General features: G+C 51.4%; 8 protein-coding genes across 10 annotated transcripts in view; 2 read left to right on the top strand and 6 right to left on the bottom strand.

Annotated features, from left to right (window-relative positions):
• Positions 1 to 2403, bottom strand: part of ELAC1 (elaC ribonuclease Z 1) — a 7679-nt gene extending 5276 nt beyond the window's left edge. Inside the window, exons 1-2 of the mRNA XM_056513807.1 lie at positions 2113 to 2403; positions 41 to 213 (exon numbers count right to left, since the gene is read on the bottom strand). Coding sequence (XP_056369782.1) covers positions 41 to 197 — 157 coding nt within the window. The 5' untranslated portion in view covers positions 198 to 213; positions 2113 to 2403. The remainder of the gene's footprint in view (positions 1 to 40; positions 214 to 2112) is intronic.
• Positions 2404 to 3905: 1502 nt separating this feature from the next.
• Positions 3906 to 51076, bottom strand: ME2 (malic enzyme 2). Of its 2 annotated transcripts, none has more exons than XM_056513800.1 (17): positions 50938 to 51076; positions 44155 to 44301; positions 30502 to 30635; positions 29264 to 29413; positions 25445 to 25520; positions 24924 to 25085; positions 23670 to 23773; positions 23297 to 23406; positions 23105 to 23202; positions 22378 to 22491; positions 21362 to 21476; positions 20005 to 20147; positions 10873 to 10975; positions 10234 to 10304; positions 9611 to 9709; positions 8780 to 8920; positions 3906 to 5984 (listed from the first exon to the last, which is right to left on the bottom strand). In XM_056513800.1, exons 2-17 carry the CDS (start codon positions 44260 to 44262, stop codon positions 5832 to 5834), a joined length of 1881 nt encoding a protein of 626 aa, XP_056369775.1. In that variant the 5' UTR covers positions 44263 to 44301; positions 50938 to 51076; the 3' UTR covers positions 3906 to 5831. The 2 variants fall into 2 exon arrangements, with proteins under 2 accessions (XP_056369775.1, XP_056369774.1); XM_056513799.1 differs by lacking the exon at positions 50938 to 51076 and adding an exon at positions 49953 to 50036.
• Positions 51077 to 67737: 16661 nt separating this feature from the next.
• MAPK4 (mitogen-activated protein kinase 4) lies at positions 67738 to 149091 on the bottom strand. Its single transcript, XM_056513702.1, has 6 exons — positions 149029 to 149091; positions 120208 to 120911; positions 100050 to 100194; positions 94243 to 94404; positions 76006 to 76207; positions 67738 to 72261 (listed from the first exon to the last, which is right to left on the bottom strand). The coding sequence occupies exons 2-6, from the start codon at positions 120751 to 120753 to the stop codon at positions 71574 to 71576; spliced, it is 1743 nt and encodes a 580-aa protein (XP_056369677.1). The 5' UTR covers positions 120754 to 120911; positions 149029 to 149091; the 3' UTR covers positions 67738 to 71573.
• On the bottom strand, positions 140531 to 149580 carry LOC130265504 (uncharacterized). Its single transcript, XM_056514605.1, has 2 exons — positions 148657 to 149580; positions 140531 to 141526 (listed from the first exon to the last, which is right to left on the bottom strand). Exons 1-2 carry the CDS (start codon positions 149578 to 149580, stop codon positions 140531 to 140533), a joined length of 1920 nt encoding a protein of 639 aa, XP_056370580.1.
• A 23975-nt stretch (positions 149581 to 173555) lies between these two features.
• On the bottom strand, positions 173556 to 190515 carry SKA1 (spindle and kinetochore associated complex subunit 1). 2 transcript variants are annotated; one of them, XM_056514363.1, is made up of 8 exons: positions 190020 to 190512; positions 189526 to 189868; positions 188576 to 188679; positions 188160 to 188284; positions 187146 to 187237; positions 182818 to 182955; positions 178203 to 178372; positions 173556 to 173904 (listed from the first exon to the last, which is right to left on the bottom strand). In XM_056514363.1, the coding sequence occupies exons 1-8, from the start codon at positions 190087 to 190089 to the stop codon at positions 173756 to 173758; spliced, it is 1191 nt and encodes a 396-aa protein (XP_056370338.1). In that variant the 5' UTR covers positions 190090 to 190512; the 3' UTR covers positions 173556 to 173755. The 2 variants fall into 2 exon arrangements, with proteins under 2 accessions (XP_056370338.1, XP_056370337.1); XM_056514362.1 differs by having other exon boundaries at positions 189526 to 190515.
• Positions 190516 to 192250: 1735 nt separating this feature from the next.
• Positions 192251 to 210228, bottom strand: LOC130264965 (tetraspanin-36-like). Its single transcript, XM_056513664.1, has 7 exons — positions 209888 to 210228; positions 198073 to 198264; positions 196658 to 196732; positions 196086 to 196181; positions 195415 to 195567; positions 194366 to 194449; positions 192251 to 193533 (listed from the first exon to the last, which is right to left on the bottom strand). The coding sequence occupies exons 1-7, from the start codon at positions 209945 to 209947 to the stop codon at positions 193447 to 193449; spliced, it is 747 nt and encodes a 248-aa protein (XP_056369639.1). The 5' UTR covers positions 209948 to 210228; the 3' UTR covers positions 192251 to 193446.
• An 11929-nt stretch (positions 210229 to 222157) lies between these two features.
• Positions 222158 to 241821, top strand: CFAP53 (cilia and flagella associated protein 53). Its single transcript, XM_056514664.1, has 8 exons — positions 222158 to 222306; positions 223699 to 223928; positions 226091 to 226267; positions 232423 to 232726; positions 235439 to 235657; positions 236637 to 236853; positions 237288 to 237390; positions 238781 to 241821. Exons 1-8 carry the CDS (start codon positions 222196 to 222198, stop codon positions 238995 to 238997), a joined length of 1578 nt encoding a protein of 525 aa, XP_056370639.1. The 5' UTR covers positions 222158 to 222195; the 3' UTR covers positions 238998 to 241821.
• Positions 241822 to 244453: 2632 nt separating this feature from the next.
• MYO5B (myosin VB) overlaps positions 244454 to 252500 on the top strand; it is a 156309-nt gene continuing 148262 nt past the window's right edge. Inside the window, exon 1 of the mRNA XM_056514136.1 lies at positions 244454 to 244609. Within this exon, the coding sequence (XP_056370111.1) occupies positions 244583 to 244609 (27 nt within the window). The 5' untranslated portion in view covers positions 244454 to 244582. The remainder of the gene's footprint in view (positions 244610 to 252500) is intronic.

Here is a 252500-nt window from a genome sequence, read left to right as displayed (position 1 = left end):
CCTGGACTCGCACACTGCCCCTCCCCAGACCGGCACCCACCTGCCCGGAGGTGGCTCCTCATGAGCTGTGTCTGCGTGCCCTCGCCGCAGTCGAAGAGCCAGCACTGCCCTTCCCTGCGCAGCACCATGGCCGAGGCTCCGCGGGACGGCGACGGGAAGGCGGCGCCCGTGCCCAGGAAGGTGATCTCCAGAGACATCCCCGCTGCGGGGCACCTGCAGGACAGACCCGCGGCTCGGGAGGGGCTCGGCTCCCTGCGGCGGGGGTTAGGCGGGGTTCAGGAAAGGGTTTTGCCCCAGGGAACGGGCCCCGGCGCTCTCAGAGCTCCAGGAGTTTGGGCGCTGCTCCCAGGGATGCGCAGGGGATGGTCCTGGGGGATCCCTTCCAGCTCAGGATAGTCTGTGGTTTGGTGGGTTTTCACGCAGGGAAAACAACACACGTTTCTAAGTGAAGGCATCCTCCACAGTTCAGTGTGAGCACTGAATTCCCTTTCCCCGAACACATAAAAGTAAAACCTCCCTAGAGCAGGATATGACTTTCAGACAACACACTGTTTACAAGCAGAAATTTCCTTTCTATGTCGGTGGAAGATTGCAAACAGGCAGCCCGAGCACAAGGCCTTTGTGGGTTACCAGAGAAAACAGCCCTATCCAGCTGGAACAGCTCTAATCTCCAACCCCACCATTATTTATGTCCTCTGACCTGTTTAAATGCAGTTTTCCTGCATGAGCCCTCCCTCCAGGAGCCTTTTCAGAATGACTTTCCCCCAGACAGTCTCTGGTGACATTTCAGCGCCATTCCCGGATTTTGGGAGCCCAGAGGTGCAGAGGGGGAAGGGTCATTTCCCTCAGAGCAACCCCAGAGCCCACGAGAGGGGTGGCCTGAGGGCACAGGCCAGGGAACAGCTGTCTCACCCCAAATGTCTGCACCCCAGCTGCTGATGTGCTGTGATAATGTGTGGTCTGCAGGGCTGGAGAATCTCTGGACAACTGTGTCAGCAGCAGGACCTCCACACGGACTGCTCTCCTCACCTCATGGAGTGTGCTTTCTCCAGCCTCAGCCTTCCCAGAATCTGCCTTGCTTCCAGAAGAACTTAAAACTCCAGGTGCCTTAACATCCTAAGGCACCTTTCAGAATAATTTTAGAGGAGTTTCCACAACCTTCCAGTTTTTCCCTCCTGGGAGGGTGGGCAGCCCTGGCACAGCTGTGGCTGCCCCTGGATCCCTGGAGTGCCCAAGTTTGGATGGGAATTGGAGCAGCCTGGGGCAGTGCAAGGTGGCCCTGGATGGGCTCAGAGGTTCCAAACCTTTCCAGGATTCTGGAACCCCAGAAGAAAGCACTCTTTTCTCAGGTGGGCTTGCAGGTTCCTCCCAAGCACACCAAGCGCAACCTTGACCTAGGTGGCTCAGGGGGAGCGATGATTCGTGCCCACCACAAACCAAAGTGCAGAAATAAACACCTGGCAAATGCAAATATTGCATTTTTCCTTTTCCTCCGGGTAAAATCATGGAATCATAAAAGAAGTGAATGGTTTGCTGTGGGCAGGGACACTTTCCACTATCCCAGGCTGCTCCAAGGCCCGTCTAACCCGTCCTTGGACACTGAGTGGTTTGAGTGGGAAGAGACCTCAAAGTTCATCCAGTGCCACCCCTCCCATGGGCAGGGGCACCTTCCACTGTCCCAGGCTGCTCCAATTCCCATCCAGCCTGGCCTTGGGCACTGCCAGGGATGCAGGGGCAGCCACAGCTGCTCTGGGCACCCTGTGCCAGGGCCTGCCCACCCTCCCACCAGCAATTCCTTCCCAATATCCCATCCAGCCCTGCCCTCTGGCACTGGGAGCCATTGCCTGTGTCCTGTCCCTGCATGCCTTGTCCCCAGTCCCTGTGCAGCTCTCCTGGAGCCCCTTCAGGCTCGGCCGGGCCCGGCTCCCCTCAGCTCCCCTCAGCTCCCCTCAGCCGGCCCGCGCTGCCTGGCCCGGCCTGCGGGACACGCGGTGAGCCCGGGGACACTATGGGGACACGGGGATGGGCTATGGGGACACGGGGATGGGCTATGGGGACACGGGGATGGGCTATCGCGGCTATCGCGGCTATCGGGGCCCGGTCCGGCCTTACCTCCCTGCGGCGTGAGGCGGGAGCGGCGGGCGGAGCCGTGAGGGCAGAGCCCGCCCTGCGGCCCGAGCGGAGCGAAAACGCGGGGTAAACTGCTCCTCGGAACTGATTCTGTGGGAAAAGGGCGAGTGCTGGAGCTGCACTGCGTCAGGGGAGCCGCCGGGATCAATCCAGGCTGGGCATGAGCAGAGGGAGCAGCGCTGGAGAAGGAGCTGGGGGTGAGAGCTGGACCTGCCCCAGCCTGAACCCCCCTGCAGCTTTTTACAGTTCTTATTATTCTTGGTTCTTGTTAGAGTGGCTGTGACAGCACGCCAGCACCTTGCCAAATGCACTCAGCAAAACATATATATACATATACATACATACATACATATATATATATATATATATATATGTTATATATATATCAGCATATCAACAAAAATATCAGCAAAAATATCAGCATAAAATATCAGTATATCAGCAAAAATACGTTGCATTTTTCAGGGGATAAGGTACTTCACACACCTTTTTCCATTCGGTGGCCCAGCACCACAGGGGCAGGAAGATGCAGCGTTCCAGTTCCAAAATATTCTTTCCTCCTCAGCTGAGCTGCTCTGGGAGCTGGGGATGGGAGAGCAGCAGGTGTGCAGGGCTGAGTGTGCTGGGCTCCTTCCCAACCTCTGGGAGCCAGGAATGAGCCTGGCTGAGCCCCAGCGTGGGCAGAGGGCAGGGGGGATTCTCCCCTGTGCCCCTGTGCTCAGGTGAGACCCCACCTGCAGAGCTGCCTCCAGCCCTGGGCTCCAGCAGCACAAGGACGTGGAGCTGCTGCAGCCAGTGCAGAGGAGGCACGGAGATGCTGCAGGGCTGGAGCCCCTCTGCTCTGGAGCCAGGCTGGCAGAGCTGGGGGTGCTCAGCTGCACAAGAGAAGCTCCAGGGAGAGCTCAGAGCCCCTGCCAGGGCCTGAAGGGGCTCCAGGAGAGCTGCACAGGGACTGGGGACAAGGCATGCAGGGACAGGACACAGGCAATGGCTCCCAGTGCCAGAGGGCAGGGCTGGATGGGATATTGGGAAGGAATTGCTGGTGGGAGGGTGGGCAGGCCCTGGCACAGGGTGCCCAGAGCAGCTGTGGCCGCCCCTGTGGTGCCTTGGGTTTTAGCTTTTATATTGTTCAGAATCTCTGCTGCTTGGTGTGTAACTCTGGAACTTCATCTCAGGGTAAGTTCTCTTCACAGGGCAGTTGGACAAACAATCCCTTCCCAGCTGGAGAATCAAGGACACCCCTTACCCAAAATTATAAACAACATTGAAGGGGACAAGCCGGGGCTGTGACTTGATGACCTGGGACTGTGGTTGAACAATTAACCCCAGTATGTAGATGAGCCCAAACTTATAAAAGTGTAAAGACTCATGGGCAGGATCCAGCTTGGATTTGAGTTGGGTGCAGCCCTGCAGGGCTCTTGCAGTGCCCAAGGTGAATCCTTTCAACCATCACCTGTTTTATCCCTCTGGCTCTGTCCAGTCTCTGTTCCAGGTCAGCCTTTCCAGGCACCATCTGCATCCCTGGAAATGTCCCAGGCTGGGCTGGGCAGGGCTTGGAGCAGCCTGGGACAGTGGGAGGTGTCCCTGCCATGGCAGGGGTGGGATGGGTGGTCATTTAGGTTCCCTTCCAATGATTCCATGACTCTAGAGAAGATCTTCATGATCAGCACATCCAACCATTTACAAAGCCCCTTGGCAAAGGGGGTTTTTCCAACCCTGGATAGATCAAGTGTTTTTGTTTTGTTTCTCAGAATAAAAACCATCAGGTACAACTCAGGCAAAGGGAATGCATTTTACTAAGAAAATAGAAGACTAGAACACACATTTCAATAGAGTTACAACGTTATAAAGTAGGAAGAAACCCCAACCAGTTCACATTTTACACACAGTTTTAGTTTCAGCTGAGCAGTGACCCTCCCAGCACAGCCAACCCCGCAGGCATCAGGCTGGACCTGCTCCCACCGGCGCCCCAGCAGGCTTACACCGATTTGCCCAAGGTAGATATGTTTAAGGTAGCAATAAACACAGGTTATTTTGCTGCTTTGTTGACAAACCAGCCATCTTTAGTCCTAGGAGTGTTTTTATTCCCGTTAGGAAGGATGGAGACGAGTCCAAGTCAGTGGTTGGTGGAGAGCAGAGCTCAGTCCAGCGCCGGCCTCCCCTCGTGCTCGGGGCTCCTGCAGCAGCTCTGATGGCAGAACCTCCTCCCCCAGCTGCAGCCGGGGCCCGGGTGCCACCGCGGGTGTCACGGAGCCAGTGCCACCGAGTGCCACCGAGGGTGTGCCACGGAGAGCTGGGCACGGGCAGCGCGGGCGCGGCGCTGTGCCATCGGCTCTGGCCCCGCTCTCCAGAGTCTCTTGGCAGAGGGCAGGTGCACACAGCGTTAGAGGCGCCCCCAGCAGCAGCAGCAGCTGAATGGCTTTGCTCAAATTCAGCTGCCAAGCCAGCGCAGTCAGAGCTTGGCTCTGGTTTCCCCGTCCCTGGAGCGGGGCAGCAGCGTGGGTCGTGCCAGGGAGCCCAGAAACGACAGTGGGAGCGCTCCGAGGGGGACAGCAGCCCAAGCTGCTGAGCTCAGCTCAGCTCTGCACCTCTGGGGCAGGAGAGCAGCAGCTGGGACTGCCCGAGGCACCGGGTCAGCTGAACCAAAACCGGGTTGGAGCTGTACAACAGTGATCCCCACTCTCCCACAGGAACAGTCACCACGGAGGGCTGCTAATGGGAAACTGAAAGTGAACGGTTCATCTTTGCAGCTACTACAGAGGAGTGTGGCAGAGTTACTTTATCCCCGTAAAACAGCGTGCTGGAAACAACAGTACAGGAGGAAGACACGCACCGAGCACAGGAAACCTGTTACACACCACTCTGTGTGAAGCTTGGAAAACCAACACGACAGACCAGGATGCGCCACTGCCCACGAGTGGCACTGGGGCTTAAAATGATCAGACACAACGTTCTAATTGTCTCCTTCTGCATGTGCTGGGCAGAGGCTTCAGGAACACACAGACCTTTGCAACATCTTTGAACAGGAACACAGGTTTTTTATGAAGAAAGGCTGTGCTCCCTCAGGTACCTTTACTCTGCCCTAAACATTCCTACAGGTTGCTGCCTAGAGGCTCAGTCCTGCTCCTGCTGGTTTTAAGGAAGCAAGGATTGGACAAATCCTGGGAAAGACTGACCTCAGTCAAGCTCCTGATCCCCTCAGAAGGGTTCTGCACACCCCAGAGACACGGAAGACAGTCTTTTATATCATTTTGGAGGGCAAGTCACCGGGGCTGTGTGACAAGCTACAACATGGTGGTCCTTCAGGTGATGTATGTTTTAAACTTACACTATGCAACATGACAAAATGCATCCTGGTGACAGCTGTTTCCCTTTGCATACTGTCTAAGAGAGTTTTCTGTACAGATAAAGACCAGTAAATATTTTGAATAAGCCAGCAAACAGAAAAAAAAAAAAAAATCATGTTAAGTAGAATATGAAAAAGGAAACTGGTTCCTTACTAGCCAGTGAGATTAGCAGTTGTAATTCGTTCAAGGATTAACTGTACCTGAAGAAAAACTGAGCATGAATCTATGTATCTTAAAATCCTATGTATCAAAAAAAAAAAAAAAAAAAAAAATCTGGAGAAGATGAAAGAGATCTTTATGTCCTAAGGCAGAGCTAGGGACTGGTTCCCCTGCCTCTGTGGCCACTGCTAGCTCTCAGGGACATGAGATCAGTGCGTTTTGGGGTGTTTTGGTTACTCCTCTGCCCAGCTGGGCTGCTGGCAGAAGGGAGGAAGCGTGTGTCCCCAGTACTCTGGAATCCAGTGATGCACAACTCCACTGGCACAGTACAACAGGCTTCAGATAGAGCTGGGTTTTCAGAAGGCAAAAACAATTCATACATTGAATAAATAATTTTTTTTCCAATAAGATCACTAATTTAAATACGATAAAAACAAGGCATAGCAAAAATAGATGAAAAAACCACTCTTTGTAAAAACATCCTATGTGTGTGTTGGTGTCCTTTGCACATTTACTTGCAGGTGCAAGCTCCTGTCCATGTGCATCTCAGGACTCAGCAGTGAAGCACTTTGAGCCCCACCACACAACACTTTACCACAGCTTGAATACCACAGGTTTTTTTTTCCCCACATCACTCTTTTCTGTCTTTATATAATCAGTCTTCTTGCCCCACTCAGGCAGTGCCTTCCCAAAGTTTACTGTTCTTTGTATGAACAGAATTTTAGAGCCAGAGTTTAGGCTGTAGGGTCCTAGGGGGGTACTGGGGCCATTTTCCCTGCTCTGTTCTGGCCTATTCTGCATTTTCCTGTGTAACTGAGGGCAGGAGAGCAGTGCTTGCCAAGGGTAAATCCTGAGCAAGCTTTCCTTTATCTCTCTGGGTGGTGTGTGCCAGTACAGCTGCTGGCACATCTATCTATCTGTCTATTTATTTATTTTCCTGCAGCAATCTGGAACAGCGCAGCATCTCCATCTCTGCCCCTGACACAGGGCTGCTCTCGCTGCAGGGATCCCTCACAGGCTGTGACATCCCTGGCTGTCCCTGCCTGTCCCCACAGAGTGGCCAGGGCCTTGCTCTGATGGAATCGGGGGGAACCTACACTGCAGTGCCCACAGCAAGGAAAAACTCAACTGGAATTTCTGTTTGCACCCAGGAACTCAGACAAACTGCAGGTGGAGCAAGATGGAGTGACAGGCACTGCATGCTGAGAGTCCAGCACTCCCACTGGAGCAGGACCACAGCACACACCCAGCCAGACTGTGCAAACTGCTGCCTGGCAGCACGTTCTGCTCCTGCTGCTCCTGCTGCCCAAGCTCCAAGTGAGCCCACCCCCGGGTCAGCAGTGCCACAGAACATCACTCACCAGTCTCTTCGTGAGAACAAGGGGGTGCAAGGGAGAAAACAACCTGGCTTACACGAAACAGAATCTTGGAAAAAATTAAAAAATTAAATTAAATCCTTTGGTACATCCTCTTGCTAGCCCATTGCATATAATCTCCTAAAATCCCTAAAAGATTTCCATAAATTACTTGGTGTTCTACCTCTACCCGACAAAATTTATTCTGCGACAGCACGGCTTTGTTTGTAAAAGCTATTAAGTGATTAGTATTATTTTCAGGCTTCCCAAGGACAATCTGAACTAGTTCACATTTTTCCTGAGAACAGATTTCACGGAGTGATGAAAACAAAACTGCAAGCTTTGCTGCAGACTCCACATGTGTACATCTCGCTGCTCCTCAAGGGAACAGCAGCCAGTGCCCCAAGGATGTCTGGAGACATGGCCATCTTCAAACATTAAACAAAACAGAATGCCCTCTAGACTCTTGAAGTTGTCTTTAACTGCCCTTTTTTTTTCTTTTTTTTTTTTTTTTTTTTTTTTTTTTTTGTGACAAGTGGTCTCCCTTGATGTCACAGCTAATGCAGTGTGACAACAGCAGGACAATTAGAAGACTGATTATTAAAGGCAGAAATAAATCATTCTGGAGATTAGCAGTGATGAGAGAGCTATAGTTCATCATCAAACACACGTAGCTAAAATGTCATTAAATGGAATTCTTCGGTGTGGTGCCCTGCTCTGAGCTAGAAATGCAATGTCATTATTTAAATTAATTTTGGAGGGCTCTCTCATCCCTGTGGCAGATGCCATCTTCCATACAGTTTATCAGGTACTTGGGAGAAATCAGGTGAAAAAACAGGGGAATAAGGGGGGAGGAAAAAAAACAAAAAAAGGAAAAAAAAAAAAAAAAAGGAAAAAAAGGGAAAAAAAAGGAAAAAAAAGGAAAAAAGGGGGAAAAAAATGAAAAAAAAAAGGAAAAAGAAAAAGGAAAATAAAAGGAAAAAAGGGAAAAAAAGGAAAAAAAATGGAAAAAAAAGAAAAAAAAAGGAAAATAAAAGGAAAAAAAGGAAAAAAGGGAAAAAAAGGAAAAAAAAGGAAAAAAAGGGAAAAATGAAAAAAAGGAAAAAAAGAAAAAAGGAAAGCAAGGAAAAAAATGAAAAAAAAAAAGGAAAAAAAAGGAAAATAAAAGGAAAAAAAGGGAAAAAAGAAAAAAAAATGGAAAAAAAGGAAAAAAAAATAAAAAAAGGAAAAAAAGGAAAAAAAAAGGAAAAAAGGAAAAAAGGGAAAAAAAGGAAAAAAAGGGAAAAATGGGAAAAAAGGAAAAAAAGAAAAAAAGGAAAACAAGGAAAAAAATGAAAAAAAAAAGGAAAAAAAAAAGGAAAATAAAAGGAAAAAAGGGAAAAAAAGGAAAAAAATGGAAAAAAAAGGAAAAAAATAAAAAAGGAAAATAAAAGGAAAAAAAGGAAAAAAGGGAAAAAAGGAAAAAAAAAGGAAAAAAAATAAAAAAGGAAAAAAAGGAAAAAAAAAGGAAAAAAAAGAAAAAAAGGGAAAAATGGGAAAAAAGGAAAAAAAGAAAAAAATGAAAACAAGTGAAAAAAAAGAAAAAAAAAAAGGAAAAAAAAAGAAAAAAAAGAAAAAAAAAAAGGAAAAAAAAAGGGGAAAAAAAAAAAAAAGGAAAAAAAAAGGAAAAAAAGGCAACGAAGTGAGCGCGAAATAAATTAGAGGAGGCAAAGATCATGATTTAAGTTGGTCTGAGAAAGGGATCCCTGCAGAGTAGGAGGTGCTGCCGGGCAGGAGCCGTCAGTGCACCTTGGACTCGGGCCAGTCGTACACGTCCGGCATGAAGGACTCGTACTCGTAGGTCCAGACCTTGGAGCGGATGTAGCGGCTCTTGTCGGCCGGCTCGGGGTAGTGGAAGGCCATGTTGTTGGCGTACAGGAACTCCATCACCTGGGGAAACCACCACCCCGCTGTTTCTCTGGCCCCAGTTCCAGGTTTGATCTAATTTCAGGCGCCGAGATGAAGCACCCGGCAGAGGGAACGTGTTGGATCGCAGAAACCTGGGGCTGTTTGTTAAAGCTTACCACAAAGTACAGGGTGTTCAGCAGCTGAAAGTGAGGGAAATGGAGCAAGATCCAGCTGTACAAGGTCTCTTAAAGCTCCACGGTCCAATAGAGAATTAACATCTTTATTATTTATACTTTTAACCCAGTAACTAAATTCCCACTACCCTCAGTGTGACACTGACTTACCAACCAGGAACTACTGCCTGAAACCTGAAGAAGATGAACACCCAAAATCCTTGTCCTATACCTGTTACTGCACTATAAAACCTCAAATTAAAAACCCTTCACCCTGTGAAATCACACACTTCTGTTTAACTACACACCTGTGATTTTTAACTCCATCACTCAAATTTGGAAGCTTCTCCAAGGCCTCAAGTCAAAAGTGTTCTCCAGGGGGACAGCACAGAAAGCTCAGAGCTGCCAGGTTTCTGGGATCCAACAGGAATGTTTTTGTAAGCACCTCTCAAAGAGCCAGTGTTTTGTGCCCCAGCACCTCGTGTTTGAGGGTCACACTGTGCAATTCTGCGGGTTAAAACCACTTCTAGTGCACTGCAATTTTATGTTTCACACTCACCTTGACAGCAATATAAATAGAAACTTCCCTGATATTGGACAGTGGAGGATAAAGTCTTCCTTGTGCGAGCTCTTCATCTGTCAGCTGCTCTGCCAATGCCTGAGTTGGAGAAACAAACATTTTCTATTTACTGCGCCCCAAATGTGACTGATAACATGCTGGAACACCTGAGAATCAGGCTGCAGTGCTCTTAGCACCAGAGTGCTCCCAGAGCACGGGAGTGAGGCAGTCAGGATCTCAGTGTTTCAGTTTGAGGAATGAGAATCAGCAGGCTGTGACTGTAAGCATTTAGGAAAACGAGCTCTGCTGTTCTGGGGGATGACTCCCCCCAAGCAACAGAAACCCCTGGCCAGCTGCAGAACCCAGGGCAGGGCAGGGCAGGGCAGGGGGCAAACAATAATTTACACAGGGACAGACTTCCTACTTCATTGAAACTGCAATGGAACCTGATTCTTGGCACAACCTCCTTTTATCAGAATGCTCTTTTTTTTTGCCTCCTTTACCGAGGGATAAGCCAGCAGAAGCCAAGCAGGAAACCACTGTGTTTCACCAGGATCGGAGCAAAGTGCCCATCCAGCCATCCCAGCCTGTCAGAAGACACAGAATTCTGCTCCCAGAGTTACCTTGGCAGCCTCTAGGAAAACCTTGTCGCTGATGTGCCTGACGCTGCTGAGGATCACAGCCAGAGCCACGCCTGCAAGGAAACCATCCCGTCAGGGACACCCCACTCGAGAACCAGCAGCCTGCTGTGAGAAGCTGCCAGGACCAGCCTCGTCCTGAGAGCCTTCCTGCACAGCCATGGGATGGATCCCCTCCTTCCACACCCACTGCCACCACGGCTGCAGCCACTGGCCACAGCAGGTGGCTGTTAGAGGGGCTCAGGGAGGAGAGCACAGAAACATCCCCAGTGCCATTTTTCTACCCCTCTTGGCACAGCTTTAAGAACTATTAACTGAGAATTATTAACGTGACTTCAAGTGAATGTTAGCATTTATTTTCTCCTCCCCAAACAAGCAGCAAAAGCCATGGTGCAGCAGCTTCCAAAGCCTTTAAAAACACCCTTCTGTTTTCTCAGCAATATCCAGCTGGGCTTGCTCACTGTGCCCCACATCTTGATCCCACTGGTACTCAGTCACTCATTTTCCCAAGCTCTCCAACGCTGGCAACCCCCGTGTGCTGCTGCTTCGAGCAGCAAGGGAACCCCAGAAAAGGTGCAGCCAGCCCGGCCCTAGAGACTGAACTGTGACAGATTCATTCGTTACCTGGAAAAATGTAAGCGTTGTTTCCTTGGCCTGGCTTGAAGGTTCTTCCATCCTTCAGAGTCACCAGCTCGAAGGGACTGCCGCTGGCAAACAGGCAACGGCCCTGGTGAAAGGAACAATCAATGAGGAATGATCAGGAAAGGAACGAGCAGCTGTGAAGGGAACGAGGAGTCATGAAAGACATGATCAATTCTGAAAGGAACTAGGAGCTGTGAAAGGAATGATCAGCGGTGGAAGGAACGATCAGTGGTGGAAGGATTGATCAGCTGTGAAAGGAATGATCACTGGTGAAGAGAATGATCAGTCCTAAAAAGAATGATCAGTTGTGAAAGGAGTGGTCAATTGTGAAAGGAACGATCAGTTGTGAATGACATTAGGTGAAAGGAATGATCAGCTGTGAAAGGAATGATCACTATGAAAGGAATGATCAGTTCATGAAAGAAATGATCAGTGTGAAAGGAGTGGTCACTGTGAAAGGAGTGGTCACTGTGAAAGGATTGATCAGTCCTGAAAGGATCGATCAGTGAGGCACTGAGCAGGGCCAGCTGCTCCCGAGGCACGGAGGGACCTGTTTGTTTGCTCAGTCACAGAGGGATCTGTTTGCCCAGTCACAGAGGGATCTGTTTGCTCAGCCCCACAGAGGGATCTGTTTGCTCAGCCCCACAGAGGGATCTGTTTGCTCAGTCACAGAGGGATCTGTTTGCTCAGTCACAGAGGGATCTGTTTGCTCAGTCACAGAGGGATCTGTTTGCTCAGTCCCACAGAGGGATCTGTTTGCTCAGTCCCACGGAGGGATCTGTTTGCTCAGTCACAGAGGGATCTGTTTGCTCAGTCACAGAAGGATCTGTTTGCTCAGTCACAGAGGGATCTGTTTGCTCAGTCACAGAGGGATCTGTTTGCTCAGTCACAGAAGGATCTGTTTGCTCAGTCACAGAGGGATCTGTTTGCTCAGTCACAGAGGGATCTGTTTGCTCAGTCACAGAGGGATCTGTTTGCTCAGTCACAGAAGGATCTGTTTGCTCAGTCACAGAGGGATCTGTTTGCTCAGTCACAGAGGGATCTGTTTGCTCAGTCCCACAGAGGGATCTGTTTGCCCAGCCCCACAGAGGGATCTGTTTGCTCAGTCCCACGGAGGGATCTGTTTGCTCAGTCACAGAGGGATCTGTTTGCTCAGTCACAGAAGGATCTGTTTGCTCAGTCACAGAGGGATCTGTTTGCTCAGTCACAGAGGGATCTGTTTGCTCAGTCACAGAGGGATCTGTTTGCTCAGTCACAGAAGGATCTGTTTGCTCAGTCACAGAGGGATCTGTTTGCCCAGCCCCACGGAGGGATCTGTTTGCTCAGTCCCACGGAGGGATCTGTTTGCTCAGTCACAGAAGGATCTGTTTGCTCAGCCCCACGGAGGGATCTGTTTGCTCAGTCACAGAGGGATCTGTTTGCTCAGTCACAGAAGGATCTGTTTGCTCAGCCCCACGGAGGGATCTGTTTGCTCAGTCACAGAGGGATCTGTTTGCTCAGTCACAGAGGGATCTGTTTGCTCAGCCCCACGGAGGGCTCTGTTTGCTCAGTCCCACGGAGGGATCTGTTTGTTTGCTCAGCCCCACAGAGGGATCTGTTTGTTTGCTCAGCCCCACGGAGGGCTCTGTTTGCTCAGCTCCACAGAGGGATCTGTTTGTTTGCTCAGCCCCACGGAGGGCTCTGTTTGCTCAGCCCCACGGAGGGATGTTTGTTTGCTCAGCCCCACGGAGGGCTCTGTTTGCTCAGCCCCACGGCAGCAGCGCCCTGCAGGGGCTCACACCCAGCACGCAGTGCTGCTGCCAACCCTGATCAGACCCCAGGCCCAGCCCCACAGGGCCCCACGCTCACGAGTGGGCAGAGGGGAAAGGGAAGGCCTCGTCCTTCCTTCCCAGAGGGTGGGAGGAGCTGCCGTGTCAGCTGGAGAGCAGGCAGGGCAGGAGTGATGTGGTCTGCTGATCCTGCCTTCGGCACAAAACATCAAACCTTATCTGAGTGTGAACCACACCCTCCAGATAAACTACCCTCTTCTCAAGCAGTACACCCACTGAGATAAAAAAATCCTGACTTTCTTTTGAGTAACACTTAGGAGCAGAGGTTTAAAACCTTTAAGGCTTCCCAGGACTACTGTGCTTGAAAACAAATCACAAAAAAGCTGCAGGCTCTGGACAGTGTTTGAACGACAAGAGCCTTTTTGTGGAGGGAGCAAAGCAAACGGATGCAACAAAGGACAGGACCAAAAGACAAAGCACGTTAAAAGGCAGCAGAAGCCCAGAGAGCCACAGAGGCTTCTCCAGGTGCCACCTAGTGGGATAAAAAGTGAGCAGTGAGAGGCTGGTGATGGTGCCTTTGTTCCTTTGTTGCCCTGGTGTAGCCTGGGCACAGGGTGACAGCTCTGATCCCTGACAAACTCCATTAGCTACGGACAAAGAAAAAGAAGCTGCAGATTTCCACACAATAGTCACGCTCCTGGAGTCCATTTCCTAGGCAATTACTGCATCTGGAAGGGAAACCATGTTCCTACGGTCCAGCTGAGGACATCTCAGAGAACCAGAGAGAACTGTGCAGCAGCTGAACTGCAGGAAAGTTTAAAGGGGAAAAAAAATTACAGAGTATGAATAGGGACTGGAACAAAACTACACCCATTTATTTACTGACCAGTGCTTATTTGTCCAAACAACCCAGAAATACAGAAATCTGGAAATATAGAAAGTCATTAATAATCACTAAGTTGAGGTCCGGCTCCTTGGGGCTCGGCACTCAGCCATGGGCAGACAGACACTCAAAACTCAAACTCACTCAAAACTCATTTGCTGATATTCTGTTCAAAGTGCAAGCAAAAATCAGGCTGGTTCCCCCTCTAACTGCACTCCTGGCCTCCTTCAGCTAGAGACGACAGCAGTTTTTACATTTATTTATGCCAACTGCAGTCCTGGATGCACAACTAACTCCTGTTTAACTTCCATCCAAGAAACTGGAATTTATAAACTGAAACACTGCCCAGCTCACTGTTCTGGTTAGTGCAAGGTATCTGAGAGGGATTAAACCACCTTAATCTGAAATCCTTTCCAGGGCAGGGACGGAGCTGGGGAAGGGGCTGGAGCCCCAGGAGAGGCTGAGGGAGCTGGAAAGGGGCTGAGCCTGGAGAAAAGGAGGCTCAGGGGGGACCTTGTGGCTCTGCACAGCTCCCTGACAGGAGGGGACAGCCGGGGGGATTTGGGATCTTATCCCAGGGAACAGGAGGAGAGGGAACGGGCTCAGGGCCAGGGGGGCTCAGGTGGATATTGGAACATTTCTTTAGCTAAAGGTCTGTCCAGCCCTGGCCCAGCTGCTCAGGGCAGGGCTGAGTCCCCATCCCTGGAGGATTTAAAGAGTGGAGGTGGCACTTGGGGACAGGGCTCAGGGCAGATCCCTGCAGGAATTCCCTGAACTGAGCCCCTGGAACGTGGGAGAGAATTGGGGGGGCAGATGGGGACAGTGGAGTGCCACCCTCAGGTGACAGTGCCACCCTCAGGTGACAGTGCCACCCCCAGGTGACAGTGCCACCCTCAGGTGACAGTGCCACCTTCAGGTGACAGTGCCACGTTCCCCAGGTGACAGTGCCACCCCCAGGTGACAGTGGCACCCTCAGGTGACAGTGCCACCCCCAGGTGACAGTGCCACCTTCCCAGGTGACAGTGCCACCCCCAGGTGACAGTGCCACCCCCAGGTGACAGTGCCACCCTCCCAGGTGACAGTGCCACCCTCCAGGTGACAGTGCCACGTTCCCCCGGTGACAGTGCCACCTTCCCCAGGTGACAGTGCCACCCTCCCCAGGTGACAGTGCCACCCCCAGGTGACAGTGCCACCCTCCCAGGTGCCCGAGGGGGGCAGTGGCACCGAGGGGAGGGCGCAGGACCAGGGCTGTTTGCTCCTGGCTGACCCATTCACACCTGTGGGGGTGACAGGTGACAGACACAGCTGGGGTGGCTGGGGACAGAGGCCAGTCCTTCCTGGGGACACAGGGGGACAGAGGCCAGTCCTGCCTGGGGACACACGGGGACAGAGGCCAGCCCTGCCTGGGGACACACAGGGACAGAGCCCAGCCCTGCCTGGGGACACACAGGGACAGAGGCCATTCCTGCCTGGGGACACACGGGGACAGAGCCCAGCCCTGCCTGGGGACACACGGGGACAGAGCCCAGCCCTGCCTGGGGACACACAGGGGGACAGAGCCCAGCCCTGCCTGGGGACACACAGGGACAGAGCCCAGTCCTGCCTGGGGACACACGGGGACAGAGGCCAGCCCTGCCTGGGGACACACAGGGACAGAGGCCAGTCCTGCCTGGGGACACAGGGACAGAGGCCAGCCCTGCCTGGGGACACACAGGGACAGAGGCCAGCCCTGCCTGGGGACACACAGGGACAGAGGCCAGTCCTGCCTGGGGACACACAGGGACAGAGGCCAGTCCTGCCTGGGGACACACAGGGACAGAGGCCAGCCCTGCCTGGGGACACAGGGGGACAGAGGCCAGTCCTGCCTGGGGACACACAGGGACAGAGGCCAGCCCTGCCTGGGGACACAGGGACAGAGGCCAGTCCTGCCTGGGGACACACAGGGACAGAGGCCATTCCTGCCTGGGGACACACGGGGACAGAGGCCAGCCCTGCCTGGGGACACAGGGGGACAGAGGCCATTCCTGCCTGGGGACACACGGGGACAGAGGCCAGCCCTGCCTGGGGACACAGGGGGACAGAGGCCATTCCTGCCTGGGGACACACAGGGACAGAGCCCAGCCCTGCCTGGGGACACACAGGGACAGAGGCCAGCCCTGCCTGGGGACACAGGGGGACAGAGGCCATTCCTGCCTGGGGACACACGGGGACAGAGGCCATTCCTGCCTGGGGACACACGGGGACAGAGGCCAGCCCTGCCTGGGGACACACAGGGACAGAGGCCATTCCTGCCTGGGGACACACAGGGACAGAGCCCACTCCTGCCTGGGGACACACGGGGACAGAGCCCAGTCCTGCCTGGGGACACACGGGGACAGAGCCCAGCCCTGCCTGGGGACACACAGGGGGACAGAGCCCAGCCCTGCCTGGGGACACACAGGGACAGAGGCCAGCCCTGCCTGGGGACACAGGGGGACAGAGCCCAGCCCTGCCTGGGGACACACAGGGACAGAGGCCATTCCTGCCTGGGGACACACAGGGACAGAGGCCATTCCTGCCTGGGGACACACAGGGACACAGGACTGCAAGGACTGCACTCAGCCATGACCCTGCTCAGCCCCTGCTGTGAGCCCAGCAGGCTCCATAACAACACGAAATAATTAAAAGTGGCTGTGAGAAACTAGTTAATTGATCAAGGCCACGTCACAATACTGCTGCTCATTCTCTTAAAAAAGTGGTAACAAGATTCAGGCTGCTTTAGGCTTTGCAAAATGCTGCCAGTTAAAAATCTCGCCCTCTTTTGCAATCACCCCCACTCACTATTGCCAGAGGGTGAGAAATTACCTCCTCACATCATTAAATAACCTTCCTACATCACTAAGTGCACACAGGACAATTTGTGTTCTGGGGTTCAGGCACTCCCAAGCAGCCCCACTGTGGATGATACAGCTGTCCCTGGAAAAGGCAACTGGGACTTTGTGCCCTGAGACAATGAAACCTTTCATGAGAGATGCCCCCTCTCCCCAGGGAAACCCCTGTTATCATTTAGGGTTTCTATTGGTCTTTAACTTCACTAGATGGTTGGTCTTTTCTCACCTAGAATCTTAAAGTAATTGGATAATTCTCAAATTATAATTTTGCTGGTTAGGAATTCAATCCCCCTGAAATCTATAAAACCCCTTGCTGTGCTATGTAACTGGATTTTGCTGGCAGAATCCTCTGAAGAAATAAAGCTGCTTTTGGAACCTCTACTGCAATTCCCAAAGTCTCTTTACTGGCTAGCTGAGAAGCTGAATTCTGCCTTGGGGGCCCTCAGAGCTACCTGGACCAGTATCAGCCCAAAGCCAGAACCACCCTGTGGGAGCCCAGGGTGTCCCCTGGCTTCCCTGGATGCCTCCAGACCCCCTGGCAGGATCTCAGAGGCCCTGGCACAGCACCCAGGACCCCTGGACACTGGATCCAAGCCCCTGGGAAAAATTACCTTCCTTGCAGGATGAACTACAAGTCACAAAAAATAAGTAGAGTATAAATTAGATTGTTAGGAGGTAGAAAAGTGAATTTTTAGAGATGTTTATATTAGGGGGTTTGAAGCCAAGATGGAGGATTTTGGGTTCTTCTTGTCATCCATTTCTGAGCCTGGATGGCACTTTTGGATTGGTGTGAGGGAAAACTGGACAGGGTAATGTCAGGGTCATGTATTGGGAAGTAATTTTAGACATTAGGTATGTAATTTAAAGTAAAAAAGGTAAGACCTGCCCTCTGGCAGTCAGTGTGTGCCTTGACCAGTGTGCTAGACAGAAAGAACTCCTTACATAAAAAACAACAACCAACCTTGGAAACCCCTGAAAAACAGATTCTGCATTTTGTTTGGAGCTCGGGCTGGGAAGAACACGGACTCTAAACTACCAGGTGTCCTGCTGAGAGGGACCTGAGGCATGGAGAGACCCCCGGGGCAGGCACAGCCCGGCTCAGGCAGGCACAGCCCGGCCCGGGCAGGCACAGCCCGGCTCAGGCAGGCACAGCCCGGCTCAGGCAGGCACAGCCCGGCCCAGGCAGGCACAGCCCAGCCCAGGCAGGCACAGCCCGGCCCAGGCAGGCACAGCCCAGCTCAGGCAGGCACAGCCCAGCCCAGGCAGGCACAGCCCAGCCCAGGCAGGCACAGCCCGGCTCAGGCAGGCACAGCCCAGCTCAGGCAGGCACAGCCCGGCTCAGGCAGGCACAGCCCGGCTCAGGCAGGCAGAGCCCGGCTCGGGCAGGCACAGCCCAGCCCGGGCAGGCACAGCCCGGCTCAGGCAGGCACAGCCCAGCCCAGGGGAGGCACAGCCCAGCTCAGGCAGGCACAGCCCGGCCCAGGCGAGGCACAGCCCAGCCCAGGCAGGCACAGCCCAGCCCAGGCAGGCACAGCCCGGCTCAGGCAGGCACAGCCCAGCTCAGGCAGGCACAGCCCGGCCCAGGCGAGGCACAGCCCAGCCCAGGCAGGCACAGCCCGGCCCAGGCAGGCACAGCCCAGCTCAGGCAGGCACAGCCCAGCCCAGGCAGGCACAGCCCAGCCCAGGCAGGCACAGCCCGGCTCAGGCAGGCACAGCCCAGCTCAGGCAGGCACAGCCCGGCTCAGGCAGGCACAGCCCGGCTCAGGCAGGCACAGCCCAGCCCAGGGGAGGCACAGCCCAGCCCAGGGAAGGCACAGCCCGGCTCGGGCAGGCACAGCCCGGCCCAGGCAGGCACAGCCCAGCCCAGGCAGGCACAGCCCAGCCCAGGCAGGCACAGCCCGGCTCAGGCAGGCACAGCCCAGCCCAGGCAGGCACAGCCCAGCCCAGGCAGGCACAGCCCAGCCCAGGCAGGCACAGCCCGGCTCAGGCAGGCACAGCCCAGCCCAGGGAGGCACAGCCCAGCCCAGGGAGGCACAGCCCAGCCCAGGGAAGGCACAGCCCGGCTCAGGGGAGGCACAGCCCAGCCCAGGCAGGCACAGCCCAGCCCAGGGAAGGCACAGCCCAGCTCAGGCAGGCACAGCCCGGCTCAGGCAGGCACAGCCCGGCTCAGGCAGGCACAGCCCGGCCCAGGCAGGCACAGCCCAGCCCAGGCAGGCACAGCCCAGCCCAGGCAGGCACAGCCCGGCCCAGGGAAGGCACAGCCCAGCCCAGGCAGGCACAGCCCAGCCCAGGGAAGGCACAGCCCAGCCCAGGGAAGGCACAGCCCAGCCCAGGGAAGGCACAGCCCGGCCCAGGCAGGCACAGCCCAGCCCAGGCAGGCACAGCCCAGCCCAGGCAGGCACAGCCCAGCCCAGGCAGGCACAGCCCAGCCCAGGGAAGGCACAGCCCAGCTCAGGCAGGCACAGCCCAGCCCAGGGGAGGCACAGCCCAGCCCAGGGAGGCACAGCCCAGCCCAGGGAAGGCACAGCCCAGCTCAGGCAGGCACAGCCCAGCCCAGGGGAGGCACAGCCCAGCCCAGGCAGGCACAGCCCAGCCCAGGCAGGCACAGCCCGGCTCAGGCAGGCACAGCCCGGCTCAGGCAGGCACAGCCCGGCTCAGGGGAGGCACAGCCCAGCCCAGGGAAGGCACAGCCCAGCCCAGGCAGGCACAGCCCAGCCCAGGCAGGCACAGCCCAGCCCAGGGAAGGCACAGCCCAGCTCAGGCAGGCACAGCCCAGCCCAGGGGAGGCACAGCCCAGCTCAGGCAGGCACAGCCCAGCCCAGGCAGGCACAGCCCAGCCCAGGGAGGCACAGCCCAGCCCAGGGAGGCACAGCCCGGCTCAGGGAAGGCACAGCCCAGCCCAGGGAAGGCACAGCCCAGCCCAGGCAGGCACAGCCCAGCCCAGGGAAGGCACAGCCCGGCTCGGGCAGGCACAGCCCGGCCCAGGGAAGGCACAGCCCGGCTCAGGGAAGGCACAGCCCGGCTCAGGGAAGGCACAGCCCAGCCCAGGCAGGCACAGCCCAGCCCAGGCAGGCACAGCCCGGCTCAGGCAGGCACAGCCCAGCCCAGGGAGGCACAGCCCAGCCCAGGGGAGGCACAGCCCGGCTCAGGCAGGCACAGCCCAGCCCAGGCAGGCACAGCCCGGCTCAGGGAAGGCACAGCCCGGCTCAGGGAAGGCACAGCCCAGCCCAGGAAGGCACAGCCCAGCCCAGGCAGGCACAGCCCAGCTCAGGCAGGCACAGCGCGGCTCAGGCAGGCACAGCCCAGCCCAGGGAAGGCACAGCCCAGCCCAGGAAGGCACAGCCCAGCTCAGGGAAGGCACAGCCCGGCTTGGGCAGGCACAGCCCGGCCCAGGCAGGCACACCCCAGCCCAGGGAAGGCACAGCCCAGCCCAGGGAAGGCACACCCCAGCCCAGGAAGGCACAGCCCAGCCCAGGAAGGCACACCCCGGCCCAGGGAAGGCACACCCCGGCCCAGGGAAGGCACAGCCCAGCTCAGGCAGGCACAGCCCGGCCGGGCAGGCACGCCCCGCAGCCGCAGCTCACACACGCACCTCGGTCAGCGTGTACGCCTCCTCGGCCGTGCACTCCGCCTTCGCCGTGGGGTTGCTCAGGGCGAAGATGATGGGTCGCTCGTTGATGGAGGCCATGGCCTGCAGCACGTCCTGGGAGAACAGGCGCCCCGCCCCGGCAACGCCTGCAGGACAGGGGAGGCACCAAGCCACGCTCAGCTGGGCTGGGACAGCACCCAGACTGCCCTGGCTGGCTCACAACCCTCACAGACACATCCACTGAGGGTGCTCCATGTGGTAACTGGTAACAAATCCGCGTTAGTCATAAAAGTGTGGGGTTTGTATAAAGCAGGATACTCGGTCTGAAATGAAGCGCGGCACTAAAGAAAGGAAAATATCTGATTAAATCTTTCTGTTTTACTGGCAGGCTGCACAACAAGGCTTCCACACAGCCCAGCAGGTTCTGCAAAATCAGGTTTGCTGCCTCCGTGTGATCAGTTGCAGCCTATCCCTGAGACCAGATTTCCTGACTCAGCCTCTATCACAGAGGTTATCTGTGGGACTGACAAACTGTCTGGAGACTCGGGTCATCCAGAGATCCCACCGACCACCACTGCTCACCTGGCACAACTATGGCACTGAAAAATAACAATTACTGATGACTGCAAGGAAACCACGCTAGAAAAGGGAGCTGCGAACCAAACTTTGGTGGAGCACGGAGTGGGCAGTGACCCCATGTAACCCCACTGCTCTGTCTGTGTAAAACAGAGCAATATAAATTTGCTGAGTATCGAGGCTCTTGTTTCTCATTTATAACACTCCAGAAGCCCACTTCACGTTATTTTTTGGTATTGTTGTGTACAAAGAACACGGTCCTGGATAAGCACTGGGAATTCCAGGTGCCCTGTGGGTGATTCACCCCAGCTGGGTGTGCACACCTGACCACACCCAAGCCCAGAGCTACAAACACACAGCACGGTGTATTTGTACAGTGGCTACAAACTCCAAGGTACTCTCCTTTTCCAAATAAATCACATGCAAAGAAAACTGCAGCCACAGCAGGAAATACCTGTGATCCTATCTGCTCTCTGCAGACAGCTGTAAATAAATACCTACAGATGTCAGTGACCTCAGAGGTGCAGCATGGAGCTGCTCCTTCCAGCTGTGCTGCTGGCAGGCTCTGACCAGAGGAGGTGACTGGGGGACAGGTTAGAAAATACCCCAACAACTCAAGTTAGGGAATTCTGTAGAAAACACCACAGTTGTGGCTGCTCTCTGTTGCAAAGGACAAAAGGCTCGGAAGGAGCATCACAGCTCAAGCAGAAAATTTACCTCACTTTTCCATCCTATTTACGTTAAAGGCAGCCAAAACCAAACTGCAGAGAAGCCACTCACTCACCAATGATGGCTGAAGGCCGAAGGACGTTCACTGCCTCCACAAATGTCTTTGGTACGTGCTCTGGAGCCTTGTGTGCAAACGGCTCCTGGTGGGAATCCACCTTGTGCTCTCGGCCCTGCACACACAACAGCACTGTTAGCAGCTGTGAGAGCTGTGCAGGGGGGCTCGGCTGTGCAGGGGGCTCGGCTGTGCAGGGGGGCTGTGCAGGGGGGCTCGGCTGTGCAGGGGGCTCGGCTGTGCAGGGGGGCTCGGCTGTGCAGGGGGCTGAGCTGTGCAGGGGGCTCGGCTGTGCAGGGGGCTCGGCTGTGCAGGGGGCTCGGCTGTGCAGGGGGCTGAGCTGTGCAGGGGCTGTGCAGGGGGGCTCGGCTGTGCAGGGGGCTCGGCTGTGCAGGGGGCTCGGCTGTGCAGGGGGCTGAGCTGTGCAGGGGCTGTGCAGGGGGGCTCGGCTGTGCAGGGGGCTCGGCTGTGCAGGGGCTGTGCAGGGGCTGTGCAGGGGGCTCGGCTGTGCAGGGGCTGTGCAGGGGGCTCGGCTGTGCAGGGGGCTCGGCTGTGCAAGGGGCTCGGCTGTGCAGGGGGGCTCAGCTGTGCAGGGGGGCTCGGCTGTGCAGGGGCTGTGCAGGGGCTGTGCAGGGGGCTCGGCTGTGCAGGGGGGCTCGGCTGTGCAGGGGGCTGAGCTGTGCAGGGGGGCTCGGCTGTGCAGGGGCTGTGCAGGGGGCTCGGCTGTGCAGGGGGCTCAGCTGTGCAGGGGGCTCGGCTGTGCAGGGCGCTCGGCTGTGCAGGGGGGCTCAGCTGTGCAGGGGGGCTCGGCTGTGCAGGGGGCTCAGCTGTGCAGGGGGCTCGGCTGTGCAGGGCGCTCGGCTGTGCAGGGGGGCTCAGCTGTGCAGGGGGGCTCGGCTGTGCACGGGGCTCGGCTGTGAGAGCAGGGGGGCTCGGCTGTGCAGGGCGCTCGGCTGTGCAGGGGCTGTGCAGGGGCACTCGGCTGTGCAGGGGGCTCGGCTGTGCAGGGGCAGCCCTACCTGAACCAGCAGGCCGTGCTTGTCGAACATCCATATCCTCCGGGACGCCTCCTCGCAGGACACGCCGCTCTCCACCATGGCCATCACTATCAGGTTGGCAATGCCCAGGGCGGCCTGCAGGAGGAGAGGGTTTGTGACAGGGCACAGAGGGGGCTGCCGGCACAGGAGCCCCACAAAAACCCCTCAGAGGTGCCCGTGTCCCCTCCCTGGCAGGAGAAAGGAGCACAGCGAGATGCAGAGCAGCCCTGGCTGATTAGTGCCACCAGGGCCTCTCCCCAGGGGAGAACTCCTCAGGTAATTAAGTTGTTTTGTCAGCACCACAGGAGCAATTGTGCTGGTGTGCCAAGAGGCACCGTGCTGCTCCTGGCACTGCTGCACCACTGACTGACTCAGGAGCTGAATCACCCTGCTGAGAAAAGCTCCCTGCACTTCTCTCTGGTGCTATAAAAATTAACAAGATGCTCTCACTACATCATAATTTTATGGTGAGTTTCCCTTCAAATACACACAAGTCCCTGATGCTTTTTTCAAGGCCAGGCAGGAAAATGAAAAATATGAGTCCCTGCAAATGTTAAACACCTTTCACACAGTCCTGCTCAAGCAGAGTCCTTCCTGCTAATGCATCTCAATGAAACCTGCCCAACAGAATTGAGAGAATTTCCTCCATGGTGAGGAAATACAAAATTTAAATACCTCCTGCTGCTCTCAGGCCCGTCAGAGGACTCACCTCTCCAGCTCCAAGGAACAGCACCTTCTGGTCTGTGAGTGGTTTGCCAGTGGCTTTCTGTGCTGCCAGCAGTCCTGCCAAGGCCACCGAGGCTGTGCCTGTGAGAGCAGAGCAAACCTGAGCACGCTGACAGGGCAGGCTGTGGCTCTGGGAGAAGTCTCTGCACGGCTGTTACAAACACAAAGGGTGTACCTTGGATATCATCATTGAAGGTACAGTACTTCTCTCTGTATTTCCTCAGGAACCGGAACGCATTGTGGTTCCCAAAGTCTTCAAACTGGATGAGAGTGTTCTGGCCATACCTACAGAGGAAGGCAAAGACCCCCGTGAGCAGACAGAGACATGGGAACAGAGCAGAGCCTGCTCACAATCTGTTCTCTCAGGAAGCAGGCTGTCCTGCCAGTGCCAGCAGAGTCTCTGCTCACAGACAACCGCCAGCAGCGTGCTCCAGGGCACTGAGGATGTCACCCCAGGGACACACACCCCCTGCCCCAGCTTCTGGGGCCCTCCTGTTCCCTGCAGGGCTGCAGGGACAGTGTGTTAGGGCTGATGAGTGCAGCACTACCTGTCTGTGATGGCTTCCATGAACTCGTCTATCAGGTCATCGTACACCTGCGAGCGATCCCTCTTCTGGTACAGCCCCATGTAGAAGGGATCTTTGAGGAGGGTCTGAAAGAGAGTAACCAGACAGCTGTGCTGGGCTGCTGTGGCACCCAGAAATGTGAATTTATTCTGTCCCCATCTGTTAACCCAGCTGGGGCAGTGCCCCTGATCTCCTGGCACACATTATCTGCTCATGGGCCACCTTTAAACCAGCTGGGCAATCATCTTTATCTTCCCACAGCCCATCCTCCCTCCAGGAGATATCTCCTGTTCATGGCCAGTGAGTCCCAGGGCATGACTGATAAAATTCCATCATCCCACTGGGAGATGCTCCAGCCAGGGGAGGAGCCAAGCCTTTCCTACCCAGATAAAAACTGACATTTTGGACACCAAGGAACCTTCTTTCCACTGGATTCCAGAGGAAAGCCAGACCTTTCCACATCATCCCTGGAGCTTCAGAGGAAACTGCACCTTCTCCAGGAGCACTGCTCCAGCTGAACCACATCTGCCCCTGCAGGAGGATGCAGCCACCATTGAATGGGACTGTGCCAACACCCTGACTGACTGACGGGTGTCAGCTTGGATTCTGACTCTGGCAGGGCTGGGATTGTTCTGTGTAATACTGCATTGCTATTTTAATTTTCCTAGTGAAGAACTGTTATTCCTAATTCCCATCTCTTTGCCTGAGAGCCCCCTAATATCAAAATTATAATAATTTGGAGGGAGGGGTTTACATTCTCAGTTTCAAAGAGAAGCTCCTGCCTTCAAACCAGGGCAGCAGGATGAATCCCCTCCCAGCACACACCCAGCACAGCCCATTTCTCACTGCAGATGCTGCACCTACACAGCAGCCCCTGCAGCAGCCTCCATCTGTAATTTCAGCTGGCACTTGGGGCTGCTGCTGGATGCTTTTAAAACTGAACAAATCAATACTGCGAACAATAAACTGCTCTAATAAATCCAATTCCCATTTCCAGCTCCTTAAAAGTCAGCTCAAAACTGACTGCCCCTTTTGCAGCGTTCCAGCATTCCAGTTACTTCCAGATGCACCCTTTCATGGACAAATTTATGGGCACTTTTATATCACTGTATAGTGGGTTCCAAACCATTTACATAAAATATCTGGATTTACCTTAAATAAAAGTGCTCAGAAATACTCTTCTTGTAGTACAGATTTTTTTTTTTTTTTTAAAGTATCTTTATAGGGGTGACTCACTGTGTTATCAGTGCCAACGTCGATGCAGACAGGCAGGCATTTATCTGGGTGTATCCCTGCACAGGCTGTGTACAAACACAGCTTTCCCACTGGAATTCCCATCCCATACACCCCCAGGTCTCCAAGACCCAATATTCTTTCTCCATCAGTGACGACGACAGCCTGATAGAAAAATAAAATTAAAAAAAAAAAAAAAAGAAAAAGCAGGTCAAATTATGCATGATTGTTGAAATTTATAAAGATCATATCAACAGCAGTTGTGGTTTTTTCCCAGGCAAAAATTGAGTCAAATGAAGAATAGATCACGAGCAATATTTTTCTCAACCCACAAACCTCCTATTTAGGATAAAACACTGAACTTCAAGATATGCATTACCTTAATTAGCTGCATTCTGCCAACACCATCAAAGAGTCAAGAATGCATTACTTAATATTTATGTTTCCATTAAACACCAGTAAATCTTCAAAAGCTCAGCTGAGATACAATAACAACTAGAAAATAAAACACACAGTGACAGTACCTTAACATCATTCTCTGGCCAGTTGTTCACAATTGACCTTATGTGGCCCCTGTCTGAGATGGAAATAAATAATCCTCTGAAAGAAAACAAAAACACAAACAAGAAATATGTCGTGGGTGAGAATTAGAAATGTCACCGTGCTAATCTAAAACTAGATGTCAAAAAGGATAATTTAAAAATCAAAGTTTGACATTCACTGACATAAATTGCTCAAAGGAGAATTTTTGTTACTATCTGGGGAATGGAGATCAGAACCCACCTGGGCCAGCCCCTCTTTAACTGGGTCACAGGGATGGAGATCAGAACCCACCTGGGCCAGCCCCTCTTTAACTGGGTCACACAGGATGGAGATCAGAACCCACCTGGGCCAGCCCCTCTTTAACTGGGGTAACACAGGATGGAGATCAGAACCCACCTGGGCCAGCCCCTCTTTAACTGGGTCACAGGATGGAGATCAGAACCCACCTGGGCCAGCCCCTCTTTAACTGGGGTAACACAGGATGGAGATCAGAACCCACCTGGGCCAGCCCCTCTTTAACTGTGTCACAGGGATGGAGATCAGAACCCACCTGGGCCAGCCCCTCTTTAACTGGGTCACACAGGGATGGAGATCAGAACCCACCTGGGCCAGCCCCTCTTTAACTGGGTCACAGGGATGGAGATCAGAACCCACCTGGGCCAGCCCCTCTTTAACTGGGTCACACAGGATGGAGATCAGAACCCACCTGGGCCAGCCCCTCTTTAACTGGGGTAACACAGGATGGAGATCAGAACCCACCTGGGCCAGCCCCTCTTTAACTGGGTCACAGGGATGGAGATCAGAACCCACCTGGGCCAGCCCCTCTTTAACTGGGTCACACAGGATGGAGATCAGAACCCACCTGGGCCAGCCCCTCTTTAACTGGGTCACACAGGATGGAGATCAGAACCCACCTGGGCCAGCCCCTCTTTAACTGGGTCACAGGGATGGAGATCAGAACCCACCTGGGCCAGCCCCTCTTTAACTGGGTCACACAGGATGGAGATCAGAACCCACCTGGGCCAGCCCCTCTTTAACTGGGTCACACAGGATGGAGATCAGAACCCACCTGGGCCAGCCCCTCTTTAACTGGGGTAACACAGGATGGAGATCAGAACCCACCTGGGCCAGCCCCTCTTTAACTGGGTCACAGGGATGGAGATCAGAACCCACCTGGGCCAGCCCCTCTTTAACTGGGTCACAGGGATGGAGATCAGAACCCACCTGGGCCAGCCCCTCTTTAACTGGGTCACAGGGATGGAGATCAGAACCCACCTGGGCCAGCCCCTCTTTAACTGGGTCACAGGGATGGAGATCAGAACCCACCTGGGCCAGCCCCTCTTTAACTGGGTCACAGGATGGAGATCAGAACCCACCTGGGCCAGCCCCTCTTTAACTGGGTCACAGGGATGGAGATCAGAACCCACCTGGGCCAGCCCCTCTTTAACTGGGTCACAGGATGGAGATCAGAACCCACCTGGGCCAGCCCCTCTTTAACTGGGTCACAGGGATGGAGATCAGAACCCACCTGGGCCAGCCCCTCTTTAACTGGGTCACACAGGATGGAGATCAGAACCCACCTGGGCCAGCCCCTCTTTAACTGGGTCACAGGATGGAGATCAGAACCCACCTGGGCCAGCCCCTCTTTAACTGGGTCACAGGATGGAGATCAGAACCCACCTGGGCCAGCCCCTCTTTAACTGGGTCACAGGGATGGAGATCAGAACCCACCTGGGCCAGCCCCTCTTTAACTGGGTCACACAGGATGGAGATCAGAACCCACCTGGGCCAGCCCCTCTTTAACTGGGTCACACAGAATGGAGATCAGAACCCACCTGGGCCAGCCCCTCTTTAACTGGGTCACACAGGATGGAGATCAGAACCCACCTGGGCCAGCCCCTCTTTAACTGGGTCACACAGGATGGAGATCAGAACCCACCTGGGCCAGCCCCTCTTTAACTGGGTCACAGGATGGAGATCAGAACCCACCTGGGCCAGCCCCTCTTTAACTGGGTCACAGGGATGGAGATCAGAACCCACCTGGGCCAGCCCCTCTTTAACTGGGTCACAGGATGGAGATCAGAACCCACCTGGGCCAGCCCCTCTTTAACTGGGTCACAGGGATGGAGATCAGAACCCACCTGGGCCAGCCCCTCTTTAACTGGGTCACAGGATGGAGATCAGAACCCACCTGGGCCAGCCCCTCTTTAACTGGGTCACAGGATGGAGATCAGAACCCACCTGGGCCAGCCCCTCTTTAACTGGGTCACAGGATGGAGATCAGAACCCACCTGGGCCAGCCCCTCTTTAACTGGGTCACACAGGTTTGGATCAGAACCCACCTGGGCCAGCCCCTCTTTAACTGGGTCACACAGGATGGAGATCAGAACCCACCTGGGCCAGCCCCTCTTTAACTGGGGTAACACAGGATGGAGATCAGAACCCACCTGGGCCAGCCCCTCTTTAACTGGGGTAACACAGGATGGAGATCAGAACCCACCTGGGCCAGCCCCTCTTTAACTGGGTCACAGGGATGGAGATCAGAACCCACCTGGGCCAGCCCCTCTTTAACTGGGTCACACAGGATGGAGATCAGAACCCACCTGGGCCAGCCCCTCTTTAACTGGGTCACAGGGATGGAGATCAGAACCCACCTGGGCCAGCCCCTCTTTAACTGGGTCACAGGGATGGAGATCAGAACCCACCTGGGCCAGCCCCTCTTTAACTGGGTCACACAGGGATGGAGATCAGAACCCACCTGGGCCAGCCCCTCTTTAACTGGGGTAACACAGGATGGAGATCAGAACCCACCTGGGCCAGCCCCTCTTTAACTGGGTCACAGGATGGAGATCAGAACCCACCTGGGCCAGCCCCTCTTTAACTGGGTCACACAGGATGGAGATCAGAACCCACCTGGGCCAGCCCCTCTTTAACTGGGTAACACAGGATGGAGATCAGAACCCACCTGGGCCAGCCCCTCTTTAACTGGGTCACAGGATGGAGATCAGAACCCACCTGGGCCAGCCCCTCTTTAACTGGGTCACACAGGATGGAGATCAGAACCCACCTGGGCCAGCCCCTCTTTAACTGGGTCACACAGGATGGAGATCAGAACCCACCTGGGCCAGCCCCTCTTTAACTGGGTCACAGGGATGGAGATCAGAACCCACCTGGGCCAGCCCCTCTTTAACTGGGTCACAGGATGGAGATCAGAACCCACCTGGGCCAGCCCCTCTTTAACTGGGGTAACACAGGATGGAGATCAGAACCCACCTGGGCCAGCCCCTCTTTAACTGGGTCACAGGGATGGAGATCAGAACCCACCTGGGCCAGCCCCTCTTTAACTGGGTCACAGAAGTCCTGAAATCCCTTTCAATCTGTCTTCCTTCCCAAATGCCCTGTCCTGACACAGATCCTCAGACCCCCAAAGGGACTGTTATAATTTGAGAAATCCTCCCTGGAATCACAGAGGTGTGATGGAATTGAGGGTGAAGCCTTGCTCTTGTGGTATTTATGTGTCCCATCTCCATGTCTGCTTTCAAATGTTTCCTGTCTCCAGTTTAAAAACCTTTTTAAACCATTTAAAACTTTTAAAACTGCTTATAATCATAAAGGTTGACCAAACCTTTACTGCCCTGACTTGGCACGAGCCTCGTGCAGCTGAATCTGAATGAAAAGGGAACAAACCAAACCTGCCAAAGGGAGGGAAACCAAACCAACCAAAGCAGAGCCCAGGCAGGAAGGCAGAGGGAATGGCAGTGGGAGCAGCCCTGCCAGAATCTCGTGTTTTTGGCCCTTACTTTGGTCTCCTGAAGATGTGTCCATACTGGGAGCAGGCCAGGCCCACGGTGGGAGTGTAGACGATGGGCATCAGCCGCTCAATGTCGTCCTGCAGCACCCTGTAGAACAGCTTCTCGTTCCTCTCCTGGATGCCCATGATGTAGATATACCTGTCATTGACCAGCACAGGGAAATGCCACTTCACTGTGCAGTTCCTGTTATTTACTCATCCCAGCCCCACTGCCCTGCACGTCAGGGCTCCAGCTCTGAAGGGAAGCTGGAAAAGAGAGAGCAGCAGGGCTGGAAAGGTGAAACAGAAATGCAGGATGGGACACACCGTGTGCTGACGAGGGAATGCACACAACCTGATTAAAAACAACCCACGGATTCACTGCAGGGAGTCCCCTTACTGCATAAACAAAATTATAGCAAAATAGTTTTTAATCCAAAAACCATGAGTGAATCCCAGCATGGACACACACAGAAAGCTCATTCTGAAGGACTCAGGTGGGTGTGTATATTAAATCCGGATTTCTGCAGATTTACCCACCAGTTTGCTGCCCCTCAACCCACCAACACAGGGATGATGGATGAGCCATTTGCCTCAGGCCACAGCAGCTGGGCTCCTGGCCAATACAGACGGCAGGACCAGCCAGTGGCATGATGCGGATGCAAGAGCCATCTTTCAGCTCTGATGAGAACAAAGGAGCTTTGATGTGCTCCAGCGAGCCCCAAACTATTCCAGCTCTCCTCCTGCCTGCAGGAGACTCGGGTATTTTTACAGGCAGAGATACATAAAGATTGAAAACAGTAACAGGGGATGCTAAAAGAACAGCACTCTAAAAATAAAACACCAGTTTTTTTTTTGCAGTTCACCAAACCAGTGGGTTAGGTAATAAAAGACACAAAAAAATTACACATTATGAGACTTAAAATTCTATTCTAGTAGTTCCTTTTCAGCAGTAACTGCTGTGTACGTTAAACATGGTTTTGGTACCTCAAATGCTCAATTTATCTTCGTTATCACACATTTTTATAGCAGGGGCTGAAAGCCACCTCCTGTGCTCTAACAGCCTGCCACTCCATCTCACAAATCACAGAAATACCTACTACAGGTTACAGGCAGGTTTGCATCCTTGTCACTGATTTTCACACGTTCCCTTTTGCTGTTTCACGACCGCGGAACATTTAAAAAAAGAAAAATAAAAAACCTTCCCAACCTTATTTAATTCAACCACAGGATGAAAGCAGCGCTTACTTTTCCAGGGGGTCGGTCATCTTTGCCAGGTTCTTGTGGAAGCGCAGGGCCTGGATGTCCTGGGTCTCTATTTTGGGAGGAAGGAGGCCCTGCAGCCCCAGCATCTGCCGCTCGTGCAGGGTGAAGGCCATGCCCTGGGAACCAGAGGGGAGCAGCAATCAGCCATTACTGCCCATTATTCCTTTTCCTGGGAGCTGTCCCACTGTGCCCTTCTTCTCTTTGGGTGTGTTTGCCTCTCCTTTTTCTTTTTTTTTTTTTTTTTTTTTTTTTTTTTTTGTGGTTTTCCTTTCCACCACAGCTCGCCCGCCTTCCCAGATTTTCATTTTCCTCTGTGGAGCTGGAGGCGCAGCTCTAAATGGATTAAAAGTGAAGTAACAGATTTTTTTTTTTTTTTTTTTTTTTTTTAATTGTTTCACGTTGGTCCCCAGGCTGGTCCTACAGTAACATGCACCCCACAGATTTTTATCTGAATTGCTCCATTTGCTGATTTATATTTTTTTTTTTTTGCAAACATTCAGTAACACTGCTCGATGCCCAAGTCACTGAACTGCCCTAATGCTTCTATTAAAATCACAGGTCAACCCAAAGTTTCAAATTCAAACATTTCACATCAACCCAACTTCATTTTCACTGAGGGACAGATCTAATCTATTTGTCTACTACCAAAAAGCCTCGTTGGTAGCAAACTGGAAGAGTTCAACTGCAAAACTTCCCATTCTTCTCTGCAGAGCAGATGGTGGATGAAAAGTTTAAATTTATTGTTATTTATATACTAATTCGAACTGCTTCTCACTTTTCAGATTCTTACTGCCAAGTAAAAATAAAAATAAAAAAACCCCCAAAATTAAAGAAAGCTTTCAAAGGTACAGAGAAGAAAAAAAATTCAGTACTTTTGCATTTGACAATAAAGGCATCAATTTGCATTAGAATACAAATATTTTCACCTCTGCTGATGTGAGAACAGACTCTTCACAGGTGTTTGTAGAACACATACACATTAACACAAATTTCTAAGAAGAGTCTGGTTGCAGTGTAATTCATCACACCTGAATGGTTTCTGAACAACACTCCTTAGAGAAAGAAATCCCATCGTTGAAATAATTACTGTTTTTACATGGTTTTCCTCTTTCCTATTTAGGTCATATTTAATACCAGTTGTTTTGACTACATTGACTAAAGCAGTCCACCTGCTTTTCTGTACTGATTGAAATACTTCAAAATTAAAACACTTATAAAATTAGACAGCAAGAAAAGAAAACAACCCAAACCCAAAAAGCTTCAGGGTTTTCCCTTCCTGCAGAAAACCCCAAGTATTTAACCCTAAATAAATTTATTTTTCTCTGTATTTGTTTTCATGTCTGCCAACAGCTCATGTAATAGATTTGATTCCAATTTTAACCTTTTACTGCTAGGACAGTAGAGCTGTTCTACAAGTAGTCAGGAGTCATTTGCAAACCACTGCTTTCCTCCCCAACCTAATTGTTATTCCACGCTATTCTTCCAATACTAAACACAAATAAATTTCAGATGACAGTTCATTCTTCAAGTTTTTAACCTTGCTGCTGTTTCTTTGGGGGTCGGTTTTTAATTTTTTATTTTTTGGTGGAGATTTTAATTTTTTTTTTTTTCTTTAGCCACTTTAGAGCGTTACTTTTTTTCAAAAAATGATCTGAATAACCCAACATTTCCACGAAGAACACAACTATGTAAAGCAAAAACCACAGAAACACACTCTGGGTGCCACAGAGGTTTTGGTACTTTGCAAAGGATCAGTTCCACTTCTGCATCCTTCAAAAGAAATAGAAATTCTCTGTGAGCAGAAATGCATGCTCCACACAAACACCTCTCAGCTACCTTTCCTTTTCCTCAACAACCCTTTTAAAACTTTTAAATGCAGTTAAATACCTTTAAAAACAGCCCTTTCCTACAGCCCCCACCTGGCTGCTGTCTGTAGTTTAATATCTTTTAGATACAGTTAAACACCTTTAAAAACAGCCCTTTCCTACAGCCCCCACCTGGCTGCTGTCTGTAGTTTAACACCTTTAAATACAGTTAAACACCTTTAAAAACAGCCCTTTCCAACAACCCCACACCCAGCTGCTATCTGTAGTTTAATATCTTTTAGATACAGTTAAACACCTTTAAAAACAGCCATTTCCAACAACCCCACACCTGGCTGCTATCTGTAGTTTAACACTTTAAATACAGCTAAACACCTTTAAAAACAGCCCTTTCCTACAGCCCACACCTGGCTGCTATCTGTAGTTTAATATATTTTTAAATACAGTTAAACACCTTTAAAAACAGCCCTTCTCCAGCTCGCAGTGATTTAGGCCTCAAGGCCGAGGACATCTGGTAAACTTTTGTAGCATGCTGACTGTTGCTTTAGACACCACAAAAACAAAAGGACGCCAAAGTATTCACAGTGTTTAGATGAAGAAGAAGGAGAAGAAGGAGAACAAAAGAAGTTTAATCTCTGTTCAGCAAGGCCGCTGCAGTTTGCGGCCTGTGCAAGGCCTTGCTCCCCTCAGCGCTGCCACAATGACATTTTATTGTACCAAAAGAAACACCTCACTATCAAAACTTACATCCTGTCACAAGCTCTGTAAAAACGATGACTACCAAATTTTTAATTTCCAGTATCAGCAAGAAAGTGAAACATGGCTTTTCCCAACTTCCCTGCACAGTGGAACCTGGGCCCCAACAACGCTCATGAACCAACTTCATTCAGTTTATTCACACTTTTCCTGTCTGTAAATACCCTGATGTTCAGTGTCTCTGCAGTTACAATAACATCCAACATGGTGAATTTTTAAGTAGAATAAAACCCACCTTTACACAGTTTATTCACACTTTTTCCTGTCTGTAAATACCCTGATGCTCAGTGTCTCTGCAGTTACAATAACACCCAACAGGATGAATTTTTAAGTAGAATAAAACCCACCTTTATTCAGTTTATTCACACTTTTCCTGTCTGTAAATACCCTGATGCTCAGTGTCTCTGCAGTTACAATAACACCCAACAGGATGAATTTTTAAGTTGAATAAAACCCACCTTTATTCAGTTTATTCACACTTTTTCCTGTCTGTAAATACCCTGATGCTCAGTGTCTCTGCAGTTACAATAACACCCAACAGGATGAATTTTTAAGTAGAACAAAGCCCCACCTTTATTCAGTTTATTCACACTTTTTCCTGTCTGTAAATACCCTGATGCTCAGTGTCTCTGCAGTTACAATAACATCCAACAGGGTGAATTTTTAAGTAGAACAAAGCCCCACCTTTATTCAGTTTATTCACACTTTTCCTGTCTGTAAACAACCTGATGCTCAGTGTCTCTGCTGTTACACTCACATCCAACAGGGTGAATTTTTAAGTAGAATAAAACCCACCTTTATTCAGTTTATTCACACTTTTCCTGTCTGTAAATAACCTGATGCTCAGTGTCTCTGCAGTTACACTCACATCCAACAGGGTGAATTTTTAAGTTGAATAAAACCCACCTTTATTCAGTTTATTCACACTTTTTCCTGTCTGTAAATCACCTGATGCTCAGTGTCTCTGCAGTTACAATAACACCCAACAGGGTGAATTTTTAAGTAGAACAAAGCCCCACCTTTACTCAGTTTATTCACACTTTTCCTGTCTGTAAACAACCTGATGTTCAGTGTCTCTGCAGTTACAATAACACCAACAGGGTGAATTTTTAAGTAGAATAAAACCCACCTTTATTCAGTTTATTCACACTTTTCCTGTCTGTAAACAACCTGATGCTCAGTGTCTCTGCAGTTACAATAACACCAACATGGTGAATTTTTAAGTAGAACAAAGCCCCACCTTTACTCAGTTTATTCACACTTTTCCTGTCTGTAAATACCCTGATGCTCAGTGTCTCTGCAGTTACAATAACACCCAACAGGGTGAATTTTTAAGTAGAATAAAACCCACCTTTATTCAGTTTATTCACACTTTTTCCTGTCTGTAAACAACCTGATGTTCAGTGTCTTTGCAGCTACACTAACACCAACATGGTGAATTTTTAAGTAGAATAAAACCCACCTTTATTCAGTTTATTCACACTTTTCCTGTCTGTAAATCACCTGATGCTCAGTGTCTCTGCAGTTACAATAACACCCAACAGGGTGAATTTTTAAGTAGAATAAAACCCACCTTTATTCAGTTTATTCACACTTTTTCCTGTCTGCAAACAACCTGATGTTCAGTGTCTCTGCAGTTACACTCACATCCAACAGGGTGAATTTTTAAGTTGAATAAAACCCACCTTTATTCAGTTTATTCACACTTTTTCCTGTCTGTAAATACCCTGATGCTCAGTGTCTCTGCAGTTACAATAACATCCAACAGGGTGAATTTTTAAGTAGAACAAAGCCCCACCTTTATTCAGTTTATTCACACTTTTCCTGTCTGTAAACAACCTGATGCTCAGTGTCTCTGCAGTTACAATAACACCAACAGGGTGAATTTTTAAGTAGAACAAAGCCCCACCTTTATTCAGTTTATTCACACTTTTCCTGTCTGTAAATACCCTGATGCTCAGTGTCTCTGCAGTTACACTCACATCCAACAGGGTGAATTTTTAAGTTGAATAAAACCCACCTTTATTCAGTTTATTCACACTTTTCCTGTCTGTAAATACCCTGATGCTCAGTGTCTCTGCAGTTACACTCACATCCAACAGGGTGAATTTTTAAGTTGAATAAAACCCACCTTTATTCAGTTTATTCACACTTTTCCTGTCTGTAAATACCCTGATGCTCAGTGTCTCTGCAGTTACAATAACACCCAACAGGATGAATTTTTAAGTAGAATAAAACCCACCTTTATTCAGTTTATTCACACTTTTTCCTGTCTGTAAACAACCTAATGCTCAGTGTCTCTGCAGTTACAATAACACCAACAGGGTGAATTTTTAAGTTGAATAAAACCCACCTTTATTCAGTTTATTCACACTTTTCCTGTCTGTAAATACCCTGATGCTCAGTGTCTCTGCAGTTACAATAACACCAACAGGGTGAATTTTTAAGTTGAATAAAACCCACCTTTATTCAGTTTATTCACACTTTTTCCTGTCTGTAAATACCCTGATGTTCAGTGTCTCTGCAGTTACAATAACACCCAACAGGGTGAATTTTTAAGTAGAATAAAACCCACCTTTATTCAGTTTATTCACACTTTTTCCTGTCTGTAAATACCCTGATGCTCAGTGTCTCTGCAGTTACAATAACATCCAACAGGGTGAATTTTTAAGTAGAACAAAGCCCCACCTTTATTCAGTTTATTCACACTTTTCCTGTCTGTAAACAACCTGATGCTCAGTGTCTCTGCTGTTACACTCACATCCAACAGGGTGAATTTTTAAGTAGAATAAAACCCACCTTTATTCAGTTTATTCACACTTTTCCTGTCTGTAAATACCCTGATGCTCAGTGTCTCTGCAGTTACAATAACACCCAACAGGGTGAATTTTTAAGTTGAATAAAACCTACCTTTATTCAGTTTATTCACACTTTTTCCTGTCTGTAAATCACCTGATGCTCAGTGTCTCTGCAGTTACAATAACACCCAACAGGGTGAATTTTTAAGTAGAACAAAGCCCCACCTTTATTCAGTTTATTCACACTTTTCCTGTCTGTAAACAACCTAATGCTCAGTGTCTCTGCAGTTACAATAACACCAACAGGGTGAATTTTTAAGTAGAATAAAACCCACCTTTATTCAGTTTATTCACACTTTTCCTGTCTGTAAACAACCTGATGCTCAGTGTCTCTGCAGTTACAATAACACCAACATGGTGAATTTTTAAGTAGAACAAAGCCCCACCTTTACTCAGTTTATTCACACTTTTCCTGTCTGTAAATACCCTGATGCTCAGTGTCTCTGCAGTTACAATAACACCCAACAGGGTGAATTTTTAAGTAGAATAAAACCCACCTTTATTCAGTTTATTCACACTTTTTCCTGTCTGTAAACAACCTGATGTTCAGTGTCTTTGCAGCTACACTAACACCAACATGGTGAATTTTTAAGTAGAATAAAACCCACCTTTATTCAGTTTATTCACACTTTTCCTGTCTGTAAATCACCTGATGCTCAGTGTCTCTGCAGTTACAATAACACCCAACAGGGTGAATTTTTAAGTAGAATAAAACCCACCTTTATTCAGTTTATTCACACTTTTTCCTGTCTGCAAACAACCTGATGTTCAGTGTCTCTGCAGTTACACTCACATCCAACAGGGTGAATTTTTAAGTTGAATAAAACCCACCTTTATTCAGTATATTCACACTTTTTCCTGTCTGTAAATACCCTGATGCTCAGTGTCTCTGCAGTTACACTCACATCCAACAGGGTGAATTTTTAAGTAGAATAAAACCCACCTTTATTCAGTTTATTCACACTTTTCCTGTCTGTAAATACCCTGATGCTCAGTGTCTCTGCAGTTACAATAACACCAACAGGGTGAATTTTTAAGTTGAATAAAACCCACCTTTATTCAGTTTATTCACACTTTTTCCTGTCTGTAAACAACCTGATGTTCAGTGTCTTTGCAGCTACACTAACACCAACATGGTGAATTTTTAAGTAGAACAAAGCCCCACCTTTATTCAGTTTATTCACACTTTTTCCTGTCTGTAAATACCCTGATGCTCAGTGTCTCTGCAGTTACACTCACATCCAACAGGGTGAATTTTTAAGTTGAATAAAACCCACCTTTACACAGTTTATTCACACTTTTTCCTGTCTGCAAACAACCTGATGCTCAGTGTCTCTGCAGTTACAATAACACCCAACAGGGTGAATTTTTAAGTGACACCAAGTACTTTCAGCTGTTGATTTATATGACAATTATATCTAAATGTATTCAAAGATGCCTTAATTTCATCTGAGGCCTAAATAAGTTTGAATAAAAGTGTGTAATGCCACGTGGTGGAAAATTCAGAATTGAAAGCTTTGGAATGCAGTAATAGGTATGAAGGACAAGATCGAATTTTTGGGGTGGAGGTTTCTTTTTTTTCACCTTCCTCTTCATGGGTCTAAGTAGCACTTTTGTAATAAATAAAAAATGTTGCAGTGCAAGTCACAAGTGGTTGATTATTAGGTTAAAAGTATTTAAGTGCTAGTCCTTAATTAGAGAGTTTAAGCTTAAGAGGCCTTGTAGAAAGAAAGTACATTGTCATTTTTTGGCTCGTTAGCTAAAAGTGCTTTATAACTCACTGTAACATAAACAATAATTAGTAAATATCCGAACCCAAACATGAATTACCATCTCTTGAGCTTTGAATCCCAATTCTAGCAAAAAAAAAAAAAAAGAAAAAAAAAGAAAAAAAAAGAAAAAAAAAGAAAAAAAAGAAAAAAAAAAAAAGAAAAAAAAAAAAAAAGAAAAAAAAATTAAAAATAGGCAGAGGAGAAGCAGCACTTGAGGGCCAATGTCCCTCTAGTTTTCCCCGGGATTAAGTGTTTAAACACTGCCACAGTCTGGGATTAAAGGACAAGTGTCCTTTCCCCAGGTGCTGCACCATGACTTTCACTCCTGTAAATCTCTTAATCTCCTCAGAGCTCACAGCAAAGTCTCCAGCCCTGCAGGGAGGAAACCCAGCACACCTCAAACCCCACAGATATTAATCAATTAACACTCACAAATCCACTGCAACAACACCCTGCTGGGAGGGGGAAGGAAAAACGCTGCTGGAGTGAAAAACTGACAGTATTTTAGTTAAAACAAACTCACACTGAACCACCAGGAGCTTTAATGCACACCCTCTGGTGCTGGGAGCTCACAGCAGCTATGGAGCTGCTATAAATACCAGCACTCACAAATTCCAGCTGCTGCTTTCCCTGGGGCAGCCTGGATGCTGCAAGCAGGATTTTTATAGCACTGCTGCAGGACTGAGGACTGCTGAGAGGTTTCCAAGCACACAAGTAGCAGTGGTGATAAATCTTCCCTGCCTGCTGTGGTCCTGCAGCTGTATGTATGACAGAATTTATATATAAATATATTTAATATATTAAATATTTTATATTTTTATGTATATTATAATGTAATGTAATATAATGCAATATAATAATAACATATTATAATAATTATAATATAAATATAACAAAATACAATATATAATAATAATATATTATTATATTATTATATCATTATATTACTATATTATTACATATTACAATATATACTATTATATACTATACTCTAATAGAATAGAATAGAATAGAATATTCCTAAAATTATATATATTTATATTTATATTTATATTTAATATTTATATTTATATTTATATTTATATCTATATTTAATTTTTATATTTATATTTATATTTATATTTATATTTATATTTATATTTATATTTATATTTATATTTATATTTATATTTATATTTATATTTATATTTATATGCTCTCATATGCAGAAAAAACCCCATCCAAAGCTCCTGACAAAAATGTACATATATTTTATATCCAAACATGCCACTGTTTAGGAAATCAGTTACTCTACTTCACAAAACATTTAAAAAATGGTTTCCTTGTAACTTCCAGTAATTGTCAGAACAGATTCAGCAGTGTAGCACGGCCTTTGAAGCAGCATCATGAACACCTTGAAAATAAAGTGTATTTTATGCTGGACTGAGGGCTGCTTCTCTTGACTTTGCTCCCACGGGCTAAGCACAAAGTTCACTGTTGCACAAGATGCCTGTACTGCACAATAATAAAGCTCATTCATAAGAATCAAAGGTGTCTTTGCTATCTCTGCCACAGATTAGGAGTTTATGAGAGCAGGGTCAGAACACGAAAATCTCTGCGGATTGCCCCTGTCCTTCACGGCCAGACTCAGCTCTGCACCTCGGCTGTGCCTGTCCCCTGTGTGGCTGACACAGCGGGGCAGGGCTGACAGAGCCCTGCTCACCTGCACCCACCCTGCACGTGAGGGGACACAGCCCCTGCAGGTGAGGGGACACCTGCCCCCGCAGCCTGGACACCTGCATCCACCCTGCAGGTGAGGGGACACAGCCCCTGCAGGTGAGGGGACACCTGCCCCCGCAGCCTGCTCACCTGCATCCATCCCTGCAGGTGAGGGGACACAGCCCCTGCAGGTGAGGGGACACCTGCTCCTGCAGCCTGCTCACCTGCATCCATCCCTGCAGGTGAGGGGACACAGCCCCTGCAGGTGAGGGGACACCTGCTCCTGCAGCCTGCTCACCTGCATCCATCCCTGCAGGTGAGGGGACACCTGCATCCACCCTGCAGGTGAGGGGACACCTGCCCCTGCAGGTGAGGGGACACCCCATCCACCCTGCAGGTGAGGGGACACCTGCCCCTGCAGGTGAGGGGACACCTGCCCCCGCAGCCTGGACACCTGCATCCACCCTGCAGGTGAGGGGACACAGCCCCTGCAGGTGAGGGGACACCTGCTCCTGCAGCCTGCTCACCTGCACCCACCCTGCAGGTGAGGGGACACAGCCCCTGCAGGTGAGGGGACACCTGCTCCTGCATCCACCCTGCAGGTGAGGGGACACCCCATCCATCCTGCAGGTGAGGGGACACCCCATCCACCCTGCAGGTGAGGGGACACCCCATCCATCCCTGCAGGTGAGGGGACACCCCATCCATCCCTGCAGGTGAGGGGACACCCCATCCATCCCTGCAGGTGAGGGGACACCCCATCCATCCTGCAGGTGAGGGGACACCTGCATCCATCCCTGCAGGTGAGGGGACACCTGCATCCATCCCTGCAGGTGAGGGGACACCCCATCCATCCCTGCAGGTGAGGGGACACCTGCATCCACCCTGCAGGTGAGGGGACACCCCATCCACCCTGCAGGTGAGGGGACACCCCATCCACCCTGCAGGTGAGGGGACACCTGCATCCATCCCTGCAGGTGAGGGGACACCCCATCCATCCCTGCAGGTGAGGGGACACCTGCATCCATCCCTGCAGGTGAGGGGACACCTGCACCCTCTGCACGGGGGAACCGGTGGGGATCACCTGCATCACCAGGTAAGTGATCACCTGCATCACTCACAGCACCTGAGCTCAGGGAAATGGGGTTTGATGCTCTCACACCTCCTGAGCTCAGGGAAATGGGGTTTGATACTCTCCCAACACCTGAGCTCAGGGAAATGGGGTTTGGTACTCTCACACCTCCCAACACCTGAGCTCAGGGAAATGGGGTTTGATGCTCTCACACCTCCTGAGCTCAGGGAAATGGGGTTTGATGCCCTCACACCTCCTGAGCTCAGGGAAATGGGGTTTGATGCTCTCACACCTCCTGAGCTCAGGGAAATGGGGTTTGGTACTCTCACACCTCCCAACACCTGAGCTCAGGGAAATGGGGTTTGATACTCTCACACCTCCTGAGCTCAGGGAAATGGGGTTTGATACTCTCCCAACACCTGAGCTCAGGTAAATGAGGTCTGACACTCTCCCACCACCTTTGTCTCCTGGTTACAGATTAAACAGCCCCATGGCCCCACGTGTCAATCCTTCTGAAACAGGCAGGTCTCACAAAACCTGCAGGTGCAAACTCCACCCAGGAATCCCTCCATGCCCAAACCAGCAGGGCAGGACACAGGGCTGTGCTGGGACTGTGTGCACAGATTCTGCCACTTCCCTGATTCTCAGGTCTTCCTTTACAACTGATCAGAAATGAAATCCACTTTTCAAGCACTGCACTTCTTAGCAAGGAGACAACCACCACGTGCACTCCCTCCCCACGTCCTGTTTATCCTGGTTTCCCCAGGATGGCACAGGGGCACTGCATATTCCATGCCCTGGCTGTCCAACCCAGCTGAGTCTAAATCTAAATTGTATTAAAATAAATGGAATCTGTCAAAACCAGCTTGCTGAGAAAGAGCAGTTCAAGGATCATCTGTTTTTATATCTTTGAGTTCATACAATCTCTCTTTACACTCTCCTTTCCTATCCCTTTTATTTTGTCCAAACAGCTTTGATTTTGGTTGGTTTTTCTTTTTTTCTGTTTGTTTTTTATTCTGAATCAGAAATACACTTGTGGGTATTTCCCACAAGCAGTGAGGTCATGTACAAGCCTGCTAAGAAAATTGTCTCTTCACAAAAAGCTAAATTTATCACAGCTCCTGGAAGTATTCTGGAAGCCACGCATGAAAATAAATTGGGCTGAAAAAGCTGTGAATGAACACAGATGAAACTGTGAGCAAAATGTAACACGTGAGAAGATGGCCACCTGTAGGAAAGATAAGACACTGGTAAAATTGCTCAGTCTGGGACTATTAACCTGCCAACAGTGAATGTTTCTTCAGCGTTTATCACAGGTTTCCTTGCACGTGTCTGCTGCCATTCCCAGGCACACACATACACACAAATATGTGCGTGTATAAACCCACTGAAGCCAAAATCTGAGAGGTGCTGTCAGTGCAGGAGGAGTTTTTGGGCACCAGGAGGAATTTCCCCTGTGCCCAGGCAGGTTTGGAGTCCCCATCCCTGGGGCTGGACGTGGCACTGAGGGTTCTGGGCTGGTGACAAGGATCAGGTGACAGCTCTGGTCTGGGTGCTCTGGGACGGATCCAGCCACAGGGATTCTGTGAATCTGTGGTAATCTAACAATCCTGAGGAGCAGAGTCAGGAAATGAGGTAATGGAACCCACTGTGAAAACACAACTGCACGCTTCTTCACAAGGAGAGACGATGCCACAGCCAAAACCACCGACTGAACTGCAGGAACTGTCACAGCTACTGAGAGTCACCAATTTCCTGGAAGCCACAGAAAGCCAACACAGACAGCACTGCAGGTCAGGCATGTCCAGGGAAGACAAGAACACAATACCCTGAAGGCAATGAGCTGCACTGGGATGCCTGTCAGGGAGCAGAAATCCCACATCACAGGGGATGAGGATGCAGAGCAGGCATGAGACAGCTCACCCTGACACTCAACACCTCAAATCTGGCCTCCACCACAAAAAACAGCAGGTGCAGGTGTGGTGAGACAGGTAAGAGTGGGCAAGAAAATAAAAATTTTGAGAGAAAAGCCTACTGCAGTGGCAAAGATCAACAGGTTAATCAGCGTGCACAAGGGTGAGGGCTGGTTCCTGCCCCTGGTGCTGTCCTTCTGCAGGTCTTGTTCCAGGGACACGTGCCTTGGGGGAGACCAAATGTTCTGCTGAGCTGACAGAGGATGTAAAAATTAAATGTAATCAGGTAAAACACGATAATCTCAATGAGCTGACAGCAGGAGATAACAGCCTTTATCTGTTTCTGTACGTAGATAATATGTATATATCTGTATCTACACACACATGAGGTGCAAGGGGTAAAGTACTCAGTGTGTTTAATAAATCATGAATGTCTTGCTGAGTATCCAAAATGCACAGAGATACTGCACCCAGCTCACAACATCCCAACAGGCATCAGCAGGAAGGACAGGTTGATACAGCACAAACTAATGCAGAATGGGGCCCCCTCTCACAAGTGTGACTTCTTGGAGGCATTAAAAAATTTTAAAAAATCAGTTTCCATTGACCAGAAGCTCCCCATTCCTTTCTACTCCTCAAGAAAAAAAAAAAGCTGCACTGTGCTCAGTCTGGCAGAGAATACCAGGGTTAAAACAAAAAAAAAAAAAGGAAGGATATTGCCACTAGAAAAACAGTAAGAAATGACCCATTGTTCTCGTTTCTGAATACAGTTGCATAATCAGCATTCAGAAAAGCTTACAGGGGTTGAAGTAATTTCCACAGGCATGTCAAAGTCTTCAGAGCTCAGAAAGTCTTGAGATAATCTGATCTTGACAAATCACACCAATTTACTCTTTTCTACTTCCCTGACACAGCAATCTCAATTTCAGTTTTGCAGCCAGCCAGTCTCTTCCTTCCACAGCCATCCTGGACTCATGCAGGATTGAGGCACCTTGCACTCTCCTGTCCAGGGGGAAAGGGAAGGGGCACAGACCCATCTCCATTGCTCAGGAAATGTCAGAGTAGATTTGTCACCTTTCACAGGTAGATTTGCCACCTCTCTTGACCACTTCAGACATCTTGGATCAGCCACCAAAAGCCCTCATCTGGTTTCCTACCAGTTTTAACTCACACATTGATGGTTCCAAGATTCCTGAAGCCATGACAACTCCAGAAGAGGTTGAGGATGGGTTCGTGGAAACAGGAACAGTTTTGTGAAGGGAACAAAATGCCACTTTCGAGTAAGTCAGCCTCAATGCATGGAATTAACATGATATCTCTACCTCCCAGCCAGCTCCCATCAAGGCTTATTTTTAGCTGCTCTTTCAGACCCTGCACAGGGATGTTCCTTAGGTGATGTGGCTCAGTTCCAGCTCTCAGTCCCCAGGGCTAGGACAGGGAGGCAAACACTTCCCGTGTTGAACTCGGAATTGCCTTTCGCCAGCCCCTCTCTGTGCTAAAGCTGTGCTTGGCTCCCTGGGTGGCAGAGGCAGTGGCCCAGCCCCAGCTGTGCACAGGGCAGCAGGATGGGGAGCAGCACTGGCATGGCACTGGCAGCAGCACCGGCACAGGAACCCGCAGCTGCTCCCTGCCCTGGCCGCGTCCCTGCAGGCGGCTCAGCCCCGGGACAAGGTCCAGGGCCGTGCCAGCCAGGTGCAGATAACACACCTGGGAAGAAGGAAGGAAGGAAGGCCAGGCACCCACCTTGTTTGTGCGAGGGTTCAGCATGAGGGGCTTGCCCTTCTCCTTGGTGTGCAGGCTGCGCCGCGCCATCGCGCCGGGCGCCGCGGCCGCGCGCAGTCGGGACAGCATCCTGCCTGCCTCCCTGCCTTCCTGCCTCTGCAGCAGCACCTGGAGAGGCAAAGGGAACGCTCAGGCACCGCACAGAGACAGCACGACCCAGCCCAGCACCCCCAGGGCGCCTGCTGCCACGGGGAAGCACAGGCAGCGTCAGACTCCTTCTCGCACCGTGAAGTGACGGCCCCAAACCGGCCAGGAGGAGGGAAAAGAGGGAAGGGCTTGGAATGCCGAGGGCACAGAGTGGAGGGAACACACAGGGACCCTGATGGGAACTGGCAGGACCTGTGGGCAGCCGGCTCTGCCTCGGTGTTGCCTTACACCATCACGGCAGGGCAGAAATGCCAGCTGCAACTTTAACTGCCCACGGCGAACCGGCTCCGGCGCAAATGCCAGCGGGACAGGACAGGGAAGGGACAGCCACAAAGTCCTCACTGAGACCCTCTGGAGCTTCCCAACAGTGAAATCTCCTGGGCTGGAAAACACGGGGGAGAAGCTGAGTCTGTCAGGGTATTAACACTGTGCTGTGACAAAACCTGGAATTAAAACGGCCAAAAACTCCACTGGACTATGGATTCCAGGCTTAGGTTTTTACAATTCCAATTTTAATTACAATTAAAACCAGAAAGATTATTTTCACAGAGAATATATCCTTTTATGTAAGGGATGTTTCCCTAAAAGAACTTCAACAGTGTTAGTACAACCCCAGTTCTAACCCTGACAGGTGTTATCAGCTCTTGATCTCACCTTACTGCAGCTATACATTCACAGGCAGGGACAGCAAGGCAGGCACAAAAACGAGACATCTTTAAGGAATGAAATGATGCATGGCTTGGATTTTTAATTTCTTCCAGATGGGAGGCAAAATTGAATTAAGGAACAGAACTTCATTATCTTAAATATTGCCTGAATACTTTAGAAGACCTTCCTATAATCAAATTTGCATGTAACCAGCTTTTAAGATGGCAGGCTGGTCTTACAAGTCACAATCTGAGTGTTTTCTTGAAAATCTTCCCAAGCATTAAAAAAACCAGCAAACATTTAATGTTTTTCATCACCAATTCCGCCTGAGTTTCTCTTCTACCCACTAGGAAATGTAGAGGGAAGCTGTTCTGCATTCAGAACCATCCCTTTCCCTCAACCTTTACTTTGTTTAGGCTGTGGATGACAAAAGCTGCTCTCAAAACCCCTGTGTTAGTTTGTTTTGGGGTAATGGAAGCCTTGCCAGCACAACAAACAAACGTTGCCTCTAACATGATTGTTCCTCCCCAAACCTGCTCGTGGTGGAGCGAGCACAGCTGGTCACCACAGGATCAGACAGGGAAATTAACTCTGTGCTGAAAAGCACATCAACTTCAGGATCACCACTTTCAGATTTAACTGGCTGTGGCTCTGGCTGCTCATTTGCAGGTCCATCTCCCTGGGCACAGAGGCCAGAAATGGTCTGTGACCCCAGTGCCACACAAACCCCACCCAGAGTCCCACCTGGATTCAACCTGTCACCAGCAAACACCTCAAAAAAGGAAACAAAAAGTAGGACAGGCGCCCCACCTCACCTCACTCTAATTAAATTCAAATTGCTTCATTGCAATTAAATGAGCATTTAAGAACCGAACGAGATTGTGGCCCAGATTCACCTTTATTTGATCAACTGACTCTGATCAACGAGGCAGAGGGAAAAGAGGGGAAGAAATGGGGGAAAGGAGGGAAAAGGGGAAAAAAAGGGGAGGGAAAGGGAGGAAGATGGGGAAAAAGGGGAGGGAAAGAGGGGAAAGAGGGGAAAAGAGGGAAAAAGAGGGAAAAAGAGGGGAAAAGAGGGGAAAAGAGGGGAAAAGAGGGGAAAAGAGGGGAAAAGAGGGGAAAAGAGGGGAAAAGAGGGGAAAAGAGGGGAAAAGAGGGGAAAAGAGGGGAAAAGAGGGGAAAAGAGGGGAAAAGAGGGGAAAAGAGGGGAAAAGAGGGGAAAAGAGGGAAAAAGAGGGAAAAAGAGGGAAAAAGAGGGAAAAAGAGGGAAAAAGAGGGAAAAAGAGGGAAAAAGAGGGAAAAAGAGGGAAAAAGAGGGAAAAAGAGGGAAAAAGAGGGAAAAAGAGGGAAAAAGAGGGAAAAAGAGGGAAAAAGAGGGAAAAAGAGGGAAAAAGAGGGAAAAAGAGGGAAAAAGAGGGAAAAAGAGGGAAAAAGAGGGAAAAAGAGGGAAAAAGAGGGAAAAAGAGGGAAAAAAGGGAAAAAAGGGAAAAAAAGGGAAAAAGAGGAGAAAAAGAGGGAAAAGAGAGGAAAAGAGGAGAAAAAGAGGGGGAAAAAGGGAAAAGAGGGGAAAAGGGGGAAAAAGGAAAAAAGGGGGGAAAAGGGGAGAAAAAGGGGGGAAAACGAGGGAAAAGAAGGGGGAAAGAGGTGGAAAAGAAGGAGGAAAGAGGAGGGAAAGGTGGGAAAAGGCGGGGGGAAGAGGGAAAAAGGGGGAAAGAGGGGGGAAAGAGGTGTGATACAACTCTTGCTTTCTTCTCTGACCGGTGGGAGAGGAGACTTGCTCCTCTCTGAGGTGTCACACCAGCACCTAAAATTATTCTGTTGGTGGCGGTGTGTCAGGCTCATAAAGGGGGAGAATCAGGTTTCATTTTCCAGCGAGCCCTCTGTTCAGATCCCAGAGACACGAGCCCAGCACAGAACCCGAGGGAGCCCTGAGCCCTCCCTGCCCTGCTCCTGCCATTGTTCCCTGCTGCTGTTTGCTCTGCCATCCTGCGCGTCTCCCACAGCTCCTTCTGTCACACGGCTCGGAAGGGCTTGTCCCCAAAGTGCGCCCCAAGGTGACCCCACGCAGCGGGAAATCCTTCCCCGTGCCTGCCCACAGCCCTCTGGGACCCACCCCAGCTCTGCTGGCCGCCTGCCCTGGCCCCTGGACTCGTGGGATGCAAAGCCTCACGTGGAGAGCACTTCATTTTTGGGGAGCTGAAAGCACAAATCTGGGGAAAGGTCCCCAAACCACAAGGGGATGAAAGGGCTGGACCCTGCTGCTGTCTGGGCAGGCTTTAAAATGGTTTGTGATGGTTTTGTAGCAGAGAGGCCAGGCTTGAGAGGGTGGTGGTTTCACCAAAAGACAAGGAGAGAGAATTCTGAGGCTGACAGAGAATCCCAGAGTGGTTTGGGTGGGAAGAGACCTCAAAGCTCATCCAGTGCCACCCCTGCCATGGCAGGGACACCTTCCACTGTCCCAGGCTGCTCCAATTCCCATCCAGCCTGGCCTTGGGCACTGCCAGGGATCCAGGGGCAGCCACAGCTGCTCTGGGCACCCTGTGCCAGGGCCTGCCCACCCTCCCACCAGCAATTCCTTCCCAATATCCCACCCAGCCCTGCCCTCTGGCACTGGGAGCCATTGCCTGTGTCCTGTCCCTGCATGCCTTGTCCCCAGTCCCTGTGCAGCTCTCCTGGAGCCCCTTCAGGCCCTGGCAGGGGCTCTGAGCTCTCACACGCACAGGGCTGAGGTTGTGCAAGGGGGAATTGGGAAGAAAGAAGCAGAACTGAATGAGGAATAAATTCCTGACCAAACTTGTGTCAGCACAACCAGGATCTCTGTTCTCCCTTGACAGTGGTGAGAACTAAACAAGACTGCACCTCTAGACTGAGTCCAGCTCATTTTGAACTTGCTGTGTCACAACTTAAGGGGATTAAATCCTTCAGCACAGCAGAGGACAGCTCCCTGCTGTGCCTTATCAGGAGGCATCTGACCAGGTCAAACTAATTACCAATACACAAGTGCCCTTATCTGGGAGCAAACGCTCCGCCGCTCCAATTATGGATTCGCTAAATGGCAAACCCTATTTTTAAGAGAAAGGTTCATCACGCTCTTATAAGGCAGAATTAGGTGGGTCAGAGAGTCGGGAAGCTCAGAGTCAATTACAGCACGGCCAGCTTCAATTACTGCCCGGGCTGCCTGACCTGTGGGCTGCCCTCAGTGCCAAGGGCTGCACAGCAGCCCGTGCTGCATGACTCTGCAGCCTGCCCTCAGCCTGCAGCGTGGGGAAACACAAATGCACTTACTGCTCCTGAAATCCTGCCTCAGTGCCTCCTCCCAGGCCTCTTGTTGTATTCAGAAACTATGTAGAGGAGGTTTTTTTATTCCACTGACAAGCTGAAATCATTAGTTCAGTGCCCCCACAGAATTACCAATCTTTCAGGCCTCAAACATTTCAAGTATTTTCTCCTTTGTCCCCACAGCAATCCCTCTGGTGAGCCTGCAGCACCTCAGGGCTGGTGTGGATGCACCATGCACTCCATTCTCCTTTTTTTTGTCAGTAATAACCAGCCCAGCCTGGCCCACCCAGGCATGACACAAACCAGGCACACACAGCCTGGCTTCATCACTTCATCAATGATAAAGCAGTCTAAAATTATTAAATTAGGCAGGCACCAGCTATAAGTGTGTCTCCCCACGAGACTTCCACCTGAAGACAGCAGCTCTCCCTGCACCCTCCAGCAGGCCAAGGAGTCACCTCCATCCCAGGAGGAAGGAGAGGAGGATGAGGGACGTGGTTCTGCACAGCAGCTCAGCACCTCTGCCTCCCTCAGCTGAGCAAAGTCAGCAGCAAACAGCAGCAAAACCATTCCAGCTTCCCTCCAGCAAGGTCCTGGGCCAGTGCTTTAAAGGACATTTCTAAGGCACCTTGAGATCTGCAGATTAAAAGAAACACTCAGGGGCAGAAATTACTAATGTAATCAGAAGTGTTTGGCAGAGGCAGGAGGGTTGTTTTGGAAGCAGATCTTTAGCATACTGGAATTGCTTTTCTTCCCTTTTATTCTGAGGCAGCCAGTTCAACGGGGAGGAAAGTCAGGTGTGAGCACTGAAGCAGAGTGAGCTCCCCACCTGAGGCTGGGAACAGGCACTGAGCAAAGCACACTCAGGTGAACTCAGGTGAGAATGATTTCAGAACACCCTCCTAAAGAGAGCATTTGTCAATTACTGCAGCTTTCAGTATTATCAGACTTCTTGCAGCACCTGCAGAAAGCAGGGCTGAATTGTTTGGTGTTGGAATCTTCAGAACTACTGGCAGCAGCTCTCACCAGACAACATCAGAGAGCTGTGTTTTCATACAAGAACGAGCCAGACCTGAATATTCTGCTTCTTAAGCACCAGAGAGTCCATTATCTTTTACTGTGGAAGCTGCAGCAGCAGTATTTTTGGCCAAGTCTGACAAGATGTATTGACATCCTTGATTTATTTTAATCCATGAAACTAGGAGGGCTACTGGTGGTGAAGGTAAGGACAAAGACCTTATCCTAGAACTCTCAGGAATACTCCAGGAGTAAGCAGAAAGACAAGAAAGTTCTCTTCTGGAGAACTGGCACACCTCCTGTGCTGGAGCTGTTCAACTCAGGAACATTTTTTGAGTATTTTTGGTTGAGAGGTGGACAAGGATGCTCCCAACAACTGCTGCACTTGTGAACGGGAGTTCCTCCTGGGAAAGAGTGAAGATTCCTCAGCACTGGGCACAGAGAAACCGAGCTGCTGGTAGCCCAGGGCTGGCCAGGTGAAGTGCAAGCCTGCCAATCTCTCACAAACCTCGGCGTGCACTGGGCTTAGGGCTTTAAAAAGAAATACCCCACCCCAGCTACAGAAGAACCTGAGGATCTGTGCATGCACCAGGAGCTAGCAGAGCTGCTTCTGCTGCGGGGAAGGTGCAGGCACAGCTCGTAAAGATGAACGCTCAATTAGTACTCACTCAACCACGCACTTTGACAGCTTCTGCCTTAATTTGCAGGAGAAAAAGCTCCAGATCTTGCCTGCACTCAAGCTGCTGACTCACAAGCCACCGCACAGGACTAGCAGAACTTTCCTCCTGTGACTGCAGCACACGGTTTGTTTTAAAACACAGGCTCAGGTTAATTTTCTACAGATCTTATTGTGTCTAATAAGGCATTAGACACTGCTGGCTGCACACTCATGGGGCCACGTTCTGCCCAGCTCTTTCGTTTGCCCACATGTGAATTACAGGTACACAGAAAACCTCCCTCTGATGTTCGCTGCTCTTTGGAATTACCAACACAAAGACACCAAATAACCGACATTTGGTGCTTTAGATCTTGCTTGGCTGCAAGACTGTCCTTTTTCACCAACCCTTTATCAACGTCTGGGGGTTTTTTTTCCTATTAACTATGGGATTCTTGCCACGACACAACACCGCGGGCTGCTCGGACAACAGCGCTCGGTCAGTATTTTCTAGCTGAGCGTGGAGCCAGCGTGTCAGCCACAGGAGCAGGCAGCCGGGAGGCCAAACCCAAACGCTGAACTCTATAAAAGTACCAGGCGGCGCTTCCTGCCTGCTCCAAGGCCGCGCCAGCTGCTCCGCTCCTTCCCAACTTTCACTCGCAGGGCCCGGGGAGGCGAGGGCGGCCCGGGCCCGCGCTGATCCGTCTGTCAGCCCCGGGGCTGCTCCCCGGCGCCGGGCGGGCTCCGGCCGCAGGGCCCAGGCTGCCGCCGCCCGCCGCAGGCCGAGCCCCGGGGCCCGGCAGCGCCGCGCTGCCCGGCGGCGCTTCCCCCGCCGCGCCGGGCCGGGCCGGGCGCTCGGAGCAGCGCGGGCGGGCTCCATCCCCTCCCCGCGCCCGGCCGGCCTCCAGCCCCTCAGGGCGCGCCGGGCTGAGAACGAGAGACAGAGGCCTGTGGTGGCGCCGCCGCTGCTGTGTAATTGTTACCAGAACGGGATCTACCTCCTCCTGCGGCTGCTGCCCGCTGAACGATGCCGGCCGAGGGCTTGTTCCGACTGAGCGAGAGCAGCGCCCGCCCGCCGGAGCTGCGTCCACCGCGGAACCCGCCACTGAATGCAGCCAACACCGAGGCGCCGGGGAGGGACACCCCGGGAGGCGGGTGCTGGCTGGGATTGGCGGCTCAAGCAGCCAATAGAAAGGAAGTAAGCTCGCATGCGACGGCGGCGGTTGGCCAATGAGCGCTTTATCCCGCCCCCGCAGAGGGGAAAGCGGGACAGGGGCGGCGGGGCGGGGTCTCACAAAGGTCAATAGGCCTGGGCGACAGCCAATCAGCGCGAGGGGGCGGGGCGAGGGGCGGGGATGGGAGTGTGAGGGAATGGGAATGGGAATGGGGATGGGGATGGGAATATAGATATGGATGGGAATGGGGATGGGAATAGGAATATGGATATGGATGGGAATGGGAATATGGAATGGGAATGGGGATGGGAATGGGAATATGGATATGGATGGGGATGGGGAATGGGGATGGGGATGAGAATGGGAATATGGATATGGATGGGAATGGGGATGGGAATAGGAATATGGATATGGATGGGAATGGGAATATGGATATGGATGGGAATGGGGATGGGAATGGGAATGGGAATATGGATGGGAATGGGGAATGGGAATGGGGATGGGGATGGGAATATAGATATGGATGGGAATGGGGATGGGAATAGGAATATGGATATGGATGGGAATGGGAATATGGATATGGATGGGAATGGGAATGGGGAATGGGAATGGGAATATGGATATGGATGGGGATGGGGAATGGGGATGAGAATGGGAATATGGATATGGATGGGGATGGGGAATGGGGCTGAGAGTGGGGATGGGAATGGGAATGGGAATATGGATATGGATGGGGATGGGGAATGGGGATGGGAATGGGAATGGGAGGGGATGGGGATGGGGAGGCAGGGGACAGGAAATGGGGAATGGGAATGGGAATGGGGATGGGGATGGGGATGGGGATAGGAGGCGATGGGAATATAGATGGGGATGGGAATGGGATTGAGGGAGGGAGAGGATGGGAAATGGGGAACGGAGATGGGGATGGGAATGGGGATGGGAATGGGGATGGGGGAGGGAGGGGACGGGAAATGGGGGATGGGAATGGGAAAGGGAATGGGAATGGGAGGGGATGGGAATATGAATGGGGATGGGGATAGGAGGGGATGGGAATATGGATGGGGATAGGAGAGGATGGGAATGGGGATGGGGATAGGAGAGGATGGGAATGGGGATGGGGATAGGAGAGGATGGGAATGGGGATAGGAGAGGATGGGAATATGGATGGGGATGGGGATAGGAGAGGATGGGAATATGGATGGAGATGGGAATGGGATTGGGGGAGGGAGGGGATGGGGAATGAGGAATGGGAATGGAGGTGGGGAAAGGGAATATGTATGGGAATATGGATGGGAATGGGGAATGTGGAATGGGGATGAGAATGAGAATGGGTATGGAGATGGGAATGGGAATGGGAATGTGAGGGGATAGGGCTGTGAGGAGCAGGATGTGTAGGGAGTGTGGGATCCACGGGCAGTGCGGGATCCACGGGCAGTGTGGGATCCACGGGCAGTGCGGGATCCACGGGCAGTGCTGGATCCACGGGCACTGTGCGTTCCACGGGCAGTGTGGGATCCACGGGCAGTGCGGGATCCACGGGCAGTGCGGGATCCACAGGGAGCTGGGATCCACGGGCAGTGCGGGATCCACGGGCAGTGCGGGTTCCACGGGCAGTGTGGGATCCACGGGCAATGCGGGATCCACGGGCAGTGTGCGATCCACGGGCAGTGCGGGATCCACGGGCAGTGTGCGATCCACGGGCAGTGCCGGATCCACGGGCAGTGCCGGATCCACGGGCAGTGCGGATCCACGGGCAGTGCGGGATCCACGGGCAGTGTGCGATCCACGGGCAGTGCCGGATCCACGGGCAGTGCCGGATCCACGGGCAGTGCGGATCCACGGGCAGTGCGGGATCCACGGGCAGTGCGGGATCCACGGGCAATGCGGGATCCACGGGCACTGCGGGATCCACGGGCAGTGTGCTATCCACGGGCAGTGCGGGATCCACAGGGAGCTGGGATCCACGGGCACTGTGGGATCCACGGGCAATGCGGGATCCACGGGCAGTGTGGGATCCACGGGCAGTGTGAGATCCACGGGCAGTGTGGGTTCCATGGGCAGTGCGGGATCCACAGGGAGCTGGGATCCACGGGGAGCTGGGATCCACGGGCAGTGCGGGTTCCACGGGCAGTGCGGGATCCACGGGCAGTGTGGGTTCCATGGGCAGTGCGGGATCCACGGGCAGTGCGGGATCCACGGGCAGTGTGAGATCCACGGGCAGTGCGGGATCCACAGGGAGCTGGGATCCACGGGCACTGTGGGATCCACGGGCAGTGTGGGTTCCATGGGCAGTGTGGGATCCACGGGCACTGCGGGATCCACGCGCGGACACGGCTGTCGCGCCGTGTGCAGCGGGCGGTGGGATCGCGGCTCGGGGTCAGTCTCCGGGCAGGCTGCGGGGAGAGGCGGAGCGGGAGGCAGGAGCAGAGGGCAGGGACATGGGTCACTGCACGCAGCGTTCCCTGGAGCGGCGTGGGAGAGCTCCCGTGGCCAGGGCCGCCTGCTGGGTGTCCTGCGTGGAGCGGGAGCGCCGGGAGCCCGCGGAGCCACAGCCCGGGGGTGAGCCTGCCCGGCTGGGACACCCGACAGGAATCCCTGCTCCCTGTGCTTACCGCACTGGTTATGGATTCCAGATCCATATGGATCCCTGCTCCCTGTGCTTACCGCACTGGTTATGGATTCCAGATCCATATGGATCCCTGCTCCCTGTGCTTACCGCACTGGTTATGGATTCCAGATCCATATGGATCCCTGCTCCCTGTGCTTACCGCACTGTTTATGGATTCCAGATCCATATGGATCCCTGCTCCCTGTGCTTACCGCACTGTTTATGGATTCCAGATCCATATGGATCCCTGCTCCCTGTGCTTACCGCACTGTTTATGGATTCCAGATCCATATGGATCCCTGCTCCCTGTGCTTACCGCACTGTTTATGGATTCCAGATCCATATGGATCCCGCACTCTGCATGGATCCCGCACTCCCCGTGGATCCCGCACTCCTTGTGGATCCAACACTCCTTGTGGATCCAACACTCCTTGCGGATCCCAAACTCCCTATGGATCCCACATTCTGTATGGGTCCCACACTCTCCATGGATCCCACACTCCCTGTGGATCCCAGATCCCTGTGCATCCCACACTCCTTATGGATCCTACACTCCCTATGGATCCCATATTCTCTATGGATCCCACACTCCCCATGGATCCCACACTCCCCGTGGATCCCACACTCCCATGGATCCCATATTCTCCATGGATCCCACACTCCCCATGGATCCCACACTCCTATGGATCCCATATTCTCCATGGATCCCACACTCCCCATGGATCCCACACTCCCATGGATCCCATATTCTCTATGGATCACACACTCCCATGGATCCCAGCTCCCTATGGATACTCTGGGTCACCAGCAGAAGGCTTGTCTGCAGTCACCGGGGCAGCCAGCACCGCAGGTCAGCACTGGAACTGCACAGAAAGAGCAGAACCAACTCTCCTCACACACTCACCCTCCTCCTCCTCCTCCTGGCCCTGGGTCCTGCTGGGTCTCACCCTCCTCACACACTCACCCTCCTCACACACTCACCCTCCTCCTCCTCCTGGCTCTAGGGTCCTGGGGGGTCTCGCCCTCCTCCTCCTCCTGGCTCTGGGTCCTGCTGGGTCTCACCCTCCTCCTCCTCCTGGCCCTGGGTCCTGGGGGGTCTCACCTGGCTGGGAGTGACCCCTGTCCCCAGCTCAGCTGCAGATGTTCGGAGAGGGAGAGCACAGGGATATGGAGCACGACAGCTCAGCCCATCCCAGCCTCCCCTCCAGCCCAAACCCAGATGTTGTCAGACTTTGGGACTGTTAATCACAGAGTTCTGGAATGGTTTGGAAAGGACCTTAAAGCTCATCAGTGAGCAGCACTTTCCACTGTCCCAGGCTGCTCCAATTCCCATCCAGCCCGGCCTTGGGCACTGCCAGGGATGCAGGGGCAGCCACAGCTGCTCTGGGCACCCTGTGCCAGGGCCAGCAATTCCTTCCCAATATCCCATCCATCCCTGCCTGCTCTCAGTTAAAACCAGAAATTTTTATTCTAACACGAACTTCTGTTAAGTAAGAATTTTAATTCCCTGCCACGGAGCACGATTTAAACAGTTTGATGTGCGAAGGAGCACGGAGCAGTTAAAAGCAGCAGAGTCACTATAGTAACAGTATCAGATATTTAAACCCACTTAATCAAACCCCCTCTCCTAATTACGATTTTGAGGAGTGTCATGGAGAGCACGTTCAGCTTTCTCCGCCTGCTCCCGGCTCTGAATCGCTCCCGAACAAAGCTGCTCCGCACCTCCAAACAAAGGAGATTGCGAAAATAACCCGCGAGGTCATGGCTAAAAATATCCCGAATGGGAGGCATTTAGCAAGGCCTGGCTGCGCACAAACTGCACGAACCGCTGGTGCCGTTAATCCGCGCGGCTGCGGAGGGGCCGGGGGATATTCCCGGGATCACCGAACGAGCAGCTGAGCCCCGCGGAGCCCGCTGAGCCGCGCTTTGTTGGGAAAGAGCGGCCGAGCCGCGATTAGTCACGGCGGGGAACAACCTGCGCCCCGCGGCTGGGGGACAGATGGCATTTACAGACATTTACAGATGGCATTTGCAGATGGCATTTACAGACATTTACAGACATCATTTACAGACAGAGCCCCAGCGGCCCCCTCTGGCTCTGCTCGCCCCCAAACCCAGGGAAGCTCCCAAAGCCTGTCCGGGATACAGGTCGCTGTGCGGAGGACAGCGCCCCGTGCCGCGGAGGGCAGCGGGGTTGTGGGATCACAGGATCCCTGGGGTTGCAAAAGTCCAGCCCTGTCCCCAGCGCTGCCCAGGCCACCGCTGACCGCTGTCCCCAGTGCCACAGCTCAGGGATGGGGACTCAGACAGTCCTTTCACGGAGAAACTCCTGCTGGTGCCCACCCTGAGCCTCCCCTGTCCCTGTTCCCTGGGATGAGATCCCAAATCCCTCCAGGGCTGCAGCTTTTCAGAGCGCGGGGTTTTTGCTCTATTTCTGTTTTTTAACACGGTCCCAGATCGAGTGAGTGAGTGTGGGTGGGTGACACTGTCCCTGCTCCTTGCTGCAGCTGTGAGCTGCTCCTGGCACCGGCCTGGGGCTCAGCCCCGGCATCGTCCCAGCGCAGCAGTGCCACTGTCACCTGGGGGTGGCGCTGTCACCTGGGGAGTGCAACTGTCACCTGGGGGTGCCACTGTCACCTGGGGAATGTGCCACTGTCACCTGAGGGTGGCACTGTCACCTGGGGAGTGGCACTGTCACCTAGGGAATGTGCCACTGTCACCTGGGGGTGCCACTGTCACCTGGAGGGTGCCACTGTCACCTGGAGGGTGGCACTGTCACCTGGGGAATGTGCCACTGTCACCTGGGGGTGGCACTGTCACCTGGGGGTGCCACTGTCACCTGGAGGGTGGCACTGTCACCTGGGGAATGTGCCACTGTCACCTGGGGGTGGCACTGTCACCTGGGGGTGCCACTGTCACCTGGGGAAGGTGGCACTGTCACCTGGAGGGTGGCACTGTCACCTGGGGGTGGCACTGTCACCTGGAGGGTGGCACTGTCACCTGAGGGTGGCACTGTCACCTGGGGAAGGTGGCACTGTCACCTGGGGAAGGTGGCACTGTCACCTGGAGGGTGGCACTGTCACCTGAGGGTGGCACTGTCACCTGGGGGTGGCACTGTCACCTGGGGAAGGTGGCACTGTCACCTGAGGGTGGCACTGTCACCTGGGGAGGGTGGCACTGTCACCTGGAGGGTGGCACTGTCACCTGAGGGTGGCACTGTCACCTGAGGGTGGCACTGTCACCTGGGGAGGGTGGCACTGTCACCTGAGGGTGGCACTGTCACCTGAGGGTGGCACTGTCACCTGGGGGTGGCACTGTCACCTGAGGGTGGCACTGTCACCTGAGGGTGGCACTCCACTGTCCCCATCTGCCCCCCAATTCTCTCCCACGTTCCTGGGGCTCAGTTCAGGGAATTCCTGCAGGGATCTGCCCTGAGCCCTGTCCCCAGGTGCCACCTCCACTCTTTAAATCCTCCAGGGATGGGGACTCAGCCCTGCCCTGAGCAGCTGGGCCAGGCATGGACAGACCTTCAGCTAAAGAAATGTTCCAATATCCACCTGAGCCCCCCTGGCCCTGAGCCCGTTCCCTCTCCTCCTGTTCCCTGGGATAAGATCCCAAATCCCCCCGGCTGTCCCCTCCTGTCAGGGAGTTGTGCAGAGCCACAAGGTCCCCCCTGAGCCTCCTTTTCTCCAGGCTCAGCCCCTTTCCAGCTCCCTCAGCCTCTCCTGGGGCTCCAGCCCCTCGGTGTCTCTGTTTCTGGGTCTCTGTGCCACGGAACAACAGCAGCAGCTGTTTGTGCTCCTCCGCCCGGCTCCCATCTCCGTATTTGGTGCTCACTCCCTCGGTTCCCGCTGGCTCTCCGGGGCTGTTGCTGCTCTGCTGTCACCAGGAGAAGAGCCCTGGGCGCTCCTGGGCTCCGCAAACCCGCCCAGCACGGCGGGAGCTGCCGCTGCTGCCCAGCGCTGCCCACTGCCCCCCGGCCACGGCTCGCCCGCTGCGGGCTGGGGGCTCGTCCGAACAGATTTGTTCTGTGCTCCCCCCACGTTCCCTGCGCACAGGGCTTATTTATTTTATTACCAGGGCTCCTTTCCAGAGGGTTTGTGCCAAATTGAAACTGCATCTCCCAAAAATCATCACTGTTTGAGGGCAGTGCTCCTAAATCACACCGGGGTGCTTTCCTAAGCCGCTCCCACCACCCTAAATCTGTGTTCTGTTTCTCTTCAGAGTTTTCCTACACTTCTGGCCATCTTCTGCTTCTCTTTTTTCTCTTTCCTGAAGAGAACTTCCTTTTTCCTCCATTTTTCTCATGATAAGCCTTAGTGATTTTAACCACTTCGTGCCTGATGAAGGCTTTTGCTCCCCGCCCTTGAGACAGTTTTGTCTCTCCTTTCTGTAGCACTTCCTGTTTTTCAAATATCTTATTTAAAGTAGCATCACCAGCAGTGCACCCTGTGTTCTTGGCTTTTTCTATCATCAGTCCCTGATGCAAACCAATAAACCTGAATAATCTCTGTTCTGGTTGCCCAGATCTGTCCTTCCATTCCTTCCGTGGTGCTCCCATAAATTCACTGATAGTGTCGCTGCGTGTGCACAGATAACAGAGAACAAATTATTATTTAAGCAGTGGCATTGGCTTCTATCTCGCCCCAATCTCAGAAGGTTTTGAGCAGGGACTAGCAGAACAAGCCATCCCTCAGAAGGAGGTTTGATAACAACAGGCCTTCTGCTCTTTATTATTATTATTTTTAAATTTAAAAAAGCAGCGTTGATCGTTCCAAGCCTGACACAGAGAGGTGACCCCGCTGACTCCTTCCATTTGCACGAGGCTGCAGCAGGAACAGGCAGTAAAGATGAGGGGTACCCCGAGGCAAGGTTTGTGAAGGAAAATAATGTCTTTTAGTGCACCAATTCCACTCAAAGATATCACTGCTCCCCACCAGCCTTGCCCTGTTCACTTCTTCAGAGCAGCAGCACAGCTAGGAGTGTTTACTCTGTTTCCCTGCTCTGCATTCAGTCCTGACTGGTAATTCCATTCTTTTTAAAGTGTTCCTGCACAAAACTTCTCGTTTAGCCTTGCTGGGCTCCAGGGTTGAGAAGTGCCAGCCCACACTGTGCTGAGTGACAAATCCCTTTGTGACCCTCATTGTGGGCTAACAGGTTTGTCCTTTGCTGCTTTTTAATCTGCACTTGGAAGTGAATTAAGTTTTACTTTCTCTCACGTTTTTCTTTCTCTTCTGGTGACCCGCAGCCTCTTTTCAGGCCAGTCTGACCTCGGGCTGTGGGTTGGTCTAATCTGCTGAGCTCCAGGGCAGCCAGGACCCCGGGGGGATTCTCACCAGGGACACGGTGACAGATCCCGGGGCGGGCTGGTGGCGGGTGGCATTCTGCCCGGACAGAAGGAAGATGTGTATGGTGGGGATGGTAAATTTGTCGAGGTAAATCATGATGAGGGACAGAAATTCTCCTGATGAAGCTGACCCAGGTAGCCCAGAGAGGTGATGGGTGTCCCGTCCCTGGAAGAATTTGGGGCTCTGAGCACCCCGGTCCAGCAGAGACCACAGCGAGCAGCTTTCACAGGGACAACAACTGCAGTAATTTTAATGTTTTATCCCCGAATAAACCTCCGTTCATCCCCTAATAAACCTCCTTTCATCTCCTGAAAAACCCTGATTTTCTGCTGGCAATCACGGCAAACCCCCTTCCTCCCAGCGCGTCTTGTACCCATTGAAACCGATAAATTGAAACATTTTTTTACAAGTGCTGCACCACCAGTCCCAGCTCCGGTGCTCACACACGGCAGGATTTCCCTGAAATACCCACCAGCATCACCCCAGGGCTCGGCGCTGCTTCATCTCCGGGGGGAGCGCAGGAGGATGCTGCGGGCTGGACCATCCCCCAGCCGGGTCAGGGCAGCAGGCTGGGCCCAAGCACAGAGCCGAGCTCAGCAGCAGGGCAGGACTGCCCTCTTCTGATGGCTCGGGAGACGCCGAGCCAGCTTTGCTCCAGACTAAAACCGCAGAATCCGCCGCGGTCCCGCTGAGCCCGGCTCGGCTGGGAGCGGGTCGGGCAGCAGGGAGGGGGTCTAACCCCACCGCAGGGTCCGGTTTAAGATCTGCACCCGGGTTTAAGGTTTGGAAATCAGCGCTGCGCGGTCTCTCCCCTCGCAGGCTGTGCGTGGTGCCGCGGTTTGTGACTGGACCTCGCAGAACCGGATCGTAATGATGAATATAATGTAGTTCGTGTAAGAATTATATAGTAGTGTAAAGAAAGCAGTATTTGTAAGAGCAAAGAAAAAAAAAAGCTAAAACCAAACTACAGACAGAAAGGGCACAGATGGCTCGATTATACCATTATAACATCCAACAAAAGCAGGACAGCCCAAATTAACAACTTAATAGACCCAGCTGCAGCAGAGATGGCTCTGTCCAGGGGGACACCCAAGCAACCCTTGATTAAAGATAATCAACGCCTTGGGAAAATTATATCTGAATGCCCGATTTCCCTAAACTAAGATCGGCAAAATACATCTCAATGCCTTCCCAAAAGCCAGGACATGTCCTCGTCAGAATTCATCGTCTCCCAGGATATGGTTTTGTCCAGCTCAAGGCAGTGAAATAAAACTACATGAATATGCTGAACGATGAGAGAAGACAAAGATCTCCGCTCCGGGCAAGGAAACCTGTATAAAAACTGAACTAACTAAAGCGGGTTTGTGAGCATTGGGGGATCTGATGCGATAGAGATCAGATCACAGTGTGCTCACCCAGTGCCGACCCCGGGCTCGGCTCTGTACCCTAGTTTTGATTGTGGCTATCGAGGACCGTCTTTCGGTCGCAAAATAAATATCGCTTATTTTAAACATATTTAATTCGGCTTGATTACGTTCTCATTTATGACAGGATCAGCTCCGTGCGCGCTCCTGTCCTGCTTTAACCAATTTCTGGGAGCAAAACCACCCGATCTCCGCAGTGAGCAGGGAGCTGATGAGCAGAGTGCTGGCAGCGGTTTGCTGCTTCTCCTGCCCTCAATCAGGGTCAGGATTGAAGCTTGAGGGACAGATTTCTTGCTCAGACTTGGTTGTTTATTAAGTCTTATCTAAGAGAGTTCTGCAGCACTTCTGCTAAAAACGAACGAAACAATAAAAACGAATCTAGCTAGGTCTTTGAAAACCTAACTACCCAATTAAAAACTAACACCTGTATTATTTATACTTTTGCCCCAATAGCCAAACTCCTGTGACCTGCAGTGCAGCACTAACTATCCAACCAAAACTCCTACCTGGAATCATGAAGAAGAAGGAACAAGAATGGACAAAGAGACAATGCCCAAAACCCTCCATCTTGCTCCCATACCTACTATTATATTTTAAAACCCCAAATTGCAAACCCTTCACCCTGTGAAATCACACACTTTTATTCAAACTGCACACCAGTGATTTTGATGCATCACTCAGATTTGGAATCCCTCTCCAAGGCCCCAACTCAGAAGCAGTGTTCTCCAGGGGGTCAGTGCCAGGTTTCTGGGGAGGAGAAGTGGTTTTTGCCATTTTTGGGGTTTTTTTTTGACCTGTCATTCCCTTTCTAGGCGGTGCTGACCCACAGAGCTCCCTCCGTGTCCTGCTCACAATCCTCTGCAGGATTTCACCCTCATGTGCTCTCCCTGGACGTGTGCTGCCAGCCAAACCCTGAAATCCAACTCCTGCTGCAGGAGAGGGCTGGCACTAAAACCTGAAACACCCAGGTGGGAAAACACCTGAGTTTGTACATCTCAGACAGAGAGGAGAGGGCAGGAATCCTTCACATCTTTTTGGGGATATTCACTTTTTTTTGGGTATTCACTTTTTTTGGGGTATTCACTTTTTTGGGGTATTCACTTTTTGGGGGATATTCACTTTTTAGGGGGTATTCGCTTTTAGGGATACTCATTTTTTTGGGATATTCACTTTTTTGGGACATTCACTTTTTTGGGGTATTCACTTTTTTTGGGATATTCACTTTTTGGGGGATATTCACTTTGTTGGGATATTCACTTTTTTTGGGTATTCACTTTTTGGGGGATAGATATTCACTTTTTCGGATATTCACTTTTTGGGGCATATTCACTTTTTTGGGCATATTCACTTTTTGGGGGATATTCACTTTTTGGGGGATATTCACTTTTTGGGATATTCACTATTTTAGGATATTCACTTTTTGGGGATATTCACTTTTTTTGGGATAGTCACTGTTTTGGGGTATTCACTTTTTTGGGCATATTCACTTTTTTGGGATATTCAAAATCAATTGTGCATTTTGTCACTCCACAGAACGCACAGATCTCTGGATTTGGGACAGTGTCAGACCTGGGGCATCTGGATTGGGAAATAAGAGCCAGTTACAGAAGCTCTTTTTTGAGGAAAGCTTTTTTCAGGAGCTCTTCTGTAGTTTAAATCACAGAGAACTTAACCCAATCAAGATTTCATCAACAATGCTGTGAAAGGAAGCCTCCAATTTTTTACAAATAGGATTTTTTCACTTTTCTGAGAGCAAGGGAATTCTTAAAATCCCAGACCTACTTAGCTTTTTTTTTTTTTTTTTTTTTTTTTTTTTTTAATTTTTTTATGGTTTTTTGTTTGGGGTTTTTTTGGTGGTTTTTTTTTTATGGTTTTTTGTTTGGGTTTTTTTTGGTGGGTTTTTTTGCTGGTTTTTTTTTTTTGTTTTTGTTTTGTTTTGTTTTGTTTTGTTTTTTGTTTTGTTTTTTGTTTTTTTTTTTTTTTGTTTTGTTTTGTTTGGTTTGGTTTGTGGGCTTTTTTTGGCAGTTTCGTTTTGGTTTTTGGTTTTTTTTCCCCTCCTGGCTGAAGCCAGAGTTGTAAACAACTATGCAGTTGTTGGCTGTTATCTATTGGTTACTGCAAATTATCATTAATCACAACAATTTTGATATAGTAGAGTTTGTAATCACTTTTAACTGCTTTTGAAATAGTTTAATTTGTCAGCTTTTTGTGGCCATCCTGGCCCCTGTCTAGCTCATATCCTCATTTATGGATGGCATTTAATTTGTGGACAGTGTGATGGATGCATATTACAGTTTTGGTTCTCACAAAATATTAAAGTGGATCTAATTTTTGTGCACCATGACGCTAACTTTTGCAGAACTATATAATATATAAAAATAATGGGAGTAGCTCAGACATATTTGTGAAACAGCTGATGTTGGTCTGAAGTGCTCGTGGAAATAGTAACCCATCAGTGTGGTCAGATAATATTTACAGAATGGGTGTGAAGAGGGCCCTTGACCCCTCAAATATCATGATTTCTGCACCCACTGGCTGGGCTAAAGAATTCACAGAACACTGGGAATTAAACTTTTTGGGGGATATTCACTTTTTTGGAATATTCACTTTTCTGGGATATTCACTATTTTGGGATATTCACTATTTTGGGGATATTCACATTTTTGGGATATTCACTCTTTGGGGATATTCACATTTTTGGGATATTCACTTTTTTGGGATATTCACTATTTTGGGATATTCACTATTTTGGGGATATTCACATTTTTGGGATATTCACTTTTTTGGGATTTTCCCTTTTTTAAGATATTCACTTTTTTGGGATATTCACTCTTTTGGGATATTCAATTTTTGGTGGATATTCACTTTTTTGGGTATTCACTTTTTGGGGTATTCACTTTTTGGGGTATTCACTTTTTTGGGGTATTCACTTTTTGGGGGATATTCACTTTTTGGGGGATATTCACTTTTTTGGGATATTCACTTTGTTGGGATATTCAATTTTTTAGGATATTCACTTTTTTGGACATTCATTTCTTTGGGATATTCATTTTTTGGGGGATATTCACTTTTTTGGGATATTCGCTTTTTTGGAGTATCACTTTTTGGGGGATATTCATTTTTTTGGGTTATTCATTTTTTTGGGTTATTCATTTTTTTTGGGGCGTTCACTTTTTTTGGGATATTAATTTTTTTTGGGATATTCATTTTTCTGGGATATTCACTTTTTTTGGGGAGTATTCACTTTTTTGGGATATTCACTTTTTTGGGATATTCACTTTTTGGTGATATTCACTTTTTTGGAGAATCACTTTTTTTCTTTTTTTGGGATATTCATTTTTCTGGGATATTCACTTTTTTTGGGGAATATTCACTTTTTTGGGATATTCATTTTTCTGGGATATTCACTTTTTTTGGGGAATATTCACTTTTTTGGGATATTCACTTTTTGGTGATATTCACTTTTTTGGAGTATCACTTTTTTTTTTTTTTTTTTTTTTTTTTTTTTGAGGGATATTCACATTTTTGGGGACATTCACTTTACACAAGCCCTTCCAAAGACCCCACCCAGTCATTGCACTCTTTCCATCTCCTGATAAACTCGTGTCAATGTGACCTGCCCATCACCCCATCCCAAACACCTGGGGACATGCAGGGCTCCAGGAGCTTCAATTTTTGATTTCTCACCTTTTGATTTCAAGTTTTGATTTCTCACCTTGAGCTCCTCATTCGCTGCTGTCTGTGAGACCAAGAGCAGCTTGCAGCACGAATTTTTGATTGTTGTTAGAAAAGATGTGCTCTTGTGTTTTAGAGCCTTGTTTTAGCAGCACCCCTGTGAGCTCAGTCCCAGCCTGGTCCTTCCCTTCTGCTGTCTCTGTCAGAGAAAACAGTGAGGGGATTTCAAAATGGGAATTTAGGTTTTTCACCTGCTCTGGTACAGCCGGATCAGTGTGGGCTGGGTCTGCAGAAAACAGCAAAATTTCCTTTTCTGTTCCAGCGCCTGCTGCCAAAATACCAACTAATCCAGCAGAGTGCTCAGCCACAGGCGTGCAGGCAAGCCTGACTTAAATTAAATTAACACTGACCTGAATCTAAGCTGGCTTAAATGACTGAAACAACCTGGCTGGAGGAAACCTGCAGGACAAAACACCTCCTGGGTTTCCTCGCAGGAGCAGGGAGCGCTCCCCACCCTGCACACACCCCGGCAGCCGAGACCCCGCTATTGTCCCCAGCAGGGGGAACAGCTTGGTGTCAAATCACCCCTGCGAACCTGGGAGCCACAGGCACCGGGAAAGGAATTCGGCAGGAGGGAGCACGGCGAGCGCAGCGGGTGGTGTCAGTGGGGCTGGTCTGTGGGGGTTTATCAGGAAAGTGGGAGCACAAGCTGGGTGAATTTCCCTGCAGAGGGCAGCCTGCCCCTGCCTAAGGCAGCTCGCAGCCCCAGGAGCGGCACAGCTCTGAAATCAAACAGTTTAGGCAGGAAATGCAGCTATGTGAGCATGTGCTGGGTTGGTGTGGATAGAAATGTGAATTTATTCTGTCCCATCTGCTGCAGCCAGCTGGGGCAGTGACCCTGATCTCCTGGCACACATTCTCTGCTCATGGGCCATCTTTAAACCAGCTGGGCAATCATCTTTATCTTCCCACAGCCCATCCTCCCTCCAGGAGATATCTCCTGTTCATGGCCACTGAGTCCCAGGGCATGACTGATAAAATTCCATCATCCCATGGGAGATGCTCCAGCCAGGGGAGGAGCCAAGCCTTTCCTACCCAGAGAAAAACTGACATTTTGGACACCAAGGCACCTTCTTTCCACTGGATTCCAGAGGAAAGCCAGACCTTTCCACATCATCCCTGGAGCTTCAGAGGAAACTGCACCTTCTCCAGGAGCACTGCTCCAGCTGAACCACATCTGCCCCTGCAGGAGGATGCAGCCACCATTGAATGGGACTGTGCCAACACCCTGACTGACTGACGGGTGTCAGCTTGGATTCTGACTCTGGCAGGGCTGGGATTGTTCTGTGTAATACTGCATTGCTAGTTTAATTTTCCTAGTAAAGAACTGTTATTTCTAATTCCCATATCTTTGCCTGAGAGCCCCTTAATTTCAAAATTATATTAATTTGGAGGAAATAATTTGGGTTTACACTCTCCATTTCCAAGAGAAGCTCCTGCCTGTACTGGCAGACACCTGTCCTTAAACCAGGACATGGGGGCTCCTCCTGGAACACTCCTGCTGGCTCTGCAGCCCTGTTCAGGCCCAGCATGGCTCAGGGATGGACAGCACACCTATTTTCCAGGGAGTATTTAATAATTTTATCCCTGTCACCCCCGTTTGGCCTGTCACACTGCTGAGCCCATGGAAACCCTGCTCCCTGCCCAGCCCTGCTCACAGCCAGGCCCTGCTGGAGCTGGGGAGGGAGCTCCAGGAGTGTGTTCAGTGTTCAGCACCTGGCTGGGTTCCACTGGCCCCCCCTCCCCTCCTGAGACCCCCGACAAACCAACAGAAACAGCCCAGGAGTTTGAAACCCCTGGTGGACACAGACACTTTGTGCAATGTTGACACACACAGCAATTAACTCAATTTTTCAGAGCTGCCTGCACTATCAAAGATGCCCTTGGGTATTTCCTCTCCAAAGCTTCATAAAAATTCACATGAACTTCCTAAAACATCTAATTTTCACATTAATGAAAGCAACCATTCAGAGACCCTTCATTTACACTTCATTCCACCACAACCCAAGGCTGGGCAGAGTAAGACCCTTCATGAAAAGGTTGTGTTCTTCAAGACAGAATATTTTTATTTTTATTTTTATTTTTATTTTTATTTTTATTTTTATTTTTATAAATAAAAACCTACTCTGAATTTAGCAATATGATTGTTACACACCAGCTCCCCTGGCACCCAGATTTCAGTTTAAAAACTGGGAAAACTTCCCAGGATGTCCCAAAGCCCCTCTCAAGAGGCAGCTGAAGTTGTATTTTTATTACTGTGCTGTTAAATCCCTAAAATCTGGTTAGCGCAGCTCTAACAGCTGCTGAGCCCGAGAACAAACAAAAATAAACTGCAGCAAAAACAGCCACATTTTTGTGACTGAGGAAGAACAATCTCTGGGGCAGCAGCAGGACCGTGTGAGGCGCCTTTCTGACGTTTAAATGAGTTTTTAAATAATCTCCTGATGGATTCCAGCCCCTGGCCAGTGGGTGGAAGCACAGATCCTTGCAGGGAGCCACCAGGAGCAGCTCCCAGAGCTTCAGGGAGGGATTTTTCCTCTCCCTCTGTTTTTCTTTAAGTAAAACCCAGACCAGCTGTTATAAATACATGTTATGGTATTGGCTTTTCACAATTATTAGGGTGTGGTGTTGAAAGGGTTTTTAATATATAATTTCTTTAGGAGTAGGATAAGCTGATAAAGTGTGCTTGTGGTGAGTGAACTGCCTGCTTGGTTGGATAACACCCAGTGAAGATGCTGCTACTGACACACCAGCTACCAGCACCGACCATCTGCAGAAATTGAAGATACAGCCCGAATTAAGACTAATAAGAAAAGTCAATTAATACCACAGCCAAGAAACATGCATGGTCTAAAAAGGTGGACTCAAGGAGTGGCCGTGCAAAACAGTTCTTGGAATATGGGAAATAGTTCGTAGAAAAGTTTGAAAATGTGTGATGGGTCTATGAATATGTAACGGGCTGATGAATCTAAGGGATGTCTCCAAAGCACCAGGTGTGCTCTGGGCTGAAAGCCAAACACCTGCTGTTATAACCTTTTGCTGTATTGTTTGTCTCTTACTGTCTTCTATTAAACCTTTTAAAATCTACCAAAAAAAAAGAATCTCATTTTTCACAAGGGTGTGCACCCATCCCAGGTCACGCCGTGTCGCCATCATCATCACTGCCCCTGTGTCCCCCTCAATTAATGCCTCCTGCAAATTTACTGAAACACCTGGTGGGTGATCTGGCACTGGAACAAAGCCCAAATTCCTCCCTACAGGCACAGCCCAAATTCCCTCCCTGCAGCCCTGAGCACCCACAGAGCCTGAACCAAAACAAAGCTGGGTGAAAAGCAGCCCAGCACCAAGCAACCCCAAAATGCAAATATTCATGTGATGCAGCACTTCATGTCCACTCTTAAAGGTCCTTTCCAACCTGAGTGACTTGCAGACGAAACCTAGACACTACCACTGGAGCAAACACCTAAAAATAAAAACCATTTATAAAATAATCACGCTGCCACGCAAGGAAGGCTCAGGCCTTTATTTCTGTAAATGAGAGACAGATCTGGCTTGTGGTCAGCTAAGCACACTCAGGTAACAAATTAAAGCCATCCCTCTTATCCCCATTCCCCAGCACGTGGCGCTGAGGTTTTAGAAGAACATTGAACCAGAGCTCACGAAGCGAGATGGAAAATCCAGAGTGGTGGCAGCTTGGAGTCAGCTTCACACTTCAGCTGTGGGCCTGCAAGACAACACTCAAAAGCAGAACTGGTTTTTTTTTTTCAATAGCCCCGCAGGCCTCTGCAGAAGAATAGCAGCCCATGGAAATGGGTTCTGGTTTCAGGGACGTGGCCACCGACCCCAGCGAGGCGAGCGCTGGCGTGGAGTGACCAGGCTGAGCTCTGGGGTCCAGCCCAGGGCAGCAAAGGGCCGTTCCCTCTGCCAGGAGAGCTTCCAGAGGGTGCTGTGGCTGTGCTGCTCCCCTCCTGTGCCTCTGAGCTCTGACCAGAGCTGCTCCATCCTTGGCTCTGAGCTCTGAGCTCTGCTCCATCCTTGGCTCTGAGCTCTGAGCTCTGCTCCATCCTTGGCTCTGAGCTCTGACCAGAGCTGCTCCATCCTGTGGCTCTGAGCTCTGACCAGAGCTGCTCCATCCTGTGGCTCTGAGCTCTGAGCTCTGCTCCATCCTTGGCTCTGAGCTCTGCTCCCATCCTTGGCTCTGAGCTCTGCTCCCCTCCTGTGGCTCTGAGCTCTGACCAGAGCTGCTCCATCCTTGGCTCAGAGCTCTGCTCCATCCTGTGGCTCTGAGCTCTGACCAGAGCTGCTCCATCCTGTGGCTCTGAGCTCTGAGCTCTGCTCCATCCTTGGCTCTGAGCTCTGAGCTCTGCTCCCATCCTGTGGCTCTGAGCTCTGAGCTCTGCTCCATCCTGTGGCTCTGAGCTCTGACCAGAGCTGCTCCATCCTTGGCTCTGAGCTCTGAGCTCTGCTCCCATCCTGTGGCTCTGAGCTCTGAGCTCTGCTCCATCCTGTGGCTCTGAGCTCTGACCAGAGCTGCTCCATCCTTGGCTCTGAGCTCTGAGCTCTGCTCCCATCCTGTGGCTCTGAGCTCTGACCAGAGCTGCTCCATCCTTGGCTCTGAGCTCTGAGCTCTGCTCCCATCCTGTGGCTCTGAGCTCTGCTCTCATCCTGTGGCTCTGAGCTCTGACCAGAGCTGCTCCATCCTGTGGCTCTGAGCTCTGAGCTCTGCTCCATCCTTGGCTCTGAGCTCTGAGCTCTGCTCCCATCCTTGGCTCTGAGCTCTGACCAGAGCTGCTCCATCCTGTGGCTCTGAGCTCTGAGCTCTGCTCCCATCCTTGGCTCTGAGCTCTGACCAGAGCTGCTCCATCCTTGGCTCTGAGCTCTGAGCTCTGCTCCCTTCCTGTGGCTCTGAGCTCTGAGCTCTGCTCCATCCTGTGGCTCTGAGCTCTGCTCCATCCTTGGCTCTGAGCTCTGAGCTCTGCTCCCATCCTTGGCTCTGAGCTCTGACCAGAGCTGCTCCATCCTTGGCTCTGAGCTCTGAGCTCTGCTCCATCCTGTGGCTCTGAGCTCTGCTCCCATCCTTGGCTCTGAGCTCTGACCAGAGCTGCTCCATCCTGTGGCTCTGAGCTCTGAGCTCTGCTCCATCCTGTGGCTCTGAGCTCTGAGCTCTGCTCCATCCTGTGGCTCTGAGCTCTGCTCCCATCCTTGGCTCTGAGCTCTGCTCCATCCTGTGGCTCTGAGCTCTGAGCTCTGCTCCATCCTTGGCTCTGAGCTCTGAGCTCTGCTCCATCCTGTAGCTCTGAGCTCTGAGCTCTGCTCCATCCTTGGCTCTGAGCTCTGAGCTCTGCTCCATCCTTGGCTCTGAGCTCTGAGCTCTGCTCCATCCTGTGGCTCTGAGCTCTGCTCCTCTCCTGTGGCTCTGAGCTCTGCTCCATCCTGTGGCTCTGAGCTCTGAGCTCTGCTCCCATCCTTGGCTCTGAGCTCTGACCAGAGCTGCTCCATCCTGTGGCTCTGAGCTCTGAGCTCTGCTCCCATCCTTGGCTCTGAGCTCTGAGCTCTGCTCCCATCCTGTGGCTCTGAGCTCTGCTCCATCCTTGGCTCTGAGCTCTGAGCTCTGCTCCCATCCTGTGGCTCTGAGCTCTGCCCCCACCACCAGTGAAAGTGCTGAGCTTTAGCTGAGGTATATCAACCATCTGCAACACAGCAGACACCAAACCTCTGTTTCTGCCCCATTTCCCCTCTCTGAACCCCTCTGGAGCACGTCCCAATGCTCAAAGCAAAGACTGGAGACCAATGGCTTTTCCTTTCTGAGCCTTGCAGGTGCCATGTCCAGCCCTGGACTTGCACCCCATCCCACCCACGCTGCTGATCAGCCACAGCAGCATTTCCATCACCCTGGTGTGAGATCTTCACAGCAAAATCACATTTCTGGGCTTGTCAAGGCCTGCTACAGCTAAACCTGCGCCTGGTCCCAGCAAGAACAGAAACCAGGGCTAGGACAGGGAACACTGCTGCTAGTTATGGGAGCCCCACGTGGGATTTCTTCACATCTCAGAGCACGGAGCGGATTGCTTGTTAGAAGGGCAGAAATAATTCACACAGGAGTAGTTAAATACGGGCCTTGCAGTACTGAACACAGCAGTTTCTCTTTTACAAAGGTGAGCAGAGCCCCTGTGCTGGGCAGCACAGCAGCAGGATGGCGAGGAGAGCAGAGACTGTCTGGTGTGGCACTATTTACACATCTTTAAAAAGCTGCCCAGCTGGATTAAATATAAGTACAGAACATTTCTCCCCTATACAAACTCTCGTTAGCTGATTAATTATTAAGGTGCTCGGAAGTGTGGATGAGAACAGAAGTTACAGTAGATCAGCCGTGTCTTCATCTATTTACACACAGTTTCCCGCTGGGAGCAAGGTGGCCAGCCAGGAGTCTGACACCACAGAAGGTGGTCTCTGTCAGAAGGGAAGCCAGCTCCACTCCAGCTCCTCCTCCAGGAGCAGAGTCCTTGCTGGCTCCGTGTGGCTGGTGGCACCTCCAGCTCCCGCCCAGCCCTCACTCCAAGCTGGGGTTTGCTGCTCTGACGGGCAGCGCTGGCAGCACCAGGGTGCCACACTGAAATGCATCACACGGCTCTCCAAAGAGAGCTCAGATCCCCGTGCATCCCCTGCTGCACCCCCTGCAGCGCCACGGAAGCTTTTGGTGTCAGAAGCCACAAACCAGCAAAATGCACTTAGCAAAAATTTTGTCTTCTCCCTGGAAAAGAAAAACAACAAACAAATCCCCAATGGCCCATACTTTGTAGGTCAAATTTCTTCCCCATTAACATTCTCAGAGAGTTATTTTTTTGTCTGATGGCCAAATTCTACCTCTAGTTCCATTCTCTGCTGGCTGATGGCTGGCATCACTTTATTCCATACCTGTACTCACACAGGTGCCTCAGAAGGGCTCAAAGTTTTGGGAACCAGCCAGGAGGGTATCTGACCACACTGAAAACGTTAATTTTGTCCTTGTCACTTCAAGCTGCTGTAGAAAAAGAAAGGAAAAGTAGTTGATCTGACTACTGTCTGTAAACCTACCACGTTCTGTCATTTTCCCCTCGAACACTGAAGCTTCAGACAGGTCCCAGAGATCGCAAGGCAAGATTGTTAAGGCAGTGTAAGGAACTCAGCACCTCGCTCGCTCCTCCCGACCCCCTCAGAAGCACTTCCAAGGCATCAAAGGGGCGTGTGGCTTGTGCTTGCCTTTCCCCAAAAAGGCATTTGGTACCGTGTGAGGAGGGGACGCTCGGCGGAGCCCTGGGCAGTGAGAGGAGGAGGAGGAGGAGGAGGAGCGGGGCTCGGGGCCCCTCACCACCGCTCCTTCTGGAACACCTCTGCCTGCACCATGTCCCCGGGGTGCTCCGAGATGCAGGCCCCGTTGATCTCGTTGAGCTTGTTGTCCGGGAGATCCTCGGGCTTGGCGCACAGCTGGAGCGCCCTGGAGATGAAGACGTCCAGGTCGAAGTCGGGGTCGGTCTCGCCGCCCACCTGGGCGGGCTCGGGGTGCAGGCGGTGGGGAGAGGAGGGCAGGCTGCTCTCCTGCACCTCGGGCAGGGAGCCGGGGCACTCCAGCCCCGCCTGCGTGCTCTTCACCCACTGGGCGATCTCCAGGAACAGGTTGGACGGCTCCTCTTCCAGCGCCAGCTCGGCGGCGGGCGCTATGGCTGCCCTTTTCCAGTGGGATAAATCCAGGATCAGCTTGGGCTCCGAGTAGTGGTGGGGCTTGCTGTCCCTCCACAGCAGCTTGTCCAGGTAGGAGGGCGACCCCACTTTGTAGTCGCAGGACCTGCCGCAGTCGGCGTCGAACACGCGGTCCATGGAGGAGTGGGACAGCTCCAGGAACCGCTCCGAGCTGCTCTGCGAGTATTTCCGCGGGTCCACCTGCGCCTCCTCGGCCGCGCCCTCCGAGCCCGCGCGGGGGTCGCGCTGCACCTCGTCCATGTCGCCGTGCCTGTCGTGCCGCCAGTCCAGGTCGGAGGACAGGCTGATGTGGTACCTGACAAGCACACTGCGGTTAGACACGGGCTGGACAGGGCTCTGCCGGCAGCAGCAGGGCCCGAACCAAAACTAACCAATTAAACCACACCAACCAAACCAAACCAGCCCAACCAACCAAACCAACCAAACCAAACCAAACCAACTAACCAAACCAACCAAACCAAACAAACCTGAAACCAAATAAACCAAACCAAACCAAACCAAACCAACCCAACCAAACCAAACTCAACCCAACCAAACCAACCAAACCAAACCAACCAACCAAACCAAACCAAACCAACCCAACCAAACCAAATAAACCAAACCAAACCAAACCAATTGACCAAACCCAACCCAACCCAACCAACCAAACCAACCCAACCAAACCAACCCAACCAAACCAACCAAACCAAACCAACCCAACCAAACCAAACCAACCCAACCAAACCAAATAAACCAAACCAAACCAAACCAATTGACCAAACCCAAACCAAACCAACCAAACCAACCAAACCAACCAAACCAAACAACCCAACCCAACCAACCAAACCAAACCAACCAAACCAAACCAAACCAACCAAACCAAACTGAACCAAACCCAACCCAACCAAACCAAACCAACTAAACCAAACCAAACACAACCCAAACCAAACCCAACCAAACCAAACCAAACCAACCCAACCCAACAAAACAAAACCAAACTCAACCAAACCAACCCAACCAAACCAAACTCAACCCAACCAAACCAACCAAACCAAACCAAACCAAACCAAACCCAACCAAACCAAACCAATCAAACCAAACCAACCCAACCAATCCCAACCCAACCCAACCAAACCAAACCCAACCCAACCCAACCCAACCAAACCAAACCAAACCAAACCAAACCAAACCAAACCAGCACTGCTGCTGCTGGCTTTGCCTCCTGCTGGCTGATTTAACACCTTGCTGGCAGCAGAGATAACCTTCCTGTGTCATAAAATGTCTTGTGTCTTAACATTTATAAAGAGCCTGAGATTCAGGAATAAAAGCCCAACAACCACTAAGTGGCCCCTTCCTTTAGACGTCCATCACCTCCCCTCCACTTGGGACTGAAATGTGATTAACACCATTAATAACCCACAGCCCACAGATGGGGGTGAGTCCTTCCTGCCTGGCGACAGGACAGCCAAAGACATGACCTTAAAGCCCAGCTGAGAGTGGACATCACCAGTTTGTCCTGATCAAGGTCAAGGGCCCAGAGCATTCTTGAAGGGTCACCTTGCTAAGTGATGGCTCCTCCAGCCAGCTGAGCTTCTTTCTTACAGTGACCTGGCAATACCCACGTGACAACACACGGCTCCCAGTGACACCTGATTTACTGGTTCCTGGCTGAGCTCCTTTAAAATGCCTTGTCACAGCTGTTGGATCCCAGAAACCTGGGAGTTTTGAGCCTTCTGACACTAACACCCTGGAGAACACTGCTTTTGAGTTGGGGCCTTGGAAAAGGCTTCCAAATTTGAGTGGTGGAGTTAAAATCATTGGTGTGTAGTTAAAATAAAAGTGTGTGATTTCACACAGTGAAGAGTTTTAAATTTGAGGCTTTTATAATATAGTAATAGGTATGGGACAACATGGAGGATTTTGGATGTTGTTTCTTTCTGTGTTGTTCTTCTTTATTCCTCATGATTTCAGTAGGAGTTTTGTGACCTGCAGGTCACAGGAGTTTGGCTATTGGGTCAAAAGTATAAATAATATGTGTGTTAGTTCTTTATTGGACTGTTTAGCTTTCAAGGACCTTGTATCCACTTTGCTCACTTTTAGCTGGTAGCTAGAAGTGCTGCAGAACTCTCTGTACTTCAGGTAAGATTTGATAAACAACCAAATCTGAACATGAGAAAATTCATCTCCTTTGTGTTCTTAATCCTGACTCTGAGTGAAGACAGAAGAAACTGCAGACAAGCCCCTAATTAAGTGGTGCAGACACCACCTTTACACCCAGGCACTGGGGCTTTCTCACTGCTCTTCAGGTGTCCCTCAAAATAATCTCTCGTCCCCCAAACACCTGGCCAGTGCTGCAGAACCCACAGCCTTGATTCAGCCCCCTCTTAGCTCCTTGTGCCACCCCAGGAAAGCCAGCTGAGGAGCAGGTGACAAGGTGACCCCCAGGAACGGAGCTGCTGCTGGGGGCTGGCAGGGGGCTGGGACTGTGGGGACACACTCAAGGTGGATATCCTGCTCCCAGCCTGGCGCTGGTTCACTCAGGCTGAGAGACTGACAGTGAAGGAACGGGCTCTCTGGGGAATTTTTTCAGTGCTGGTGAAATCCAGTGGGTCAGGAAGGCGAGGAGATTTAATTGCTACGCTAATGCTGCAGACATCCTCGGCCAGCTCGCTCCCCACAGCTGGGAGGAACTCTGAAAACTGAACCTCGTTAATTCTGAGCTGCTTATTTTGTCCTTCCTGCTCCAGTAACTGGGGTAATCCCCCAGAACGTGAGAGACCTCAGCTCAAGGCTTTGAGCTGTCCTAAACTTCCAGCATGGCTTTCAGCAAACCATTTAAACGTCAACACGTTTAAATTTAAATTTAAAAAATCCAGGATTTTTTACAAGGCCCCCAGGTCTGTGGCCTACAGGGTTTATGCAGCTTGAAAAGTGATGAATGTAGCACTCCAAACCAGGCTGTGTCCCCAAAAGGTACAACAATTACGTTATTTTGTAACCTGCACTGTAGGGACAGAGCCACAAAAACCCAAATGGAGACAACCTAGGCCATGAATAAAACCAGGAGCAGAAAGGTGCTCGGCCACTGGGGTGTGCAGGCTCAGCTTCTGGAACCCACAGTGGATTCTGGAACCCATGGAGGATTCTGGAACCCATGGAGGATTCTGGAACCCATGGTGGATCCCCTGTGGAATCCAGGTGGGTTCTGGAACCCATGGTGGATTCCCTGTGGAACCCACGGTGGATTCTGGAACCCATGGTGGATTCTGGAACCCATGGTGGATCCCCTGTGGAATCCAGGTGGATTCTGGAACCCATGGTAGATTCCCTGAGGAACCCATGGTGGATTCTGGAACCCATGGTGGATTCTGGAACCCATGGTGGATCCCCTGTGGAACCCATGGTGGATTTCCTCTGGAATCCATGGTGGATTCTGGAACTCATGGTGGATTCTGGAACCCATGGTGGATTCCCTGTGGAATGCATGGTGGATTATGGAACCCATGGTGGATTCCCTGTGGAATGCATGGTGGATTCTGGAACCCATGGTGGATTCCCTGTGGAATCCATGGTGGATTCTGGAACCCATGGTGGATTCTTGAACCCGTGGTGGATTCCCTGAGGAATCCATGGTGGATTATGGAACCCATGGTGGATTCTGGAACCCATGGTGGATTATGGAACCCATGGTGGATTCTGGAACCCATGGTGGATTATGGAACCCATGGTGGTTTCCCTGTGGAATCCATGGTGGATTCTGGAACCCATGGTGGATTCTTGAACCCGTGGTGGATTCCCTGAGGAATCCATGGTGGATTCTGGAACCCATGGTGGATTCCCTCTGGAACCCATGGTGGATTCCCTGAGGAATCCATGGTGAGGCTCTGGGAGGCTTCAGCAAGGGCTGGAGTTAGAGCACGGCACAGAGAAGGAGAACCTGTCATCCTTCAGGGGTCTGGAACGAGCGCGGTGGAATCCAGCTGAGAGCACAGGGGCTGACCTGAAGCTCACCCAAACTCTGCCTGGAGCACCCGAGGCAGGCTCTGCCCTGGCACTGTACCTGTCCCAGGTGGACATGTGGCTCTGGCTGGCCTCCATCAGCAGGATGTCGTCGATCTCGTCCTCGATGCGGAAGGGGTGCTGGGACACGGGCTCGTCCTCGGGGCACGAGTAGGGGCTCATGTAGGGGTGCTGCAGCCCCATCTCGGCCGTCAGCCGGTCCATGGGGTTGAACGTCAGGATCTTCTCCAGAAAATCGATGGCTGCCAGGCAGAGACAAGCAAGGTCACTAATTGCTCAGAAGCAGTAACAGATTCCTTGCCACGACGAGCCTCAGGGAGCTCCCGTAAAAAACCCCCCTGGATCACAGGATCACAGGATTCGGGATCACAGGATCACAGGATCACAGGGTGACAGGGTGACAGGATCACAGGGTGTCAGAATCACAGGATCACAGAATCACAGGATCTCAGGATCACAGGGTGACAGGATCACAGGGTGACAGGGTGACAGGATCACAGAGTGTCAGAATCACAGGATCACAGAATCACAGGATGACAGGATCACAGGGTGACAGGATCACAGGATCTCAGGATCAGAGGGTGACAGGGTGACAGGATCATAATAACAGAATCACAGGATCACAGAGTCACAGGATCACAGGGTCACAGGGTGACAGGGTGACAGGATCACAGGATGTCAGGATCTGAGGATCACAGGGTCACAGGGTGACAGGATCTCAGGATCAGAGAATCACTATCAGGATCACAGGAACACAGAGTCACAGGATCTCAGAGTCACAGGATGACATGATCACAATCACAGGATCACAGGGTCACAGGGTCACAGGATCACAGGATCTCAGGATCTCAGGATCTCAGGATCCCAGGATCACAGAATCACAATCACAGAACCACAGGGTCACAAGATCTTAGGATCACAGGATCACAGGGTGACAGTATCTCAGGATCACAGAATCACAATCAGGATCACAGGATCTCAGAGTCACAGGATCACAGGATCTCAGGATCTCGGGATCACAGAATCACAATCACAGAACCACAGAACCACAGGGTCACAGGATCTCAGGATCACAATCAGGATCACAGAGTCACAGGATCACAGGGTCACAGGTTCTCAGGATCACAGAGTCAGAGTTACAGGATCACAGAACCACAGGATCAGAGGGTCACAGGATCACAGGATCAGAGGATCTCAGAATCACAGAATCACAGGATCACTGAATCACGGGATCCATCACAGGATCTCATGGTCACAGGATCACAGGATCCCAGGATCATAGGATCACAGGATCACAGGATCTCAGGGTCACAGAATCACAAGATCACAGAATCACAGGATCCATCATAGGATCACAGGATCTCAGGGTCACAGGATCACAGATCACTGGGTTGGAAGAGACCCCCAAGATCATTGAGTCCAACCCAGCCCTAGAACCTCAACTAAACCACGGCCACATGCAGCCTTCTGTAGACACATCCAGGGATGGTGACTCCACCACCTCCCTGGGCAGACCATTCCAGCTCTTTATCACTCCTTCTGTAAAAAACTTTTTCCTAACGCCAAAACTAATCTTCTCTTGGTGCAGCTTCAGACTGTGTCCTCTCATTCAGTCAGCTGGTGCTTGGAGAAAGAGACAACCCCAGCTGACCACAGCCACCTTTCAGGGAGCTGTAGAGAGTGATTTGGTCACCCCTGAGTCTCTTTTCTGCTGGCTGAACAGCCCCAGCTCCCTCAGCTGTTCCCCACAGGGCTTGTGCTCCAAGCTCCTCACCAGCCTTGCCGCCGCCTCTGGATGCACTCCAGCCCCACCATGTCCTTCCTGAATTTAGGGGGCCAGAACTGGACACAGCACTGGAGGTGGGACCTCACCTGTGCCAGGAACAGGGGAAGAGTCACTGCCCAGATCCTGGTGGCCACCCCATTCCTGACACAGGCCAGGAAGGAAGACATGAGCTACAGCCCACAGCCCAGGAGCCAGGAACAGACCAGAACCAGGCACTTCTGAGATGGCAGCACTCCCCTCAGAGAGCCGAGAGCGTGCACGGCAGGAATCCTACATCCCACAGGTGTCACCTCCAGCAGAGCAGCAGGGCTGAGAGAGCATCCCACACCTGCACAGCACAGCACACCTGTGTCACACACACCCAGAGCTGTGACCCCAGCACAGCACACCTGTGTCACACACACCCAGGGCTGACCCCAGCACAGCACACCTGTGTCACACACACCCAGGGCTGTGGAACCAGCACAGCACACCTGTGTCACACACACCCAGGGCTGTGACCCCAGCACAGCACACCTGTGTCACACACACCCAGGGCTGTGGAACCAGCACAGCACACCTGTGTCACACACACCCAGAGCTGTGGAACCAGCACAGCACACCTGTGTCACACACACCCAGGGCTGTGACCCCAGCACAGCACACCTGTGTCACACACACCCAGGGCTGTGGAACCAGCACAGCACACCTGTGTCACACACACCCAGGGCTGACCCCAGCACAGCACACCTGTGTCACACACACCCAGGGCTGTGACCCCAGCACAGCACACCTGTGTCACACACACCCAGGGCTGTGGAACCATAACAGCACACCTGTGTCACACACACCCAGGGCTGTGGAACCAGCACAGCACACCTGTGTCACACACACCCAGAGCTGTGACCCCAGCACAGCACACCTGTGTCACACACACCCAGGGCTATGGAACCAGCACAGCACACCTGTGTCACACACACCCAGAGCTGTGACCCCAGCACAGCACACCTGTGTCACACACACCCAGAGCTGTGGAACCAGCACAGCACACCTGTGTCACACACACCCAGGGCTGACCCCAGCACAGCACACCTGTGTCACACACACCCAGAGCTGTGGAACCAGCACAGCACACCTGTGTCACACACACCCAGGGCTGTGGAACCAGCACAGCACACCTGTGTCACACACACCCAGAGCTGTGACCCCAGCACAGCACACCTGTGTCACACACACCCAGAGCTGTGACCCCAGCACAGCACACCTGTGTCACACACACCCAGGGCTGTGACCCCAGCACAGCACACCTGTGTCACACACACCCAGGGCTGTGGAACCAGCACAGCACACCTGTGTCACACACACCCAGAGCTGTGACCCCAGCACAGCACACCTGTGTCACACACACCCAGGGCTGACCCCAGCACAGCACACCTGTGTCACACACACCCAGAGCTGTGGAACCAGCACAGCACACCTGTGTCACACACACCCAGGGCTGACCCCAGCACAGCACACCTGTGTCACACACACCCAGAGCTGTGGAACCAGCACAGCACACCTGTGTCACACACACCCAGGGCTGTGACCCCAGCACAGCACACCTGTGTCACACACACCCAGGGCTGTGGATACAGCACAGCACACCTGTGTCACACACACCCAGGGCTGTGACCCCAGCACAGCACACCTGTGTCACACACACCCAGAGCTGTGACCCCAGCACAGCACACCTGTGTCACACACACCCAGGGCTGACCCCAGCACAGCACACCTGTGTCACACACACCCAGGGCTGTGGAACCAGCACAGCACACCTGTGTCACACACACCCAGGGCTGTGACCCCAGCACAGCACACCTGTGTCACACACACCCAGGGCTGTGGAACCAGCACAGCACACCTGTGTCACACACACCCAGAGCTGTGACCCCAGCACAGCACACCTGTGTCACACACACCCAGGGCTGTGGAACCAGCACAGCACACCTGTGTCACACACACCCAGGGCTGTGACCCCAGCACAGCACACCTGTGTCACACACACCCAGAGCTGTGACCCCAGCACAGCACACCTGTGTCACACACACCCAGAGCTGTGACCCCAGCACAGCACACCTGTGTCACACACACCCAGAGCTGTGGAACCAGCACAGCACACCTGTGTCACACACACCCAGGGCTGTGACCCCAGCACAGCACACCTGTGTCACACACACCCAGAGCGGTGGATACAGCACAGCACACCTGTGTCACACACACCCAGGGCTGTGACCCCAGCACAGCACACCTGTGTCACACACACCCAGGGCTGTGGAACCAGCACAGCACACCTGTGTCACACACACCCAGAGCTGTGACCCCAGCACAGCACACCTGTGTCACACACACCCAGGGCTGACCCCAGCACAGCACACCTGTGTCACAAACACCCAGGGCTGTGACCCCAGCACAGCACACCTGTGTCACACACACCCAGAGCTGTGACCCCAGCACAGCACACCTGTGTCACACACACCCAGAGCTGTGGAACCAGCACAGCACACCTGTGTCACACACACCCAGAGCTGTGACCCCAGCACAGCACACCTGTGTCACACACACCCAGGGCTGTGGAACCAGCACAGCACACCTGTGTCACACACACCCAGGGCTGTGGAACCAGCACAGCACACCTGTGTCACACACACCCAGGGCTGTGACCCCAGCACAGCACACCTGTGTCACACACACCCAGGGCTGTGACCCCAGCACAGCACACCTGTGTCACACACACCCAGAGCTGTGGAACCAGCACAGCACACCTGTGTCACACACACCCAGAGCTGTGACCCCAGCACAGCACACCTGTGTCACACACACCCAGGGCTGTGACCCCAGCACAGCACACCTGTGTCACACACACCCAGGGCTGTGGAACCAGCACAGCACACCTGTGTCACACACACCCAGAGCTGTGGAACCAGCACAGCACACCTGTGTCACACACACCCAGGGCTGACCCCAGCACAGCACACCTGTGTCACACACACCCAGGGCTGTGACCCCAGCACAGCACACCTGTGTCACACACACCCAGAGCTGACCCCAGCACAGCACACCTGTGTCACACACACCCAGGGCTGTGGAACCAGCACAGCACACCTCTGTCACACACACCCAGGGCTGACCCCAGCACAGCACACCTGTGTCACACACACCCAGGGCTGACCCCAGCACAGCACACCTGTGTCACACACACCCAGGGCTGTGGAACCAGCACAGCACACCTGTGTCACACACACCCAGGGCTGTGACCCCAGCACAGCACACCTGTGTCACACACACCCAGGGCTGTGGAACCAGCACAGCACACCTGTGTCACACACCCCAGAGCTGTGACCCCAGCACAGCACACCTGTGTCACACACACCCAGGGCTGTGACCCCAGCACAGCACACCTGTGTCACACACACCCAGGGCTGTGGAACCAGCACAGCACACCTGTGTCACACACACCCAGAGCTGTGACCCCAGCACAGCACACCTGTGTCACACACACCCAGAGCGGTGGATACAGAACAGCACACCTGTGTCACACACACCCAGGGCTGTGGAACCAGCACAGCACACCTGTGTCACACACACCCAGGGCTGACCCCAGCACAGCACACCTGTGTCACACACACCCAGGGCTGACCCCAGCACAGCACACCTGTGTCACACTCACCCAGGGCTGTGACCCCAGCACAGCACACCTGTGTCACACACACCCAGAGCTGTGGAACCAGCACAGCACACCTGTGTCACACACACCCAGGGCTGTGACCACAGCACAGCACACCTGTGTCACACACACCCAGGGCTGTGACCCCAGCACAGCACACCTGTGTCACACACACCCAGAGCTGTGGAACCAGCACAGCACACCTGTGTCACACACACCCAGGGCTGTGGAACCAGCACAGCACACCTGTGTCACACACACCCAGAGCTGACCCCAGCACAGCACACCTGTGTCACACACACCCAGGGCTGTGGAACCAGCACAGCACACCTGTGTCACACACACCCAGAGCTGTGGAACCAGCACAGCACACCTGTGTCACACACACCCAGAGCTGTGGAACCAGCACAGCACACCTGTGTCACACACACCCAGGGCTGTGGAACCAGCACAGCACACCTGTGTCACACACACCCAGGGCTGACCCCAGCACAGCACACCTGTGTCACACACACCCAGAGCTGTGGAACCAGCACAGCACACCTGTGTCACACACACCCAGGGCTGACCCCAGCACAGCACACCTGTGTCACACACACCCAGGGCTGTGACCCCAGCACAGCACACCTGTGTCACACACACCCAGGGCTGACCCCAGCACAGCACACCTGTGTCACACACACCCAGGGCTGTGACCCCAGCACAGCACACCTGTGTCACACACACCCAGAGCTGTGAAACCAGCACAGCACACCTGTGTCACACACACCCAGAGCTGTGACCCCAGCACAGCACACCTGTGTCACACACACCCAGAGCTGTGGAACCAGCACAGCACACCTGTGTCACACACACCCAGGGCTGTGGAACCAGCACAGCACACCTGTGTCACACACACCCAGAGCTGTGACCCCAGCACAGCACACCTGTGTCACACACACCCAGGGCTGTGACCCCAGCACAGCACACCTGTGTCACACACACCCAGGGCTGTGACCCCAGCACAGCACACCTGTGTCACACACACCCAGGGCTGTGACCCCAGCACAGCACACCTGTGTCACACACACCCAGAGCTGTGGAACCAGCACAGCACACCTGTGTCACACACACCCAGAGCTGTGGAACCAGCACAGCACACCTGTGTCACACACACCCAGAGCTGTGACCCCAGCACAGCACACCTGTGTCACACACACCCAGGGCTGTGGAACCAGCACAGCACACCTGTGTCACACACACCCAGGGCTGTGGAACCAGCACAGCACACCTGTGTCACACACACCCAGAGCTGTGGAACCAGCACAGCACACCTGTGTCACACACACCCAGAGCTGTGACCCCAGCACAGCACACCTGTGTCACACACACCCAGAGCTGTGGAACCAGCACAGCACACCTGTGTCACACACACCCAGGGCTGTGGAACCAGCACAGCACACCTGTGTCACACACACCCAGGGCTGTGGAACCAGCACAGCACACCTGTGTCACACACACCCAGAGCTGTGACCCCAGCACAGCACACCTGTGTCACACACACCCAGAGCTGTGGAACCAGCACAGCACACCTGTGTCACACACACCCAGGGCTGTGGAACCAGCACAGCACACCTGTGTCACACACACCCAGAGCTGTGACCCCAGCACAGCACACCTGTGTCACACACACCCAGGGCTGTGACCCCAGCACAGCACACCTGTGTCACACACACCCAGAGCTGTGGAACCAGCACAGCACACCTGTGTCACACACACCCAGGGCTGTGGAACCAGCACAGCACACCTGTGTCACACACACCCAGGGCTGACCCCAGCACAGCACACCTGTGTCACACACACCCAGAGCTGTGACCCCAGCACAGCACACCTGTGTCACACACACCCAGGGCTGACCCCAGCACAGCACACCTGTGTCACACACACCCAGGGCTGTGACCCCAGCACAGCACACCTGTGTCACACACACCCAGGGCTGACCCCAGCACAGCACACCTGTGTCACACACACCCAGAGCTGTGGAACCAGCACAGCACACCTGTGTCACACACACCCAGGGCTGGACCCAGCACAGCACACCTGTGTCACACACACCCAGGGCTGTGACCCCAGCACAGCACACCTGTGTCACACACACCCAGGGCTGACCCCAGCACAGCACACCTGTGTCACACACACCCAGGGCTGACCCCAGCACAGCACACCTGTGTCACACACACCCAGAGCTGTGGAACCCAGCACAGCACACCTGTGTCACACACACCCAGAGCTGTGGAACCAGCACAGCACACCTGTGTCACACACACCCAGAGCTGTGAACCCAGCACAGCACACCTGTGTCACACACACCCAGGGCTGTGGAACCAGCACAGCACACCTGTGTCACACACACCCAGGGCTGACCCCAGCACAGCACACCTGTGTCACACACACCCAGAGCTGTGACCCCAGCACAGCACACCTGTGTCACACACACCCAGGGCTGTGACCCCAGCACAGCACACCTGTGTCACACACACCCAGGGCTGTGGACCCCAGCACAGCACACCTGTGTCACACACACCCAGGGCTGTGGAACCAGCACAGCACACCTGTGTCACACACACCCAGGGCTGTGACCCCAGCACAGCACACCTGTGTCACACACACCCAGAGCTGTGACCCCAGCACAGCACACCTGTGTCACACACACCCAGGGCTGTGGAACCAGCACAGCACACCTGTGTCACACACACCCAGAGCTGTGGAACCAGCACAGCACACCTGTGTCACACACACCCAGGGCTGTGACCCCAGCACAGCACACCTGTGTCACACACACCCAGGGCTGTGAAACCAGCACAGCACACCTGTGTCACACACACCCAGGGCTGACCCCAGCACAGCACACCTGTGTCACAAACACCCAGGGCTGACCCCAGCACAGCACACCTGTGTCACACACACCCAGGGCTGTGGAACCAGCACAGCACACCTGTGTCACACACACCCAGAGCTGTGACCCCAGCACAGCACACCTGTGTCACACACACCCAGAGCTGTGGAACCAGCACAGCACACCTGTGTCACACACACCCAGAGCTGTGACCCCAGCACAGCACACCTGTGTCACACACACCCAGGGCTGTGGAAGCACCACAGCACACCTGTGTCACACACACCCAGGGCTGTGGAACCAGCACAGCACACCTGTGTCACACACACCCAGAGCTGACCCCAGCACAGCACACCTGTGTCACACACACCCAGAGCTGTGGAACCAGCACAGCACACCTGTGTCACACACACCCAGAGCTGACCCCAGCACAGCACACCTGTGTCACACACACCCAGGGCTGTGACCCCAGCACAGCACACCTGTGTCACACACACCCAGGGCTGTGGAACCAGCACAGCACACCTGTGTCACACACACCCAGAGCTGTGACCCCAGCACAGCACACCTGTGTCACACACACCCAGGGCTGACCCCAGCACAGCACACCTGTGTCACACACACCCAGGGCTGACCCCAGCACAGCACACCTGTGTCACACACACCCAGGGCTGTGACCCCAGCACAGCACACCTGTGTCACACACACCCAGGGCTGTGACCCCAGCACAGCACACCTGTGTCACACACACCCAGGGCTGACCCCAGCACAGCACACCTGTGTCACACACACCCAGGGCTGTGGAACCAGCACAGCACACCTGTGTCACACACACCCAGGGCTGTGGAACCAGCACAGCACACCTGTGTCACACACACCCAGAGCTGTGGAACCAGCACAGCACACCTGTGTCACACACACCCAGGGCTGTGACCCCAGCACAGCACACCTGTGTCACACACACCCAGGGCTGTGACCCCAGCACAGCACACCTGTGTCACACACACCCAGAGCTGTGGAACCAGCACAGCACACCTGTGTCACACACACCCAGAGCTGTGACCCCAGCACAGCACACCTGTGTCACACACACCCAGAGCTGTGACCCCAGCACAGCACACCTGTGTCACACACACCCAGGGCTGACCCCAGCACAGCACACCTGTGTCACACACACCCAGAGCTGTGACCCCAGCACAGCACACCTGTGTCACACACACCCAGGGCTGTGGAACCAGCACAGCACACCTGTGTCACACACACCCAGGGCTGTGGAACCAGCACAGCACACCTGTGTCACACACACCCAGAGCTGTGACCCCAGCACAGCACACCTGTGTCACACACACCCAGGGCTGTGACCCCAGCACAGCACACCTGTGTCACACACACCCAGGGCTGTGGAACCAGCACAGCACACCTGTGTCACACACACCCAGGGCTGTGGAACCAGCACAGCACACCTGTGTCACACACACCCAGAGCTGTGGAACCAGCACAGCACACCTGTGTCACACACACCCAGGGCTGTGGAACCAGCACAGCACACCTGTGTCACACACACCCAGGGCTGACCCCAGCACAGCACACCTGTGTCACACACACCCAGGGCTGTGACCCCAGCACAGCACACCTGTGTCACACACACCCAGGGCTGTGGAACCAGCACAGCACACCTGTGTCACACACACCCAGGGCTGTAGAACCAGCACAGCACACCTGTGTCACACACACCCAGGGCTGTGGAACCAGCACAGCACACCTGTGTCACACACACCCAGAGCTGTGACCCCAGCACAGCACACCTGTGTCACACACACCCAGGGCTGACCCCAGCACAGCACACCTGTGTCACACACACCCAGGGCTGTGGAACCAGCACAGCACACCTGTGTCACACACACCCAGGGCTGTGGAACCAGCACAGCACACCTGTGTCACACACACCCAGGGCTGTGACCCCAGCACAGCACACCTGTGTCACACACACCCAGGGCTGTGACCCCAGCACAGCACACCTGTGTCACACACACCCAGGGCTGACCCCAGCACAGCACACCTGTGTCACACACACCCAGAGCTGTGACCCCAGCACAGCACACCTGTGTCACACACACCCAGAGCTGACCCCAGCACAGCACACCTGTGTCACACACACCCAGGGCTGTGACCCCAGCACAGCACACCTGTGTCACACACACCCAGAGCTGTGACCCCAGCACAGCACACCTGTGTCACACACACCCAGAGCTGTGACCCCAGCACAGCACACCTGTGTCACACACACCCAGAGCTGTGACCCCAGCACAGCACACCTGTGTCACACACACCCAGGGCTGTGACCCCAGCACAGCACAACTGTGTCACACACACCCAGAGCTGACCCCAGCACAGCACACCTGTGTCACACACACCCAGGGCTGTGACCCCAGCACAGCACACCTGTGTCACACACACCCAGGGCTGTGACCCCAGCACAGCACACCTGTGTCACACACACCCAGGGCTGTGGAACCAGCACAGCACACCTGTGTCACACACACCCAGAGCTGTGACCCCAGCACAGCACACCTGTGTCACACACACCCAGGGCTGTGGAACCAGCACAGCACACCTGTGTCACACACACCCAGGGCTGTGACCCCAGCACAGCACACCTGTGTCACACACACCCAGGGCTGACCCCAGCACAGCACACCTGTGTCACACACACCCAGGGCTGTGACCCCAGCACAGCACACCTGTGTCACACACACCCAGGGCTGTGGAACCAGCACAGCACACCTGTGTCACACACACCCAGGGCTGTGACCCCAGCACAGCACACCTGTGTCACACACACCCAGGGCTGTGGAACCAGCACAGCACACCTGTGTCACACACACCCAGGGCTGTGGAACCAGCACAGCACACCTGTGTCACACACACCCAGAGCTGTGACCCCAGCACAGCACACCTGTGTCACACACACCCAGAGCTGACCCCAGCACAGCACACCTGTGTCACACACACCCAGGGCTGTGACCCCAGCACAGCACACCTGTGTCACACACACCCAGAGCTGTGACCCCAGCACAGCACACCTGTGTCACACACACCCAGGGCTGTGGAACCAGCACAGCACACCTGTGTCACACACACCCAGGGCTGACCCCAGCACAGCACACCTGTGTCACACACACCCAGAGCTGTGACCCCAGCACAGCACACCTGTGTCACACACACCCAGAGCTGTGACCCCAGCACAGCACACCTGTGTCACACACACCCAGGGCTGTGGAACCAGCACAGCACACCTGTGTCACACACACCCAGAGCTGTGACCCCAGCACAGCACACCTGTGTCACACACACCCAGGGCTGACCCCAGCACAGCACACCTGTGTCACACACACCCAGCGCTGTGGAACCAGCACAGCACACCTGTGTCACACACACCCAGGGCTGTGACCCCAGCACAGCACACCTGTGTCACACACACCCAGAGCTGTGACCCCAGCACAGCACACCTGTGTCACACACACCCAGGGCTGACCCCAGCACAGCACACCTGTGTCACACACACCCAGGGCTGTGGAACCAGCACAGCACACCTGTGTCACACACACCCAGAGCTGTGGAACCAGCACAGCACACCTGTGTCACACACACCCAGAGCTGTGACCCCAGCACAGCACACCTGTGTCACACACACCCAGGGCTGTGACCCCAGCACAGCACACCTGTGTCACACACACCCAGAGCTGTGACCCCAGCACAGCACACCTGTGTCACACACACCCAGGGCTGTGACCCCAGCACAGCACACCTGTGTCACACACACCCAGGGCTGTGGAACCAGCACAGCACACCTGTGTCACACACACCCAGAGCTGTGGAACCAGCACAGCACACCTGTGTCACACACACCCAGAGCTGTGGAACCAGCACAGCACACCTGTGTCACACACACCCAGGGCTGACCCCAGCACAGCACACCTGTGTCACACACACCCAGGGCTGTGGAACCAGCACAGCACACCTGTGTCACACACACCCAGAGCTGTGACCCCAGCACAGCACACCTGTGTCACACACACCCAGGGCTGACCCCAGCACAGCACACCTGTGTCACACACACCCAGAGCTGTGGAACCAGCACAGCACACCTGTGTCACACACACCCAGAGCTGTGGAACCAGCACAGCACACCTGTGTCACACACACCCAGAGCTGTGACCCCAGCACAGCACACCTGTGTCACACACACCCAGGGCTGTGGAACCAGCACAGCACACCTGTGTCACACACACCCAGAGCTGTGGAACCAGCACAGCACACCTGTGTCACACACACCCAGAGCTGTGACCCCAGCACAGCACACCTGTGTCACACACACCCAGGGCTGTGACCCCAGCACAGCACACCTGTGTCACACACACCCAGGGCTGTGGAACCAGCACAGCACACCTGTGTCACACACACCCAGGGCTGTGGAACCAGCACAGCACACCTGTGTCACACACACCCAGAGCTGTGGAACCAGCACAGCACACCTGTGTCACACACACCCAGGGCTGTGACCCCAGCACAGCACACCTGTGTCACACACACCCAGGGCTGTGACCCCAGCACAGCACACCTGTGTCACACACACCCAGAGCTGTGGAACCAGCACAGCACACCTGTGTCACACACACCCAGGGCTGTGGAACCAGCACAGCACACCTGTGTCACACACACCCAGAGCTGTGACCCCAGCACAGCACACCTGTGTCACACACACCCAGAGCTGTGACCCCAGCACAGCACACCTGTGTCACACACACCCAGAGCTGACCCCAGCACAGCACACCTGTGTCACACACACCCAGGGCTGTGACCCCAGCACAGCACACCTGTGTCACACACACCCAGGGCTGTGGAACCAGCACAGCACACCTGTGTCACACACACCCAGGGCTGACCCCAGCACAGCACACCTGTGTCACACACACCCAGGGCTGTGGAACCAGCACAGCACACCTGTGTCACACACACCCAGAGCTGTGGAACCAGCACAGCACACCTGTGTCACACACACCCAGGGCTGACCCCAGCACAGCACACCTGTGTCACACACACCCAGGGCTGACCCCAGCACAGCACACCTGTGTCACACACACCCAGGGCTGTGGAACCAGCACAGCACACCTGTGTCACACACACCCAGAGCTGTGGAACCAGCACAGCACACCTGTGTCACACACACCCAGGGCTGTGACCCCAGCACAGCACACCTGTGTCACACACACCCAGAGCTGTGACCCCAGCACAGCACACCTGTGTCACACACACCCAGGGCTGTGGAACCAGCACAGCACACCTGTGTCACACACACCCAGAGCTGTGACCCCAGCACAGCACACCTGTGTCACACACACCCAGGGCTGTGGAACCAGCACAGCACACCTGTGTCACACACACCCAGAGCTGTGACCCCAGCACAGCACACCTGTGTCACACACACCCAGGGCTGTGGAACCAGCACAGCACACCTGTGTCACACACACCCAGGGCTGTGGAACCAGCACAGCACACCTGTGTCACACACACCCAGGGCTGTGACCCCAGCACAGCACACCTGTGTCACACACACCCAGGGCTGTGGAACCAGCACAGCACACCTGTGTCACACACACCCAGGGCTGACCCCAGCACAGCACACCTGTGTCACACACACCCAGAGCTGTGACCCCAGCACAGCACACCTGTGTCATACACACCCAGGGCTGACCCCAGCACAGCACACCTGTGTCACTCACACCCAGGGCTGTGGAACCAGCACAGCACACCTGTGTCACACACACCCAGGGCTGACCCCAGCACAGCACACCTGTGTCACACACACCCAGGGCTGTGGAACCAGCACAGCACACCTGTGTCACACACACCCAGGGCTGTGACCCCAGCACAGCACACCTGTGTCACACACACCCAGGGCTGTGGAACCAGCACAGCACACCTGTGTCACACACACCCAGAGCTGTGGAACCAGCACAGCACACCTGTGTCACACACACCCAGAGCTGTGACCCCAGCACAGCACACCTGTGTCACACACACCCAGGGCTGTGACCCCAGCACAGCACACCTGTGTCACACACACCCAGAGCTGTGGAACCAGCACAGCACACCTGTGTCACACACACCCAGAGCTGTGGAACCAGCACAGCACACCTGTGTCACACACACCCAGGGCTGACCCCAGCACAGCACACCTGTGTCACACACACCCAGGGCTGTGACCCCAGCACAGCACACCTGTGTCACACACACCCAGAGCTGTGACCCCAGCACAGCACACCTGTGTCACACACACCCAGGGCTGACCCCAGCACAGCACACCTGTGTCACACACACCCAGAGCTGACCCCAGCACAGCACACCTGTGTCACACACACCCAGGGCTGTGGAACCAGCACAGCACACCTGTGTCACACACACCCAGAGCTGTGGAACCAGCACAGCACACCTGTGTCACACACACCCAGAGCTGTGACCCCAGCACAGCACACCTGTGTCACACACACCCAGAGCTGTGACCCCAGCACAGCACACCTGTGTCACACACACCCAGAGCTGACCCCAGCACAGCACACCTGTGTCACACACACCCAGGGCTGTGACCCCAGCACAGCACACCTGTGTCACACACACCCAGGGCTGTGACCCCAGCACAGCACACCTGTGTCACACACACCCAGAGCTGTGGAACCAGCACAGCACACCTGTGTCACACACACCCAGAGCTGTGACCCCAGCACAGCACACCTGTGTCACACACACCCAGGGCTGACCCCAGCACAGCACACCTGTGTCACACACACCCAGGGCTGTGACCCCAGCACAGCACACCTGTGTCACACACACCCAGGGCTGTGGAACCAGCACAGCACACCTGTGTCACACACACCCAGGGCTGTGACCCCAGCACAGCACACCTGTGTCACACACACCCAGAGCTGTGGAACCAGCACAGCACACCTGTGTCACACACACCCAGAGCTGTGACCCCAGCACAGCACACCTGTGTCACACACACCCAGGGCTGACCCCAGCACAGCACACCTGTGTCACACACACCCAGGGCTGTGACCCCAGCACAGCACACCTGTGTCACACACACCCAGGGCTGACCCCAGCACAGCACACCTGTGTCACACACACCCAGGGCTGTGGAACCAGCACAGCACACCTCTGTCACACACACCCAGGGCTGACCCCAGCACAGCACACCTGTGTCACACACACCCAGAGCTGTGACCCCAGCACAGCACACCTGTGTCACACACACCCAGGGCTGTAGAACCAGCACAGCACACCTGTGTCACACACACCCAGGGCTGACCCCAGCACAGCACACCTGTGTCACACACACCCAGAGCTGTGACCCCAGCACAGCACACCTGTGTCACACACACCCAGGGCTGACCCCAGCACAGCACACCTGTGTCACACACACCCAGGGCTGTGGAACCAGCACAGCACACCTGTGTCACACACACCCAGGGCTGTGACCCCAGCACAGCACACCTGTGTCACACACACCCAGAGCTGTGACCCCAGCACAGCACACCTGTGTCACACACACCCAGAGCTCTGGAACCAGCACAGCACACCTGTGTCACACACACCCAGAGCTGACCCCAGCACAGCACACCTGTGTCACACACACCCAGGGCTGTGACCCCAGCACAGCACACCTGTGTCACACACACCCAGGGCTGTGGAACCAGCACAGCACACCTGTGTCACACACACCCAGGGCTGTGGAACCAGCACAGCACACCTGTGTCACACCCAGGACTATGAATTTTTTTTTACTATTAATATTTGAGGAATTCTGAGTGGTTAAAAATCTTTTGGAGTGAGTCTGGTGCATCAATTTTTCTTATTATGAGAGGGCATTTAAGTGCAATTAAATCTAAACAGAGAGGGTTTGATGTGAATATTTTGATGATTCCTTTAACTGAGGTTATGTGAAAAGTTAAAATCCTGTCCTTGAAGCTGATCTTATCCATCTGATCATGGGAAAGTCTCTTTGAGTTCAGGCAATAAAAACAGGAATAAAGCCTTTCTCCAGATATGTATCCACACTGAAACCTTCAGAAACTCTCCTGTTAGAGGTGTAGTTGTGCAAACAGCACAGTTTCACGGGCTGCCCCAGTGTTAATCCCGAGCCCATTTCCAGCTGTCTCCCGTGGATCTCCTCATCCCTTGCACTAGTTAATGGAATCAATCTCTCTGTAAGGTCCCTGGAGCGTGGGGAGCAGCGCCTTACAGTGAACACTGTGCCTCCCACGGCTCAGAGCACAGCACACACAAAATATAAACACCCCCTGGGACAAGAGGTGTCTCCTCCTCTGCCCAATGAACTGTCTGTAGTTTATTCTGCACGGCATGTCTCACTTAAATCAATAAATCCTTCAATAAACCGCTCTTTCCTGCACCGTGCAGGGGAGTGCCACGTTACTGTGTCCTTTCTGTGCGCTGTGACCCTCACACAGTAACATTTGGGGGTTCCACCCAGATCAGCACCAGCCCATGGGTATGCCAGGCACCCACAATGAAGAGCAAACCTGGACATCTCCCCACAGTGTAAATGTTACTTCCCCCAAACTGGGCCCCTGGGACCTGGTTCCTTAAACAAAGAAATTCCTTAAAGCAGGCCCCCCCCCTTTTCCTTATCGAAACTTCTGTTATCTTTTAGGATTTCTATTGGTTCTTAAAGTTGTAAGGTAATTGGTCCTTTTCTTACTTAGAATTTTAAGGTTACTGGTTAGATTGTAGTTTGTGGTTTTGATTGGTTAGAAGTTCAATCCTCTAGAAAGGTATAAAAGTCCTTTGTTAAATCATGTAATTGGACTCTTGTTAGTAGAACCCTTTGAAGAAATAAAACATCTTGGGGTTGGAAAGGATCCAACCCCAAACAGCTACACCACAAGATGTGGCCAGGCCCAGTTGAAGCTCAGCAGAGCTCCATCCCCCACAGCCACCTCACGGGCTGGGGGTTTGTGAGGAGGGGGAGGCTGTGCCTGCTGTGCTGCTCAGCTGAAGCACAGCACAGGAACAAGCCCGACCTCAAAGGAACCTCTGGGCTGAGCCCTCGCTCACAGCTCGGTGGGAAGCCAGGGATGGACCCTCAAAAAGAGACTTGCAGCTCCCTCAGGAGCCACCTGAGAGCTGTGCTGGGTTGGTGTGGCCACAAATGTGAATTTATTCTGTCCCCATCTGTTAACCCAGCTGGGCAGTGACCCTGATCTCCTGGCACACATTCTCTGCTCATGGGCCATCTTTAAACCAGCTGGGCAATCATCTTTATCTTCCCACAGCCCATCCTCCCTCCAGGAGATATCTCCTGTTCATGGCCACTGAGTCCCAGGGCATGACTGATAAAATTCCATCATCCCACTGGGAGATGCTCCAGCCAGGGGAGGAGCCAAGCCTTTCCTACCCAGATAAAAACTGAGATTTGGGACACCAGAGCAGCCTTTGCCACTGGATTCCAGAGGAAAGCCAGACCTTTCCACATCATCCCTGGAGCTTCAGAGGAAACTGCACCTTCTCCAGGAGCACTGCTCCAGCTGAACCACATCTGTCCCTGCAGGAGGATGCAGCCACCATTGAATGGGACTGTGCCAACACCCTGACTGACTGACGGGTGTCAGCTTGGATTCTGACTCTGGCAGGGCTGGGATTGTTCTGTGTAATACTGCATTGCTATTTTAATTTTCCTAGTGAAGAACTGTTATTCCTAATTCCCATATCTTTGCCTGAGAGCCCCTTGATTTCAAAACTATAATAATTCGGGGGAAGGGGGTTTACACTCTCCATTTCCAAGAGAAGCTCCTGCCTGTACTGGCAGACACCTGTCCTCAGCCCAGGACACCAGGCAGTGTCAGCACGGTACCTTCGCTGTCCACCTCGGGCAGCAGCGTGCGCAGCGGCTTCCGCACCTCCCACGTGCTGTTGATGAACATGGGCATCACCTTCAGCAGCTCCTCCTTGTCCTCCTGGTGGACCACAGGGATGGTCTCCAGAATCAGCTGCATCTGCTCCAGCTCGTGGCCCCCTGGGGAAGAGGGCAGGTGAGACACACAGGTTAGACTTGGGGTGTTGTGGGCTCCAGGGTCCCCACGCCCCGTCTTTGGAGGAATGCAGGTGTGCACCCCTGCAGGAAAGGTGTTTCCTGACCAGCTCACAGGCACCAGGTCGTGGCTCTGCTGGTGACAATCCTCACAGCTGCTGTGTGACATTACATGTTTTTAATCCTTTTTTGTTCAGGATGTATTTTATCCATAAAACACAAACCTGCGCTCAGAGCTGCTCCATCAGGGAGAGGAGAGGAGAGGAGAGGAGAGGAGAGGAGAGGAGAGGAGAGGAGAGGAGAGGAGAGGAGAGGAGAGGAGAGGAGAGGAGAGGAGAGGAGAGGAGAGGAGAGGAGAGGAGAGGAGAGGAGAGGAGAGGAGAGGAGAGGAGAGGAGAGGAGAGGAGAGGAGAGGAGAGGAGAGGAGAGGAGAGGAGAGGAGAGGAGAGGAGAGGAGAGGAGAGGAGAGGAGAGGAGAGGAGAGGAGAGGAGAGGAGAGGAGAGGAGAGGAGAGGAGAGGAGAGGAGAGGGGAACCAAGCAGAGCACCTATTTAACAAGCTCTGATCCATTTCTTCAGCATCTCTCGGGCATGACAAGAACCCCGTGGTGGGGTCCAGCCTCCCGTGCCTGCAGAGAGGAGCCTGGCAGCAAACAGAGTCACACCACGGATTCTCTGTCTGCCAGGAGAGCTGCTTGGAAATGCTCTGTCCTCAGAGGCAGGACCAGCCATCAAGGGGCAGCAAAAAAAACCAAGGATTTTTGGGCTGCCAAGTCCCTGCTGTCCCAGCCATGGATTTTGGGCTGCTGCAAGGCGAGCAGTGCCCGTCTGACCCACAACAAGAAGAGCCAGCCTCACCCACGGCCAACATGCCAACAGCCACAGGGAGGGTGGGGAGGCCCTGAGCTCCCTGGGGCTCCCCTCCACAGCCCAGAGCTCCCTGTGGGTCTGCACAGAGTTTTCTGGTGAGCCCAGACAGCCCCAGGGCAATGGTGACACCCAGCTGGCCACCAGCACTGCACACATCCACTCAGACCCACGGCCTGGGAGAGGATAAAGCACAGGGAAAGCAAGGAGTACGAAGGGAGCGACGCCTTTCCCGTATCAATCCCGGGCGGATTATTTCACTTTCCTACAGAAAAACCGATTTCAGGTCACTCAGAGGTTCACAGGGGAAACGGAAGGAATCTGCCAGGAAATGAACACCTTGTTAGGCAGGCTGATTCCCAAGCTGAGATCGAAATCACAGGGTGATAAAAGTCATCTTTGTGGCTTTCCTACTCGGCAGCCAAAAGACTCCGTGCTTAGCCACACAAAGAAGCTGCTAATGCTGGAAGCCTTGAGTTGTGGCTCTCAAGAAATCCCATTCCCTTCCATTATGCCCTATTTGTGGAATTCCCAGGGACCTTTTCCTGAAGGTATTAACTCCCGGAAAGGAAAACACGAACCACAGACGGAACAAACGCAGCGTGCTGATGCTACCTGGGGAGAGAACGAGGAGCTCTGCACCACGTCTTGGGAAAGAGAACCTTCTCCAGGCTCACAGCCAAGCCCCAGGGAAGCACCCAAGCCCTGGGAGGAAGCCCTGATCCCACGGGAAAAGCGTCTCCTAGCTCTTGGTCACGGGCACAGCCCGTGGGGAACTGCAGGGTCAGTCCTTTTTTACTCCTTTTCCATTTCCTTTCCTCCTTTCTACTCTTTTTCCCCCTGCTCCCAGGGATGCTGCTTTTGTTGGAGGAGACACTGGAGGGAGCTGCAGCTGCTCGTCTAGGGACACCTGCCCTGTTTTCCGTGCTGCCCAGGGCTCTGCCAGCCACACTCCAGCCGCTGGAGAGGAGAGTTTTGGGACAGCCGGGCTTGCTGCGGCAACCAGAGCTGGAAATGAGAGTTTTGGGACAGCCGGGCTTGCTGCAGCTCCCAGAGCTGGAAATGAGAGTTTTGGGACAGCCGGGCTTGCTGCAGCTCCCAGGGCTGGAGATGAGAGTTTTGGGACAGCCGGGATTGCTGCAGCTCCTAGAGCTGGAGATGAGAGTTTTGGGACAGCCGGGCTTGCTGCAGCTCCCAGAGCTGGAAATGAGAGTTTTGGGACAGCCGGGTTTGCTGCGGCTCCCAGAGCTGGAAATGAGAGTTTTGGGACAGCCGGGTTTGCTGCAGCTCCCAGGGCTGGAAATGAGAGTTTTGGGACAGCCGGGCTTGCTGCAGCTCCCAGGGCTGGAGAGGAGAGTTTTGGGACAGCCGGGTTTGCTGCGGCTCCCAGAGCTGGAAATGAGAGTTTTGGGACAGCCGGGCTTGCTGCAGCTCCCAGAGCTGGAAATGAGAGTTTTGGGACAGCCGGGCTTGCTGCAGCTCCCAGGGCTGGAAATGAGAGTTTTGGGACAGCCGGGCTTGCTGCAGCTCCCAGGGCTGGAGATGAGAGTTTTGGGACAGCCGGGCTTGCTGCGGCTCCCAGAGCTGGAAATGAGAGTTTTGGGACAGCCGGGCTTGCTGCAGCTCCCAGAGCTGGAAATGAGAGTTTTGGGACAGCCGGGCTTGCTGCAGCTCCCAGGGCTGGAGATGAGAGTTTTGGGACAGCCGGGCTTGCTGCAGCTCCCAGGGCTGGAAATGAGAGTTTTGGGACAGCCGGGCTTGCTGCAGCTCCCAGGGCTCTGCCAGCCCCAAAACTGCTCCCAAACCTTCATAGCACCCAGGGAAGGGGCCTCGGGGTGATGGGAAGGATGAATCAGGAAAACTTTGTAAATATGATTGCCTAGCAAAAGATTTTGAGAATATGGAAACCATAAGTGGGATTGAAATGAAAGCCACCTTTGAGATACCAAACCTCAGTTACTGAATAACTAGAAGACAATAGGATGACAGCTGAAAGTAATCCCCTCTTGACAGAAAAATGTGTTCTGCTGGAGAGCAGCTCCAAAGGCCAGAGAAGACCCTGCTAGCTTGGCAAAAGGGTTCAAAGAGTCGTTTTTAGGGTTTAAAGTATAACACATTATAGTAATGTAATGACTCTTATAGGCTGCATGTAAATGCTATAGGATTTGTGTCTTTTGTTAGGTTGGTTAGTGGAAATTAGAATATTCAACTTATAAGAGGATTTATTGTATTGTGAATGGGAAAATCTCTCTCTCACTTCCTGCTCTTATTTCCCTCTCTTATTTCCCTCTCTTCCCACTCTCTTCTCTCTCAGAACTCTCACTGCCCCCCTCCCTCTGCCCTGCTCCAGCTGTGGCTGGCAGCTCCCAGCAGGGCCCTCTTCACCCACGCCCTGTGCAATAAACCACAAGTCTCCAGGCCTGGCTTATCCCTCCATCTGTCACGGCTCTCCTGACCACCGTGGCATCAAACAGTGTCCCAGGGCTGGCTCCACTTCTGCTGCACATCCCAAAACTGGTGTGGGAGGGTGGGAGCAGCGAGTGACACCTATCCTAACAGCCAGCCACCCTCATTTTCCTGTGCTGCCCGAGCCCCCTGGACAGACTGCTGGGCTAATTAAACTGATTTATGCCGAGCCATTCACCCGGGGTTTGCAGGTCTGCAGCTCCCTCTGAACCACACTGCTGCTGTTCCCTGGCTGGGGAGACTGGGGGTGAGCTCCTTCTCCCCCAAAACGGCAGCAGCAGCAGGGAATCCTTGCTGCTGTGCAGGTGTTTGTGAGTTTCAGCTGCTCTCAGGGTTTATTCCCCTCTTCTCTGGGCAGCAGCAGGTTAAAGGCACCACGGGCATCCTGCCTGCTGCCAGGCTCCCAGGAGGCCAGCAAAAAGGAGCAGGGGGCCAGAACCCCCTGTGACAATGAAATACCTTCAAAGCCACCCAAAAGGAGTTGATATTTGGAGTTTGGATCCTGCCAGCAGCTGGGGGGTGACGAGGGGATTTCACTGGGCTGGGAGGCAGAGAACGAGGGATGCTCACAGCTGAGCCCAGCCTGGCTGTGCCAAACCCCAGCTCTGATCCCCACCTGCTCTGGATGTCAGGAACCAGCCTGGGGAGGCTCCTGGGGCATCCCACCCACCCCAGCTCTGATCCCCACCTGCTCTGGATGTCAGGAACCAGCCTGGGGAGGCTCCTGGGGCATTTCACCCACTCCAGCTCTGATCCCCACCTGCTCTGGGTGTCAGGAACCAGCCTGGGGAGGCTCCTGGGGCATTTCACCCACTCCAGCTCTGATCCCCACCTGCTCTGGGTGTCAGGAACCAGCCTGGGGAGGCTCCTGGGGCATCCCACCCATCCCAGCTCTGATCCCCACCTGCTCTGGGCTCACAGGAACCAGCCTGGGGAGGCTCCTGGGGCATCTCACCCATCCCACTGTGATCCCCACCTGCTCTGGGCTCACAGGAACCAGCCTGGGGAGGCTCCTGGGGCATCTCACCCACCCCAGCTCTGATCCCCACCTGCTCTGGGCTCACAGGAACCAGCCTGGGGAGGCTCCTGGGGCATCTCACCCACCCCAGCTCTGATCCCCACCTGCTCTGGGCTCACAGGAACCAGCCTGGGGAGGCTCCTGGGGCATCCCACCCAGGCAGAGGACAGATGAATCCCATCCTGGCGCTACCTCTGCCTGTGCCTTACCATGAAATGAGCTCCAAGCTCCACCTTGGGTACCTCAGTGGTGTCAGCCAGCATCACTTACACCGTGGGATCCACAAAGAGCCAAAAAACCCCGAGATGGGGCTGAGAGAGGGGTGAAGCACAGCTTGCAAGGCCAGTAGTGCTTGGGATGGCCAGGGAAGGAGCTCAACAAGCAGCTCCTGATTTGCTGTGAGGAATAAATGACTGCAGCACCCCCAGCAGGGTCAGACAGTGCCCTGACCTGCTGGCACCTGGAGATCTCCCTGCTCCTGGAGCACTCCCCAAGGAAACAGCAGGAGCAGGCAGGTTAAATGCACAATTTCCAAAGCTGAAACCCCCAGACTGGGAAGTTTTGGTGAAACTGGGGACAAAAAGAAGGAAGGAAAGGGAGGCAGTTTTAATGATCTTTTCATAACTGTACTGACTGCTTATTTTTGAGCTTTCACAGAAGAAATGTGGGAGCTGCAAGCAGGGAGCAGCAGAGCAGCTGCAGCCAAGCCTGCAGAGATATCTGCAGAGGAAACGTCCTTCTCCATTAGTAAGGGGCCTGATTATTTATTTACACAGCTCTGCAAAGTGCTGCCCACAGAAGGCATTGAGCCTTGTCACCCAGGGAGGGACAGCCCAGGGGGAATTCTGCACACCTGGGGCAGGGAGGGGAGCAGCTCTGTCCCTCCCTGCCTCTGCCTCACAGCTTGGGAAGCACAGCTCTGCTCCTGGCACTCTACTAAATACACATTTTCTTCTCAAGAACGTCAGGGCTGAACTGCAAATGCAGCATTGATAACTCCTCTTATTGTTTTCTTCTCTTGCACTTCACCTTCACAGCTGCAATTCCTGCTTACAGGTAAATCCTAAAGCCGGTTCAAGTGCCTTCCCTCAAAGAAAATAAACAGCTCAAAGACAAAAGTCATGATTCAAATGCAGGGCACAGAGCACAAACCTCCTGGAACAGGGCACGATTATCTCCTCTACCAATACAGGGACATTCTCTCCGCCTGGAAAGGCTGGAAATTGGTTATCAAGGAAGGAGAGAGGAAAAAAGTGAATGAAGAGGAGACAGAAACCTACCAGCGAAGAGCATCCTCCCGGTGAGCATCTCGGCCAGGATGCAGCCAGCTGCCCACATGTCGATGGCTTTGGTGTAGTTGTTGGGCGACAGCAGCAGGCGGGGGGAGCGGTACCACTTGGTCACCAAGCCTTCAGAGAGGTACCCCTGCAGGAGAGAGAGAGAGAGGGGTCAGGGAGGGAGAGAGAACTCCAGTCTGAGCAGAGAGAGGGGTCAGGGAGGGAGAGAGGAGGGGAGAACTCCAGTCTGAGCACAGAGGGGTCAGGGAGGGAGAGAGGAGGGGAGAACTCCAGTCTGAGCAGAGAGAGGAGTCAGGGAGGGAGAGAGGAGGGGAGAACTCCAGTCTGAGCAGAGAGAGGGGTCAGGGAGGGAGAGAGGAGGGGAGAACTCCAGTCTGAGCAGAGAGAGGGGTCAGGGAGGGAGAGAGGAGGGGAGACCTTCAGTCTGAGCAGAGAGAGGGGTCAGGGAGGGAGAGAGGAGGGAGAGCTCCAGTCTGAGCAGAGAGAGCAATCAGGGATGGGGAGAGCAGCACAGCTCCTGCACCCTGAGCACAGGGATCAGCATGGGGAGAGCAGCAGAGCTCCTGCACCCGTCCCCGGTCTCTCCTCCCTGTGACCTGCGGGTCACACCTGCCCGGGTCATTCCAGGCCGCCTCTGTATTGCTTGGGTGTGTCCGACAAATCCCAATCCCTCCCCATTGTCCAGGGAAACGACAGGGTTAGGGATGAGCGTCAGCGCAGCGCGGCAGGAAATCCCCGTGTGGCGGTGGTGGGTGCGTGGGGAACAGAACTGCCACGGGATCCCAGCCAAGACACCGGAAAACAGGATGGGATCAGTGGGAAAGCCCTTCTGGGGAATACCTGGCTGATAGACGATGGGAAACCCTGTTACCCTGCAGGGATGGAAAACTGCTCTTCCTGCACTGAGCCTGAGCCTTCCTGGCTGCTGGAGCTCTGGCATGGGAAGGGACAGCTCCTCATCCTCACCCTGCTCACACTGAGGGTGTCACAGGCAGCTCCTCATCCTCATCCTGTGCTCACACTGAGGGTGTCACAGGCAGCTCCTCATCCTCATCCTGCTCACACTGAGGGTGTCACAGGCAGCTCCTCATCCTCATCCTGCTCACACTGAGGGTGTCACAGGCAGCTCCTCATCCTCACCCTGCTCACACTGAGGGTGTCACAGGCAGCTCCGCATCCTCACCCTGCTCACACTGAGGGTGTCACAGGCAGCTCCTCATCCTCACCCTGTGCTCACACTGAGGGTGTCACAGGCAGCTCCTCATCCTCACCCTGTGCTCACACTGAGGGTGTCACAGGCAGCTCCTCATCCTCACCCTGTGCTCACACTGAGGGTGTCACAGGCAGCTCCTCATCCTCACCCTGTGCTCACACTGAGGGTGTCACAGGCAGCTCCTCATCCTCACCCTGCTCACACTGAGGGTGTCACAGGCAGCTCCTCATCCTCACCCTGCTCACACTGAGGGTGTCACAGGCAGCTCCGCATCCTCACCCTGCTCACACTGAGGGTGTCACAGGCAGCTCCTCATCCTCACCCTGTGCTCACACTGAGGGTGTCACAGGCAGCTCCTCATCCTCAGCCTGTGCTCACACTGAGGGTGTCACAGGCAGCTCCTCATCCTCACCCTGTGCTCACACTGAGGGTGTCACAGGCAGCTCCTCATCCTCACCTGCTCACACTGAGGGTGTCACAGGCAGCTCCTCATCCTCACCCTGCTCACACTGAGGGTGTCACAGGCAGCTCCTCATCCTCACCCTGCTCACACTGAGGGTGTCACAGGCAGCTCCTCATCCTCACCCTGTGCTCACACTGAGGGTGTCACAGGCAGCTCCTCATCCTCACCCTGTGCTCACACTGAGGGTGTCACAGGCAGCTCCTCATCCTCACCTGCTCACACTGAGGGTGTCACAGGCAGCTCCTCATCCTCACCCTGTGCTCACACTGAGGGTGTCACAGGCAGCTCCTCATCCTCACCCTGCTCACACTGAGGGTGTCACAGGCAGCTCCTCATCCTCACCCTGCTCACACTGAGGGTGTCACAGGCAGCTCCTCATCCTCACCCTGTGCTCACACTGAGGGTGTCACAGGCAGCTCCTCATCCTCAGCCTGTGCTCACACTGAGGGTGTCACAGGCAGCTCCTCATCCTCACCCTGTGCTCACACTGAGGGTGTCACAGGCAGCTCCTCATCCTCACCCTGTGCTCACACTGAGGGTGTCACAGGCAGCTCCTCATCCTCATCCTGTGCTCACACTGAGGGTGTCACAGGCAGCTCCTCATCCTCACCCTGCTCACACTGAGGGTGTCACAGGCAGCTCCTCATCCTCACCCTGCTCACACTGAGGGTGTCACAGGCAGCTCCTCATCCTCACCCTGCTCACACTGAGGGTGTCACAGGCAGCTCCTCATCCTCACCCTGTGCTCACACTGAGGGTGTCACAGGCAGCTCCTCATCCTCAGCCTGTGCTCACACTGAGGGTGTCACAGGCAGCTCCTCATCCTCACCCTGTGCTCACACTGAGGGTGTCACAGGCAGCTCCTCATCCTCACCCTGTGCTCACACTGAGGGTGTCACAGGCAGCTCCTCATCCTCATCCTGTGCTCACACTGAGGGTGTCACAGGCAGCTCCTCATCCTCACCCTGCTCACACTGAGGGTGTCACAGGCAGCTCCTCATCCTCACCCTGCTCACACTGAGGGTGTCACAGGCAGCTCCTCATCCTCACCCTGCTCACACTGAGGGTGTCACAGGCAGCTCCTCATCCTCACCCTGTGCTCACACTGAGGGTGTCACAGGCAGCTCCTCATCCTCACCCTGCTCACACTGAGGGTGTCACAGACAGCTCCTCATCCTCACCCTGCTCACACTGAGGGTGTCACAGACAGCTCCTCATCCTCACCCTGCTCACACTGAGGGTGTCACAGGCAGCTCCTCATCCTCACCCTGCTCACACTGAGGGTGTCACAGGCAGCTCCTCATCCTCAGCCTGTGCTCACACTGAGGATTTAATCTGGGACCTGTGACCTCTTTCTACAGCAGAATCTCTCAGCAGCATCCATGGGACAAGGGCCAGTACCTCTCTGAATTACTGCCCTCCTGGTCCTGAGCTCACCTGGGAGACTTTTCACCAGTGCCAAACACTGGGATGTGTCCCAGCCTGGAAATAGCCCTAGCAGGTCACAACTGGGTTATAACTGCCAGGGACCCCTCACTGCTACCCTGGGGTTATTGCATTGGGATAACATTGGAATATTCATGGGAGGCCTTTCCAATATTAAATATAACTCATTAACAGGAGGTAGATTGAAGTGCAGGAGGAGCAGCAAAATAAAATTAAAATTATATAGCCGAATTGCATTTAAATGCCACGAAGCATTTGGAGAATGTCAGACTGCAATGACAGCACGACCGCAGCTCACATTAGCGCTCAGCTGAAACTCCACCCATGCTGATTTAGCTCCACAGACTGCCTTGAGCTGCTGCAATCCCGGAGCTGTGCTGTGCAGCATTTCCTAGGGTGCTGTAGGATTCTTCTCCCCACCTAAACACGAGAGCAGTGCACCACCACAAACCACGGGGGTGATCACACTCCCCTTCCCCCGGCGAGGGTTTTTGTGCCAGCTCCCAAATGTGCGAGTCATCAGGCTTTTAATCATGAAGGGCTTGCTTCTAAAAGAGCATTTTAATTTTGGCCCTCTCATGCTAAGCCGTAATGGAGACTGATTAGCTGAGAAGTTTCATTTAGTGCTGCTCCATTCTTGCTAATGCTGCTCAATCAGAACCGGCACAAAGCCCCCAGGCATTATCCGATCAATCCACCTCTTCTCAGCTACCGCAATTATTCCCAACAATGCAGACGCTGGTATTTGCTGGAGAATCCCATGAAAACAAACTCTGAGGGAACTAATCCAGGGCAGATCGTAGCTGGAGCCGTTTCTTCCCTCGCCCAGGAAGGCAGTGCCACCCTCCTGGTGGATTTAGCGTGTGTTTCTCCTCTCTGACAGCAAGAGGGATCTGAGCTCTCGGGGTGTGTGCCCCATGCAAGATGCACATATCTGGAAGTCACAACAACCCAAACATTCTGCTTCCCGGGCGCGCATTGGGGAAAATTCCCTGCCAAACCTCGCCGAGTGGAAACGCCTTGGACCCTTCTGTCCTCCCTGTGCTCCCCTCTCCTGCTGCCTCACCCCGTGCCCGTGTCTGACCGACTCGTCCCCACTTCTGCTGCTGGGAATCCTTGGATGCCCCACCGGGGAGAGGAGGAAGCTGCAGCTGCTCTCCATCCCACCCTCTCGTGGTCCTCGGAGCCTCCCAGGGCATCCCAGCCCCGGCTCTGCGTTATCCCTGCCCTTTTTCCTGCGGGGAAATGCAGGGAAGGAGAGATGGCAGGTTTGGAAATCAGGACTTTCCCGACCGTGGGCAGCACAGCATCCCAGTCTCCAGCAGCTGGTACAGCCCCGACACCTTCCCCTGGCTAAAACATGGGCTAGAAAATACCTGAGCTCCTGTCCTGCCACCTGGGACTGGCAGGTTCTACAGGGAAATCCACCAGGGATCCAGGATTGTGAAGGCACCTGGGCTGGGCACAGGGTCAGGACTCAGGGTTAGGACTCAGGATTAGGACTCAGGGTCAGGACTCAGGGTTTGGACTCAGGGTCAGGATTCAGGATCAGGACTCAGGATTAGGACTCAGGGTCAGGACTCAGGGTCAGGACTCAGGGTCAGGACACAGGAGAAGGATTCAGGGTCAGGACTCAGGATTAGGACTCAGGGTCAGGATTCAGGGTCAGGACTCAGGATTAGGACTCAGGATTAGGAGTCAGGGTCAGGATTCAGGGTCAGAACTCAGGATTAGGACTCAGGATTAGGACTCAGGGTCAGGATTCAGGGTCAGGATTCAGGGTCAGGACTCAGGGTCAGCACTCGGGCTCCGGACTCAGGGTCAGGATTCAGGGTCAGGATTCAGGGTCAGGACTCAGGATTAGGACTCAGGGTCAGGATTCAGGGTCAGGACTCAGGGTCAGGATTCAGGGTCAGGATTCAGGGTCAGGACTCAGGATTAGGACTCAGGATTAGGACTCAGGATTAGGAGTCAGGGTCAGGACTCAGGGTCAGGACTCAGGATTAGGACTCAGGGTTAGGACTCAGGGTTAGGACTGAGCCCCAAGCTGTGGTGCCAGGGTGGGGAGCCCAGGCACTTCTGGCCATCTCCTAAGCAAGGTAGGGCTCCAGCACAAGAATTTCTCCATTTATGTAGATCCAGCCAGAGAAAGACCGAGAGCTGAAGCATATTAATTAGTTCTAATTAAGATGGAACATCTTCGTGACAATATTCTGTGGATTCAGCACAGCCCTTTCTGCACTGAAGGATTGCTAGAATCTCTTTTAAAAACAACATAATGGAGTTAATTGAAAAATAGAAGTGGTTTCAAGTCTAAGCCCTTCCATGCTGGTTTTTTTTAACTTGCAATTTCAAGTGTCATTTTCCTGCATCTCCTCTTGATCTCCTGCGTGTGAGGCAATCTATAAAGGTGATGAATTCACCACAGGGAGGACAAGCACCAAGAGGTATCAAACAGCACAGCAAAGGTAAAGAAAACAAAGCAAGGCAAAGAAAAATGGATGTGTTTCCAAACCTTTACACAATGCATATTTTGTGTTTTGCTTGCAACACCAGAAGGAGAAACAATTCAGGGCAGGTGGTGCTGCATCCCGGTGTCACCTTGGTGACAGCACACTGAACCTGCATGCCAGGGAATCTGGCACACATGGGGAGCCCAGGAGCTGCTGGGGCTGCAAAACCACAACTATCAACCCTGATAAAAACCTGAAAAACCACCACCCCCATCCAACCCTGGGGCTGAAAAACCACCACTTTCAACCCTGATAAAAACCTGAAAAACCACCACCTCCATCCAACCCTGGGGCTGAAAAACCACCCACATCCAATCCTGGGGCTGAAAAACCACCACCACCCAACCCTGGGGCTGAAAAACCACCACTTTCAACCCTGATAAAAACCTGAAAAACCACCACCTCCATCCAACCCTGGGGCTGAAAAACCACCCACATCCAGCCCTGGGGCTGAAAAACCAGCACCACCCAACCCTGGGGCTCCAAAACCACCAACACCACCCAACCCTGGGGCTCCAAAACCAGCACCTCCCAACCCCGGGGCTGAAAAACCATCACTTTCAACCCTGATAAAAACCTGAAAAACCACCACCCCCATCCAACCCTGGCGCTGAAAAACCACCAACACCCAACCCTGGGGCTAAAAAACCACCCCCATTCAACCCTGGGGCTCCAAAACCACCACTACCAACCCTGGGGCTAAAAAACCAGCAGCTTCAACCCTGTGGCTCCAAAACCACCCCTCTCCAGCCCTGGGGCTCCAAAACCACCACTACCAACTCTGGGGCACCAAAATCAACCCCACTCAACCCTGGGGCTCCAAAACCACTAACACCCAACCCTGGGGCTAAAAAACCACCCCCATTCAACCCTGGGGCTCCAAAACCACCACTACCAACCCTGGGGCTAAAAAACCAGCAGCTTCAACCCTGTGGCTCCAAAACCACCCCTCTCCAGCCCTGGGGCTCCAAAACCACCACTACCAACTCTGGGGCACCAAAATCAACCCCACTCAACCCTGGGGCTCCAAAACCACTAACACCCAACCCTGGGGCTCCAAAATCATCACTATCAACCCTGGGGCTCCAGAACCATCCCCATCCAACCCTTTGGGCTCCAGAACCACACCCACCCAACCCTGGGGCTCCAAAATCATCACTATCAACCCTGGGGCTCCAGAACCATCCCCATCCAACCCTTTGGGCTCCAGAACCACACCCATCCAACCCTGGGGCTCCAATACCACCAACACCCAACCCTGGGGCTCCAAAACCACCACTACCAACCCTGAGGCTAAAAAACAACAACACCCAACCCTGGGGCTCCAAAACCATCCCCATCCAACCCTGGGGCTAAAAAACAACAACACCCAACCCTGGGGCTCCAAAACCAGGACCATCCAATTCCGGTGTTCCAAAACCACCACCACCCAACCCTGGGGCTCCAAAACCACCCCCAATCAACACTGAGGCTCCCCCCTGGAGCCAGAGGGGTCCAGGGCCATGGGATTTCAGGATGCCACCTACAGCAAACCAAGGAAATTTCCTCAGGTGAATCCACACCAGAATCCACCTGCCTGCACCAAACAGGTGATCACAGACTGAAATCCATCAGGGTCCAAGCACAGCCTGAATATCCACACCTGAATCCACAGACACAGTCAGGATTTACATGGATGGGTGATGGATGGAGGGATGGATGATGGATGGATGGATGGATGATGGATGGATGGATGGATGGATGGATGATGGATGGATGGATGGATGATGGATGGATGGATGGATGGATGGATGGATGGATGGATGATGGATGGATGATGGATGGATGGATGGATGGATGATGGATGGATGGATGATGGATGGATGATGGATGATGGATGGATGGATGGATGGATGGATGATGGATGGATGGATGGATGATGGATGGATGGATGATGGATGGATGATGGATGGATGGATGGATGGATGGATGATGGATGGATGGATGGATGATGGATGGATGATGGATGGATGGATGATGGATGGATGGATGGATGGATGGATGGATGGATGGATGATGGATGGATGATGGATGGATGATGGATGGATGGATGGATGGATGATGGATGATGGATGATGGATGGATGACGGATGGATGGATGGATGGATGATGGATGGATGATGGATGGATGATGGATGGATGATGGATGGATGATGGATGATGGATGGATGGATGATGGATGGATGATGGATGGATGGATGGATGGATGGATGATGGATGGATGGATGGATGATGGATGGATGATGGATGGATGGATGATGGATGGATGGATGGATGATGGATGGATGATGGATGGATGATGGATGGATGGATGGATGGATGGATGGATGGATGGATGATGGATGGATGATGGATGGATGACGGATGGATGGATGGATGGATGGATGGATGATGGATGGATGATGGATGGATGATGGATGGATGGATGATGGATGGATGGATGGATGATGGATGATGGATGGATGGATGGATGATGGATGGATGGATGGATGGATGGATGATGGATGGATGGATGGATGGATGATGGATGGATGGATGGATGGATGGATGATGGATGGATGGATGGATGGATGATGGATGATGGTTGGATGGATGATGGATGGATGGATGGATGATGGATGGATGATGGATGATGGATGGATGGATGGATGGATGGATGATGGATGGATGGATGGATGGATGGATGGATGGATGATGGATGGATGAGGGATGATGGATGGATGGATGGATGGATGGATGATGGATGGATGGATGGATGGATGGATGGATGGATGGATGGATGATGGATGGATGGATGGATGGATGATGGATGGATGGATGATGGATGATGGATGGATGGATGGATGGATGGATGGATGATGGATGGATGGATGGATGATGGATGGATGATGGATGGATGGATGGATGGATGGATGGATGGATGGATGGACGGATGGATGATGGATGGATGGATGGATGGATGGATGATGGATGGATGGATGGATGGATGGATGGATGGATGATGGATGGATGATGGATGGATGGATGGATGGATGATGGATGATGGATGGATGGATGGATGGATGGATGATGGATGGATGGATGGATGGATGGATGGATGGATGGATGATGGATGGATGGATGGATGGATGATGGATGGATGGATGATGGATGGATGGATGGATGGATGATGGATGGATGGATGGATGATGGATGGATGGATGGATGGATGGATGGATGGATGATGGATGGATGGATGGATGGATGGATGATGGATGGATGATGGATGGATGGATGGATGGATGATGGATGGATGGATGATGGATGGATGATGGATGATGGATGGATGGATGGATGGATGGATGATGGATGGATGGATGGATGATGGATGGATGGATGGATGGATGGATGATGGATGGATGGATGGATGATGGATGGATGGGTGATGGATGGATGATGGATGGATGATGGATGATGGATGATGGATGGATGATGGATGGATGATGGATGGATGGATGATGGATGGATGGATGATGGATGGATGGATGGATGGATGATGGATGGATGATGGATGGATGATGGATGGATGATGGATGGATGATGGATGATGGATGGATGGATGATGGATGGATGATGGATGGATGGATGGATGGATGGATAATGGATGGATGGATGGATGGATGATGGATGGATGATGGATGGATGGATGGATGGATGGATGGATGGATGATGGATGGATGATGGATGGATGATGGATGATGGATGGATGGATGGATGGATGATGGATGGATGATGGATGGATGGATGGATGGATGGATGGATGGATGGATGATGGATGGATGGATGGATGGATGATGGATGGATGATGGATGGATGGATGGATGGATGGATGGATGGATGGATGATGGATGGATGATGGATGGATGATGGATGGATGGATGGATGGATGATGGATGATGGATGATGGATGGATGACGGATGGATGGATGGATGGATGGATGATGGATGGATGATGGATGGATGATGGATGGATGATGGATGGATGGATGATGGATGGATGGATGGATGATGGATGGATGGATGGATGGATGGATGATGGATGGATGGATGGATGGATGATGGATGGATGGATGGATGGATGGATGGATGGATGGATGGATGATGGATGATGGTTGGATGGATGATGGATGGATGGATGGATGGATGGATGATGGATGGATGGATGGATGAAGGATGGATGATGGATGGATGGATGGATGGATGGATGATGGATGGATGGATGATGGATGATGGATGATGGATGGATGGATGGATGGATGGATGATGGATGGATGGATGGATGGATGGATGGATGGATGATGGATGGATGATGGATGGATGGATGGATGGATGGATGGATGGATGGATGGATGATGGATGGATGATGGATGGATGATGGATGGATGGATGATGGATGGATGGATGGATGATGGATGGATGGATGGATGGATGGATGGATGATGGATGGATGGATGGATGGATGGATGATGGATGGATGGATGATGGATGGATGATGGATGGATGATGGATGATGGATGGATGGATGGATGGATGGATGATGGATGGATGATGGATGGATGGATGGATGGATGGATGGATGGATGGATGATGGATGGATGGATGATGGATGAATGGATGGGGGATGGATGGATGGATGGATGGATGGATGGATGATGGATGGATGGATGGATGGATGGATGGATGATGGAAGGATGGATGATGGATGGATGGATGGATGGATGATGGATGGATGGGTGATGGATGGATGGATGGATGATGGATGGATGATGGATGGATGGATGGATGGATGGATGGATGGATGGATGGATGATGGATGGATGGATGGATGGATGGATGGATGGATGATGGATGGATGGATGATGGATGGATGATGGATGGATGGATGATGGATGATGGATGGATGATGGATGATGGATGGATGGATGGATGGATGGATGGATGGATGGATGATGGATGGATGATGGATGGATGGATGGATGGATGGATGGATGGATGATGGAAGGATGGATGATGGATGGATGGATGGATGATGGATGGATGGGTGATGGATGGATGGATGGATGATGGATGGATGATGGATGGATGGATGGATGGATGGATGGATGGATGGATGATGGATGGATGGATGGATGATGGATGGATGGGTGATGGATGGATGGATGGATGATGGATGGATGGATGGATGGATGGATGGATGGATGGATGATGGATGGATGGATGGATGATGGATGGATGATGGATGGATGATGGATGGATGGATGATGGATGGATGGATGGATGGATGGATGGATGGATGGATGATGGATGGATGATGGATGGATGGATGGATGGATGATGGATGGATGGATGATGGATGGATGATGGATGATGGATGGATGGATGGATGGATGGATGATGGATGATGGATGGATGATGGATGGATGGATGATGGATGGATGATGGATGGATGGATGGATGGATGGATGGATGGATGATGGATGGATGGATGGATGATGGATGGATGATGGATGGATGGATGATGGATGATGGATGGATGGATGATGGATGGATGATGGATGGATGGATGGATGGATGATGGATGGATGATGGATGATGGATGGATGGATGGATGGATGGATGGATGGATGGATGATGGATGGATGATGGATGGATGATGGATGGATGGATGGATGGATGATGGATGATGGATGATGGATGGATGACGGATGGATGGATGGATGGATGATGGATGGATGATGGATGGATGATGGATGGATGGATGATGGATGGATGGATGGATGATGGATGGATGGATGGATGGATGATGGATGATGGTTGGATGGATGATGGATGGATGGATGGATGGATGATGGATGGATGGATGGATGGATGGATGGATGGATGATGGATGGATGGATGGATGGATGGATGGATGGATGGATGATGGATGGATGATGGATGATGGATGGATGGATGATGGATGGATGGATGGATGATGGATGGATGGATGGATGATGGATGGATGATGGATGGATGGATGGATGGATGGATGGATGATGGATGGATGATGGATGGATGGATGGATGGATGATGGATGGATGATGGATGGATGGATGGATGGATGGATGGATGGATGGATGATGGATGGATGGATGATGGATGGATGGATGGGTGATGGATGGATGGATGGATGGATGGATGGATGATGGATGGATGGATGGATGGATGGATGGATGGATGATGGAAGGATGGATGATGGATGGATGGATGGATGGATGATGGATGGATGGGTGATGGATGGATGGATGGATGATGGATGGATGATGGATGGATGGATGGATGGATGGATGGATGGATGATGGATGGATGGATGGATGGATGGATGATGGATGGATGGATGATGGATGGATGATGGATGGATGATGGATGGATGATGGATGGATGATGGATGATGGATGGATGGATGGATGGATGGATGATGGATGGATGATGGATGGATGGATGGATGGATGGATGGATGATGGATGGATGGATGGATGATGGATGGATGGATGGGTGATGGATGGATGGATGGATGGATGGATGGATGATGGAAGGATGGATGATGGATGGATGGATGGATGGATGATGGATGGATGGATGATGGATGGATGGATGGATGATGGATGGATGATGGATGGATGGATGGATGGATGGATGGATGGATGATGGATGGATGGATGGATGATGGATGGATGGGTGATGGATGGATGGATGGATGATGGATGGATGGATGGATGGATGGATGGATGGATGATGGATGGATGGATGGATGGATGGATGGATGATGGATGGATGATGGATGGATGATGGATGGATGGATGGATGATGGATGGATGATGGATGGATGGATGGATGGATGGATGGATGGCTGATGGATGGATGGATGGATGGATGGATGGATGGATGGATGATGGATGGATGATGGATGGATGATGGATGGATGGATGGATGGATGATGGATGGATGATGGATGGATGGATGATGGATGGATGATGGATGGATGGATGGATGATGGATGGATGATGGATGGATGGATGGATGATGGATGGATGATGGATGGATGGATGGATGGATGGATGGATGGATGGATGGATGGGAGATGGGCAGCAAGAGCCTTTGCTGACTTTTGGGCAGGGATGGGACAATGGGACAGGCAGAGGGAGCATTGCAGGGTGTTCCCGGTGGGAAGTTGAGGTCAATGCATTCACCGAAGGGATGAAGGTTTAGGAACAGGGTATTCTCCACTCTTCCTGTCCTGCACCAGAATAAGAACCTCATGGTTCTCCTCATGGAGGCAGGGAGCTCTTGTTTCTTCGTCTCCAACCCTCCTTTGCTCACCTTTTGGGCACCAAGACGCAGGGCCAAATGTTCAAACCAGAAACAGCCACGGCCATGGAGAAAGGCAATAATGTGGAGATGTTCTAGAGGATAAACTCCCACGGATAAAGAGCCGGGTGATGGAGAAGAGAGGAGCCTGCACAGCTGGGTGGTGAGAGCTTTGGGGAAGAGGCAGGGTGAGAGAGGGATGTGGATGAACAGGATCATCTCCTGAGGGCTCTCTCCTGCTACACCTGACTCTCTGTGCCCTCAAGAGCTGTCTGTCAGCGCCTGAGTGTATCTGAGACAAGGCTGTGATCAGTGCAGGGGTCAGAGCAGCCTGGGAAGGTGCACACCAGATCTGGACGTGACCAAGGCAGCTGGAAATACAATTTGTTCACTGTGGAGAAGTTTCAGACAAAGAGGCGCCCCATGCTGCTCTCACCATGGAGAAAGGTGTCTAAGCAGGAAAACCAGCCAGACAGTGGGAGAAACAGAGCCAACGCTGCTCTGCACCCAGCTGGGGAGGCCAGCTCCTCGCTGAGCCTCAGGGCATGTCCCAGAGCTGGGAGCTCTCCCCTTTCTTCCCACCACACCATCCCAATCCAGCATCTCCCAGAGCTGGGAGCTCTCCCTTTCCCACCACACCATCCCAATCCAGCATCTCCCAGAGCTGGGAGCTCTCCCCTTTCTTCCCACCACACCATCCCAATCCTGCATCTCCCAGAGCTGGGAGCTCTCCCTTTCCCACCACACCATCCCAATCCAGCATCTCCCAGAGCTGGGAGCTCTCCCCTTCCCACCACACCATCCCAATCCAGCATCTCCCAGAGCTGGGAGCTCTCCCCTTCCCACCACACCATCCCAATCCAGCATCTCCCAGAGCTGGGAGCTCTCCCCTTCCCACCACACCATCCCAATCCAGCATCTCCCAGAGCTGGGAGCTCTCCCTTTCCCACCACACCATCCCAATCCAGCATCTCCCAGAGCTGGGAGCTCTCCCCTTCCCACCACACCATCCCAATCCAGCATCTCCCAGAGCTGGGAGCTCTCCCTTTCCCACCACACCATCCCAATCCAGCATCTCCCAGAGCTGGGAGCTCTCCCCTTCCCACCACACCATCCCAATCCTGCATCTCCCAGAGCTGGGAGCTCTCCCATTTCCCACCACACCATCCCAATTCTGCATCTCCCAGAGCTGGGAGCTCTCCCCTTTCTTCCCACCACACCATCCCAATCCAGCATCTCCCAGAGCTGGGAGCTCTCCCTTTCCCACCACACCATTCCAATCCAGCATCTCCCAGAGCTGGGAGCTCTCCCTTTCCCACCACACCATCCCAATTCTGCATCTCCCAGAGCTGGGAGCTCTCCCCTTTCCCACCACACCATCCCAATCCAGCATCTCCCAGAGCTGGGAGCTCTCCCCTTTCTTCCCACCACACCATCCCAATCCTGCATCTCCCAGAGCTGGGAGCTCTCCCCTTCCCACCACACCATCCCAATCCTGCATCTCCCAGAGCTGGGAGCTCTCCCATTTCCCACCACACCATCCCAATCCAGCATCTCCCAGAGCTGGGAGCTCTCCCTTTCCCACCACATCACCCCAACTCAAGGTTTGCCTGATGAAAGTCACACAAACAAGACACCTTGCCAGGCAAGGGCTATTATTCAGGTGAATGTGTATTCTGAGCTGTGTTTAAAATTCTGCTCACAGTCCAGAGTGGCTCTCATTTGCCATTCCAACACTCAGCAGGATGTTCTGGGGTTTGAGGAACATCAGGTCAGGAGAGATGTGACCTTTGAGACAAATAGCACCACACAACCTGCAATTTTTGTGCTGGCAGGGCCCTGCCATTGGTGTAAGCATATTGCAGAAACAAAACATGCTAAGATAAAAAATAAATCCACGTGCTCAAGATGACCCTTGCTCACCTGAAAGGCTCTCAGGAAACCATTACAACGGGGTGCAGCTCTGTGCTGCCTTCAGAGGTTTGGATTTAACGGGTCTTTGGGCAGTTAATTGGGTACAGGATTCCACCTGCTCGTGGGCATCTGCCCAAGCACAGGCTGGCAGCAGCAAGTGAGGGTCCCTGCTCTTGGGGTGGCTGCCTGGAACAGAGGCGAGGCAAGGCTAGGAAACATAATTTTAATTGTAAAAATAAAATAAAAAATAAAAAATTAAAAAATAAAAAATAAACATAAATAAACATAAATAAAATAAAATAGACTAAAATAAAATAAAATAAAAAATAAAATAAAATAAAACAAAGTAAAATAAAATAAAATAAAATAAAATAAAATAAAATAAAATAAAATAAAATAAAATAAAATAAAATAAAATAAAATAAAATAAAATAAAATAGACTAAAATAAAATAAAGTAAAACAAAGTAAAATAAAATAAAATAAAATTAAATTAAATTAAATTAATTTAAATTAAGTAAATTAAGTAAAATAAAATAAAACAAAATAAAATAAAATAAAATGTTAAAATATAATAAAATAAAATAAAATAAAATAAAATAAAATAAAATAAAATAAAATAAAGTAAAGTAAAGTAAAATAAAATAAAATGTTAAAATAAAGTTTAAAAAAATGAGAGAATAAAGTGGGTATTTATTGAAGGCCTTCAACAGGTACACCCTGGGCAGTAAAACAGAGGCTACACCTAAAATGGACAATGGTCACAAGTTTTTCAGACAATTGTAAATTTGGACCTTCTACATACCGGGGTAAATTCCCCAATGACAACTTCAGGTAATGAAGATATTTACCCCCTGTTTGCTCCCCCTCAATTCACTTTGTTTACATTTTCAGGGCCTGAGGCAGAGGGTGTCCTTGAGTTTCAGAGGAATTGTTGTCGGACCAAAACGTGAAGACAGTTAGCATGGAGTTTACAGCTGTGCACTAAAGCAGTGCAGGATTTGAAAAACACAAAAGCCAAGGCAAAACCACAAATCCTAAGGCATCAGGGCAGCCCTGGGGTGGATGCTCCACTGCTCTGCCTCCTGCTGCTGCCTCCTGCCAGAGCACGGAGCTCAAAAATCCGTGTGAGCCTGGGAGGAGAGAGAGCTTGAGAGAGAAACGGGGAGAGAAATGATTTCTGTGCCTTCATCAAGGGCAGCACTGACCCACGGCAGGCTGCACCCAGCTCTGGCAAACTCAGCCCTGCTCAGGCCAGGAACCATCAATAAATGCTGTGCTGGGTTGGTGTGGCACCCAGCAATGTGAATTCTGTCCCCATCTGTTAACCCAGCTGGGGCAGTGCCCCTGATCTCCTGGCACACATTATCTGCTCATGGGCCATCTTTAAACCAGCTGGGCAATCATCTTTATCTTCCTACAGCCCATCCTCCCTCCAGGAGATATCTCCTGTTCATGGCCACTGAGTCCCAGGGCATGACTGATAAAATTCCATCATCCCACTGGGAGATGCTCCAGCCAGGGGAGCAGCCAAGCCTTTCCTACCCAGATAAAACTGAGATTTGGGACACCAAGGAACCTTCTTCCCACTGGATTCCAGAGGAAAGCCAGACCTTTGCACATCATCCCTGGAGCTTCAGAGGAAACTGCACCTTCTCCAGGAGCACTGCTCCAGCTGAACCACATCTGCCCCTGCAGGAGGATGCAGCCACCATTGAATGGGACTGTGCCAACACCCTGACTGACTGACGGGTGTCAGCTTGGATTCTGACTCTGGCAGGGCTGGGATTGTTCTGTGTAATACTGCATTGCTATTTTAATTTTCCTAGTAAAGAACTGTTATTCCTAATTCCCATCTCTTTGCCTGAGAGCCCCTTAATTTCAAAATTATAATATTTTGGAGGAAATAATTTGGGTTTACATTCTCCATTTCAAAGAGAAGCTTCTGCCTTCATTGGCAGACACCTGTCCTCCAAACCAGGACACTGGCATTACCCATCTGCTGCTTTCAGCTCTGCTCTGGAGCAGCACCCAGCTTTCTCTGCACACTCAGATATTTTTGCACTGATGCTCCAGCCTCCCGCTCCACGAGGAACTGGAGGATGCTGGTGCAGTGGCATCTGGCAGAGTTAAACACCAACATGAAGCTGCAGCCCCCTGACAGCTCCTTCCACTGCACTGGCTGCTATTGAGGCAACAGAGAATTGCTCAGAAATAACAGTAATTCTGCAGTAGGCACGAACAGGTGACTCCTACCCTGATCCCACAGCCCTTGACAACACCATGTTCCTTAAATCAGAGACTTCCTGTGCTCATGCAGCCTGCCTTGTTTGCAGGGAGTTACCTGACTTTAAACAAACAAATCTCACATTTGAAAAGCCAGGAGCCTCTTCCTGAGCTGGGCCATAAATAATGAGAGAGGAAGGGAGCACAGAAAGGGCAGGCAGAGAGACAGGGACCCCGTGCTTGCTTCCTGCAACCTCATTCCTTTTCCCCAGGCTCTGTTTCTCCCCACAGCCCAGACTTGCACCCAGAATCGGCTCAGATCATGAGATTGTCTTTCTGCCATCCTCTGCTGCCTCCCTTCACAGAGCAGTGGGCAGGAACCCACTGGTAAACACAAAGTGCACTTAAACCTTGGTACAGGCACAGCAACAGACACATGGGGCACCCCAGCCTCACCCACGGACACATCCAGATCAAGAAAACGGATTTTATCTCATCACTGTGTGCAGGGCTGACAGCAGGGAGGGAGCCCGGGATAATGGGTGAGAAGGCTCTGTGACACACAGTCCTGATGCTAATGGGTCCTGAACAGAGCTGCAGGTGTGAAATGCAGGTTGCCTCCCAGGCTGGGGCTCTAGAGCAGTGGAGGAACGTGGCAGAGGCTCTGTCACCCTCTGGGTCCCCAGGAGAAGGCAAAGCCACTGCAGCTCTGCAGCTGGCTGCTGGTTAAAGTCACTGTTTGGTGTTGTGACATGAGATAAAATCCGTTTTCTTGATCTGGATGAGGTTGCAGAGAATTCAGTATGCCATTTGGATCCAGACCTGAGATTAAAGGGTTTGACTGAGTCTCAAGGACCCATCCTCTCCCCCCAGGTTAAATGAATGTAATTCAAACCAAATGGGGTTTTCAAGAAGCTGGCTGGCACCGAAGTGGGGACAAAGCCCAGCAGAGTGGGTGTGGACACGCCAGGTCCCCTCCCCACGTGCTTCCAGCAGCTTGTGCTTTTTGACAGCAGCAGAGCAAGGAACACAGAGCTTAGTCACTTGAGTAAAGCAGGCAAACACACGCCTCCCCACAGTCCACTGCTGAGACAGAACAGAACAGCCGAGCGTGGGTTTGATGTACACAATACAGCAACAGGAGGCGGCTGAAGGGCACTCAGACCCTCCCCGTGCCCTCTGCGCAGCCCTGCAGAGCCCAGGGGATTCTGGCAGAGCTCAGGGCATGGGCTGTGCCCAGAAAACACTGAAGGCCAGGCTGGACAGGGCTCTGAGCCACCCCAGCCCGTGGAGGGCTCGGACTGAACGAGCTTTAAAGGTCCCTTCCCACCCAAACCGAGATTCCACAGACACGTGTGCTTGGGGCACAGTGGTCACCAGCAGTGACCACCCAGCAGGGCTCACAGCTGCCCAAGGGGGCTCAAGGACCTGTTACCCCTGGAGGACCCGCCATGCTCAGCCACATTCACAGAATTCACAGAATTCACAGAATTCACAGAATTCACAGAAACCCAGTGATTGGATTGGAAGAGACCTTCAAGATCATGGCCCAGCCACATTCACAGAATTCACAGAATTCACAGAATTCACAGAAACCCAGTGATTGGATTGGAAGAGACCTTCAAGATCACAGACACGGGTCTCGGCTTGGGGCACAGTGGTCACCAGCAGTGACCACCCAGCAAGGCTCACAGCTGCCCAAGGGGGCTCAAGGACCTGTTACCCCTGGAAGACCCACCATGGCCCAGCCACATTCACAGAATTCACAGAAATTCACAGAATTCTCAGAATTCACAGAAACCCAGTGATTGGATTGGAAGAGACCTTCAAGATCATGGCCCAGCCACATTCACAGAATTCACAGAATTCACAGAAATTCACAGAAACCCAGTGATTGGATTGGAAGAGACCTTCAAGATTGTGGCCCAGCCACATTCACAGAATTCACAGAATTCACAGAATTCACAGAATTCACAGAAATTCACAGAAACCCAGTGATTGGATTGGAAGAGACCTTCAAGATCATGGCCCAGCCACATTCACAGAATTCACAGAATTCACAGAAATTCACAGAAACCCAGTGATTGGATTGGAAGAGACCTTCAAGATCATCAAGTCCAACCCATTCCCTAACACCTCAACTAACCCATGGCACCAAGTGCCACATCCAGTATTTTTTTAAACACATCCCAGGATGGTGACCCCACCACCTCCCCGGGCAGACCATTCCAGTGCTTCATCACCCTTTCAATGAGAAACTTTTTCCTGACACCCAATGTTGGAGAAGGTGAAACAGAGGAATCTTGCAAATATGAATGCTCAGATTTTGGGAATATAGAAACCATGAATGAAATTGAAATGAAAGCCACATTTGAGATACCAAGCCTTAGTTACTAAATAACCATGAAAACAATAGGATGGCCCCTGAAGCTAATCCACTCTTGTCAAAACAATGCTTTTGGCCAAAGAGGTACTCCAAAGGTCACAAAAGACTTATCAGGGTCCAAGATTAGATCTTAGAGTTTAGAATGTCACACACTATGCTACTATAAGGATTCCTATAGGCTGCATGTAAATGCTATAGAATTAGCATTTTGTATTAAATTGGTTCTTGGAAATTAGAATATTCATGATGGAAAAAGATTTATTGTATTACAAACGGCAAGTCGCTCTCTTTTTTTATGCTCTTTACCTTCTTTACTCTTTTTACTCTCTCTTCCTTCCCTCTTCTCTCTCTCTCCCCTTTTTAATCTCTTTAGCCTGCTCTGTGGCCGGGCAGCTCCTAGCAGGCTCTCTTGTAATAAACTGCAGCTGCAGCTTTTAGCATTTACAGAGGTTTGAGTCTTGTTCCATACCGTCCACCCTGATACAAAGAATCCAGGAATCTCCCGCACCCAGCCTAGTGCTTGAGCACACCGCCCTCCGAGCCCACCGCGCCTACCTTGTGCGAGTAGTGCTGGTCCACGATCCTGGCCAGGCCGAAGTCGCCGATTTTCAGCACCAGGTCCTCGGTGCTGATGAAGATGTTGGCGGGCTTGAGGTCGCGGTGCAGGACGTTGGCCGAGTGGATGTACTTGAGCCCGCGCAGCAGCTGGTACATGAAGAGCTTGGCGTGCTCCTCGGCCAGCTTGCCCTGCTCCAGCAGCCGCGCCAGGTCCGTCTCCATGTACTCCTGCACCACGTACACCACGTTGAACTTGAACAGGTCCCCGCGCAGGCTGGCGCCCTTGGGGCCCAGCACCTCGTGCACCTTGACGATGTTCTCGTGGTCCAGGCGGCGGATGATCTTGATCTCTCGGAAGGCGTGCTTCAGGCTGCGCGCGTCGCCCAGCGTCAGCTTCTTGACGGCCACCTTGCGGCAGCTGCGGCTGTCCAGCGCCGACAGCACCAGCCCGTTGGCCCCGAAGCCCAGCGGGCGAAAGTTGACGAAGCGGCAGCCCAGGTCGTAGCCGTACATGCTGGCCAGGCAGTCGCACTTCTCGGCCATGGCGCTGCTGCCGCCTCCCCGCCCTCCTCACTGGAAAAGCTGCCGCAGTCCCAGTTCCTCCAGGTCAGAAATGTTGTTGGAAACAGGGCCCTGCATTATTGATTGGAGATTTCTCGCTCTGAGCCTGCTGTTTCAAACCATGCAGGGCGAGGATAAATCTGAGGGCACATAGAGAAATAAAATGTAAACTGGGTGAGGAACTGTGCTGGGTTGGTGTGATCAGAAATGTGAATTTATTCTGTCCCCATCTGTTAAACCAGCTGGGGCAGTGCCCCTGATCTCCTGGCACACATTATCTGCTCATGGGCCATCTTTAAACCAGCTGGGCAATCATCTTTATCTTCCCACAGCCCATCCTCCCTCCAGGAGATATCTCCTGTTCATGGCCAGTGAGTCCCAGGGCATGGCTGATAAAATTCCATCATCCCACTGGGAGATGCTCCAGCCAGGGGAGGAGCCAAGTCTTTCCTACCCAGATAAAAACTGACATTTGGGACACCAAGGAACCTTCTTTCCACTGGATTCCAGAGGAAAACCAGACCTTTCCACATCATCCCTGGAGCTTCAGAGGAAACTGCACCTTCTCCAGGAGCACTGCTCCAGCTGAACCACATCTGCCCCTGCAGGAGGATGCAGCCACCATGGAATGGGACTGTGCCAACACCCTGACTGACTGACGGGTGTCAGCTTGGATTCTGACTCTGGCAGGGCTGGGATTGTTCTGTGTAATACTGCATTTCTATTTTAATTTTCCTAGTGAAGAACTGTTCTTCCTAATTCCCATCTCTTTGCCTGAGAGCCCCTTAACTTCAAAATTATAATAATTTGGAGGGAGGGGGTTTACATTCTCCATTTCCAAGAGAAGCTCCTGCCTGTATTGGCAGACACCTGTCCTTAAACCTGGACAGGAATGAACAGACTTCCCGAGCAGCGTAGAGAAGCACAGCCCAGAGATCTCTATCAAAGCAGAAGGGTTCTTCTCCCTGAGATTAAAAAATCAGCCCTGCTGCATTTTGCAGCCTGTTGTGGTTTGAGGAGAGGAGAGGAGAGGAGAGGAGAGGAGAAGAGAGGAGAGGAGAGGAGAGGAGAGGAGAGGAGAGGAGAGGAGAGGAGAGGAGAGGAGAGGAGAGGAGAGGAGAGGAGAGGAGAGGAGAGGAGAGGAGAGGAGAGGAGAGGAGAGGAGAGGAGAGGAGAGGAGAGGAGAGGAGAGGAGAGGAGAGGAGAGGAGAGGAGAGGAGAGGAGAGGAGAGGAGAGGAGAGGAGAGGAGAGGAGAGGAGAGGAGAGGAGAGGAGAGGAGAGGATCCATGTGATGCCTGGGCCCTGCCCACATCACAGCTCTCTGAAGGTTAACCATGAGCAAAACCATGACCTTTTCCAGGATCATCAGTTACCCCCTCCCAACACACACAGCACCACCAGCATTTTTCATCTGCTTAATTTTCCCTTTTCCACTTTTCAGACGCAGAGAACTGCAACTCCTACTTCTCCCTTTTTCTGCCTATTTTTTTTTTTCCTGTTTTAAAAATTTGCTTGAAAATGTTAAGGAGCCATTTGCAGCGGCTGAACTCAGCATGTCACATGTGCAACTGCCAGTGTAAACCACACGGCAAAAACTGCAGAAAAAACAGAAATGAGGGTTCAAGCCCTGACTGCCAGGCAGCTGAGAGGGTCACAGAGCTTTTCAGCTTTGAACAGCCAAAACTGATCAGGAAAATTAGGCCATTTTCCCAAAAAAGCCTCCAGAATTGCCAGTGAGGATGTGACATCCCCTGAACACGGGTCCCAGAGCAAAGAGCAGCCTGGGGATGCCACCCCTGCTCCTCCCTGAAAAAGGACTGAACAGGTAAATGTATATATATTGATATACGAAGGATGTAAGATGTGTTTCCTCACCCACCAAGGCATTAAGAAGCTGGAGATGGATGTGGAGCCAACAGGAGCTGGGTAAGCAGTGGCAGCGAGCTGAGCCACCTCTGGAGCTCAGATATCAGATCACAGACCCCAGATCACAGATCTCAGATCTCAGTTCTCAGATCTGAGATCTCAAATCTCAGTTCTCTGATCTCAGATATCAGATATCAGATCTCAGATCTCGGATTTCAGATCTCAAATCTCAGATCTCTGATCTCTGATCTCAGATCTCAAATCTCAGATCTCAGATCTCAGTTCTCAGTTCTCAGATATCAGATCTCAGATCTCGGATTTCAGATCTCAAATCTCAAATCTCAGATCTCTGATCTCAGATCTCAAATATCAGATCTCAAATCTCAGATCTCAGATCTGAAATCTCAGATCTCAGATCTCATATATCAGATCTCAAATCTCAGATCTCAGATCTCAGTTCTCAGTTCTCAGATATCAGATATCAGATCTCGGATTTCAGATCTCAAATCTCAAATCTCAGATCTCTGATCTCAGATCTCAAATCTCAGATATCAGATCTCAAATCTCAGATCTCAAATCTCAAATGTCATATCTCATATCTCAGATATCAGATCTCAGATCTCAGACCTCGGATCTCAGATCTCAAATCTCAAATGTCATATCTCATATCTCAGATATCAGATCTCAGATATCAGATCTCAAATCTCAGATCTCAAATCTCAAATCTGATATCAGATCTCAGATCTCAGATCTCAAATGTCAGATCTCAGATCTCAGATATCAGATCTCATATCTCAAAACTCAGATCTCAAATCTCATATCTCAGATATCAGATTTCAGATATCAGATCTCAGATCTCAAATCTCAGATCTCAGATCTGCCTTTTGGCTGTGCCAACCTGCTCCTGAGCAGCAGGGGATTCTCTCATCAACGGCTTTATAAGGGATCTGCTGGCAGACCCTCCCCTCCAGGGCAAACACCAAGCCCTGCTGGGGATGGGGATGTGCATTCAGCCAGAGGATCCCAGTTTTGGGGGGATCTTCCTGACAAAATGCCATTTCCTGGTGGCAGGGTGGTAACTCAGGCTGACAGCACTGCAGATTTAATTAGCACATTCAGTTTGATTCCTTGGCAAGAGCAAACAGCTTTGAAGATTACGAGAAGATTGGATCAAGGCTGGCTGACAGGGAAGAGGATTGAACTAAGCAGAAATGTAAAGTTTGTCTGTGGGATGTTTAACTAAATGAGTGTAGTAAGAAATCACTAGCACTCCTGAAGATGGTGTTTAAGCACATGGAGCTCACAGTAAATCTGGATTCTGATCACGAATCAGCCTCTCTCTCAATCATCAATATCACCATGACGGGGTGGCCAGGGGCAAGGCAGCTGGGAAAAGAGAGTTCAAGACCCCCCAAGCACCTCGAGGTTCCCCTGTGGTCATTTCATCCTGAGACAGGATGCAGTAAAGGCGAGGCAGGAGGAGGCAGCCAGTGCTCCCCAGATGGAGCTCGGGGCTCTCAAGGTCTCCTGCAGCTGCAGGAGCTCGGACACCTCCCCTGCCCGAGCCTGGACCCCAGACATGCCCTGACCCTCCCCTGTGCACCCCCAGGTCCTGAAGGGACCACCCGGCTCAGGGGTGACCCGGCACAGGGGGTCCCAGGTTAACAGCTGGACCCAGAGCTGCTCAGAGGAGGAAAACTGAAATTAAATTAAATGAAATTTAAAAAACATAGATTTTAAAAAAAAGAATATAATATAAAATAAAATAAAATAAAATAAAATAAAATAAAATAAAATAAAATAAAATAAAATAAAATAAATTTTAAAATAAAAAAATTAAATAAAAAATTTAAAAACAAAATAAAGTAAAATAAAAAATTTAAAAATGAAATTAAATTAGATGAAATAAAATAAAATATTTTAATAAAATAAACGAAAATAAAATTTATATATAAAATAAAATAGAAAGTTAAAAATGAAATGAAATTAGATGAAATAAACTAAACTAAACTAAAATAAAATAATTAAAAATAAAAAAGAGTTTTAAAATAAAATAAAATAAAATAAAATAAATAAAATAAAATAAAATAAAATAAAATAAAATAAAATAAAATAAATAAAATAAAATAAAAAATGAAATGAGATTAGATGAAATAAAATAAAATAAATTTTAAAAAGTAAAAATAAAATAAAGTTTAAAAATAAAATAAAATAAAGTAAAATAAAATAAATTTTTAAAATAAAAAAATAAACAAAATAAAATTAAAAAATAAAATCCCAAAATAAAATGAAAAATTAAAAAAAAACCCTTAAAAATAAAAAATAAACAAAATCAAATAAAAAATTTAATTTTTTTTTTTTTTTTAAATAGAGTAACTGTGTATCTTCTGCCGTTGTGTCCCCCCTGCCAGAACGACGGCTCTGCTGGGCCCTTAATCACCAGAGCGGCTCCACTAACGCGGCCGCGGGTTCACAGCCCGGTGCTGCGCCCTGCGCCCCCGCAGCGCTGCCGGGACCCTCCTCCGGGAACAGCCAAACACCGGGGAAAACATTAAAAACGAACACTGCTGGGCGATCCCCCTCTGCTGAGGGGCGGCCGAGAAGCGCGGCGCCCTGGGGCCAGCTGAGAGTGACAGCGAAGACGCAGGCAGCGTGTCTGTCTGTCCGTCCGTCCGTCTGCCGGCAGGGAGGACGCAGGCAGGGCAGGGATGCTCTCCAGCCGCCAGGAGCAATAATCACAGCCTGTGTCCAGCCCGGCAATCAGCCAAGGCTGGCTCTGAGCACTGAGCGGAGGGAGCGGCAGGGCTGCCCTTGTCCCCAAACCGGGGCGCAGAAAACAGAGGGAGCGAGCGGAGAAAACCCTGAGGCTGCGCGGGGAACGAGCATCCTGCGCAGGAGGGTGGTGAGGGCAGCGAGAGGGACCAGCGGGAGCTGCGGGGGCTCTGAGAGCCACGGCAAGGCTCGGGGCAACCTGCGGGCAAGCTGGGGGCAAGCTGGGGCAGCCTGGGGCAGCCTGGGGAAACCTGTGGGCAAGCTGGGGTAACCTGGGGCAAGCTGGGGCAGCCTGGGGCAAGCTGGGGCAAGCAGGGGGCTGCAGCAGCAGCAGTAGGACTGCTCCACTCTTTGGGAGCCACCCGAGCCTGCCAAGAGATCTCCTCTGCACTCTCAGGGAGGAAAAGAAAAGAGACAAAAGGCACCAAAACCTGTGAACTGTGCAGCAGGGCTGCGATTTGACGTGGGCGGGTTTCAGACCCATCTCTGCACCCCGGCTCGCGGGGCTGGCACTGGACGGTCCCCGAGGTCCCTCCAGCCAAACCTGCTGTGATCCCACCCCAAAGCTCCGTGGGGCTGAGCCCAGGAGGGGCGGGCAGGAGCCACGCCAAGATCCTCGGCTTCCTCCAGGCGCAAGGGAGAGACCGAGCTCTGCCTCGTCAGCCTAATTATTAATAATTAGTAGAGCTCCAGAAGCACTGAAAGGAAAAACACAACATATGAGGGGGGGGAAGGGAAGAAAGAACCCTGTTTTATGTGTTTGTGGTGCCCCTGGCTGTGTGTCAGTGCCCAGCTGAGCCAGGGCCCCACTGCAGTCAGAGTCAGACCAAAGGAGAGACCTGCAGCCCAGCAAGGCTCAGCCCTGCAGCCCAGCAAGGCTCAGCTCTGGAGCCCAGCAAGGCTCAGCTCTGGAGTCAGAATTAACCCAAATGAGAGACCTGCAGCCCAGCAAGGCTCAGCCCTGCAGCCCAGCAAGGACCAGCCCTGGAGCCCAGCCAGGCTCAGCCCTGGAGCCCAGCAAGGCTCAGCTCTGAAGCCCAACAAGGCTCAGCTCTGAAGCCCAACAAGGCTCAGCTCTGGAGCCCAGCAAGGCTCAGCTCTGGAGTCAGAATTACCCAAAGGAGAGACCTGGAGCCCAGTATGGCTCAGCCCTGCAGCCCAGCAAGGATCAGCCCTGGAACCCAGCAAGGCTCAGACCTGGAGTCAGAATTACCCAAAGGAGAGACCTGCAGCACAGCAAGGCTCACCTCTGGAGCCCAGCAAGGCTCAGCTCTGCAGCCCAGCAAGGCTCAGCTCTGCAGCCCAAGAAGGCTCAGTCCTGGAACCCAGCAAGGCTCGGCTCTGGAGCCCAGCAAGGCTCAGCTCTGCAGCCCAGCAAGGCTCAGCCCAGCCGTGGCTCTGCTGGCTGCGTCTCTGTCATTGAACAGACAGGGAGAGGCTGCTGGCAAACTCAGGGAGCTGCATTTGGGGGATCAGCAGGCAGCAGGACCCCCCAGGAGAGGGAGAGGGGCAGGGAAAGGGAAGGTGACTCTGCCCCTGTGCCCCTGTGCTCAGGTGAGACCCCACCTGCAGAGCTGCCTCCAGCCCTGGGCTCCAGCAGCACAAGGACGTGGAGCTGCTGCAGCCAGTGCTGAGGAGGCACGGAGATGCTGCAGGGCTGGAGCCCCTCTGCTCTGGAGCCAGGCTGGCAGAGCTGGGGGTGCTCAGCTGCACAAGAGAAGCTCCAGGGAGAGCTCAGAGCCCCTGCCAGGGCCTGAAGGGGCTCCAGGAGAGCTGCACAGGGACTGGGGACAAGGCATGCAGGGACAGGACACAGGCAATGGCTCCCAGTGCCAGAGGGCAGGGCTGGATGGGATATTGGGAAGGAATTGCTGGTGGGAGGGTGGGCAGGCCCTGGCACAGGGTGCCCAGAGCAGCTGTGGCTGCCCCTGGATCCCTGGCAGTGCCCAAGGCCAGGCTGGATGGGAATTGGAGCAGCCTGGGACAGTGGAAGGTGTCCCTGCCATGGCAGGGGTGGCACTGGATGATCTCGATGTCCCTTCCCACCCAAACCATCCTGGGGTTCCGTGGCTGAGCTCTGCACCTGTTCTTACCTCTGCCTCCTCCCCCCGAGACAGCAGCAAACCCAAGGACCAGCCTGACCAGCCTCCCACCAAAAGCCACGTTTTTCCTGCCTTCCCCATTCTCCAAGCCGGCCCTGGCCTCTGGCAGCCCCCCAAGAAAACGCCACCAGCAGCCCCAGCCTGTCCCAGCGGTGGCTGCTGCAAGGAAGGAGCAGCAGCGCTGGTATTTGGCTGTGCAGGGTGCAAAATGGAAAATGTGTCAGCTCTGCAGGGCAGAGCCCCTTTCCAGTTGCTCAGCCGGTGAGACCAGCACCTGAGGAGCCAAACGCAGCGGGAGGCTCAGGAGAGCTGCAGCAGGACACAGCCAGCAGCTCCTGACACCACAAACAAATCTGTGGCTGCACCGAAGCAGCGAGCAGGGAAAGCAAACCTGATTTAACAGGAGCTCCTGCTGCCCACGGGCTCGACAGGGGCTGTGCTGGCAGCCACAGAACAAAGGGACACCAGCTCCAAGGGGTCTCTGTGCTGACTTTATCCCCACCCCTCTCCTACTGGAGCCTGGGAGTTTTGGATTTTCTGTGCTGACGCTGACCCTCAAGTGAACACTGATGTTGGCTCAAGGCCTTGGAGAAGGCTTCCAAATTCGAGTGATGAAGTTAGAATCACTGCTGTCTAGTTGGGAAAAAAGCGTATCACTGATTTTCTCTTGTCAGTACATAAACATAAATACAAATATTTCAAAAATACGTGTTCCAGTGACCTTTCCAACTGTTTGGTATCCATACATAAAAGCACAGAGCAATTAAAAAACCGTATAACCAAACAAAAATCATGATTAAATGATCTATCTAATTAGCTAAACCTCACACCATTGTGAAAAAAACTTTCAGTTCACCTCTCACTCTGTTTTTCACCAGGGCCAGCAGCTGCCTCTGTCCCTCAGTGTCTCTGGTTGCCTTCACAGTGACTCTGGTTGCCCTCTCAGTGTCTCTGGTTGCCCCCTCACTGACTCTGGTTGCCCCCTCAGTGGCTCCCTCCATCCCCCCATGCCCCCTGGATCCCCCAGCCCTGCTGAGGCCATGCTGAGGCCCTGCTGAGGCCATGCTGAGGCCATGCTGAGGCCCTGCTCAGGCCTTGCTGAGGCCCTGCTGAGGCCCTGCTGAGGCCATGCTGAGGCCATGCTGAGGCCCTGCTCAGGCCTTGCTGAGGCCATGCTGAGGCCTTGCTGAGACCATGCTGGGACCATGCTGAGGCCCTGCTGAGGCCATGCTGAGGCCTTGCTGAGGCCATGCTGAGGCCTTGCTGAGGCCTTGCTGAGGCCATGCTGAGACCATGCTGAGGCCATGCTGAGACCATGCTGAGGCCATGCTGAGGCCCTGCTGAGGCCCTGCTGAGGCCATGCTGAGACCATGCTGAGACCATGCTGAGGCCATGCTGAGACCATGCTGAGGCCATGCTGAGGCCCTGCTGAGACCCTGCTGAGGCCATGCTGAGACCATGCTGAGGCCATGCTGAGACCATGCTGAGGCCATGCTGAGGCCATGCTGAGGCCATGCTGAGGCCATGCTGAGACCCTGCTGAGGCCATGCTGAGGCCATGCTGAGACCCTGCTGAGGCCATGCTGAGACCCTGCTGAGGCCCTGCTGAGGCCTTGCTGAGGCCATGCTGAGGCCATGCTGAGGCCCTGCTGAGGCCATGCTGAGGCCCCGCTGAGGCCATGCTGAGGCCATGCTGAGACCCTGCTGAGGCCATGCTGAGACCCTGCTGAGGCCCTGCTGAGGCCTTGCTGAGGCCATGCTGAGGCCATGCTGAGGCCCTGCTGAGGCCATGCTGAGGCCCCGCTGAGGCCATGCTGAGGCCATGCTGAGACCCTGCTGAGGCCATGCTGAGGCCCTGCTGAGGCCATGCTGAGGCCATGCTGAGACCCTGCTGAGGCCATGCTGAGACCCTGCTGAGGCCATGCTGAGACCATGCTGACGCCCTGCTGAGGCCATGCTGAGGCCATGCTGAGGCCATGCTGAGGCCCTGCTGAGGCCATGCTGAGGCCCTGCTGAGGCCATGCTGAGGCCATGCTGAGACCATGCTGAGGCCATGCTGAGGCCATGCTGAGGCCCTGCTGAGGCCATGCTGAGACCATGCTGAGACCATGCTGACGCCCTGCTGAGGCCCTGCTGAGACCATGCTGAGGCCCTGCTGAGGCCATGCTGAGGCCTTGCTGAGGCCATGCTGAGGCCATGCTGAGACCCTGCTGAGACCATGCTGAGACCATGCTGAGGCCATGCTGAGACCATGCTGACGCCCTGCTGAGGCCATGCTGAGGCCCTGCTGAGGCCATGCTGAGGCCCTGCTGAGGCCATGCTGAGACCATGCTGACGCCCTGCTGAGGCCCTGCTGAGGCCATGCTGAGACCATGCTGAGACCATGCTGACGCCCTGCTGAGGCCCTGCTGAGGCCATGCTGAGGCCCTGCTGAGGCCATGCTGAGGCCATGCTGAGGCCCTGCTGAGGCCATGCTGAGACCATGCTGAGACCATGCTGAGGCCATGCTGAGACCATGCTGACGCCCTGCTGAGGCCATGCTGAGGCCCTGCTGAGGCCATGCTGAGGCCATGCTGAGGCCATGCTGAGACCATGCTGACGCCCTGCTGAGGCCCTGCTGAGGCCATGCTGAGGCCCTGCTGAGGCCATGCTGAGGCCATGCTGAGGCCCTGCTGAGGCCATGCTGAGACCATGCTGAGACCATGCTGAGGCCATGCTGAGACCATGCTGATGCCCTGCTGAGGCCATGCTGAGACCATGCTGAGACCATGCTGAGACCATGCTGAGACCATGCTGAGGCCATGCTGAGGCCCTGCTGAGGCCATGCTGAGACCATGCTGAGGCCATGCTGAGGCCCTGCTGAGGCCATGCTGAGACCATGCTGAGACCATGCTGGGACCATGCTGAGGCCCTGCTGAGGCCCTGCTGAGGCCATGCTCAGGCCATGCTGAGACCATGCTGAGGCCATGCTGAGGCCATGCTGAGACCATGCTGAGGCCATGCTGAGGCTCTGCTGAGGCCATGCTGAGGCCCTTTTGAAGCCCTGCTGAGGCCTTGCTGAGGCCCTGTTAAAGCCCTGCTGAGGCCTTGCTGAGGCCCTGTTAAAGCCATTCTGAGGCCCTGCTGAGGCCCTGTTGAAGCCCTGCTGAGGCCCTCTGCCCGTCTCCTCCTGGAGCCTCCCGGGCTGCAGCCGCAGGAGGAGCGCAAACATGGCACTGCTCCTGCTGCTCTTGGCTCCCAGGCTGGAATTCGGCTATCCCAGCCCGGCCACAAGCAAGGCCCTGGTGCCCAGCCCATGCAGAGCACCCACAGCTGCACACCCCAGCCCCTGGCTCCCTGCTTTGTGCCCCCACCTCGCCCACGAGCCCCAGGGGTTTGCCACAGGGCTGGGGCTCTGTGTCCCCCCTTCTGGGACCCCCAGCACGCAGGGCTGGGCTCTGGGGACACCAGATATGGCACAGGAGAAACAGGGAGCATTTCCTGCATCCCCAAATCTCATGGTGAGCACAGACAACACACTGCTCATCTCTGAAGGATGCTGAAGAACAAGAGATGCTCCTCTGCTGATTGTCCTCCCTGCTGGGGTCACCCTGCCCTGGCACTCTGTCTACCCCCCTTCTGGGACCCCCAGCACCCACGGGCTGGGCTCTGGGGACACCAGACATGGCTCAGGAGAAACAGGGAAACAGGGAAAGAAGCAGCAAAACCAGCCTGACCCCAGCAGAAGGAGCTGTCCTGGGAACCATTAAAGGCAGAAAAGCCTCTAAGATCACTGAATACAAACATGAACCCAGTGCCACCACACCATGGCCCCCAAATTCCACATCCACAAATGCCACATCCACAGGCTGCTGGAGCATTTCCAGGGTCCCCAAATCTCATGGTGAACGCAGGCAACAAAACACTCATCTGTGAAGAACAAGGGATGCTCCTGTGCTGAGTGTCGTGCGTGCTGGGGTCACCCTGACCTGGTGTACCCCCTTCTGTCAGCCCCAGCACCCAGGGCTGGGCTCTGGGGACACCAGACATGGCACAGGAGAGACAGGGAGATCACCGGGCAAGAACCAGCAAAACCAAACTGACATCAGCAGTAGAAGAGGCCCAGGGAACCACTAAGGGTGGAAAAGGCCTCAAAGATAACCAAATGCAAACATGAACCCAGTGCCACCAGGCCATGGCCCCCAAATGCCACATCCACAAATGCCACATCCACAAGTTTGCAGAGCATTTCCAAAGTTCCCAAATCGCATGGTGAGCACAGCCAACAAACCACTCATCTCTGAAGAACAAGGGATGATCCTCTGCTGTGAGCCCTCTGTGCTGAGGTCACCCTTCCCTGGCACTGCAGAAACACCAAAACCCTGCACACACACACTGTCTGAGCTGCAGGGTCACACAGGTGTGACACTGTCTGAGCTGCAGTCACACAGGTGTGACACTCTCTGAGCTGCTGTGAGCTGCTCTCAGTGCAACTCCTGCTGATCCCCCCTGGCAGAACCAGTCCCTGTTAGTCCCAGGCTGGTCACAGCAGAGATCATGGGTCACATCAATGACACTCAGGTTCTGAGGGCAGATTTCACCCTCCCAGCCTCACCTGAGCTGTACACCAGGAGCCCTGGGGGATGCAGCAGCCTCCTTTCCCAAATCCTGTGTTCACCTGTCTCCCCCAACAGCCATGCAGCCTGCTCAGGAGCGGGTCATGCTCCCATTCCTCTGAAAACACAACTTATCAAGGTGTCTCTAAAACCAGGAGCCACGCAGAAACTCATGGGCAGGAGCAGCAGATGTGCTGCCAGCTAAAAGCCAGAAGGCATCAAGCAGCACTTGCACAGGAGGTGAGTAAAATCCTCATGAGCCTTTGGGAGAAGCCAGAGGGGAAAGGCAAACCAAAGGGAAACAGCACAAAACGTCCCCAAATCCTGGTGTGACCAGCAGCAAAGCACACAGCTTTCCCATGCACTGAGAGCAGGCACAGCAGCATCACCCAGCTCTGCAAAGCCAGCTCTGCTGCCCAAACCTCACCCAGGGAAAAGAGGAATTCTCCTCCTTAACAGCTAGGGCAATTGTGGACAGGCCAAAATACACTCAGAAGGAAAAAAAAAATAATGAAAGGAGAAAGACAAATCAGACAACGCTCATTATCTCACAGAAAGGACAGAAAACAAAGAGGAACTTGCTGACAATCACAGGGCTTTAGGCAGTGTGGGAAAGGCACCCATGTGTCCCGAGCAGGGAGCTGGTCAGCCAGGCGTGGAGGGCAGGGCCCAGCGTGGGGACAGCAGGGACAGCAGGACAGCAGGGACAGCCCAGGGACAGCAGGGAGAGTAGGGAGAGCAGGGACAGCAGGGAGAGCAGGGACAGCAGGGAGAGCAGGGACAGGAGGGACAGCAGGACAGCAGGGAGAGCAGGGACAGGAGGGAGAGCAGGACAGCAGGAACAGCAGGGACAGCAGGATAGCAGGGGCAGCAGGGACAGCAGGGGCAGCAGGGACAGCAGGGACAGCAGGGACAGGAGGCACTCACTTGTGCTACACCCACCCACCTGTGCCACCCACCCACCTGTGCCAGGCACTCAACCACAGCTGGGGGGTCAGCAGGTGGCTGCACCTGGGGCCAGCCCCTCTCCCTGCTCAGTCACAGTCCCTGGTCATTCCCACTCCCTGGTCAGTCCCACTTACTGGTCAGCCCCAGTCCCTGCCCCTGGTCAGTCCAGTCCCTGGTCAGCCCCAGTCCCTGGTCAGTCCCAGTCCATGGTCAGTCTCTCCCTGGTCAGCCCCAGAGTCTGGTCAGCCCCAGTCCATGGTCAGCCCCAGTCCATGGTCAGTCCTAATCCATGGTCAGTCCCAGTCCCTGGTCAGTCTCTCCCTGGTCAGTCCCTGTCCTTGCTCCTCATCAGTGCCAGTCCCTGGCCAGCTCCATCCCCATCCCCAGCCCCTCTCCCTGGCCACCCCCAGCCCCAGTCCCTGGCCAGCCCCTCTCCCTCTCCCTGGCCAGCCCCAGCCCCATTCCCAGCCCCAGTCCCAGTCCCTGGCCATTCCCAGCCCCATTCCCAGCCCCAGCCCCATTCCCAGCCCCAGCCCCAGTCCCTGGCCATTCCCAGCCCCTCTCCCTCTCCCTGGCCATTCCCAGCCCTGCCAGCTGCGGTTCCAATCCCGCACGGGCTTCTGCTGACCGACACCACATTGATTTAAAACCAGCAGAATTATCTCCGTTACCAAAATAAAGCAGTTCCTGGAACGGGTGATTCAGAAGCCTCTCCCCTCACCATAAATCAGAGCAGAAACACGATACCTCATTGGGGCAAATCACTTTGCCCTTTTGGTTTGGCACCTACAGCCTTTTCTTCAAGAAAAAAATGAGATTAGAAATCCACTCTGAGCCTCTCCTCCCTGGGACACCACGGGTCAGGGCTTTGCCTGTGTTATCACTGGAGGGGCTGGACGAAGATAAGCAAAAGCAGGATGGATATTAAAAAAATAATTTTTAAAAAAACATACCGAAACAGCCCTAGAGGGTTGTTTTTTATTATTGTCTCTGAGAAGCCTGCAGGAGGAATTTGCCCCAAAGGAGGTATGTGCAGCATGTGCCAGCAAGGCAGAGATGGCAGAGCTCCTCCAACCCTCCACGGGCCCCAGAGATAGGTATCTCTGCAGAGAGCCTGGTGTCCTCTCCAAACACGGCTCTGGGATCTCACAAAAGCGCTGCTCTGTGCCTCCCTGTAATCCTCCTGCTCACTGGCAAATCTCACCCAGTTTGTTCAGGATCGCTGGCAGATCTGCGCGCTCAGCTCGGGCACACAACGAGCACGGGCTGTTTGGAGAGGGGGGAAAAATCCTCCATTTGTCTGCAAAAACCGTCGGGCAAGAGGTTTCCACCCTCCTGCTCCCGCAGCAGGGCAGGAGAGACCCTCCCCAGCCACGGAAAGGGACCTGGAATCCTGCTGGATGTGCCGGAGGGACAGCAGAGTCACGGAGGAGGGGACTGTCCCTCCTGCCCTGCACTGGGGCTGGCACCACGCGAGGAGGATGTAGAGCTGCCAGAGAGCCCAAAGGAGGGACACGGGGTGGGGAAGGGTCTGGAGGGGACACATGGGAGGGCACTGGGCTGGTTCAGGTGGAGACTGAGGGCAGGGAGAGACCTCGGTGCAGCCACAGACGCTGATCGTGTCTCGGTGGTGACAGGGACAGCACCAGGGAACGGCTGGAGCTGTGCCAGGGAGGTTTAGGTGGGATATCAGGGAAAGGTTCTTCCCCCAGAGGGTGCTGGGCACTGCCCAGGCTCCCCAGGGAAGGCCAGAGCTCCAGGAGAGTTTGGACACTGCTCCCAGGGATGCACAGGGATTTTTGGGGCGCCTGTGCAGGGGCGGGAGCTGGGCTGGATGATCCCAGTGGGTCCCTTCCAGCTCAGGATATTCCATGATTCCATGACAATGGTGCAGAGCCAGCACCGAGCACACCCTGTAACCCTCCCCACGCAGCCAAGGCTGCCCAGGCCTCGGGAGAACCTTGGAAGAACCTTGGGAGAGCACTGGGGACATCCAGCAGAGCGCCCAGATGCAGCAGGACACAGCAGCCCTGCAGGATTTGGCCACAGTTCATCCAGCCCTTGATCCGAGCGCAGGGGGATCACATCCCCTGGGATGTGCCCCTCTCCCTGGGCAGGGTGGACCCTCCTTCCCAGCGCCAAACTGCTCAGCCAGCTTTCCCTGTGCCTCCCAGCGCTGGGAGGGGTCACTCAGCATCCCAAAATCCGCCTTTTCCTTGGGCTCCTCCCTAGGGAGAGGGGCCGTCAAACAGGGAATGACACCACACCACACGTGGCAGAGCTCCCCCTCATCTGCTCTGCTGTGAAAAATAACCTCTGCCCAGTAATTCTGGGAGACCCTGCTGCACAGCCACGGGATGCCACCGTCACAAACAATGTTTCCTAGGGAACTAAAACCAAAATGTGGTAAGTCCTGCTCCTAAGACAGGCAAACCAAACCCAAAATGTTCTCCCAGTGACTTTTAGCCACCCTCAACAGACAGGGAATAAAAGGCCCTGCTGGACCACTGCTAAAGCTTGCTGTCAGTATAATCACCTACCACTGTAATGAGATTACACGGATTAAGCTGTATTTTAAGGAAACATCAGTGAGCTGGGCAGCCTTTCTGGGCAGGTTTTTAGAGCCGCACGGAATAATACCGGAAAAACCAGGGGGCTATTTTTAGAAAGCTTTTCTCCAGATACCCTGGGTGGAGGGAGATCAGGCAGCAGAGGTGTGCTGGTGCAGGCAGGAGCTGAATGAATGAACGCTGCAGAGGGGAGCAGAGCCATCCCCGGATTCCTGAGCTGCATCGGGAGCTCACTGGGCAGGACCCAAGCCTGCATTCCTGCCGTGCTGAGCTGTGAAATGGGCTGGAGGGCAGCAGCAGCACAGCACGCCAGGCCAGGCTGACCCTCAGGGCACACAAACCCTCCCTCTGGCTGCTCACGGGGTTAGTCACCGGGAAAACGTCCCCAAAGCCAGCCTGGGATTAGCCCTCACAGCATATCACCAGCTGGGACCCACGCAGGGAGGGGTGCTGTGCTCACTCAGCCCCTGGAGGGACAGCTCTGCTCTCCAGCGTCACATTCCACCCAGGAAATCCCACACTCGCCCTCCCACCCTCATTTTCCCCCAGCAGCCCTCAGGATCTAAGAGGAGCTCCCAGGCAATCTGGTTTTCTCGCTGCTGTTTGTCCTTGGAGCTCACTCCTACGGAGCACCCATCAGCCATCCAAAGCAAACTTGCACTTGGTTCTCCAAAGCCCTTTGCTCTTCCTTCCCAGCCTGGATCCAGCCTGGAAGCCTTGGGGAGCTGCAGCCTGGGTATTCTGCTCCCCATGCTCCACCCAGCCCTGATCCTGCACCTTCTCCCTCCCGTGACTCAGCCAGGGCTCGTGAATAAAACCCAATTAGGGATTAAACATCAGAGCAGCACAGCAAAAGGATGGCCCCTACCCCAGGCAGCTCACAGCCTGGGATCTTCAGCTCCCACCGTGGTGGAGTGACAAAAATAACCCATTAAAAACTCACTTTAATTGCCTTGCCCGTGGTTTGCACAAACCCCAGCTAACGCTGGAGGTAAAAATGAATTAAAGGCCTTAAACAAAAAATTCTCTTTCATTACTCCCACTTTTACCGTTAAATTTTAATGGGGTCATGGTGAGGGAGGAAGCACATCCAGCTGCTGTGCCACAGGGAGCAGGCTGGGCTCTGCTGGGTTTGCTCCACCACGAGCCCCTGTGTGGGCACCAGGCACAGCTCAGGCAGCCCTGGGCTCCACTTCCCTCATCCCAGGAGAGCACAACAAAACCCAGAGGGTGAAATCCTGCACAGAGCGCCCCAGAGCCCTGGAAGGTCTGTCCCACGGGTGGTTTTGCTTCTAAGCCTCTGCCCAGTGCAGAATCCTGGGGGATCAGGGGTTAATGTGCATGTCCCCAAACACCAACACCTGCATGGTGTGGATTATTGGGAATAACAAACAAGGACTGTTGGTAAAAACACACAAGAGAAAGACCAGGATGTGGCTGGAGAAGGGCCCACATGGAGGCAGGGCAGCATTTTCTGCAACAAACCTCCTGGTTGTGGCTCCTGCAGAAAAGCACTCCTGGCTCAGCGCAGGTGCTGGGATGGGGCCGAGAAGGGCTGGGGGCTGGAGGGGGGAACAAGCCCATCCCAGACCCCAAAGCCTCCAACCCATTCCCAGGAAGGTCTGCAAGAACTCACTGTGAGTGAGAACTGATTTGTACAAAAAGGGAGAAACTTCTCTCCAGGGAGGGGAAGAATTAAAAGGTGCCTCACAAAGCCCAGAACCCCAGGACATCCCACCAGCCGGATCCACATGGAGCCAGCACTGGTGATCTCTGTTTCTGTTTCTTTCTCTCTCTCTTTTCTTCTTTAATTCATGTTTTTCTTTCTCTCTTGCCTTTCATCTTACCCCTTCACCCAAACTCTCTGCTGTGTGTTTATCCCAGCAGATCTAGCACGCCAGTTCCCATGCCAGGGGTGTAATCTACCAAAACTCCCTCTGAGCTGCTGTTGCTCCTTCCAGCCTGTGAATCCTGGGTGCCCCCTCGCCCAGGACACCACACCCAGCACAAGCTCAGGAGGAGAAACCTCCAGCACCCCTTTCGGTGAAGAGAAACTCGAGCAGGGGTGAGCAGAGGTCTCAGAGGTCCCCCCAGGGATCACTGCAGGGCTTGCTGTGGGCTGGGTGCTCTGCTCTGCTCCCACACCTGGTGGTTTAAACCAGGCTTACAGCACAGCCTTGCTGGGAGCAGTCAAGCTCAGGCTCCAGACCGAGTGCCCAGCATGTATTTAGCTAAATATTGCTCTGAAACGTCCCTTCTGCTCTGCCCAGGACTGTGAAAGAGCCATCAGGATGGAGCAGCTTCACAGCCTTAATCCTTCCCTCCACTTCTGGCTCCAGCAAGATCATTTTGCAAAAAGGAATCGTGCCAAGGAAACCTGGCTGAGGGGTTTGGTTTGTAAGTCCCAGAGATTCACTTTTCCCCCTCCCCTTTCAATCTCTGTTGCTCAAAAATAAAATCCCCATGTTTCCAAAGCAGCTCTTACAGCACTTTGCTGGGATAAAGAAAAGCTGGCACACATATTACGGCAGTAAAGATTATTTTTGCTGTCTGAGTAGCAGCAGGCACGTGAGATTTATTCAGATAAAGGAGGTCAGAGTCGGAAATGAGCTTAGATGCCAGGCTGTGAGTCCCAGCCACGGGGAGATTGGGGTTTCCAGGGGGGCAGGCAGCTCCATCAGGGGTGTCCTGTGCCAGCATCACCCCACAGCCTCCCCGGGGTCCACAGCACGGGGAACAGCAGCTTCCCAAACGTGGCTGTGGCTTTTCCTCCCTGCATTGACCCTGGGATCTGGAACGCAGGAACGTTTTCATGTCCTGGAAGGTTTAGTGTTTTTGTAATGGGGATTCCCTCCCAGACACTTCTCTTTATCCACAACACGCCCTGCCTTTGAAGCAGACAGCAATTAGCTCTCCAGCTCAGAGATACGGGATTTTTCTTAACCTTAGACCCATCTCCAACTGAAGAGATCAGGGGCTGCTAATGACTCCAAGAGACAAAGCCTTTCCCAAAAGCAGATCTGCCCCCAAACACGGGAGATCAGGAGGCAGCAGGAGCTCTGAGACCAAGTCCCAGCCCTGGCTGAGCCCAGCAGAGCTCCCTGCAGCCTCTGACCCTGCTGAGCACTCGGGATTGGCAAATGTGTCACCCCAGGGCAGGACAGGGCGTAGTCCTGTCCCTCCTCACACCCAGCAGGGATAGTGGGAGCAGGGGGCTCAGGTCCCAGCTCAATTCCTAGTTCAGACCCCAGCTCAGGTCCCAGCTTAGTTCCCAGCTCAATTCCTAATTGAGATCCCAGCCCAGACCCCAGCTCAGATCCCAGCTCAGGTCCCAGCTCAGATCCCAGCCCAGATCCCAGCTCAGGTCCCAGCTCAGGTCCCAGTTCAGATCCCAGTTCAGGTCCCAGCTCAGATCTTAGCTCAGATCCCAGCTCAGATCCCAGCTCAGGTCCCAGTTCAGGTCCCAGCTCAGGTCCCAGCTCGGATCCCAGCTCAGGTCCCAGCTCAGGTCCCAGCTCGGATCCCAGCTCAGGTCCCAGCTCAGATCTTAGCTCAGATCCCAGCTCAGATCCCAGCTCAGGTCCCAGTTCAGGTCCCAGCTCAGATCTCAGCTCAGGTCCCAGCTCAGGTTTCAGTCTCCAGCTCTCTCACCCCCTCCCGTGGGTCCAGCCCCTTCACCACTGCCCATCCCATCACCACTCGTGGGTACAGGGTGGGAATCACATTCACAGCGGGATCAAAACCAGGATCAAACCAACCTTTCTGGATCCTCATGGGGCTGGGGAGAGAAGCCCAGCGCCCTTCCCAGCCCAACACTTCAATCTGCAATGTAAATCCAAAGAGATTTTTTTTTTTTTTTTTTTTTTTTTTTTTTTTTTTTTTTTTTTTTTTTTTTTTTTTTTTTCCCTTGTCCCATTCTCCTTGATCTCGTTTTAATTGGAACCGGTCCCAGCTGAATCAGATCTCAAGAAGCCCAGCACCTACCCTCTGTCCTTGAAGTCATTCTGAGCCAGGACCTATTCCACACTCGCATTCCCAGCCCTGCCCCAGCAGGCCCAAGGGTTCAATTTCCCTTTCCCAAAGGCTCTTTGGGATGGCCCAGAGCTCTCTGAGCCCCACAGCACGGGGCAGGGGCAGGCAGGGCAGCACAGGGGGATCTCCAGATCCAAACCTGGCCCTGCCTCGCTCCTCCACAGCCTCCAGAGCTGCTGGAACACCCCCAGCTCCTGCCAGAGGGATCACAGGCGTGCCCCCAGCCCCATCCCGCTCACACAGGCTGGAGACCTGCAGAGCTTCCTGGGGGAAGGGGTTTGAAGGCTTCAGATGGAGGCAGCCTGCACTCCAAAACATGAAATTTGATTGGCCTTTTATCTTGGTGTGCATAGCTGATTGTTGCAGGTGTATGAGCCACCGTGAAATTAATCCTGTTGTAAAATTGGGCGTAGCCAAGAATTAAACCGTGCAGATAATCCGAGCAGCTGGGACAGAGGGACGCCAACAGCACTCAGCTCAGGGGGATTGTCTGATGCTCCCTGAATTCAGAGCCGTCCTAACGTGACACTGAGACACCAAAACCACCTCCCTGGGAGATCACAGGGACCTGGAGTGTCCATCCCTGGGCTGAGAGCGCAGCCAGGGCTCGGGGCAGCAGAAGGTGAAGGATTATGGTGCCAGGTCACAGCAGGTGAGGCAAGGAGGGCAGGGTGAGGGCTCAGGACACGAGGACAGGGCTCAGGACACAAGGACAGGGCTCAGGACAGGAGGACACAGGGCTCAGGACAGGAGGACAGCGCTCAGGACACAAGGACAGGGCTCAAGACAGAGGACAGGGCTCAGGACACGAGGGCAGGGTGCAGGACACGAGGGCAGGGTGCAGGACACGAGGGCTCAGGACAGAGGACAGGGCTCAGGACAGAGGACAGGCTGCCGGACACGAGGGCTCAGGACAGAGGACAGGCTGCCGGACACGAGGCTCCGGGCTCCTCGCCCGTGTCTGGGGACAGCTCTGTCCCCAGGTGCGCAGGGACCCGCGGTGGGCACAGTCCCCGGAGCCCCCTGCCCCGCTCCCTGCTGCCTCCTGCCCCCAGGAACGCCCCGAGGAGCCGGGGAGCGCGGCGGCGAGCTGCGGGTGCGGGTGCGGGCTGAGGCTGCGGGTGCGGGCTGTGGGTGCGGGTGCGGGTGCGGGTGCAGGTGCGGGTGCGGGTGCGGGTGCGGGTGCGGGCTGAGGCTGCGGGTGCGGGCTGAGGCTGCGGGTGCAGGTGCGGGTGCAGGTGCGGGTGCGGGTGCGGGTGCAAGTGCGGTGCAGGTGTGGGCTGCGGGTGCAGGTGCGGGTGCGGGTGCGGATGCGGGCTGAGGCTGCGGGTGCAGGTGCGGGTGCGGGTGCGGGTGCAAGTGCGGGTGCGGGCTGCAGGTGCGGGCTGAGGCTGCGGGTGCAGGTGCGGGTGCGGGTGCGGGCTGAGGCTGCGGGCTGCGGGTGCAGGTGCGGGTGCGTCTGCGGGTGCGGGGTGCGGGCTGCGGGCTGCGGGTGCGGGCTGAGGCTGCGGGTGCGGGTGCGGGTGCGGGCTGCGGGTGCGGGCTGAGGCTGCGGGTGCGGGTGCGGGTGCAGGTGCGGGCTGAGGCTGCGGGCTGCGGGTGCGGGTGCGGGCTGCGGGTGCAGGTGCGGGTGCGTCTGCGGGTGCGGGGTGCGGGCTGCGGGTGTGGGTGCGGGCTGAGGCTGCGGGCTGCGGGTGCGGGTGCGGGCTGTGGGTGCAGGTGCGGGTGCGGGCTGCGGGTGCGGGCTGAGGCTGCGGGCTGCGGGTGCGGGCTGCGAGCTGCGGGTGCGGGCTGCGGCTGTGGGTGCAGGTGCGGGTGCGGGTGCGAGCTGCGGGTGCGGGCTGCGGCACGGCGTGGGCTGCCCGCCTGCCTACGGAACGGATGCTGTGCTAACACAGAAACCGAGCCGCCTCCTCCAAGCACAACCACGCCGGCTGCTTTTTAAAGACAGGCTCGGCTCGGGTGGAGAGTGCTGCAGAACCAGCAGCGTTCAGCCCCTGCGCTGCCTCCCAGCCAGGGGAAGCTTTCAGCCGGGAGATTTGGGAGCTTGTCCCGCTGCTGAGCCAGCCCTGGGGACAGGGAGCGATGGCAAGGTCACCCCGGCACCTTTCAGCTGGGCTGAAATCCTGTAAATCCTCGTAGGCAATGCTGCCTGGAAAGCCCTGGAAGTAGATCAGTGTTTAATCTCAGCCTGGCACTGGGCAGGAGCACTGGGTGGCCGCCCAGAGCCAAGCCTGGGCACCACCAGCCTGCCTGGCGTGGTCTGAGGGGTGCTGTGGGCAGCTGGGAGAGCAGCAGGAGGACATCGGGGCACAGAAGAAGAGTTCAGCGTGCCAAAATAATATTCCACCACGGGGAGTACGTGGTTTCCTTCCTCAGTGGTGCCAGACACTCAAACACCACAAGCACAGAATTCCACTCTTCGTGCACAGGGACACCTTGCCACCATCCACACACCCGGGGTGGGGGCAAATAAAAATGCAAACAACTCGTGAGCAACCAGAGACAGCAGACCCAGGGAGCACACAAATCTTTGGGATAAGAAGTCACTGCTGGCACAAGGAACAGGTCACGTTTCAGTTAATTGTCCATGGAGTGGCAGCAGGTCTGCGTGACAAGGATGAGGCCAGAAATGAACTGCCGTGTCTAGTGCAAGTCTTCTTCTATTATAGTTTCTTTCTGCTTCTCTGCTACTCACAGGAACGGCGAGCCCAAAATAACGGCAGCAGAGTATGACTTTAAAAGGGCAAATTTTAAAAAGCCCAGAGCAGCCGCTGGCATCAGTGAAAGCAAGGAAACCACTTAAAGCTTCTACCAGAGACCCCAAAAGTCACAAACCTGGAAAAAGCAGCAGGATTTAAATAATGAAAAAGCCATTCTGGCAAAAATAAGATGTGGAAAATGCATAGAAACGTGATCTTTCTAGGCACAGGAAAGGAGAGAGAAATGGCACTGGAAAAGAAATGTCCGGAGTCGGTGACTGATGGGGACCTCTAAAGGAATCCATTAAATCTGTACAGCCAGCAGAATTAATTGAAAAATAAGGCACTCTTTAAGCATGCTAGGAATGGAGAATTAGATATCTGCCAGATTCACTATTAGGTGCCATCAGTAAACCTGGAAGGAAGAGCTGTGCCGAGGCCAAGGAGTCGAGAGAAACCCAGAGATCAGCCAGGTGCACCCCACTGTGCCAAAGCAGGGCTTCCCCCACCAACTCCTGTGCAACCTGCTTCAAAACCCCTTAATGACCCTTCAACGACAGAAATCTCAGTATTGCCAGGCATCTGCCAGAATAAAGCATTTCCAAACTGAAGAAACTTCAAGCAGTCACAGTATTTGGGTAGAAGGCAGGGGCAGCAGGCAACCCGGGGTCAGCTCCAGCTAGAACAGCAGGACAGAAATCCCAGGTAAATACACGAACTGGAGACTAAAAATACAATCAGCCAGCTGAGTTTCCTGGAATTAGATCTATTTAGGAGACTTATTATCTATCTGGAGACATTACTGTTGCCTCGACACAGTGTTTGCCCACATTTCTCCAGAGCATACAATATCCTGAGGAGGAATCTCACAGCAGGTGTTACCAACCCCACACACATTAGCGTGTGCTGAGTGAAGAAACAGCACCCAGGCACCTTCCTCGGGATTTTTTGTCAATGTCGGGTCCCATCCCTGACTCCTTACAGGGGATTTGTTTATGTGTTAAATGTAAATCTCTAGCACAAAAAATGGGATGGTTGGTGGGTGGCCCAAATCAGCTCAGTGAGGCCAGCAGAGCACGGTTTTGTGATGCAGGGTGATCGATACACGGGGCCAGGACAGAGATCTCTGCCAGAGCCAGGAGAGGGTTTGGGATGAGCACGGAGCATCCCTCGAGTAAGGCTCAGCACAGAGCCCGAGTGGGTGCAGCGGGAGCACATCGTTAACGAGCCAAAAAAGCGAGCTCACACTCAGATGGGCACGCCAGCCACATCCCTAAGGAGCCAAAAAAGCAAGCTCACACTCACACTCAGATGGGCACGCCAGCCACATCCCTAAGGGGCCAAAAAAAGCCACCGAGGAGGAGCAGGAGCCCCTCGGTGCGAGGAGCAGGTGCGGAGGTGACACTGCGGGCAAGGGGCAGGCGGGGACGGGTCACCCCTGTGACAAGGACACGGCAACATCCCTCCCCCTGCGAGTCAGAACTAGATAAGCCCAGCCTTGAAACGAGATAGCATCTCTCCAGAGTAAGAGCAATTAAATGTTGGCACAAGGTAGGGAGGAAGGGGGCGGGGAGGGGGGGGGGAACTCGCTGTTGCTCAGAGCCATTAACACAAAATTAACAGGCTGCTTTTTTAACCCGGGCCTCTGCGTCTGCAGGGAGGATGAGCCGCAAATGCTTCCCTGCAGTTGCATTTCTGCAACACCTCCCACCTGGAGGAGCGGGGGGGTGTGGAAAGTTTCAGAGGCATTTTCCATGCTTCGCAAAGAGCCCTGAGTGGTAGGAGAACAGCGGGGTCGTGCTAAAAAAAGCAGAGATCAAGGCGAAAAGTCTGAAAACCAAGGTTTGCAAGCACCGGGTGAGATTCATCTCGCTTAAATTTAGACCACTCAAGCTCAGATATCCAAATCAGAACCAGCACTCTGAAAGGCTGGCCTGCTTAGGCTTTCCAAAGAGGGAAACAAACCCCATTTGGAGGTGCCTGTCCCCCCTGTTGGGTGGGGGACAGCTCGGAACAGACCCTTTTAGACGCCGGAGCAAGGGCAAACAAACAGCATCCACAAAGCAGCTCCAGCTGGCTCACACGACCTGCAAAGCTGGGAGGCAATTTCAGCCCAGAATGCCGGTTCTGGAGGTTCTGCCCCGCAGCCCAGCACACTCGGGGGGCAGCAGGGTGAGGAGCGAATCCAGCTCCTGGAGGCAGGTCTGTTCGAGGCGTAAAGAAGAGAAAAACATCACGCTCTGCACGGACCCCCAGCCTGGAGAGCCTGAGGTGGGTCGAGATGCTCCCAGATCAATGCCATCCTTTAAAAACGAGGGTTTTATCAGTCCGTACTAACAGGCTGGGCTCAGCTGCAGGAGGGAAAGGACTGCGATGAATCACAGACTCATTCAGGTTGGAAAAGCCCCCAGGATCACCAACCATTAACCCTGCGCTGATAAACACACCCCTAAGTCATAGCCCTAAGTGAGCGCACACTGATGGTTCTCCCAAGCACAAGGGCACCAATGGAACACGGATTATCACATCCCTTTGCCCCCTCCCCTTTTGTAGGGATGGGGAATGCTGACGCTGACCTGCTGGGTGATTTATCCTCAAAATACTGAGTGCAGCTCTAGCGTTGGAGTCAGTGAGTTAGGGGTCTCAGAAAAAGAAGAATTCAGAGATACCCCTAACTCAGTGACTCCAACATCTAACCCTTATTCCTGCAATATCCTCATTAAAGTCCTGACCTGCCTTTCCCTGCAATCCTCAAAATACTGAGTTCAGCTCAAACCCTTATTCCTGCAGTATCCTCATTACAGTCCTGACCTCCCTTTCCCTGCAATCCTTCGCCCACAGAGCTCCTCGGGGTTTGTCACCTCCCACCTGGCGGACACCTGTCCAGCCACAGCCGGGACAGTGCACTGCAAGTCTGAGCTGCCACCTCTGCGGTCCAGGGGCTTGGAAACCACACCACTGTGGCCAGGGCTCGTCCTGGAAGAGGCTGGGATCCTGCTCAGGGCAGGAGAGGGAAAAGCACTCCGGTTTGCTGGGAAGTTCCCAGCGCCAGACAGGATTAGTCGTGTCTAATTAACTGTGAGGAGCAGGCAGCACAGAGCTGAGCGCAGAGAGCCAGAGCCCCTCGCAGCAGCCAAGCTCTGTGTGCCCACTGCCAAGCCAGCTGCTGGCTCCAGAGACACCCTGGACCCTGCACGTCCCCTCCTGTGGCCCTGATGTCCCCCCAGCTCACAGCCCAGGCAGCCAGAGCTGCCCCAAAATCTGTGACACCCAGCAAAGGCTGAGTTTGGGATGCACACCAGACCTTGGGGACCCTCTCCCGTGACCAGCCCACACCTCGGGGTGGAGGATTCCCCTGGGCAGCTCTGTGGGGACAGCCCACCAGAGCCACTGCCACACCAGGCTGGGGTTTCCTCCCTCTTTGTGCTGCTCACAGCACCACAGCGCAGCATTCCGGGAGGGATTCCCCAGCCAAACTCCCCTTCCCCACTCGCCAGGCGTGTCCCATGCCATCAGAGCAGCGTCACCACCTGCCACCTTCACCCGAGGGTCAGGCTCAGGTGGGAGGAAATAATCCTGACTGGGAGCAAATGCAGCCCGCCTTGGAGCAGGGGAGAGGGACAGAAGCGATTTCCTCTCTCTGGGCAGAGGGAAGGGTCTGGGGATCCTCCAGGCACACCAGCACCGAGCCTGCATGCAGGGACACGGGTGGCACATGTGGGCACACGCAGGACCCACACACCCACGGGGCACAGACGGGCCCACAGAGCCTGCACAGAGCCACAGGGCACGTGTGGGCACAGTGGGCAGGTACAGGTAGACAGAGCTCTGAGAGGTACTTCGGGGCACGTTCAGACCTACAGGGCACGTTCAGACCCACAGGGCAGGTACAGATAGATAGATAGAGCTCATGGAGACACTCAGGGCAGGTACAGACCCATGGGGCAGTTACAGACCCATAGGGCAGGTACAGACCCACAGGGCAGGTATAGATAGATAGATAGAGCTCATGGAGACACTCAGGGCAGGTACAGACCCACAGAACCTGCACAGAGCCACAGGGGATGTGTGGGCACAGTGGGCAGGTACAGGTAGACAGAGCTCTGAGAGGTACTTCAGGGCACGTTCAGACCCACAGGGCAGGTACAGATAGATACAGCTCATGGAGACACTCAGGGCAGGTACAGACCCACAGGACAGGTACAGATAGATAGAGCTCATGGAGACACTCAGGGCAGGTACAGACCCACAGAACCTGCACACAGCCACAGGGGATGTGTGGGCACACAGGGCAGGTACAGAGCCACAGGGCAGGTACAGATAGATACAGCTCATGGAGACACTCAGGGCACGTACAGACCCACAGGACAGGTACAGATAGATAGATAGACACAGCTCATGGAGACACTCAGGGCACATACAGACCCACAGGACAGGTACAGATAGATAGATAGACACAGCTCATGGAGACACTCAGGGCAGGTACAGACCCACAGGACAGGTACAGATAGATAGAGCTCATGGAGACACTTAGGGCACGTTCAGACCCACAGAACCTGCACACAGCCACAGGGGATGTGTGGGCACACAGGGCAGGTACAGATAGATAGATACAGCTCATGGAGACACTCAGGGCAGGTACAGACCCACGGGGCAGGTACAGACCCACAGGGCAGGTACAGATAGATAGATACAGCTCATGGAGACACTCAGGGCACGTACAGACCCACGGGGCAGGTACAGACCCACAGGGCAGGTACAGACCCACAGGGACCACAGGCACACACAGCATGTGTGAACTTGCAGGGCACACATGGACACAGAGGACAAGTGTGGGCAAATGGGGCAAATACAGACAGACACACACAGCCTGGACAGACAGACAGGGTGTACACAGACAGGCAGGCATGGGCACACACAGCCTGGACAGACAGACAGGGCAAGGACACACAGACAGGACAGACATGGGCACACACAGCCTGGACAGACAGACAGGGCACGGACACACAGACAAGGTGTACACAGACAGGACAGACATGGGCACACACAGCCTGGACAGACAGACAGGGCACGGACACACAGACAGGGTGTACACAGACAGGACAGACATGGGCACACACAGCCTGGACAGACAGACAGGGCACACATGGACAGAGCGCACATGGACACACGGGCATGGACAGACAGACAGTGTGCACACACACAGACAGGGCAGATATGGATGCACACAGCCTGGACAGACAGACAGGCAGCATGCAGACACACAGACGGGGCACACAAGGACACACACAGCATGGACAGACAGACAGGGCACACACAGACAGACAGTACATACAGACATGGGCACACACAGCCTGGACAGACAGACAGGGCACAGACACACAGACGGGGCACACAAGGACACACACAGCCTGGACAAATAGACAGGGCACGGACACACAGACAGGGCAGCCATGGGCGCACACAGCCCGGACTGACAGACAGGGTGCACACAGCCTGGACAGACAGACAGGGCACAGACACACAGACGGGGCACACAAGGACATACACAGCCGGGACTGACTGGGTGCACACAGTCACACAGACAGACAGACAGACAGGGCACACACGGACAGGGTGGACACGGACAGACAGGACATATAGACATGGGCAGACAGACAGACAGGGAGCATGCAGACACACAGACGGGGCACACAAGGACACACACAGCCTGGACAGACGGACAGGGCACACATGGACAGACAGTACATACAGACATGGGCGCACACAGCCTGGACAGACGGACAGGTGCACATGGACAGGGCACACACGGACACGCAGACAGGGCGCATGGACAGGGTGCACACGGACACACGGACAGGGCTCAGGCACACACAGACAGGCGGACACGGACACACGGACAGGAGGCACACGGACAGGGCACAATCGGACACACGGACAGGGCGCAGGGACACACGGACAGGGGGCACACGGAAAGGGCACACTCGGACACACGGACAGGGCGCACGGACACACGGACAGGAGGCACACGGACAGGTGGACACGGACACACGGACAGGGCGCGCGGACACACGGACAGGGCGCTCACGGACACACGGACAGGAGGCACACGAACAAGGCGCACACGGACACACGGACAGGGCGCACACGGACACACGGACAGGAGGCACACGAACAAGGCGCACACGGACACACGGACAGGGCGCGCAGACACACGGACAGGGCGCACACGGACACACGGACAGGGCGCACGGACACACGGACAGGAGGCACACGAACAAGGCGCACACGGACACACGGACAGGGCGCAGACGGACACACGGACAGGAGGCACACGAACAAGGCGCACACGGACGGACACACGGACAGGGCGCACGGACACACGGACAGGGCGCACACGGGCGCACGGCGCCCGGACAAGCCCGCAGGACACACAAAGACCCACCGAGCCCGTGTGGAACGGCGGCGCAGCAATGCCGGTGTCCCCGCTCGCCCGCGCACGCAGCGGCTCGGAATCCCTCTGCTCCGGGGGAAGGGGCTCCGCGGCACGGGAAGGACGAGGCGAACACCGGCACCGCTCCCGGGGACGCTCCCGCACGGACCCGGACCCGCCCGCCGCCCCCGCCCGGCTCCCCCCGCTCCGGCGGGGCTCGGGGGCCGCCGCACTCACCGGGGCCGCCGCGCTCGGCTCCGCCATGGCCCGACCGGCACCGGCACCGAGCCCGCCCCGCCTGACGTCACCCCCGGCCCCCGCCGCGCCGGCACCTGCGGGAGGCGGGGCTGCCGCCGCCAGCCCCCCCAGCCCGGCAGGGACCGCCGGGGCATCCCTCGCCATCCTCGCCAAAAGGCGCTGGGTGAGGTCGGACACCCCCTCGCCATCCGCGGGAGGGGCCGCCCGAGGGGTCCCCTCCTCCCTCGCCATCCCTGGGAAAAGCCGCCCCCGGCAGCGGGTCCCCCCTCCCATCGCGGGGAGGAACCGCCCGGGGCTCCGCTCCCCCCTCGCCATTCCCGGGAGGAGCCACCCAGGGGTCCGTCCAGCCATCCCTCGCCACCCCCCGGAAAAGCCGCTCCAGGGGTCCGGACTGCCGTCTCCATCCCCGCTGGGAGCGGCACGGAGAGGTCCGGACTCCCTTCGCCATCGCCGGGGGGAGCCGCCGAAGGCGATCTCATCCCTCCGCTCCTCCCTGGCCATCCCCGGGAGGAGCGCGAAGGGTCCGGTCATCCCTGGTATCCCCGGGAGGACCCGATGGGTTTGGTCATCCCTGGCCATCCCCATCCCTGCCCATCTCCATCCCTGGCCATCCCCATCTCTGGCCATCCCAGGAGGAGCCCCGGTGGGTCCGATCATCCCTGGCCATCCCTGGGAGAAGCCTGATAGGTTTGGTGATCCCTGGCCATCCCCATCCCTGCCCATCTCCATCCCTGGCCATCCCCATCCCTGGCCATCCCCGGGAGGAGCCCGATGGGTTTGGTCATCCCTGGCCATCCCCAGCCCTGGCCAACCCCAGCCCTGGCCATCCCAGGAGGAGCCCCGGTGGGTCCGATCATCCCTGGCCAGCCCCGGGAGGAGCCGATGGGTTTGGTCATCCCTGGCCATCCTCATCCCTGGCCATACCCGGCCATCCCCTTCCCTGGCCATCCCCATCCCTGGCCATCCCCTTCCCTGGCCATCTCCTTCCCTGGCCATCCCCATCCCCGGCCATCCCCATCCCTGGCCATCCCCATCCCTGGCCATCTCCATCCCTGGCCATCTCCATCCCTGGCCATCCCCATCCCTGGCCATCCCCATCCCTGGCCATCCCCATCCCTGGCCATCCCCTTCCCTGGCCATCTCCTTCCCTGGCCATCCCCTTCCCTGGCCATCCCCATCCCTGGCCATCCCCATCCCTGGCCATCCCCTTCCCTGGCCATCCCCATCCCTGGCAGTCCCCGGGAGGAGCCGCCCAAGGAATCCTATCCCCTATCCCCTATCCCCTATCCCCTATCCCCGCTCCCCGCTCCCCGCTCCCCGCTCCCCGCTCCCTTTTGGCTCCGCCGCTTCCGCCACAGCCCCCGTGAGGAGCCGAGGGAGGGGGACCCCGCCTGGCCTCTCCTGGGGGCATCCCTCGCAGCAGAGGCTGTAGAGCACCCAGACCCTCCTGGCGGGGCTTTCTGCCCTTTCCCCTGCCCGTACCCAAGCTGCATTGATTCGCTTATCAGTTTTGACCCGCGGGTTTCCAGGTGTGCACCAAGCCACGGTCCCTGCGGGGCCGTTCTGAGCCCGCTTTCCCTGGAGCTTGGCAGCGTCCCCGTGTCCCTGTGCTCCCACACAGGAGGTGTGATGGATCACAGGTGAGCTCTCCCGACCCACGGGTGCCCTCACCCACTGAGCAGCCTCAAAGGAAAAAAAAAAAAAAAAAAAAAAAAAATCGCTGTACGTTGTATTTACAGTGTGAAAGAGCAATTAGAGGAAGCTGCTTCAACAGTCTAAGTGGAGGAAGCACGATAGCTCAATAGTTATTGATCCCCTCCAGACAGGCATGCTGCTTTGTTGGAGCTGAAGGAACCCTGCCTGATGCAAGGGAAATGGCGAGAAAATAAACAAATAAAAAATGGGCCCATAAATTAGAACTCCCAGGGAATTACATGGGAGGAAACGAAGGTGTATAAGCAATTTTTGGTGGCATAGTAATCTGTAACTCTACTGTTTTGCTGTCTAGGATTAAAATGAATGCTCCCATCTGGTTACCCCGTGAGCAGGAAAGTATTTAACAGAAGCTTGTGCCTGTGGATGGAAGGGTGGAAACAGAGTGGAAAGAGGAATACGAGCATGAACAATTATTGTTAAAACCTCCCAAGGAAATTCCTTCTGTGTGCTGTCTGTCCAAAGGGTAGAGGATATTCCCATGGCTGTTTGCCCCCAGGTGACAAACACAGCCAAGGAAACTTCAGGGCAAAGCCCAGTTCTGGAATTCTGGGGTGTTTGGTGTGTTCTAATACAGAACTTTTGTCTGGTTTCGTGCTCCGAGATGTCACTGCAGCAGAGCACACGGTGACACTCCTGGCTGTGGCCCCGTGGGGATCCTGGCCTGGTTCTCAGCCCTGGAGGGGCCCAGCAAAGTGGAAATGGAAAATAACTCACCGTGGCAGCCTCAGGGTGAGGCCAGAGCACACAAACCCTGCCCTGCCCTGGCTGGGGGTGAGGCAGGGGTCCGAGGGCTCTCCTGCCACAGCTTGAGCTCTGTGGCTTGTGGCATGGCCAGGGGCTGCTCTCTCTGAGCACCCGGGCCAGAGAGCTCTGGAGTGAGGCCAGAGGAGGCCTCCAGGATGATCAGAGGGCTGGAGCACTTCTCCCACGGATTGGGATTGTTCAGCCTGGAGGAGAGAAAATACGGGGTGACCTAATTGCAGCTTTCCAGGACCTGAAGGGGCTGACAAGAAAGATGGAGAGAGATCATTAACAAGGGATGGAGTGACAGGACAAGGGGAACGGGTTCAAATTGAAAGAGGGCAGGGCTGGATGGGATATTGGGAAGGAATTGCTGGTGGGAGGGTGGGCAGGCCCTGGCACAGGGTGCCCAGAGCAGCTGTGGCTGCCCCTGGATCCCTGGCAGTGCCCAAGGCCAGGCTGGATGGGAATTGGAGCAGCCTGGGATGGTGGAAGGTGTCCCTGCTAATGGGATGGGCTGGAAGGAGATGGTCTTCTGTGACTCCATAATTCCCTCTCACAATTAGCAGTAACAGCACAGAAACAGATTTATTTCTTTTCTGGGCAGGCACTGGTTTGGTCGGTCCGAGCTCGGTTCGGGTGAAGATTTGGGGTGTTTGGGTGTTTGTCCCCAGCGCCGCAGGAAACCAGGGCAGCACCTCGCAGGACCTTGGCAGCGTCCCCGGGGAGGAGAACAACTCCTGGCAGCGCCCCGGGCTCTCACACCGCCCTGGCAACAGCCAGCCGGCTTGGCAGGACCCGTGCCCGGCACAAAGGGGCTCTGTGCGGAGCGCGATTAACCCTGAGCACCGCGAGCATCCCCGGGCGGCTCCAGGTGAGCCCCGGGCGGCTCCAGGTGAGCCCCGGGCCGCTCCAGGTGAGCCCCGGGCCGCTCCAGGTGAGCCCAGGGCAGTTCCAGGTGAGCCCCAGGCAGCTTCAGGTGAGCCCCGGGCAGCTCCAGGTGAGCGCCGTGCCGCTCCAGGTGAGCCCCGGGCCGCTCCAGGTGAGCCCTGGGCAGTTCCAGATGAGCACCGGGCCCGCCCCAGGTGTGCCCCGGGCAGTTCCAGGTGAGCCCCAGGCAGCTTCAGGTGAGCCCCATGCCCACCCCAGGTGAGCCCAGGGCCGCTCCAGGTGAGCCCAGGGCAGTTCCAGGTGATCCCAGGGCAGGTCCAGGTGAGCCCAGGGCCGTTCCAGGTGAGCCCCAGGGCAGCTCCAGGTGAGCCCAGGGCAGCTCCAGGTGAGCCCCGGGCCGCTCCAGGTGAGCCCAGGGCAGTTCCAGGTGAGCCCCGGGCAGCTCCAGGTGAGCCCCGGGCCCGCCCCAGGTGAGCCCAGGGCCGCTCCAGGTCAGCCCAGGGCCGCTCCAGGTGAGCCCCAGGCAGCTTCAGGTGAGCCCCGGGCCGCTCCAGGTGTGCCCTGGGCCGCTCCAGGTGAGCCCCGTGCCCGCCCCAGGTGAGCCCAGGGCCGCTCCAGGTGAGCCCCAGGCAGGTCCAGGTGATCCCGGAGCCGCTCCAGGTGAGCCCAGAGCCGCTCCAGGTGTGCCCTGGGCCGCTCCAGGTGAGCCCCAGGCAGCTTCAGGTGAGCCCCGGGCCGCTCCAGGTGAGCCCAGGGCCGCTCCAGGTGAGCCCCGGGCCGCTCCAGGTGAGCCCCGGGCCGCTCCAGGTGAGCCCAGGGCCGCTCCAGGTGTGCCCCGTACTGCTCCAGGTGAGCCCCGGGCCGCTCCAGGTGAGCCCCGGCTCCGCTCCCGACGGGACAGGAGCCGCTGCTCCGGGATGGAGACAGACAGCGCGATTAACAGATCAATTAGCCCCGCTAGGTAATCACGGCCCCTGGCCGGATAATCTGTGCCGCATCCTCGAACTCGCGGGGTTGCGCCTCTCTGGAGAGAGAGCTCTCCGAAAGCTGCCCGGGAGTTTGCATCGATTTCACGGGGCTGGTGAGGAGGCAGTGCCTGGAGAGCGTGTCAGTGACTGCAGCTGCCACCATCCCCTTTTCTCGCCCCGGCTCCGTGTGGTTTTCAATCCAGGCTCTCTTCCCCCGGCTCCTGAGACAGCCACGAGCGCAGGTGAGGCAGGTGCGGGAAGCTGTGGCTTCAGTCCTTCAGCGAGAGGGTTAGCTCCATCTCTAACCCTTAATTCACGGGCAAACTGAACATTTCTGTCACTTAATCACAGCACAGCTTTTTTGTCACCTAATCCCAGGTGCAGCTCGAATTTCACCGCTCTCACAGGCAGAGGAGCCACAGGCACAGGGTTCAGACTGTTCTGTGGGGCTCTTGCCCTGTCCAGGGTGGATTTCCCTGCGCTGGTGTAAAAAGGCTGTCAAAAAATGTTTGTCTTGCACAACATCTCTCTGTCTCCCATTTCAGGATGCCTCCAGCCTCTTTTGGGGGTTAGATCATTGCCTGCTAAAACAGAAGGGACTCGAGTGTCTCGTCAGGAGCGAGTTCCAGACATCCCCTGCCAGATCCGGGCGGGCTGACACGGGTGAAGTGACACCAGTCAGGCTGGCACTGTCGCTTCCCGCTGGGTCCTCCTCGGCACAGCCACCTTTTCCAGACACACCTCTGGAGCTCCATCACCCTTGGAGCACGCTGCAGAGCTGGTCCTACCTGCAGCAGCACACCCCGGGATGAATCTTTGATGCTTTCACAGGCTCAGACACAACAGGCAGGGAATAAAGACTTTTTTTTTTTTTTTTTTTTTTTTTTTTTCCTTCATAAAAAATCCTATAAAACAAAGAGCTGGTGTAAAACCGGCCACAGGCACTAAGGCTGAGCAACATCTCAGCACCCTTGGAGAAAAAAAACACATTATAAATCAGCACTGTGTGGGTTTTCTTCTCTGTGCCCTTAGGAATTGCTGTCCTGGTATCAATTTCCTCACTGGGTTTCCCAGCTGAGTGCTGACCCTCTCCAAGCATGGAAATACAGTGAGGTAGGATGCAAGGTTTTGTGTGTGAGGCAGCCAAAAAAGCAAGCAGTGTTTCTGGCCTCGGCAGCCTCCTCTCCCAGCTGCAGGCTGCCTACCCCACATCCACACACTGCTCACTAAATTTTAGCTTCCCTCAGCACTTGGAGCTCGCAGCCCAATTCTGTTCTGTCAGCTGTATTATTAATCAGCAGGCTGCAAATTATGTTGCTGTAACCCACGTACTTTTTATGTTTTAAATTGAAAATGAAATAAATTGGTGCATAGTAAACAAATCCCAGCTCCCTGGGAGCGGCACGCAGCTGAGCAAGGGGAGCTGTGGGGAATCTGGGGCTGGGATAGAGGAGACCCCAAGGAGAACAGCCCCATCCAGCCTGGAAAGGCTTTGAGGGGCTGGAGAGTGTCCAGGAGCTGGGGAAGGGGCTGGAGCCCCAGGAGAGGCTGAGGGAGCTGGAAAGGGGCTGAGCCTGGAGAAAAGGAGGCTCAGGGGGGACCTTGTGGCTCTGCACAGCTCCCTGACAGGAGGGGACAGCCGGGGGGATTTGGGATCTTATCCCAGGGAACAGGAGGAGAGGGCCAGGGGAGATTTAGATCAGATATTGGGGAAAATTCCTCCGTGGAAAGGCTGTCCAGCCTGGCCCAGCTGCCCAGGGCAGTGCTGAGTCCCCATGCCTGGAGGGATTTAAAAGCCCTGTGGAGGTGGCACCTGGGGACAGGGGTCAGTGGTGGCCTGGGCAGTGCTGGGGGATGGTTGGGCTCGATGGTGTGAGGGCTTTTCCAGCCTGAGGGATTCAGTGATCCTTTGATTTCAGCCCAGCTGCTGCACAGATCTGCACAGAGAGCTGGGCACAGCGACTGCCTCAACCCCCAGCTGCTCTAGAGAACAGCTCTGAGCAGAGGCTGGGAAAAAAGGACAGCATGAAACATTTAAAAAAGCTCTTTTGACTTCCTAACCTTTCGTGCAGAGAAAGGACATACAAGAATACCAAAGGAGGGGCTGAATTGATGGTTGGAGCAGAGCAAGCCTCCCCTGCCCATGTTTCATATCCAAGCCTTCATAAAGGTCAGTTTGTATTTCCAGCAGCCAGAAGAAAAATGCCATTTAATAATGCATATACCTATTTTGCCCCACCTATTACTGAGAGGTGCATTGCTCAGCAGAGCTCTGGCACAGCCTTGGTGGTGGTTTGGAAAGCTCCTCTTGAGTGGTCCAGTTCCATTAACCCTGGCTTAATCACACCTCTGAAACCACTCTGCCTTTGCACTGCTGCCACCAGGAAAATATGAATTCTCCAGGGGAATGTGTGACAGCAACGTGTGATCAACTGCCCCAGAGTAGTATTAATATACAAGAATAAAGTGGAAATTAAAAACAGCAGGACAGAAAAATGCTGTGAGTGTCGATCTGGGGAAATAAAACTGCTCCCAACTCACTGTGTGCTCTGTTCAATCCTTCACAGACACCCTGACCTCTCCCCTAGGTGTTATAAATCAGATTGATACTTAAATATTGGTGTCTACAAAGCAGCTGTGCAGGTGGGAGCAGTGCAGGAGGGAAGCATCCGTGTCTTGGGTTGCAATAGAGGATGTGGCCAGCAATGTGAATTCTGTCCCATCTGTTAACCCAGCTGGGGCAGTGCCCCTGATCTCCTGGCACACATTATCTGCTCATGGGCCATCTTTAAACCAGCTGGGCAATCATCTTTATCTTCCCACAGCCCATCCTCCCTCCAGGAGATATCTCCTGTTCATGGCCAGTGAGTCCCAGGGCATGACTGATAAAATTCCATCATCCCATGGGAGATGCTCCAGCCAGGGGAGGAGCCAAGCCTTTCCTACCAGATAAAAACTGAGATTTGGGACACCAAGGAACCTTCTTTCCACTGGATTCCAGAGGAAAACCAGACCTTTCCACATCATCCCTGGAGCTTCAGAGGAAACTGCACCTTCTCCAGGAGCACTGCTCCAGCTGAACCACATCTGCCCCTGCAGGAGGATGCAGCCACCATTGAATGGGACTGTGCCAACACCCTGACTGACTGACGGGTGTCAGCTTGGATTCTGACTCTGGCAGGGTTGGGATTGTTCTGTGTAATGCTGCATTTCTATTTTAATTTTCCTAGTAAAGAACTGTTATTCCTAACTCCCATATCTTTGCCTGAGAGCCCCTTAATTTCAAAATTATAACAATTATTTGGAGGGAGGGGTTTACATTCTGCATTTCAAAGAGAAGCTCCTGCCTTTATTGGCAGACACCTGTCCTTAAACCAGGACATCACTCCCGTGGGTTGTCCTCTGGGGAAACCCCTCCCAGCAGAGTCTGCCCCTTGGAAACAGGAATGCTTGGAAGGAGGAAATGTCAAAGCACAAAATCTGCCAGGCACGAGTGGAGGATTGCCCTCAGCCCTGCCAGCTCCTGCTCTGTGAGGGGTGGAGGAGGAGGAGGGTGATTCTTTGGAAGACATTCTTTGGAGCAGTGCTGGATCCAGGGCTGGATGGGGTGAGGAATGAGGGAGTGGTGAGCAGATGTGATGTCCAGCCACGGAGCTCCTGGGGCTGGGGCTGTGTGCAGAAAGTGATAGCACAGCACAGCCCACCCACTTTTTATTTATTGCAAATTCTTGTTCATGCTTTGTGCCCTCCTTCCTGCCCCACAGCTGCACCCAGGCCCCCTGGCATCCTGAAATAGCAGATTATTCACTCCCCCTCCATTTCCTCACCTCACATTTGGTTTAGTGCTGGTATCAGAGCACCCACCTGCCACCAAGCCAGGGCAGGAGTGCTGAGCACTGCCCCTCACCAGCTGCCAGGGATCCCCGCCTGCTCCTCCTGCCTCACTGGCACCAAAACCAGCCAAGAGCAGAGCTTTTGATTTCCCAAGCTGCCATCAATCCAGCATCAACTTCCTCAACGGTTTCCTCCTCCTTCTGTTCTATTAAACTGACCTAAAACTGCCAAGGGGAAGAAAAAAGATGAAGCCTCTCTCAGGTGGTAGGCAGCCACCTTTGTCAATCCTTGGGAGCGAGCTTGTCACAACTTCCTGGCACTGGGGGACACCTCGAGGGCAGCTCTTCTCTGCCCACACACATTCCCCGTCCTCTTCTTCACTTCCTTTTATTTTTTATGGGGGCTGTAAGAGGTTCTCATGCACCCAGAGCACGGGGGAGCTCTGAGGTGACAGCTCTGAGGTGACAGCCCCCAGCTGGGGGCTCCAGGGATGATCCACAGCCCCTGTCCCAGCCCAGAGACAGTGCCAGGAATGTTTGGTGCTGAGCAGGAGCAGCTCCCCCCCTCCACAGCATCCCTGCCTCACCCAGCAGCCTGCCCTGCGTGCCACATGAGCAGTTTATCTGGCACTTCACTCATTAATGAAGGTTCTAATTAGAATCACTGTCCCTGCCTGCTCACAAAGGTTTAGCCTGGACACCAAAGCCACAATGGACAGGAGAACCACACAGGGCTCAGCTTTGCAGCTCTGTGTGCAGCTGCCTGTGCTCCTGGCTGTACCCACAGCAGAAACCCAGCCACAAGGAGGAAAATGGATGGCACTCTGTCAAAAGTGGTGCTTTTCTTCCTGAAAGCTGAGAAAGCTTTTATTTTGCCATGGCTTTCCCCAGCGTGTCAGATGTGGATGGTGCCCAGGTCAAACATCACCAGCTCAAAACTGCTGCTCTCCCATCCTCTGGAGTAAATCCCTTGCAAAACCTGCATCCCAGCAGAGCTTTAACAAAGGAGCTCTGCCATGAGCAGCTCACCTGCCCACCTGGGTGCTCAGAGCTTTGCCAGCTCCCAGCACTTGCATTCTCAATGTTTGCAGGACCGAGCCTGCAGGAAACAAGCAGCCAGTTATCCACTGCACGGGCTTCCACGAGGCATTGCTCCAAATTGTCTGGGAGAGGCATGGGAAGCAAGGAGAAATGAAAACGGGAGTTAGCCATGGCCTTCCTATTTATTCTGAGGTTATTTTGCCCGTTAATTAAAGCAGAGAGTGCTTCAGAGTGGAGCTGCCTCCCTGAGGTCCCAATTAGGCAGGATGGCTTTGCAGCAGTGGGATCCAGGGCTGGGCTGGGGCAGAGGGGCTGAAGGAGCTGTCTGAGCGTGTGATGCAGCTCTCCAGCCTCCTTCAGCAGCCTGTGCTGGGCAGGCTGCGCTGCCTGTGCCAGGAGATGCTGTCTCCTCCAGGAGCAGCCCGGATGAGCCATCCTCCAGCCCTCTGTGCTCCAGATCCAGCTCCTTGGGAGCGTTCCAGCACCACAAATGCCAAGCGCACAGAGGGATAATTCGTTTTTTCAAACTCCCCCCGGACTGGCCATTTTCCTGCTGGTTGCAAACAGCAGGTTTGGAGCTTCAGAACCTGTTTTGGAGGTGATGGGAGCTGCCCAACCTCCCAGCCTCTCTGATCCCATGACACACTGAGGCTGAGCAGGATCCACCTGCGTCAGCCTTTGATGGCAGGGAATCCACAGCTCAAACACTGCAAGGCTGGGAATGCAAAGGGGTCAAGGAGCTGGCCCTGGTGCAGAGAAACCTCCCAGCCCAACGCTGCAAGCATCATCTGAATGGTTCATGGCAAGAACACTTGAGATAGTGCCCAAGGTAGCTCAGAAATGAGTTTTAGTGAACTGTGTTTAGTGCTGTGCCTTTCCTGGAGGTTCTTAGCTGAGAGTTCAAGGGGGAAGGCAGGCAGCCATGCAGAGCTGCTCTCTTCCACCCCAAAATGAGGGTATGGAAAAACCCCACATCCAGCCCTAACCCTTTATCCAAGCCCTGCTTTGGCAGACCAGGGACTAACACAACAATTTCATGCCAAATGTGTAATTCACTAACAAAACTCTGGGAGATTTTTTGAGCTCTCTGGTTTTGCAATTCCTTTTGACCACAAGTGTTTCTGAAGCTTAGGTGCTCCCCTCCAGCAGCTCGCCCTCCCAGCAGGTCCAGCAGCCCGAGGATGGGATGTGGGCAGTGATGCTGTGGGATGCTGGCTCGTGGCAGCTCCCCCAGCAGCACCAGAAAATCTGGCTAATGATGGCAGAGCTGAGAGCCTGCCCTTCCCCACCAGCCACACGGCCCTGGGCACAGCTGGCAAGCCCTGGGCATCACTGGGGGGCTTGAGCCCCAAAATCAGGAACATGGGACAGGGCTGGGCTGGGGGTCCCAGCTGATATTGGGCTGTGTCACAGCCTGTGGCTCACACACCCTTGGGGACAGCTGATGCTGGGCTGTGTCACAGCCTGTGGCTCCCATGGCCACACATGGTGTTTTCCCTCTCAGTGCCCTCCAAGGACAGGCAGGGACTGTCCAGTGTCACCAGGACAGAGTTCATCTGGAAAAGGGTCTGGATAAGCCAGGGTGGCTCCTCTGAGAGCTGAGGGCAGCCTCAGTGCCCACACAGAGCCCTGCACTCTTTTCCAGCACTGGTTTCACCTCTCTGGCCCTCCCAGGCTCTCGAGCCATGTCCAGCTGAAGAACAAACCAGAATTTCCAGCTGGGCCAGCCATGGCTTTTGGTCTGGAGGAGGCTTCAGCTGCCAGAGCCTGTCCCTCCACAGCAGGGCCAGGCTGGTGGTGGGAGAGGCAGGGCAGCCTGCAGAAGAGCCCAAGCACTGCAGTGTGGCTGTCACTAAAGCCCACAGCACCAGTGACACGCCTGAGGAGCAGGGAGCCACCACAGGAGATTTTTATGTGCCACAGATTAATCCACAGCTCGACATTTTCAGCCAGGAAAATTCTGTCTCATCCGAGGAGCTCTGTTTGTATTTCCTCTGTGTGTTTGTGGGCTGCTGCTCCCACCAGCTGGGACTAAAGCTTGGCCTAGGCAGAGGAGAATGGGAGATTGGAAATGCTCCCATGAGCAGCACGAGGGGCTTTGTGGGTGCTGCCATTAACCCAGTTAATTCACGCTCGTGAGCTGCTCAAGTGATATCAGGACCAGGCAGAGAAAATTAATTAAGGCTTCAGGAGAATAAAGAAGACTCCTGAAAACGCAGATCTGATCTCTGATGGTTTCTGTGGGCACATGTGGGAAAACCAGAGGGACTGAGGAAGCCCAGGACACGCTTGAGGGCCAGAGCACAGAGGATTTGGTGGCCACACCAAGGAGGAAAGACCCTTCAATGGCTGGACCTGGAGGCAATTTGGTGCATTTTTTAAAATTAAGTGGTTCAGCTGGAGATTTCTAAGCACCTTTTTTGGTTTCTGGGGGATTCACTTGCCTGCCTCTGAGGCCAGAGATAGAATAAATTAGAATTCACAATGCTTGCAAGAGCCCTCCCTGCAGCCACCACTCCAGAAATCCAAGGGCCCCTCCCAGAAATCATCCCCCAGACGTGGGCACAGAGAGGAGCCAGAGCTTCACCCCTTTCCTCACTGCTTCTGGGGAGAGAAAACATTTGGCAGACCTCCTGTATCACCCCACACCAGGGTTAGGTGACAGGAACCAAACAAGGGGAAAGCAAAGCACGAGAAGTGCTGCTCAAGCCGTCCTATAATTCCTTTTTCACCTCCCTCTGTGCTCTTTGTGCCTTGCAGAGGAATTTTGTAGAGGTGAGAAAACCAGGAACTGTCTTCCCCAGCCACCAAGGCATAAATTAGAATTCACCACCTGCATGGGCTCCCCATCCTTCATGCAAGGCTTCCCATGCTGCAAAAAAAGCCAGAACCTCAGCTTTGACTGGAAAATATCCCCACTGAAGGCAGATGAACAGAAATGCCTAAACCAGCATCAAAACAGCGCTGAGCTGAGCAAAGCCTCCCAAAACCTGTGCCTGGAGCTTGATCTGCTCCCAAAGTTGGCTCTACAAAGCCCTGCAGGTTTGTGTCCCACCCCCACCTCTGCCAGCTTTGAAAAGAACTGTCTTGCTGTTTTCTGATGCTTCTGATAACGTTTTGCAGAGCGTCTCTCCTGTGCCCTGTTTCCAGGAGATCTTCTCAAGGCTTGTAAAAAAAAAAAAAGAAATCTGATTATGGGGCTGAAAAACAGCATCTGAGGGAGCAAATCTAAAGTTCAGGTGGGAGAGGTAGAGATGCAGGTGGATATATGGGAGGAACAGCTCCTGCAGCAGCATCTGTGTGGGGTTTGGAGGCAAGGAGCCACAGAGATGGTGAAATTTCCCATTTATTCCCCACTTCTGGGCACAGACACCTCAAAGCCACAATCAGAAAGAACCAGAGGAACTGTATGAACACGGAGAAAACCCCCAAATCACAGAAGACGCACCTCCTGCATGCTCAGATCAGGACTCAAATCAAAACTTGCAAGACACTAGTGGTGGAATGATGCTGAATTTTCCACCCCTTCCAGCCTGGTGTCTGTGACCACGGGCAGGACCTAAAAATGGTGGCACCAAATTCCAAGGTGGGAAGGCAGATTGCTGCCAATTCCTGGCAGCAGCATCCCTGGCTGAGGAGACACCAGGACAAGGGAGGGGAGCAGGTCTGGCTTAGAGGCTGTGCTGGGTTGGTGTGGCCACAAATGTGAATTCTGTCCCCATCTGCTGCAGCCGGGTGGGGCAGTGCCCCTGATCTCCTGGCACACATTATCTGCTCATGGGCCATCTTTAAACCAGCTGGACAATCATCTTTATCTTCCCACAGCTCATCCTCCCTCCAGGAGATATCTCCTGTTCATGGCCACTGAGTCCCAGGGCATGACTGATAAAATTCCATCATCCCACTGGGAGATGCTCCAGCCAGGGGAGGAGCCAAGCCTTTCCTACCCAGATAAAAACTGACATTTGGGACACCAAGGAACCTTCTTTCCACTGGATTCCAGAGGAAAACCAGACCCTTCCACATCATCCCTGGAGCTTCAGAGGAAACTGCACCTTCTCCAGGAGCACTGCTCCAGCTGAACCACATCTGCCCCTGCAGGAGGATGCAGCCACCATTGAATGGGACTGTGCCAACACCCTGACTGACTGACGGGTGTCAGCTTGGATTCTGACTCTGGCAGGGTTGGGATTGTTCTGTGGAATACTGCATTTCTATTTTAATTTTCCTAGTAAAGAACTGTTAGTCCTATTCCCATATCTTTGCCTGAGAGCCCCTTAATTTCAAAATTATAACAATAATTTGGAGGAAGGGGTTTACATTCTCCATTTCCAAGAGAAGCTCCTGCCTTTATTGGCAGACACCTGTCCTTAAACCAGGACAGAGACAAGGGAGAAGTGCAGGGCTAGAGCTTGCACGAAGCAGCACCCAAGGCCAGGCACAAGGACAAGAGGTTTTTCTCAGCCATTGCCGGGTTTAAACTGGGATACTGGGAGAAGTTTTTTTCCTGTTAAGGAAGAAACATCGGGGCTTCCCGAGCCGAAGGGGCAAAGGTGCTGCCAAGTGGTTTTAACGCGGAGCTTGTCGAGTCCGTGAGCACAAGGCACCACTCATCAGGCAGGGATTTGCAAGGCTGGAGCTCGGGGGGACATTGGGAGGTGGCAGCCAGGGACAAAGCACTTTGCGTGCAGCCTTAACCACAGCTCGTGGTGTGGCCTTGGGAAGTGCTTAAATGCCTTAACAACTCATCCTCCTTTTGTACAACCGGGATAATGCCGCTAACCCACGCTCAGGAGCCACCTCTTGCGACAACAATCACAAGAGACCCCTCCCGGTCCGTGCTGCAGCGCTAGCAGCCGCCCCAAATAATTCGTGACAGTTTAGGGGTGGGACCTGCCGAGTGTATGGCACAGACACAGAGCTCATACCCGCCCAGGGAAGAGCCCCACGGGCACATCGGGGCAGGTGAGGGAGCTGCCGCAGCCCCTCAGCCCTCCCGACACCTCCGGGAGGGAAGGACGAGCGTTGGACAGCGCAGGCATCCCTTCCAAAACACCCAATATTTTATTCATGAGCAGGGATCCCGCCCCGCCGGCTCGCCCCTCGCACCAGAGGCTGTTTAAATTTTAATCGGCGTGCGCATCCGTGCGATGTTGCCATGGCACCTCCCAGCATCGCCCCCGATCGCGGCTTTCCCGGCGGTGAAACGGGATGCGCCTGTCCTGGACGGGCTTTAAACACCCCCTGGAACCGTCCTGCCTCATTGCCCTCCCCGTCACCAGCGGGGGAAAGCAGCGCTGGAACCGCGGCCCCTCCCGGATTTCCCGGCTGGATGGAGCTGGGAGCCCGGGATGTGCGGGTGGGATGGATCCTGTGACAAAACCCTCCAGGAATTCACCAGCCCGGCTGCTCGTATGTGTATTCCCACCCTCTGGGCTGCTTCCCAGCGGGAAGCAATTCCCGAGCCTTTCTCTCCTCGAGCAACCGGAGGAGGAAACGCTGCTGCAAAGAATAAACACAAAGCCCAAAGTATTTCCAGCTTGTAGCAGTCAGCGTATTATTTAATTTAAAAGCTCCATTAAGATCAGTGTGGTTTCCCAGAGGGAAAGCATATTTAAATTATTTGAGCAGCTGATGCTGGCTGTGCTGTAAGGCAGGGAGGCAGCTCTGCCCCAGACACCCTCTGCACCGAGGAGTGACAAGAGCAAGAAGATTTTTAATAACATTTCTTCGTGCAGTCAGGTTACAGGGCCACCTGCACGTTCTTGAGCCTTCCCAAGAGGCAGCACAGGCTGTGAATTTACAACCCATTTATTCAGACATGCTTAAACAAGTAACCTTCTCAACCCAAGGGGTTTTTTTTGGGTTTAAAAGCTTCTGGATATTGCAGGAATACATTACTGGGCATTGCTGAAGAGCTAGGAAATGTAATTTTGATTTAAGCTCATACAAATACAGCTCATACATATACATATACATATACATATACATATACATATACATATACATATACATATACATATACATATACATATACCTGCAGCATCTAGAAGAGCAGTTTTCCTTACAAGCTTTTCTGAAGCTTTGACCAGGCAGGACACACCATCCCGAATTATTTTAATAAAATAAACCTGGTTTATCCAGCATGGGTGTCATCCAAAGATGCGGGTCTTGAGCAAAGTATTATACAGAAATTAGAAACTCTTCTGGCAGCAGGAGGGAATTGAAGGGTCCCATTAATCCTTTAATTTCGTTTATTTCCTTCCTCTGTAGCAAGGGTGCAGGACGGGCTGGTCTGACCTTCGATCCAGGCTGCCAAGACAACCACGCTCTTCCCAGATGGAAGCAGGCAAGAGACTAGCAACAAACCTGCTCTTAATTAAACATTTGTCTTGCAATTACATACTTCTGCGTAATTACCGCCATCAAGACAAACACCAACTGGATTACAGCGAGAGAAGACAGACAGTGAAGGTTAATGGGGCTTGGTCTCCCCTTGCAATTATTCCCCAGATCTCTCAGAGGGAAGGGCAGGACGTCCAGAACGCCACTGCAAGGGAGGAACAAGCCCATTCCAGGCACAATTAGCCTGAACTAGCAGACTCTGAAATTACATGTCTGAGAGGATGGATGATGAGGCCTTTGAGGCCCTGCTGCAGGCTTGGCCAGCTCCAGCTCTCCTGCACCCCTCCTCTGCACTCACCCTGCCCCTGTTTTTTGTTCCTGTTCCTCAGGGTCCATGAGGGTAAACCTGGACCCACCATTGAGGGCTCTGCACCTCTCTCTACACTTCCTAATTCCTTACTTTTTTCCCTTTCATCCCTTTCTAGCCACACTCACTTCCATCTTACTCTTAAATTTCTCCTCCCAGGCAGCCAGGAGGGAGTCCAAGCCAAATCCTCACCTGTAATTAGGAGGATGACTGGATGCTTTCCTTTTCTAACAGTTTGGTGGACACAGATCCTATCTGCACTGGTTGGCTCACTTTGCAGTAGCCACATGAATGGATTCCTGCTTTAATCTGTGCCCTGCTGTGACCTACCACTGCTGGCCAGCTCATTCCCGACCTCTGGGGTGACTCATTCCCAAACTGCAAAGTTTCTTTTTCCCATGGCTATCTCTGCCTGCCATCATCCCAGGATGTGGAGGAGAAGGGGAGGCAGCACCAGATGCATTAGATGCATGAGGCAGGGAAGCAGGGATGTCTGGATACTGGATTTTAACAAATTCCACCATCATGGCACCTTGAACATCTGGATAATTCATCACATCTGTAACTGAGAGAAAAAAGGATGCCCAGACAAAATCCATGAGTAACTAGGCAGGGATTTAGGACTCTTCTGGTCACATAGTGGGTACTGTAGCAACTCTCAGCCTTCCTGGCATCCCTGTGACACAGCTGAAAGCACCACAGAAAACCAGACTGCTAAAACACCTGGGGGAATACCGATTGTTAAATCAAACATCTGAAGGGTTGGGATAAATCTCAGACTTGCACAACAGCTAAGTCACGCTTAGTCCTGGCTGTTTCCTCAAAATGAGCCCTCCAGAAGGATGGTGTGGGTCTGTCCCTGCTCAGGAAGAAGGGTTTTGCTGCCTCAAGAACAAAGATTGCAGGCAGCAGCCTCGGTGTGTTCCCCAAGGTTCTCCCTTGTGCTGAGCCACAGCTGAATTATTTACAGTTAGAGGGGCAGTTTCTGCTGAGGAAGGAGCACACAGGTAGCCACCAGCAAATCCTACAAGGCAGCACAGCTCACATCTACCCTGCAGCTCAGCCAGCTCCTGCTCGGGCCGCGGGGAAATTTAATTATTTAGGTTTCTCAGCTGCTGCACAAATATCAGACGTGAGGCATCAGCTCGTGGCTGAAACGCTGCTGCCCAGCACAGGGCAAGAGGAGCTGCAGCAGCAGGGAGGCTGGACAGCACTAAAAAGGAAGGTGGGAACAGGAGCTGAGCTGCTCTCGGGAGCAAATTCCCTTGGAAATTTGGGAAAGACGAAAATAAGAACGGGGGGGAAAAGGGCAAAGCTTGGAATTGGATCAATGCACACTGCTGGGCATGAAACAGCCTTAAAAGGATGGCAGGAGAGTCCAAGCAGCTTCAGTTCAGGAAGTGATGGAAAGGCCTGGGCTCATCATCACTTGCCAGTCTCACATCAATTAAATAAGACACAGTGCTCAGCTGAAAAAGACAGGAAATTGTGCTGCTATCCAGCACTATGGTGTTCCACTGATTTTTCTGCATTCGGTAAATTCCTGAAGAATTGAGGAAGTGGGAAAACCGATTTTCCTAGTGGAATTCTCCATCCACGGAAACTGAGATGACAACCTGATACATTGAAATACAAATACACTGAATTGATTTAGGTCCCAGCTTTCCAAAATACCGAGTTTTATTCAGCTTTGAAAGCAACATGTGCAGAAATAAACTTGTTCCATGTCTCTGTCTGTACATAAAATGTTAAAGTACCTTTGCCTGTGCATAAACCCCAGTGTGTTTAAAGCTGTTTTGCTTAAAGAAGTTTTCCTGCATTTTAATTGCATCCCAATTCCCAGGAAATTCCATGTGACAAAAAATCAGTTAAAAAAAAAAAAAAAAAAGAAAAGAAAAAGCATCCACTTAATAAGAAAGCACCACTGCTTTTGTATCTTACTGTGGAAAATGATTAGACTAATTATAAGATACTAAGCTTTGCAATTGCTTAACCATATATTATCCTGGTTGTGACACACATAGATCCCAAATTTCACATGCAGAGGAAGGCAAGCAGACCCTTTGATGGCAATCACTGTGGTTTGCCTGGATTATTCAGTCCCATGAGGCACAGTATGCACCATCCTGATAATCTTTCTTTCTTTCTTTCTTTCTTTCTTTCTTTCTTTCTTTCTTTCTTTCTTTCTTTCTTTCTTTCTTTCTTTCTTTCTTTCTTTCTTTCTTTCTTTCTTTCTTTCTTTCTTTCTTTCCTTCTTTCTTTCTTTCTTTCTTTCTTTCTTTCTTTCTTTCTTTCTTTCTTTCTCTTTCTTTCTTTCTTTCTTTCTTTCTTTCTTTCTCTTTCTTTCTTTCTTTCTTTCTTTCTTTCTTTCTTTCTTTCTTTCTTTCTTTCTTTCTTTCTTTCTTTCTTTCTTTCTTCCTTCCTTCCTTCCTTCCTTCCTTCCTTCCTTCCTTTCTCTCTCTCTTTCTTTCTTTCTTTCTTTCTTTCTTTCTTTCCATATTTATTTATTTATTTATTTATGGAGAAAAATTATAAAACCTTGTGTGGGGGAGAAACTTTTTCCAGCTCAGAGATTCCTCTGTGATATTCCTCAGTACCAACTATTTTCCATACCCAGTTCCCTCACGCAGTTCATGCCAGCTCTGCTCAGCATCAGCAAAGATCCATGAATGACATGAAATGCTCCTTTTCTCTTCCTCCTCATGGGCTCAGTGAAAGGGAACATGTGCTCTGGCAGATGGAAATCTCTGCCTCCTGAAACAGCACGCAGCACTAAATACTCAGGGGTACGAGCTGCTCAGAGCATTGATTTCTGCAGATAATTATTTCCATTAGTGCCTCTTCAAAAGAGGAGTTAAGGAGAACAAAAAGATTTTTTTTTTTTTTTAACCGACAGAACAGCAGAGCAGCAGCAACAATGAGCGTTTTAAAAACCAGCTTGGTTTTGTCTCAACTTTTTGGAGGCCTGCATAGTCTCTGCAGGGGGAAAAGCCATCTCCCCTGGGATGTGTGGAGCCTTTCTTGCCACGAGCAGCAGAGTCCAGCAGTTCCTGAGCCCAGCTCCTGCATCTCTCCCCTCCTCCAGCCCCCACAGGACCCCGTCTGATTTCTGACCAGAAATCCAGCAGACACTTCTTTCATCCCCCAGACATTCACACCAGATCTTCACCACCGTTGGGGGGTCCCTGTTTATCCAGCCCGGGAGACAACTTCTCTCACCAAAAATACATATCCAGCCCAGGAGACAACTTCTCTCACCAAAAATACATATTCATCAACCACCCCTCGTGTTCTCCACAGCTGCCTGTCCGGAGGGGGCAGAGAGCCACGGGGGTGAAGTCACGGACTGAGAAGAAGAAGATTGCAGCTCCCTCCTCGTGTATCAGGCAATTAAATTGTGTCCCACCCCGAGGGTCTCTCAGGGCGTGAGACCTCCTCAGAGAGCACATTTACGTGCTCAGCAGTCTGGCTTCTCTCGGAGCTCCCAGCAGGAAAGCTTCTCCAGACGACCTTGTGTTGTTGCAAAGCTGTTTATTTATCTTATCCTCTGAAAGGTTTCAGTCAGCCCGACACAGGCGACCATCACAGAACCGCCCCCGGCGGGCTGTGCCAAATCTTTTGTACCTAAAACTACCTGTACAATGTTTGCAGACTCTTCCCAATGCCATGCAATCTCTTTGCAATGTCCAGCTCTCTCCCCATCCAATCTGTGGTTCCCAGGATGCCTCCCCAACATGGATGACATGAAGAAGAAGGAAGAAGGAGCCCACCACACCCAGGTTCCTCCATCTCGACCACATGGCCCTTAATATAAACAATCCAAAAACCTACTAATTCTACATTCTAATGTTCTAATTTACACTCTGCTAGCTCTGATGTTTTGGCAAACTCTCCCAAGGAGCCAAATCCAGCCCCTGCAGCTCTTGGGCACCATTGGGGGCTCTCAGAGGGGTCTGCCACGGGGGTTTTTGCATCCCCAAAGGAGTCAGGGAGATACCCTGGACTCCCACAAAATTGGTGTTGCCTGGGCTCTGCTCCCCCGTTTTCAGAAGCTGCTACTCTGGCGGCTGGCAGGGTGTGAGTGAGCCCGGGGAGGCTGCACATGGGCTGTGCTTTGGAGGGGTTTTAAATTAAACCATCTGGCAGGGCTGGTACCCAGGGCTGCGGCCTCTGTCTGCTGGTGAGTGATTCAGGGAGCACCGGCCAGGCAGAAATCAGTGCACATCCTGCAGAAAATAGCCAAAATCCTGCAGAAAATAGCCCGAATCTCGCAGAAAATAGCCAAAATCCTGCAGAAAATAGCCATTTTTTGAGGCAGCTTCCAGAGGTGAACATTTTGTCCCCAAAATGGGGGCATACACCATAAAGCTCATCCAAGATGTGAGACAGGTGCTCACCAAGCCCCTGGGACACCAGGGAATTTCTCTTTTTCAGCTCCCAGGCCAGAGTGAGCTCTTGGAGGAAGAAAAGTGGAAGGGTACAGTAGGTGACCACAATCCATGGGCAGAGTTCCCTGGGAGAAGGAAAACATAATGTTGGGACAGGGAATTAAAATAATGAGCACATTTGTGAGAATCTGCCCTAGGGAAAATAGTTTAGAAAATTAAAAACTCCATAGTAACAGACCGAAAGCTGTTAACCAACATCTAATTAAGCAAAAACTGCAATCCCCACAACAAAATATGAAAAAGAGGGAAAAAAATATAAATTCATGCATCAACAAATCTTACCCAGACCAAAATAACAACTAAGGAAATAAAAATTTAAAAAACCTGTTCGGTGACATCTGAAGAGAAAAAAACTGTCAGGACTTAACAGTGAGAAGGGAAAATCAGGGTTATGTTGTATACTATCAGATCTTGCTTTTTTTTATCAGAAGCCAAGGACAATCTCTAGGTCCTCAAACATATTCCAAAACAATGTAGGTACAGACCTCAGCTTGGGTCTCAGCATTCTGGAGCAAAAGACCAAAAAGTAAAACCTCAAAATACAACCACCACACACAGACAGACAGACAGACAGACTCACACAAATTAAAAAAAAAAAAAAAAAAAAAAAAAAAGTAAATCTGGATAGTCAATAGAATTGCTTTATTGACAGAGATCATTTGGGGAATTTTGCACATTAAATTCCATATTAATGCTGACACGGTACAAGAGAAGGCATTTTAGATGAGATATTAGGATAGTAGCAGATATAGGCTCATGAAAGAAAAAGAACACAGCTTTTTTTTTTATCAAAACAGTTTTTATTACTTGCAGATTTTATATTATTCACAATAGATCTACTCTGAACCTTACTACGCTATTAAGTAATTTGAAAGCAACCTTCTATAACAAAAACTGTAATAAAGACTTTTATAATAAAAACAGGACAAGTCTGAAGTGAATTTGCATGATTAATGTGAATATTTTCACTTCAAGCTGCTACTGTTTCAGGCCACTACGAGTATCTGAGGGAAAAATCTGCCTGCATGATGAAGTAGGAAAAGTACAGGAGAAACAGAACTACCAATCAGTTCTACAAGTTTTTGGACCACATCAGATCTTCCTGTTCAAGTGATGTAGAAAATTTCAAAAATGTACAATTAATGTAAGATGAAAGATTAAAAAGGAAATCTGGAAACTGGTTTGAGGCATTAAAAAAAAATCAGATGCCTCCTTTGAGCAGCTACAGAATCTTAAACACACCATCCAACCAATTGTATTGGTTTAAAAGACAGGTGTCTGCCAAGGAAGTTGGGAAACATGAACCCCTTCCCTCCCAATTATTATAACTTTGAAATTACAGAGCTTTGAGGAGGTGCCTAAAGAGGCTACCTGGAACAGAGGCTAGCCAGTGTTAAAGAAAAAAAGTAGGGATTTATTAAATAAGCCTTCAAAGGGTTCACATTGAGAAATACAAGAGCCTGGCCATGGCTCTATCGAAGCTGGATCCAAAATGGACCCAAGGTCACAAGTTTTCACATTTTATAAGCTTTGGTCCATTTCTATATTGGGATTAACAGTCCAATTCCAGCTCTAAGTTCCAGTCCCATCCTCCCAGATTGCTCTCCTCAATTCGCTGCTGTTTGCACCATTCAGGCCCGAAGCTGCAGCAGTGCCCTCAGATCTGGGGCTGAAAAAGGATTGTTTTGTATGACTGAGCTCTTAGAAGAACTAGTTAAACTAGTTAACACTTTATGCGAATTTCAGAGTTGTATACGAATATATAACAGAGTCTTCCAAAATATGAAAGCTAAAAGATAAGGCAAAGAGAAAGGAAAAGAAATAACTTGCAGGCTTCTGACCAGGCAGAGGCTACAGTGATTCCCCCACGGGGCGCTGCTGGCTCTGGGGTTACAGGGCTGCAATGATTCCCCTGTGCCTGCAGGGGGCAATGTTGGGTCTGGGGTTATAGGGCTGCAATGATTCCCCTGTGCCTGCAGTGGACGCTGCTGGCTCTGGGGGTTACATGGGCTGCAATGATTCCCCTGTGCCTGCAGGAGGCGCTGCTGGCTCTGGGGTTACATGGGCTGCAATGATTCCCCTGTGCCTGCAGGGGGCGCTGCTGGCTCTGGGGTTACATGGGCTGCAATGATTCCCCTGTGCCTGCAGGGGGCGCTGCTGGCTCTGGGGTTACAGGGCTGCAATGATTCCCCTGTGGCTGTAGGAGGCGCTGCTGGCTCTGGGGTCACAGGGCTGCAATGATTCCCCTGTGCCTGCAGGAGGCGCTGCTGGCTCTGGGGTTACAGGGCTGCAATGATTCCCCTGTGGCTGTAGGAGGCACTGGTGGCTCTGGGGTTACAGGGCTGCAATGATTCCCCTGTGGCTGTAGGAGGCACTGGTGGCTCTGGGGTTACAGGGCTGCAATGATTCCCCTGTGGCTGTAGGAGGCACTGGTGGCTCTGGGGTTACAGGGCTGCAATGATTCCCCTGTGGCTGTAGGAGGCACTGGTGGCTCTGGGGTTACAGGGCTGCAATGATTCCCCTGTGCCTGCAGGGGGCGCTGCTGGCTCTGGGGTTACAGGGCTGCAATGATTCCCCTGTGCCTGCAGGGGGCGCTGCTGGCTCTGGGGTTACAGGGCTGCAATGATTCCCCTGTGCCTGCAGGGGGCGCTGCTGGCTCTGGGGTTACAGGGCTGCAATGATTCCCCTGTGCCTGCAGGGGCGCTGCTGGCTCTGGGGTTACAGGGCTGCAGTGATTCCCCTGTGCCTGCAGGGGGCGCTGCTGGCTCTGGGGTTACATGGGCTGCAATGATTCCCCTGTGCCTGCAGGGGGCGATGTTGGGTCTGGGGGGGTGTGGTGATCCTCCAAGCCTGCAGGGGGCGCAGGGTCTCTCAGCCCTATTTCCCCCTCGTGTTGCTGTTGGAGGGCGCAATGGGGGCACAGGAACCTCCTGGAACAGCTGAGATGGGCACACTGAGGGTGGTGAACAAAGTGTAGCAAAGCCCTGCCAGAACCCACTGGGCTTGTGGTGATGCCTTAGGTTCCAAGTTTTTCTGTTCTGCTTTGGTGTGCAGGTTTTAGCTTTTTATTAAGTGTTACTAGAATCTTTTCACATGGTGGTGAAGTCCAAACTGTCCTGTTCCAGCTGGGTACTCAAGGACAATCTCTTCATACTTCAGGCCCTAAGCACTAATAAAATGAAAAAAGGAGGGTGGGCAAGCAAGGAGAATGGAACTTCATTATTTGAGGGTACAGTTCACTCCTGTCTGAACATGGACTACACCCTATAAAAATGTGAGATCTTGTGACCAAGCCCTCTTTTGCTTCCATTTTGGAGCCATCCAGGCAGGACCATGACTGTGGCACTGGTACTGCCAGGGTGTGACCTTTGAAATCCTCTCAATAAATATCCATTTCATTCCTCCTCACTCTGTCTGGCCTCTGTTCCAGCTGCTCTAGGCATCAGCACTGGCGAGCCAGGCAGGAGAGGTGAGCATCTGGAAAACCCCTGGACTGAAGCCCTGCTGGCAGCCCTGGAAAGGCCCAGCAGAGTATCACAGCCCTGGGAACTGTACATCACTGGGATCAGGTCAGGGTTAAGAGCAGCAAAAAGCCAGAAGCAGTGGTGAACAGCAGGGCTGGGCAGGGGCAGCTGGGCTCCCACGGGCAGCCAGGAGCTGCTCCCTCTCCCTCCTGAGGGACTCAGGGTCCTGGGTTTCCCTGGGGCACCCCAGCAGGGGAGGATGGTGTTGGAAAGGTCCCGGTTCAATGGCTGCTCTTACAGCAAAGGCTCACTCACGGTAAGGAGCAGCAGTGCAGGACAGAACTCTGCAGGAGCAGAAAGTTCTCCCCACAGCAGCAGCAGCCTGCCCCAGAACCCCACCTGTCTCCCCTCTGATCCTGAGAGCACGTGAGGGCCAAGCCCAGCCCCTGACCTCCAGCCCATGCTTGTGGTGTCTCTGCATTTCCCAAGAGAAATCTCCCCAGCTAAGGGATGGTAGAAAACTGGACCCCATTTCCTCCCTGCGCCACAATCCTCCCTCTCCTCTGCCATATCTCTTGCCTCTCTTAAGTAACCATCTTCTCATCTATGGGAGAAAAACTCTCTGAGAGAAATAAAAAGGAAAAATCCTAACCTCCAACACTCAGAAACAATAAAGGACCAAAGAAGCACTGTCAACATGCAAGGAACTTTACTTTCACGTTCAGGAAATGTGATTAACTGCATGTGCCCAGCTGCCTTTCTGGCTCGGGTCTGTAGTTCCCCTTGACTTCACAAAACAAAACTCAAATATTTAAGCACCTCCTGGGAAGCAGTCCCTGTGCCTCAGTGCTGCTGGCTGGGCACAGGACACGGGGGCAGGCACGGGAGCTGGTCAGCAGACGATGTAGCGGATGAGCCCCGAGCTGCGGAGCTCCCGCACTCTCTGGCAGTGCCGCAGGATGCTCAGGATGCTGTGGAAGCGCTTGTCCAGCTTCAGCTGAGTGAACTCCCTGATATCAGCCTCCACAATAAAAAACACTCCTGGAAAACAAACAGAAATGTTGTAGGGTACACTCAGCATTTCCCAAGAAACAGCACAGCCTCTTCTTCATAATTCCACAATCTACAATTCATAGTTCTACAGGCAGCAGTAGATCCTCACACGGGCACCACCATAATAGTGGTTTTACTTTATTAGTAGCATTACATATCAGGTTGGTTGTTTTGTTGGTTTTTTGTCTTTATTTAGAGTTAGGATTTAAACTTGAGAGATGGATTTTCTTGTTTGGACTTGGTTGTTTATTAAATTTTATTTATAGTATAGAAAGTTTTGCAGTACTTTTAGCTAACAAGCTGAAAGATCTATTTGGATGTATTTAGTTAGTACCAAGGCTTTTAAAAATTAAACTATTTAACTAAAAGCTAACATTTATATTATTTATACTTTTGATTTAATGACTAAACACTTGTGACTTGTATTGTATACTTTTTATCTAATTTTAAAAAGTACCACTTAAAACTAAGAAGAAGGAATAAGAAGGAAGACAAGACGATGTCAAAGAATTTATATTTTGTTTCATACTTGTTATTATATTCTAAAACTTTAAATTCTAAACCTTTTACCATGTGAAATTACACAGTTCTAATTAAACTTCACACTAGTGATTCTAACTCTATTACTCAAAATTGGAAGCCTTCTCCAAGGCCTTAAGTCAAAAGTAATGTTCTCCAGGGGGTCAGTGCCAGAAAGCACAGAAAATAAAAAATTCCTAGGCTTTAGGGTTCCAACAGATGACCTGACACTATATGGGGAGCTTTGTTCTACTTTTAAAATTTGTCATCAGAAAGAGAATTGTCAGCCTTCCCATGAGGTTCAGACACTGCATCATGCACAGCCCTGCTCCATGAGCTCTGTCTCCCAGCAGGCACTCAGGGTCTGGAATTAGATCTTTGTGTGATGCTGCATGCATCAGAGCTATGCAGCCCACCATTCCCTCGACTTAGATTGGGAAAAGAATAATTCATCATCACCTAAGAAAATTACAAGAAAAGACTAACCACTTGCAGCAGCATCATCCCTGTGTCTCCAAGAAAATGGGCACAGGGAAGTCCTGCCATAGAGAGCTGAGAGCTCACCTCTTCTTGTAGCTGATTAATTGCTTCCTTAAGCAAATTGTCATTAAAATCCAGGCTGCCCAGGGCAGTGGTGGAGTTACCATGCCTGGAAGTGTTAAAAAAACCATGTGAATGCGCCCCTTAATGACATGGTTTACTTTTGGACTAAGCTGTGCTTGGTAGGAATTTGTGATCTTAGAGGCCTTTTTCAACCCAAATGAATCCTGAATTATTAGTAGTATCATGCTAGTGAGGAGGAGGACACAAGGGGTGGTCCAGCTTGGAAAAAGAAGACAGCATTCTCCCTCTTTGTTTTATCCTTAACACAGAGACAGTGACATCTTATTAAAAATGGAGCATCTCTTTCTCTTTTTAACTCCTTCCAGTTTCACTGAGAAACAGCTGTACCAAGCTGGAAAGCCAAAGCTGCCAGTAAAGAACTAAGGTCCAAGAGTTATGTTTGTAAGTGTAATGTCCTCCAAAGTCTTGCTTAGACAGAGCTGAGAAACAACAGATCATGTTTCCTCACAGCCTGCACCTCTCATGAGTGTTGGTGACACGTGTCTCACAGGGAGTAGAATCTTCCAGCGACAATAACTGTCAAAATCTGGAGATATTTCCCCAGAGAGGAGCTCTGCTGGAATCTCAGAGCTTGTACCCCCACCAAATCCACATACAGATGAGAAGTAGGAAGTTTGTTTACTAGGAAAAGAAAGAAGAACAGCACTACTGCTCAAAATAGAACTATTGCAGGATAGAGACCGTTTGCAGCTTCCAGGGACACCAATACACCCAAACAGTGCTGGGAAGCCAGGCATAACAACCTGGCATGCTGTCTGTTACATCTGGGGGAGCACCAGAACATCCTGAATTTTGGTAAAACAAGATTCCTTCTTGCATGTGCTCACAGTCCAGAGTGGCAACATTCCGCATAGGAGGATCGTTTGTGTGAAGAAATCAGAGCTGGATGAAGGGTGGTGGTTTGGTCCACATGCTAAACAACCAGCTAAACTCACTGAATTGCCTGAGTGGCTGGAAGTGACCCTGATAAACCAGGCAGCATCTTCTCTCATCTTGAAATCTGAGAAGAGGTCAGCTGGCAATCAGCCCAGGCTGAGAACCAGTAGGAATCCTAAGCAGAGAGATTGACAGGAGAGATTTAAGCAAACAAATCAATGAATGCGGAACGTCATCCTGAAAAATGCAATGGATAAAGACATTTAATCATTTTGTGCTGGCCAGATAAGAACCATTTGACAGCCTGCCAGGCCTTTCCTCTAGACTTTCTAAATGACTAGTCACACAAAAACCTAAACAAAACTATCTACCACACAAAAACACATGCTCTATCAGATGCTGGATGTCCTAGTTTCCTGACTGAACTTCCCAAGATAAACAAGAAATAAAGACCTTCTCTCAGGTACTTAAAGAAATTAGAGCACTTCAGTTTTTCAGACTTAAACCCCCCAGCTTTCTGACAGAAAATTCTCTGACCAGCTGAACTTTTCTTAAGTTGCTAAAACGGGTCCTTCACTGTAGCCAAGACTACGGTGGATCACAATACAGACTGAGCAGCACTCCAAGCCAGGAGGGCCCTTCTAGTGTTCAATCTTTCTTCCACAACTGGGGCTCAACCCCCCTACTACTGTCCTAAGGATGGGAACAGTGACACCAAAAATATGTCATAAATTAAATTGATAAAGACAGTATTTTAAGAAATCCATATATATGCTGCTGCTCAACTGAGCTTAGAGAGAAACCAAATCATCACAGCTGAAACCAGAAGTCACTCACACAAATTTATCCAGCTGCATGTGCTTAGAATGCTTTTAATAAAGCCCTTTACAACAATGATCTTTATATGACAACTGAGACCTCATCTGGAGCCCTGTGACTCCAGGATGACAAAGACAAGGAGCTGCTGCAGCCAGTGCAGAGGAGGCACGGAGATGCTGCAGGGCTGGAGCCCCTCTGCTCTGGAGCCAGGCTGGCAGAGCTGGGGGTGCTCAGCTGCACCAGAGAAGCTCCAGGGAGAGCTCAGAGCCCCTGCCAGGGCCTGAAGGGGCTCCAGGAGAGCTGCACAGGGACTGGGGGCAAGGCATGCAGGGACAGGACACAGGCAATGGCTCCCAGTGCCAGAGGGCAGGGCTGGATGGGATATTGGGAAGGAATTGCTGGTGGGAGGGTGGGCAGGCCCTGGCACAGGGTGCCCAGAGCAGCTGTGGCTGCCCCTGCATCCCTGGCAGTGCCCAAGGCCAGGCTGGATGGGAATTGGAGCAGCCTGGGACAGTGGAAGGTGTCCCTGCCATGGCAGGGGGTGGAAGTGGCTAATCTTGAAGGCCACTTCCAACCGGAACCATTCTGTGATTCTGTGTTTGTTTTACAGGTCTCAAAATAAAGTGCCAGCATGTCCATCAGATCAGAATTCCCTTCCTACAGAAAAGCTGCATTTAGAATCCAGACGTCACTGATGTGATCATAGGATAATATCCAGAGTCTTGAAGAGGAGGAGGGGAAAGAGGAAAGGGGAAATGGGGCAGAGAGGCAGCTCTTTTTCTGTGAGACAGAAGAGAGTTTGCTCCACTCCTTATGCCTGAACTTGGAAACATGAGGGCATTCTAAGGACATCACCAACCTTGACGTGTGCAGCACACACCTCCAGGAATAATTATATACTTGTTCTCAAGAGGAAAGGCATGCCAAAAAGGAGATTTTAATACCTAAGATTTACTGTGCCATATATTTTTGGAAAAAATAGCCTGTAAGTGCAACTTGCTTTTCAATTGAAAGAAAGGTATTTTGGTTTTCACTCCCTTTATGCTTTTAAGAGGAGAAAACTTCTTAAGATTACCAGATAGACATCTCTTCCACAAAGCCACTGCAGCACAATTAATTACCCAGATTTCCCAACTTCAGAACAAATTTTTAATAGTTTAATGTCCAATCAAGTTTAAGCCCTGAGAACACATTTCTATTGTTTGGTTATCAAAATAAGAGTTTCCAGAACTTGCAGTGATTCCAAACAAAATCTTTGTGCACTCAAAGCTTCTGCCATGGCACACCATCAACGGGATGTATTTTCAATGAAAACATTCAAAAAATGACCCAATCTCTATGGGAAACTCTTCTATTAAAAATACTCAAGAAAAGATCAGCATTTTTACACTACTCCTGCTACATCCAAATGTTATGAGTTTGGCACTAACAAAGGAAAAAAAAGATACCTTTTGTATCCTTAGTTTCTTCTTCCATGAACCTGTGGTACAGATTTCTGACTGGTACACTCATGGACTTCAAAGGCTGATGCAAGACCTTGTACTTGCCCTCCAGAGCCTTGTTTAACTGTTGAACAACTGCATTAATCTGATCATATGCAATACGGCCTTTCAGATACCTACAAATAAAAATAAGAATCAGTAACCAGAAAGTTCACAAAGTTTATTCTTCTCTTTCATCAGCCTTAACTGAACAAGCTGTTCCTAGTTAGGGGCAGTTTCTCCTGCTTTGTGTTAATGAATCCAGGTAATTGTTAATTCTGTCCATTTCCTTGACTGTTTAACAACCTTGAAGGTAAAAAGGTCATGACAGAACCCAAACCAGGAAGATAAAATATCAGAAAGCTAAATTGAGAAGCAGGATGTATTCAGTGCTTAAGCTGTAAAAAGATTTTCAAAATGGAAACACTGCTTTTACAGTGTATATAAATGTAGTGAAGAACAAGATCTGTTGATAACAGCCTAGAAATACAGGAAGCACTAGTTTTTTTTATTTATTTTTGGATGTGGCATTCGGTGCCATGGTTTAGCTGAGGTGTTAGGGCATGGGTTGGACTCAATGATCTTGGAGGTCTCTTCCAGACTGGTGATTCTGTGATAATTTGGGATTTTTTTGAAGTACTACTAGTTTTGTACTGCCTTCTGTATTTGATTGTGCAGCCTACTGAGCTGTGCAGATATCATCCTGCACCAGCAGCATCCATTCTGAACTCTCAGTGCATTTCATAATACTAGTACTAGAACAATAAAGTCTCTTGACAACAGCCTAGAGGTACAGGAAGCACAGAAGATAAAGAACAAAGTGATGTGGAAATACTAGAACACTGGAATATTTGCAAGTAAGACTATTCAGTATTTATAGATGTAAAGCCATGCCTTCAAGGAAAAAAACCTGTGCTGCACACTGAGAAGCCATTACATAAAAATGAAAACTGAAACTCAAATTACAAGCAGTAAGCTAAACACAATACAACCCCACCTCAAAAAAATGGCTGTAAGTAAAAATGCCAGCCTTGCAACCTGCATTGTCCTGTGGCCTTAATTCAGTGGCTACAACAAGCCAAACCTGGCTGTTTGTGTTTCCTTCAGTATCAGCTTTCAGGCCTGAGGAATTACACAAGTGTTACAATTAATTTTAAGAGTGAATGCTTTAGGTCAGTAGAGCTAAAAGCTGTGGGACAGCAAGACTGAAAAGATCAATGAACAGCAAGTTCCTCCCTCATTTTAATCCAAACAGACAGGCTCAATCTTTGGAAAACACACAATGAATTCAAAGCAGAAGTAGATAATCAATTACAAGTTCAGTATTCCAAACCAGAGTTTGGGCAGGCATTCTGCAACTGCCAACTCAAAATAAATGCTGTGGATTCCAACAGCAGCCAGTCCCTGCCAGGGAGACAGGCAGGCAGGGGCTGTGTAAAACCTGAATTCAAAACAATTGCCCTGCCTCCAAACAGAGTTTGAAACTCAGTAACCACTAAGTTACTTGCAACCAGCTTTCAACTTTATTGATCCTTTGATTAATTCAGCCTCGGAGGTGCAGCCATCCCTCAGTTATAAAAACGCTCTACTTTGCACAGTAATAAAAGCAGCACTGGCACCCCTGAAATGCAGCCCTGGCACAAACACAGCCTGTAACCACAGCAAGGCTTTGAACTGCTGTTCATTGCTCTCTCTGCCTCCCTGCACCACAGGGGAGTGTGCAGAGCGAGGCAGGCTGAGCCCAGAGGTATAAAATACCTTTATTTAACTTCCTGTGCTCCCACTGTCAACACACAGTGAACACACTTCATAAAGACAAGGGACCACCTCAGCTGAGAGAGGCAGGACTGGGTTGCCTAAACTTAAAAACCAAATGCTCTTTGAGAGGCCCTCAGGCAGCCAAGATGGTTTAATCTGAAATTAAACTCTGTCAAAACCAAATGGAATTTTTATTCTGTGCATAACTAAGGGTAATAAAAGCTCCAGCTGTCCCACAGCCCTCTCATGTTTCTACTCAACCATGGCTGGCAAACCTGCTCATGATGACATTTACTTCAGTCCATACGTACACCAGTATAAAAATACAAAGCTGAGAAGTTCCTAATTCAGGCATATAATTTAGTTTTAAAATAACTTTAAAATCTGCTTCACTATTCCAAATGCAATAAAAACTCCTATTAAAAAAAAAAAAAAAAAAAAAAAAAACAGTCAGTTTCTCTTCTTAATTCATAGAAGCACATTTTCAAAGCATTTTTTCCATAGGTATGAAAACCAGAGCACAATGCTGTGTTCCTCAGAGAAAAGAATAAGATCAATATATCACATATATATCACTCTAAAACAGATAAAGCTTGTAATGGCCACCCCATGCTCTCTCAAAAATGGTTAGGCTAAAATAGCCATGTATTATTATCCCAAGCCACCATCCTCTGAGACTTGAGAGTTATAATGAATGCACAGAATCTGAAATACTTTCAGCACTAAGATTTTTAGAAAGCAGCAAGAATTCTAGACACAGAATAAAGCAAGCATTTTCCTTTGCCTCAAAGACAAAAGTTAACAAAGACAGGTACTGTGAATTGTCCTTTATCTCCCTCCAAAAGAGCACCTTCCTGGAACAGATTTGAAGAGCAAAATAATTTGCAAGTTTTTGATTGTGCAAAGTGTTCTGTTTGATCAGGTGCTCCACATCTGCCCCTAACACAGCATGTGCCTTTGCTAAACACCAGCTGCCCAGTCTTACAACTATGAAGTCACTGAAGACTGTGTGTCCCTTTTAGTGGCCTGATGGTGTTAGGAATAGATTTTCCTTCATGTTCAGCACAAAGCAAGTGAAAACAGCCTCCATTTTTCAGTGACCACCTCATACCCTCCAATGCTACCTGAAGAACTGGGCCCTGAACCAAACTCTCATTCTCCCAAGAGAATGCATTCAGTGTAAGAGAATTTGTATTACAAGTATTACAAGTATTTGGTCAATCAGGATGTGAAATTGCAAGTACTCCCTCAATCAACATTGCCAGGCAACAGAAATACTGGTAGATTAATAGATCTATGTAAATTCATGTAAATTTTCCTCCACGGAACAAACATGCCTCTCCAATCTGAATAAAATTAAATTATTTCTAGAGCTCTACCAGCACAGTCTAAGCTGCAGCCTTTCCATAATGGGTGCCTTCCAACACAGCTGCACCATTTCCACAACAGGTGCCTTCCAATTCAGGTTATTCTGTAACTCTGTAATGAATGGGAAGAGGATCTGTCTCCCCTCTGTCCCCATGAACAGCAGTGGAAAACCCTCCACTTCCAAGGATTATCATGAACTCCTTTAGGATGGAAAAGCCCTCTGAGATCATCAAGTCCAACCTCTCCCCCAGCACAGCCAAAGCCACCACTAAACCACGTCCCCAAGTGTCCTTCTACCTATCTTGTGATGTGGAAGATCACAGCCTTAACTGGAAGTTAAAACAACATTTGGCTGGAATGGTCTGTGTCTATTTCTCTTGCCACAGCAGGGATAAAGACCAAAAATTCCTGAGCTCCAGCTTTATCCTCCCATTATTTTATCAGGAGAGAACTACCTAAGGGAGAGGAGTAAATCCACAAAACACCTGAGGTGCTCTGCAGAATAAAAATACCAGGTGCAGGCTCTTCTATGAAGTAACCAGAAGTCATTTATCATTAGCTCAACATTCAGGATAAGGAAGAAAATGGGCATTACTCACCTGAAGTATATATTTTGAAGTATATATTTGAAGGCTATAGAAAAAATTATTGGAAAGCCTCAAGTAAAGCTCAGACTCAAAAACATATTTCTTATTGAAACAGGTATTGTCAGGGAATACAGTGAATCTAGAGTCTCAATAACAATTCAGCTTTAGGCATCAAGAGAAATTTCTTCTTTTTGCAGAAACATTTACCCATGCCACCAAAATGCCATTTAAAGTTATTTCTATATGTCAGACTTCAGACAAGGATATCCATTAATCACATCCTAATGTTAGGGGAAGACACCCACAGCTTTCTATTCCAGAAATTTGGGGATTTCAGTGCAAAGTGGGTTTTTGGCTTTTAACAAGTCTGATTGCTTTTCCTGTCTTGAAACAGATTAGTAAGTCAAGACTTGAAGTTTCCAGAAACCAATAGTTGGGTCAAATAAAAACAGCATTTATCATTACTTTTCCTTCTATGGAAGGAAACAAACCCTTGTGTAAACAAACCCTTCATCTTATGAGATTATGGGTCTTCTTTTTTAATGTCAGTTCTCAAAACAAGATCACCTATCAGCTAATAAATCTCTGTTCATACAATTACAGTGACTTTTGAGCTAAGAGGTTTAGGTTTTAACTGATCAGAGTTCATCTTCCCAATACCAGCATTAAAAAGAGCCCAGCTAACTCCATTAATTCCATTTTCAGGTTTGCTAGCATTGCATTTGAACTATTTGGAAATATTACCATGTTTCACCCCATGAAATATTTAATCTCTGTCAGTCCCAGCTCTGCAAGAGGTCACTCTCCCAAACCTGTGTGTGCCACCCAAACTGATATGCCAGGATGTAAGAGAAGCCACGCTTACTTACGCAGGAATATTTTCAAACTCCTCTGTGGTTATTAGTGCCACTTCTTTAATGACTATTGGCTCTTTTGCAGGCTTCTTTGCAGTCTTAGCTTCTACAGTCTTTTTTTGCCCTTCCTGTATCTCAGTTGGCACCGTGATGCTGTAAAATAAAGGAATATTCAGAGTGTAAACAGCAGGTATGTAGGCAGGAAAATTCCACTACACTATTAAGTCTGCTTAGTCACAGATCTAAGTTCCAGCCTACCTGTTAGGATGAACACAATTAATGATATTTCAGAAAAGAAACATCAGTAAAGCAAGGCTACTCTTTCAAATCATATCCTTCAGCTGACTTCAGCACAGCTCTTGGTTTCTCTGCTACAGAGGTGCCAGCAGGTGAGCTGGAAGCAGTCCAAGTGCAGCATGGCACAGCTCAGAATTCAATGTACCATTACATTTCACACAATGCAAGGCCTGGCTTTTTATGAGATGAAACACGGTACAGAGCTTCAGCCTTAACGGGCAGATTTGAAATACTTCATGGCTTTTTGAAACAGGTTCAAATCTTGGGAAGCCTGACTCATCCATTAAACTTTTGAAGAAAAGAAATTCAACACCACCTAGGAGACTGGTTTGGTTTCAATACTTTTAACATTTTTTTTTTAGGCAAGATCCAAAAGGTTGAAGAATTTCCTGATTTATTCCTGATTATTAGAACATTATTGTTATAAATTCACCTTTCCTCTAAATCCTCATCTTAGAGCCTCAAACCCCAAGGGATTTGCCAGCCACCTAGCTGCTCCTCAGCAGGACAGCAAAGGTGATGCATATGGCCAAATTCACTGACATCAGGACACATGGACAGTACTGGGATGTGCAGCAGAATCAACTACAGCAGTACAGAGCTGATCTGGACATGGAAATGATCCTCTGCTTGGGTCTGACTGCCCCACAAGAGATCCCTGCTGGACGTGGGAAGCCACAGCAGTGCCCCATCTATGGGCCCCAAGGCCAGGATTTGAGGTGTCACTTGGTGTGACACTGCCAAGCCAGGGCCAGGATTTGAGGTGTCACTTGGTGTGACACTGCCAAGCCAGGCCAGGATTTGAGGTGTCACTTGGTGTGACACTGCCAAGCCAGGGCCAGGATTTGAGGTGTCACTTGGTGTGACACTGCCAAGCCAGGCCAGGATTTGAGGTGTCACTTGGTGTGACACTGCCAAGCCAGGCCAGGATTTGAGGTGTCACTTGGTGTGACACGGCCAAGCCAGGCCAGGATTTGAGGTGTCACTTGGTGTGACACTGCCAAGCCAGGCCAGGATTTGAGGTGTCACTTGGTGTGACACTGCCAAGCCAGGCCAGGATTTGAGGTGTCACTTGGTGTGACACTGCCAAGCCAGGGCCAGGATTTGAGGTGTCACTTGGTGTGACACTGCCAAGCCAGGGCCAGGATTTGAGGTGTCACTTGGTGTGACACTGCCAAGCCAGGCCAGGATTTGAGGTGTCACTTGGTGTGACATGGCCAAACCAGGGCCAGGATTTGAGGTGTCACTTGGTGTGACACTACCAAGCCAGGCCAGGATTTGAGGTGTCACTTGGTGTGACACTGCCAAGCCAGGCCAGGATTTGAGGTGTCACTTGGTGTGACACGGCCAAGCCAGGCCAGGATTTGAGGTGTCACTTGGTGTGACACGGCCAAGCCAGGCCAGGATTTGAGGTGTCACTTGGTGTGACACTGCCAAGCCAGGCCAGGATTTGAGGTGTCACTTGGTGTGACACTGCCAAGCCCAGCATCCCATCCCCGAGGAACAGTGGACAGAGGACAGTGAGTGCCACCTGCTGGGCACCCACACTGCCTGCCCGGTGACACGGGGACAGGAGCAGCTCTGCTCTGACACAACGCAGAGCCCTGCTGAAAGCCAGCACATCCTCAGACAAACTGACTCACATGTCATCGTCTGAAGAGCATCTGTTTGCATCTCAACAACAACAACAAATCCTGGCACCCTGCAGCTAGCAGGGAATGGGAAGGGGGGTGGATTTTGGGTGGTGGTCGAGGTGTGTTTGGAATGAAAGGATAAAGACAAGAACCAAGGGAAGCAAGTTCACATCTTGAAACTTCATTCCTCCCACGCTCCAGTCTCCTGCTGTCTATCACACTGCAGCAAACCTTTTCTAGATGATCCCTCATCTCCAGGCACCCCTCCTTTGTGTTCCCACCCACTCCCTTGCCCCTGCACTGCTGCAGTGAGGTGGTACAGACACAGTTCACCACTGGCCTGAACCATGAAAAGAAAAAACTGATGCTTGTTTACAAAATCTGGCTCTGCTGGAATGAAAAACTGCTCTCAACAAACGCAGGGGATACAAACAGCTTGAGATATTGAATGTGTTTTTTGTGAGATTCCTTTGGTATACAAGAACAGAAAACCCAAGAATACAGAAGAGAAATAATAGCTAAAGACATGAATCCCTGTTTCTCTGTGTGGGTGCTTCATTTTCCCAGGAACTTCAAGGCCTGTCTCACCAGTGTTCAAGTGCTCTTCTGCTTTCTGCACTATCTCACAAAAATCACTCAACAGCCCATTAGTATTCACAGTCCCACACATCTGGGGACATAGAGGAACAGAAAGGGAAGAGGCCAGGAGAGGAAAGTTTGGAGAAGAGACCTAAAAGACATATTTACACTGATACAGTGTTTTGAACAATTATGGCCCTTCTTATGCCCCTCCCTGACCCTCCACTGCACAACACAGTGAACACCAAGAAGTGACAAGATGGGGACAAAAGGAGAAAGTGTGTTTTGACAAATGGCATCATAACACAATGTATTATTACTCAAGAAAAACCAGCAACAAACTGAGACTGACATAACAGCAGCTGTTAGCTGGCTGAGCACAATCTGTAGAAAATTATCAGAAAAGCTTGGCTTGTTTTACATATTGTGGTTCTCTAGAAAGGGAAGAAACAGCTGAAGTCATATCACAATTAACTTCCTAATCACAAGCAGGACAAGATTGTAAGGGAAACCAACATCACAAAGAATCTTTTGGTGGCACAATCACCAAACGAGCCTCATTTACATCTAAACAATTTCCAGGAGCTAAAACAAAGTTAAGACAAAGGATTTTCCACAATTAGAAAGTAAGTTATGACAGGAAAACAGAACCCAAGGGGTAATTTCTGAAAAACTTCAGTTCTTACACATTCAACACACAGAAAAAGCAACATTTAAATTGAAAAGGAACAAGACATCCCTAGAGACATTTTGAGAGGCTGTTTCCTAAGCTGAGGGGTTCATGTCTAAAGGGTGGGAGTTCTGCACAAGTCATCCCTTCACCAGCTAAAAACAGTTTCAATACAATATCTACACCAATGACCATATTGCTACGCACCAACAAAAATCACAATTCTTTTTTCCCTTCTGGAAGCCTCTTTCCACACATTTAACATTTTACTTTGCTGGAATATGTCTGCCATGTTTTGAGACTGATGCTCCTCTGGCATTAGGAACCAGGCCAAGTAAAGCTGGTAGATTTGGGGCACATACTGGAAGCACTGAATTCAAACTAATGCATTGCCTTCTGACAAGCTATGAGGTGGGAAAGAACACTCTGGGATCCCCAGATAACAAGACACTACAAGTGACCCCACCTGACATACACTAACATCACTCCAGGAAAAAAAAAAACAGCTCCAACAGGACAGAGAAAGAGATGAGAAACTCTGAGTTAAAATGTCTTAGAAGGCTGTTATTTCATATACTTGTATTTTCACACACTTCAGCCGCTTGACTCTGAAAAGCTTCTTACCACAGCCCTCTCCAAGGCAAGGGAGTGTCATAGCTAGCTGAAATAAACACAGGATTGCTGTAGGGAAAAGACAACAAAACTACCACAAACACAATTCAAAGCTCCACAGAAAGATGACTGAGTTAGAGGATTTCTGTTTTTTAATTGTATTCGGAAGGGCAGTGATGAACTTCAGTTGTAGTGACCCAGCATTTGGGTCACTAACCTTTAATCCACAGGCATTGCAGTTATAAAATCAGTGGGTTTGTGATTCTAAAGCAAGGGATGCTCTAACTTAGAGAAGCACTTGCTTTCTACTATGTCTCACCCACCCCTGGAAGCTCCCATTGGAAAAACCTGGTATTTTATAGACTTGACCTGAGAGATTTGTTGGGGTGTTAGCACCAGCTTGGACAAGGGCCAGCTCCAGAGTCAATACACACAAGTTTGGCTCCCAAAATCCCACAGTTAATGTGGAGTGCAAGGAGCAGAGCTGTACAGTGGGGCAGCTGAACATTGCCAGGAGCAGCCCAAATCCTCCAGGCTCGTGTACCACATACCAGCTCTTGGTTGGTTTAGGCAGGTAGGGTGGAATGTGTTCAAGGAGGTGCTGTGCTGCTTCTTGATCTCTCTCAGCAGCCTTCTGGAGCTCCTGAAATTAATATGAGACTGCATCAGAAATATTCAGCAAGTAAAGTTAGGCCAATATTAAATTAATTTTCAGCTTTATTAAGAAGTGTCTTTTATTCTTCTGCCATCATCTTACTTCCTCACCCCATAATTTCCCCAGGAGAACTAGTAAAGATACAAAGGAAGGAGCATCATAAAATGTCAGAGAAATTTGAGCAGGCAAAAGGAACTTTAGCAACACACCCTAGGTCTGGTCAGGGGAATGGTGGTAGTGAAGACAAGATTCTGTGGTAAACTCACCTCCATTCCCTAAAAAACATTTCCATGGCAGACTTAACAAAGGCACTGCAAACACACAGTAGAATAACAGACAAATATCCTAATTGAATACTTTGAGCAGCTATTGCAAATATGTGTAAGTAGAAGTGCTCTTTAGATCACTGCATCAATTATGATAAAGACAACTTCTCAAAGCCAGTGACAAAGGAAAGCTTTTAATGGCTTTAAGATTAAGGAAGGTAGACTAAGATTAGATATTAAAAATAAAATCTTCCCTGTGAGAGTGGTGAGGCCCTGGCACAGGTTGCCCAGAGAAGGTTCCAAGGCCAGGTTGGACAGGGTTTGGAGCAAACTGATGCAATGGAAGGTGTCCCTGCCCACAGCAGGGGTAAGGACTGGATGAGCTTTAAGGTCCCTTCCACCCTAAGCCATTCTAGCAATTCTATGATGCTATATATAAGCCTTGAAAAATAAAATTTTTAATGTTCATTGTTCTGGAGAACTGCTTAACAAGCTATCAGCAAGCCTGTTCCAAGCCCCAGTTTCTCTTGTAAGCATGTGCATCCAAACATCACTAGGGATCTAGGGGAAAAACCATGACATACTAATCAAACATTTCTTTGAATCTTTCAGTATTTTATGAACAGGAAAATAAAAAAGCTTACTTTCAGCAAATCTTTCAACTTTTCTTGCCGTTTAATTATAATTTCCATTTTATTCAGGAGATCATGTACAAGGTGCAGCTTATTCTTTATTTTAGGGAGCATAGGCTTGCAGGATTCATCTTCACCTGTAAAGGAAGAACATTAAGCTACAAAGTCTCCAAGAAAAAAACAAAACCAAATATTCCTTCCCTTCACAAGCAGTGATTATCTAACTCCCCACTCCCCAGCCAGGAGGGAGCTGTGCAGAGCCACAAGGTCCCCCCTGAGCCTCCTTTTCTCCAGGCTCAGTCCCTTTCCAGCTCCCTCAGCCTCTCCTGGGGCTCCAGCCCCTTCCCCAGCTCCTGGACACGCTCCAGCCCCTCGGTGTCTCTCTTGGAGTGATGTGCAAACCAAACCCCACTGTTGCTCTTGCTTACCCATGTCTCTCAATTGGATACACTTTTTAACATTTGAAATCTTTGTATTGATGTGGAAGCATAAATCTTCCAGGGACGAGGATCCCATATCTTTCGTCATCGCACTGAGGGGGAACAAAAATGAAGGCAGGAATTTAACAAAGACCCAAGTTGCAAACATTGCCTACAAAAGCAGAATTTTTAGAAGAATCTTGATCAGTCATAGAAGCAGAGAACATAAATGAAACAGCAAATGGAGCAATTCCCTTTTGTCTTACTAAATTGAAGGCAGAAAATGAAGCATAAAGTGACTAGAAAGCCAAAATTGACTAGCCAATTTCCCAGAACTCTGGAGATAAATGCAGTGTGATATCGGTGCAGCAATTCCTCATGAGACTGGGAGCATCCTCATTGTATTGAAGTGTCCACTAAAAAAGGAGTTGTAATTTATTGCCAAAAAACGAGAAATATCCGGCGTATATAGGGCAGTTTTAGAAGGCTCTCTCAGGGAGACTACATCAGATGACTGATGTTTAAAGAGGTGTGTTTTTTTAAAAAATGTAATTAAGCCAAAAAGTGTTTGCAGGAAGTTTGAAGGCATCAAAAAGACAATTATACATATATTGCTATACTGTCTACAATAATAGAGTTGCTAACCCTATTACAGACAGGAATTTATTAAAAGAAAAAGTTATACAATGTGACAAATCGCCGCATTTAACACTGTGGCCCAGCGCCGAGCGCTCACACAGCTCCCTCCGGCGGCTCACACTTGGAGTCTTCATTTCGCTTTTGGTTTAAAATATAACCAAATACCGCGCTTATTAAATGCGTTCTTAGAGACTCGCCGCCTTCCCCACCGTCCACACCGGCGTGGAACCAGGACGCTCTGAGGCGGACCGCGATACCCTGAGGAGATCGAGGCCACCCGCTGCGCCCGGCGGCAGCGCCAGCTTCTCCTCAGGTCTTACCAGGCGTAGCAAGGCCAGTGCTTCCCGGTTTTCGTCCCTGTCCCACTCTCCCACCCACTCGGCCAGGCGAGGAGGGAGAACGCCCGGTTTTCCTCCTGCGGCCCGGTTCGAGCGCCGGTTTGAATCCGCCGCGCTCGGGCGGCCGTTGGGAAGGGCGGGGAGGGAGCGTGCGCTGAGGGGAGCGAGGGGCGGAGCGGGGGCAGCGCTGAGGAGAAGCGGGGCGGGAGAGCTGGGGTGAGCGAGGGGCGGAGCGGGGGCAGCGCTGAGGAGAAGCGGGGCGGGAGCGCTGAGGGGAGCGAGGGGCGGAGCGGGGGCAGCGCTGAGGAGAAGCGGGGCGGGAGCGCTGAGGGGAACGAAGGGCGGAGCGGGAGCGCTGAGGGGAACGAAGGGCGGAGCGGGGGCAGCGCTGAGGAGAAGCGGGGCGGGGAGAGCGGGAGCGCTGAGGGGAGCGGGGGCAGCGCTGAGGAGAAGCGGGGCAGTAGGAGCGGGAGCACTGAGGGGAACGCGAGGAGCGGAATGCGGGGATTTGTAGGCCAGGTGAAGGTCGGTCTCCCAAGCAGCCATTGAAAGGACAAGGGCATGTGGTCCCAAGCTCGGGTTGCATTTCAGGAGGAATTTCTTCGTGGAAAGGGCGTTCTGGCATTGGAAGGGGCTGCCCAGGGAAGTCTGGAGGCCTCATCCGTGGAAGGACGTGATACTCAGTGATGTGGTCTGGGTGACAAAAGGGGATCAATCATAGGTTGGGCACGATCTCGAAGGTCTTTTCCAGCCTTTGACTGTAATTCTGTGAGTCTGGAGGGACTAGGAGGAAGGGCGTCAGGCTGGAGCTCTGAGGGGAGCGGGAGCGTGGAGGGTGTTGTCGATTTTAGGAACTCTGTGTACACAGAGTTTACCTTAGAAAGGAGACGTTTATTCAGCGCAGCTCGCAAGGAGGACCTTCCCACTAATCAGCTTGCCAAGGGGTAAAACGTTACATCTATAAGTTCCATTATACAGTAAAATTCACATTACTGCATATTCTCCGTCCACCTAATACATATTTATTTGGGTGACGTAATCCTAAGCACGGCTTGGGACAGGTTCTTTCCTTCACTAGGCAAACTCCTCTTGTACAAGGGATTTCACATAAGTTACATTTACAAAAGGCGAGAAAAAATCTGAAAGACATAAAGGATAGCTGAAGGGGGGACGAGGGAAAGCAGGAACGCTGATCTGAGCGGGAAGGGAAGGGCGGAAGGCGGAGGACGGCTGAGGGAAGCAGGGCGGAAAGGGCAGGAGCGGGGAAGGGAGGCGAGATCACTGAATGGAGCCGGGTGAGAAGGAAGGCGTTATTGCTGTGGGGAACGGGGAGGAAGGTGGGATTGCAGAGGGGAATGGGGAGGAAGGCGGGATTGCTGTGGGGAACGGGAAGGAAGGAGGGATTGATGTGGGGAACGGGCAGGAAAGTGGGATTGCTGTGGGGAACGGGCAGGAAAGTGGGATTGCTATGGGGAACGGGCAGGAAAGTGGGATTGCTATGGGGAACGGGGAGGAAAGTGGGATTGCTGTGGGGAACGGAAAGGAAGGTGGGATTCCTGAGGGGAACGGGGAGGAAGGGCGGAAGCCCGGATTGTTGAGGGAAGCGGTCAGGGAACCGGGCGGGAAGGGGAAGCGGGATCCCTGAGGGAGGCGGTAAGAGAGGCTGGGTCGCTGATGAGAGCCGGGTGAGAACGGAGGTGGGATCGCTGAGGGGAGCGGGAAAGAAGGGCGGAAGGTGGAGTTGCTTTGGAGAGCCGGGTGAGAACGGAGCCAGGATGGCTGAACGCAGCGGGGAGGATCGCTGAGGGTAGCCGGGATGGCAGAACCCAGCGGGAAGGGAAGGCGGGATCGCTGAGGGGAGCCGGGATGGCAGAACCCAGCGGGAAGGGAAGGCGGGATCGCTGAGGGGAGCCGGGATGGCGGAACGCAGCGGGAAGGGAAGGCGGGATCGCTGAGGGGAGCCGGGATGGCGGAACCCAGCGGGAAGGGAAGGCGGGATCGCTGAGGGGAGCCGGGATGGCGGAACCCAGCGGGAAGGGAAGGCGGGATCGCTGAGGGGAGCCGGGATGGCGGAACGCAGCGGGAAGGGAAGGCGGGATCGCTGAGGGGAGCCGGGATGGCGGAACCCAGCGGGAAGGGAAGGCGGGATCGCTGAGGGGAGCCGGGATGGCGGAACCCAGCGGGAAGGGAAGGCGGGATCGCTGAGGGGAGCCGGGATGGCGGAACGCAGCGGGAAGGGAAGGCGGGATCGCTGAGGGGAGCCGGGATGGCGGAACGCAGCGGGAAGGGAAGGCGGGATCGCTGAGGGGAGCCGGGATCGCTGAACGCAGCGGGAAGGGAAGGCGGGATCGCTGAGGGGAGCCGGGATGGCGGAACGCAGCGGGAAGGGAAGGCGGGATCGCTGAGGGGAGCCGGGATGGCGGAACGCAGCGGGAAGGGAAGGCGGGATCGCTGAGGGGAGCCGGGATGGCGGAACCCAACGGGAAGGGAAGGCGGGATCGCTGAGGGGAGCCGGGATGGCGGAACGCAGCGGGAAGGGAAGGCGGGATCGCTGAGGGTAGCCGGGATGGCGGAACCCAGCGGGAAGGGAAGGCGGGATCGCTGAGGCAGCACCGACAGGCTCCCGCTCTCGTTCCGCCCTTGAGGACTTTACTCCCTCCAGGTAACCGTGATAGCATCGACCAACAACCGCCACACCATTTATTACTTGGTTGTATAAATTCGCTTTATTTCAGCATTTAAGAGAAGACAAAGCCCTCAATAAAAACTCAGTCTTCAACATATACATGCTCATGCTGGTGTGTCTCCTACAGGACATCATCACTCATCGCTTTCTTTTTTCTTTTGGGGTAGGGATGAAGATAGTTAAACAGTTTACATTGATTCCAAGCTAATTTTCTTTTCTGATTAGCTAGAAATATAAAGGTTTATTTTGTTAAGGACAGGCTACTTATCTCTCCAAGGAAGGAATCAGCACAATCTCTCTTGCTTTTCCACAATTCCCTGATACATAAAAGCTCACAGTTCCTCCTGTTCTCTATCCCCAAAATCCTGAAGAGTTTATGAACAGATTAACATACAAACGAGTTAAAGAAGGACTGTTAAAGCAGGGATGCAATCCAAGGACTGACTGTGTCCAGCAAAATTAAGGAGAACAGGAAATGTGCAAAAGCAGCACTACAGCAGGCTATTAAAATTACTTCTTGCAAGAATGCTTCAATTTAACGTTTTAGTGGAGAAGCATGGTCAAGGCAGAAATGTGGCAGTAATTCCCCAGGCAAACCATAGAAAAAGGAAGAAGAAAATGTTGAAAAGCCCTGCTTCATAAGGACTTTTTAATGTCAGTAATTAAGAGATTAAAAACAAAACAAAGAGAGTTCTGAGCCCAAAAGCTCAAAACCTGGAGTTTATCATGTTTGCTAACTTCTCCAAACAACCACACAAATTGTTCTAGACTTTAAACATGGGGTTGTCTTGCACTAACAAACTCTGCCAGTAAACAGAATTACAGCATAAGGAAGGGGAAAAACCAAAACTGCACAATCAGATACAGAAAAAACATACTACAGATCCCCTCTGTGCCAATGAAGAGCATTTAAACCTGGCGTTCAGGAGTTTCTTTTGTTGTTTAAACCACATCAAGGGAATGACCTGAGGTTTGTTCGGACAACTGAAACCCCTCCTGTGGCCTCCAGCACTTCATTGATTGAAAGATAAAGTTTCTGCTGCATGTTTTCAGGGCAGAGGAAAGAAGGTCAGAAGGAGGTTTCTTTCTGGAGCCTACCACACCACCCGGTGCCAGCTGTAGTCACAGGTCCAAACTCAGCGTAATGTTTCAGAAATACGTGATACGATCACAAGTCAGTCTCATCATCAGGAAGCAAGATTGTTCTCTTCAGTTTATTAGGCAAACACCCCTGAGTAAAGGGGCTGATATCCACTTTCTTCCTTCTTGCAAGTAAGCACACAGGCGCTCAGCATGCCGAAGAACTGGAAAAGAGGGAGTGCACAAGGGACTTAGTCCTGCTGTATTTCTGTTTCAGCTGTCAGACAAAACACCTACATAGCAGATGACTTCATCATATGAAAAAAATCTCATTTAAAAATACATCTACAGAAAATGTTATTTTTGCATATAGATTCCCAGTAATAGTTCCAGCTTGAGTGTTTCCTCTCTGTTTTGTCCCATTAATTATTACATTCACATGAAATACTAGTTATCTTGCCATGGAGAAAATTTCAGTGAAAGGTTAGGATTGTTCTGGGATAAAATGAGTTCTCCAAAATATTTAAGCATGCCTTTGGACAAGGAGTGACAGGAATGGCTCCCAGTGCCAGAGGGCAGGGCTGGATGGGATATTGGGAAGGAATTGCTGGTGGGAGGGTGGGCAGGCCCTGGCACAGGGTGCCCAGAGCAGCTGTGGCTGCCCCTGGATCCCTGGCAGTGCCCAAGGCCAGGCTGGATGGGAATTGGAGCAGCCTGGGACAGTGGAAGGTGTCCCTGCCCATGGCAGGGGGTGGAATGAGGTGAGCTTTAAGGTTCCCTTCCCACCCAAACAATCCTGAGATTCCGTGGCTCTATAATAAAATGGATTCTGCATTGAATTTCCATCCCAAATCCCCTGTCTTTAGAATCCCTCCCATCATTGTTAGGCAGATGAAACGGAGACAGTTGGAAAAACACAAGTGAGGAACATAGAACTGAGTCTACTTCAGAGGCAAAAGAAAGCTGTAGGTTATTAGGACAGTGAAGATGGAAAAGGCCCAAGATCCAAGGACAAACAGTAGTATTTTCCATGAGGGAAGAAACAGGAAAGTGTACCTTCACGATGGCAAATCCCAGGATTACAAGCATAGCATAGCTGATAACACTCTGCAGCCCAGTCTCCAGCTCCTGTGCACAGCCCTGCCATGAAAGAGAGAGATAAAATCATGTTAAAAGGTGTTCATCCAGCTGGAAGTTTTTATTATTTCCTCCCCAGCTCTCTAAGGAAACAGGGCCTGGTAAGCCAGGTAACCAGCACTGCAGATCTGAGGAACTCCATTCCTGTCTTCCAGAGCTGATGGCTTATTTCCTCCTGCATGAGGAGAGGCACTGAAAAATTGCAATTTAGTGACATTTGCTGCACCTGAATTTCTTCTAGGAAAAAGTGACCTCTAGGCCACTTAAACAGGTGCGCAAAACTCAGAGCTGGAAGGCCATCAATGGTACCTATCTATAAAAGTCAACTTAGGAGCTTATGCCCCAGACTGGAGAACCTGGTATAGAGTTAATAAAATCACAGAATGGTTTGGGTTGGAAGGGACTTGAAAGACTATTCAGTTCCATCCCCTGCAATGGGCAGAGACACCTTCACTGTCCCAGGCTGCTCCAATTCCCATCCAGCCTGGCCTTGGACACTGCCAGGGATCCAGGGGCAGCCACAGCTGCCACAGTGCCAGGGCCTGCCCACCCTCCCACCAGCAATTCCTTCCCAATATCCCACCCAGCCCTGCCCTCTGGCACTGGGAGCCATTGCCTGTGTCCTGTCCCTGCATGCCTTGTCCCCAGTCCCTGTGCAGCTCTCCTGGAGCCCCTTCAGGCCCTGGCAGGGGCTCTGAGCTCTCCCTGGAGCTTCTCTTGTGCAGCTGAGCACCCCCAGCTCTGCCAGCCTGGCTCCAGAGCAGAGGGGCTCCAGCCCTGGGAGCATCACCATCCTCCAGATTTGGCATGATCAATCCCAGATGAGTCTGTTTCTCCTGCCCAGATCTGTGTGAACAGCTACAGCTATGGACAAACCCCTAAACTCTGCCTGGTGTGCTTCCCTCCATGGTTCCACCTGGCTGAAAATGAACATGGCCCAGCTGTGAGACCGAGCCCCTTATCCTCACCCGTGTGTTGAGTTCCTGAGGCCGATCCAGATGCCCTGTGCAGTTCTTGGCCTCTTGCTGGCAGCAGCTCAGGGGGACACTGTTGTTCCCAGTGGAATTAAACCACTGGGTGGTTGTCCAGTCACTGTAGTTCTTAACCCCGCAGCAGTGAAGCTACCAAACACAGAACAGTTACACAACAGTTACTGTTACATGAGATTATACATATATATTACTGGTTATATTATATATATATACATATTTGATGTTCATCTATATGAATGCTCATGTTGAGTTAAACCTCTCTTAGGCATAGTGGGCCAGAGCTGCCACTAGTTTGCAGCAGATTTATGGGCAGCAGGCGCTTCAGGTGCTTCATAGCAGTAATAAATCAATCTCCTTCTCACATTATTACATCCTTCTTGGTTTATTCTTTGTGAAAGCTCCAATAGAAAGGTGACAAGTTGCAGGGTAGAGTCTTCCATCATCTCACTATTTTATGGTGCAGTGTTCTCAGCAGCAGTTATTCACATCTACTTATTTGCTCAGATGCAAATGTCACTCATATCAACCACACACAAGCCAAGTTCCAGGATACTGTCCCCACCCATCCTCTCCCCCCCTTTACCAGCCCAAATTCCTTGTTTAGGACCAACTGTCCTTTTCCAAACAAGGCGTAAATATTTTCTTACCTGTTCTTGCAAGTAATCCACAAGTGTAGACTCTGGGTTTTTTCCGTCATACTTCTCAAAGACTGAGCGCATTGTACCTTGCACATCAGTTTTTACCTGTTTAGATGGAGAAAAACAATGCAGGTGGTTTTAATGTGAGAGCTGAAAATTTTATCTGGTGGAAACTGCAAAAGATCTGTATCCTAAATGAGTCGGGGGGGGAAATAAGAAATAAGAAAAATCAAGCAATGTTTTAGACAAAATTCAGGTGGCACTTAGCTGGAATCACACTCCTGGGCAGAACCAGAATTTGCCATCCTTGATGGAAAAGCCCTCTTTTGGGAGCATCAAAAATTGTTTAATCCAACTCAGAGACTGTTGTGATATCTGCCAAGTACTTTAAATATTCACCATGTTCCCAACAAAGACATCCCCGTTCCCATTTGTTCTGCAGGTTGCAGGACAGGGGATGAAGTTAAAAAAAAAAAAAAAAAAAAAAAAAAAAAAAGAAACAGATAAATTGGAATGATCCAACAATGTAAAATCTATTTTTTACTTTTATGTTAGGACAGAGATGCTAATTATTTATTTACCTTTTCCCTGTAAACAAATCCCAGGACAAAAGCAGACACCTCTGCAATGAAGATAACCAGGATAATAGCCAAGAACTGAAAATAAAAGAGAGAGACATTAAGAGAGAATCCCACAGCAGTTAAATTCAACTGCACAATATACTTCACATTAATTTACAGCAGTAAGTGACAGTTATATCTTATTGCCTCTCCAACCAAAATAGCTCCCAGAAAATAATTTAGAATAGAAGAAGCAAGCTGTGGCCTCACCCCTGGAACTGTTCAAGGCCAGGTTGGGCAGGGTTTGGAACAACCTGGTTGTATTTGTTGGTCTGTGGAAGCTGTTGCTGCCCATGGAAAAGAGGTTGGAACTGAATGAGCTTTAATGTCCCTCCCAACCCAAACCTTTTGGGGATTACTGTGGCTTCCCAGGCTCTGTGCCTGATCCTGGACACTGCCATGACATGAGCTGTGTGAGGAGTCCGTGGAGCACTTCACAAGGGTGGATGTCAAAGGGGAGAGCGCACCAATAAACCTGCAGCTGAGTTAGTACACTGTGCACTGCTTGTTGGGCTCACATTGCCTTCAGGGCATGACTTGGGGCATGAAGTTACTCTGAGTGAACCTTCCTGGATTTTTAAAATAATTCTGTGAGCAGTCAAGACATGCTTTCAGCACTCAGAGGACTAAAACCAGCAGAAAAATTGATACACATCTGGTTTGCTTGCTTAGAAACTCATATTTCCTCCTGTTCCTCCCTCTCCTCTCTTCTCAAAACCAGCTGCTTCCCACACTCATCCTCACTGAGCCAGCTGAGGCGAATCACAACATCTCAGCTGCGGGTTGTTGGAGTCAGTGAGTCAGGGGTGTCTCTGAATTCTTCAGAGAGAAATCAGAGTGCAGGGATTGAATAAGTAAGTTTTAGGGTGAGTTCTAATGCTTTTAGTAAGTGAAAGATTTCAAATGCCACAGTAGCATTGAATGTTCTAGTGAAGGTTGCAAATATCTTCAGGAGAGGCTCCAGGCCCACAGCTGTAGACAGGACTTAGACATAACAGAGATACAGTAAGAATATTGCTTATATAGATTGTATGTGTAGTTCTATACATAACCTAGCGTGCTAAGAAACTGGAATTCTAATTGATTAAGGAGCTGTGGTCCAAGCTTGTGCCCTAGCTTGTTGGAAAAATCCTGTATAAGAGTATGTATTGGGAGAGTTGTGGCTTTTAGCCATTCTGGCTTCTAGCCATTCACTTATTTGCTAGCTGCTTTGCCATTGCTTGTCTGTGTACTGTCAAGACTGCTGTGCTTTCTAATAAGATGTGTAATAAATAACCTTTTTAGCTATTCGCTGCTTGGCTCATTTAGAGATTACCCAACAGAGCAGGAGGCTAAGAGCTGCAGAGCAGGAGCAGGCAGACGGGGCACACACTCACCAGCCCCAGGCCCACGCGGGACTCGCGGAAGGTGGCGCAGCAGCCGATCAGCCCGATGATGAACATCACCACGGCCACGCAGATGATGATCACGGCCGGCAGCAGCGCGTACTTGTCCTGCAGAAAGTTGTCGTAGCTCTTGTAGGTGTTGATGACGTACGCCCCGACATAGCTGAGCCCTGCAGCTGCCGCCTGAAGCGCAATGAGGAAAAGTGGTCAGCGGTTATTTGTTAAGCGTCTGACCCGGAAAATGGTCGTGGATTGTTTCATGAAAGTGATTTTAGAAATAGTGGCTACAGTGTGCAAAGAACTAGATTAAATAAACTGTATCTGAAACTACTATCTAGCTGTGGATTCAAGACAGAGAAGATAAAATTCACTGCATCGCTCCCCTGCTAATAAGGCACCAGTGGGGCTGGGCTGGAAGGCTGGAGTCTGTAGACCTGCATCAGTGTCTCTGCAGAATGCCAAGCTCATGCTGCCTACCCAGGGTTGACTATACCCCACAGGGTATAGTCCCCTGCATTTCCAGGAATCAGACCACCACACTGAGTTGCTGGTCTGGGGCCTTTTTTTTTTTTTTTTTTTGAGAAAACCTCATCCTTCACACTCTCACAACAGCATTAAACTCTAAGGGCACACAAATGTACCTAGTCTCAGCAAAAGAGTCCCTTCTTTTCCTGGAGAAGAAAGATTTCTGCAATCTCTAAAATAATCTCTCTCCCAGAAGGATATTTTTTGCTGATTGAGGCCCAGGTATAGTGGCAGTTGCCCTGGAGACCAAAGAATTTTACCCACTGGACTGGGTACAGCCATGAAAACAACACCAAAAGACTCAGCCATGCCCTGCCAAACCTCACCAATGGCACAAAAAATTTCTCTCAACAGTCAGGATGGCTCATCCATGCTCTGTAATCCTACATCACAAAGAAAATGAAGTACCCTCCATATTCACCTTCTGGAAGCTTAAGGGAAACCAGCTGGTTTGTTTTCAACAGGTCACAGCAGGATTTCATCACACAGCCTTGGAGCAGTTTGTAACTTCCCCAGCACTGTACGTTTTAATTAAATCAAACACTCCTCATGCTGGAGCTAGGACTTGCTAATTCCTTTACCTTGTTTGGCTCTTTCCCCTCCAGCCACGTCTGCTGCCTGCCCTTCAATTACCTCCAATGCAGGAACATCCTTTGTTTCAGACAGCTCCCATCCCATAATCTCGCATTCCTGGATGCTGTCTGTACCCCACAATTACTGGGGTCAGATGCACCAAGTGATGGTGCCAGGCATTCAGCACATGACCTACAAGATCCTGCTGCACTGGGGCTCAGATACAGCAGCTCCTCTACAGAGTGGGATATCAGGAAAAGGAATAGGATGACCAATTCTCAACAGGTTATTTGTTTTTCTTCTCCACATGCACTGGGTTTTCAGATATGCTAATGATTAAAGCAGATCCTAAAGCTTCATTCAATTTTTCCTCTCATGAAGGAAAATCTCTTTCCTATTTCTCTGTCTGCAGGTGTAGGGAGACCGTGGCTTTTTCCTGCCACCCCTTTTTAGGGATGCAGAGGAAAGGATGAGACGTTTGTGGATCTCAAAGGGCAGAAGTGAGAAGGCAGAATCCTTTCCTGTCCTCTCACCACAGGAGGGAGGTGTTGAGGAGGAGCAACCTTACCTTCTCCTCCAACACTCTGTTCTGAACTGAAACTGGGACAGGAACAGTCCTTGGAATGGCAGCAGCAGTAAAGGTGGTGATGGGGACACATCACCTCCATCCTCCTTTGCCTTCAGTTGCACAAAATGAATGAAGGTGCAGAACTCAAAAAGTGTATCCTGCATTTCTGGCCTGGAAGGGTGGATGCACGTGTCTGTCCACCTGTTCTCTGTTCTGAAACAGCATCATCTGGGCAAGGACAGCCACAGAGAGGCAACCAAAGTTATGCCAGGGTCTCACCACCATCACAGGGAACAATTCCTTCCCAATATCCCGTCTCACGGGAAGCTATTCCCCCCTGTCCTGTCACTCCAGTGTCTTGTCCAAAGTCCCTTTCCACCATGGTGGAGAAACATTCTTCATTTTTCATCCATACTTCATTTTCCATCCATTTCCAGTGTGCTCAACACACAATACCAAGGAAGCAGGACAGGACATGCTGAAGACCAACCAGCTGTAGGGAGCTAAGAAAAACCTTGCTGCAAGTAAAAGGTTGCCATGAATTAAGAAAAAAATAAATAAATTATGAAGCCAGTTCCCAGAAGGCCCCTAAAGCCAGGACCAGCAAAGCTCCATGACTGCAAGACAAAACCAGAAGATCTAGTGTTAAGTTCAAGGACCCCAACTATAAAGGACTTTCACAGTGGGTTTTACTGCAATACCCAGGATTGCCTTATTTCTGGTCAGAGACAAAACACAACCAGGCAAGAAGTCTATTAAAATTTCCAAACTTCTGCTTCCAAGCAGAAAAAGGAAGTGTAATGAGGCAAAACTAGAAGTTCTTGGGAAAAGACTTAAAAGAAGATGACTTAAGACTTAAGGAAGACGTAAGACTTGTAGGAAGATTTTTCCCCTCAGATACTGCCACAACTTCATCCTTGATTTTTAATTCAGTGGGAAGAATCCTGAAACCTGAAGAGCAGGGTCACTCAGGAATAGGAGGCATCACAGCTAACAATCTCTTCCCTGATTTTTGCAGCTGAGTCCCAGAGACAAGTTTTGAAAGAAAAGATGAAAAATATTTCAGAACTTAAATCAGAACTTTTCCCTTAAGCTTTTCCAGACTTTAAGGCAAATTCAGTGGAGAGATTTTTTCACTTCAACATCACAAAACCTACAGCCCATTCCTAGATCTAAGGTGAGATGTACTAAGATGTGCTTCTCTAGGAGTACAAGTCCTTTGCATTGCAAAAGATGGATCTCAAAGTATGTCTGATGAGGTTTCTGTTGGATCTCAAGAAAAAAAAAAAATCTCAAAACCACAAAGACCAGTTTGAGCTATTACTCTTGAGGAGGAATAGATCAAAAACCTCCTTAAGGTGGGTTTTAGGTCTCAAACCCACCTAAAATTGTACAACAGGATGCTAGGATTACGCCAAGAAATTCACACTGCAAACAGCAATTTTTCTTCACATTTTTGTCACTCTCCTGCTTGGCAGCTTACTCACAGCCAGGTTCAGAGCTACAAACCCTGGCAGCCAGAGTGTAACTCAAGGCAGATACAGGTGAGCCACCTCCTCTGGGCCACCAGCAGCCAGCACAACACCCACAGCACCCTGTCCTCCCACGCAGCCCCAGCTGACTAACCAGGGCTCCAGGAAACCACTACTGTTTCTCTACAATGCTAATGCCTTTCTTGGCACAAGATGACGAGATGAGGCGAAAGGAAATTTTGCAAGAAAACCCCTTTTCACAGCTGGGCAGCAGAGCTGCAGCCACCCTGCTGCCTCACCCACCACAGCTCGCACCCTTCAAGGACCTAACGCCAGAATAATTCAATTTTTAATATCCCACGGCCTCGACAGAAAGCACAAAACCTATCTGAGCGTGAAAAAGTGAACTCCCTGGGGCTGAGTGAGAAGAAAGCCGAGCTGTGACAGTCACCAGGTTTTCCCAGGCTGAGGTTTGGGCAGGGCCTGGGCTCACCAAGCACTTCCACGCTTACCTGAGCCCAGGGCAGCAGGTGCACAAACACAGAAAGGGGACTCTCAGTCACATAACACACACACAGCACTGTGAATATTCAATCCTGCCCGTGAAACAGAAACCTGGACTGTCTCACTGATAAAGAACAGGACAGCTGCTGGAAAACAATAATTTCATGTATTTTTGAAATACAACAAGCCTCTTACTTTGTGTTTCACTGCTTTTATATGCTGATGACCAACAGCCCCTACCCTTTTCAGGAGGCATATAGCCATGCAAATACTTCATGCCACCTAATCACAGACACAGAATGGGCTGCTTAAAGCTTCCTCTATACCACTGCTCTGAAATAATGCAAATTTTATATCTATATATATATATAGTTCTTTTTTTATCAGTGAGGCAGAACAGGTGCTTTTCCACCTTTACTTCTCTGTTTTCATAAGCCAGCCTTACATGATGGCTGAGAAAAGAGATCATTGTACATTCACAGTTATCAGCACAGGCTTCTCTGTCCCCTGCCAAGCCCAGATAAGGTACAGCAAAGGAGCCAAACCACCAGCTGTGATGTTAAAAGGCAGTGTCTGCTGGTTGGGTAATTTGGGGTACTTTTTAAAAGGTTTCTCCCAGCATCCTCTCATTTCAGAGTGTTGGTTCTACTGCTCAGTCTGTTACTGTAAACTGGTAAAAGACTTCCTTTTTTAAAGGCTGGAAAATTAAAAATACAGAGTAACAAAGCTATAGTGTTAAAAGGAGAAGTTTAAGAACAGGGTGAATTCCAAATTCACCCAATGTGTCCAGCAAGATTCAGCCTCTGTACAGTAAAACATGGAGGCTATGAGACTTCAAGACATTTCTCCTTTGTCCAGTGGGACTTTCCCAGGGCCAGCACTAATACCCACCACATCACAAAACTAAGGCTGACTTTGTCCTGTATCGTTGACTTTTTATGGGCAAAGACAGGTAGGGGAAACAATACTGGTTTTTGTGACACAGTAAGAACAGTTGTCTTCTACAGCAAACTGCTGCAAATACAAACTGGAACAACTATGAGTATCCACACAAACCCTTTCTGAACCACTGCCACCTAACCCATCATTAGACACTCAGCTCACAGAGCTGCCTGAGTTAATTTTAAGGCTCAAATCCCACTTTTTTCACCCATGTCTCTTCACAGTCAGGGCTCCTCACCCAGTGCAACACCTGATGCTGGTGTTTTGCCTTCCCATCCAACACCTACATTCACTGGGATGCTGTCACCTTTTCTGCAGTTTCAGTGGGCAGACCAGGATATGTCACCTTCAATTATTACTTTGCCAGCTACAGTTATCACTACTGTGCTGCCCCCATGCCTCTCATATCTAGAATCAACCCCCAGCAACACTGGTCTCAGTTACAGCTGCCCGTTCTCTCCTTAACACAGAACACACTCCATGCCTTTGTTTGTTTTTTGGATTTTTTTCTGTGTACAAGAACTGGTTTTGATTTACCTTGACAGGTAAATCTTCTGCTTGAAAGGTTTTGCACATTTCCTCCATAAATGTATTTTATTGCCCAACAGCCAGGTTGCATGGCAAAGGGAATCACTGTCTGGCTCCCTTGCTGATTTATTGTACTACAATATTATTCTTCCCATCCACCACCAGAGTTTCAAGTTCCCCTGGCTGCTGCACTACTCCATTTTCAGGGAGGCAACAGGTTTTCTAGTGACTTTAGGGGAAAACAATGCCACTGAAAGGCACTTTTGAGAAAGCTTTCCTCACTTTATCCTCAATTTAACCTGCTTAAAACTCCCCTTGGATCATGGTCTCCCTTGGCCTGAGGCAAAGCTGGTTTCTCCCAGCAACGAGAGTGACCCTAACTCAGCACCTCCCATCCCACATGCACGATTTTCTCTCCCTTTTCCCATCCTGGATTTAAAACTCTGCCAGCTGGAAGGGACCTCCTGGCTTCAGTTACGGTTTCCTACGATATTCACCTCTCTGAATGGTAAATCAGGTATTGCCACATCTGTGTTCTCTGGCTGCACCCATGAGGGTGCTTGGTCACCCTCACAGTGAAAAAGGTTTCTGGTGTTCAGAGGGACCATCCTGTGCCTCAGCTTGTGCTCACTGGCCCTGTCACTGGGCACCACCGACATCATCTGGGCAAGGACAGTCACAGAGGAGCAGCAAAGCTGCTCTGCCCACCCTCCCACCAGCAATTCCTTCCCAATATCCCATCCAGCCCTGCCCTCTGGCACTGGGAGCCATTGCCTGTGTCCTGTCCCTGCATGCCTTGTCCCCAGTCCCTGTGCAGCTCTCCTGGAGCCCCTTCAGGCCCTGGCAGGGGCTCTGAGCTCTCCCTGGAGCTTCTCTTGTGCAGCTGAGCACCCCCAGCTCTGCCAGCCTGGCTCCAGAGCAGAGGGGCTCCAGCCCTGCAGCATCTCCGTGCCTCCTCTGCACTGGCTGCAGCAGCAGATAAACTTGCTGTGTTCCCTCTGACTCTCACATTGTGAAAACACTGATTTACAAAATAATAATAATACTACTGAACTCAAAGTTGGTTTTGGATTGGAGAAAAAAAACACCAAAGCTGTGAGCTCCTATCAGGCTGCCCTTGACTCCCACAGCAACAACAGCCCCAGGAGAGAATTCCTGCCAATCTCATTCCAGTCATTACCCTCAAAGGAAAAACTCCAAATCGCAGTTTCCTCACATGAGATACAGAGGTGTGACAGAACCCAGACAAATGTTCTGAGGTAACTTACACTGAGCCACAGCAGACTTATCAAAGTCTGTTACACCTAAATATTCAGCTGGGATGTTCAAGTGCAGGGCATGTTTCAGCCTGCCTTCAAAAAACACCTCAGGGCTATTGCTGCATATGGTGGGAGGCACTTGCTTTTTCCTTTTCTGCCTCAAATGAAAACAATGAGCAGCTGCCAAAAGGCTCTGAGATCCTGTGTCTCCCTCAGGAGAAAAAAATCCCCAAACCTAAACCAGCATTTTCTTGCAGCTTTTATACACTGCAAAACCACACACTCAGAGGGGCTTCTGACTTATTTTCAAGCTATATTAAGTAAGTGTCTGCCTCAAGAGCTCTTTTTAGCACGTCTTCTTCCGTTCCCCAACCCTAATTCCAAGGTCATTTTCCCATCCCTAAATGCCAGCACACACCCTACGAAGCACAGATGGTGGAAGGTCCTCATGGAGACACTGTCCAGCAGTGCAAAGCAAGGAATCCTGCCCCAGTTCCTAACTGGAATTCTAATGCTTAAACCTCTGCCTTGGGGCTAGAGTGCTGCTGCTAATCACAACCACAGAGGCAACAGGACCAGGAGGAGGAGAAAGCAGAACCTCATTTTCACTTTTCATAACCCCATTTTCACTTGTCAGAACCCCCATTTTCACTTGTCAGAACCCCCATTTTCACTCATATTCCCCTCAAATAAACAGACTGCAGGGCATGAGCTTGCAGGGAGTGTAACTCAGCTGAGCACGGATCGATTTATCATCCAGTGCCAGGCTGTTTTGGATCTGAGCAGCCTGTTTGGACACAAAACACCCTGTAGTTCAATATTTGCCTTCAGAACCACCCCAATTTCTCAACCAGTTGTTCCAGGCTCAGACACCAAGGTGCACCTAAATGACAGCAGAGCTGATCCTAAATCCTGCTGAAGAGGTACCAAAATGGAACCTCCTGAGCCACTGCAATCACCACATGCACTTCCACAGTGTGGAATCAAAGAAATACAGAATAGCTGAGGTCGGAAGGACCTGTAGAGCTCCTCCAGCTCCATCCTTGCCACGGGCAGGGACACCTCCCACTGTCCCAGGCTGTCCAAGCCCTGTCCAGCCTGATTTGGAACAATTCTGCTTCTCTGGGCAACCTATGCCAGTGCCTCACCACTCTCACATGAACAGTTCCTTCCCAATATCTACCTCAAATTTTGCCTCTTTTCAGTGTGAAGCCATTCTCCCACCACTACAATACATCAAAGCCCATTTTCCTGAAAGTCAGTTCAGTTCTGCTTCCTGATTTGGGGCTGAATAACTTAAAACAAGGAGGAACTTTACTCTTTCAAGGCATGCTCAACAGGATCACGCCAAAGGGCCCAGCCCTGTCATCATCCTCATCCTGTGACCACTCTGCATCATGTGGCTGCTCTTCTCTCACCATTCAGAAATGAGCTAGAAATCATAGGGGGACCTTAAAAATCCCCTCAGCTCCCAAGGAATCCACCACCTTCCCCTTCCCTTCTTCAAAGTAATATTTGCTATCCAATACATTGTTCATTGAAGTGTCCAATACATTGTTCATTAAAAGTATCCAATACATTGTTCTTTAAAAGTATCCAATACATTGTTCATTGAAAGTGTCCAATACATCGTTCATTAAAAGTATCCAATACAATCGTTCATCAAAAGTATCAAATACATTGTTCTTTAAAAGTATCCAGATTTCTCTCTGGCTGAGGCTTCAGAGTAAGCATTCCCAAACCTCTCCTGGCACGAGTGATTTCAAACCCATTCACATATGCAGGAATTTTTCTTGTGGGTAAGTTTATACCTCCAAATTACGAAAAACGATTTAAAGAGAACCACAGCAATATCGTGATTCCGTGAGCAACCTGGTTTAGTGGGAGGTGTTCCTGCCCAGTGAGTGAGCTGCACTTCTTGTCAGCAGATCAAATGCAGCTCTCTCACATCCCCAGGTCCTGCTAAAGTCCCCTGGGCAGTAACTTGTCCTTATGCTTCTCCCTGCTGTAGGGCAAGTAAAGCAAGGAAGCCGGGCAAGTGCCCACCTCCGCTTAAAAGTGAATGGGAAATCTGGGCAAACAGGATTTTCATGGCAGGAGCACCTAAGGTAGCCCTCTGGTGATGAATCAGAATATCTAGAGTTGGGGAGACCCACAAGGAAGATGGAAGTCCAGCTCCAGAACCACCAGCGGATTCCAAACACCTCTGAAGGCAAAGACCTGTTTAGTGGCAATGAAGCTGAAGGTGAGCAGGGGCAAGGTGTTGGATGCTTTCAGGTTAAAAGCAACCTGGGAAGGTGTTTACTGCACATTATACAGAAATACTGGAGCATGAAGCTTCCATCTCGTTTAAGGATTCTCAGTTTCTTCCCTTGGAGCAGGAAGTGAATCCCAGCATTTAGCCTCTCTCCTTCCAAAAGAGCATCATCACATCCCACGCAGCTCAGTCCCCCCAGGAGACTTTGCCGAGAGCATCACGGTCTGCTCTCCCCCTTCCTCTCCCTCTTACGAGACAAACCTGCAGCCCCAGTCTTCACCTAGAGCAGGCCAACACCCACTTGCCAAAACAACCCCGCGCTTGAAACTAATTAGAAGGTGCTGAGAGCAGAGCAGGGGGTGGGAAGAACTCCCACAGCCTGAAGCACCACCCGTGGTAACCTTGTAATTAAATTATCTTTAATCACTGAGTTTTGGGGGGAGTTACGCATCAGTTCCGAACTCGCAGAATGATCTGCACACACCATGCTGAGCCTGGTGATCAGGAGAAAAGCTGGTTTTTTTCATCTCATTTGGGAAGCCCCAATTTGTCATTGTGGAAGGTCTGACTTCCTTCACTCTGCATGATAACGATCAGAAATCCAAAAGAGGATTTTTTTGCCTTTTTAGGATATTCTTAAGTAATAACTTCTGTCAAAGAACCACATCTGCACCATCTGCTGACTACACAGGTGGTGGATTGTTTTCCATAATCACTTCTGAGCTGGGAAAGATCTGCAGCATGCAATGCCTGGACATAAATTATTCCTTGGAGAAGAGCTCCAATGTTCTTTGCAAATCCTGTATTTTCACAATCATCTTGTGCGTACAGAGCCCTAACTGTTGGAAATGTTCTGAAAGACCATAAAGGAGTCAGTCCCTCCATCTCCACCCTCCTAAAACCAGAATTCCAGGTTCTGCAGTTCTGCTGCTGGAACGTGATTACCTCACATAATGATGGCAGCAGCATCTAAATGCCACGGGCTGCTCTGCTCTTACTGGATAAAGAACAGCCCAAAGGGCTGGTCTGGGTCACCCCAAACTCAGAGGCCACAGACATGCAGAAGGATTGTTACTGACACCTCATGGATGCAGACCAATCTCGATTAGAGAGCTCTCCTACAGCTGACGAAGAACACCAGACACATTTCTAGGAGGACGTAAGGCTGTTGTTTCATTTTTAAAAAGCCAAGCAGTGATGCTATCCTCAGGTACACCTGATCTGAGCTCAGGGGCTTTCCACATACACAGTGGGATGGTGCAACGTTTCTCAAGGAAATAAAAATTTAAAAAATCACCACAAAGCAAGCAGGAACGGTGAGATCATGTTACCTGGTGCGCAGCAGTGACTCGGCCTGCAGCTCCGTTCGTGCCAGTGGCTCAGGAGTTACACGGAGCACACGCAGCAATAAATTGTGCTGGAACTCCATAAGGGAGGCACGGGACCCTGGGGACGAGCTCCTCACCACAGCCAGCAGCAAGCCACGCTTTTACAAAACGGCTCCACACCCCACGAGGCCCCAGCGATTAATTCCAGCAGTATTCCCCCTTTTGCTTTATTTTTTTTCACTCCTCACATAGCATCTCTCTGGAAAACTCTAAAGGAAGAGCCCCTGTGACACCCAGAGCAAGGGGCGCTGCCGTGCTGAGCCCCAGCCGGCAGGTTGGAGGCATCCCTGACAAAAACCCGTCTGGAAAACGCCCCGGTGCTACAAAGCAGCCCTGAACCCTCGACACACCAGAGGTTTGACGGGGACCCTTCCCTGAGAGCAGCACACAAGTCCCAGAGCCGTGGGTAGCAGCGCTGGGGGTTTTCCTAACTTCCCCAGGCAGGGGGAATGCCCGAGCCTGGTTATCAGAATAACCCCCAGCTCTTCTGAACAGCCACGAGCCCGACGCCGACACCCCCAAAACAACGCGGGTTAGGCTGAAAAAGTCTACAAACTACCCTCGTTTTTTTCACTTGCTTGTAAATAATCATCGCGGAAGTGATTTGGAAAGCCGTAACTGTGCCAAGGACATTTCTGGAACGAAGCTCTCCCCGCTAAAAGTCTCGCCCCGAACACGGAGCAGAGCCTCGTATAATGCCCTCGCCGTGCGGCTCCATTTGCTTCCGATCACAAAACGTGGCTGTACAGTTTTAATTAAAAACACTTCTAAAAACCCCGGGTGCATTAAAAGCACGTCACGGAGAAAAGCAAGCAAACAAAAAAGCAATAAGAAGCTCCGACCTTAGTATTTTTTTTTTTTCCGTTTAGAAACTTAAGCCCCTAAATCTCCTCGTTCCTTAAAAGTACGCAATTAGGGTTTGCTACAGAAATGCAAGAGTCACCTGCGCACAGCTAAGCTCAATGCCCGGCTCACTGCGGGGATCGCGGGTGTGTCCCCGTGCCAGAGCCCCCGTCCCCCTGCCAGAGCCCCCTGTCCCCCAGCTACAGCCCCCTGTACCCCTAGCTACAGCCCCTGTCCCCCTGTCAGAGCCCCCAACCCCCTGCCAGAGCCCCCCCTGTCCCCTGCTAGAGCCCCCATCCCCCTGCCAGAGCCCCTATACCCTTGCTAGAGCCCCTGTCCACCTGCTAGAGTCCCCCGGCCCCATGCCAGAGTCCCTGTCCCCCTCCCAAAGCTCCTGTCCCGCTGCCACAGCCCCCTATCCCCCTCCTACAGCCCCTGACCCCCTGCCAGAGCCCCCTGTCCCCCTGCTACAGCCCCTGTCCCCCTGCCAGAGCCCCCTGTCCCCCTGTCCCCCTGCTACAGCCCCCTGTTCCCCTACCACAGCCCCTGTCCCCCTGCTACAGCCCCCTGTTCCCCTACCACAGCCCCCTGTCCCCCTGCCAGAGACCCTTTGTCCCCTGCCAGAGTCCCTATCCCCCTCCTAGAGTCCCCTATCCCCCTCCTACAGCCCGTGTCCCCCTGCCCGATCCCCCTGTCCCCCCTGCTACAGCCTCCTGTCCCCCTGCCAGAGCCCTCTGTCCCCCCGTCAGAGTCCCCTGTCCCTAGAACAGAGCCCCCTGTGCCCTGCCAGAGTCCCCTATCCCCCTGCTACAGCCTCCTGTCCGCCTGCCAAAGTCCCCTGTCCCTCTGCCAGAGGAACTTGTCCCCCTGCCCGAGCCCCCTGTGCCCTGCCAGAGCCCCTCATCCCCCCGTCCCCCCGTCCCCTCGTCCCGGGCAGCCCGCGGTACCCAGAAGGCGAGGCTCAGCAGCAGCAGCACGGTTTTGGAGGTGATGACTCCGCAGTCCATGTCGCAGCTCTGGGGCCGTGTCCCCGCACCGGACCTGGTTCCGCGCGTGGCCGCCCCCGGCCCGCCCCGGCCCGGCCCTGCCCACCCACGGGACGCGTTTCACCGCGGCCGAACAGGCAGATTTCCAAACAGGGGTGGGGAGTGCCGAGAACAAATGGCAAAGCAAATTATTGTGGAGCTCAGAGCGGTTTGGAATTTTTTTTTTTTTTTCTTCAGAACTTCTGCAACTTTCGGGCGAAGTTACACTCAGCCCCGTGAGAAGCTCTCACTGCAGCACAAAGGTTTACATCAGATTTGCCTTGCAGGATTGCTAAACCCACAGCTATTTCCCTTTCATCCAGCCTGTTTTGGTCTGTATGAAGCCAGTCTTCTTAATCACATGCTCCATGAACAGCAGGAATATGTGGATCAGAGGTGGGAATATGTGGATCCCTGCTGGGTTACTGGACTCGATGCCCTGGGCTGAGCCCCCAGCGTGGGCAGAGGGCAGGGGGGATTCTGCCCCTGTGCCCCTGTGCTCAGGTGAGACCCCACCTGCAGAGCTGCCTCCAGCCCTGGGCTCCAGCAGCACAAGGACGTGGAGCTGCTGCAGCCAGAGCAGAGGAGGCACGGAGATGCTGCAGGGCTGGAGCCCCTCTGCTCTGGAGCCAGGCTGGCAGAGCTGGGGGTGCTCAGCTGCACCAGAGAAGCTCCAGGGAGAGCTCAGAGCCCCTGCCAGGGCCTGAAGGGGCTCCAGGAGAGCTGCACAGGGACTGGGGACAAGGCATGCAGGGACAGGACACAGGCAATGGCTCCCAGTGCCAGAGGGCAGGGCTGGATGGGATATTGGGAAGGAATTGCTGGTGGGAGGGTGGGCAGGCCCTGGCACAGGGTGCCCAGAGCAGCTGGGGCTGCCCCTGGATCCCTGGCAGTGCCCAAGGCCAGGCTGGATGGGAATTGGAGCAGCCTGGGACAGTGGAAGGTGTCCCTGCTAATGGCAGGAATAGAACCAAATGGTGTTTAAGGTTCCTTTCAACCAAACCTTTCTGTGATTCTGTGACTCCACAGCACAGGTTTGGACACTCAGCAGTACATCCCAACTGCTGGAATGTGAGGCTGAGCAGCTACAGGGAGAGGTTTTGGAATTCAGTGGCTGCAGAGGGCTGCAAATGTCACTTTATTTCCATCAGCCAAGCCTCGTGCTTTTACAAACAAGCTGGAGGTGCAGGACTGGCAGCCAGGGGTTTGTTTTGCAGGGAAGACCTTTGGCAGCCTGAACTGAGCTGAACCCACCCTCGGCAGGGCTGCAGGATGCAGTGAGAACGAGTTTCCTGCCATTGCCCCTTCCTGGTGAAAATTGCTGTGATGCAGCTTCTTCTGGGGGGAGATGGATTTTGGAGGGGACGTGCTGAACCAGCTCTCCAGCAGGAAGCCAGGAAAGGGAGGTTATGAATATAAGGGCAGCAGACTGTCTGTGCCAGCAGCTGAAAAGAGAAATCCCCATGCAGAAAGTGAGGTGAAGCTGATATCCAAAATTAAATTCCTTGGAAAGTAAAGATCAGCTCAAAGTCAGAATTTGAGGACTGCTTGCAGAGCTCCTCCTAACACCAAGCCTCTCTTTGCCATCATAATTTCTATTACAGCACTGAATATTAACAGAGTGTGTAATTGTGGAATATTTTTTAATAATAATTAAAAAAAAAATCAGCATTTTCACCTTTTTTTTTAAGTTTTGTAGGAATGATTGGTAACCTGGGGGAAATAGTTTGAAGGAAAAGAAAGAGAATAGTCTGACATTTGATTTAAAGTGAAATATAAAGGAATTAAAAAAAAAATCCCAAACTCAAAACCAACCAAAACATCAACCAAACTCCACCTTTCTTTAATATCCAAATATTGTTACCAAGTTTCTCACTTGTTAGTTCACTAGAACTTTTAAATTAGAAAAAAAAGAATGGTAATTTCACAGTGAGAATAAAAATAAGATCCTTAATAAAAATGTAACCACCTGTATACTGTTTGTTTCAGAACAAAGTGTTACTTAAAATCAATGGTGGCTGATTTTTTATTAAAGGTGATCTAGAAAGTAACTTGCCAGAAAAAAATGTGTCCATAGAGATGTATCCCAAACATCACAAGCAGCCCTGGTTATATTCTGCACTATTTCCTACCAAATTAATATTAACATCAGAAGATTCCTGTTGAACATGAGCATTTGAAACAGCAGTAAACTGGAATATTCAAGCTTTGGAAGGGAGAAAATTCCCTTTTTCGGGGGAAAAAAGGGAAATTAAAACTACCAACAGCCTCAGAGGAGGGTGTGTTTCCAGAGCTGCTGCCTGCCATATATCTCTTGCCCTGGGTAAATTGGCTGGATTTGCTGAATTTCAGTCTGAGATCAGTTTAGGAAACATGGTGTAAAAACAACAGGTTCCCCTCTGATTTATTTATTGCATGCTCAGCAGCGTGGCTCAATTGTTTGTACTGCAAGCTGTAACATGATAGGAAAAGAATCTTTACATTTCCCCTTATCCACCAGACAACCTCAACGTAAAGATAAAATCCCTTTCTGCACGTGAGACCACACATCTTTCCAGAACCCATTCTCTCCTGCAGTTTAGTTTTTCTGGAAATGCCTGGAAGCAGAGTGTGTTCCCCAAGGGCTGTAATGGAGAGGGACCACAGCTCTCTGCCTTCCCCTGCAGCTTAGTTTTTCTGGAAATGTCTGGAAGCACAGCATGTTTCCCAAGAGCTGTAACAGAGAGGGACCACAGCTCTCTGCCTTCCCCTGCAGTGCCGTGGCCCTGCTGATTCATTCCTAGTTTGTATTCATCCAGTTCTTCCAGAGGAGGTGCTTCCAAGCCAGCTGTTCCTTCCCCAACCACTTCTCCTGATTACTCCTGTCCAGGTGTGCAACCCTGTGTCATGGAATCCAGGATGGTTTGGCTGGGAGGGATTTAAACCTCATCCAGTGCCACCCCTGCCATGGCAGGGACACCTTCCACTGTCCCAGGCTGCTCCAATTCCCATCCAGCCTGGCCTTGGGCACTGCCAGGGATGCAGGGGCAGCCACAGCTGCTCTGGGCACCCTGTGCCAGGGCCTGCCCACCCTCCCACCAGCAATTCCTTCCCAATATCCCATCCAGCCCTGCCCTCTGGCACTGGGAGCCATTGCCTGTGTCCTGTCCCTGCATGCCTTGTCCTTTCTACATCACGTCTGATTTTTCAGCCCTTCCTTCCAAATCCTCAAGTTCTCTTGGAAAGTCTATTTCTGTTGCAGGCCTTCTCCTTAACACCTCCATGTGCTCTCCACATGAAAAGTTCTCTGTTCTCTTCTCCAGGTTATTACTGAAATTTAAACTCACAGGAGGTGGGACAGTAACCCAGGTGACACCAAGGCACAGGTGGGGGATCCAGGGTTGTTCTGCACAGGCCATGGGGATGAAGGTGCTGTGGGGCACAGGGAGGTGTTAGAAACCTTATCATATTAAATATGCTGCTTCTTTCTCCACAAGGTCGTTACCATCACAGAAGCAAATGTGATTAGCATGAAATCATTTGTCCTTGGCATATCTGTGTTGGAGAGTATTTGTTGTCATATTTTCTTCTCGCCTGCAAATGATTTCCCAGTTACTTATCCCATTGTCTCTTTGATGTTGCTAATCAGAAACTGAAGTTAACTGGCTTGTAAATTCTATTTTTTTTTTCTTCTCTCTTTGTTTCCCCCAGTCTGCCAGCACCTCACCTCTCTTCCAACAGCCCCACTGCAAATAGCTCTTAGATGGCTGGACTCACTTTTTAACTCTTCTGGGAAGAAGCCCAAAACACCAAGTTTATTTGAGAACCATCAGTTAATAAAACCTCTGTGTAACCTGCCCTTTCCTCATTCTCACACTCACTTTAGCCCTTTAACCCTGCTTTTTTTCGTGCCAGCTGCTGATTGTGCCCAACATTTTGGTATCCCCACTGCAATGAGGACAGAAAATAAGTCTCCCATGACTGGCACATGAGGATGACACAGAGCATCTTTATAATACATGACCTTATTTCTTGGAATCATTTAGTTCTGTTGAAAAGACTCATGTAAAAATAACAGGAAGGAAAATTTACAGTCAGCAGAGATTGCTTTCTAGCTAAAAAGAATAAAATAATCTTTTGACATCATAAGATTAGCACGTAGTCAAGTTTGAAAAAAATCAACTCAAATACTTTCAGTTCCTCTTTAAACACTCCAGCTGGGTTACACACTCAGTTCTTTTCTCAGGTGTGAAAAAAAGTGTGTTCTCAGGACAAATATTCACATTTTTGCAGCAGGAAAATTGTTCCTGCCTGGAGTTGAATAGGAAAGGAAGGACTGTGCATGGCTCTCCATCCCATGCCAGCAGAAGCTCAGCATTTCCATTTCCCTTCCCCTGGAGTGTTCATGTGAGGATCCATGTCACTAGAGTGGAGTTCTGACTTCTGCCACGGCTCAGCACTCTGCCCCAGCCCCGAGGCTGAGCCTGCAGGGAGCTGGAGCCTGGTGCTCTGCTGTGCTCCAGGACCCTGCTGGGAGGGGAATTTGGACCTCGCTGCTGATCTCAGCCCCTTGCTGAGCTGTGACCGAGAGCAGCCAGGCGGGACGTAGGAGCTGAAACCCCAAACGATGCCTGGTGAGCTTCTCTGTGATATCCCCTTCTGGTTACAAAGTACAGACAAAGCAGCTTGGAGGTGCACAGTCTTCCTGGTGAAACCTGGAGCACGCAGGGAGATGTTTCCTGAGATGGATCAGCTCTTGGGGCAGGGAGGTAGGGAAGGACAACACGCAGTTTTATAGAAATAAAACTGTAAAGTGGGCTTTACTCCATCCTAACCATGCTAAAATTATTCACCCCTCCCTCATACCATGTTCCTTTTTTGTGGTCACCCTTTGCTCTTTCAAGGCTGAGAGAAAGGAAGGAGAAAAATATCTTTTCTGCTCGCCCGTGGGTGTGGAGATAGGGAAGCAGCTGATCCTCCCTTCCTCCCACCCTCCCTCCCACCATTTGTCGGACGGCGCCTGGCTCAGATGTGGTCAGGGAAGGACTCTGATCTTTGCACTTCCACATCTGGACCACAGTGACCAAGCAGGATTCATGCAGGCAGCTGATACAGCCAGCCATGGCCAAACACAGACCTGTCCCATCAGCTGCCCCTTCATTCACTCAGAATGTTCCAGAGCTCTTTTCAGCCTGCAACTCAGAACTCTCAGTCCTCCTGCGAAGCTTAGAGTCAAATAAATATTAAGGACTACCTGAATTTTATGCTTGCATCTTGCTGCCATTTAATTCTATGGGGAGATGCATGGAGGCAACAGAAACGTGCTGTGTCACAGACAGGTGAAGGATGAATTAATGCTGCTCCAAGCTCCACCTTGAAACACCTGTGGAACTCTTAGGCTGCAGAACTTAGTGCCAGCACGAATTTAAATAATCACTGTGGTGAGAGATGAGACCCAAAATGTGAGGCTGCTCTCTTGGGGAAACTGCACAAGATACACAAAAATGTGTGTATGTTGGGGGCTCCAGGCATGAGAAGGACATAAGGGAAAGATTTATATTTAATTTTTATTTTATTTCTATTTTTAGAATACATTAGTAGAAGTTCTGAGCTCTGCTATTGATGCAAAGCTTGCCACTGTAGGCATATTTATGACTCTTCTGTTCCTGAGTCAGCCAGTCATGTGGATCTGAGCAAACAGGAAATCCCTCACAAAAAAAAAAAAAAAAAAAAAAAAAAAAAAAAAAAAAAAAAAAAGAGAGAGAAAAAGAAAAAAAGGCATCAGAAAAAGTACCCAAAAGACACAAAAAGCCGAGTCATGGTTTTCCTAAGCAAGTACTTCAAAGACGGCTTGGAGGAAAATCACAAGAAAGTCTGGCTGGAGGAACTTGAGATGATGTGGAGTGTGACCAGTGAGGAAACCTCAGGGGGATTCAGAACCAGAGAGGAACTGGCAACTTCTGAAAGCCCTGGCCTGGGAAGCCAGGGGCATCTGCAGGACAGGACATTTGATCCTGCAGAGGGAAGGCACCTGGCGTGCCCATTCACTGCCTCATGTAGCCACCACAAACCCAAAGGGGGGAGGCAGCTATTTCAGGGAAAACTGTCTTTTATGAGGGGTGAGGATGACTTTGATCCCCTTAAATGGAGTTAATTTTCCTTCCAGAGGAAGAAATGGAAAGTTTCTTTTTTACAAAGAGGGAATTGTCCATCAGTTGATACCAATCATTTTCTCGTACTTCCTTGAAGAACAGAAAGGCCCTACTGTCCTTGCCAGATTTTCCCACTGCAGATTTTGTTCCTCAAAATAGGCTTTGGTTTGCTGAGTTGCTCCATCCATCAGCATGTGCTGTCCTTCTTCCACACCTTCCCAGCCCCTCTCTCCTGCCAGCAGGGCTTGGAGCACCCTGGGATAGTGCAAGGTGTCCCTGCTCATGGCAGGGGTGGAATGGGACTTTAAGGTCCCTTCCCACCCAAACCATTTTAGGATTCTGTGTTTCTATGAATATGTGAAGTTTGTGGGCCATTCCTTGGAGGTTTCAGGAAGGAGAATTCAATGCAGCCAATCCAGAACAGACCACATCCTATGGATATCCTATATCCCATATACATTCCCAGTGAGGAAAGCCAGTGACCTGGGTCCTCTTTGGCATCTAAGTTAAGGACAATCTGTTTTTCCATCAAACATTAATGTAAAATAAATTCAAAGTCACAAGCTACCTGCAATGTCTTTGGAATGAACCCGGTTCTTTCAGGAGGAATTGTTCTCAGAGCTGGTGGAGGGACTTCACTGAAGAATGAGGGCTTTAGAGAATCCACACATTCCTGTTTATTTTCGGATTTCAAACAGATGGCAGTACTGCACATTTTTACACTGTCTATTACATATAAAATTGATCATGGGTTTTGCCTAGATCTTAAGACTAAGACATTTCCCATTAAACACAACATAAAATACCAGGCAAAACTATAAAATACCAAGAAATTCAGCCCTCCTTCTACTCAAATACAAGTTTTCAGGGGGAAAGTGATGTGCAGTTGTTTCCCTTTCACAAACATTTCAGAGACTAAGTCACAATAGCATGACTGCATCAAGGCTCTACTGAAATAAACTCAAAAAATTCCATTCCAAGTACTACCGTGGTGATATAACATATACATGTAACACAGTGTTTAAATCCTGTGCATCAAACTGCTGTGTTTGACTGTGCAAGGATCCCATCATTGACACCAGAAGTAATTGCACTGGGTTTTAATTGGATGAGAACAAGATTTACAGCCAGGTTAAACATTGACCTTTCTTCCCCAGGATCATTGTTTTCCAACTTGTTATCAGCCAAGCTAATGTGATTATGTGCAAGAAAGCAAAGTTCTTGGCAGTGTGTGTGTGTGTGTGTGTCCCAGAGCTTCAAAGCCTCAGCAGCAGCTTTTTCCTGTGCCTCCTTTGAGGGCAATGAGCTTGAAGCAATCACTGATGCACAGCCAATGTTTTGGTTCCCGTTTTCCTCCAGCCCAGGTAGGTCTGGAGCCTGGCATCAGCAGGATGTGCTGCAGGAGGTCTCTGTGACAGTCCTGACCTGGGAGCTGCGGGTTCACACTGCTCCATCACCTGCGGGCACAGGGAACACATTGTAGCCATTAAATCCATTTCACAGAGTCACAGAAGGGTTTGGGTTGGGAGGGACCTTAAAGCCCAACGAGGTTCACTTTCCTGGTGTATTTTAAAAGGTTTAATAAAAGACAGTAAGAGACAAACAATACAGCAAAAGGTTATAACAGCAGGTGTTTGGCTTTCAGCCAAGAGCACACCTGGTGCTTTGGAGACATCCCTTAGATTCATCAGTCCGTTACATATTCATAGACCCATCACACATTTTCAAATTTTTTCTACGAACTATTTTCCATATTCCAAGAACTATTTTGCACGGCCACTCCTTGAGTCCACCTTTTTAGACCATGCATGTTTCTTGGCTGTGGTATTAATTGACTTTTCTTATTAGTCTTAATTCGGGCTGTATCTTCAATTTCTGCAGATGGTCGGTGCTGGTAGCTGGTGTGTCAGTAGCAGCATCTTCACTGGGTGTTATCCAACCAAGCAGGCAGTTCACTCACCACAAGCACACTTTATCAGCTTATCCTACTCCTAAAGAAATTATATATTAAAAACCCTTTTAACACCACACATATGGTACCTACCCTAATAATTGTGAAAAGCCAATACCATAATATGTATTTATAACACCATCCAGTCCCACCCCTGCCATGGCAGGGACACCTTCCACTGTCCCAGGCTGCTCCAATTCCCATCCAGCCTGGCCCTGGACACTGCCAGGGATGCAGGGGCAGCCACAGCTGCTCTGGGCACCCAGTGCCAGGGCCTGCCCACCCTCCCACCAGCAATTCCTTCCCAATATCCCATCCAGCCCTGCCCTCTGGCACTGGGAGCCATTGCCTGTGTCCTGTCCCTGCATGCCTTGTCCCCAGTCCCTGTGCAGCTCTCCTGGAGCCCCTTCAGGCCCTGGCAGGGGCTCTGAGCTCTCCCTGGAGCTTCTCTTGTGCAGCTGAGCACCCCCAGCTCTGCCAGCCTGGCTCCCTAAGATTAATTAATTAAATCCTTCCCATTCCTGTGCCAGCTGTCCCCACTGCTGTCCCAGCAGTGAGTTTGGAGTTACAGCTCCAGTGCTGAGTGCAGGGGCAGGCGTTGGATGACCTTGTTATAAATGAGAAACAAAGTCCTGATCTTCAGCAAAATTTAGATAGCTTTATTTTATATAGACAGAGCAATGCAGTACTGGGGAGTCCTGAGGGGTCACAGCCCACTCCACTCTCCATCCAACCCCGGTTTGCCTCTCCTTTTCATAGTATGGTTTTCTCGTAGTAATCAATAATAGTTATTATTTTGCTGTCATAATTCTGCCAGGTATGCAGTGGTGGTCAGCGGGATCGCTGGATGATGTGAAGTCTCTAGACAATTTGTCAATCCCACAGATAGCCATCTGCTCTTGGTAGATAAAGAACAGCAGAAGGTGGGAATCTGGTCTTAGTAGATAGGCTGTAATTGATTACACAAAGGCAGGAAATCTGACTTTGCACAATCTGTTGGGCTGTGGGAAAGTCTTGCTTTGCAAACTTACTTAGAAAACATAACATTCATAACAGAGGGATTTAAAACAGAATTATTTTAATAATATATTTCCCTTTATCTAGGTCCATGCCCCATCTAAGTATTCCAGTTTATACAAACTCCAAAACTTCTATGACTAACACGAATCTTTTATCAATTATCACAACCTGGAGGGTCCCTTCCAGCCGTGATGATCTCCTGACCTCGGGACAGCCCTCAGCTCCCCCACCATGCCATGACTACCCCTGTCAGGAAAATTAATCCACAAACACCAGAGGTTTAGGTCCAAAAAGGAGACTGAGGAGTCCTTTTTGCTTCATTCCAATAAATAGAGAGGCCATGGGGCATTGCCCTGGGATCTCTCAAATTTTTGGGGATGCAGCCTCCTTTTTATCCCAATTTCCCTCTCTCTTTCCCCCTTGCTGAGGTACTTGAGGGGCACAGACTTCCCAAACACCTGATACCTGAGATTCCCCTCTAATATATAACCTTTTAATTTTTAATTCTTGTAGAATTCATGGTTTTCCCCAATTGCTTCTTTCATCTTCCAATATCCAATTTCATTTATCAGCGAACCTACACTTTGTTTGTAAAGTTTTCCCATTCATCAATCAGTGGACACCATCCCATTTTTTCTTTTATATCTTAGTGCTAACCTTATTGTAATACATGAATATAATGTAATTTGTGTAAGAATTATACAGTAGTGTAGAATAAGCAATGTTTGTAGGAGCAAAATAATAAAGCTCAAAAGGAACCACAGACAGTAAGGACACAGATTGCTCGATTACATCATTGTAACATCCAAAAAAAGCAGGACAGCCCAAATTAACAACTTAATAGACCTAGCTGCAGCAGAGATGGCTCTGTCCAGGGGGACACCCAAGCAACCCTTGATTAAAGATAATCAACGCCTTGGGAAAATTATATCTGAATGCCCGATTTCCCTAAACTAAGATCGGCAAAATACATCTCAATGCCTTCCCAAAAGCCAGGACATGTGCTCGTCAGAATTCATCGTCTCCCAGGATATGGTTTTGTCCAGCTCAAGGCAGTGAAATAAAACTACATGAATATGCTGAACGATGAGAGAAGACAAAGATCTCCGCTCCGGGCAAGGAAACCTGTATAAAAACTGAACTAACTAAAGCGGGTTTGTGAGCATTGGGGGATCTGATGCGATAGAGATCAGATCACAGTGTGCTCACCCGGTGCCGACCCCGGGCTCGGCTCTGTACCCTAGTTTTGATTGTGGCTATCGAGGACCGTCTTTCGGACGCAAAATAAATATCGCTTATTTTAAACATATTTAATTCGGCTTGATCTCGTTTTTATCTATAACACTTATATACCAGCAGATCCGCAGCTTGTTTGTAAAGACAATTGAGACATTCCCCTCACCCCTCATCATCCCCTCAGTGCCATGGCCGCCCCTCAGCCCCCAGCCGAGCCATGACCGCCCCTCAGCGCCATGACCGCCCCTCATCATCCCCTCAGTGCCATGACCGCCCCTCATCTCCCCCTCAGTGCCATGACCGCCCCTCAGCGCCATGACCGCCCCTCATCTCCCTCTCAGTGCCATGACCGCCCCTCATCATCCCCTCAGTGCCATGACCGCCCCTCAGCGCCATGACCGCCCCTCATCATCCCCTCAGTGCCATGACCGCCCCTCAGCGCCATGACCGCCCCTCATCATCCCCTCAGTGCTATGACCGCCCCTCAGCGCCCCTGCCGTGCCAGGACAGCCCTCAGCGCCCCCGCCGCGCCATGACCGCCTGCCCCTCAGCGCCATGACCGCCCGCCCCTCAGCGCCCCCGCCATCCCATGACCGCCACTCAGCGCAATGACCGCCCCTCAACGCCCCCGCCGTGCCATGACCGCCGCTCAGTGCAATGACCGCCCCTCAGCGCCCTCGCATAGCCATGACCGCCCCTCAGCGCCATGACCGCCCCTCAGTGCAATGACCGCCCCTTATCTCCACTGCCATGCCATGACCGCCCCTCGTCGCCCCCGCCATGCCATGACCGCCCCTCAAGCGCCATGACCGCCCCTCAGCATCCCCGCCGTGCCAGGACCGCCCTCAGCGTCCCCGCCATGCCATGACTGCCCCTCAGCGCCATGACCGCCCCTCATCGCCCCCGCCGTGCCATGACCGCCCCTCATCATCCCCTCAGTGCCATGACCGCCCCTCATCATCCCCTCAGTGCCATGACCGCCCCTCAGCACCATGACCGCCCCTCATCATCCCCTCAGTGCCATGACCGCCCCTCAGCGCCATGACCGCCCCTCATCATCCCCTCAGTGCCATGACCGCCCCTCAGCGCCCCCGCCGCGCCATGACCGCCGCTCAGCGCCATGACCGCCCCTAAGCGCCCCCGCCGTGCCATGACCGCCGCTCAGTGCAATGACCGCCCCTCAGCGCCATGACCGCCCCTCAGCGCCCCCGCCGTGCCATGACGGCCCCTCAGCGCCATGACCGCCCCTCATCGCCCCCGCCATGCCGTGACCGCCCCTCAGCGCCATGACCGCCCCTCATCGCCATGACCGCCCCTCATCGCCCCCGCCGTGCCATGACCGCCTCTCAGTGCCATGACCGCCCCTCAGCGCCATGACCGCCCCTCAGCGTCCCCGCCGTGCCATGATCGCCCCTCAGCGCCCCCGCTGTGCCATGACCGCCCCTCAGTGCAATGACCGCCCCTTATCTCCAGTGCCGTGCCATGACCGCCCCTCAGCGCCCTCGCTGTGCCATGACCGCCCCTCAGCGTCCCCGCCGTGCCATGACCGCCCCTCGTCGCCCCCGCCATGCCATGACCGCCCCTCAAGCGCCATGACCGCCCCTCAGCATCCCCGCCGTGCCAGGACCGCCCTCAGCGTCCCCGCCATGCCATGACCGCCCCTCAGCGCCATCACCGCCCCTCAGCGCCATGACCGCCCCCGCCGTGCCATGACCGCCTTTTAGTGCCATGACCGCCCCTCAGCGCCTCCGCCGTGCCATGACCGTCTTTCAGTGTCATGATCGCCCCTCAGCGCCCCCGCCGTGGCAGGACAGCCCTCAGCGCCCCCGCCGCCATGATGCCACTTCCGTCCCGCGCGCGTCCCCTCAGCAACGGCGGCACCTCCACCCGCCATGGCGGCGCGGCCCCCGGCCCGTCCCCCGGCCCGTCCCCAGCCCCCTCGCTGTTCTCACACCCAGAGACGCCGGGAATTCACCGGCTGCGCGCCGTACGATGTGGCGCTGGTGAGGGGGCCACGCCGGGGCTGCTCCGCTCCGGGGAGCTGAGGGGACGTGGGGGTCGGCGCCCCACAGCGGGGCCGGCTGGTGGGGGGGACCCTCTGGGAACAGCCGGGAGGGGTCCCGGGGTGCCTGGCATTGTGTTTGGGCGTTCTGAAGAGCCTGGTGCTGTGTTTGGGGTCCTGGAATGCCCGGTGCTGTGTTCGGGAGTCCTGAGGAGCCCAGTGGTGTATGAGGGGTCTTGAGGAGCCTGGTGCTGTGTGAATTGTCCAGTGGTGCCCGGTGCTGTGTTTGATAGCCCCAGGGTGCCCGGTGCTGTGTTTGGGGTCCAGGAGAGCCTGGTGATGTGTGAGGGATCCCTGGAAGCCCAGTGCTGTGTTTGAAGGTCCTGAGGAGCCTGGTGATATTTTTGAGGTCCCAGGAGCCCGGTGCTGTGTTTGGGTGTCCTGGGATGCCCGGTGCTGTATTTAGGTGTCATGAGGAGCCCGGTGCTGTGTTGGGTCCTGGAGTGCCCGGTGCTGTGTTTGGGTGTCCTGAGGATCCTGGTGATATTTTTGGGGTCCCAGGAAGCCCAGAGCTGTGTTTGAAGATCCTGAGGAGCCGGTGCTGTGTTTGGGTGTCCTAAGGAGCTCAGTGCTGTGTTTGGGGTCCTGGGGTGCCCGGTGCTGTGTTTGGGGTCCTGAGGAGCCCACAGCCGTGTGGATGAGGATGTAGGCAGGGCTTGTCTAATTTAAGAAGAATTTCTTCACAGAAAGAACAAGCAGGCCTTGGAAGGGGCTGCCCAGGGAGGTTTGGAGTGCCCATCCATCCCTGGAGGTGCCCAAGGAAGGACTGGATGTGGCACTGGGTGCTCTGGGTTGTGTGACAAGGTGGGGATCGGGCACAGCTTGGACTTGATGATCTTGGAGTTCTTTTCCAGCCTCAGTAGTTCCGTGACTATCCCGTAATTACAGTGAACTCATCATTTGGTATTAGGTACTTGCAGCACAGTCATGAATTCAACTGAAAAAAATGCAGGCTAATACTTAGTATTTTCATCCATGAATGGTTTGGGCTGGAAGGGAACCTTAAAGCTCATCTAGTCTCACCCCCTGCCATGAGCAGGGACATCTTCTTCTATCCCAGCCCTGTCCAGCCTGGCCTTGGACCCTTCTAGGGATCCAGGGGCAGCCACAACTTCTCTTGGGAAACTTGTGCCAGGGCCTCATGACCCTCACAAAGAAGAATTCCTTTCAGAATCTAGCTTAAATTTTCCCTCTTTCACTTTGTATCCATTACTCCTTGTCCTGTCACTACGGTTCCTGATAGAGTCCCTCTCTGGATTCACTGTGGGCCCCTTCCCATCCTGAAAGGGTGCTGTGAGGTCTCCACGCTTTCTGCATTTCCTTTCTCTCGCAGATAGCCAAGCCCTCCAAGAGGAACCTCAGGGAAGAGGCGATTTGGGCGGAGAGAGTGCGGGAGGAGGCGCAGCGCGAGCAGGAGCGTGACCTGCGGGTGTTCCTCCACTACCGCAACGTCCGCGACTGGCACAAGGGCGGCGAGGACAAATGGATACACCGCACTGTCGAGAGGAAGGTCCAGGAAACCGTGCAGCAGTACCTGCAGGAGATCGATGTGAGAAGGCAGAGGTAGCCGACCAGCAGCCAGGGCAGCCCCCCTGCTGTTTTCAGTGTGTGCTCCGAGGGCACAGTGATGTGTGTTTAAACACAGTAAGCAGTGTAGCATTTGGAGCTTCCTGTCTGCCACAGAGAGGGGTAGAAGCAGTAGTGTAGCACTTTAGTAGTGTGATTTTTAAAGAGAATGAAGAGTATCTTGATATAATCATAAAATGATGGAATGGTTTGGGTTAGAAGGGACCTTAAAGCTCATCTCGTTCCAAGCCCCCTGGAAGGAACACCTCCCACCAGACCATGTTGCTCCAAGCCTTGTCCTACCTGGTGTAGAACACTTTCAGAGATAGGGCACAGAATCATCACAGAATCAATCTGGTGTGGTTTGGGCTGGATGGGATCATCTAGTTCCACTCACCCTGCCATGGACATTCACATCTTCTCTTGGTAGCAAAGTGTCAGAAATTGTCTCAGTTCAGTTTCACTGAGGGTTTTGTTGCAAGCTCTTGGCGCTGATGTTTAGGTCATACAAATAATGCTTTGCAGTACAGTCAGCTGAAAAAAAGTTTTCCAGAAGCCTTCAAAAAATATTAAAGGTGAAGCACATTGCTGCCATGTAAAGAACAGAAATGTGCTGTACTTATCTTTGGAAAAAAAATATGATTTAATTTCTCAGTTACTCTTTCATGTCAAGTGACTTTGTCACTGTGCAAGTTAGTTTGGTGTCTGGTCTAATGTGACTTCACGGGAATTGTTATACCAGGGGAATCCACAGAACCACTGGGGTTAGAAGGAACCCCCTGATCTGGTCCAACCCTAGAGCACCTAGAGCAGCGTGTCCAGGAGTGTGTGTCCATTTGGGTTTTGCTTGTCTCTAAACATGGAGACTGAATCACCCCTGTGGGCAACCTGTCCAATATCTGACCACATTCACAGTAAAAAGAAAACAAAATGTTTTCTTCTGTTCATTTGGAATTTCACGTGGTTTAATTTGTGCCCACTTGTCCTGTCACTGGGCACTGCTGAGGAGTATGTGTCTGTCTTTTCTACATTCCCTCCCTTCAGGAGTTTATGTACATTGACATCCCTCTGCACCTTCTCCAGGTGCAGTCCCAGCTCTCTCAGAGGAGAAGGAGCTTCAGGAGAGATTCTCCCTCTGGGAGAGATGCTGCAGTCCCTCAGTGTCCCTGCACCAAGGCTGTGTCCTTGTGGTGCTGCAGAGCCCAGAGCTGGAGCCAGCACTCGGGGTGGGGTCTCAGCGTTGCCCAGAGGAAGGATGCCCTCCCTGCACCTGTTACCGTGCTCCTCCTCCCGCAGCCCAAGCTGCCGATGGCTTTCTTTGCCACAAGGGTGCATCACTGGCTTGTGCTCAGCGTGTCTGTCCGCACCCCCAGGTCCCTTTCTGCTGAGACACTGTGGCATTTGGGCTGAAATCCATGATTTCTGAGTTCTGAAGCCTCAGGTTTCTCACTGCTGAGACTAATAGAGGAGTAAATGATAGTGTGTTTAAAAACTGCCTATTTGACATAGTTTTCTCATCAAAGATGAGAAATGAAGTGTTTTGTGGAGTGATGCTAAAATAACAAGAGGTCATTTAAAAGAAGATGCAATTATGGATGCATAGAGAAGGGAGAGTATCAGGAAAATGTTCTTCCCCCAGAGAGCTGTGGGGCACTGACCCAGCTCCCCGAGGCTGCCAGAGCTCCAGGAGAGTTTGGACACTGCTCCCAGGGATGTTGGGGTGCCTGTGCAGGGACAGGAGCTGCACTGGATGATCCTGGTGGGTTCCTTCCAGCTTAGGATATTTTGTAGGTATTCAGGATATTCTATGCTGAAGGATAACAATAATACAAAATTTAATTGTTACCAGCTGGTGACAAATGTAGTCTGAGAATTAGAATAATTTGATGAATGGGAAACTGAAGTTATAAAGCATCTTTGAAAGTAGGTTTGTAAGATCAGGAGTTTAAACTGTGCCTAGACAGAATCACTCATGCTGTGCTGTAAGATTCCCTTAAAGGAATGATCCCCGAGTTAAAATTTGATGTTCAGTTCTCTGCCATTTGCAAGAGGTGTTGAAAGTATCCCAGTACCCACTTTGTGTTAATAACAAATAAGCTAAAACCTTGTCCTTCAACAGACGGATTGATTTAGCCTTTATTCAAATGTTTTCATTACAGGCTTCGTGACTTTCTGGAGGCAGAGGAAAATAGGCACTTTGCTGAGATGGAGGCACTTGATGAAGAAAAGGCACTGGACAGAGAAGTAGAGATGAAAGAACAAGCAAAATTACTGAGGGAGAAGAGGGAGCAAGAAAGACTTCGAGTGGTGGCTGAAAAACGAGATCAACAGTTTAGGTATTGCCATAAAAATATAAAAGGGAGTTATAAAAATTATATTTTAAAAGAGAATTTGCCGAAGTAAATATATAGGGACAATTTAAAAAGAAGGTGGCAATAATAAACTGAGGAAGGAAAGGTGAAAGTGATTAAAACAAGTATGACTGAAAGAATCAAAGTAGTTAATTCTTGCAAGTGTAGTGTGTCCTCCTTGTCCCCCATGAGCACTCCTGCGTTTCCACCCTCCAAGTCAACCCTTTTTGTAATTCCAGCTATATTTTTAATTTTGTACTTCCAGCTATATACTATTGGAGTGAACAGGGTGCATGGAAGGTTAATTTGGCCTAAATCACATATACTAAATTAATTAATACTAACTTGTTACTAAGCTAATACGTCAAAGATTCCCAAAATGTTGATTGTCCAAAAAGACAGTATTTTAATTTATTTCATACTTTTCAAGAACAGCAGCTGCAGCTAAGGTTTTAATGCAGCCTGAAGTTCTGTGCCAAGTCTTCCTTACTGAAAGCAGTAGCTTGCAAGTGCTCACTAGGATCTAAGGCCTTGGCATGAAATCTGCCTTGTCCCAGTCTTGGAAATCTGGTTTCTCAAGGGAGGGATGAAAGAAATAATAATGTTATTTAACTGTGATAATGTGAAGTGTCTTTCCCAGTCTCCCACAGTACCGTGAAATCTACAGCACCTGCTTCTCAGTGTGCACAGGCTGGGGATAAAAATCAACATTCGCTCTTGCTTGTGCATAAACTTTAATTAAACTAATTCCATAGGTATTATATATATTGCAGGCAGGTAAATGTTTGTTTAAATGTGGGGTTTATTGACTTAGACAGGTGTTATAAGTGCATGTACCACCTAACTTCACATGGTGGTTTGAAAATGTGGCCATTGCCTTCTGCAGCTTCTGGTTTGTTCTCTATAACACAAAGTGGTTGAAACTCACTTTTAAAATAGTTTGGAGGGGTTGCCTTTCAGCTTGTGGCTTGTTTTACATACCAAGGAGATGTTAATGTGGACACCTAAAAGTAGGTGTCTAAGTGTCAGTATCTTTATGTTCCCTGGGAATCTGCATTCTTGCTCTATTTAAAACTTCACTGAAATCAGACAGTTACAGGAACCTAAAGTCAGTCTCAAACAGGCTTATCCTGCCCTGTCAGTTGAACTGCACCCCAGCCTCTACTGATTTTAATTAGGTTCTCATTGATCAGAGTGGGAATTTAGCACATATGCAGATTCCTGTTTAGATGTCTAATTTTAGACATTTTAATTGCAAAATGAATCTCACTACTGAACTGCATCATCTGGTGACACATACTTGAACTTTCATGCTGTAGTTGCCTGTTTTAATGTCTCAGGTTCTCTGTCTTCCCAGTGTAGCCCTGTTAATCTGTGGTTCACTCAGTCTCATGGGATTATTTCATCCTGTTATTATCCTTTTAGCTTTCCCACTCTGCTCTGGGATCTAAGCAATAGTCACACCGCACAGCATTCTGTTAAAAAGTGTTGCTGAAGCTTTACTGTTGGCATTCTGCTGGCTTCAGAGGAGTTAGAGGCTGTGAAACCACCTCTCTTCACAGCTGTTGTGAGTGGCAATCTTGGGGTATCTTTGCAAATGGATCTTCCTCCTACAGGGCAGAGCCCTTCTCTTTGATTGTCCTGATGTAATGGGAATACATTCCATGGTTAGTTCCTTTAGCTGTGTCCTGTTCTACTTTTAAATTAAGGTTTCTATAAAAGAACAGAACCAGCTGACGAAAGTTCTGTGACAAGGATGTGCTAGTTATATTTTAATCTTTGTTCTCTGTCCTTTTCCAGTGAAAAAGGAAGTCTCTGCTGTGGCAATTGATTCTGATTAGATTCTGATTCCTCAATCTGCATGTATTTGTCTTGTTTAAGTAGCCCCAGGTCTGTTTTATCCTGGCTGTTAGATGTTACTCTTCCTTCTAAACCATCCTGGTCCAGGCAGAGATCTGGGACCAGGATTTGCTGCTCAGGAAACCAGCACTTACTGAAAATCCACTCCAAAGCAGGAGTCTGTAATTGTGTCACAGCCTATCCTCAGGGGCAATGGCCTCCAACCCTCTGACTGTACCCTCCTAGCTGTAAAAACTGTTAGCATTCACCCCAATTTGTTTATTTATCAAATATATATATATATATATATGTATATATATATATGTGTGTGTGTGTGTGTGTGTGTATATGTATATGTATATGTATATGTATATGTATATGTATATGTATATGTATATGTATATGTGTGTGTGTATGTATATATATATATGTATATATGTATATATGTATATATGTATATATGTATATATATATATATGTATATATGTATATATGTATATATGTATATATGTATATATATAAAAAATATATATATGTATGTGTATATATATATATCTCCACTGTCCTGGTATATTGTGTACATTATAAACCATATACAAAAATGGAAATCAAAAAGGGCGAGGTAAAGATGAAAGAAATGCTATTTTTTACTTCTTAGTGTTATTTATCAATAGTACTAAACATATTATCTTCCTGCACAGCCCCCACTTTGGAGATCATTACTCCAGGGCACACCCCAGAGCCCAGGCAAATCAATCCAGTAGCAGGTGGATATACACATGATTCTCTGTTTCTCTTTGCCTGTGTATTTACAACTCTTTTGATTGTCTTTCTGAAACCTGATACAGACTTGTTTGTATTTCCTTTAATTTTCCAAGCAAGGTGCTCTGCTCTTTTGCAAGCATGGATTGTCAAATCTTGAGGTATAGGAACACCTAGACTCTCAGACATTATTCTAGAGCAATAAAGGCAGCATTTTTATAATTTTTACCGGTGGGCTGGTTACCGTGGCCTGAGGTGTAACAACTTCTCAGTAACAATGTTAACCAGGAGGAGCCCTTTGTTGCAAGGTGACAGAGGGACGAGGCTTTAACCATGGGAGTCCTGCTGGAATTCATTTTCAAGGAGGGCTACTCCTTGTCTGAGAAGAGACTCAGCCAGTGCTAGCCTGAGGCCATGTTCCTCATTGGTAACTTTAAAGAAAACTGCAATGTCTTGAAATTTGCATGAAACAAATATCACATCCTCTTTCTTGTGGTAACATCAGAAGCATCCGTGTGGGGAATGTTGTTATCCCAGCAACATCGTGCTGCAGTCATAAAGTGAATAAATAACTGGGAGGTTCTTTCTTTGGGAAGTAGCCACATTTAGGCACAGTTTTAATGTTAAGAAGCTTAGGATAGCAAAGTGAGGAAGAAAACCTGCCATCTGGGGGAGCAGATGTTTTTGTGTTGGTGTAAAAGCTGCTTTGAGGGAATTATATTGATGAAATCAAGCAATTACAGGGTTATTTTATATTAAAATTCTAACAATGCTGAACATAATTAACTTCTGCTCCCCGCTGGGAATTCAATAAATATCAGATTGGTTTATAATCACAGAAAAGAATAACTAGTTCTTTATTCCTTCAGTGCTAAGAGAACTTTGAACCCATTGTGTTAAGGTAATACAGTTATTGCTAGTGGTGTAAGATTTCAAATCTTAATAATGGCGTGTTTCCCTCACAACATTTGAGAAATATGTTTTTCGTAATACTAATTGGTGCTGTGGTCTTTAATCATCACTAACACCCACCCAGGAGATGAAAGATAGATTCCAGTGGTAAAATGTAAGGAAACCATCAATGACAGTGTGTGTTTGTTGACCTGCTGGGAGGGAGGGGCACGCCTTGGAATGTGCCATGGCTCATGGCATGCACATCCCTGTGCTGCTCTCTGCTTTTATTGCTGGGTTAAACAGTGCTCAGGAGGTTCCTGTCTTGTCCAAGAGGTAAAACAACCATCCCTTTTCACCAGCCTGCACTGAACTACAGCACCTTATCATGGATTGGTTTGGGTTGGAAGGGCTCCTCAAAGTCACCTTTATCATGGGCAGGGACACCTTCCACTGTCCCAGGCTGCTCCAATTCCCATCCAGCCTGGCCTTGGGCACTGCCAGGGATCCAGGGGCAGCCACAGCTGCTCTGGGCACCCTGTGCCAGGGCCTGCCCACCCTCCCACCAGCAATTCCTTCCCAATATCCCATCCAGCCCTGCCCTCTGGCACTGGGAGCCATTGCCTGTGTCCTGTCCCTGCATGCCTTGTCCCCAGTCCCTGTGCAGCTCTCCTGGAGCCCCTTCAGGCCCTGGCAGGGGCTCTGAGCTCTCCCTGGAGCTTCTCTTGTGCAGCTGAGCACCCCCAGCTCTGCCAGCCTGGCTCCAGAGCAGAGGGGCTCCAGCCCTGCAGCATCTCCGTGCCTCCTCTGCACTGGCTGCAGCAGCTCCACGTCCTTGTGCTGCTGGAGCCCAGGGCTGGAGGCAGCTCTGCAGGTGGGGTCTCACCTGAGCACAGGGGCACAGGGGCAGAATCCCCCCTGCCCTCTGCCCACGCTGGGGGCTCAGCCCAGGGCACGGGGGTTCAAGCTGGGGCAGGTCCAGCAAATACCTGATAAAAATTTCAGAATGGAAATGTTTCCATAGCAGTGCTGTCCCTTTCACTGTCTGTGTACAGTGCCCTTCACCTCTCAGCACAGGCTCCATGGCACTGTGTGCTTTAGCTGAGAGGATGAACAGAGAGATGCCCTTGTCCCCAGTGAAATGTGAGGCAGCAACTGTTGAATGCCAACAGGGAGAAAATGTGGTGAGACTTCTGCTCTGAAAATTAAATAAGTACCCTGATATGGAGATTGGTAATAGCATTGAGGTAGTTATATTTAATATTTTTGTTACACGGGATAGTCAGCTAAAGCTTGTGTAGTGTCATATTATCTCACATTGTGCAGGTAACTACTGCTGCCATGAAGTTTGGATTTGTTCATGATTCAGGCTATGGTATCTTCTGTGAATTCCTAAACACCTTTGCAATATTTTCTAGAAGATGGTTTCATTCAGTGTGAAATAGTGAGATATCCTTTTACTTCATAACATTTGCATCCTCAGAGCAGATCCTTCACACTTGCAGGTCTTCGTCTTTGCCAGTTTCACATTCTGATTTCATGAAAATCTATATCCTGTTTATGGAACAGAATTAAAATGCTTGCAGATTGTTCAAATTAAATAATGTTTGATGGCATATGTTGATCTCAATAGTGCTTTGTTTGCAAAAGTAAAAGCAGAATCTGCAATTAGTTCAGGGTTCTTCAACTGAAGATAAATAAATTACCTCTTTGTATGCAACTCAGTTGCAGAGAGTAAAGGAAAATTGAAAGCTGCATTACTTGTTTGACTTTCTACCTTCTCCAGGCTTTTATTGCAACTTGTCTGAATTATCCCACAGAACTTCACTTAAAAAATTAATAAATTCCTCCTGGTTCCTGCTCAACCGTGTAACCCACATTTCCACAGTCATAGTATTTTCTGAATATGAGTGAGCTTTCAGGTGACTTACAAACCTTTCTAAGTCTTCATTTGAATAGAGACCAACCTACATGTTTGAATAAGTGTAGCATGCATGTGTTTTATATGTTAATAAAAAGTATATATGCACACAACACCCCCATGTTCCAGCTCCATGTAGAGTATATTGTGTATATAATGTGTGGATGTAGTGTGTGTTCATTTACACTCATAGAATATTCCCAATTTGGAAGGGACCCAGCAGGATCATCCAGAAAGCACCTGGCCCTGCACAGACATCCCAACAATCCCACCCTGTGCATCCCTGGAGCAGTGTCCAAACTCTCCTGGAGCTCTGGCCTTCCCTGGGGAGCCTGGGCAGTGCCCAGCAGCCTCTGGGGGAAGAACCTTTCCCTGATATCCCACCTAAACCTCCCTGGCACAGCTCCAGCTGCTCCCTGGGTCCTGTCCCTGTCACACGGAGATCAGTGCTGCCTCTTCACTTCCTGTTGAGAGGAAGTTGATTTAGGCTTTGTTTTTCACAAATTCAAATCCTTCAGCTCATTAATGTCAAGACTTCCATCAAATCAGGCTTTCCATGGTTCCTTAGGTTCCACAAGGAATCAGTGTCAGACCAGGGGTATAACTTGGCATGCTGGGTTCCTGTGTTTTGAGCAGTGATGAGCTGGGAGCTTCATTCACCACACATGTCCAGACCTGCTTATTGTTTTAAGACTTTTTAAAAAACAATTTCTACATTGCCTTCCAGAAACCGATGTGAGGAGTATCGTATACACTGTAAAAAACTGAGTGAGAAGGAAGTGGGTGACTGCCAGCTGGCCCAGCAGACTCTGAAGGAGATACTGAGAAAGGAAGAGGAGATGCAGGAGCGGAAGTTGGAAGAGATTTGTGAGAAGGAGCAGTTGGCTAAGGATGAGAGAGCGGAGCTGAAGGCGCAGGAGGTGGCAGCGCAGATCCAGGAGATGGTGAACGTGCGTGAAGCCCAGCTGGCCGTGCACGCCGCGCGCAGGGAGGAGAAGAAGCAGGAGATCAGAAAGGAGGCTGAGCTGCTGGTAATTTCCATAGTGTTCTGCATTCAGGCTTGTGCAGAAGGCCCTTCTAATGACAGGCTTACGAGACATTTGGACTAATCCATACCTTATTTGTATCTTCACTGATTCTATTAGTACCTGAGCCTGTGCTGTTAAGCTAAGCCTCTTTTCCAGCTCTGAAACTCGGCCCTGTAAAGGGTTTTGTCACTCAGTCTCTCAGAGCTATTGTGGTAAATAGAAACATTTTTAAACTTTTCTCAAATATCTTTGTAGGTTTTTGATTTCTGGTTTCCTGCAGGATAGCAGGAGAGTCCTGTTTCCCAGGTGAAATATTTGTTTTATTTACTTATTTTAAACAAATTAGCAAGCAGCACCTAAGCTCCCTTACCTGTTCCTTCTGCCTGCTGTTGAGCTCACATCACAGGAGGCATTTTGGCTACCTCGGCCCAACTGCTTGGCCACTACCCTGTTCTTTCATCATTGTTTTCCTTCTCTCTTGCTGTAGTTTTGCTGGCTTTAGTGTGGCTTGCTAGTTCAGTATTCTGTGTTGACTTTGAATGATGGGAGGCTATTTAGCTCAGACTCATCTTCATTTTGCAGCTATTTACATGTAGAGGCTGAGTGATCACTCAGGATACTCTGGTAGACACTGGAAGCTGGTACTGGCATCATATATACTCCCCCATATCATAAAAATGAGACAATAATAGATCTAAAGCTCTGAAAATGCTGGCTGTGAAACCCATAGAGTCCTTATTCCAAGCTAGACTAATGTTTTGCTTATTTAAAAACATGTAGAGCAGGATTATTTTCTCGTAACAACTTCTAAGGCACTGCCAAACCTCCCAGGCAAAGAATGCTGCTCCTTTACTGGTTTCAAAACTTTTCAGAAAAGCACTATTAGAATAAAAGACTCTGCATCTTCCCCTGGGGACAGCAGCCTGGTGCTTTGTCAAGGAGATAAATTTCTTGTGAAATGGTTGAGTCTATGAAAAAAACCCTAACCTTTCTTTGAAGGACAGTTTCAGTATGGAAAATGGGATGTAATCCTTTCTCAGCAGAAGAGGAATGTGGCAGATGGCCTCAGTTTTTCATTGCAGACTGGTAGCCCCTAATGACCAGGAGTTTCATCTGGGTGAATGGACAGCTAAGTGTGCATAAAGGTTTCTCCGGGTTGTTGCAATGAAAATAGAATATTTAGGGAAGGTAGACCACATGCATGCAACAGAATATCTCAGAAATGGATGACAAAGCAGAGATGGTAATTTTTGCTTTAGCTATGTTACCTCTATTAGCTTCCTTCCTCCTTTGTCTTACTTTTCCCTTTAAGAATTGTAATTTACTGGAAAGTGATTGACTTTGTGTTATCCAGACTTAGCATCATGAGTTTCTGCCGTAGTACTTTGGTCCTGGTTTGCAGAAGGGTGATTGGTAACCACTTCTTTGTACATTTGTGATGCTGTGTTACCCCAATGAACACACTTTGTTGGATCCCAGCCTTGCTGCTCTCACACAGGTTCACTGATGTCAGAATTCATCCAAAGACATGTGCCAACTTGCACAGCAGACTGCTAACTGTTTCTGCTTTCTTTCCACCTTTGCTGTTCAAAGCTTTTTGGATTATTAATTCTATTCCTCAAATTACATATAAATTGAGTTTCAAAGCTGTTTTACCAGCTTCTGAAAATGAATTTGACAGTTCAGGCAGATACAAAGTCAGCTTTGGTTCTGAAATGCTGCAAAAACCCGTGGGTGCTTTATGTCCAGCATAAAAAGGGATGTTCTTTAGGGAGTGCAGCTTCTGCTTCCATATGGGGAAGATTAGACATGCTGTTTATGACAAACCTGCTGAGGCATTTTAAAAGACTCATTCACATTACAAAAGAGACATTTAATTTAAAAACAGGTTAGCAAAAAACTGTGTGCCTTCGAGACAGCTGAAGCATGATTTCTGAGATAATACAATGCTAATGATGGTCACATACTGCATTATGACTATGTTTCAATACACTTATTCAATTGCAAGATGTCCAGAAATTATGCTTATAAATTACTTTTGAATTTTTTTGGGCTAAATAATCTCGAATATACAAATACCTATTTGATCTCAAATATGCATTTCTGATTTGTTATTGTTTCTTTTTTAAGAACTCAGTTTCACTGTACATTTTTTCAGTATAAAGTGGAATAATAAGCTCTTTCCAATATGAAGTGGGATGATTTGAAATTGTGGAAATCCAGTAAGTGCCCATCAGAAGACAAGGATCCAATCGTTGACTTGGTGCAGCTTTATGACCAGTAGAGATGCACTGCTCTGAACACCCAGCACAGGCACAGGACAGATAATATCTGCAGAAACAGCAGGAACATGTGGCCCTGTTATTTGTCAGTGCTTATGGCTGTGTATGAACTCTTGGATATAGATCAAAAGTGCTGCAGTGATTCTGATTTCCCTAAGGAGATGACTCTGTCTATCTGCCTGAAACATTTGGAAAACACCAGGCACAATTCAGTTTTTGCATTCAAGTGCATGTGATAATTGCAGATAAAAATCCTGAATTCTAATGAATACTAAAACATTCAGGCTTTACCAGGTCTAGTAAAGTGGATGACTCTTAATTCTGTGTTGCCAGCAAGGCTTTGCTCTTCAATGTTGCAATAAACTAACTCTAGCCACCACTTAGTTTGAAGTCATGCAGTGATTTTACAAGCTGGCTACTTTTATCCTTGTAGGAAGAAGAGCTGCACCAGCTTAGGGAAGAAAATGAAGAGCTTAAGAGGAAGAGGCGACATCAGCAAAAGGAACGCAGGGACATATTGCTCAAAGCAGTGCAGGACAAGGAGAGGCATCTTGATGAAGAAAAAAAAGCTCAACTTGCCATAGAGAAGAAGATGTTGGAAAAAGATTTTCAGGACACAGACAAGGAACATGAGGAGATGATAAAAAAAAAAGTAAGGTGTTTAATTGTGGAATTGTGGGGCAATACCTGGTCTAGACTAGTTCTGTGGCCCTGTGAACTGCACAGGCTAACAGAGAACAGACACAAGCCCTTCTCCCTGAAAGAGATAATTCTTTTGTTGAACAGCCTGTTGCCTGTCCTCCTGCCAGTGCTCTGTACCTCTGCAGAAGTCTATTAGCTTTTCAAACCACAGCACTGTAAAGCCTGCTTTGCGACCACCAGCCTGATAAATGAAGTGGAGGCTCTCAGGAAATCCTGGAATTTTGTTCCTCCATGTTGATTTCATTGTGTGTAAATCACCTGAGCTTTATCATCCTTACACTGCATGCGTATAATAGAGGCTGGAAAACTATTTTTTGTTTCATAGATCTGATGTAGTAAGTATTTTTAACTGCAGAAGAAAGGAAATATTTAACTTACTGCAATTAATGAATGCTAAAAAACTTCAAAATATTTAAAAGCTATATATAGATAGATGCAAACGCTCATGTTTTATTCCTTGGAGATGCTATGAATCAATGGTCTGTCATTTCCTGAAGTTAAAACAAGTAGATTGTCCAACTTCAGCGTGCAAATGAGTCTCAGGGTATGTAGGACACAGGAGAGAGGTGTTTAGAAGCTCATGTAGGTGAGGAAAGCTGTATCAACTCAATATTAGATCTTGCTGCAGAATTACAGGAGGTGGTCTGTAGTATACTACAGTACAATATTTAATGCAGGAGTAGCCTGGTCAGCTGTGGAAAATCTATAAAATGGGCGCGTTGTAGGCAGCTGAGCTGCTGTGAGGAAAGGGATCTGTATCTGTCCTGTTGTCTGGCCAGGTAGAGGATTCTTTCCTGTGGCAGATTTTGGAATGGAGCTCTGGGCTCCCAGCCTCCCACACTGGCTGTGAACCACTACTTCTCTTCATGTTTTGAAATGCTTTTGGAACTGATTTACTCAGATCTGCAAATGTCTGTGTGTGTTTCCAGCAAGCGCTGTTGAAGGAGCAACTCAACTACCTGGATCACCTGGCTGAGCAGCTGAGGAGGGAGAAGGAGCAGGAAAAAGAAGACGAGAAGGTCTTCAAGGAAGAGAGGGATCAGATTTGGGCTGACAAGGTTGAGAAAATGAAACAAGAGAGGGAGGCTCGATTTCAGCTGCTGAGAGATTTCATGTACACAATTCAGGCGCAGATAGAGGAGAAGTGTAAGTGTTAAACACACGACTGGGCAGAGGCAGTACAACAACACCCTGCTGCTGGGAGCAGCACCAGCACACACTGTGTGATAGAGTGGACAACAATGTGACCCTTCCTGAACCTGTTCCCAAAATGAAATCCTGCAGGCTTTCCTTATACTAATTCCCCATTGCCATCACCAGAGCAAAGACTGGTAAAGTAAGGATCGCACGGGCAAATGGTCATTATTAGTAATTGTGTTATTATGAAGTCCTGAATGTGAAAACCTTCTAGTTCTGAGTGGATGAAAAACAAACAAGCTGCGAATACACTTGCTGTTGTTTGTGTGGCAACAAAACTCAAGCTTACTATTTAGGCTACTTAGCCCAAGTGCAATCTCACTGTCCCTTCAAGATCAGCAGAGCTGTTACCTTCTAAAAGGATTTTTGGTTTTGTTTTCCAGTGCAGAAAAAAGAGGAGAGGAAAATAGAGATTGCTGAAGAGAAGAAGGCAATGGCGGAAGCAGTTAGATTATTCGAACAGGAAGAAGAATTAAAACGTACAAGGTATTTTTCTTCCATGTCATGGATTCATTTCTTTGCAGATCAGTCTTCTAAACTTGTGAGTGAGCTGTTTCTTTATTTCTGATGACTCTAAAACACTGGGTGGACTTCCTTCTATTTAGAGAGGCTTTCCCACCACACACCTTATCAGTTCCAAACTGCCCAATAGCAGACTTGTGATACTGCAGCTGGTATTGTCAGAAAATAGTGGTACATATCCTTTGTGTGTTGGTCCTTTTGGATCATCATGTGACTTACATCAATCATATTTCCTAAACACATCCCCTCATCCTCTGAGCTGTTGTTACCAGTAGCAGAAGTCTGGGGAGGAGGGTTAATGAGAGGTTTGTTTGCTCCTGCCCTAGAAGAACAAGTGTGTCCGGGCTTATTGCTAAACTCCACCCACAGTCATCCCTTGAACAATCCTACGTCAGCCACCAAAACACCTGGCTGCAGCATGTAACCCAGCTGCACGGGGCTCTCCGTGTCTCTGGACGAGCAGATCCTCACACGCAGTAGCTGGAATGTTCCTCTGGGTGTCATGCAAAACCTTGGGCAAAGGGCCTTACCTCACTTACTCCCCTTTTGTACTCCTGCCGTTTCTCCACTCTTGTCCGTGGGATACAAATAGCTCCTTCCCCAGCCAGTATCGTTGTGTTCTCTGAGGGTTTTATTGGGAACAACCTCCTGGCTATGACAGAAATGTCACTCTTGTGAAGGAAATACGCTGGGCTCCAGCTGGGATATGCTCCACTTAGCAGAGATGGCACTCAGCAGTGTCAGGAAAGGTTTGTGGCTCAGCTCTGTTGAGTTAGTGCACAAGTCCTGACTACTCTGTTGGCATTCCAGTGTCTGTGGACTCCTGAACATGTAAGACTTCCTCTGCTTCTCCAGAGGGTAGTGAAAGCAGTACACAAGTCCTGAGGTGGAATGGAGGATGGATTTCTTCTGACAGCCACTTCCAGGAATATCAGTGCAGCAGGGAGTTGTTCTTCTCAGAAGGAGGGTGAGGATGGATGTCAGCAGCATCACTGAGCCCGAGCCAGGGACAGACAGACCCAGCACCCTCATCCTCTATCCCCTCACCATGGCTGTGAGGAGCAGGGAATGCACACTGACTACAGGGAGCTGTTCTTTCCCTCTTTCTGGTCAAACACCAGTTTTAGTCTGCTTTGTAGGATACAACAGAATGCAGTTAATTCTCTGAGGAACATAAGGTTAGCATGTAGCATTTAACAGTGGCAGTTATTCTTAACTGCTAAAAGGAGTTTTGAATGGTTCTTTAGTCTAAGCTCGAATGCTAATAATAATAATAATAATAATAATGATAATAATAAAAGTTTATCTTTTTTACCCGCACTGCTTATATAACGTATTCATTTGACATTTCCAGAAAAATGCAGAAGGCCAAAGAATACAGAGACCAGCTTGCAACTCAAATTGCCTACCAACAACGTCTCCAAAAAGCTGAGGAAGAGGAGAGGGAGAAAGAGCATGAATTAAATACAGAGAGAGAGTACCAAGAAAGGGTACAGTTCTTTCTGTCAATGCCCAAAGAGTCCATAGGAAAGCCCCCCATGACAAAAAAAGCACTAATGCATGACTCTTAAGGGCATCACTCACTGTGATATTTTAGCTCGGTCAGTTGCCTTTAAAAACATTTTCTTAGGATGCTTACACTTGACTTGAGTTGGAAGAACTCCTTCCATTGTGACATTCAAACCTTTAATTCAAGATTACAAGAAACATAGTATTTTAAAGCTTATTTTTGCCCCATGGATTTCTTTTTTTTTTACAAATCTGATAGAATCCAAAGTGCTTGACATTTTAATTCAAGAATACTGTCTGCCATCTACAATATAATACTGTATTATTATGACATGAATAATGCACATGCATTCTTTTAAATCTGCACAAAGAAAACTTGTAGAAATCTTACAGCAAGTCTTTATTAAAATGCCTTTCAAACTGGAAATGTTTGCAAAATTATTTTCTTTGTATTTAGATACCAGGTATAAAACTGAATGTATTTTACCATGGGGTGAACATTAAAAAGCTGATATTCTTTTGCATAGATTCTGGTAGCTGTTGAATGGTCTGTGGAATACTGTGAGCCCTCTACTTGGGCAGAATTAAGCATGCAGGGCTGAAGTTAGAGGTGTCTTGTGGAAAGGTTTATTCTCTATAATTTTCATGGCACCTCTGCCTCTCTGGGCTTCCTTGGATCACCACACTGAACACATGGACTGGGGGGCTGGAGCAGCACCACCACTTTAACACAACAACACAGCAGCTGGCTGGATGTCCCCAGGAGGGTGTTGGTGGTTTTGGCAGTGGGAGCAGGGACACCTCGTTGTCCTCTCCACTCCCATGCCAGTGGCCAGCTTGCCCCAAGTGCAGGAGGAGCAGTGGGTGACACAAGGAGCATGGGTGGGAGTGACCCAGCTGCTCCCCATGGTGCTGCCCTTGACCAGCTCCTTGTTTCATATTTCATTAGCTTTTCTTCTCTCCTGTTCAGAGGAGAGAAGTGAAGAATCCATTCTTGCTCACAGACTTCGTGGCGTTTGGAAATGTTTTATGTTCTTTTTTCCATTTTTCCGTATGATTCTTTGCTGCTGCTTGTCTGTAGCTGTTTCTCTCTCTGTCAGCTTTTCAGCTTCTGCCAGTTCCTGCTTTTTCACCCTTTTCTTCCAAAATTTCCATATTTCACTAACCACTTGCTCTGCCATTTTTATCCTCCCACCTTCCTTTTCAGCATGTGGCTCTCTGTGGGCAAACCAGGTTGTGTTTTTGTTATGAATGAATGCACAGAGGAGCTGATAAATAGCTGGGAGCAGAGCTCAGGAGCCCCAGATCCCAGACATCTTGGAACTCTGAAAAGTTGTGTCCCCTCGGTTTAAAGCAGACACCAGGGTGACAAATGCTTTTTTGTCCCCTGTGGAGAAAAAGGCCAGGTGGAGATGTATCAGTGGTCTTTCAGCAACCCTGCTAATTCTGGGTGTAAACGGTGGAAGAACCTGGCCCTGCTGAGGGGAAAAGGAGAGCAGTAGGATTTTATTGTTGCTTACAGACAAAACTTCCTGAGCCACCTGATGGGAGAGAGTCAAGCCCACTGGAACTGTTTCCATCCTGACAGGGAACCAGACAGACCAGAGCAGTGCCTCTCATGGCTTGTTCCTTGGATTGCTTGGATCCAAACAGATCTGCTGAGGGAGGAAGCTTCCAAGAAGGTGAAGCATCAGGCAGAGAGATGTAGGTTGGTAGCCAGGATGTTGAGCCCTTAAACAGTGCTTTCCAGCAACCATCTCCAAAAGTACACAGAGGACATCAGAGCTGCTCCTGTTCTGCAGGTGAGAAAGGCCATCCCAGATAGAGGAAATAATTTAATCAGTGCAGAGAGCTGAGGTAGTCATAGGTCTGTGCTCTCCCCACCGAGTCAAATTGGCAGAATGATTAAGAGATTAATTTCCTGGTCTGCCGCAGACTCCTGGAGTAGCCCATGCAAGCAATGTAGATTTTCCTTTACTATTGTGACCTCTCTTTGAAAAATGAAGATAATAGCACATTCAGAATTCCAGGATTAATTAAGGCATGTTATTAAAGGCTGTGACATTTGTTGGGTACACCCAATATGAGAGATAAAAAAAACACCACATTGGTGAGCTTTGTGAATTCAAGTCATCCAGAACCATAATAAATCTTCTTTTTTTAATAAAATAATAACTCAGAAGAGGTGGTCAGAGCCATCAAATATTTATAGAGAGTCTGAGCTCCTGCTCCTGGAGGCAAATTTCCTCTGCAACGAACATGAGGTCTGCACAAGATTAAAAGACTGGACTGGAAGAAGTTTGCCTTCAGCAGGAGAGAATTCCCATGGGATAACGGCAACTAAACTCTTCTGAGGGAAAGCTTTTGGTGGATGAAGGTGTTGCTGGGGCTGAACCCTTTGCTGCCAGGTGCTGTGTGGGATTTTCAGGTTGGTCCAGAAGAACTGGTGAGGCTGGGTGGGCCAGAGCCTCCTTGAGAGGCACCTTCTTGCTGCCCCTAACAGACGAGCAGTGCAGCAAAAACGATTTTCTCTGTCAAGACTGAAGGGTTTCCTTAATCCTGCTGGCTTTCATCTTCTTCCAGCTCCTTGGATCTCCTGGCAGTAAATTTGGGCAAACAGGGCAGCAGGCAGAACGTGCTTCAAAGCATGGTGGTGCCTTTGCCTGCCTGGGGCCAGCGCTCACGTTACATTTCTGATTTACAGGTCACCAGGCAGGAACAAGCCAAACGCTTCTGGAATTGTGGCTTGCAGTGCCGGGAACCTCCGGAGTGTTAGCTGCTGCTCCTGAAATCCTGTGGCATTTCCTGCCCCAGTGAGCAATCCTGCAGGCAAACCAGCTATTAAACCCCGAGTGCAGGGACACCACTGAGAGAAAAGCAGCCTTGAGCTTGCCCTGCACCAGGGCTCTGAGCCACGCAGAGACAGAACCACTGGATTTTGAAACCTGGCAGTTACAGCCTCACTTAGACAGAGCTTTGCAAAATATTCTTCCCTGTATTTTTAAATTAAATTTGCTGTGGTGACAGAGGAAGAGCAGGGGTGTGGAGCGTGTGGGTGACTTGGCTGTGGCAGGGCTGGGAATGCCAGTCCCTGATCACATCATCCCAGACTCACTCCAGGGTTTGAATCCTTAACAACTCCCAAGGCTTTAAGACTTTTCTACATGCACCCATCTGCCTCCCAGGGCTCTTATACTGACCACAGGGCTTTCCACGGTGATGTTTTTGGCCACACAAAAGATGATGATCTCTGGAGTGGTTCCCACACCCTGTGGCATGGTGCTGGCTTGGTCCCTGCTCCCTGGGGCTGGGCTGCAGGGCTTTGGACAGAATCAGTTCTATTTGCAGGAATGTTAATTATTCATTGCTTTATCACCTGGAATAATTTGTCATTGCTTTAACCCAGGTAGGAACCCTTGCTGCAGAAACAGCCAGTGCCACCATGCCCAGGGTACAGTGACTGCCAGACCCCAGGACTGTGCCCAGATGTAGCACGTGGTGACTTCTGTGTAGCGTGGGAGGAGTGAAATCCAGATTTGAGATCTTTGTGACATCTCTGCATACAAAAATTCAGGACCTGGGCTTGTACTTAGCAACAGCCAGCTCTGTTCTGATGACATTTAGAGCTGTCAGAATTGATGCTCCTCACTGGCCTGTGCCATCACCTGTCCATCCATCCATCTGTTCCTGGGCTCTCCATGTGTCATTACAACACAGGGACAAGGCCAGGACCTTAAAGGGAACTCCAACCCATCCTGTACTTGTAAATAATCCACTGGCTGGGCTTAAAGGGGTCAAAAAAACCTGGTATTTAGTTGATTTTTACCTTATGGTGCCTTCCATGTGCATGCAAGAGGGGATACCATAAAGTCCTATTTAAGAGCCTGTGCTTGTAAGATTTGATTGACACTAGTTTTGATTCCCAAATGGAAAGAAGCTTTTGTCTCCTGGAGGAGACAATTTCCAGCAACTCAGCAGTGAGGATATACTTCAGGGTTCTGTATGTGTTTTGGGGTTTTTAATTTCTGAGTTTAAATAAAGTTTTAGATTAATGAAGAATCACGTGTGACACCAGCTGTATTTCATGGGAATGGCTGTGCTTTGCCTCTGGCTGTCACTGCTACCCCAGCTCCACTGAAAGCTTTGCTTCTAATTGCACCAGTGCTCCACATTTTGCTTCTGCAGTTGATTTAATGAAATGAGAGGAGCAAGTTTTGTTTGCCTGACAAAGCTCTCTTGGAGGCTTTGCAGGGATTACGCTGTCAAATTCTCCCAGGGTAATTTCTAGACATGGTGCAGTTTTTTTCTCCCCTTCTTTCCTCCTTCCCAGATTCTCCCCAGAGCCACCTGCAATTTTTTTTTTTTTTTTTTTGTTTTTTTTTTTTTGATTCATCAAGGATATTAGAACTGGAAAAAGAGGTATCTGCAACGCTGGCTGTCCTTTCACCAATTCAGCATTGCTCCCTGCCAGGCTCTGGGGTCGAAGAGGGAAAATATGACAGAGGGGAGAGTTTTACCTCGCAGGGGACAAGAAGCAGAGTGTGAGATGCCACCAGTGATCACTTTGAGGACAGGCTGTGGGTGCCCTGTGAGTGCCACAGCCTGAAACCACGGGAGGAGGGATCCCAGAGACAGAGTAAACAACTGTGACAGAGAACAGGATCCGCTGAGCGCGGTTTCTGCCTGCTCAGTTAATATGCAAAATACCTTGGATGATAAAGAATAGCAGTAGTGGTTAATTAGGAATACTTTGCATTTCATTCTCCTTCTCAGGCTCTAAAAGTGCCGTATAAGCATGAATTGCAGAACAGGGTGCTCCCGTGGGATGGAGGGAAGCAGCATGGCCACAGATCGACAGGCTGGGATCAGTTTTTGGCTGTTGCTGTGGAAGTTGCAATTCCTGCCACCGGTGTAGGAGTGACACACAAGCAGCGCCCAGGAACAGTGGTGCTGGTGGGACCCCAAACCCACCTGCAGGCAGAAGACAGAGAAAAACCTACCCCTATCACATTTCTTGAGTGGATTTCCAGCGGGCAATGTTCTTATCCCGGGGAACAGGTGCGTCCTGGCAAAGGACACCCCAGTAATGCCATCCCTCACTCCCCAAAATGTGGGTGATCCCCAGAGGCTTGTGGGGCACGGAAGACCCGAAAACCACCAAGGGGCACCTGCCTGGGGCTTAATTACTCTTCTCCTGTGAGAAAGGAAGATGGATAAAAGGCACAAAAAAAATCTCAAACGCAGCACCAACCTGCGCTGCCGGGGGGACCCAGCCCGGAGCTGGGCGGGATGCTGAGGACTGCGGGGGAAGCGCCTGGGAAATAAAAATATTTATTCAAAAGAGCTTTTCTCTTTTAGAAATAGCAATAACAATAAAAGCCGAGCGGAAGGGAAGCGAAGAGAGCCGAGCCTCCCCATACCTGAGCGGGGCGCGGCGGAGGCGGAGCGGCGCTGCCTCCTCCTCCTCCTCCTTCTCCTCCTCCTCCTGCCGCCGCCGCTCCCTTCGCTTCCCGTGCCCGCGCCGGCCGCGGCGGGTGTAAAGGTCGGCGTGCCGGCGTGTCGGTCGGAGTGTCCGAGTGTCCGTGCAGCGGTCAGTCCGGCCGGCCGCCGCCCACATGCCCCACGCCTAGCGCCGCCCGCCCCGGCCATGTCCGCCACGCAGCTCTACACCAAGGTGAGCGGGGAGGGGGCGCGGGGGGCTCCGCGGGTGCCTCTCCGTGTCCCGTCTGGCCTTCTGAGGGGGCTGCTTCCCCCAGTCCGGGGTCCTGAAGGGGCCCCGCAACTTTACCGCACCCGCCCCGGCGGCCGCAGGTGCGCGGGATGCGGAGGGGACATCGCCGGCGTCCCTCCGAGGGTCCCAGTCCCTTCCCGATCCCTTCCCGATCCCTTCCCGATCCCTTCCCGGTCCCTCCCGGTCCCCCGGCGTTTCACCCACCCGCGTTCTCCGCGCTGGAGGGTGAACTTCGCCCGTGGCCTCGCCCTCCGTGCGCTCCGTCACCTGCGCTGCTAAAACACTCCCAGCCTCCCCAGATCCCCCAGATTCTTCCCTCCTGTATTCCTAAACCTCGGGGGTGGAAGGGGAGGACGATGCCGTCCCTTAGAATCACAGAATCGCAGAGCGAGCGCCGCAACTCGCCGAAACGCTCCCGAGGTGTCCGGTTTCCAGAGTCCCTTTTGTTCCACAACTCCTGGATGCGATCCCTTGGCAGGGGTGCGATGGGACGCACCCTCTTCCTCATGGCAACCGGGGAAGGTGGCATGGCTGGTGGCCTGGCTGGGCACTGCGCCCCGGCGGGCCCGGGGCTTCCCAGAGGGGAGGTTTGCTCTTAAAAAGCGATCGTGATGGCAATTGGAGGCTCAGGTGCCGTTTTTTAAGCAAAGCCCGAGGTTTGGACTAGAAAATCACTGTTTCCACTCTGGTTTAATTTTTTTTTTTTTTTTGTTATTTTGTGGCTTTGGGATATTTGGGTATTCCCAACCCTCGGCCAGCCCAGGCTGTTGATGCTTCCCACACAGTTCGGGGCTTTCCGCTCCTCTTCCCAGGGAGAGGCTTGTGTCCGGAGAGATCTTTGCCGATTGACCTGTCCCGATGAAAGGGGCTGCTGGCAGGCAGTGCGAGATCCGCCTGGAGCCCTCTCCTGGGTGCGGGAAGCCCTCTCCGAAATGGGGGGAGCCCTCTCCGGGGTGCGGGAAGCCCTCTCCGGGTTTCGGGGAGCTCTCTCCAGTGTGGGGGAGCTCTCTGCGGGCTGCGGGGAGCCCTCTCGCTGTGCCCGCAGCCCCGCGGGGCTGCCCCGGGGTGCTGCTGGCAGCCGCGGCACGGGCGATGTGCTCGGTCAGTAACGCGGGGCAGGAGGAGCGCTGGGCTGCAGAAAAGGTTTTACTGTGTGCGAGAGGGTCAGCATCATCTGTTGTCATAATGAGGATTTTAGTGGTTTGGATTCTTCCTGTGACCGTGGTCAGCTCGCGGAGGTGCTGCCAGATTGGCACCAGGAATCACTTTCTGTCCCCCGGGCTTAACTTTGCTGCAGATTTCTGCTTCTGTAACTCGTTTTGCCAACGTGTTTTTTTTTTATTTTTATGTAATGTCGGGGGTTGCCGCGTTTCTTTTTCTCTGGCTGCCGCTATCAAAGGGATGCAGGACGAACGGTGGGTCTGGCGGCCCCTCCTCCGAACCCGTGGGGATTGCAGAGCCCCGCAGGGCTGAGCTGGGCTGTCTGTGAGCAGGGTGACCTCCATCCTTCTCGGGAGCACTTTAAAAGCAAAGTTTGGAGAGTCTTTCTCCCTTGGAAAATCCGGAGAGGAGCAGAAGTAAAGCTGTGGCTAAACGGCTCTGACGTGCCGACCACAGCTTCTCTCAGGATGAGTGCATGGATGTGATGGCAAGCATCCCTGGGGAGGAGGGAGGCTGGCTCCCAGAGCTGTGCTCTCCCTTTGGATGGGCTGATTAAATCAACCTGGTTAACTGATTTTTAACTTGATGAGCAGGTTATCTTTTTTATGCTGCCTTGGTTTATATTCCTGCTGATCTGTGGAACAGGTGTAAGCAGCTCCTGGGGCCTTGCTTGGGATCCTGTTGCTGTATAGGGACTTTCTGATAAGGAAGTGGTGGGGATTTGGTGGCAGCCTGTGTGTGTTGTTAACTTTAGACTTATTTTTAATAACAACAGAGTTTCTCCCTGAAACTCTCCACGAGAGCAGGTGTTTCAGCACTGGCCCTTCTGCTGTTGCCTGCCAGTTTTGCAGGAAGATTCGAGGGGTGCAGCTGGTTTTTTAGGTGGTGGAGCCCACATGGGTCATGTGTGCAGCTGAGTCATGGTGAAATTTAGGACTGTCCTGCTGGGCTGTCTGCTGCATGGGGCCTCTGTGCCAGCTCTGGCCTTTGAAGCAGCTGGAAAAATATTTCCTGTGACTTTGAGAGTGCAAGAAAAAAGATCAAAGAAGGCTTAAAACCCACAACAAACCCCAGAGCCTGGAGGTGCTGAGGGATGCTGGTGGTCCCCGCGGTGAAGGGGATGTGCTGGTCTCTGGTGCTGAGGAAGGTCCTGCACATCAGCTCTGTGCAGGAGGTGAGTGCCCAGGTGCAGGGGATCTCCTGGATCTCTGCTGGGATGTTTTTGTGGGGAGCAGAGGAGGGGGAGGCAGATGATCAAGAGTCAATACAGCTGTCCTGCTGACAGCCTATTGATCCCACGTGTGCTGTTGCATTAGCACAGCCACAATTGCACCTTCCTCTGAGTCATTCCTCCTCCAGCTGGAACCAGGAAGAGAGGAACTGCTGAGGAGCCACTTTTGAGCATCCAGGTGGGAATTCTCAGGTCTCCTTCCTGCTGAACTGCAGTGGGAGCTGGTATGTGTTGTGTGGAGTGCCCTCAACTTCCATCTGGTTTTCTGGGACCTTGTGAGGACATGCAGTAGTTTTCTTGGTGTACAGATTCCTCAGCATGCTGATGAATTTGGTGTGTTAGGTTGGCCTGGGGAGCACTTAGGCAGGAGAAGAGCCCATCCTGGGGACACCAGCAGCTGTGAGCTTCTGCTGGAGATTTCTCCATGGGATGCCTCTCCTTGCCCCTTCAAGATCAGGGCTGACTGGTGTTTAATAGCCCCATCAAGCAGGATAATTAATAAGTCTGCCTAACTATGAGCATGAGAGTAGCTCCAAAACTGCCTCAACCCTCAAGCATGCAGGACTCACAGTTATGGAGAGAACATTCTCCCTTCTCACTCCTTCTGCTTTACCTGGGGACTCTGGGATTGTCTGGCTGTGGATTTTATTTTATGATAAAATCAAACAGGGGTTTAGTGCATGTCCCAGCAGAAAAGGAGCTGTGTGGTAGAGGATGTGGACCTGGTTCTGGAGCTGCTGGCACCAGCCTGTGCAAGAGGAATGGGGCAGGTAGTGGTGCCAAGGATTCCAGCCTGCAAAAACCTGCTCCAGATGGAGAACTAGCAGAACTTTGCCTACTCTGTGACTGCCCAGGAAGCTTCTTCCTGAGGCTGCTTGTGCTGGCCCTGCTCCTGCCACGTCCACCTGCAGCACTGCCCAGGCTTGTGGGCTGCTGCTGGGGGGGGAGTTTGCCAAATCCTCTTCACCTGCAGCAGGAGCAAAGGCAGCTCAGGAGCCCATGAGCCTGAGCAGTGCCAGCCTGATCCTGCCCTGGGAAATTGGGATGCTCTGTGCTGGGCTGGGATGGATGAGGATGAGGGCATCCCCCTCAGAAGGAGCCATCACCAGCAGAGGGGTCGATTTGCATCACTGATCCAGAAATTAGAGTTGTTTGTATGGCTGACCTTTGTTGTGGTGTAAGGTGAAGCTCTTGGTAGGACAAAAACAACTGTAATTGCTCTGGCTTCTGATGTTCTGCTCTCTTAAATGTGGTTCTTAAAATATGTTAATTGTCTTTGTAAGTATAGCCTCTGAACCTCATGCAAAATAGTGCTTCTGCCAGGCTAGGGAATAAGCTGTGTCTTTCTGCTCCTGGGCTGTTGTGCAGCTCAAGATATGCTCTTCAGGAGGTTTTCAACTCTGGGTAAATAAGAAACCAGGGTATTTATTTTTAATATTATTTTCTTTCCCCTCTCATTGTGTGAAGTGGCTGCTGTTTGCCAAGTATTTTCTTACACTATGGAAATTGATGCATTTAAAAAATCCTCTTCTAATGGCTGGTGTTGGGTATAGAAAACACTCTGGTTTTTGCTTAAAGTTGTGTTTAATGAAATAGCTGGAATGAATTGCTGGTTTCTGACCCTGGGGAGAAACTTTTCAAAAGTGCATGAATGCTGCCAGTGTGATCACACTCTGATTGAGTCAATGAATTGGCATAAACCTTCTGGCATAAAACCTCCTGAAAATAATTTATCCTGCAAGGCTCGGGTAGGATTCATCCTTAGCATGTGCCTGTGTGCTGGTTTGGGGCTGAGGAGCAGCTGGGGAGGAGAAAGAAGATTTTCTGTGGATTGTGTGGGACGAATTTGTGGGGATAAGTGTTGGGGACAGGGAATGTTTGGGGTTCAATCCCAGGACATCCACGGGATGCTGCAGAGCTCCTCAACTCCTGCTGCTGCCATTGCAGCTCCTCTTTGGAGAAGCAGGTTATAGCTGAAGGGTTTTGTCTTTCTTTCTTCTTTCTTTTAGATGATGAGAACATGCCTGGGTCACACCAGGAAGGGCAGGGACAGCTTGGAGGCCACGTTGGGATTTTATTTAAGGATGGGGCTGAAGGAGCCGGGTCCTTCAGCATCCCTGGGCTCCTCCTGATTCTCCCTCATTATGAGCTGCAGTGGCAGAGAGAAAAATCATTGAAATGTAAACGGTGGTTGCTCCAGCCAGCTCTCTGCAGCCTGGGACCGTGCCAAGGGCATGGCCAGCCCCTCGGCTTCCCCATGGCACAGGAGGGAACGGCAGAGCCAAGCCTGGGGCTTGGATATCCTTCAGGTCTGGGCCTGAGCACATCCCAGGGAGCTGGGAGATGGAGGAGAGGGGGGCATTTCCCTGCCTCGGTGGGCAGGGTGTGCCTGGAGCTCACCCCACGCTGCTCCAGGGGCTGCAAACCCCCGTTTCCTTCTCTGTTTGTGCAACTTGTCATCTCAGTCGTGCGTTGAACAGCCCCTGTTCAATGTTCAGGAGAGGGCCAAGGGGCAGGGAGCTCAGGGAATGGCTCCTGCAGGGTTCATCAGCTGGATGCCCTCTTGCTGGCCGGCATTAATCACCCGACTCTGCTAAAAAAAAAACTATTTTTGAGAATCTCTGCCCTGATTCTGCTCCAAGGGTGAGGAGCTGTGGTGTGGAAATCCCAGGTCAGCTGCAGGGTGAAGGACAGGAGCAGCAGTGGGCCTGAGATGGTGCTGTGCTGGTTCTTATGGGATTGGGGGGATGAGTCCTTCCTGCCCTTTCCTGCCCTGAGGAAGGAGTTTATCTGAGGTTACTTGTTAGGCCGCCTGGCTGCTGTTGAGGAATGTATTTACAGGGGAGGATTTTTGCTTTGTTGTTCTTTCTTGCTGCCAATTACCAGGCACAGAAAATAATGACCCTGAATGTGAACTCATGCATCTCTGCTGGTGACCAAGAAAGAAGGCTGTGTATGTTTGTGACTGTATTTTTATACATGCATGTTTAAACTTCTCGGTTTTCAGTTCTAGATGTGTTGGACTTTTAATTTCCACACAATTTATTGTCCAAAACAGGAGTACTGTACCCTTACTGTGATAGCTGTCCTTCAGGGAATCCACAGGAGCAGCCCCACTTGAACATGAAGGTGGACTTTGGCCCTTCCTCATTAGCCATGGGTGTAATAAATATGAGGTAATGCAGGTGAAACTCTGAGCTGGTGTTTTTGTGTGGTGCTATTGCCTGAACTTTGACCCTTCCTGCACACACAGAGGTGTTTGGTGTGGTTAAAGGAACATCACAGGGAGCTACAATCCAGGTCAGGAAAATGACTGCTGTTATTGCAGCAGAACCTCAAGCTGTGGCAGCTTGAAAGGTTTGCAGAACACTTTAGGGAAGGATTTGCTGCTTATCAGAACTGAAAAAGGTTCCCTGCAAGCTTTCTGTGTCTCGAGCTGTCTGTAAAGCAGTTGCCCTTGTGCACCTCTGGCTGCTCTAAGACAAGTCTTGTGGGGTTGGGCTGGGTTTTGGCTCAGCCTGAGCCTTCAAATATGAGCAGGGACCTGTCCAGAGATGCTGGGGAGGCTTGGTGGGTGATGGGCTGCACATGGCTTTCCTCACCTGAACACTCTTTACTGTGTTGTCTGGATCATGGTAAACTCATCAGTTGTACTAATGAAGCTTTTGAGGGTTTGGTATTTCTGCTCTTTGCCTTCCCTGTGGTATCCAGAGGGTTTGGAGAAGAGCATCCCTACGGGGGAGAGCCTGCAGCCTGGAAATGTGACTCTTTCTCCAGCTGTGCTCTCCTCTTGTCCTGGGTTTGTCTGTGTCTGAGGTCTCCTCCAGCTGAATGAAACGAGTTAATTACTGGAACGAGTTAAACACGTCCCAGTATGGACAATGGGAGTACAAGAGCTGTAAACAGCACAGGTCTATAAACCCTCAGAGTGAGCAGTGTAAGCCCTTAACTGCAGGTGCTGACTCCTGGGATGGGATGGGACGGGATGGGATGGATGGTGGTGCAGCTCCTCCAGCACTGCGTGCTCCTGACCTGCTGTGCCACCATCCTTTCCCTTTTTTAACCAAACCCCACCTGATTTTGCCTTTTTAGGTTTCATTATTACCTTTCCTCTCCCTTAGCAGTTTTCTGTGGCACTGGTTTCAGTCCCTGTGTTTGTCCCCAGGAAGGCAGGGGTGCTGGCAGTCCCAGCAGACCAGCAGCAGTGCTGTGTAACCCCTCTGGCTGCCCTCCCCAGCTCTGTTTGGTGCAGGCCAGGTTGTAGGATTGTGCTGTTCATGTCCCCCTTAGCATTCAGCCCTCACCTCCCTCTCTTTGTGTTCCCACTCTGGGGTGGCTTTGCATTCTCGGGGTGCTCCAGGTGTTTGGTGCTTCCCTGGATCCCCAGTGGGGGCTGTGTGCTGTGTCATGGAATCCCAGGATGGTTTGGGTCAGAAGGGATTTCAGGGATCAGGGACACCAGCCCAGGCTGCTCCAAGCCCTGCCAGCCTGGCCCTGGACACTGCCAGGGACGAGGCACCCTACACCTCTGGGACACCTGCCTCCATCCTGACTTCTGGATATTCTCTTAGCTCTCACCACAAGCCTCTGTTCACCACGTGCTTCCAGCTCAGCTGCTCCTGGGGAACATCCTTCCCACACTTGGGGCTGAGCACCCTTTGAGGCCAGGACCAGCTCCCACCCCAGGGGCAGCCCACCCGGGCGGGGTTTCCCTTTTGGTGGCTCCTCTCCTCGCTCACACCCAGCTGATGCAAACCTTCCCCCCTCCGTGAGTCACTGCCAGGAGCTGGGAGGATGTGCTAACCACCACCTGCAGCTGCTGCTGGTGAATCACAGCCCCTACTTATCACAATAGCACCTTACACCTCAGGGATGTGGCCCAGCGAGTCACCAAAGGGGAAAAAAGACCCTTTGTGTGTTTAAAGATGGGTTTTTAAAAATCATGGGAATGTCCTGTTCCTTCTGGAACCACCACGGGGATGGTTTCAGGTGTCACAGGCAAACCTCCAGCTGCCAAATCAAGTTGGGTGTGGGCAAGCACCTGGGGCTGCTGACGTGTGTATCAGCAAAAGAGCATTGAAAAGGGCTTTAAGACAAATAGAAATAAAAAAATCTGATCCCTGTGCCTTGTGAGTCCTTGGTGCTACACCCCAGGCGAGCATGGCTGGTGTAAGCATAAGGATGCCAAGATGCTGAGGTGATAGAAGGTGTAATTTTCCATCTAATTAAGCTGAGTAACTCCTTGTGGATTTATGCTGCTCAATCACTCTGGGAAGCTGGGTGCTGTGGGCATTGCTGCTCCGTGCACAGAGGGTGCCCTGGGCACGGGGTGGGGCTCGTTCAGGGACACCCAGCCTGCTGGTGGGGTGGGCATGGGGGGCTGGAGTGGCTTTCACATGGCAGCACTGGGCTGCTGAGGGCTTGGTGCCACGTCTGGTAGCA

Source organism: Oenanthe melanoleuca, chromosome Z, assembly GCF_029582105.1.
Source record: "Oenanthe melanoleuca isolate GR-GAL-2019-014 chromosome Z, OMel1.0, whole genome shotgun sequence".
Taxonomy (NCBI): domain Eukaryota; kingdom Metazoa; phylum Chordata; class Aves; order Passeriformes; family Muscicapidae; genus Oenanthe; species Oenanthe melanoleuca.
This window is presented reverse-complemented; position numbering and strand designations above follow the sequence as displayed.

Coding starts and splice junctions, on each gene's coding strand:
- ME2 (XM_056513800.1), bottom strand. CDS start 44,262: ATGCTGTCCCGACTGCGCGCGGCCGCGGCGCCCGGCGCGATGGCGCGG. Junction 10,305..10,872: donor CAACGCTTACATTTTTCCAG/GTAACGAATGAA, acceptor GTTTCCTTGCAG/GCGTGGCTCTGGCTGTGATC. Junction 9,710..10,233: donor TTTTCCTAGAGGCTGCCAAG/GTAACTCTGGGA, acceptor TCTCCAACTCAG/GCATTGGCAGAGCAGCTGAC.
- SKA1 (XM_056514362.1), bottom strand. CDS start 190,106: ATGCCCTTGTCCTTTCAATGGCTGCTTGGGAGACCGACCTTCACCTGG. Junction 188,680..189,525: donor CACTGGCCTTGCTACGCCTG/GTAAGACCTGAG, acceptor GTTCCCCCTCAG/TGCGATGACGAAAGATATGG. Junction 173,905..178,202: donor AGAAACTAAGGATACAAAAG/GTATCTTTTTTT, acceptor TTTGTTTTCCAG/GAGTGTTTTTTATTGTGGAG.
- LOC130264965 (XM_056513664.1), bottom strand. CDS start 209,947: ATGGACTGCGGAGTCATCACCTCCAAAACCGTGCTGCTGCTGCTGAGC. Junction 194,450..195,414: donor CTCAGGAACTCAACACACGG/GTGAGGATAAGG, acceptor CTTTCATGGCAG/GGCTGTGCACAGGAGCTGGA. Junction 193,534..194,365: donor TGGGATTTGCCATCGTGAAG/GTACACTTTCCT, acceptor CCTCTTTTCCAG/TTCTTCGGCATGCTGAGCGC.
- LOC130265504 (XM_056514605.1), bottom strand. CDS start 149,580: ATGACCGGACCCTTCGCGCTCCTCCCGGGGATGGCCAGGGAGGAGCGG. Junction 141,527..148,656: donor TGTCCGTCTGCGCCCTGTCC/GTGTGTCCGTGT, acceptor TCCGTTCCGTAG/GCAGGCGGGCAGCCCACGCC.
- CFAP53 (XM_056514664.1), top strand. CDS start 222,196: ATGGCGGCGCGGCCCCCGGCCCGTCCCCCGGCCCGTCCCCAGCCCCCT. Junction 223,929..226,090: donor ATCGATGTGAGAAGGCAGAG/GTAGCCGACCAG, acceptor TTTTCATTACAG/GCTTCGTGACTTTCTGGAGG. Junction 235,658..236,636: donor AGGAGATGATAAAAAAAAAA/GTAAGGTGTTTA, acceptor GTGTGTTTCCAG/CAAGCGCTGTTGAAGGAGCA.
- MAPK4 (XM_056513702.1), bottom strand. CDS start 120,753: ATGGCCGAGAAGTGCGACTGCCTGGCCAGCATGTACGGCTACGACCTG. Junction 100,195..120,207: donor ACCAGCACTACTCGCACAAG/GTAGGCGCGGTG, acceptor TCTCTCCTGCAG/GGGTACCTCTCTGAAGGCTT. Junction 76,208..94,242: donor GCCCGAGGTGGACAGCGAAG/GTACCGTGCTGA, acceptor TCTGCCTGGCAG/CCATCGATTTTCTGGAGAAG.